The sequence below is a fragment of the Paroedura picta genome, chromosome 11 (assembly GCF_049243985.1).
Source record: "Paroedura picta isolate Pp20150507F chromosome 11, Ppicta_v3.0, whole genome shotgun sequence".
Classification (NCBI taxonomy): domain Eukaryota; kingdom Metazoa; phylum Chordata; class Lepidosauria; order Squamata; family Gekkonidae; genus Paroedura; species Paroedura picta.
In genome coordinates this window covers 43,416,151-43,704,508 of record NC_135379.1, presented here as the reverse complement: position 1 = coordinate 43,704,508, position 288,358 = coordinate 43,416,151, and the positions used below count along the sequence as shown (strand labels likewise).

The following is a 288,358-nucleotide window of genomic DNA, read 5'->3' as shown; positions in this document are numbered from 1 at the left end:
TTCAGGAAGGACGTGGACAAAACAGAGGCTGGATAGCCACTTGACGGAGAGGCTGATTCTGTGAAGGTTTAAGGGGGCGGCAGTTACAGTGGATGAGCGATAGGGTTTTGAGTGTCCTGCATAGTGCAGGGGGTTGGACTAGATGACCCATGAGGTCCCTTCCTACTCTATGATTCTATGATTTTATGATTCTAAAATTGAGAGGATGCCAAGGATACGGACAAGGGTGATCCAGGGCCTGGGGATGAAGCCCTCTGAGAAAAGGCTGAGAGACTTGGAAATGTTCAGCCTGGAGAAGAGGAGATTGAGAGGGAACATGTTTGCTCTCTTTTTAAGTATTTGAAAGGTTGTCACTTGGAGGAGGGCAGGGAGTGGTTCCTGTTGGCAGCAGAGGATAGGGCCTGCAGTAATGGGTTTAAACTACATGTAGGATAGTACTGGCTAGATATCAGGAAAAAAAATCATGGTCTAAGCAGTTCAGCGGTGGGATTGGCTGCCTAATGCAGAGGTGAGTTTCCCCTCACTGGTGGCCTTAAAGCAGCAGCTGGACAGAGACTTCTCCTGGATGCTCTGGGCTGATCCTACATTGAGCAGGGGGTTGGACTAGATGGTCTGTCTGGCCCCTTCCAACTCTACGATTCTACGACTCAATTAGAATCATAAAATATTGATACAGGCCTGGACATCCCTCAGCATTACAGCTGGTCTCCAAACTACAGGGATCCATTCCCTTGTAGAAAATGGCCTCTTTAGAAGATAAATTCAATGACATTATACCTCACCAAGGTCCCTCTCCTCCTCAACGCTGCCGCATCAGAGACCACTCCCAAATCTTCAGGCATTTCCCAAATCAGAGTCAGCACCCTTAGGAGACTGACATAATTTCCCTCTTCTCCATTTTCTTGTACATCTAGTGAACAGAGGGAAGCCATTAAGAGGAACACCTTTGTGGAACACCCTTGGGATGTTGTGTTATAGGAGGGAGGGGCAGTCATTCTAGCCCCCAAACCCTTCTGTTACTCTCAGGGGCTATTTTTCCAGTCTCAGAACACTGATTTAGGAACTGGTGCGGCTGCCATTTCCGTCCCAGAGAACAGATGCTCCTCCTAGGGATGGTCTTTCCCCTCGGTGACCTATTCACTCCAGTCCCAGAGCTATCTACCTTGGCCCAGAGACATTCCTTGAAAATCCATGTCACATTTTCATTGCAACAATTCCGTGTGCTGTGATGTATTTCCATGGAGCCCATGCAAGGCAGTTGGCATTCCTGGCTCCCATTATCTCCCGTGGGCTTTTAAGCCTCCCCCATTGGTTCCAGTGGGCAAGCCTGTCATTCCTTTTGTTACAGCCTTCTAAGTGCCACAAGGTCAGTGGGTATTAACTCTCTGGGGAAAGCACTGTGACTGTGACTGTGCTAAAATAAGACTGTCACGCTCCCTCGCTCCTCCTCCTCCTCCTCGGACACACGACACTTCCCCCCTCCCCTCCCCCTTCAGCCAGCCCTCCCACTGCAGTGGACAGCACTGTAGGATGACTCCTTAGCTGGGAAACCCAGAACGATCCCCAGCAAGTATGGTAAAGAACAAAGAGGCATTTGGTTTTTGAAAAAGTAATACAGAATAAATAATGCATGCATGTGTGTGTGTGTGCTGTCTTTCTAGAGGATTTGTCAAGACTTCTATGTTGCCCAAGTAATCTTGCAAAGAAGGGCACGTTTGTGTTCATCGTAGAAAATCCTTTATTTTGTCACCAACAAAAAATGTTTATAGATTTTCTAGTGTAATTATCTACGGTCATGTTGAGGATGTCATAAAAGGCCTCTCTGCATCTGAGACGTGATCGATGGCCTTTTTTTTCAGCATTGTAGTAAAAAATTAGTTCATTTTCCAATCCCAAAGTGGGGCATTTACAGTGCTATTCTGAGCAAAACAGCAAGATTGGAGAGACCAACCCGATTTTCAGGGCGAAAGGTTTGAGGATCAACATTCCTTTTGTCATCCTATACCCTTTTAAGTCTGCTGTCTTCCATGTATGTAGAAGGCTACAACTCCGCTCGGCTTGCCCTCTTACTGTACCAATTTCTGATCTTTAGCCAATATTCATTTATTTGTTAGTCATGGAATTTCTCTTTTGTATTAGCAGTGAATTAACTATAGCTGGACTTCAGATGATGAAAGATAGAGCATGTTTTAAAGGGAAGCTGGCTTTATTTCCCCTTTGCAGAGGGGACATTATTGTTTGTGATACAACTAAAAAGGTTAAAACTGTATCAGCATAATGCTTTCTCTCTGTCCCTTTCCCCAGCCTACGAATGAAGGCTCTTCCATTTTTATTTGTGTGGTTGTCGACAGGAACATGATCACTGAATATGAAGCCAGGGGGTTCTTCTGCAGCATCTCGAGTGGAAAACTGCCCAGGTAATGGATGAATCAGAATATTAATGCATGAGTCACGTAGGTTGTTTTGAGCTTGCGGAGAGAACTGTTTTCCAGGAAATCTGCTCCAGCACAGCAGAGGTTTAGCTCATCAAGTGGAAGTTGGGTTGGAGATCTGATAAAAACAAGTTTGGTAATTTGACATGTTAAAAGTGGCTCTAAATAAGGCTTTAAACCTTTTGACCTTGATTAGAACAACAACAAAGATACTTTGTGTGATGTGTGCATCCCTGCCGAGGACTGAGCTTGAGGTCTGAGGCACGATTGTGATTTGCAGTCTCTGATTGGCTCATGGCTTGATGGCTTCTCCATAGGAGCCAGTGGATTCAAATGAGTTATCTGCAGCCTGTTTGGACAGTTCATGGCAGGATCCTCTAGGAATCCAATCAGTTCAAACCTAGCATGTCCAATCACCTGTGACTGTGGGTAAACTCATTGTTCCACCACTGTATATATTGTGGGCGGGGGGCGGCGAGGGGAGGGAGGGTTCCAAGTGAAATCTTGGTGCTACTTGTGTCATGTGCCTTTACCAATAAAGAGCTGCAACGATTCCAGGGTCTGTGTGTTCCTGAATCCATGGTAGGATTGTGCACGGTGGCGTCCGAATTTACCCAAATTGTGTGGACATGTGTCCTAAAACAGGGGTAGTCGGCCTGTGGTCCTGCAGATGTTCATGGACTACAATTCCCATGAGCCCCTGCCAGCGTTTGCTGTCAGGGGTTCATGGGAATTGTAGTCCATGCACATCTGGAGGAACACAGGTTGACTACCCCTGTCCTAAAACACATGTCTTTGAGCTTGTGAGGGGAAGAGCTTAGCCCAAATGCAGCGAGAGGGGGGTACCATAGCGTTTATGGATCAAGATGCCTATGTATACTAGAGTTATTGAATCCGCAGGAACTCAAGGCAAATGTAAATGTAAAATAGTAATATAAGCTTTATTGAAAAGAAAATAATAAAAAGCATAAATATAGCTAACTCACTAAGAAGCAGTCAGATAGAAAAGAATAGGGTGGAAATAGGGTCCAGTATAGTTACCACTAACCCTAACCCATGGATCTAACACTTTGGATCATCAACAGGTCTGATGCGCACATTACAGAAACAAATCAGTGAAGTCTTGCAGTGAAACCGGCTTTTCAAGAAATTGGGAGTTTGAATTGAAAGTTGTATCACATTTTAACAATATGGGTGATTCGCTAACATGCAGCTGCTTTGTTTTTTATTAGGGGTCACCATGACAGGCGATAGATGCAAAATCTTCTTACATGAAATTAAAACAATTAAAGCAACAGCAACTATCAAAAGGCAGAAGTCTCCTCTTAAGGGCAGCGAATGATGGAATCAGGAAAAGGTAAGCCACAACCTGCACAGTGTCCTTTTGGGCTTATGGAATCGGTTTGCTCAGCGTTGACCACTTGGCCAACCCTGGGCTAATTTGCACATTAATTTCACATCTCCAACAACAGCTTTCCTGTTTGATGAACCAGGCTATCCCAGATAGTGCATTAGCTTTCTGGTGCATTAGCTTCCCAAGGTTTTTCTGACCTTCAGAGAGGATTCTGAATCAAAAAAACTTCTAAGAAATACAACAGCCCTTTAAAAAAAAGGGAAAATTACAATCTAGCAGCACAGAGCCAGCAAAATCTGCCTGGGTTGCATGTTGATTGGTTGAATGCACAGGGTCACATGTGTGGAAGAACATAATGTGTTTTCCCGTGTTTTGTTCCAGATGCTTCTGCCCGACAGAGGCATAGGAGGCATTTTGTGCAGTGTCCCGAGGAGTACCAGCATTACTGTGTGAAGGGCCAATGTCGTTATGTTGCAGCCCAAGAAACGCCTGCATGCGTGTATGTGGAGGTTCCAAAGCACACAATAAATAAATAAATGGGGGGAGGGCAGAGGGAGGGAGTGGCCATTTACTCAGGACCAGCCATTTACTTGGGACTCAATTCTGTCAGGACAGACTATCTGGAAATAGCTGGCTGGTGCCATAGTAGCTTGTGGAGTCTGTCCTTCCTTGGACACTTTTTCAGTTCTGGAGTTCATTCCAGAGTGTCAAAGGGTTTGGAAAGTCTAACAATGGCCCATTATGCACGGGGGGATAGCGCGCATTCGGAGTGGAATGGCGGCGACTAAAATCACCGATAACGCACGGAGCCGGCTGCAACCGGCCGCAGATTCGGTGCATGCCGCCGAAAAAGCCGCATTAGCGAAACGCAGAAGAAAGCGCAGCTTCCGGGTGACCGGGGCACAACTAGAAGCGGTGCCGGGGTCACCGCGTGCATAATCGGTTACTCTGGGTTTTGCCACCGTTGCATCCCGTCCCGTGCATAAGCGGTTTGCTTCGCTTCTTCCCCCTCCGCGTTTTCCATGTGACCCGAAATCGCCGTTTCGGCGGCCGTGCATAATGGGCCATAGGGACTCACTGTCCAAAGAGGTACATCAAGCAGTTTCAAGGCTAGGTCTTTCCCCCATGCTTATTTCAGGTGCGGGGCTCCAGTGCCTAGGAGAAACTCTTTTCCTTCCACACTGCAATGTTTCCAAGGGGAAAAGGATCCATTGGGTTTGGACTTGGATTCCGGGCCTCTCCCCTCACTCCTTGGCACCCAGGATCCTTTCTAGGGGGCAACTAGGAGCAGGCTTTGAGCCTTTATGCTTGCCTCACCCAGGGGAGATTGTATTGACTGAATATTGCCTTCCCCCACCCCCCAGCCTTGGATATGATGGGGAGCTCTGGGCCTGAGGACCACTTCGCATTTGACCCAATAATAATCAAGGTGGGAAGTATGAAGCAACACATTTTACAGTTCGATCCTGCCCTTGCCGAATGCAGCTTCTGCGTATAACCTGGGAACTGCCAGGACTGCTCCTCGGCCTCCAAGTTGAGGGACTCTGGAGTTTATCAGCGGCCTTTCAGTGATCCAGCCACTAAGAGCAGCCAAGGAGCCCTGAAAAGCGACTGGTCTTGCCCTGTCCCACAGGACTCCTTCCTGTACTATGTGAATGCCAGAGTACCCTCAATGACATTCGCTCCATTTAAACGATTAAATGTAGGGCGACCTCACGGGAATGACAGGGCCATGATGAGGGGGCAGGTAATGGCAAACCACCTCCAAACCGGGCCTGGCCATTTTGGTAATGGGATTCAGGTTTGACTTGATTCAGGAAAGCCAATTCTTCTGCTTGGAGGCATTTAAAGGGACCAAGGTATATGAAGGGACCTTTTATTAAACTAGATGTACTATTAACTCAGTTGAGGCCTAGCCCCCCTTCTGAGACCTTGACTGAGGTGAGATGCACATTGTTTTGTGCTTCTGTTTATGAAAGCAAAAATTTACACCTGGGTCTCCCAGAACCTGGATCTCTAACCACCCTCCCCATTAAACCAAATTGACTATGACAGAGAAGGCCATGCCTCTAGTTGCTCCTATACTTCACTTCAGAAAGAAGAAGAAGAGTTGGTTCTTATATGCTGCTTTTCCCTACCCGAAGGAGGCTCAAAGCGGCTTACAGTCGCCTTCCCATTCCTCTCCCCACAACAGAAACCCTGTGGGGTGGGTGAGGCTGAGAGAGCCCTGATATCACTGCTTGGTCAGAATAGCTTTATCAGTGTCTTGGCAAGCCCAAGGTCACCCAGCTGGTTGCATGTGGGGGAGTGCAGAATCTAACCTGGGATGCCAGATTAGAAGTCCACACTCCTAACCACTACACCAAACTGGCTCTCAAGCAGGGGTATGTGGAGCCAGACCTCAGAAGTGGATTTTTTTTTAAATTAATGGCAGGCTTATAGATAAGCATTTTGGGAAATTTATCCCCAATGAGCTGTTAACTTCCACTGTCCTCCTTTTACAGCTGTGAGAGAGGTTTCACTGGTGCGAGATGTGAGAGGTTGGATCTGTTTTATCTGAGAGGCGATCAAGGCCAAATTCTGGTCATTACTTTGATAGCAGTGTTGATGTTGCTCGTCATCCTAGTCGTGGGCCTATGTATTTTTGCTCAGTAAGTATGCCCATAGGAAAACACAGTAGAGGCATTTTGGCTTCCTGCAGGACTGGTAAATTGCTGCTGGTGCTCCTAATGTTATCAAACCCAACTTGGAGCCATTCCAGTCAGCTTTCACAAAATCATCCACATTGAATCTGGAATCAATTCAGGTTTCACTGATTCGGCCCATTCTTTGTATGAGGAAACTGTAGTTCGGCTTAGGGGACGCCAAAAAAACCCAAATGGGCATTGATTTGGAATTTGATCGACTAAACTGAACTGAATTGCACATCCGTAATTATGACTGTTGATGAGTTTTCTATGCCTGGCTTCGATTTTTTTTTTTGCACTGTATTTATTTTTAATATTAGTATAAAGGATTGTGTCTAGATCTGTCTGTATGTCATTCCTTCTTCTCGTGTTTGGTCTCTATCAGCTTTTTGCCTTTTATAGCCCACCCTATTTTAACAATGACTAAAACTAAAAACAATCATTTCCCACACAATGCTAAAGTGGCCATGTTGCAGTTTACCTTGGCTAGGTTCCAAGCCTCTCTGAATCATCACAGTCCTTCTATGTGGCCTCAAATGTTTGCCACCAATAGGTGTTCTTTGCCTTATTGAAAATCTTTCAGCATTGCGAGCAGAGCTATTCTTTAGAAGTGTGTGTCTGTGAGTGGTCTCTTGACAGTTGTTCTGTTTTAGATCAAAGTGAGTGACATTGTGTTAAAACGACAGTATACAACTTCAAGAATCTTTTGATTCGTTTTTGAGTTGGGGTAAGTGAGGGGGGACGCTACAAACTCAGGAAATAGAAGCTTTCTTTTGCGTGCTGCTAACGCATAGCTTAAAGTGCTCAGAATGCCCTACAATGCCTTGCTCATTCCAGAGCTGTTGTTTTAGAATAGATCTGTGGGTAGCAAAACACAGAAGGGACAATCATTTGGAAATAAACACACAGTCGTATAATCAACGCTGCAAGACTGATTTTCTTCATCAGATTTGAGCTTTATGAAGATCTATCGTTTCTTCATCAATGCCCGAGTAATGGGGCAGATGTGAGCGTAAAGGCTTGTTTATTTCACACGCCAAAAAGGTCTAGTACGGGGGTAGTCAAACTGCGGCCCTCCAGATGTCCATGGACTACAATTCCCAGGAGCCCCCTGCCAGCGAATGCTGGCAGGGGGCTCCTGGGAATTGTAGTCCATGGACATCTGGAGGGCCGCAGTTTGACTACCCCTGGTAGGTATTTTTTTTTATTAATTTCATTTGGAGATAACACAGGTCTTCTTACCAGCAAGGTGCCTGAAAATATGAGTCACTAGAATGTTATACACATTGAACAAATGATTGTGCCAATTGTATGATCGAAATACACTGTGCATTATGAGCTGATTTTGTCATTTGCTTTACAAGTTACTGTCGAAAGAGGCATCAGCGAGAGGAGGTGGAGGAGGAAACGGGAATGTTTGTTAAGAGACTGCCTATTAAAAAGGAGGGTGTCCTAGAGACGGACTGTTCATAAAGGTAAGGGAGCCTTAAGAAGTCTTCTTCAGGCTAGGAATAAAATGGTAGGAAAGTCTTTTCTGTTTACCACACATCTTACTTCAGATTTTTAGAGCAGTAAGCTTTAAATCATGGCTTCAGATTCTGTGCCCGTCTTAAAGTAAATATTTTTTTAAATAATCCACCCTTATGACATAGCCCAAGACAAGTGATAACATGGTGAAAACAAACAATTTAAAACATAATCATCCTTTAATTTACCCCAATGAATTAAACCAACCTTTCTCAACTTTTTTACCATTGAGAAACCCCTAAAACCATCTTCAGGATTTGAGAAACCCCAGAAGTGGTGTGATTATGTAGAACAGGGTTGGGAAGCAAAGCTGTGCACATGCCCACCAGTGGTTTGCAGAAGATCCATGTGGTTCAGCCATCATTTGAATATTAGGTTTCCAGAGATTTGCCAAAATGGTTCCCCCTCCTAAATTCTGTTCACTAAAACATTAAAGAGAAAAATGTTTTCATAGCTTTAGGCTTCCCATCCAAGTGTCTCTCTCTTTACACATGTCAATTTGATTCTGTGCTGATAATCCTTTATTTTGTTTGCATTCAGCTTTGGGATTCTTTTCTTTTTTCTGCACAGAGCTCACTGCCATTTGTCTTCTCTCTGTTCCCTGTTTCACATCATTATCAGCGGGCAACAAAACCTCATGCCGCTCCTTTTAAACTTCCCCCTTATAATTTTCTTTTTTAATCCAGCAATCTGAGACTAGTGATAGTCTCATTATGCTAGACTCATGCTGCTTATCAAAATAAATCAAAAATTTAAAAGAAGAAATGGAGCTTGTACATCAAGGGGGAGGATGGCAGAAGGTACAGAATGAACAGAACAACCTTAATATTGGTGGGAGAATGACCTTTGAATGACAGCAAAAGGGTGAGGGAAAATCTGTGACAAAGATCATCTCCAAATTAATTTCACATGGTATGAGGGGCAGCTATTCCAAGAAAAATATTCAGGTAACAACCCTGGACAAACCTCTTCAGTGAGTTTAAGAAGCATTTTGGAGCTCAGCTAAATCTCCATGCTTCTTGTGATTAAAGAAGTAACTCAGCTGCTAGAATGCTAGTTCAACCTGTCCATCAAGTTTTTATCATCATCTTTCCCCTCAGTGGAGTTTCAGGTGGCTTGTTGTTGTTGTTAGGTGCGAAGTCATATCCGACCCATTGCGAACCCATGGACAATGATCCTCCAGGCCTTCCTGTCCTCTACCATTCCCCATTTAAATTTACACCCACTGATTCAGTGACTCCATCCAGCCAAATCATTCTCTGTCGTCCCCTTCTTCTTTTGCCTTCAATCGCTTCAATCGCTTCAATCGCTTCCAAGTTCTCTTTCTTCATTTAACCCTCTCAACATTTCTGTGAGGGCAGGTTAGGCTTTGAGAGTGACTGGCCTAAGGTTACCCTGTGAGCTTCAAGACAAAGAGGAGTGTGGATCTCCCAGATCCTGGTTTGACATATAAATCACCACATCACAGTGTCTATCCGAAAGGGAAGCCCACCTCTGCTTTCCTATGCAATTAAATGCATCCATTGTTAAAAGCAAAGAGTTGGAACTGTTGATGAAACCAATCTCACCACCTTGCTGGATGAGTCCTTAATCCAGAGTGGGAGGATGCATCCCCTCAAACTGGCATAATATTACTCAAGAGATCCTTTCTGCTGCTGATATCCAACAAGGCTTGGACCACAACTGTATAGAATATACATTACATTGGCTACAATCACATAATGGTCACCAACAGATCAAACCAAAACCTTCCTAGAGGCTCTGCTTTATTGGACGCTGATTACAAAACAAAAAAAATGTATTTTAGTGTCTGGTTGGCAATGCAGCAGGAAAAAAATAGCTATGTGGTACCGTAAAAACCACTCACATTTTATTCTGTCACAAGATTTCAGAGACATAAAAATACCTGGGTGTAATTGTGAAGTTGATTTCCTTAGAAGAGACCAGTAGCACCTTTAAGACCAACAAAGATTTATTCAAGGTGTGACCCTGAATAAATTTTTGTTGGTTTTAAGGGTGCTACTTCAGACCAACACGGCTACCCATTTGAATCTATTCTTAGAAGAGAGTAGAGCTTAAAATGCATTCAGTGCAGGATACCGTGTGGCTTTTGTGTGGCTCTTCACACCACTTATGGATTGACAGGAAATCTCATGAGCAATCCTTGCTTGTAAAATGTGGGTCATGGTGGGAGTCATTTTCCGAGAAAGCCCTCCACTGGTTTTTGCCTCCCCTTGATGTGGGGAGCTGAAATGGTCATTTTATTTAGCAGCTCTTGTAACTTACTCTTGTTTGTTTTTCCTACACAGGTTGAAAGAAAAGTAGCCATCACAAGCACACGGATTTTGTGAATGGACAGACTCCTCGGGTTTCTCCACCTTTTCTCAAGTGTCTGTCTCTCCACTTTGTGCCAGTAAAATATGCTAGCTGACTTTCTTCAGATTGATGGGTTTATTTTTACAACATTTATATCTTGCCTTCCTGCTCTTATATGGGGCTAAGATATCCAAATGTATATAATAAACTCACATTGTAAAATTATTAAAACCAACCAAGAAACACCAACATACCATTAAAACAATTAAAACCAGCTCTAAAATACATAAGGTAAAAGGTAAAGGTATCTCCTGTGCAAGCACCGGGTCATGTCTGACCCTTGGGGTGACGCCCTCTATCGTTTTCATGGCAGACTCAATACGGGGTGGTTTGCCAGTGCCTTCCCCAGTCATTACCGTTTACCCCCCAGAAAGCTGGGTACTCATTTTACCAACCTCGGAAGGATGGAAGGCTGAGCCGGCCACTGGGATTGAACTCCCAGCCTCGTGGTCAGAGCTTTCAGACTGTATGTCTGCTGCCTTACCACTCTGCGCCACAAGAAGCTCTCTAAATACACACAAAGACATAAAAACAACAATCAAAACATTAGGACTCAAGACACCTTTATTGACATAAACACTGGGCAGAAATTTGGATTATTGAAGGTATAAACTCCCCCCCTCCCCCCCAAAAAACCCAGAGAAGTCCTCATACACAGGCAGGAGATGGTGTTGGAATGACGGTGGGCAGAGGGCTCCAGAGTTCTGGTGCTATAATCAGGAAGGACCTGTCCTGGGCTGTCACCTAACTACTCAGGACCTTCAAATATAAACATAATGTTTGGGAAAGTTCTTAAGGAAGTAGGCAGTTCCTCAGATATGTTGCTTGCAACCCATATTGGGCTTTAAAGATAAACACTAGCACCTTGGATTATGTTCAAAAACAAATTTGGAATCTGTATAGATGCTCACTCCCTCTTTATCTTCTAGCTCTCTACTGGAGGTGGGTTCAGTGCCATGATGGTGAGAGTGGTTGGAGGGGGTGGTTGTCGTGGGGGGGAAGAAGCCCTCATTCCCAGAGGGCTCTTTCCCTGTGCACCAGACAGAACCTCCTGAGGATGTCACCAGCACATCAGCAGCAAGGGTCTTGGAGCCTTTTTCCTCTGAGAAAAGCTCCTGAAGGCATGAGGGACAAATCCATGATGGATGGAGGGGAATCTTCTTTAGCCAAACTGACAAAGGAGGGGAAAAGAGCATGCTAGAAAGCTTCCACCCACTGGTAGAGCACATGATGTGCTGAGTGGGAATCCCACGTGTGCATTGTCTCCATAAAGAGGCAGGCATCCTTTCTTGTGTGTCCATGTCTGACCTTCAGAAGCACAGTCCCCAATGTGAGGCTGCATTAGAAGAAAGAAGAAGAAAGGAATGTTTTGAATCACCCACAGGGACCCTCAGAACCCAGAGAGGTTGTGCCAGTAGATCTTGAGAAGAGAGATGAAGTGATGGCTTATTTTTGTTCTCTGAATACAGAACTGACAAACCTTAACATGGAAAGAGATTTGGAAATTAAGCCCCTTACTAAGAAAAGATCAGGAGCTCAAATTAAAATTAGAAACCTGCATCAAAGATAATGAACGATTCCATAGGGAGCTTATGAGAGTAAATATCCAGCTGAGGAAAACAGATTGAAAACTGCTAATTTGAAAACTTAAGTTTGAACTTTGGGCATGACCCAGAGATGGAGTGGGACTATCCAGATTTGTAACCCTGTATTGCTGCCATCATATGAACAGACTCGAAGTGCTGTTCTCTGTAGTATTCCTACAAATCAAAAATCCCTTGTCTATTGTATGATTGAGTGTGCCTCTTGGGTTGTGAGAATTGTTGTTGCTTATTTTTAGTTTTACTTGATTATTTTGCTTTGTTTGCTTTGCACTGTTTGATTATTGATTACCTTTTTTTTTTGGCTTGGCTTTACTGCTCACTATTACGGAATCGATTATTTTGCTTTGACCTGGGGTCTGAACAGATTTAGTTCTATTTCTATGGGGACAATTGTTAGAATGGGTTGAGACCCTATTTGCGTTATAACAGAAGGGTCTCTGAAAAATTAGGAGTTTATAACCACATTGATACTAGAAGGGGTGAATACAGATAATTGTATTTATGTTAAAGATGCTTTTGAATATGGATTATTGTATTATTGGTTATATTAATTATACTTACTTTTTCAGTGTAATATTCAAGGTGCAATTTCTACTTTAGGGAAGCATGACGCTTATTGTATTTTACTTTATAAGGTATATGCAGGGGTGATTATTAATGGGTTTATAAACCGGAATGGATGTACATGTATAATCTTATTCTATTTTAATGTTTAAGGAGTGCCACTGAGGGAGGTGTAAATACTGAAAATGCTTATTGAATCCATAATCTCGTTTTGGCATTGATAATTGATTTGAGCACTTTTTCTGAACAATAAAGACCAAAGAGATGTGGAGCTTGAACGTGTGTTAATTTTGCCACATGCTCGAACCTATCCTTTAGTCTCCACTTTGTGGGTTCAGCTGGAATTCTTTTGGAACTTCCAGGTGGGGCCTGAAGATCTCCTGCTTTTACAACTGATCTCTAGTGGATGGGCATCCATCCCTTCTTTGTTGGGTGGACTCCATGGCAGTTAACCATGTTGAGGTCCATTCCCTCCCCAAACCATGTCACAAGCTTTCCTGGATCCATCTTCAGGTGTTTCCCAACCCATTACTTGGCCTCCCCCCAGCTTTCTACAGTTTTGACCTTTCTTTCCAAACAAAACGGTTTTGGGTGTTGGTCATCGGCAAAACACATGTTCCAGGGTATAGCCTGGACAAACAGCTGTCTTGATGTTGAAACAGCATAAGCAAGCTTTTAAAATCCAGCAGCAAGCAGTACTACATCAATTAAGTATTTTCTCGTGCATTTCCCATTTTCCCACTGGGATCACAGGCCACCCAAAGAGTAGCAGAAATTGTGGTGGCAGCAGAAGCATCAGCAGCCAAAAGGGTTGCCAAATTCCAGGTGCCAATAGAAGGTCTCCTGGGATGTAATCTAATCCCCAGGCATCAGAGATCTGTTCTCCTGGAGAGAATGGATGCTTAGGAAAGTGGCCTCTATGGGATTGCATCCCACCCAGGTCCCTCTCCTTCCTAAGCCCCACCCTAAACCCAACCTAAGCCAGTTTGGTGTAGTGGTTAGGAGTGCGGACTTCTAATCTGGTGAACTGGGTTCGATTCTGTGCTCCCCCACATGCAACCAGCTGGGTGACCTTGGGCTCGCCATGGCACTGATAAAACTGTTCTGACTGAGCAGTGATATCAGGGCTCTCTCAGCCTCACCCACCTCACAGGGTGTCTGTTGAGGGGAGAGGAAAGGGTAGAGAAAAGCTGCATATAAGAACCAACTCTTCTTCTTCTTCTTCTTCTTCTTCTTCTTCTTCTTCTTCTTCTTCTTCTTCTTCTTCTTCTTCCTTTACATACTCCTCTGGAAAATCTCCAGGAATTTCCCAGCCCAGAGCTGGCAACCCTCACTACCCAGCTACCCTCACTACCCAGCTATTCATTGGTCTCAACAGTCTAACAAGATTTGCGGGTGCTAGTCTGGAAAAAAACGCACTTCCGGGTGAAATGTAACAATTCTCATGTAATGACATGGTTAGAAGGTGACTCCAAGATGCCGTTAGCAAGGGCGGAGGCCTCTGTTGAAGGAGCAGTACAGCCTGTAGTGTCTGACGGCGAGCGCTATCAGCACAATGGGAATCACTCCGAGCAAAATCTTGAAAGGTTTTCTACAGTGAGAGAGAAAGGACAAAAACAAACAAACAAACAAAACCCGTTCTTTGTTTGGAAGCAACATTGCGATTTATGCTGCTTATCAGTAGTTGTCTAATCATGACTAGAATATGCTTTTCTAGGAGTTCCCCCCCCCCTGGAGTATGTCTATTCTGCATCCAAACCATAGCAAAGAGTTACTGGGAGGAAATGTGTTTTTCCCTCACACGGTGGCAATCACGGATTAGGACTAGTGCTGTGACTGGACACAGCAGCAAGCAAAAGGACTCTGTTGAGTGGGTGGTGAGTTTCCTGCACTGTGCCGGGGGTTGAACCCAAACAGTTCAGCAGGGCCTGCAAAAAGGAGCTCCTCGACCAGGCATTTGGTTGAGGTTGACCCGGACCATCGCTTCCAATTGGCCCTCAGCCCCCCCCCCCACTAATCTGCCTAATGTATTGGGTCCCAGTAAGACTGCCACTAATCTGCCTAATGTATTGGGTCCCAGTAAGAGTTGAGCTGAGGCTTCTTTGCAGTTCTATCATATTCCTATTGCTGTTATCATGTTGGGGTTATTTTTGTACTGTTATTGCTGTTGTCACATGTGTTACCTCAGGTTATCTGAATCTGTTCCCTGATCACTGTAAGCCGCTCTGAGCCGTCGGGGGAGGGCGGTATATATGAATGAATGAATGAATGAATGAATGAATGAATGAATTGATGGCCTTGGAGATCCTTTCCAACTCCATGATTCTACGAGTCCATTATTCCTTCCACCCGTGTTATTTTTAACTTAAATACTTAAACACACTCTTTTGCTTTCTTTCTTTCTTTCTTTGGCCTTGGCCTCCCCTTTTGGGAGTGCAATTGCTCCCTCCTAAAGGCTGCTTCCTTGATTGCTCTCACTTGGATGGGCCTGGCTAGTATTTGGATGGCAGAATCCCCAGGTAGTGAAGGGCCATGGCACAGAGGCAGGCAATGGGAAATCACCCAGCAGGATTGCCCTAAATTGACTGCAACTTGACAGAACATCCCAGCACCACCACTAAGCATAGTGAAGTGTCGTTAACGCCTTGGTAAGATATTTGAAAACTCCCACTCATCTGGTCCCAAATCGAGGCTGGTGGAGACAGTTTGGATATGATAAAAAGAAGTTGCATACCTGTACCTGCAGAAGACACTGCAGACCTTGGAAACTAATATCTACGAACAATTAGGGGTGGAGAGAAAGGAAGGGGGAAAGAGAGAGGTGATTGTTTTAATACAAGCCAAGGAAACCCTGTTAGTAATTGTTAAGAGTCCTAGTAATAGTTAACAGCCCAGAGCCGTAGGAAAGGGCAGTATAGAAATCTAAATAAATAAATAATCTCTGCATCAAAAGCCAGATTACAGCAAACGGGAACATAGAACATCAGCTCAGATCCTGAAATGCAAGAATTCCAAAACAGATTTAGGATTTCAGAAATCTGTTTGCAAAGGAGCCTCACGGGATCCTAACCTGATTTCGGAGGCATGGACACATCCACCTGCTGAAGCAAAGACAATGGGTCTTAGCATTTCCTTCATGGGTTCATTCATGGTCCATTTTGTGAAAGGCCTTAATGGAGATATAAAATAATAAACCACAATGTCAAACTGCCAGGAAATTCAGTGCATCGCAATGCATGGTTTTGACATCATGCCAGATTAAAACGTATCTGTGCTGGTTTAAACAGCTTCTGGTCTTAAGCAATCCTCTGAGGATAAACTTGAGAAGGAAAAAGAAGCAGGACGGCTACCAAAGGCGGCCGCCAAAGGCAACCACAAGTCTGGGGTCACTTCCCCTTGAGGTGGTTCCATGAGTAACACCGCAATCCTGAACAATCTGCTGGATAAGTGAGTGGGCAGGGGGCGGGAAAGATGAGATTTCTACCTCCCTGAAAATCCTATGCATCCCCACTTGTAGTTATTGTGTATGTGTCTCATAGACATATTATGCACGGGGCTAGAAATCCGGGATGGCGGCAGCAGGGCAGCCCCGATTATGCACCCTGCTGCCGCCATCCCAGCCCTGGCCTGGTGCAGTGCCCCAAAAAACCCGCAACAAGGTCTTCCACAGGTCTGGGATGCTGTGGGGGCCATTGGGGGCTGGGTCAGGCCAGCCCCTTGCATAAGAGGAAAAGCTGGGCCTTTCTGCCCAGCCCTTCCCTCAACCTACGGTGTCCATGGAGGGACATTGTACACCCCTGTCGACTCTGTGGAGCCACGAAGCCAACTGGGGAGTCCCCCCATCTCCACCTTGGTGGGAGAGTGGCATGCCACCCCCATTGTGCGGTGGGGGCCCTATTCCCCACACTCCCCCCCCACTCACCTCCTCACTGTTGCTGCCTCCTGGCAGCAAGTCGAGCTTTCCAGCCCTGGCTTTGTGCGTGCGCGTGTGTGCGCACCTACAAAATGCTGGGGCAGCCCGCATACTCCAGGGGATTTCTCCTCCGTGAGTACACAGGAAGTGCCGGGGCATCCTGCCCGGGTGCAATGCCCGGCAGCAGCCCGGCATGGCTGCTGCCAGGCATAACGGGTCATACACGGTTTGAGCTTTTACAACCCAGCACAAGGAAGCAACATTCCCAGCAAAATGCACAGAAAAGCATGCTCAGGTATAGACAACATCTGAGCAAATATTTATCCATCTCGGATGACCGTTGTTTCTAAGCTTCCAACCCAACCTTCTCATGTAATCCCAAAACTTGTGCCTCCCTTCTCTCCATTCTTTGCCCTCAAGATGCAACTCCATTACACCACTCCCAAGATGCAACTCCCAGCAAAATGCTGCCAACCTTTGGGAAAGCCTCAGTATTGGAAGAAGAATATATCATGAATTGCAGAATGTGTTTTCTCAGTGAAGACTTTAGAACTATAGGAAATCACAAAATAATGCATTTAAGGGCACCCATAATACTCTACTAACCTTTATGTTGGCTCCAATTTGGTCAAGCAACCATTGCACTTTGGCCCCTTTTTGCTTTAGAATTTGTGGGTGGCCTTCATGGTCAATAAATATGTATGGAATTTCTGGTAGTTCCTCTTGCTCAAGGTCTGGTTCGTTATCCTCAGATATTAGGCTTCTTCTGGAGACTTCGCATCTATCAATCGATGTTGTAGAAGAACCATGTTTTAATATTCCTCTGGAATGTCTGGGCCTTATGGTACTTGAGGGTCCTTTAACCCCATGCATGTCATGTCTTGATCTAGATGGCACCAAAGGTAATGCTCTGAGACTCATTATGGATTTTGCCATGTATTCCTGCAGGTTGTGATGTGACGAGGGAAGGCTCTTTAGAGATCTTGTAAGCCATTTTTTGATATAATGCCCAGATGTTTCAGGGCTTACTGAGCTGAATTTTTGGAGGGATGATTCCAGCCATTCTTTAACATTGTCTTCGGAGGAATCTGGATCTTCCTCCTGAACTTGACTCAGGGATACTTCAATCCACTCTAGCACACTTAGTCGGGCCGCTTCCTCCTGAAGATCCTTGATGGATTCCTGAAGACATTCCACCACATCCCGTATGGGTATTTTAGGACATTCCTCTTTAAGGCTCTTTAAACTTGCTTCAACCCATTCCTGTAAATGGTGCTCGGATATATTAGGCTTTTGCAGCTTACTTAGGGATGCTTGTAGCCATTCTTGCACACCATGCTTTGAATTTGCAGGACACTTTTCATCAAGGGTTCTTAATGAATCCTCAAGCCATTGCTGAAGGCTCATCTTGGATATGTCTTGACCTGCTGCTTCAAGGCTTCTTATAGAAGATTCGAGCCATTCTTGCACCCTGAGACTGGATGCTCCTCTTCTGATCCTTGGCGTCGATACCTTAGGCCCACCTTTAAACAGAGTGGATGGTCCCGGAACTTCTATTTCTAGGTCTCTTAGGGGTCTTACCTGCCTGTAAGCTGTGTCATGAGTGGCTCTTTCAATGTGTTCTGTTTCAGAATCTGAAAGCCAGTCCTGCAGGCTTCCTGGGACAACTTCACAACTATCAATAGTGGAGGGTAACCGAAACAGTTTCCCCACAGTCTGCTCAAATGCTGCAGAGCTCTCTTTTATAAGATTTGATGTGTACCATTCATGCACATTTACATCAGGACTTTCAAGACTTTTCTCTAACAAGTTTGTTCTTTCTAATGATGGTCGGACACCTATGGGGGATGCTTCTTCCACTTCCAAATACTGTCTGGAAACCTCAAAACTTTGTGGTTTCTGGATGCTGCTCATGGACTTATGAAGCCATTCCTCTACATTTAACTTGGAAGTTTCAGGGCCACTTGTTTGTAAGTGTGCTATGGATACTTCAAGCCATTCTTCCACATCCTTTCTGGAAGCTTCAGGACATTCCTCTGGGAGGCTTTTTATGGATGCTTCAAGCCATCCCTTCAAGTTCTGTTTGACGGTTTCAGGACCTCCTCTTAGTCTTGTCATTGATGCTTGAAGCCACTCCTCCACATTCCTTCTGGATTCTTCATCACCACTTCTCTTGAGGTTCTCTACAGATGCCTTAAGCCATCCCTTGTTTAGATGAACTCTGGACAACTCAGGGACTTCAAGCCTTATTGGCTCGGAAACTTCTGGGAATTTTTCATGCACATTTTGTGCTAATTCTTCAGAACCCATCTCTTGAAGGTCCTGGACACTTATGGGTGGTTTGAGCCATTCCTGTTCAGAACTACTTTTTTTGAGTAGAGATGCAATCCAGATCTTTAGTTCATTGCTGGGTAATTTCAGAAATGCAGAACTTGTTTGCTTAAGATCTTCCAGCACAACTTCTGTCTCTTCAATGTCCTGGACACTCATGAATGATTTGAGCCCTTCAGTTCCTTCTTCTTGGAGATAACATTTAGCTGTTTCAAGCCATTCTTTCAGGTCCTTTCTGGATTCCTCTGGACATTCCTCTTGTAGATTTTGTATGCGTGTTTCAATCCATTGCTGTAAGTTTTCTTTGGATGCTTCAGGTCCTTTCTTGCCAAGTTTGCTCTGAACTGCTTGAAGTCCTTTCTGAACATTCTGCTTAAATTTTTCAGAACCTCCACTTCTGAGGTTCTCTATGGGTGTAGCAACCTTTCTTAGATGATCTCTGGAAACTTTAGGGGATTTAGGCTGTGTTTGCTTAGAAACTTCAGGGAGATCTTGCACATTCTGTGTGCATCCTTCAGAACTTCCTTCTTGAAGGTCTTGGATACTTCTAATTGATGCTTGGAGCCATTCTTGAACATTTAGCTTGGAAGTTTCAGGTCCTTCCTCTTGGAGATAATTTTTGGATATTTCAAGCCACTCTTTCATGTCTTTTCTGGATTCCTCAGGACATTCCTCTTGTAGATTGTGTATACATGATTCAAGCCATTCCGGTAAGTTTTGTTTGGAGGCTTCAGGACCTTTCTCAATGAGTCTACTCTTTACTGCTTGAAGTCCTTCCTGCACATTTTTCCTGGATTTTTCAGAACCTCCTCTTCTGAGGTTCTCTATAGATGCATTAAGCCATCCCGGGATTTTGGGTCTTGTTTGCTCAGGATCTTTTTGCATGCTTTGTGTGACTTCTTCAAAACTTCTCTCTTGAATATCTTGGGTAGTTTTCATGGGTGCTTTGAGATATTCTTGAACATTTTGTTTGGATATTTCAGGACTTTCCTGCTCATGTTCAATTGGCACAGCCTGTCTGTATACCTCAAGATCTTGCTCTTGGAAGTCCTGAATGCTCTTCATAGATGTTTCAAGCCATTCCTCCACATTTAGTGTGGTTACATCAGGACCCTCATCTTGGATGTTTCTTAAAGATATTTCAAGCCATTCTTTCACATCCTTTCTAGATGCTTGAGGACATTTCTCTTGGAGGTCTTCTTTAGTTGTTTGAAGCCATTGCTGCAAATTCTGTTTGGAAGCTTGAGGACCTTTCTCTTTGAAGTTGGTGATGGATGCTTGAAACCACTTCTGCAGGTTCTGTGGTGATGCTGGACTACATTCAGTTCTGAGCGTCTGTATAGATTCTTCCAGCCATTTCTTCTGCAATTTAGTTTGGCGTGGTAAAGGTACTTCAGTGTCTTCTGGTTCAGTTTTTAGTCTGACCATTTTCTTTATGTCTTTTGTGTCCGTTTCAAGTCTTTCAATCTCTACGCTTCCTTGGGATATTTCAGGCCTTATGTGTCCACCCGTTTGCCATATTTGCACGTAGCTTCTCTTGTCTTCTCTATTGACGTGTGAGCCTAAGTGGCATATGTCAACTGCATACACCCTTGATTCATAATGGTTCATCTTTAAGTCATCATTAAGCCTATGAAAAGTAATTTTACATAGTATGTCTTAAGCAAAAAAAAATCTGTTAATCTTTTTAAAAATTACTACATCATTGGCATTTCATTTCACACAATGCAAGCTGATTTGTAACCTAGATTCTTTTGTGACACAACCACTTGCAGAGCTATAACCAAATTACCACTATGTCGATGATGGACCAGCCAATTTCAGATATCTATTTTATTTCCTCCATGGATGGTATAGATGCATCAGGTTTAAGAATTGTTGCTAATTGGATTCTAGCAGGAAGGATGCATACAACATTAAAATAATAGGGGAAAGGACCCCTTTCCTCTTTTCAAATTATTTTGAACTGGATTTGGAAGAGTAGAACTATGGGATCTTCTCTACAGCAACAATTCCCTGCTGCTACCAATTCAGAGCAACTGTAAGAGGGGCTTCCAGAGGGAGGGCTGCTCCAAATTATCCTTTCCTTTTTCCTCCACAGCTCCCATTACACACACACACACACACACACACACACACACACACACACACACACGGACCTGCTTTACAACCTGGGTCTTTTTCAGTTTATCTCTAAACTTGAAGGAAGACACAGAGGCAGATAAAGGTAGATGGCTGGTGGGTGGGAAGCAGCAAAGAAAAGAGGAAAAGGGGAGAGGCTATGGAGAATGCCAGGGAATAGGAAACAGTGGGGGAGGGCAATAGATGGGAAATTGAGATGACCCCAGAATGTCCTTAGAGTTACAGAATCATAGAGTTGGGAACTCCAGGGTGATCTAGTCCAAACCCCTGCAGAATGCAGGAAATTCACAACTACCTGCCCGCCCACAATGACCCCAATTCCATGTCCAGATGATGTTCCCTCCAAAAAACCCCAGAATCCCAGGTCAATCTGGTCTGGAGGAAATTTGCCTTCTGATCCCAAAGAGACAATCAGCATTTTCCTCGGCTTACAAAAAGGGCCACAAGAGCCAAGCTCAGACACAATCCCTTCTGCCCACACACTTACCATCTGCCTAAGTTCACAGAATCAGCATTTCTGTCCGATGGCTCTCTAGCCTCTGCTTAAAAACTTCCAGAGAAGGAGAATGCCTGAAACTCAACCCCTCTAAGACAGAGGTCCTATGGCTGGGTAGGAGGAGGGCAGAAGCATGTTTGCCCATCCTGGCCAGGACACAACTGACTACCCCAGGACAGAAACTTGGATGCTTCACTAACTATGGAGGCACAGGAAAGTAGGCAGCCAGGCATTTTCCCACCTTTCCCAGGTGAGGCTACTAACGCCCTATCTGCCCTCTGGGCATCTAGCTAAGGTGATCCATGTGGCAGCCACTTCCAGGCTAGATTTCTATACCTCGCTCTATGCGGGCCTGCCCTTGTCCCTGACCCAGAAATTGCAATTGGTACAAAATGCCAGTCCTAGACTCCTTACAGAAACGCCTTGGAGGGCTCATAGCCAGTCTGTGCTGAGGCAGCTGCATTGGTTGCCAGTTGCAGCCCAAAGCCAGTTCAAGGTTTTGGTTTTGACCTTGTAGGCATTTTGCGGTCTATGACCCACATATCTGAGGGACTGCCTGTCACCCTATGCCACCCGCAGGGCCTTGTGCTCTGTGGGTGCCAACTTGTTGGTCATTCCTGGCCCCAGGGAAGCTTGCCTGGCTTCAACCAGGGCCAGGGCCTTTTCAGTCCTGGGCCCTACCTGGTGGAATGAGCTCCCAGAAGACCTGCAGGCCCTGCGGGAATTGTCAGGTTTTCCTAGGGCCTGTAATGCGAAGTTCTTCTGCTGAATTTATGGTTGAGGCCAGTGCAGGAAGATCTAATGGGCTCCCCTCTTAGGATGTGACATAGCCCCTTGTTGGAGGAATTACCTGCATCTTAATGGAGAACCTCCATCGTGTCTCTTCACTGCCCATGCTGGAAGATAGACGGAGAGTTGTAGATGGGTAGGAGAAATGTACCATAAAGAGGAGGAGAACTGAGATTCCAGAGGCATATTTTATCTATATGAAATGCAACTCATTTTAAATAATATGAGGGAGGAAGACAAAGTTCAACAGGACTTACAACATAGCCAGTAGCTCAGAGGTTTTGATCTCCCTTTGCAGGTAATCTATTTTCATTTGGAGGTTCTTCAAAATGAAAACATGCAAAGGTTAGAAATGAATAATGATGTAAAGAAATCACTGGCCAAGCATAGGAAACAAGAGGCCTTAAGCACTATTCCCAACCCCCCCCCCCTCCAAATCAGGACCAAGGAACCAATGCAAAGAATAAAACTTGAAATGATTTTAAAATAAACTGGTGTTTTCAAACCAGTCAATGCTCAATGCTCTTCTCTGGATAGGCAACACCAAAGAACAAGAGTCCAGGAGTTCCTTAGGGACTAACAAAATTTGTGGCAGGGTATGTGCCTTTGTGAGTCACTGCTCCCTTCCTCAGATACTGCTAGAACCTTCCTAAGATACTGCTAGAGTCCATCTGTCCTTACATCTTTCAGAATGGAGGGATTTCAGATGCCAAATGACAATAGCGAGCAAATGACAAGAGCAGGTTGTGATTTTCTTGCTGGCAGACGGTCCCTGGACAGCGAGGTCGGCAGGTCTGTGGCTTGCACCCTTCCTCAATGGTGGGCCTGCCCGTCATGGGGCGGCCTGGCTGCTGCCCTGCGCCTGGACATGCGCCGCAGCCTTGCCGGCCAAAAACCTTGGTGCCACATCCATGGTGCCCCGTGAGCCTCCGGCCGGCCAGCAGCCCACCTGACAGCAAGGTGCTTAACCGGCCTCGGGCTTCCTGGCCGCCATCTACGCGCCACCAATCCCATCACCCGCCCAACCTCCACGGCCATGGCCTCCGAGGTTGCCCAGGTATGTCGCCTCCCCCCCCCCATGCCTGTTCTCAATCCCGGGAGCCGCTAGCACCCATTGTGTTTTTGCATGCAATGGCTTTTTGGCTAGTTTTAAATAAAGCTCTATTCACTTTTATTACTGTCAACACTGAATTCTTGTCCGATAAATAGAGAACTCGCACAGTTAGCTGAGACACCATGTTATGTAGTGGTTAGAGTGCCAGAGTAGAACCTGGGAGATCTGGATTCAAATCCCCCTGGCATTAACTATGAAGCTCCCTAGGAGATTTGGGGCCAGTCATTCTCTCTCAGCCTAACCACACAGGGCTGTTGTCAGGGGAGGAGAGCCATACATGTTGCCCTCGGAGGAACGGCAGGATTAAAATGTCAGATTCTGGCTCAGTGGTAGGGATTGCAAGGGGAAGGAATAAGAGCTCTGTACCTCAATCTGTTTTTCTATCAAAGCTGCTTTCATTTCTATCACGCGCTTCTGTCCAAGAAAAACAAATCAAAACACAGCATTTTCAGGATTTTTTTTAAAAAAAGAAATCAATCATTTACTGACATTGTACATAGATGTTATATATTTTATATTGTTGAATCGAGCCGTCTTATGTTGTTGAATTGTGATGCCACGAGTTATACTGATCTACATGACTGCAAGTTAACGCCTTAAAAATCAATCATTTACTTACATAGCATACATTTTTTAAAAACTTACTGTCAGCCCTTTGCTGTCAGCCTTCTTACGAAGAGTTGCCATTGACTCAGGGGCAAGTTGAAGATCTCCTAGGATTACAACTGATTTCCACGCAGCAAAGGTCAGCTGCCCTGGAGAAAATGGATGCTTGGAGGGTGGGCTCTATGGCCCCTGAACCCTGCTGGAGGACCCGGTCCTCCAAGCCCCATCTGCATGCACACATTTACTTCCTTCTTACGCCACTAGAGTTGCCAATCCCTGGAGAAATAACTCCTCCCCTTTAAGAGAGCTGGACGTTCTTAATCAGATGATGTTCCTTACTTCTGTGTTAGGAGAAGTCCTACCTGCCTGTTTCCACATGCTTCTGTTCAAGACATGGGACTTTTCCTCCATAGTCTGCTGGCAAACCTAGCCGTATGTTCCTCTGGGACTCTGGCAGTGGCACCCAGAACAACCATGGAGGAGAAGACCCTTTCTCTTCTTGATCACAGGATGAAAAGGGCGGGGAGTTGTCAAAGAGAAGGAAGAGGTCCCAGTCTTCTAGAAAGCTCTGAACACCAAATCTGTGGGCAGGATCCAATGAAAGAATAAAGAAGTCAAGAAAATTAATCAAGGGAATCATTCCCCATCCCCATTAAGAAGAAGAAGAAGAAGAAGAAGAAGAAGAAGAAGAAGAAGAAGAAGAAGAAGAAGAGTTGGTTCTTATATGCCGCTTTTCTCTACCCAAAGGAGGCTCAAAGCTGCTTACAGTTGCCTTCCCTTTCCTCTCCCCACCCACCCCTGTGAGGTGGGTGAGGCTGAGAGAGCCCTGATATCACTGCTTGATCAGAGCAGTTTTCTCAGTGTTGTGGCAAACCCAAGATCACCCAGCTGGCAGCATGTGGGGCAGCGGGGAATCAAACCCATCTCCAGTAGAAATCCTAACTCCTAACTACTACACCAAGCTTGGAATAAGCTCTCTCTCTCTCTCTCTCTCTCATGTGGGGGAGTGCAGAATCAAACCCAGCTTGCCAGATTAGAAGTCCGCACTCCTAACCATTACACCAAACTGGCTCTAATTGGGCAGCCCCAAGCTGGAGAACCTCTCAAGAATTTGGAGTTGAGCTGGGGGAGGGGGGGTAGTGGGAGGGGCCTTGGCAGAGTATAATGCCATAGAGTCTACGCTCCAGGAACAGCCATTTTCTCCAGGAGAACTGATCTGTATTGCGTGACCCCACCTAGCAACCCTATCCCATTTTGGGAATGACGTTTCCTTGGTGGGACTGTGCTGTTTGATCTATGCAAATGCTTCCCATTGTTCATGGATACAGCTAAAAGCCTCTGACAGTAGAGTAATGGAGGGATGTGTACTGACAAGCCTGTTAGCTTGGCCCAATCTACTTATGCATTTATTTCCTGCCTGGCTTTGCCCATTTCCCATTGCCATCCCCCTCCCCCCAAGGCAGCTTATGACACAAACATTATGCCTTCACAAACATAATGTCATCAATAAAGACTCCCTATGGACTTTGTCTTTAAATGCTAGGACTCCCAGCAGTGCCACTGGTGGGGTACAAGGCCAGGGTGATCACAGTCAACACTGGGAAGTTCTACATAAGGCAACTCACCAGCACACACTTTGCTCATTTCAATCAGGGTTGAGCAGGACTGTCCAGAGCAATTATGCCCTGAGCGCTATCTAATGAAATTCAGCTACTGCTGTGTAAGGTACCTTGACGTTTCTGGCAGATTCACGTTCCAGCCATGTTCCAGGCAGATCCTTGTGGGATTCATACGGGGTAGAACGAGAGAACGTGGGACCATCAGAGAAGGCAATTTCATGGCAGGAGGGATTGGGCCACTCAAGTTGACTTCTGTGGTGCTTGCACAGTCTAGGAGCAAGTGCCTTAAAAGAAAAATAATTATACATCTGTTTAAAAAAAAAAACCCTCAAAAGATTCTGCTTTCAGAATGTGTCCCCTTGTGTCACATAAATGCTTCTTAAGATCCCAGGCCATTGTATGTCATACATAGGAATGTGCAAACAAACGACAACAAAAAAGGTATTGTTCGGGAATATAGAATATAGAATACTATTTCGGTATTTTCTAATATTCCTGAATCTCAAGAGTGGTATGGTATTGGATTTGGTAAATATTCAGGAAGGCCATCCCCCCCCCCCCAAGCTCCATTATAGCCTATGGCAGGGATGGGCAAACTGTGGCCCTCCAGATGTCCATGGACTACAATTCCCATGAGCCCCTGCCAGCGAATGATCCCTATAGGCTATAATGAATGGATCTGGGGTTCTGGGAGAGCTGCTTTTTGAGGGAGAGGCACCATATTTGAAGTGTAATCGTTGATGAGTCTTTAAAAAAAAAACCTAAGTTTAAAAAAGATTGGTCCAGGGAGTCCAAATTTATACGCTCCCAAAGCAGGTGACACCATGTTCCATTGTTGACAATGGGTGGGGGAAGCATTTAAACTTCCAAGGGAATGCAGCTCCTTTAAAATGTAAGCACCCTTTGCAAGCCATGGTGGCATGAGTAAACTCTGAAGGCATTTAAAGGGCTTGCAGTAACTAGAAACCTGTAGAAATATCTACTCTTTACTACAAGAATGTTAATTCCTGAAGAAAGCTTTCTCTATTTGTGCCCCTTTGTTATTTGAATTGCTCAGCCAGCACCTTCAACCTTTTATCACTACTGAACATATACAAGAGCACAGCACTACTAGCATCCCTTGAAATCCAAAAACTCTCCCCCTTCCCTTCAGTTTCCACTCCTCAGCTCCGCTCCAGATCAAAGCTCCACCCGCACCCAACCTACAGTTCCCTCTTTGAAGCTGATCAAAGAACCTTCATTTTTAATGGGGTGATGATAGATGAAAGCTCCAGGGAGCCCCACAAGTCTTGCTCAGAAGGAACAGGACTTTGTCTGGACATTACATTGAAATGCTAGGACTTCCGGCAGTGCCAAATCCCAGTTTGGACTCACTGGGAGGCTCTCCACAAAGCAGCTCTCTGGTGCACATTGTTCATTCCGATCAGGCTAGAGCAGAAGAACTTTCCAGAGTCACAATGCTATCTAATGAACATGAGCTTCTGCTATGTAAGATACCTTCAAAAAGGGAGGGGGGAAAATTATCCCTAGGCTACAAACAGTGTTTTCTAAAGTTATATAGAATAAAGAAAAGTAAAAAGTCTCTTTGTTCTATGTTGCTTTATTGTAGGATCCAACCAGAACGGTTTCGAGATATGTCCTGTTTTCAAAGGGTAATTTTACTCCGTGGCTGTCCTCTCACTTGTAATGAAATTGGTAATCCAAATAGATACTTCAATACCTCTATTAAATTGTTAAAAGTATACACAGGCCTCCGGCTCTGCACTGTAGGGATGCTATTAATCCAGTTTAATAGAGGTATTGGACTCATCTAGAAACTGTTCTGGTTGGCTCCTACAATAAAGCAACATAGAAGGAAGAGACATTTTATTTTTCTTTATTCTGTATAAATTTTGAAAGTACTGTTAGTAGGCTAGGGATAGGTTTTTTCTTTCTGTCTTTTTGATTGTAGACTCTACAAATCATCCCTTATGTCTGTACTTGTGTGTAAGATACCTTGGCATTTCTTGCAGGTTCACGCTCCAGATATGACCCAGACAGATTGATGTTTAAATGATACTGGCCAGAATTAGAGGTCACAGGGCCATCTGAGAAGGACATTTCACGGCGTAATGGATTTGTCCATGAACGTTCTTGATCCCTGTGGTATATCCGATCTGTCCATGAACGTTCTTGATCCCTGTGGCATGTCGGGTCTGTCCACGAACGTTCTTGATGCTTGCGGCACTCACACAGTCTTGGATTATACGCCTTATACATCTGTTAAAAAAACCCAAAATTTTCCACTTTCTTAATGTGTCCTCCTGTGTGCTTTAAATACTTACTAAAATCCCAGGAGGTGTACGACATTTATTTGTTTGTTTGTTTATTTATATGCCTCTGCTCCTCGACTGGTCTCATGGCGGTTCACATGATAAAACATAAATACAGTAAAACCCAATTAAAACTACCCAATTAAATAATTAAACAACAACAAGGCAGCAGTGGTCATATCCTCTATACCCAAACCTATCCCACCTAGTTCAGCCAGAGGCCTAGCCCTCTCCCAGTGAAGATGGGAGCCAGTCTTATGGACTTTGGGGAATGCCAGGACTCTGGTAACCAGTGCAGATGGTAAAGCACCAGCTGAATATGGGCCCTTCAATGTCGGGTCTGTCCACGATATCTGGTACCAGATATCATCTGTCAAAGTGACCAGTGCGGTCTGCACCCTGTAGCCAGGATGGAAGCTGGACTTGTATGGGTCAAGGGCTCAAGTTCCCTCCAAGGATACGAGGAGCTGGTCCACTGTGGCTCACTCTACCACCTTACACAGAAACACAAAATGCAAGACTGGGCAGTAACTAGCGGGGTCCCACGTGTCCCGTGATGATTTTTTCAGTAAAGGGCATACCACTGCTTCCTTAGGCCCCTTGGGGGACTCTCCTGATGTCAAGGAGAGGTTGATAATCTCCCTCAAAGGGCCTCCTATCTGCTGGTTGCCTGATTTAAGCAGCAGAGGGGTGGGACCAGCAACAAATTGCAAGAACCCAAGTGTCTCCATGGCTTACACCAGATCCAGGGCATGTCCTGAAGGTCCATGTGGATACTGAAGTTCCCCCAAACCAGAAGTTTTCAGGACTGCAATGTCCAAGCAGCCACTGCCTCCAGAAGGCCTGGCAGGGAATCTGGAGGGGCAGTGGGTGATAGGTACAGCAACCAGATCGTCGTGTTCTTGACCGACTCCCACCCTAGACCAACACATTCAATCCCCGGGATTGAAGGTGCAGGGAGAGCCCTGGAGGAGAAAGACTCTCTGTCCAAGATTGCCACCCCCCTCCCCTCCCATGGAGCTGGGGTTCATGCAGGACTGAAAATACAGATGGTGCAAGGACTTTCAAGGGGACTGTCTCGCCCTCACAAACCCAGGTTTCGGACATGCAAGCCAAGTCAGCCTCATGCCTTGCAAAGTACTCCTGCAAGGTAGAGAACTTGTTGATGATTGACCTGGTGCATAGGATCAACACCGGTTCTACCCTAGACCTTTCTCCCACAAACCTGGAGATGGGATGGAGATTTGAAGGGCAGCATCCATATCCACCAGGCCACCAGCCATGGAAATTCCATGGATGGGACCTTCCCAGACCTACGTACATCGCTGCCCCCTATTATTGAATCTCCTCCCACCGCTATGCTTGCTTTGGCCTGAAAGTACTAGAATCAGTGTCCTGGACAGTATCCCCATCTCAGCAACCCCATTCTCTTCTAAGACCCTAGCCTAATCTACAGATACAGTAGCTGACTAAGCTAATCACCTACCCACATCAAACCAAATCTCAAAGAAAGCCCTCCCTTGACCCATCCCCACTACCTACAGCTAGAGCCGCAACCCAAGGGGGCATTGTGCCGAGGACCAAGCTGGGAACCCAGCATCTCTCTGCTGGCATTCCTCCCCTTGTCTAACTATTTAATAGGACAGTGGTTCTCAACCAAGAGGTTCCAACCCCAATTGGTGTTGCCTGGCCCCTTCTGCAGGGTCACCAGGTTGGTGGCTGCAGCAGTGGCCGGCGGCTGCGGAACCATGGCACTGGCTGCCTCCACGCCACCTCCAGATTGTTGTGCACTTGCGTGAGTGGCCTGAGCACATCGCCCACACACATGTACATGCCGCCCCCACCACCCCTGTCACAGTTAGGGTCATGGCGTTACGGCGGTTGAGCACTGCTGGAATAGGAAAAATAAAAATAAAAACTCCCCCTCGAAGACTGACATGTTCTAAAGTGGAGAATTTCTCTCATCGGCCAGGAGATCGTGCCAGACAGCCTTCTTCCCGCTACTCCACAGCCGTTGATGGATTCCAGCAGAGAATCAGTTCCACCTTGGGGTCCATTGCATTCTACAGCAGCAGAAGCACTGGGGTTGCTCAGTCCAACATGGGCTATATACACCAGCTCTGCTCTCTTCAGCTCTGCCACACCTGGAAGAGACAGCCAGGGCTCCATGATGGTCCCTATTAGCCATGCCGGATTTCCAACTCCGCAATCTGGAAGGAGCTGATCTTTGCATCTTGTGAGCCTGCTGGGTGTTCTGAAGAATGTGCAGTCCCCAAGGCAGGAACTCTACTGCGCTCTTGAAGAGAGGGCCAATGGAAGGAAGGAGAAGAGGGAGGGAAAAAAAGAGGTAGAGCCACATGACTTTAAGCCAGCCATGAAGCATTATTCCGTTGCTGGTATTAAGCGTAATAGCTCCAAGTAGGCTGGATGCAGTTCCTTGACTGCTTGTTGCTTACAGCCCCATGGAATCCTTGTACCACTTGTCTCCTCGCGATAAGACCCAACGGTCCCTGGAATTTTCTCGGGCTATGCACCTCTGCTTTAGTTCTCCAGCTCAGGTGTAGTCAACCTGTGGTCCTCCAGATGTCCATGGACTACAATTCCCATGGGCCCCTGTCAGCAAATTGTAGTCCATGGACATCTGGAGGACCACAGATTGACTACCCCTGCTCCAGCTCACCAACTCTCCCTCTATACCTCCGTTTTGCCTGTTAGTCTCTCTTGTCTCTTGCTGCCTGCTGCTATTCTGCTGCTCTGCCTCACTTCTCTCATGCACACAATCCTTCTCCGTCTCGATCTTAAGAGAGATTGCTTCTTCGGTACAACTGAAGTCAGTCATTTGGGGAATGCTCTACCCGAGATAGAATAGTCGAGGGCTGAAAAAGCCTACACTTCTAAAAACATTCAGGGACGACAGAGCTAACACTCTGCATCCATCCCAGCTGCCATCTTGGGATATGGGACATGCATTGGTCCCACAGCTATCCTGGTTAAGGAGTCAGACTGAAGGACTGCATCACCTGATACAGAATGAAAACTGGATCTTCTGCTGATATCTGTGCTGTTGGGAGCCAACACCCTAGCCTGGCTCGATCTCTGCCCTGGCTACCATTCTGAGGATGGTCAGGGGTAAGACCGAAAAGGCCAGTAGCTGGACCCAGGTGGATTGCTCCAACACAGCTGAGAACAATGCTGGGAGCTAGGCAGCAAGAAGGGGAGGAGTCAGAATGCAAGATTATGCCTGGACTTGGGGAAGACTGAATAAAAAGAAGTTTTATTATTCTACAATGCTAGAGTTGATCTTATTCTTCATTTTGGACTTGGGGAAGGCCAGGATGGCAGAGGCCAAGAGGCCAACAAACAGGGCATAGAGGCCATGACTCACCTCTGAGGTTACTTCATAGTACTGTGTACGAGCAGCCTCTGTACTTATGATTTCCCAATGTGTCCACTATTGACAACTCCCCTGAGCATTTCTTATAGGCCCTGGTAAAGATAGTCTGAATTTTCTCTCCAATCCACTCTTGCTGGTACTTGACTTCCTTTGACTTTTTGATCTTGAGCCTATCTTCCATCTCCATCTCCCTCCAAATACTTCTTGTATGGTTCTGTGTTTACCACAGGTTATAAGACAAAATAATAGCTGAGACGATTGCAGATGCGGGGAGATGAATGCTGAGGTGATTTATTTTTTAATGTCCAAGAATTTAAGACAGGTATGTGGAATACAAGGCCTTGTCTTTCTGATTCTTTGCATACCAGCTGTATCTCTCCACAACAGTAACAGTCATCACTCCTTAACGGAGAACTTGATTGTCAAGAAGAAGGGTACCAGAAAGGGCTTCCTGCACAGTCAGGGGACTCTCCAGGTGTGCTGATAAACATTTGTTGGTAAATTTAAAGAACTGAAAAGAAACCCCCTCAAAATGGCATTCCAAGCACTGAGCATGCTCATTGCCTTGAGGGGATATAGAATGTTGGGACAACAGAGAATCACTTAAAGGAGAAGAAAAAATAAAAATTGGTTTGCTCAAGCCCAAATAGTTTACAGGGAAAGTTATGAATGGCGTCCCCACCCCTATCCCCACATACACACACCAGTTGAGGATACTGTGAATGTTAAGGACTCTGACCAATAATGTAGAGATTAGTTAGAACTAGAAGAAAGATAATTTCCCTAGTCCTAATTATTTATCATGCATGTACTGAGAAGGGTGTTTGACAGTTTTTAATAAGGGAGGTGGAACTAAGATTGGGGGATCTATGCCAAACCCTGCCAATTCCTGGGGGAGGGGGAAATGCCCTTTACTTGGACTATATTTCTCAGGATCGAGAGGGGATTAAGAGTTTCCTGCTAAGCAGTGACTAGCGTAACATCCTAGTATTAACGTCATTGTAGTGACATCATAATAAGTATTTGCATACTAGTTTTTTTTTTAAGGTTTCAAATCTGGTTGTATCTGCTGACTCCTGTTTTTTCCTTCCGAAGCAATGGAAGATACACTGAGCTCCCCAATGGGGAAAGGTTACATCTAGATGCCATCTGAGGTCTCAGGATCTCACCAGGGGAGAAAATCAAGAGTAACATCATTGAAATTACATCATAATCAGTATTTCACTTGATTTTTGCTAACTGAAATGAGGTTCCTTGCTTTGTTAACTTTTAAAGAGCCAGCTTGGTATAATGGTTAGGAGTGCGGACTTCCAATCTGGTGAGCCAGGTTTAATTCTGCGCTCCCCCACATGCAACCAGCTGAGTGACCTTGGGCTCACCACAGCACTGATAAACTGTTCTGACCAAGCAGGAATAACAAGGCTCTCTCAGCCTCATCAACCTCACAGGGTGTCTCTTGTGGGGAGAGGAAAGGGAAGGTGAATGTAAGCTGCTTTGAGACTCCTTTGGGTAGAGAAAAGTGGCATATGAGAACCAACTCTTCTTCTTCCTCTTCTCCTAAAGGGACAATGTCTTCTTTTAAGGCACATCTTCTCCTCCCCTTTTAAAATGGTAATGCCAGAGCAAGGAAACCATTGCAGTAATTGAAACAAAGTGGAGATTGAACAATTAAGAACACCACCCTACACGGTTACACCCTTGGAAATCCACTGAAGTCAATAGACTTAGATAAGGGAAGTGCTTTGAATTTTTTTTGTAGAATCATAGAATAATAAAGTTGGAAGGGACCTCCTGGGTCATCTAGTCCAACCCCCTGCACTATGCAGGACACTCATATCCCTATCACTCATCCACTGTAACCTGCCACTCCCTTGAACCTTTACAGAATTATCCTCGCCATCAGAATTTCTTTTTAATTAATTTCATTCCACTGGTTCTGGTCCATCCTTCTGAGGCAAGAGAGAAAAACTCTGCTCCATCCTTATTCCACTTGTCACTTCTCTAAGAGGATGCTGAACCATTACCAAGTACCCTTTGGGTATGATCAGTCAACCAGTTCTTGTGAAACCCATGCCGAGTGTAAGAAATCACAGCTCTCTGTTCCAGCTGTTCAGGGACCAACAGTTTGATTATTTTTTCCAAAAAAAAATTAGTGGAAATACTTGCTTCTAGCAGGAAATGTCAGACTGCCAAGGATCTTGAATCAGAGGAAGGAACCTTTCACTGGGGGAAAGTGTTCCCACTACCCAAATGGGTCATTGGTATCTAATCCAGTATACAAAGCATCTTTGCTACAGGAACTGGTGTACAAGAAGCCAGGAATTTCAACAGGAAATTAGGTCCTTTTTGGATAGTGGTATTTTTTTTTTAAGTGCTAGAGGCCATTGCAAAATCTAGTTGGAATTTAGGACCAAGGAACCAGCTTTCTATATTATATATAGAATCATAGAATCATAGAATCATAGAGTTGGAAGGGACCTCCTGAGTCATCTAGTCCAACCCCCTGCACTATGCAGGACACTCACAACCCTATCGCTCATCCACTGTAACCTGCCACCCCTTTGCCTTCACAGAATCAGTCTCTCCGTCAGATGGCTATCTAGCCTCTGTTTAAAAATTTCCAAAGATGGAGAGCTCACCACCTCCCGAGGAAACCTGTTCCACTGAGAAACCACTCTGTCAGGAATTTCTTCCAGATGTTTAGACAAAATTTCTTTTGCATCAATTTCATCCCATTGGATCCGGTCCGTCCCTCCAGGGCAAGAGAGGACAACTCTGCTCCATCCTCTATATGGCATCCTTTTGAATACTTGAAGATCGTTATCAGATCCCTTCTCAGTCATCTCCTCTCTAGGCTAAACAGATCAAGCTCCCACAACATTTCCTCATACGTCTTGGTCTCCAAACCCCTCACCATCTTTGTTGCCCTCCTTTGGACATGCTCCAGTTTGTCTACATCCCTCTTCAATTGGGGTGCCCAAAACTAAACACAATACTCCAAGTGAGGCCGAACCAGAGCAGAGTAAAACAGAGTAAAGCGGTACCATCATCTCTCGTGATCTGGACACAATACTCTGTTAAGATGCTTTGGGCTGATCCTGCGTTGAGCAGGGGGTTGGACTAGATGGCCTGTATGGCCCCTTCCAACTCTATGATTCTATGATTCTATGATACAGCCCAAAATCCTATTTGCCTTTTTAGCCACTGAATCACACTGCTGACTCATGTTCAATGTATGGTCTACTAAGACTCCTAGATCCTTTTCACACATGCTACTGCCAAGACAAGTCTCCCCCATCCTATATTGGTGTCTATGTTTTTTCCTACCTAAATGCAGGACTTTATATTTGTTGCTGTTGAATTTCATTTTATTCAGTTTAGATCAGTTCTTGACCCTATCAAGATCATCCTGTATTCTGATTCTGCCCTCTGTTGTGTCTGCTACCCCTCCCAGTTTAGTATCATCAGCAGATTTAATAAGCATCCCCTCTCATCACTCATTTAAATAATTTATAAATATGTTGAACAACACAGGCAACAGGAAAGATCCCTTGAGCATTCCACGTCACTCTTCTCCAAGAGGATGCTGAACCATTTACAAGTACCCTTTGGATATGATTTCTATTTGAGGTACAACCATTTGACAAAATTATCCAGAAACAGAAAGGATTAGGAAGGGAAATCTACAGCTTGAAAGAAGGGATTATGGAAGTCTGTCCCCAGACTCTAGCCCCTCCCCCTTTTAGACATATCTCAGCAGACAAACCAACCTGGAATTGATTTCCAACAGCAAATTACGCCTGGATCCGTGGAAAGGAAAAATCCTTCCTGCTCCCCCGACCTCAGCAAAGCTGTGTCTGCCTCAAAATGTTGTCCCCTGTGCACCTGAGGCACTGGCCTGGTTTGTGAGGTAGCACGAGATCACAACTGTATACATGTGATCACCAAAACCCAAGAGATATTTCCATTTTTAATCTTTCCATCATTTGCTACTACTAAAACTAGGGGGTTTCATAATTCACTGGAACAATGTAAGACTCCCCACCCATTGTGTATTGCTGGCAGCTCCAAGGGGTTCTCCCAGCATTCTGAGTAATCTTCAGACTACAGAGATCAGTTCCCCTGGGAGAAATGGCCACTTCCAAGGACAGACTCTGTGTGAAGGATAATACCCCCCCCCCCCCCCCCGGTCTTACACACAGGACTCTACCCTCACAGGCACCACTTCCAAACCTCCAGGAATGTCTCCAGATGGAGTTGGCAAACTTATATCAGTGCTGGCCATAACACTTATCATTGCCCCAGCAGAAGTTATGGACTTTCAACTAATCTGGTGTCCCTTTTATATTTTTGGGGATGCTGAAGCCATTTTGTCGCTTTGTAAAAGGGCTCATTACATATTTTTTAAAAAAGCCCATTTCTTCATTTGTGCTGATTGCGATGCATTATACATTTTATGCATTAACATGTCAATGTATTTTATTTATTCGATTCTATAATGGCCCCTCCCGGCATAGCCAGCTCAGGGTGGTTAACAGCATTTAAAACCATACAAAGTTTGGATTGGCCACATTTAAAACCCAAAAAAAACCCCAAAACAATACCCAAGCTATCTTCAAGGCAAGCCAGAAAATGGTGAATGACAGCACAATTCTACAAAGAATTATTTCAGGCTACATAACTCTGTATAAGACTGCACTGAGAGTTGAGTAAAAAGCTCATTCTTACACATTTTCTCATTATAATATGGAATGATTCCATAAATAATCATTTCTTAACAAATTTAGCTACAGAAGACCAAAGAAAAAGGGGATTGAGAGGGATTTGAGAGACTAAAATATTAGTATCACACAACAGACACACAACTGCCTAGTTTCCCATTTGACTTGCACTTTTCATTTTACCCTTTCTCTTTTCAGTCATTAACATCAACTAGCCACAACAGGAGATTGTGCGCACCCTACGTTCCCCTTCATAAGTACAGCTACCTGTTTGTGTGAATAAGGTCTTGCATGTATTTTCTGCCTTTGGTATGTTCAAATGAATATCCTAAATGTGGGCCCCTATTTTGGCATCACTCTTCACATACAGAGATCAAACTGCACAAATCCCATATGATTGGGGACTTGTCATAATTATACCTATCTTCAAGAAAGGTGTGAGATCTGAACCATCTAACTACAGACCAATAAATCTGTTAAATGTGATCTCTAAATTGTACTCTAAACACCTATGCCTTAAACTATGCAAGTGGCTAGAACAAGAAAAAAGAAGATGAACAAGCTGGCTTCAGATCAGGGACTATAGATCACTATAGATCACTGCCTTATCTTGCAATATTTAATCCACAAATATTTTACAACAGCTATGGCCTCCTTATAGACAGCCTTTATTGATCTCAAGGCTGCATTTGACACCTTCCCAAGATGTCAATTGTGGGCCAAGCTGACCAATTCCTCCATTGATAAAAGGCTTCTTCATTTTGATGGTCATATTACATAAAGACACCAGATTACAAGTGAGATTTAGTAATGAGGGTAACCTAACAAAACCAGTGAATGCTCAGAAAGGCATGAGACAAGGCTGTATTCTAGCCCCCTTTTTATTTAACATCTATGTTGATTCCTTAATCAAAGGCTTTCAGAACTCTGATGCCCTCGCCCCTAAGTTGGATGGTAAGAAAACACCAATTCTCCCATATGAGGATGATGCTGTGATCCTTTCACAGACCAAAATTTGCCTGAAACATGCTGTGCTTATTTTGAGCCAACAATGCAAAGAAGAACATCTAAATATTAACTATGAGAAAACTAAAATAATGTACTATAATATCAGGTTTCAGAAACATTTCTGGCATATTGACGGGCACATAATTGATCAGGTTAAGTGTTAACAGATGTCTAGGAGTCAAGTTCCAATATAATGGTGGTCATTATGCCCATAAACATTTGGCCACAGATTCTGCAAAAAAAAAGTGCTTTAACCATTCTTAGATTCTTTCATACTAGAGGTGGTAGGTTTATCCCTGCAGCTCTGATGCTATATTCTGCAAAGATATTAGCGCAAATACTATATGGTGTCCCATTGGGCCCTTACAGGAGCTAGAAGAAGAAGAAGAAGAAGAAGAAGAAGAAGAAGAAGAAGAAGAAGAAGAAGAAGAAGAAGAAGAGTTGGTTCTTATATGCCACTTTTCCCTACCCGAAGGAGGCTCAAAGCGGCTTACAGTCGCCTTCCCATTCCTCTCCCCACAACAGAAACCCTGTGGGGTGGGTGAGGCTGAGAGAGCGCTGATATCACTGCTCGGTCAGAACAGTTTTATCAGTGCCGTGGCGAGCCCAAGGACACCCAGCTGGTTGCATGTGGGGGAATGCAGAATCGAACCTGGCATGTCAGATTAGAAATCCGCACTCCTAACCACTACACCAAACTGGCTCTCAGCAGCTATGTGCTGCTTGAAAGAGTACAATCAAGATTTTTGAGAGATCTTTATAAAACACCTAACTGCACACCAAATATTATATTATGACAAGAATCTGGCCTTCTGAAGATAGAAACCCATGCTTGGCAGATGACCACCAATTACTGGTTAAAAAATTATCTCCATCTGAAGGGACTAATCCCGAATTTTTTAGCAGTCTCCTCACAATTCCCATGGAATAATACAATCATTGAAAAAAATCCAAATCCTGGGCCTTGATCCAATCCAGCTAATAGAACTTAGCCTTAAAACAGCCAAAGCTGTCATATGGCAATGTCTTTTTGATATAGATTCTCAGGAGGAATCCTGATGTGCAATCTTCTCTTACATGTGATTGATCGTAACAACTGAAATGGGCTATTATGTGCAGGGTAAAAGATAGCCCATCATCGTTAAAGTAAAGGAAACACAACACTTCTGTATACAAGTAAGCTCTATCTTGAACAGTGCGAGTGCAATACTGTTACTCTACTTTTCCCCACTAAAAAGTGAGCATTTGTTAAACTTTACTGTTTCCTCTGTTGCAGCATTTTGTTAACCATAAAAACCTGAGAGGCTTACTGTGAGCTTGCATGACATAATAAAGGAGGGGGGAAGGACCTCATTGCTAACTGTGAGATCTTAAATGGCCAAGAGGCAATGTAAGCCTCTTAATGCGGAGAAAAGATATAGAAATTATACTTCAGCAGCTTGTTCAAGGGGCATGAAGCTGATGACCTTGAGAACGAGCATTTCCCAGATTCACATATAATCTTCCTAATGAGCCTATAGTTACCCCTTGCCCAGATCTCTTTGAATGGAATTACCTGGAAGTATCTGCACTATGTGGTTGACCTGTGCCTTACTTACCCAATAGGTTTTCTGCCATGAGCAAAGGTGTGTGTGAGGCTTTAAATGCTGGCTTTAAGGTACCTGCACTAATGCAATGTTTTGCAATTGGCTTTAATTACCTAACAAAACCTTAGCTTGACCCACAGTGTTGTCTTGTGTCTTCACCTAAGTGTGTGCTTGCAACAAATAAAAGAGGGAAAATGATAAACAGTCACTTTGGTTGCAAAGAGAAAAATAACACACATTCATATTAAGGGAATACAGGGTCATGATCAATAGTGTATCAATGCAGGTATGCCTTAGTCACTTAGAATAAGAAACAAGCAATCATCTCCACTTCCTACCTTCTGTGTTTCCATCTTTACCCTTCTCTTTACATATTTTCCCAGCCACTCCTTAATTGATGTAAAAGAAGGATGAGGATCTCTGAGGTCATTGCAAGCTTCTTAAAGGAAGAAGCCAGTTTTCTTAAAGGATAACCATAGGGGTCCAGTCACCATGACCGATTATGCATGGGCCGGAATGCCTGTGATGGCGGCGACAGGGCTTCGGGGAAAATCCCCAATTATGCATGACATCGCCTCCATCTGTGGCCTGGAGCAACCCAAGCTCTCGGAAGACCCGCATTAAGGAAACGTGGATTCTTCCGCATGCCGGGTGCCACTGCGGGCACAGGTAAGGGCTAGGTCGGGTTAGCCCTGTGCATACTCGAGGGAGCCGGGTGTTTGGCCTAGCTCCTCCCCTGACCTATGGCATCCCTTCAGGGATGCCTCTCACCCCTGCCAGCTCCGCAGCTCCATGGAGCTGACAGAGGTGTCCCCCCACTCCCACCATGGTGGGAGAGCAGCCTGCTTCTCCCCACCATCATGCAGTGGGGGCCCCATGCCCCTAATCCCCCCACCTCCACTGCTGTGGCTGTGGAGTGCTCCCGGAGCTTCCAGCCCAGCATTGCAGGCGCGGGGCCATTGCATCATTTCATCCAGGTTGCGCTGGGGGAGCCCCTCCCCTGTGCATACATGAGGAACAGCAGGGCCTTTTGCCCTACTGCAATGGAATGGCAGCAGCCCGCCGTAGCTGCCACCATGCATAATGGGTCCACGAGGATCTCTCCTCATGATGACTGTCTAAGATTTTCCTTTCAGAGAACTGGCTTCCACAACTTCCTTTAAGATGCTTGTAATGACTTATGGGATAGAATCTTTCAGAACTCTGTGAGGAGAAATGCTTCTCAATGAGACATTTAAAAACAATCCTTCACACCACACAAGGCAGACTCATGTTGCGCCATCTACACACATTCATAGCATGTACTCCGGTCAGACACCAACATGGATTGTGAAATGTAATCCTAGACAGATTTATATTCTCCTAAATCCATTGAAGTCCACAGGCATAGAAAGGTATAGTTCTGTTGAGAGTTAAACCATGTGTTGTTTTCACCAGAGGTCACTTATCTGGGATAACATTTTTCCTATTATTGGTTCCAACATACAAACCCAAGCATAGAGTGGATGGGAGCTAATGGGCTGGAGATATGGCACCCTCAGTTGGAGGGTGGCACGCTCAGTTGGAGAGGGTACTGGAGTAATCATCTTCACCTAAACCGCCCTTTATATGACAGGAGGTCCCATAGTTTCCCATAAAAGGGGTAAGTGTGGTTTCAAGAATAAAAGCTGCCATGCTAACTTTCCAAAACAACTCACTGGTGAAGGACTAGCATTTCTCAGCATCATTCTCCAACAACAGGCAAGATCTACCGCCCACTCTCTGCGGTTTGAACAGCAGTCCAAGTACCTTTTCAAATAAAATTTCTTCTGTTAAATTGTGTAAAGGGTTTTTCTCCCTGTATCCCACACTCCGAAACCATGGCAACCACTTGCCCGTCTCTAAACTGCATTAAAAATATCCCTCCCTATTCTATCAGACGTTGATAATCTCCTTCATCCCACCTAGGATATCTGAGGATATTGATTATTTGCTCAAGGTGAAAACCTGAGTGGCAATAAATTGATGAGTTGGGGGCATTCATGTTCTCACAGGAAAGAAAAACCCACTGTGAAACGCTTTGGATTTTGTAGCTGAGCTCTGAAATCTAAACATTCACCCACTCAGGCTTATGAAACAGGAGAGGTAAAAATATTTCATTGCATCTGGCAGGATATGATTAATAATCATTTGGGCTGATCCTGCGTTGAGCAGGAGGTTGGACTAGATGGCCTGTATGGCCCCTTCCAACTCTATGATTCTATGATTTCTTAGAATTCAGGACTGGGAAATGAGGTGTGTTTACATGTATGGGAGAACCTCAATTTGCCATACTCTAGCTGGGATTGGCAGTTCCTGGTTGGGAATTTCTGGGTGGTTTGGGGATGGAGCCTGGGAAAGGTAGGCTTTAGGGACGGTCCAAAGCTCAGTAGAGATGTGATATAAGAATCCACCCTCCGAAGCCACCATTTTCTCCAAGGAAATTGATTTCTGTAGTCTGGAGATCAGTTCTACTTCTGGGACTACTCGAAGCCCCATCTGGAGACTTGTAAAACTACTCTAGACCAGAACCGTCAAAGTAATTTGTTCCGATGTCAAGCCGGGCCATGTATCTCAGGTATCAGAGATATAAACTTTACAAAGATCACAGGCGAACCCAATTAACAGTACTGTTTTTGACTCCAAATACAAACATGCTTAAAACATTAACAGCCTTACAGTATTGCCTTTATTCAACAGCCGTTGATAATTGACATCTCTTGCTCTGACTAATTTTGTCAAAATCTGGAGTCATTGTCTGTGCTGTAGCAATTTTGAGTATGCTGTTCAGATGTGAATCTGTAAGCTGAGAATGTACTTTGGATTTATTGACACTGATTAACAGAAAAGAGCTGTTCAGAGATGTATGTTGTCTCAAACACTGACAATTTTTTAGAAGCAAAAGCCTTCAGTCTGGGGTAATTCAGACCTCAAAACTGGTCAAATTGGTCAATGCCCATTTCAGAAAGCTTCTCCTTCAGTACAGCATCACACAGCTGCTCCTCCTACCTGAGATTTTTGGTATCCATTCACTGATAAGAGAGGAGAAGTGTGAATGTCCCATTTTGTTGACTGTATGGACTCACCTTAAGTATGCCTTCCTCCTTAGAGAAACTTTCTCTGTCCATCTCCTCACACAAGTAATCCCGGGGGTTCTTTTACCTCTTTGAAAACACCCTTCCCCATTACATGAGATCAGCAGCTTTTTTTTTGACAACCCTGGAAGCCTTTTTTTGTGTGAAGCATGGTTCTCTCCACACAGACACACACGTACACACATCACATGAACTCTCCAAGGAACTGGAGCCACTGCCCTCAACATTTACTCAATCCACTACAAAAATCATGACCCTGTCACACATTCACCAGCCACCTGTCAATGACTAGATTGCCTAAAACAGCCCTTTTCTCTTGCCTCTTCTGTTTGATTCATCCACACCCATCCATTCTGCTTCAAATCTCAAATCCACTCCCACTGACCTCTATTTTCTTGGACTTCTGCCCCACGTAGAGACTTTCCACAAAGTCACATGTACCTGTCCCCTCCATAGGATTCCCAACCAGGGTTCTGGGGGACTCAGGGGTTACACAAGAGCTCCTCATGGGTTCTGTGGCCTTTCCAAGACGTTTGGATGGCCGCTGACATTACTAGATGTCACTGGAGCCCACTTCCCCTGTTGGTCTAAAGGCCTAGTCTCTTTCTCCACAATGGAAATGGTAAATGATCAATTGATCAGCTGGCTGGCCCCCACATCTTACTTTCACACACACTTCTCCCAATTCTGGGGTTCCATAAAGCCTGGAAAATGTTTCAGGAGTTCCTCCTTGGTCAAAAGGTTGAAAAAGGCTGGTTTAGAGTACTTCTGAATAAGACTAGACTGAAAATTCAGTAGGAAGCTGACTCGTGTGCTTTTTCTCCTTGTGGTACGGAAGGGTTCCATATATAGTAATCTGTTAACAAAAGACTGGAGGAATTTGTGAAATATTAGAATCACACAAACTGCCTATTTTGTTAGATTCAAATGGGCAGCCGTGTTGGTCTGAACCAGCACAATAAAATCAGAGTCCAGCAGCACCTTTAAGACGAACAAAGATTTATTCAAGGCATGAGCTTTCGAGTGCAAGCACTCGAAAGCTCATGCCTTGAATAAATCTTGGTTGGTCTTAAAGGTGCCTGTTTTATTGTGCCTGTTTTGCTGATTGACTTGCATGTTTCGTTTCAGCTATTTCAATAAACTACACACAAGAAGAGAGATCGTATGCCGAATATTTGTCTTCATATGTGCAGCCACCATTTTGTGTAAATCAGACAATGCCCATATTTTCCACCTTCGATGGACCAAAGCAAGAAAATATATGTATTGTCCATTCAAATAACACGGTAACTACATGTGTCAAGAGAATCTTCACTTACATGAGGATGATCATAACAACTGAAATGGGCTACTGTGTGATGGGTAAAAGACAGCCCTTCATCATTAAAGGAAGCAAAACACTTATGTATACAAGCAAGCTGTGTCTGGAACAGAGAGCGTGCATTTTTAAAAATACTTTTGATCCACTTTTCTCCACTGAAAGGGATGAGCAGCCTGCTGAAGGTGTCAAACTTTACTGTTTTCCCTGTTGCAAGTATTTAATTGAAGTAGTAGTTGTGAATTTCCTACATTCTGCAGGGGGTTGGACTAGATGACCCTGGAGGTCCCTTTCAAATCTATGATTCTATGATTCTAAGGTGACATCATAAAGGAGAGCAAGCTCAGTGGGGGGGGGGGAATCTTCATTGCTATCTTGGCAAATCGGCAAGAGGCAATGAAAAGTTGCTAATATGGAGAGAAGACATCCACATTTTGCTTCAGTGACTCCTGCTAGGGACTTGAAGCTGATGACCTTGAGAACCATCATTTCGCACCATCATGCATAATTTCACTAATGAGCCTGCAGTTCCCATTTTCCCTGTTCTCTTAAACCCTCAGAAGCAGTTAACTGGATATATCTGCACTGTGGGGTTGACCTGTGCCTTATTTACCCATCAAATTTGAGAAGGCAACAATTCTTATGGCTAGAAGGTGTGAGCAGAAGAGTGTGGTGTTTGGGCGGGGGGCGGGGCGGGGCGGGGGTGCTGAGCAAGAAACAGGCATCCCATTAAGTTTTCTAAGCAGACCCATTTTGAGGAACTAAATAGCAGGAGGGGGGGAAATGGGTTTGTAGAGAGATTCACCTGGCCCTGCCTGTTCACAACTCCAGTCCCGGCTTGACGTATCCAGAAATCTAGCTGCTAATAGAATACGAGATATGGCGTTAGGACTTTCTACCTCCAAGAACCAATCACCAATGAGCAGCTTCATGGGACTATTGCGGAAAGGCTACAGGGGAAGTAAGAAGAGGGCTTTCATTCCTTGATTTCCACCCTTGAAGTTGCAAATGGTTACATGGGTGGGTGGAGAGAGGCTGCCCTTCACCTACTTGGAGTTCCTAACTGATTTTGGGGGTGGGGGGAAATTTGGGCCATCCTAATCACAGATCTCCTGTGTCATTTCTAGCTTGACCCTTAGGTTGATAATTTCCTATGAAACATCTTCTGCTGTTTTGCAGACAGATTTGTAGCTGGTTTGGACCATCCCTAAATCACATCATTATGCAGCTTTACCTAAGGGGGGTGGGAATTGAGGCCTATTCCGCACCCATAGGATAATGCACTTTCAATGCACTTGAGAATAGATTGTCCTGTTCCGCACAGCAAAATCCAGCTGCCAAAGCACATTGAAAGCGCATTATCCTATGGGTGCGGAATAGGCCTGAGTTTTGCTTTGCAGATCATTGATTTAGATCAGGGGTAGTCAAACTGTGGCCCTCCAGATGTCCATGGACTACAATTCCCATGAGCCCTTGCCAGCGAATTTGACTACCCCTGATTTAGATTATTCTTCAGGCTACTGTTCAAGCACTAGTTGCGTTAGTTCTTAAGGTCACCCCATATAGTCACCAAGACAACAATGTTCTTTCATGTGTTATGTGGGGCAAATATTTATTGGCAAGACATCTGCATAATAAAGATCATTCGTAAAACTGAAGCTACAAGGCAAAAATAAAATCTAGGACTGGTGGAAATTAAAACACAGTTTGTGAACAATTTAGATCGCTGAGGAAAGGAAGAGTGTTGAAATAATTCTTCTGGATGAAGCCCAGGGGAGGCCAGGATTTCAGGCCCAGCCCTGGCCTGGCCCGGAAGCTCGCTGGGTGACCACGGGAGAGTCACTCTGGAGGAGGGCAGAACACTATTGTAAGCTGGTCTGGGTTCCTTCCTGTGGAGAAAAGTGGGGTATAAATGAATAAATAAACAGACTGAAACCCATAGATCTGAACCCTATCATCTAAACTGGGCCTGTGCAACCTATGGCTCACTTGGCTGTATGCTGATCACTAACCATGCACAGGAGCACACTACGACTTCAATAAGCCGCACACCTGAAGACCATCCTATGTGGCTGGTGGACTATATTAGTATGAGTGGATCAGAAGCAGTGGAACAAGTTCAAAATAATTCTAGAGTGTGTGCGTGCGCATAGGCTGACTGCCAACTATCCAGCAGCCCCTCAAGTCCAGCGGTTTATTCTCCTGTCTCCCCTCCTCCCACTATGCGCACACCCATTCCTTACCATTGGCGTCCATAAGGACATTCTCTGGTATCCATAGCAACAACAGCCAACCAACTGCTGGCCCACTCCTCCTTCAATTCCCCTTGTTTTACGGGGTTTCCTTCACGAAAGCCAGTGGTGATCCTGGCCTCCTGAACACTGTGGGTATTGCCTAAGAACATGGGCATGGTGTGATTGCCAAAATACATATGTATTGTTTGTTTAGAAGACAAGAGCCTGTATGGTGGGTGGGGTTGCTTTTTTTCTCCCAATTACCTTGTTGTGGCTTTGTTTGCCAAAAGTTATGGCCAAATACAGGTACAAAATGGTGGGGAAGGGAACTTTCTCTGCCTTCCGAAACCTGCCATCAGTGGATGATGTTTATCTGGATTTCAGTAAGGCTTTTGACAAGGTTCCCCATGATGGGTAAACTGGAGGACTGTAGATTGGATTTTTGGATGGTTAGGTAGATAGAGAACTGGCTAGAAAACTGCTCCCAAAGAGTGGTTGTCATTGTTGATGATATTTCACCAGATTGCAGGGAGGAGAGCAGCTATTCTCAGCAGAACCCTCCCCAAAATGGTAATTCTGCTGTGACTTGTGGATTGAGCATTCTTGCTAAACCAGTGTTCCTTCAGATGCAAGCTAAATGTTGGTGTGAAACAGCTATATGTAAGGCCTCTTTATACAAATGGTCGTTCTGCTACAAGATCCAAATTCACTTAATCTTAAGGAATAAAGTTCTAAGTTAACTAAACAAGGTATTGCCGTTCGTGCCATTTTGTTTGTTTTTACACCACTACAGGGAATACTATGGCAGGAAAGAAAAAAGAAATTCAGCTGCAGGTATACATCTTTTCCTTTCCTTGGTCAATTTAACTGTTCGCTTGAAACCTCAGCACTTGAGGGCTGACACAATTCTGCGTTTGTTTCACTTTAGACAGCGATACTCAATCAAACTCAATGGGATGAGATGTTGTTGGTTAAAGGCCTAACAGGTATATCCCCCTCCTTTTACTCTTAAATACTAAATTGCCTGGATGGATAGACAAGATATGTACACAGTGTGGTTCCTAAAGTGTGTGTAAACTGCTTCACTGCCTGGGGTGCCTTACAGAAAATGAGTCACATGAAATCTCTCTTGCATTGCTTTTACTTTTCAGACCTTGCTTCATGTAAACACCTTATTGCAGGTGTTTAACAATTCTTGGTGCTGCTGAATGGCCAGGAGAAAGATGCCCTCTCCTTGAATAGATAGATGCTTAATGGGCAGAAATGGGCAGTTGAGGTTTTTCATGGCATGGATTTGCAGCAGGTCGAACTATTATTTCGATTTATTTCCCGCCACTCCCAAATGGCTCGAAAAAAACATTTTTTTTTGGCTCGAAAAAACCATGGATAGAAAAAACTATTTTTAAGGGGGCAGCTAGAGGGGCCATTTTAAAACTTGGCAACCCTACGAAGAAGGGTTCTGCTAGCCCTTCACCAAGGGCACTGTGGCTGTAGAAAAATATACTGCCCAGATCCAACTCAAAGATCATCTGAAAGCAAGTCGTGAGCAATGGGGTCAGTTTCACGAGGCTTTGGTCCCTGGAATTTTCTCCTCCTGGTAATCCCCACTCCCTCCCACCTTAGCCAGGAGGATTCTGGGTATGAGAGTTTCCCAGATGGAAGCCAACCAGCAACTTGCTTACTTCAGGGATCTGGTTTCTGACCTACCCAGCTCTTGATTAAGCCCATGGTATTTGACACCTGCAGACTTGAAAAGCATGACTCAGAGATGCATCATTTGATATCAGCAGAGCTCAGAAAGGGCTGATGCTGGTGTTCACTAAATCTGCACATTTGTGATGCAGAGCAGGCAGCCACCAGCACTGGGATTCCTGCAGTTGCATAGAAGTCCTGCATAATTGCTATTAGTCTAAGGCTATTAATCTAAGCAGGAACTCATGGGTCTTGTAGTGCATGGACATCTGGAGGGCCGCAGTTTGACTACCCCTGATCTAAGGCTATTCATGACCATTAATTCACTTTTGTTGTTGTTATGTGCAAAGTCGTGTCCGACCCATCGCGACCCCATGGACAATGATCCTCCAGGCCTTCCTGTCCTCTACCATTCCCCGGAGTCCATTTAAGTTTGCACCAACTGCTTCAGTGACTCCATCCAGCCACCTCATTCTCTGTCGTCCCCTTCTTCTTTTGCCCTCGATCGCTCCCAGCATGGCCTTTTTTCCTGGAATCAGGTGTGAGGGTCATGTTAGCACTTCCAGTTTTCCTGTTTCTCCTCTACGGATGCAGAGAAAGCTATTGCTCATTTTGGGAGGGCAAGGGAAGTTATTGTCGAGGGCTGACTGTGTGTGTCTGTGTGTGTTTTCAGTCGTGGATGTTTATCAGGCTTGGTGTGGGCCTTGCAAAGCCGTGGTGACCCTGTTCAGAAAATTAAAAAATGAATATGGTGAAGACGACCTTCTCCATTTTGCTGTGGTGAGGATAGAAATATTAAACTTCCAATGAGAAATACGCTTGTTTTGTGGTTGCTGTTACCTTCTTTCATTAGTGATGTTGTTGAAGAAGGGTTGCCAACTCTTAGGGAAATTCCTGAATGGAGCCTGGGTAGGCTGGGGTCTGGGATCTCCAAAGTAGCCATTTCCTCCGAGGACCTGACCTCTGTAAACTGGAGGAGCCTCTGGGAGACCTCCAGGCCCCATTGAGAGAAGAGGATATTGTGCCTTCATATTATGGAATATTGTTATTGTCCGCTAACTCTTAGATCAAGGAGTTCACCATTTCGATAAAATATATATGAAAGAAGGCTTTTGGTTTTCAAAAAAGGAGGAAAGATATGTTCAAGATGTCCAATAAAAATATGTTCAAACATCCAGCCGGCCAGAGCAAAATGGTGAGCGGGGCAGAGGCAGCCACCTGGCCGCCCACCCCATCCCGGCTGGCCCACAAAGCCATGGGCAGGGCAGAGGCAGCCGCCTGACCATCCGCCCCATCCAGGCAGCCACCACATCTGGCTCCCTAGGGCTGGCCGCCTTGCCTCGCCCTGCACCACCTCGCCTTGCTCATGCCACCCGTGCTGCCTTGCCCCGCACCGCCTTGCCTCACGATGGGCCAAGCTCTGTTGCGGGACATCTGCAGAACTTGGTGGGACACGGGGCAAGTGGCCTGAAGGTGGGGCAGTCCCACGAGAAGCGGGACGGGTGGACACATAAGTTTAGAGCCCTGGGGATAGTGAGTTTTATGTTGGGTTTTATGGGGGGGGGTTATATTGTGACCCACCACTAGCCTTCGGAAAGCAGCGAGATATAAGTCTAACAATAAATAAATTGAAATAAATAGTTAGATGCTGCCTGAATTGGTTCACAAAACCCAGATAGAATTAACTCATGTTTTCAGCAGTAGCTTCATGGGTCCATTGACAGGGAGGTACCAATAATAGCACCAAAGGTGGAAACAAGGGAAGAAATCTTTGCACTGAAAACCAAAATGCCTCATTGAACCAGCCAGCAGCAGAAAAGAAGGAAAAGTTTTACTGTATGCTCAATATGTTTGTTTTTTAGGCAGAAGCTGATAGCATTCTGACCCTAGCCGCGTTTAGAGACAAATGTGAACCCACGTTTATCTTCTGTGTGGTAAGCATGCAAGTACTGTATTCTTCTCAGCAAACCACTTCTGGAGTCATATCCCAGTCTGAAAACAGATCCAGGTTACTGAAGTATGAACCGTATTTAAGATGTTTGATGGACGAGGGATCGATGTGTGCAGATTCAAATGCGTTTGAGAACAGGGCCAGCCTATCTATTTGCCACCCTTAAGCAATTGCTAGAGCACCAGAGGTGGAGGGGCACAGAAACCAGTCCGGTTGCTGCCCCACCTGCAGCATCAGGTTCTGTTGTAGCAACCAGCAGTCTTGGGCAGAGACCCTGGCCTCAGTGGCAGTCCACAGCAGGCCTGCTTCCCCCCTCCTTCAGGGGTATTGTCAGTCGTGGGCCCTTTTTCTATTTCCCTTCTCCCCTCCACCAGGCTGGGGCTGTGACTGGGCCAGGGCCATTTTTGCTTCCCTGCCTGCTCCTGTTTTGGCCCTGCAGCAAGCCACATCTGCGGTGAGTTTCTGAGGGTTGGTTTGCAGTAGCACAGAGAGCTCTGAGACTAGCACAGGTATGGAAATCCCTGGAGATTTGGGATTGGCCCCTAGGGAGAACAGGGTTTGGGGAGGAAAGGTCTCAGTGGGGCATATACTGCAAAATGTACCCTCCAGTGGAGCTGATCCCTAATCTGGAGGTAGTTGGAATTCTGGGAGATCTTCAGTCCCTACCTGAAGGTTGGCAACTCTTATGTGGGGGAAGCACAGGGCCCCCCAAATCCCTTGGGTGGGTTCTGTGTGTGACATAACATGCAGAGAATGCCATCGTCATGAGGATGAGCCAAAAGGTTTTCCAGCCTCCATCCAGCTGAGGTAGGTCCTTCATTCTCCCCCTCACTGAGTTCCACGGAGCTCCCCCTCCTGGAGCTCATGGAATTAGCCAATTTAAGGTCCAGTTGATTTCATTTATTTCATTTATATCTATATCCATAGGGATGTCAGTCCCCAGGTGGGACTTGGGGATCCCCTAGAATTATAGCTTCCCTACCGTGGAGGGGGGACCCCGTAGCATTATACTCCACTGAAGTCCTTCCCCACCCCAAATCCCGCCTATTCCGGGCTCCACCCCCAAAATCTTCAGGGATTTCCTCGCCCAGAGCTGGCAGCCCTAGTCCCCAAAGCAGCTTACATTTCTCTCCTCGCCACCACCGTATCCTCACACCAACTTTGTGAGGTAGGGTAGGCAGAGACTGTGCAACTGGCCCATGTTCAGCCCAGCAAGCGTCCATGGCAGAGTAAGGATTCCAACTTAGGCATCCCACACTCTAACCACTATACCAGGGGTAGTCAAACTGCGGCCCTCCAGATGTCCGTGGACTACAATTCCCAGGAGCCCCTGCCAGCGAATGCTGGCAGGGGCTCTTGGGAATTGTAGTCCACGGACATCTGGAGGGCCGCAGTTTGACTATCCCTGCACTATACCATAGGGATGCCTTTCTCAACTTTTTTACCATTGAGAACCTCTGAAACATTCTTCAGGCTTCAAGAAACCCCAGAAGTGGCACAATCGTGCAGAATATGGTTGGGAAGCAGAGCTGTGGACACACCCACTTGGGGTTCCTCCCCTTCTTGCCAATCATTGGCCATTTTGGGAGGTGCGGGGGTTGCTCGATGACCATATATGGGCATATCACCCCTAAATGTATAACAAAATTTTTTAAATATTTAAAATTAATTAATTCCCACTCATTTAGGAAACCCTTCCAGGGCTGTCAAGAAACCCCAGAATTTCCCAAAACCCTGGTTGGGAAAGCCTGCCCCAGGGCAATGCTGGCAAGGCAAAAGAACTCACCAGGGGGAGCTTGTACTGCATCATTTAGAAATGGGGCTTTTGCACACCTGTAGCCCATGGTGCCTGTGCACATCTATTGGAAGGATCACAGGCACCACAAACTCCTGCAGATCTGCATGGCCGGAAGCCCCCAAACACAAAGGGGCTCACTGTGAGTGTAAAATCCCAAAGAAAAGCCCCTGCGTGAATATGAGGCTTAAGACAATGTTACTTATGTGATGGATTTCTATGGCCTCGCTCATTTATTTGCTGCTTGTGCTGAACTTTTTCTCTTGAGAAAGCAAAACACTTGTGGTTAGAAGCAAGCAACACTGTCTAAGCTGAGATGATACCGAAGCCTGGCCAAAAACAAGTTGCTGGAAGCCGATAAAAAGGAAATTAATACATAATGCAAAACTGTCGTCTATTCCTGATTTCTTTTAAAATGATGACTGTGTTGCTGTTGTTGTCGTTTAACAGGATGGCAAAATGATAGATGTCGTGAGAGGTGCAAATGGGCCTCTCTTGAATAAAAGAATAGTGGCACTAATAGAACAGGAGAGAAAAATCGTGGCGGGAGAAATGCCACGGCCGGAGGTAATGCTGCTGTGTCTTAAACTATATGTAGTTGCTCTATCTGGCACTCTGTTGCTAATTGCATTTTCTTTCCTGGTTTGCACGGATTCCTAGTTTTATGCCAGTGAAATGGCCCCCAAACTTATTTTTTACCATTATCCAATGTTCATGTAGATTTCATTCCCTCCCTCTGGACAGGGAGCCCCTGCATCCATGGCAGAATACCTGCTTGGCATTCAGGAGGCCCCTGGTTCAATCCCAGGCATCTCCAGTTAAAATGTTCAAGCAGAAGGTGATGGGGGACCCCTGCCTGAGATCTTTGGTTTCGGAAGGGAAATGCCAGAGAGACGAGGGTGCTCCGAATCTGCTAGAAAGCTTTGGAAATCTGATCTGTGGCTGGCCTGATCACATGCGGTCCCTACGCTGAATCACACCTTTTATCCGTCGAAGTCAGTATTGCCTGCTGGAAACAGCTCCAAGGAGTCATTCAGGGATTTTTCACATCTTCTACTACCTAGTACTTAAAACTGGAGATGCAGAGGAGAGAACCTGAGAGCTTCTGGATCTAAAGCAGGGGTTCTTCTTCTGAGCCTCTCCCCTCCCCCTCTTTTGCCCCGGCGCCTAAAGCAGGGGTGGCCAAACTGTGGCTCTCCAGGTGTCCATGGACTACAATTCTCATGAGCCCCTGCTGGCAGGGGCTCATGGGAATTGTAGCCCATGGGCATCTTGAGACCCACAGTTTGTCCACCCCTGACCTAAAGGAAGGAAAAGTAAGCACCAGATGAAACTCAAGGGAAAGGGCATGCCTCAGGAAAGGTGCCACCACAGAAAAAGCCTTGTCACTGGTTGCTACCCACCTCATCCCGGAGGGGTGGGGGTATGTAGACCAGGGCTTGGGGTGGGGATCTTAGCCGTAGGCTGGATAATGTGAGAGGGGTGCTTAGATATGTACTGAATACCAATCTGTTGTGTGGCTTGTTCAGTTTACGATTAATTCACAAAACCAGCTAAATACAGTCAAGACCCATGGAGCTCAATGGGGCGCAAATGCACAGATAAATGTCCCAAACTTCTATTACGTTCCATAACAAAACTGAAACCGGTGCCTGTTTTGGATTGGCAGGATGTAAATAGCACAGCTGAGGGTGAGTGGCTGTTATGCCCACCCCTCTTATATTTCACGTGAGAGCTATATTAAAAGTGCACGAGACATGTGCAACTCCATTAATCTCCAAGTTGCTCCAAGTTGGGAAGTTCTTGTGCACTTAGATTCTTTTTGAAACATCCTTTTGTTCAGACATCTTTGCATCAAACTGAAATGTGGAAGTAACTGTGAATGCAGGTACCAGAGGACCTCACCGTAAGTTCGCAATTAAAACAAACACACATTTTTAGGTTCAAGAGCTTATCTTTTTGGAAGAGAAAGAACCAGAGGAGGAAGAAGAGGAAGAAGAAGCTGAAGGCAAGTGGTGTTGCCGGCATCATATTCTACATTATATTGCCAGTTGCAGATTGGTCATTGGGTTGCCGTAGGTGGGCATTGTAGAGATCCTAAGAGTGTGGGAAGCAAAACTATTTACTGCAACATGCAGACTGTTGAGCCTCTCTTGCAGGGATGGCCAAACTGTAGCTCTCCAGATTTCCAGACCCTGCCAGCAGGGTTCATGGTAATTGTAGTCCATGGACATGTGGAGACCTACAGTTTGGCCATCTATGCTGTATTGGAAGGCACTTAGCGTCCTCTATACCCAATCACTGCTCTTCTTGGCACACACTCGGTCATACCTGAATCCAGGATCCAAAGGAAGGAGCCAAGGGGGACAAAATTCCCAGGACCCTGATCACCCTGGTGCAGCCGACCTCAGACTTTTTAACCATTAAGAAACCCCTGAACATTTTTCAGGCTTTGAAAAACCCCTGAAGTGGTGTGATCGTGCAGAATATGGCTGGGAAGCATAGCTGTAGACATGCCCATCTGGGGCCCCTCTCCTCTCCTCCCCACTCCCTCCAGGCCCAGCATTGGCCATTTTGGGAGGGAGGCAGGTCTACATGGCCACATATGGTCATATCACCTGATAAGTGTTTAACAAATTTATTAAAAAATTATCTCCCACCCATTTGGGAAGCCCTCCCAAGGCCGTCAAGAAACCCCAGGGTTTCAGAAAACCCTGGTTGAGGAAGCCTGTCCAGGTGGGACATCATGAGCTCAACAGGTTGTGTGAATTGCCTTCGGATGATATCTCATTCAGGAATCTGAGCCCTTCAGGGAAAAGGCAGTGGGCAAATCTATAAACAGGCAAACCTCATCTTTCAAACACATATGGGCTGTTAAAAACACGGCTACTTCTTTTTCAGAGGAAGAAAAATACACAGTTGTCATCATAAAACCCGATGCGGTTGCTGAAGGAAAAGTTGAAGAAATTATACAAACGGTAATTAAGCTCTTTTCTTTAAAAAGCCACAGTGGCATAGAGATTAGAGCAGCCTTTCTCAACTTTTCACTGTTGAGAAACCCCTGAAATTTTCTTCAGGTTTTGAGAAACCCCAGAAGTGACATGATCATGCAGAATATGGATAGGAAGCACAACTGGGTACATGCCCATCATGGGCCCCTCCCCTCCCCATCCCCTCCAAGCCCATAACTGGTCATTTTGAGAGGGCGGGTCAACATGACCAAAAATGCTAATATCATCTGATAAATGTTTAACAAATTTACAAAATATAGAAACAATTAATTAACTCCCAACTCTTCGGGAAACCCTTCCAGGGACATCAAGAAACCTGAGGGTTTCCCAAAACCCTGGTTGAGAAAACCTGGACTAGAGTATCAAACTGGAATTGGGGAGACTATTCTGCACACAATAGATAATGCACTTTCAATGCACTTTAGAAGTAGATTTTGCTGTTCTGCACAGGAAAATCCAGCTGCCAAAGCACATTGAATGCATTATCCTCTGTGTGCAGAATGGGTTCTAGATTCTAATCCCCACCCTGTAACACTTTCTCTGGAGAACCTCCCGCACAGGGCGAGGGGGAGAGACGCACAATTGTCTGTACCATCCCTTTTTTACTTTAGAGCAAGGTTGGGGTAAAAATGCAGTTGCTCACCATGGTTAGAAGATTAATGGGGGATGTTTCCCTGCACACGTCCCTTGCGACAAAGAAGGGAATATCCAGGATGGCCTTTTCTTCTCAGCAATACTGCCAGTCTTGAATTATTGAAACGTTAACTGCAATCACCGTTGGTAGATCCAGTGGCTCTCTTCCAGCGCAAGGAGTCAAACTTTATTTTGTTTTAAAAACATTATTTATAGTCTGCCTGTCTTGTTGAGACTCAAGGGGGATTGTGCAGAGCAAAGCCCCACAGTCAACAGGATGGGCATCCAATGGGAAATGCAATAAGATCTGGATTGCAGCAATCTGGAACCCACCGGGAATCTAGAAGCAGAACTGAAGCAGAGCAGTATTAAAGGGATTCAGGTTTTGGCACGATGTGAATGTATTTAAGACAAATCATTCAGGCAGTTGATTCTGCAATATAATAGGCACTTAAAGCGATTGTAATGGGCTTGCAATTTTTAAACGACCACTAATCGCCCTCATTTTTCTTCTAAACTGTTCTTGAACCTGATGGTCGCTCTGCGACTGAAGATTATCCAAGCAGGCTTCATCGTCCTTGCCCACGATGAAAAGATTTTAAACGAAGAGCAAGTGAGAGATTTTTACAAAAACAGATCAGAAGAGGTAAAAAGTAAAGAGAGATGGGGGAGGCATCACAAAACGGCTTTTAACACAGAGTACTGCTGAGTAATCAGAATTGGGGCTTTTAACTTCCCCTGCAAGAAATTAACTCATTAAATTCTCCCCCAAAGCATGTGCTGGCAGGGGCTCATGGGATTTGTAGTCCATAGACACCTGGAGAGCCACAGTTTGGCCATCCCTGACCTATTGTCCAAGATCTGTTGTCCATCCTTGGCTTTAAGGTACGTAAGCAGTGATCCACCAAGTTGGAAATTTGTTTTACAAAGGCATCTTAGGTTTTGAGGCAAGAATCATATGATCATAGAATCATAGAGGTGGAAGGGGCCAGACAGGCCATCTAGTCCAACTCCCTGCTCAATGCAGGATCAGCCTAAAGCAGTGGTCACCAGCCTTTTTCGGGCTGGGGACCAGGATGGGGGTGGGGGGAGAGAGGGAAGCGCAGGTGCTGGTGGAAGGCGTGGGTGCAAATGCAAAGGGGGTGGGGAAGAGCGGGTGCAAACACAGCCCAGGGGTTGGGGAACACGGGCCTAAAGCATTCGTGATAAGTATCTGTTCAGCCGCTGCTTAAAGACCACCAGTGTGTGTGTGTGGGGGGGGGAGGGTACAGAATAACGCACACACAAATACTCGTGTTGTACACCTGGGCTTTTGGAAGGAAGGTGGCATGGTATAATCCAATGTTGTCAGATCTCAGAAGCTAAGCAGGAGGACTCTGCAGAGGAAAGCACTGTCAAACCACCCCTGCTTCCCACTTGCATTGAAAGCCCCTTGCTGGAATCGCCATGTCAGTTGTAAGGACTTAAGGGCATTTATATATGTACACGTGGTCTTGATGCCACAGATCTGGTGCATCAACAGAGAGAGAGAAGGTTCTCTAGTGGAAGCTGCCTTCCTCTGATCAGCTATCAATGAACCAACCTCTTGCATTGTGGGAAGGTCCCTTTTTCTGTGGCCTCCTGCCCCCGGTCTTCACTCAGATTGGTGGTGCCCATTCATTCATCTCGCACCATGAGGAGGCACACAATTGAAATGATTTGTTTACATAAAGGTAAAGTTAAAGGTATCCCCTGTGCAAGCACCGAATCATGTCTGACCCTTGGGGTGATGCCCTCCAGCGTTTTCATGGCAGACTCAATACGGGGTGGTTTGCCAGTGCCTTCCCCAGTCATTACCATTTTACCCCCCAGCAAGCTGGGTACTCATTTTACCAACCTCGGGAGGATGGAAGGCTGAGTCAACCTTGAGCCGGCTGCTGAGATCAAACTCCCATCCTCATGAACAGACAGCTTCAGACAGCATTTCTGCTGCCTTACCACTCTGCGCCACAAGAGGCTCTTTTGTTTACATAGCCATCCTCTAAAATGGAGGTCTCCTGTCACATGGCAGGACCATCCACACCAAGTGGCACTAGCACTGCTCCATGTAGCTTCTTGTGTAGCACAGCAGCCTTCAGTGGTGCCAGAGCAATTCCTGTTCCCACCCTCAATAAGGGGGTTCTGCTGGTAAAGTTTGGCAGTAGAATCCAAAACGTCCCCTTTTAAGAGACCAACTTATACAGTTAATGAAATGTTGTGTGAAACCAGGGCTGCTGACCTCCAGGTGGTGGCCAGAGATCTCCAGGAATTACAACTGATCTCCAGGCAACAGAGATCAGTTCACCTGGAGAAAATGGCCACAGGAAGGTAGGCTCTATGGCAGTGTACCTCAGTGAAGTCTCTCCCCCTCCCCAAACTCTCTTGCCTATATCTCCAGTCATTTGCCAACTGGCAACCCTAGTCCATATGAAGAAACACCGTTGGTTTCTTGTAGAAATACACCAAAGCAAACGAAACCAAAAGGCAAAAAGTTGCCTCTTCTTGAAATTTATTAAATGCAATCCCGAATAATTTTGCAACCAGAATGGGGTCCCGGGTATTCAATCCCGCTTTCTATTGCTTCTTCAGTGGTTGCAATTATAGTCCTAATAGGACATCATATAATATCAACCCTATGCATGACAAATGCCTTTGCATCTCAGTAGTAACAGAGACGTTGTTAAGTGACTACACAGTGATGCCAGATCTTGGCAACTAATGGCCAATGCAATTCTTACAGCCTGAATTTGAAGACTTTGTTGCATTTATGGTGTCTGGACCCAGCCACATTCTGATAGTTGCAGAAGGTAAAGAAGCCCCTGATGTTATGCCTCTTATGCAAGAACTAGAGAAGAAGGAGTCAGAGGAGACAGAGGAGAAGCAAGAAGAGGAAGAAGCCCCTCATGAAACAGAAAAAGAGGAGGATCAAGTTCCCAGAACTGAAAAGCCAAGCAGGTATAATATCCCTTTGACTGTATACTATGTATGTGTTGCTATGAAGTCCCTTCCCACCTATGGCATACTTATGAATTAACAAATTCCATGGCTGCTTTTATAGCAGGAGTGGCCAAACTGTGGCTCTCTAAATATGCATGAACTATAATTCCCATTGTACAGTCCTGCTGGCAGACGCTCATAGAAGCTTTACAGTTCTTCCTTTCCTTTACATTTCCCAGTTAAGGGGAAATGCTGTTTGTTCTGTATGTAGGGCAATGGACATTGGGAGCTTAGATCTTAGCGCTAGCATACGGGATTGCATAATTACCTTTGGCTAGCTTTCAGGATCTGGCCTGCTATTGGTTGTTGTAAATATCCAATCAAGGTGCTCTGCTTAGGGCCAATCACAGATTGTGGCAGGAAACTCTGAACTGTATATAAGTTTGGGTAGTGGGCTATTGTTCTAGTTAAGAGCAATCGATAGAGCTGGTGTTTGGCATACGAACGTCTCCGAGCCTTATCGAACCTACTATTCAATACCGCTCAAACAATTCATGTGTTCAAAATATGATAGACTCAGTTGAATCATCTTAGAAGAAGAAGAAGAAGGGTTGATTCTTATATGCCGCTTTTCTCTACCCAAAGGAATCTCAAAGTGGCTTACAATCTCCTTCCCTTTCCTCTCCCCACAGCAGACACCCTGTAAGGTGGGTGAGACTGAGAAAGCCCTGATATCACTGCTCAGTAAGAACAGCTTTATCAGTGCTGTGGCCAGCCCAAGGTCACCCAGCTGGCTGCATGTGGGGGAGTGCAGAATTGAACCTGGCATGCCAGGTTAGAAGTCTGCACTCATAACCACTACACCAAACTGGCTCTAATCTTAGCCTCAAAGGTGGCTCCAGGTTTGATTTGATCGAGACTGTGTATTCTGGGCATATTAATATTATTTCTTGCCTAGAAAATATTTTGTTAGCAGACATGTGCAGGGTCAGTACAAAGTGCTGCTCACTTTTCCAACCTTTGACATAACAGCGCATTGCAGAGTTGCACCATACAAAATATCTTCCGACTTTGCTTAGCCTTGCTGTGTGTTCTGCTTGCCATGCTGTGTCCACCCATGAATACCTCCAGTGTGATCCGTTTTGTAAAACAGGAGGAGAAAAATAAAAACCGGAAACGTAAAATATAGGATAAGAAGGAACAGACAAGGTTTTAAAGGCCCAAGAGGTGACAGTGGGCAAATCTCACAAATACATATTTGTAATACAACGTCCCTCACGATAACTGAGAATTCGTTTGAAATCTTAATTAGTGTGAGCAAAAAACAGGGAAACCATTTATTTCTTCACATTTCAGGGCATTTCCCTATCTCAAAAGGTTCTTACGTGGACAGAGTTATCAGACAGTGTCAGAATGGTTTCTGCCCAGAAATGAGTAACATTTGACTGAAATCTGCAGTGCAATCCTAAACAGGGTTACTGCTTTCTTAGCTAATTAATTTCAATGAGCTTAGATGGGGATAATTCCATCTAGGATGGCCCATTTACAGTGCCATCCTGCGTAGAGTTGCACCTCTCAAAACCCATCAACTTCAATGGACTTAGACAGGTATAATTCTCCTTAGGATGCCACTGCTAGTCTTTTGCTCGGCGTGCTCTACTGACCCTGATATTTTCTAATAAATGTCAAAATTGTATGTGTTTCTAACATTTATTTATACAACAGTGTTCTGCCCCAGAAACCTTTTGCTGCAACAATCATGCTTTGTAATCCATAGTCTCTATTTCAATGAGATTCGCAGTGTGAGGGAGCTCCATTTTCCCTTTGACAGCTGTCATGTATGGATTAAGTACTGAGGTAAAACTCTGAAATTATTATTTTTGCCTTTGTTAGTCTGCAAGGTGTTTTGGAAAACCAGGAGATGCTAAATTTATGTGATGTTCAAGACAGCGTCGAAGAAGCCAGCCGGCAACTGGCCTTCTTCTTTCCAAATTTTTCGAGGAAGAAGAAAGGCCCTTCTGTTGAGAGAACGTTGGCCTTGATTAGACCCGCGCTCTTAAGAGAAAGAAGGGGTGAGTGGAGCTGGTGGCATTTTCAACCTGCCCAAGGCATAGGTGCCTGACGAAATTTGCAGGACAATACAATGCAATTTTGGCAGTCCTGATGTTTCTATTGGATATGAAAGGATATTGTATTGGACATGAGTTAAGCCATAACTAAACTAGATCCCCATTCCTGGCACTGGTTGCTTCTGGTTGCTTCTGGTTGCTTCTACGGTAAAAACTGGTTGCTTCTATGGTAAAAAGGTAAAGGTATCCCCTGTGCAAGCACTGGGTCATATCTGACCCTTGGGGTGATGCCCTCTAGCGTTTTCATGGCAGACTCAATATGGGGTGGTTTGCCGGTGCCTTCCCCAGTCATTACCGTTTACCCCCCCAGCAAGCTGCGTACTCATTTTACCGACCTCGCAAGGATGGAAGGCTGAGTCAACCTTGAGCCAGCTGCTGGGATCAAACTCCCAGCCTCATGGGCAGAGGTTCAGACTGCATATCTGCTGCCTTACCACTCTGCGCCACAAGAGGCTCTGCTTCTACGGTAGTCTGTGTAAATAAAAACCAAGACTCCAAGCCACATGCACTAGGAAACGGTGGCAGGATATCTCATGTTTATGTGTCATCTCTGCAGTCAACTCAACAGGTTCTTGGAATCTCCCAGTCTCCAGAGCTGGCACCTCTTGGATCAGCAGGTGTTGAGTCTGCCATGGTCACTGCTACAGCACTGGGTAAGGGTAAAGTTGCTGAGCATGACTGAGTTGGTGGTATCTTCTACTGACACTGAGCTCCAGTAGATACCCAGTTGCTGCCTACCTTCTGAGCTCTGCAGAAATGATCCGCCAGCCTCTCCCCATCCCTTTTCAGGTGTTCCCTGTGCCTAGCCCCATAAGCTGCTGCCTACAATGTCTCAGCTAAAAGTATTCTTGTATAGAAAGCATTTTGAACATTTTGGGTAAATAACGTCTTCAATGACAACATCATATAGACAGAGGTACATTAATCATGTATGGCATGTTTGCACGTGGTTGTCCTGCTTATGCCACAGATCTTTTTTTAATTGTCCTATGCAATCCAACTGTACATTGTTTGACTGTAGTTAGTCTGTAATGGCGCCATATGGGTCATTTAATATGCTCTATGAGCAAAATCTGCCATTTTGCATTCTTGTTCAACCCACACTGAAAAGGAAACTGGACAAGTGACCCAGTTTGCATGGTAGGAAATTGCAACGCATAGAAGATAACAGAGATCACTAATGCATCTTGCACTTGGAGGGTCAGCTACATACAACTTAGCAACCATCTCTGCTTAGTTGTTTTAACATGTTCTACATGGGGCTACCCTTGAAGATGGCTCAGAAACTTCATTTGATTAGGATCCTTACATGAACCTGATGGAGTGACCATAGTAAGTCAGTATTATGCCATTTACACTGGATTTCAGTTTTGTGTCAAGGCTCAGGGACTACTTCCAACCAGCCCAAGACCTGAGATTGGCCCAGGTGCCCAAAGTCATATGAAGACAGCATCCACCCCTTGTTACAAGCATTTTCTGTTTGAAGGGCATATTGCTTTGGAGAACAGATTTAATTAAGGAGGGTCATTGGTGGAGCTGTAGAGGAGGAGCTTGAGGTGGGTGGAGCTAAAGGAAGATAGAGTGGGAGCAGGTCAGCAGGGAGAATGGAACATGCGCCGCTTTTGGGGTATGCGAGCTGCCCCAGTCATGATATATATAAATATGAATGAATGAATGAATGAATGAATGAATGAATGAATGAATGAATGAATGAATGAATGAATGAATGAATGAATGAATGAATCTGGGCAGTACTGTGTGGTTAAATTAGGGCAAGCAGCTAACTGTTGTAACTGTTTGCATGTAGAGTCTATTCTCCAGAGGATTCAGGATGACGGTTTCACCATAGCAATGCAAAAGGAAATTGTTTTGACGGAAGAGCAAGCACGCCTGTTTTACAAAGAGCACGAGAATGAAGATTTTTTCCCAGTACTCCTAAAAGAAATGACCAGGTGCACTCGTTAAAAAGAAATGCATTTGCAGGACAAGAAAGCAAATTTATTTTACCCAGTTCCATAACTCTGAAACTTTGGGGACCAACTTCAAGGTTGGGGGGGGGTCTGTAGTTCTCCCAGAATTGCAACAGTTCTGTGGACTACAGAGATCAGTGTCCCATGTGCTGCGTACATGTATGTTAGTGCTGTCAAGTTGCAACCAACTCATGGTGACCCCAGCAACGAGCTTTCAAAGCAAGTGAGAAGCAAAGGTGGTTTTCCATAGCTTTCCTCTACAGAATGTCCCCTAGTGGTCTCCCATCCAGAGGCTGTTTGCCAATTGCTTTCCGCTGCAGTGCTCTCCTGTATGAGCACCAACCCAGCATAGTTTTTGCTATCTGACAAGTTCAAGCTATGCCATGCCACCTTCTCCTCCAGCATTGTAGGCCTCATGCTGTAATGGTTGTAATCCTGAGACAGGCACTCTACTTGTGTGTCCATTCACAGTTTCTCTTATCATTTGCCTGAGTGAATCAGACGGTTGTCCTCAGAGTTCTCCTGAGAATGGCTCATGATGGATGAAGTCTAGGTAGTCCCATCCCCCAAGGGGTTACAGAAACTTGCCGTGGGGTCGCTAGCCAATGAATAGGTCCTTAAGCCAACATCAGGCAAATTACAAGAGTGATGGAAGAGCTGGTGAGCATCTTTACTATCAGCCTGACCAGTGGCCAACCACCGTTCCTTCTTCCTCTACCCTCCAGAGGATATAGCCTGGAACCTGAGCCATATCAGGTCAGGAGATGTTCTCTCAGACATACCCACCTGTCCCCAACATGTTGCTGCCAAACTTTGACTTGTATAAACTAGGCAACCTGCTTTCATTGTATAGCAAGATCCATATATAATACAGAAAGCTGGTACCTTGGTCCTAAATTCCAATTAAATTTTGCAACGGCATCTATCACTTAAAAAAAAACCCCACCATCCAAAAGGAACCTAAGTTGCTGTTGAAATTCCTGGCTTCTTGTATTCCAGTTTCTGTCGCAAAGATGCTTCATATACCAACGACCCATTTGGTTAGTGGGAACAATTTTTCCCAGATTCAAGATCCTTGGCAATCTGACACTTCCTGCTAGAAGCAAATACCCCCACTAAGGGGATGGACCCAGAAGATTCAAAACCATACAAGAGCCCAGGAAGCCTGCCTTATGCAGAGTCAGACCACTGGTCTGTCATGGCCACTGTTGTCAACAACAACAAGCCTTTAATAGCATATAAAAGTACAATATAAGAAGGGAAAGTGCAAAAGGATCCACTGCTAGTGAAAACAAAGGCAAAGATCATGCTTTAGACATAATACATTCACGATTTCTCATGGCAAGATATAAAAACTTTGCAACTGGTTCAATTATATCAGGGTTCTGGGATGTCAAAAGAAACTGAGACTTAAGTTCATCCGAATGCAGTTCTCTTTTACACAGCAGTGAGTTAAGAAATTTAGCTCAGATCGAAGAATAAAATGGACAATGGAAGAAAACGTGTGTAATTGATTCTATACAGCATTGTCCACAAGGGCACAACCTAGCTGAATGTGGGATCTGTTGAAATCTCCCATATAGAACAGGGGAAGGTAGAGCATTAGTGATTGTAAGCCGTGACTTCTTCGGGCCAGTGTTGTCTAAACCAGGGGTAGTCAACCTGTGGTCCTCCAGATGTTCATGGACTACAATTCCTATGAGCCCCTGCTACCATTTGCTGGCAGGGGCTCATGGGAATTGTAGTTCATGGACATCTGGAGGACCACAGGTTGACTACCCCTGGGCTAAACCGACTGCCAATAGCTCTCCAGGTCTCAGGTGGGGTCTTCCTCCTGACATACCACTTGATTGTTTTAACTGGAGACGCCAAGGCCTCAACCTGGGACCTTCTGCATGCCAAGCAGATACTCTACGGCAAACAAACCCCTACATATACTGGCCCCCAACTCTGATGTTGAGCATTTCTAAACATAAAAATGGTTTGGTGGAGAGACAGCTTTAACAATCACTATTTCGAAGACTTATCAGAGGTAGACTTAATCCTTCGGTTCTGTCTAATGGCGTGTTGCTGTTCGTCTCCCACTCATTGAAAACTTGTTTTCAGCTATTTGGAAGGATAAGATGCTTAGAATAGTCCCAAGGGTAAAGCAAGCTCCCCTCCCTCCCCTAGAATGCACTGCAGTGGTTCATAGTCTTATCACAGAGCACAGGGTTGCATTTTTAAAAGACCATTTCTTCTGTATTTGAACTGAACAGCGGACCAACTCTGGCGCTTGGTTTGGTGAGAGAAAATGCAGTCGAATCATGGAGAAATTTACTGGGTCCCAAGATTGTCGAGGAAGCAAAGGAACAGTGTCCAAACAGGTGATTTTTGAAGTAATTGCACCTCATGCATAAGGGATACAGAGAGAAAACAAAGTGGTCTGTCATTGTACCACTGTTTACAGACTTGGTACCTTGCTGATAGACTAAGATGGGTGGCCGTGTTAGTCTGTCTGTAGCAGCAGAAAAGAGAAAGAGTTCAGTAGCACCTTAAAGACTAACAAAATTTGTGCTAGGATATGAGTTTATGTGAGTCACTGCTCACTATCACAGATCTCTGAAAAAGCGAGCAGCAACTCACAAAAGCTCATCCCCTACCACAAATGCCAGTCTTGAGGGGGCTGATGGATAACATCTCTCTTCTACGAGAACCTTGTTGTAAACTTGTGTAAGCACAGTGTCCTCATGTGGATGGCATGGAACACTGCAGCACATTTCCAGAACTGGTATCACCTACAAATTGTTTTGCCAGTATCTTTTGAGGGACAATTAATGCGGGAGACCATGAACAATCCAAAACGATTGCGACTGGGATTATATTAGATTTCTGTAAAAGTATATTGGAGTATACTTTAAGTAAATACTTTAAAGTATTGAAATACTTTTAAGTATTTAAAAGGCTGCCATATAGAGGATGAAGTAGAGTTGTTCTCTCTTGCCCCGGAGGGATGGACCAGAACCAATGGGATGAGATTATTTCAAAAGAAATTCCGTCTAAACATCCGGAAGAAGTTCCTGACAGAGCGGTTTCTCAGTGGAACCAGCTTCCTCGGGAGGCAGTAGGTTCTCCATCTTTGGAAATTTTTAAGCAGAGGCCATCTGACGGAGAGGCTGATTCTGTGAAGGTTCATTGGGGTGGCAGGTTACAGTGGATGTGTGACAGGGTTGTGAGTGTCCTGCATAGTGCAGGAGGTTGGACTAGATGACCCATGAGGTACCTTCCAACTCTATGATTCTATGATTCTTCTATGAGTGAAACAATGAACCTTTTTTTTACAGAATGGAGTTAGCGACAAACATAACGAGCACAAAGAATAATCCATATTGTCATGTGTACTATGAATATGGTTTTGATTGCTTTTCAGTGCATTCCTAATTGCTGGTTTCAATTGATTTAGAAGGATTTAACTCTGTTTAGGATTGCACTTTTGAAGTCATAAAATCACATTGCGTTGGGTTGCTACAGTTTAAAGCAGCCTTTTTCAACTCTTCTACCATTGAGAAAGCCCCAAAACATCCCTCAGGATTCAAGAAACCCCAGAAATGGTGCAATTGTGCAGAATATGGTTGGGAAGCAGAGCTTTGTTCATGCCCACCTGCCCCCCCCTTTCCATCCCTTCCAGACCCATCATGGACCATTGTGGGGGTCAGCATGACCATATATGGTCATAAATGTTCAACAAAGTTTTAAAATATATTTTAAAACTCTTCAAGGACTTTCTGGAAACCCCAGGGTTTCACAAAGCCCTGGTTGAGGAAGCCTGGTTTAAAGTGACAATACTCTTATAGTTTGATGGAACTGAAAAATGTGTGAATTGTTGTTGTGGTTGTTGTTGTTGTTCTTTTTACTGTTGCTATGTATGTCCTGCCTTTCTTCCCAACCCAGGCCACCAAGATGGCTAGCAATGAAAAACTGAGCATTATAAAAACAGCACATAAACCCTGTGAAAGCCTGGAGCCAGGCATTCAGGGCAGGAAGTAGGGGTCTCTGCCACACAATAAAAATATCTTCGTCTGTCAGTTGGCAGAAGGGAGAGAAGGGATTTCTGGTCACAGTTCTTCAAGACAAAACTCACACCCCTAAGGAATAATGTACTTTTCTTAACCACCCTAGGATTTTGTGGGGTGTTATGATTTCCCTTTTAACCAACGACTAGTAATTGATTGTTTGACTTCTATTATAAATATTTATTTAATTTATATCTTAATTTAATCTGTTTATCTGATGTAGGGTTTATGTCCAGGTCCTATCACTAACATTACCTCAATTATCTGCTTTTTAGAAATAGATAGGACATTCCTGTTCACTGTGTACCTCGATGACTTTTAATATTACTATGCCATTAAATTTAAATGTGAATTGGGGAGTGTAAATATCTGAAGGTTGCCAGAGAATTGGTTCAGCAAGCATGCATTCCATAGTGTGAGAACATAGTTGTGTCTTGTGTACAAAAAGAAGCAGAGGAAAGAAGAACCTGCAGGGGGAAGCAAGCTCTAACTAGACAGGACTGTAGAAGGAGTACCTTCTTTCTAAGGGGGCTTTTCCATGTTAGTCTGCAGAAGGTTATTCTTTGGCCTTTTCTTCTAGAACATTCTAGAGCTCTCTCTCACAGCTCACAAGGCAGGTTGATTTAATTTCTTTTCCTTCTACCCAGTTTGTGTTGGCAGAGTCTAAATCTTATTTATTTAAGAATAAATCCGTTTATTAATGAATAGAACAAAATTTAAAGGAAAGAAAAGAGACAGATAGAAGTGTTCAGTGAATGCAGCAGTCCCCTGGAATTTTGTCCCATCCATCCATCCATCCACCCACCCCCACCACCCTTTGCGGTGAGATCTACTGAGCCAGACTGCAGCAATAAATCCGCAAAGAATTGTTGGGTCAGAACCGTTGGGGAAAAACAAAACAAAGCTGCAAATACTCTGGGATCATAAATTCCTGCTAGTTCCTTTCAGAGCTCAGTCCCCCTGAGTCTAGTGTCCATGGGACTGTAAGGGACACACAAATTAAGGAAGAAAGTTGTTGAACTACATTCTGAGGGAATATAAAATATTTGATTTGATTTGACGTATTGATTCTCTTTTATGGTTAGGACTTTCTATGGTTGATGCCTTTTATTGTATGCATTTATTACTTTGTACTCTTTTTGATGGTTATTGCTGCGATAACTGTTTTTTACGTTCATTTTATTTCTTTTTGATTGTGTGATAAAGTTAAGGCTTATGGCTACAGCGTCTATCAGATAAATGCATACATGCTCAGTGCCTCTGGGACTGTCAGGGACCGCAGTTTGGGTGTGTTTGAAGCAATTGCTGCAGGGCCCAGGATGTTACTAAGTGTACTTGGTAGAGGAATAAAAGAAAGTGAACTATTTTTGGAATTGTGCAAATCATAAACCAGTCAAACAAATGCCCCTCAAAATGAACAACTCTGGATGAAGGATGTTCCAAGGGAAACCAGCCCCTCACATTTGATCGCAAGCATCACAGGTAAGAAAACTTTTCTCAGCCACTTCTTTGAACTCTCGCTGTTTTCTGCTGCCACAGATGGATTAACATGGCTCCCCATCTTGAGAGATTTGTGCAGGTTTGGTAACCTTGAAAATGGAGCTGCTTGTTCAAAAGGAGAATGTAGTTGTCACTCAAATGCGTGAGGGATTTGGGCCATGTCCCTAATTTGTGGATTTTGTGATTTGCCAATTAGGGCCATGTCCCTAATATGTGGATTTTGTGATTTGCAGTTTGCGTGCCGAGTTTGCCATTGACAGTGCTCCTATCAACCAGCTGCATGGCAGTGATTCTGCCAGTCAGGCAGCAAAGGAGTTAGAGTTCTTCTTCCCAGTGGAGCACACTCTGGCTGTCATTAAACCCACCGCTCTTGAAGAACACAAAGGTAAATCAAGCAGAGAAGGGGTGAATAAACAACCCAAGGGGATTAGTGGGCATGAAGGCTTCCAGACCTTCTGGGATTACAGTGATCTTCTGGTGACACAAATCCATTCACCTGCAGGAAAATGGTCACTTTGGAAGGAGGAGTCTATGTCATTATGCCCCATTGAAGTTCATCTACCCTACCACCCCCATCATCAAGTATTTCCCAAACTAGAGCTGGCAACTCTAGGGATTACACCATACAAAGCAGTAAACACTTTCCATCTTCATTCAACCTATGTGGGCCTTGTTTTATAATTAGGCAATATGGGAAGAAGACAGAAATTGTAAATAATCAGGCCTGTAGGCTTAAGGCTAATGAGACCTAGAGGTGTCAGAAGACTCCTATTGTGTTGGAAGACCTCCTGTTGACAAGCCTTGTTGCCTTCAGCCACACCAAGTGTTGGTTTGAGGACAATAAAAATGATGATATCATGTACAATATATCATTATTTCTTGCGGGGGGGGGCAGGACATCAAATTCATCTAAGAATGGTCAGAAATTCTATGGTCAGGACCTCCAGCAGTTCCTGGAGCAGTGTGACATCATTTCCAGAGTCCCTTGGAAGTGACATCATGGCACATGTGCCTCCTCTTATCCTTCCCTTCTGGCAGTTGCTAGGCAACCATAAAAAGACTTGCAAATGTTATGTCCATATCGAACATGAAGAGCTCATGCTGCTCTCTCGGGGGAAAAGATCAACAGTGCCCCCCAAATGACTGATCTGTTTGCAATTTCAAACAAAATGCACGTCGTGAAGACATGCCACTTTTGTATCTGCATTGTGAGCAGGATTCTTCATTCATCACAACTGGAAAGCCAGTTGGTAGTCATTACTGGAGCATGCTCAGCTGTGTAACTCCTTTCTGTCTCCTCAATGACTGCTTTGTGAAACACAGAAATTGCTCTGAGATGCTTTCACTCCAGTTCTGCCTGACACTTGGGCAGGGAACCTCCCCAGTAGGGTGCCATCTATCCATTGAAAGAGCCTCTTGTGGCGCAGAGTGGTAAGGCAGCCGTCTGAAAGCTTTACCCATGAGGCTGGGAGTTCAATCCCAGCAGCCGGCTCAAGGTTGACTCAGCCTTCCATCCTTCCGAGGTCGGTAAAATGAGTACCCAGCTTGCTGGGGGGTAAACGGTAATGACTGGGGAAGGCACTGGCAAACCACCCTGTATTGAGTCTGCCATGAAAACGCTAGAGGGCATCACCCCAAGGGTCAGACATGACTCGGTGCTTGCACAGGAGATACCTTTACCTTTACCTATCCATTGAAAAGTCCTGGGGTTTACTAGGGAGCAACAAGAGGACTTGGTATCATATGTCAAACGGGGGTTCTGAGGCTCCCAAGTGCACACTGGCTCTTTTCTGGTTTCTACTTTTATAAGCAGATCTCCTCATTTTTCATTTCTGGCTCTCTTAGATGAAATTATGAATCAGGTAAAAGATGCCGGATTTATCATATCTGAAATGCAAGAAACAAAAATAACTCCGGAAATGGCAGCACAGTTTTATAAAGCTCACGAAGGGCAGCCCTTTTATGATCACCTTGTGGAATACATGTCCAAGTAAGTGCTTGCTCTTTCAAAGCAAAGAAGGCAAGACATTTTATTTGTTTGTTTGTTTGTTTGTTTGTTTGTTTGTTTCATCTTTAGGCCGTCCTCCTAGCAAGCCAGCTCAGGGTGGCAAACATCAGTTCCTTCTAGTAATGCAATCATTAAAACAATTATGTTCAAGATTAACATTTAAAAATTACATTAAAAACCAATAACAACAGTCTGTGTTGTTCCCATTCTCCTGAAATCAGACTGTGGTCTGGGGCATCTTGTAATAGGAGCCCTAGTAGATGTCACGGTTGGCCAGATTTCTAACTTGCAAATCACTAGGAGCCTATCTGGTCCAAAACAGAGAAAATATACTCTCTATCCAAAAACCCTTCAGTTATAGTAAGTGTATCTCTTTGTAAATGTATTATTAGAAATCCAATAACAACAGTCTGTGTTGTTCCCATTCTCCTGAAATCAGACTGTGGTCTGGGGCATCTTGTAATAGGAGCCCTAGTAGATGTCACGGTTGGCCAGATTTCTAACTTGCAAATCACTAGGAGCCTATCTGGTCCAAAACAGAGAAAATATACTCTCTATCCAAAAACCCTTCAGTTATAGTAAGTGTATCTCTTTGTAAATGTATTATTAGAAATTTCCGTTTCATCATGTATGTGCATGGGCATCTTCGTAGTCCTTTACAGGCTTATATCCATGTGTGGTGCAAACATCCTAATCATGCACAGATACACATGGCCACCATGTTGACTGGATGGGGGAACATTCATATTTTGCACATGTGGACAGCGTCAATATGCATGAACCCAACAATGGATTTCCCCCCTTAGGTTCTGGTTTATGTGTATCAAAGTTACATGTGCATGCCTGCAAAATACATGCATTCTCATGTAGACAGCATAGTCAATAACATCAGCACGCCATTGTCAATAACGACATAGCACTTCACTCATCCCCTCCTTCCACTGGAGAGAAGATGAGTTTTTTATTTTTAATATATACTGGATTTTAATGTTAGATCTTAATTTGGTTCAATTGTTTGAACATGCTGTAAGCTGCCCGGAGCCCTCAGGGAAGGGTGACATAAGCATCTAATAAATAATATATAATAATAATATAATAAATACATAAGTGGTGGCCAAATATATTAGTAGTAAAGCACATTCCTGATATATGTGGCTTCCAGAGTCCCAGGCCATATGCATGCAACATTTTTAAAGAGTTCTTGTCTTTATTGCTATTCTTCTGCTTTGCTCTGATCTTTCCTGAAGGATCATAATCCAAACATAATTGCATGCCATGTGGATAGAAAGATGCACATTTTCAAACCTCCTACCCATATTGTTTCCATTTTACAGCTTTCATCTCCTTGTGGGGATTAGGCCATCATTTTCTTATCTATATCACCTGTCAGCTTTTCAAAATAAAATGTAGTTGCTATATTGCTAGAGTACTATAATGTAATAGCAATATAGCTGTTATTGATTTTTGTAGTTGCTATATTGCTATAGTACTATACTGCTATAGCAGTATAGCTGTTAATGTTTTTTGTAGTTGCTATACTGCTATAGTATTATAGCTATACTGCTATAGTACTATATTGATTTTTGTAGTTGCTATACTGCTATAGTATTATAGCTATACTGCTATAGTACTATATTGATTTTTGTAGTTGCTATATTGCTATATATTGCAAGATAACTGCTATTGATTTTTTTTAAGTCAGCAAAAAATCCTTCAGTGGCATAGGCAGGGGGAATCACAAGTGGCTGACTGAGGAAAGTGTGGAATCTCCATGTCTACTGGGAATGATTTTGCATTCAGAGCAGTGCTGAATCTACAAGACAGAATCAAAACTGAATGAATGCAGCCTTAAAAAATGGGGGAAAGGATAGACTGAAGGTATAACAAGGCAAAATATGGGGAAACTGAGAACAACTCTCATGTACACAATGAGTCCTTCTGGTTGTCATGAAGGCCATTACATTAGAACAGTCAAATTCATAACATTAGAACAGACTGATGTATTGTGGTCTGATTATATATGGCAGCCCATTTTCAAAGGCAACATGTTCAGACCCTGTTTGTTTTGCTCAAAATGCCCCCTTAGTTATGCTGGCATAATAACTATGCTTTTAGCATTTGTGTATGGTGCTAACCATACGTTAGCATGATGCTCTGCCACTATGAACAGGCTAGTGGTCCCTGGCCCCAAAGAAATTTGGCTGGCCTTGACCAGAGCCTTCTTGACCCTGGTTCCTACTTGCTTTAATGAGCTTCCAGAAAACATCAGGGCCCTGTCAGAGCTCACTGAGTTTCACAGGGCCTGCAAAATGGTGCTCTTCCACCAGACCTATGGTCAAGGCCAGTAAAATAGTCAGCATCTATACGAACATCAGATTTGCCTCGGTCCAGTACTGCACCCCACCCAAGGTCCTAGCTTATACTTTTGGTTGAAATTATAGAATTTTTAAAGATGGTTTTTAACGTAAGTCAATTGAATTATTGTGTACATGTTGTCCACTCAGGCAGAGAAGGTGGTTTACAAATTTAAAGAGAGAAAATTAAAAATAAATTTATTTGCACTGCATCTTCATTCTGACTTGAATTTTCAGAGGCCCATCCATGGTAATGATTCTAACCAAAGAAAACGCCGTGGAAGACTGGCGGAAATTAATGGGGCCATCAGATCCAGAACGAGCTAAAGCAACTGATCCTAATTCGTTACGTGCTCGATTTGCTAAAGATATTTTGCGCAATGCTGTTCATGGGTCATCCAATCCGGACCACGCGCTAAAAAGCATTGAATTTGTTTTTGGAGATATTGACCTGGAAAGCCTCAAGCATAAATATGTATATCTGTAACAGAATTTTAAGAGAGTTTGTTTATGGCCATGTGTGCCAGACAAAGGAAATAAAGTTAAATTTGTCTCTGTAATAGGATGACATAATGCCTTATGGATGTCAGCGAGGGCTTTTCCCCTGACTGCTAAGAAATCCTCTGTAATATCTTGGATTGTCATTGGACATTGTCAGGCAACACAGTTACACACTAGTGAACAGAATGTTCATGCTCTCAGCGGATTGGATTCAGCCCCCTCTTTCACTCAGTCTTACTCAATGTACTAATGTACCTTCTTTGGTGTATTTATATTGATACACTGGCCTCTTCAGGTAGTATTTTGTGTCTCTCTTTTATCTGTTCCACACAATATATTTCTGGTAAGGATTTAGAGAAGGAGCGTGTCTCAGTGCTTAACACCCACTCAGGGTGGCTGTCCCACCCCTGAGTGCCTCCTCCTCTAACTGGCTTGCCTGTCTGTCCAGCAGCCAGCCAATCACCTTCCGTCACCCACCCCTGACCCACCCCCTCCTCCTTCCACTTCCCTCTGAGGCTCGGAGGCTGCAGATCCCTGCCAGGTGAGAGCTGCCCCTGCTGGTGAGTTCCCTGCCCAGGAGCCTCCAGACTCCAGCCTTTCCAGGTCCCGGGGGGAGGGAGTGGCCATCTGCAGAGTTCTTCCACACACACACCCAATCTAGCACCCATTGTATTCCTGAATGCAATGGGCTTGGCCTCTAGTTGAAAGCATATTTCATGATCCAAACTTATGTTACGAAGGTGCATGAAATAACTGATTGTGCTCCTCCATGGAAGAATCTGTGCACAATTGCCAAAGCTGCTCTTACTGGCACCAAGCTCCTCACATTATTGGAAGAAGGGATTGGCATGAAGGGGTGGAAAGGCAGGGGAGGGGGGAATGAGTTCTCTGACTGGAATATATAAAAATATTCTGTCAGATCACTGGCTCTTCATTTTTCATCCTGTCAGAGCAGAAGTGTTATATATTTAGCATTCCCATAAAATGTACTTGTAAGATGGCCTAGGAGATTTGTCAGATCTCGAAAGCTGTTCAGCAGGGAACTCCAGTCAGGCAATGGCAAACCACCTCTGAATGTCTCTCAAGGTGAAAAATCTAGGGGGCCATTATAATTTGGCAGTAAATTGAAAGCACTTTCACCTAGTCACCTTGAACAGGGTCTCCCCCACCCCCAGCAACAAGCTCTCTTCTCCCCAGATAGCTATCTCGAAGGAAACATTCAAGGAATATCCCATTCTGATGAGTTCACTGCCTACTTAGGAGGCAAAGTCACAGTCTAGTAATATTATTAACATTCAAAGCTGATTCATATGGTCAGTCCACAGATCCACCTAGAACAGGTATTCCCAGCCTGAGATCCATGGACCCCCAGTGCTCTGTGGGAGGTCTGGAGGGACTCTGACATTTCCCCTCCTGTCTTAATGGACTTGGCCAGAAGGTCGGGAAATGACTGATTCCCTTACTCCCCCTCCCTCCTCCTGAATGTGAGTTCTCTTGTGGATTCTATGCCTGGGAGGAGGTGGAGCCTGCATGCCTACTCCCGTCTTAAATCGTATTCTGCCCCCCCCCCCAGTCCTCTCCAAGAATGCCTGTTAACACAGGTGGTGTCATCACTTCTGGTGTCATGAAACTAATGGGGGTGTGGCAGGAGGGCGGGGCCAGCTGATGTCACTTCCGAGGCTCCTCGAAGCCTGAAACATTATTTCAGGGGCTCCTCCATGGTCCAAAGGTCGAAAAAGGCTGACCTAGACCATGTTGATTCTAATGAATTATGCTCAAAGCACTCTGCAGTTTTGTTCACACCCTCACATAGGGACTGAATGTTTGGCCAACTGTTTAGATCATCCTTTTGACCCCAGCACATGGGGGCTCATTGGAATTGTAGTCTATGGAAAAGTGGAGAGCTGCAGTTTGGCCACCCCTGGTCAATGCACACCACGGGCCATGCTTGTTGGTCAATCATGTAGCATCTCCGATGCTCTAAAGTGGGCATGGAAAGACACCTGCCTCCTGTCTTTTCACAGCATTTCCCAATTGCGCAAAGGATATACTGTTTAACCCTGCTTCCAGTCAAAAGTCTCAGAAGAATTTCATTTCTGAGTCCAAAAAGCACTTCCGTTCATAAGAAAGCTTCAAGCAGTAATTCCAAAGTATAATTGTCTTTTAAAAGTACTGTTTTTAATAAAAATTTTACATCCAACAATTAACGCCGACGACAAAAAGGTGGCCTGAAGTAGATGACATGGAAGGAATCGGGGATATTTTTACTACACAAACACACACGGATCAGCAACTGTGCTCTTAAGCAGTGGTCCCCAACCCCCGGTCCGGGGACTGGTACTGGTCCGTCGATCAGTCAGTACCAGGCCGTGGCTCCTCCTCCCCAGCTGCTGCCTCGGGGGCTGCCCTGCCAATTTGCCACCAGCTAACCTTTGCTGGTCTCCGGCAGCCGCCATGGCTGGGGCTCCCCCTCGGCGTGGCACTGCGCAGCTGCTACTGGCAGCGTTCCCCCAGTGGGCAGCGGGAAATCAGGGGCACCGGTGAGAAAGCAAGCGGAGGAGGGGCTCAGGCAGCAGTGACATCCCTCAGCAAAAGACTTCCCTCCCGGGCCTCAGTAAAATTATCAAGCGTTGACCGGTCCCCAGTGATAAAAAGGTTGGGGACCACTGCTCTTAAGGACCCCTTGTCAAGTCAGCCACCAGTCCAGCACACATCCACGCACCTGCCCTTAGCAGGGGTGTGTGAAGAAATCCCACGCTCACCGTACTTCCACAGAACAACACTAGAGAAAGAGATAAACCAATGCGATGGGATGCCTGCTCTCTCTGCCCAGTGAGGCTAATCACAGAGAGGGAAACATTGGATGCCTGGCACATCTGAAATGCATCTGTAAAGCTGGCCTTAGTACAGTGGTTCTCAACCTAGGGGTCAGGACCCGTTTCGGAGTTGAATGACCCTTTCACAGGGGTCACGGCAGGATGAGCAGTTGGGCAGGGGGCGCCACCACTGTTGCTACTCCTTCTGCAGGCACCACACAACAGCCTTGCAGGGTAGAATAAGATAGAATGTTCATCTTTCTGGAGCAGACGAAAAGAGCGCGATCGGCATGGTGGGACAAGAGAGCTGAACTGCGAAACCCCAGGGGGAAAAAACAATTTATATACAATCATGATGAACAATGGATCTTCACGCCATTGGTCAGTTTCGGTTTAATTTCTGTGAAAGAACCCTTGCATAATTTTATGGTTGGGTTCACCACAATATGAAGAAATGTATTAAATGCATTAGGAAGGTTGAGAACCACTGCCTTAGAACATTTTTATCTTCTTATACTTAATTAAGCCACTGGATAGATTCTGTCTCTCCTTTGTTAGAACATTCAGCAGTTCCTGCCAACCTTTTAGCTGAATAGCAGATTAGCACTTCCAGATGTTTATCAGGGATCTATAATCGGCTAATCTGAACACATGCCTTAGTGGGCTTTCATCAGTGGGCTTTCATCAACCAGCCAGATGTTGCTGCAAAACCTATTTCTGTGGCTTGAAGGGGGGAAAGTAAACCGTAACCAGTAATGGCTACCTGGAACTCTGCTGTGGAGGTTGATGCGTTCAGAGATCTGCCACCCCGGCCAGATGAGACCTTTGTCATGCAAGCAGATCTTTTCCTGGGGAAAATCTGGAATTCATATTTTTCTGGAATGGACTTCTTTCTGGTCCCGCCTCGGTGGACTGGTCTTCTTGGGACCACCAAGAACTGGGTTAGGGTTCTTTGGGTTTTGCTTTGGTGGTCCGCCGCGACCAAAGTTTCTGGCATTTGGGGTTTTGTTCTGTGCTGCCCGCAGCTTGAGTTCTTGGAGTCGCTGCTCCCACCTCTAAGAAAAATAATCAGGGGAAAAATTCATACATATTAGTGAAGAGGGGGATTCTTTAATACAGACCAAGAATCCATACATTCAGCTGGGGAAGGTGCATAGGGAGCCAGTTTGGTTGTAGTGGTTAGGAGTGTGGACTTCTAATCTGGCAAGCTGGGTTCGATTCTGCACTTCCCCACATACAGCCAGCTGGGTGACCTTGGGCTCACCACAGCACTGATAAAGCTGTTCTGACCGAGCAGTGATATCAGGGCTCTCTCAGCCTCACCCACCTCACAGGGTGTCTGTTGTGGGTCTAGGGAAAGGAAGGCGACTCTAAGCCGCTTTGAGTCTCCTTCGGGTAGGGAAAAGCGGCATCTTCGGGTAGGGAAAAACGGCGATTCCCTCTGCCCATATAGTTCGGCTGACAGCTATGAGGAGGCAGCATGGGGAGGACGTGGCTCCCAGATGGGCACAGGAGGCCCTGGTGCCATCAACATGGAGCAAAAGGGGATCGAAACGGCAATATTTAGCAGGAGGGAAAGCGCTGAAAATGAGCCTCACCCCACCCTTCCACCATGTAACTCTGTATATGATGAAGAAGAAGAAGAAGAAGAGTTGGTTCTTAGATGCCACTTTTCTCTACCTGAAGGAGTCTCAAAGTGGCTTCCCTTTCCTCTCCCCACAACAGACACCCTGTGAGGGAGGTGAGGTTGGGAGAGCCCTGATATCACTGCTCGGTTAGAACAGCTTTATCAGGGCTGTGGCAAGCCCAAGGTCACCCAACTGGTTGCATGTGGGGGAGTGAGATTCAAACCCAGCTCGCACTCCTAACCACTACACCAAGTTGTGTATATTCTTACCTTAAATCTTTTGCTTAAGGGGTCCTTCCACTTTTCAACCGAGCACCCATCCAGAAGCATCAACCTGAAATTTCAATCAAGGAAATGAAAGGCGATACAAGTCATTTCCAATGCACAGATGTTCCACTAGAAGAGGACCACTGTCGTTTAGCACTTAGGTGTCGGTGTAGAAGGCCAGGTATTCTGGGGGCATGGGGCACCTCAACACCACCTAGGGTTGCCCGATTGGGGTTGGGAAATTCCTGGAGATTGGGGAGGGCAGAGAAGGTGAGCTTTGGGGAGGAGAGCAACCTCAGTGGATTATGTCATCGAGTCTACCTTCCAAAGCAGGTGTTTTCTTCTGGGGGAACTGACCTGTCACCTGGAGATCAGTGGCAATCCCAGGAGAACTCCAGCTACCACCTGGAGCTTGGCAACTCCACCACTGCTCCTTTAGTCTTTTAAACAGACACCCCTCCCCCCATACACACCCCCCTTATCCTTCCTGCTAAACTGTGTTCCCGTGCAGCTTGATAAGGAACGGGAGGGGAAAGGGAGGTTTCGGGTCATGATAGGGATGCCAGTCCTCTGTTGGGGCCTGGGGATCCCCCCCACTTCGGAACTCCTCCCCATGCTTCATGGGTTCAAGAACATGTGTGGGGGGAAGCCCCCCAATTTCCCCACCCCAACCTTTCAGGGTCTCTGTTTGTGTCTCTGCAGCCCACAGACACCACCCGCTGCCAGTGCACCTGCGCCCCCCCCCCTTTGAAACTTGCAGAACTGGGTGCTGCATGCTAAGAACAGCTCAACAAGTTGTGGGTGGGGGTAGTGGGTGCAAGGGACAGCTCCTGTTCCGGTTTGGGGGAAACTTTATCATTTTCCTCAAAAGCCAGAGCATCACCACCGATGCCTCTGACATGCTGACATTATTTTTTTTTGTCATGTGAGCACACTGTGGAGCTCCAAGGCCACGCCCACAAGTCCCCTTCCCCCGCTATCCCAATTCCACCGGGAACCCCTAGGTCACGGTGGGTTCTGGCAGGCCTGTTCTTGCACCGATGCTTTCACACAGGCCTGATGGAGAAAGGGGAAGGAGCAGAGAATGCGGGATATGGGAATGGGCAGCAGGGAGGCCAATCCAGGACATCCCTGCACGTTGTGTCACTGCAGCCATGGTGGAAGCACATTATGTTGCACACGTTCACAACCAGACTCTTACTAAGCATTTGCCGCTATGGTCCAAATCTACCACAAGACTTAATCCAGGGATAATCAAACTGCGGCCCTCCAGATGTCCATGGACTACAATTCCCATGATCCCCTGCTCATGGGGCAAGCTATTATGTGTGGTATACTGTATCTCATGAAGTGTGCATGCCACAAAAGCCTGCACCTTGAATTTAATTTTGATGGTCTTGTTATTGTCGGTATAAGCAGGGGTAGTCAAACTGCGGCCCTCCAGATGTCCATGGACTACAATTCCCATGAGCCATGGGCTCATGGGAATTGTAGTCCATGGACATCTGGAGGGCCGCAGTTTGACCACCCCTGCTAATCCCTGGCTGAGTAGGACGTTGCTTGCAAATCCCTCTCGTCCCCTCAATGCAATCCTGAACAAGAATGTGGAGTTTCCTCCAGCCCTCTTCCAAGTGAGTGACCGTTCCGCCTGACATTTTTAAAAGCCACTGTTTCTCGAGCCCTGTTTACATACCGGGAAAGACAATATGTGGCTTTTGCTGACTGCTCCAAATCTTTTGTCAAAGCGTATAATAGAACTAAAACCTCAATGACCTTTAGAAGGAGCGCTGGCAAATTTGTTCCATATTAACATTATGGAACTCTTTCTAAACTCTCCCTGTTCCTACGCGGTTGGTTCTTAAGAGTGCCTGCCTCTAATCCAGAGAGCTGGGTTCGATTCCCCCCTCCTCCACATGCAGCCAGCTGGGTGACCTTGAACTAGTCACTGTTCTGACAGAGCTGACCTCACAGAGCAGTTTCTCTCAGAGCTCTCTCACCCCCACCCATTTCACCAACTCTTTTCCTTCCAAAAAGCTAAACAAAACATCAGGAAGAAGTTCCTGACAGTTAGAGTGTTTTCTCAGTGGAACAGGCTTCCTCGGGAGGTGGTGGGTTCTCCATCTTTGGAAATTTTAAACAGAGGCTGGGTAGCCATCTGACGGAGATGCTGATTCTGTGAAGACTCAAGGGGGTGGCAGGTTACAGTGGATGAGCGATAGGGATGTGAGTGTCCTGCATAGTGCAGGGGGTTGGACTAAATGACCCAGGAGGTCCCTTTATGATTCTATGAAACACTCTTCCTGGTAGGATAGGCTGTGAGCTCACAACTGAGCCAAAGTCAGCCAGTGAGCTTCAAGAATGGCCTGGGGTCTGAACTTCTTCAGAAGGTCTTCTATTTAACAAGCTTGTTAGCTTTGCCATCTTACAAAATTCTCCACTGGCACAAGTCAGACACCCCAATGGGCCGTGGAGGCATGGAGCTGACCCACTGTACTTTTCTCGAAAACAGTTATAGGCCCTGCCTTTCTCTCATGCAACTCAGCCCCCAAGATGAATAGCAAGAATATGAAATGCAATAAAAGAATGCACACTTAAGAGTTGGAGCCAACAACACAATAAATACAGAACGCATTAGAACTACTTTAACGGGCCAGCACTCAAATAGCAAGAGAATCCTACTTTGTGCAGATGCAGACTGGTCTGAAAGGCCCTGACAATAGTTCTGCTATACAGACTCTCCAGAAGGCCAGAAGAATAGACACGTCCCTGACCTCTTTGGGGTAGCTGTTTCCCAAGCACAGGATAGCCATTGGGGGAAAAAAAAACCCTGTTCTGGACCCTTGCAGATCATGTTGGAAACAAAATAGGTACTACTGATTGTGAATGTGGCTAGGAAGAACGAACCTGCCACAAGGGGACATGCAGGGAGAGACAGTCCTTTGAGTATGTGGGCCATGGGTCCCCTATAAAGGTGGGCATCAGCACCTTGAGCCATGGACCCAAAAACAGTTAGGCCCTGCATTCCGTGCATGGAATTCCCTGATAACAAATTTCAGCACTGACTGAAGCTCCCAAGTAATTTCAGTTGACCATGTCTGCCAGGCTTTCTCAACCAGGGTTTCGTCAAAAAGTGGGGCTTCTTGACAGCCCAGGAAGGGTTTCCCAAATGGGTGGGAGTTAATTATCATTTTTAATATAGATATTTAAATTGGTTAAACGTTTATCAGGTGATATGACCTTATATGGTCATGTCGACCCACCTGCCCCTCCCAAAAGGGCCAATGCTGGGCCTGGAGGGGGTGGGAAGGAAAGGGGCTCAGGAAGGCATGTACACAACTCTGCTTCCCAACCATATTCTGCACAATTGCACCACTTCTAGGGTTTCTTGGAGCCTGCAGAATGTTTCAGGGGTTTCTCAATGGTAAAATAGTTGAGAAAGGCTGACATATGCACAGGAATTTACTTATCACATTTGCCCCATCAAAAAAAACAAAACCCTTGGAACCCAAATGCAATTTCTTGCTATGGCATCGCTGCTTACCTCGAGCGCCACTCATAACACATAATGAGGACATCCTGATTGGGTGCAAGGGGAGGACACCGGCAGGATGAATTAGCGTACAGGGGGACTTGAGAACGGGGAATTGGCGTTGAGGATTTGAGCACATCGATCACTTCGACAGTGGTGATGATTTCATTACAGCTGCCTCTCTCCAGACTCTTGGCTTTTGCACGAAGAACTGCAATACACAATGCAACCACAGGCCTGAATACGGACTGTGCATTAGCTCAGAAGGAAGTCCCAGAAGCACCCAATTGCATGGCTCACTTTCTAGAGCAAAGAGTCCGCAACCATGTTGAGCTTGGAAGCATTTTGGAATCAGGAAAACATGTAATGGGCATTCCTGCAGAAAGGCTGCCGCGGGGGGTGGGCCCAATCCAAAAATGGTGTGGGGTTCTTTCCATGGAGGCAGTTTCCCTGCAGACTCAAGGTTCATGACTCCTGGGTTTTTCTGGCCTCTTGCTCCACTGAGATGGAGGGAAGCTATGATGGGCTCTTTTCTTTAGTAAAGAAGGAAGTGGATGCCAGGAAATTGACTGCACCATGGGACCACTAGGCTCAGTGATGAGGATGATAGCTCTAAGGAATACGTCGTCTTGAATTATGGGACTTGTTGAGGGAACACATCTAGGGGGGCCGTTGGTATGCAAAAAAAGACCCTTCCATCAGAAGGAGTGGAGGCCAGTGAGTGAGTGGGCCTGTTTCTCTCAGATGTTAGCAGCCTTCAACCCTCAATTGCCAGAAGAAAAGCTTTCTCTCCAGTGGATATTGCTTTCTGGAATCCCTTCCTGAAGGACACCAATTCATGTCCTTGGTCCTTGTAAGGGTGTTAAAATTTGTTTCTTCTTTCAAAACTTTGGAGGGATTGGGGTGGGGGGGAGCTTGGTAGTCCATATTTCCTATTGCTCATGTTACAGCTCATCCCCCTAGCTGCTGTTAATTCAATCATGGATTTGAAGCTATCCCCAGGGGGATGGATCACTGCATTCAGAGGAACATCCTACCGAAAGTGACACCATCTGGATATACCAACATCTGCTTTTGGACGTATATTCCGATGCACAGATACATGTCAAATATATGCCTGCCATTTCATCCTGATCCAATAAGTCATCTATGCAGGAATCTCTTAGATGGATCAGGGTACTGGCGATTTATTGGATCCCATTTTTATTGGCCATCAGCTGCTTCTGGGTTGCTGGCTGCAGGTTGGGAGATACCTGGAGACTTTGGGGATGAAGCTGGGAGTGAGTGGGATATGGGGCAGGGAGGGACATCAGTGGAATATAATGCTATGGGGTCCACCCTACAAAGCAACCATTTTCTCCAGGGGAACCGATCTATTTCGTCTGCAGATGAACCCTATTTCCAGGGGATCCCCAGATCCCACCTGGGGATTGGCATCCCTAGCTGCTTTAGGGAGGAAAGAGCTGGAAATCCAGTCCTGTTAGCCAATAATAAAACTCTTGATTGAAGGGGTTGCAAAATATAATGGCCCCTGCCCATTCTCTCCCTGCCCTTTCTGGGTACCTCCTCAGATATTCTAAACACGAGGGGCAGCAATTTGGCTCCCTGTCATTCAATGGAGATGCTTTCTAGAGGCTGTATAAATAATTAGTAATTATTACTGCTATTCCTAATAATTAAGTGTCGTTGCTACTATTACTACTAATAAAAAATGTTAAATGGTTGAGAAAAAAGAAGCTGGCCGATATTTATATGTATATTTAGCACAAAAGTTTACCTCATTCACAGCTTTAAAAAGCTATGCATGTTTCAGAAGTGACACCACTGAGTGCAAGAAGACATCCCATGCATGGGATCAGAGCCCTCATTTTTCACTGAAGCACCTTAAAAACACATGGATTTCCATGGGATTCCCATCTCACTCTTTTCCAAGTCATATCCAAACAGCTTTTCTGTTAGATGTAAAATCGGGGACACTGTTATTTGAGACACACAGTGGTCTTTCATTGCTCCCAAACAGAATGATTTGAGAACCATCATAATTAGACCATGAACTAGATGCCTGCTGATGGTGCCTTAAAAAAATTACCTGAATGACTGCTCGTATTTGATCTCCCCAAGAATTTCAGTCTCCTAAAGATCAACGGCTTATTATTTATTTATTTATTTATTTATTTATTTATTTATTTATCTATCTATCTATCTTTCGATCACATTGACATTTAAGTTCTTAACCATTTAAATTGTTAAATTAATTTTTTTTTTTGTTAAAACTCCAGGAGCTACCGTCCTTTCTCCAGTGGGGGGTGGGGGGAGGGGAGAGTGCTATACTGATGTTGGTATCTGGTGTCTAGATGTGATTTTCTATGTGATTTTTTGCTAGTTAGATTGTGGAAGAAAGTACAAGGAAGCTAGAAGAAGAAGAAGGAGAAGAAGAAGGAGAAGAAGAAGGAGGAGAAGAAGAAGAAGAAGAAGAAGAAGAAGAGTTGGTTCTTCTTATATGCTGCTTTTCTCTACCCAAAGGAATCTCAAAGTGGTTTACACTTGCCTTCCCTTTCCTCTCTGCACAACAGACACCTTGTGAGGCAGGTGAGGCTGAGAAAGCCCTGATATTATTGCTCGGTCAGAGCAGTTTTCTCAGTGCTGTGGCGAGCCCAAGGTCAACCAGCTGGTTGCATGTGAGGGAGCGCAGATTCAAACCCGGCTCACCAGATTAGAAGTCCACACTCCTAACCACTACACCAAGAGAGAGAGAGAGAGAAAGACAGAGACAGAGAGACAGAGAGAGAAGCAGTGGATTCTTTTAACCCTTTCCCCTCAAGATATCGGTTGGTTAATCAACCTGTCAGATTTCCTACTGGTGAAAAGAAATGCAGTCCACCACAGGGGGGGGCGGAAGGGTGCAGAAATGAGGTAGTAATTAAAAGGAAGGGGGTTGAGTACAAGTCCTTGGCTAAAATGCAGCACTTTGTGTTGTTGTTTTGAATGAACTTACCATAGCTGTAGTTTTTGGTGAGGTACGTGGCCAGCGTCGGCTTGATCTTCCTGCATTTGCAGCGACCTTTTTTGGGGGGGGGGGGGGAGAGAGAATGACAAGTGATGGGGCAAATGTAACCGAATACACTTCTTCTTCTTTCAGTGCCAGGAGCCTTGCAGAGCGGAGGGGGAAAAGAGACTTACCTGGGCTGAGCTGCTTGCACTCGGCGGGCGGGGGTCTCTCCTGGACCATCACGTCGTCAGATAAGTCAATCCACTTCACGTCCTCTGGACCAGGGGAGACAAAAAGACAGGAAGGATTCAGCCAGGAAGGGACCTCGGAGAATGGAGCATCCCCTCCCCCCCCCCCCGAAACTCAACTGACCCCAATACTCAGCAGCAAATGCTATGGAGCCCCATCAGATTGACTCCTGAGTCAACCCATGCATAGGATCACAGCCTGGGGGACCGGGAGGAGACAGGCACCCTCACAGGGTCCATCTATTTATACACCACTTTTCCTGGCATGTGCCAAGCTGTCATCCAGGATGCAAAATGGCTATGTGAAAATGCAAGCGTTTGGGAAATCAAGATGAATCCATTAAAAGCAACATTATGAAGACCCTGGCAAAGGCAGAATGAAACCCACACACCTCTACACATTTCAAAAGAAGAGACCAACTCCATTCATCCCCAGGCCACCACCTGCACCCACTGAACTTCTCAAACTGCAACAGCAACACAGAGCCAGTGTGGTGGAGCGCATCAAATGTCGGAATAGGAGACTCAGGGGCAGAGCTCCCCTCGGCCACGGTAGCTGGCAGGGTCACCTTGGACTGGTCACACATGCGCCCACCTCCAAGGGTTGTTGTGAAGACAAAAGGGAGCAGAACAGTAGGGGACCGCTTTTGGGGGAGAAAAGAGGCCCAGAAAGGAAAAAGGAATCAGGGGAGGATAATGGGGGCAAAATAGGGAGGGACCCCTTTCCTAGCCTACTTCAAAGTAGAGATGTCTGGGAGGAAAAGCTGGTACCTTAGAAAGAAAGTTCCAACGATATTCGTGAGACATGTTTCCAGGTGTATTATTATTATTATTATTATTATTATTATTATTATTAGAGTTGGTTCTTAGTTGTTGCTTTTCTCTACCCGAAGGAGTCTCAAAGCGGCTTCCAATTGCCTTCCCCTTCCTCTCCCCACAACAGACACCTAATAGACAGGTGAGGCTGAGAGAGCCCTGATATTCCTGCTGGGTCAGAACAGCTTTATCAGCACTGTGGGGAGCCCAAGGTCACCCAGCTGGCTGCATGTGGGGGAGTGCAGAATCGAACCCACCTCGCCAGATTAGAAGTCTGCACTCCTAACCACTACACCAAACCGGCTCTTATTCTTATCACTAGTGCGTCTAAGGTGCGTTGCTTGGGACTGGCCGCGGCTCACCTTCGGGCAGGTCGGTGACGATGGCCTCGGGGGCGATGCAGACCCCTCGGTCGTAGACGGGCAGGTCGTGGCAGGCCAGGGCGTCGGGCCAGCTGTGGTTGTAGCGGCGCATGAGGGGCTCGCAGCCGTCGCGGGCGCGCTGGCAGAGCGACTTGCAGGGCCGGATGGGGTCGTGGAGGAACTCGACGGCGCAGATGGGCGCGTACATGGCGCAGAGGAAGAAGGCGAGCACCGGGCTGCAGGCGGCCTCCACCAGCTCCTGGTACTGCTCGATGGCCAGCACGGCGTTCTCCTGGGTGCTGTGGTGCAGGTGGTTGGGCATGCGCGTGGCGTTCCAGGGCATGTGGCGGCACATGGGGATGCGCACCGGCTCGCACGGGGAGCCCTGCAGGCCCGCCGCCGCCCGGAAGGAGCCCAGCCAGAGCCCGGCCACCAGGGCCCACATCGCGGCCGCGCAGCTCCAGACGCCCAGCCCGGCAAGCGAACCTCGGGGCGTCGACGGGCAGGAGGGCGGACGGGCAGGCAGGCGGGCTCTCTCTGCGGACAGAGGTAGGCAGGCAGGCAGGAGGGCAGGCAGGCAGGCAGGCAAGACGCGGCTCCGGGGAGTTTCCCGCTCGGGCGAGCTGAGGTTGGCGTCCCACGGCCATCGCCCCGACGGGCGCGTCTTTATAAGCGGTGCCGCCGAGGACGGGGGGAGACGGGGACGGGACGGGTCCCTCTGGCCAGCCGGGGCGGGCGAGGGGCAGAGAGTGTTGACATCATCGCCCTCCCTCCTTCCCTCCCCCTCGGTCAATTTCAACCCCGCGGCGACACCCTCGCCGGCTCCACGGGGCTCTCCGAGCGGACGATATTTCCTCCCGACGAGGGCTTTGACGCCTGCCATAAATTCTGCAGGGAGAGTTAGAGAAGGGGGCTGCGCGGAAGGGGTCTAGGGGGGGCACCCTCTCTCTCTCTCCCTCCCTCCCTCGCTGCTTTTCATTGCACAGCTACAGATTCAGGCGCAGGATCCCAATGGATCGCGGGGGGGGGGGGGTGGAGGCAGGGGAGATGCCCCCGTCCCACAACGTACCCAAACCGACCGACTAACAAAGTCCAGGGGGCACCGGCCAGCCAAGTTTAATTCCGCCTTCATTCTGGGCTTCGGAAACTCGAACGAAGTTGAAGCGACCACGGGCCAAGTGTAATTCTGGGCATCAGCTGCAGGAGTCGACGCCATAGAGATCGTTACCGAGGACGGCTCTTTAGAGGTACCCCAATGCGGATGATAGCCCAGCAATTTGCCTTGAGAGTCGACCAAACGAGTCGAAAAGAAATTTTACAATCCTGATTTGGGGAACAAATGCCACTGCCCTTGGTGGGGCTCATGCCTGCTTCGAACGGAACTGAGTGCTTATCTGTTATGTATTTCTACTTCCCCCACCTGCCTCACAGGGTGTCTGTAGGGGGGAGAGGAAGGGGAAGGGATTTGTAAGCTGCTTTGAGACTTTTTCAGGTAGTGAAAAGTGGGGTATAAAAACCAACATCATTGTCTTCTAATCGTAAACTCTGGAAAGACGATAATATTCAGCTGTCCCTCCAGAATCAGAGTACAGGATGAGGAGCCTGGGTCCAACCCATTCTCCTGTGAAAGCTCAGGGCGACCTTGGGATGCTCCCTCTCTCCTTCCCTCCCTCCCTCTCTCTCAGACTAAGCCAGCATTAGATTTTTGGGAGTATAAAAACAAGGATTCTGTACGTTTTGGATCCCCATGAAGGGAGGAGGGAAGTGGGGTATAAAGATCTAAATAAATACAAAAAGATTCTTCAGACCATGGAGGCTGCTTAAGTGAAATAAAAACTGGCAACTTGTGAACCAGCATTGTAGTTCTGTCCTGGTCCACAGTGCATATGGCAACTTCCTGCCTTTCTGTTTTTCATCCTTGGTCAAAACTGTTTCAACAAAAGCAAAAAAATGAGAATCCAGGGCCGGCTGAAGAATCTCCTGGGCCCCAAAGAGCAAATGTCTTTTGTGTCCCTTCTCACACCACAGGGAAGCAGCTGCTCCCCCACTTTGCACCCCCTCCCCCCAAGATCCATGGGGGAGGGATGGGGGGTGTGACCACCCACTGAGCCAGGGGCACCTCCTGGGGTAGACCCCAAGGCTGCAGGTCAGTGAGATCAGAAAGTGGAGAGGCCAGTGTTCCTCTCTATCTCACTATGGTGAAGAGAGTCCCTGTTTGACTCTCAAGTCAGGAGACATTATACCCTGCTTTTCACTACCCAAAGGAGGTTCAAAGCAGCCTACAATCACCCTCCCTTCCTCTCCCTACAACAGGTACCCTGTGAGGTAGTAAGGCCCGAGAGAGCTCTTTCTGAACTGTTCTGAGAGAACAGCTCTGTAACTGGCCCAAGGTCAGCCAGCTGGTTGCATGTGGAGAAGTGGAGAATCAAACTCAGCTCTCGAGATTAGAAACCGTCGCACTTAACCACGCACCAAGGTGAAAGATGTCTGCCTTTAGGACTGTGCCTCAAGGCTGGAGGATCTGCCTGGCATGCAGAAGGCCCCAGGTTTAACCCCTGGCATTTTACCCCAACATGTAACATCTGTGAAAGTTTTGCTGTCATAATGAATGGCTGTCGATAGGCCTGTCTTCCCTAAATTGGTATAATTTCTTAAAATTGCTTTATTTGCATTCACCCTGATGTGGCAATAAATTGCACATGGATTATGCATCAAGTGAAGGAGTATATCTTGCTCTGGATAAGGACACACCTGCTATTAATGCAAAACCTTTAGAAAGGGGGGGGGGCAGAATCTTGAATGCCCACATTTCTGTAGTGCCTCAGGCAGCACACGGGAAAGGGATAATTTTTCTTTCCGCTCCACAGCGAGAGTGGCTGAAATCCATGGTTGCCAAAGGCCAGGACAGGCATAACCAGAAGTGTGGCATTGGTCAGGGCACAAGGTTACCGGGGGAGGGGGCACCACCACCAACTAGCATGCCCGACTCCTGTCCACTTCCCATCACAACCATCCCCCCTACATTTAGCCTATATTGCATCCACCCTTCCAGTTGAGTCTGGAGATACGTTTTAGATATTAAGAAAGGGTCACCAGGCCCTGCTGCAAAATGTTTGCCCTGGCAGGGGGAACCAATAGCAAGCTGGCTGCATGGTGGGGAGTGGAGTGGGAGAGGAAGTAACTGCAAAAGGCTGGGAAGTTCTAAGCCAGAGGTGACCAAACTCTGGCTCTCCAGACATCCATGAACTACAATTACTATGAGCCCCTGCCAGCCTAGTGCTGGCAGAGGCACATGGTAATTATAGTCCATAAACATCAAGGGAGCCAAAGTTTGGCCATCCCTGCGGACTAAGCCAAGTACCTTCCTTGGATGGGGTTGGATGCTTCCAAATGGATACTCACTAAAGACCCCATAATGATGGTTGCAGGGCAACTCCTGCTGCAATTAGGTGGAAGAAAACCAGGACTGGGTAGGAGTATTTGGAGGGAGATACAGGAAGGTTCTGAGAAGCACATCCATAGGCCCACAGCACTCGGCTGAACATAACTGGCATGCACCAACCTGATCATCAAATGGCTTGATATTGTAGTGTGGGAAATGGTATGTGCAAGATAGCGTGCATAGATACATATGTATGTTGTAAGCTGGGTATAATGGATGCAAGGGCAAAGTGTGCCAATGGAAAGACATTAGGACACAACCTCTGCCTACAGGTAATGATGGTTTCATACAACCACAAATTCCCCTGGGAGCTGATTAGTGTGCACCCCAGGCAAGTGAGCATTAATGGAAGTGGGCATCGATTTTGGCTTCCCCTTAGAAATAATGTCCCACTTGCTACCTACAGTGCTACTGCATTTCAGGAGCTCTATGAGAAGATGTGTTTACCTGCAGGAAGCCTAGCCAAGATCCAGCATGTGCTTCTTTGGAAGGGACTTCTAGTGAAATAAGGTGGGCAGATAGATTCAGAGGGGTAGTCATGTTGGTCTGAAGTAGCAACACACAGTTTTGAGTCCTGTGGCATCTTTATTTGTTTGTTTGTTTGTTTGTTTATTTATATTTATATACCACCCTCCCTGGCTCAGGGCAGTTTACAGGAAACAGATACAGATAACATATGGTAACACAGACGATAATAACAATAAAATTATAACATTATAGTAGGGGTAGTCAAACTGCGGCCCTCCAGATGTCTGCGGACTACAATTCCCAGGAACCCCTGCCAGCATTCGCTGGCAGGGGCTCCTGGGAATTGTGGTCCACGGACATCTGGAGGGATGCAGTTTGACTACCCCTGCTTATACCAACAATAACAAGACCAACAAAATTAAATTCAAGGTACAGGTTTTTGGGGCATGCACACTTCATCAGATACAGTATACCGCACATAATAGCTTGCACCTCGAATATAATTTCGGTGGTCTTACAACAGACTCAAAACTAGATGGGCTTACATCGACCTACCTCAAACCTCAGCAGCCCTAACTAGCCCAGTCTTCTCGGGCATTTGCAGTTAAGCAGGGCCAGTCCCAGTTAGTTTTTGGATGGGAGACCACCACAAGGAAGACTACGCAGAAGACGATCATGGCAAACTACCTAGGCTGGAAAACTGCATGGCCCCAGGGTCAACTACAATATGAGGCACACAAGTAGTAAACGACCTTCAGAATTCTACTTTCCTACCCTTGAGCCTCTTGTGGCGCAGAGTGGTAAGGCAGCTGTCTGAAAGCTTTGCCCATGAGGCTGGGAGTTCGATCCCAGCAGCCGGCTCAAGGTTGACTCAGCCTTCCATCCTTCCGAGGTCGGTAAAATGAGTACCCAGCTTGCTGGGGGGTAAACGGTAATGACTGGGGAAGGCACTGGCAAACCACCCTGTATTTAGTCTGCCATGAAAACGCTAGAGGGCGTCACCCCAAGGGTCAGGCATGACCCGGTGCTTGCACAGGGGATACCTTTACCTTTACCCTTGAGATAGAGGTAAAAGGAGAAGTTGCCAGCTAAAGTCGTATTTCATTGAGACACATTTGGACACAACCCCATAGGTTTTACTGCCCAGCAAACCTGCTAAGTTCAAGGCGGCACTTCTTATGATCCAAACCAAGTATGACCCTGCAGGTGACTTCATGGGCCCTTGCAAAAGAAAACAGGAGTCCCCTGGCACCCTTAACACACACACACACACACACACACACACACAGAGTTTATTCCAAGCTTGGTGTAGTGGTTAGGAGTTAGGACTTCTAATCTGGCGAGCTGGGTTTGAATGAATGAATTAATGCTGTCCAAGCCTCTTCAAGCGCCACAGGACCCCGGCTCTGCTGCTACAGACTAAGCCCGGCTCCCTGCCTGGAAGCGGGGCTTGTGTTCCGACGTCGGTGAGGACGAACAGCAGTCAGCCGCGGCTTCCCCCGAGGGGACCAGGCGGTCCCGCTGTCAAGCATGGCTGTAGAGTCCCAGCAGCGCCCCAGCCCAAGACGGGAGGGACGGACAGACGGACCAAGTCCCCTTCTGAGCCCAGCCGGGCGACGGAGGCACGGCAGGGTCGCCTGTCCCCCACAGGCGAAGCCCTCCCCGGGCACAGCGAGCCGCCCGCCACCATGGCCGCGCCGATCTCCCGGGCTGGGCGCGGAGGAAGCCCGGAGCTTGTTGGGTAAGCGGCGGAGGCCGGCTGCGGCGTCTTGGGCTCCCTCTGCAGTTCCTGTCCAGCCGCCGCCTGCCTGCCTGCCTCGCCTCGCCCAGCCTGCGCCGCTCGCAAGCGGCCCCCTGCTCGCCGGAGCCCCCGCGACGACACGGCCGGGCCTCTCCGCAGCATGGCCCCGCGCCCCCGGACCGGCCGAGCCTCGCTGCTGCTGCTGCAGCTGCTGCAGCTGTGGAGCGGCGTCGTGGTGTGCCTGGCGGCCGCGCAGCCTCCCGTCCCCTGCCAGGCCCCGGTGCAGTGGGAGGGGCGCACGGTGCGCTACGACCACGCCACCGGCAAGAACACCCGCGCCCTGGTCTCCTACGACGGCCCCAACCAGCGCCTGCGGGTCCTGGAGGAGAGGAAGGGGCTCATCCCCTGCAAGAAGTAGGTTCGCCTGGCACCCTCGGGCCCCGCGCCCCTGGGCGCTCCGCGTCATGCCCACCCCGGCTGGAGCAAGGTGGGGGGGGTCTTCTAAATGGGCCACGCCTTGGGCGGGGAGGGGGCGAGCCAGCTGGCAGCCAATCAGGTGCTCCTCCCCACCCACCCCTCTTTTCACCTTCCTTTTTCATTTTGGGTAGGAGGGGTTGAAATTAACTAGCTTTCTCCCTGGGGCAGAAGAAGGGGGTACCAACCAGTTTCCATCCATGTGCCCTGTTTGAACCTTTGAGGAGGGGTCAACTCAGTCCTGTGTATTTTTACTTGTAGGTTAAGGCCTTGGAGTTGGGGGAGATTTGCCAAGAGTTGGTGTCTATGGATAGTTGGAAAAGAAGACAAAAAGGGTGCATTTGTTGATGTGCTTTTGCACATCAGTAGATCTAATTCCCAATCTGGCTAAATCTGTGGATACGTAAATCTGAAATCTAGGGCTGTGAATGGGCAAGGCAGATCATTCTACAAACAATGTATTTGTTACAGTGTTGGGCCAGTGTGAAATACCAAAAAGGGGAAGAAAAAAAAATATGGGCACGATATAAAAAGGACAACATGGTCAATAAGATTGACAGCCCTGTAGTCATTCCGGCAAACACAATTAAACACAGAACTCAGCTGATAGTCCTTATTCAGCAAAGCACTCTTTCCCTGCAGGCAAGGAAGCAGAATTTTGTGCCAGAATATGAAACAGTAATCTCTTGGTCTTTAAGCAGGAATCTAGTCATCAGAGATTCAGCTGTGGCAGAGTGTTTGAGCCAAAGCAGCAGAGGAGAGATTATACAATTTCCATCTTCATCATAAAGATCACAGTAAGACCGTTTATGCACTGAGAATTTCACTGCCCCACCTCCCATGCAGGAACACAGATTGGGGGCGAATGAGGTGCACTGGGCCAAATACTCCCCCATGTGGGTGCAGGAAGAGGTGGAGCACCCTGCCACAACTAAAACTCCAGTCTGCAGCCCTGCATGAAACCTCCAGTGCATAAACAGTCTAAATGAATACATGTGCAACTGTCTCCACTAGAACAAAACAAAATCAGAGTCCAGTGGAATCTTTAAGACCAACATAGATTTATTCAAGGTGTGAGCTTTCGAGTGCAAGCACTGAGGCCTTGAATAAATATTTGTGGGTTATAAATATTTGTGGGTTTTAAAGGTGCTACTGAACTCTGATTTTATTTTTATAATAATTACGTTGCTTTGTGCTACCTTTGTAGGTGGGATGACTTTCCCAACATGTCCAGTGATCAAGATGCCACTCTCTTTCCATTAAATAGTTTTGAAACTCTCAGAAATGTAATAAATACAATAAACAGCACGTATAATATACTGCAATAATGCAATACATGTGACAGCACTGAGTCTAAAATCATATATTCATGGAAAACTCCATAACATACACTTTCTAAATTATAATGCAATTTCATAAACTTCAAAAATGGTCTTTGGGAATAATTCAGTCTATATTTTTCTTCTTCATATTCAGTTCCAAAGTATCTGATTAACTGAGTCCAAAGACTGAGCTTTCTAAAAGTTCCACACCAATCATTTTCAGAGCCAGCAGATCTATGTTGAGCTTTCTGTAGCATTTATATGGATGTGTATAAATTACTTTGTGAAGAGATGTGTTGACAGTGAATCAGGAGGGACAGAGCTATGATTAGATGTGCCCCATGCCTGTACCCTGGTGTCAGTCCTTGGGAACTGCTAGGACATGCCATATGGTCAGATGAAATAGAACAGCCCTGAAGCCCAGATAGAATCATAGAGTTGGAAGGGGCCATACAGGCCATCTAGTCCAACCCCCTGCTCAACGCAGGATCAGCCCAAAGCATCCTAAAGCATCCAAGAAAAGTGTTTATCCAACCTTTGCTTGAAGACTTCCAGTGAGGGGGCGCTCACCACCTCCTTAGGCAGCCTATTCCACTGCTGAACTACTCTGACTGTGAAATTTTTTTCCCTGATATCTAGCCTATATCGTTGTACTTGTAGTTTAAACCCATTACTGTGTGTCCTCTCCTCTGCATACCTTTCAGTGTGCACGAGGCTACCACAGTTGCCCTATGTCTTTGTTTGTTGAAGTCAAGAGGCTGAAGACTATAGCATTGTAACCAAATAGTGTTCAGCATGGAATACATCTTTTAAAAATGAAGTTTGAAAGTTAAGGTATATCGGAGAAGTACGCGGTAGGCAGGATAACGAACAAGTAAAAGGAATGGCGGGCAATGTTAGTTTTAATGGGGCTCATTGGCTTTGTTGAGGTGCTTCACAGCAACAATTGTGACTCTGAGCCTTGTAGAGAGCCACCTTTGCATTTATTGGCAACCTAAAGAGTCCTTGCCCTTCATGCCTTGAGTCAAAATAGGCAAAAGATAAAAGAAAGTTTCTTCCTTGTGTCGAGCGGATTTCTCATCTTCAATTGGGAGTCTAGTCTCATAGAATCATAGAGTTGGAAGGCACCTCATGGGTCATCTAATCTAGCCCCCTGCACTATGCAGAACACTCACATCTCTATCGCTCATCTACTGTAACCTGCCACCTCCTTGAGCCTTCACAAAATCAGCCTCTCCGTCAGATGGCTACCCAGCCTGTGTTTAAAAAATTCCAAAGATGGAGAACCCACCACCTCCCGAGGAAGCCTGTTCCACTGAGAAACCGCTCTAACTGTCAGGAACTTCTTCAGGATGTTTAGATGGAATTTCTTTTGAATTAATTTCATCCCATTGGTTCTGGTCCATCTCTCTGGGGCAAGAGAGAACAATTCTGCTCCATCCTCTACATGGTGACCTTTTAAGTACTTGAAGATGGTTATAAAATCCCCTCTCAGTCGTCTCCTCTCCAGGCTAAAGAGACCAAGCTCCGCCAACCTTTCCTCATACATCTTTGTCTCCCAACCCATCACCATCTTTGTTGCCCTCCACTGGACATGCTCCAGTTTGTCCACATCCCTCTTCAACTGGGGTGCCCAAAACTGAACACAGGACTCCAAGTGAGGCCGGACCAGAGCAGAGTCTCATTGGAGTCATTCCTGATCTTCCTGACCCAAAAGGAAGACATATAATCTAGCCATTTGGCTTTCTCAATCTCTCTCCTTTAGGAGTGACAGTCTAGTTGAGATGTTAGCTGGTAAACCTTTCCAATCCCAGCAGCTAGAGCCATTTGCATCTCTAAGCATGGAAGTGCTCTGCATTTAGGGACCAATGACCCATCCCCTCTCTGCCAGCTACCATCTTTCATCCGATTGCAGAATATGGCAAAAAGACAATTGTAACATTGATGTGATCTCTAGGGTGAAATGCGTTTCTCCCCACCGTATTATCGAGATCACTGTCCTTCCTTGCTTATTGCAGATAGCCTGGTATAATTTATATAATTTTGAATTGTATGGTCAGAAACAAGTGAGGCTCACGTCTGTGATATTGGCAGGGTTCTGGGCTCTCTTTCAGCTCACATCAACAGCAGGTTGCCTTCTTGCTGGATGTTAGTCACTTTGGAGCCTCCTTGGATGATGCAACCCAGCAGATGATGCAAAATAAAAATAAAGGTGAAGTAAATCCAGGGATCAGTGTCCTTGCCATGCCATTCTGAGCAGAGCTATACTGTTCTGTGTCCACTGCAGAGAGGGGTCTTAGGATGGTATTATAAAGCCCTTTCTAGAACTGGCCCTTTCTTCTTGATGCCTGAAAAATATTTCCTGGCCTTGCAAGGGACCTGGGAAACAGAATTTGCACAGAACATTATGTAGCCTTATGGATTTTTTGTTGTTGTTGAAAGGTTGTTTGTGTACCATGTTGAGTCATTTTGGTCCTCATCCAGCCAAGCACTCATGCATGTGGCTGATTCTGCACAGCTTAATGGAGGACAGGATCCACCAGCTATCTGGCTCAACTCCCTCAAACATCAACAAATGTGGCTTGGCATATAATTTGGTAGAAATGGGGGGGGCAGATTTGGGAAGCTGGTTTGTGGCAAGGAAAGGAACACCAGCATCTCTGCAGAATGTAGGGAACAGAGCATTCTGTATCAGTCTTTGTGGCTGAATGCAGCATTTGATCCTTGGATTTGGTGGCCAGTAGGGGCAAGGTTTTTCTAGACTTCAGCAGTTCAGGCTGCAAGTTGGATGTTTATGTCAGGTAGGACAATTCGACTTACCATCGACTTGAAATGGTCTTCTTCCGTGCGTAGGGCAGTTGGTTATTTGTCTGTTTTTATGCTTATGCACCATTCTCACAGAGTCTCAAGAGAGTTCTGCGATGCAATTAGACTAGATTTACAAACATTTGAAACAGTGTAAGAGCATATCAGGCGTGATTCATTAAGTAATGCAGAAAAATTTTAACAAAGTTGATCAATGCAATAACAGAGGGATAATACATACAAGAAATTGATAATACATATCATAAACCCTGGCATATACTACAGCCCTTTCCCCTTTACTGTCATGAACAATTAAAAAAAATAATTAGCAGAATGACAGAATTAGTGCAGGAGCCTTCCTGAGCTCCACAGGCAGCCCGTTTCGCAAGGTTGTGGCCACAAAGGGAATGGAAAAAAGTATATTCAAAGATCTACTTCAGTCCATCCCATTTCGCTTAGCTTCCATTTAGATTCCCAGGCAAAATATATGCAATCCAAAGGCAGAGGCCCACTTTTCTCTTGCAAGAGGATGTTTCTGGGTCACTCCTGCTATCCTGATTATTGGATTTAAGCCAGTTGACCGAGACTAACCAGGGTCTTCCCATCGCAACACAAACTGGATGGCCTGTGATGTATGGTCCAATTGAAAAAGAACTGGAGATGCAGCTCTTGGAGTTCATTAAACAGCATTTAAAAATACCCCCTGCTCATGTTGCGTCCCAATAAGAACAAGTGCCAGAACCCAATATTTGATTATGAAAAATAAATCATGTTTGACATCCAAACACACTGCAAGCTTTATGTGGACATTATTTTTATTAGAATAACACATGGGATCCACCCCCCCCCAGAAAAAGGCATTGTATAGTAAATTGTTAATAGTTCCCTTCTCACATAAGATCTAAGGCCACTAGTTGAGTTTTTAGCCAAAAGGTTATGCAGTGAGCTATCTAAAGGCATTCAACATGCAAAGAACTCCGTAGGCATTCTTTTTCAGAAGCCTAAATGTTTCCATTCTAGATTTGCCCAGCAGTTTTATCCTGTATCATTTACCTTCAGATTTCATATCACAAAAGTCATCCTGCTAGTCTCTTCTATTGTTGGGCAATTTACCATGCCCCATTAATTGCTATGCTGATTTCCATCGGTATTTCTATTTATCAAGGACAAGGCTAACAGAGGCACAGTGGCCCAAGGGTGAGGGCCAAATTGTGCAGAATACCTTGAGCCCTGACAAAGTGAGGATTCCAAAGCAACAGTGGTGAGGAGGACATGGTGCAAATTAGGAGTTTAACAGGGTAGGAAGTTTATCAGGACCCTGGACAGAAACAGCAGAGGTGGAACAAAGGCGAAAGTCAGCAAACAAACCGTCAGAATCGTTGCTCCAGCATGTGGTCATGAGCCTACTGGACCCCACCATATGGCTGCTGGGCACTTTTGGGGCTGCACCCCTGGAGAAGATAAGTTGTCAGATAAATAATTTCTGTGGAAGTATCTGAGGACCTTTACCAGCAGTGGTTCTCAGGCACGTTAGCAATAACTGGCTGCAGGTCAATGGAAGTAGGGAGGCTTATCTGGAATAAAGTCCTCCCAAGGCTTGCTGCTCTAAGGAGGAGAGGGGAATCCTTTGATGTTGGGAATGGAGCAAGAAGTGTTCTAGCTACCAGTCTAATTTGGGGGTGGTGAAAGTTTCCAAGAGTGCTCGTTGGTTCCTTGGAGGCTGCAGAGAGAAGGCACAGAAAGTGAGACAGCGGGATGGAAGTCCCTAAGAATAGGCATCTGAGATTAAAGAGACAGCAGCAGAGCAGACACAAGGAAACAGTAAAGAAGGATACATCTACCTTACTAGCTCTCCTGCCCGTTCTATAGGATGGAGCAAAAAGACATTGCACGCTCCTTCACTTCCAACGAGATGATGGAAGGAGCATGATATCCAGATGATCTTCTCCTTTATCATCATTGGAGATCTCTGCAGGAGTGGGTTTCTCTCTGGATTGTTCAGGGGGAGGTTTTCTGCAGTGCTTTGGGTGAAGGTGGGGGTCAATCAAAGAATGGGAGTACATGGTGATAAGCTGTTGAAAGAGATAAAGAAAGATATAAATTGTCCAGGCAAAGAGTGCCAAAGCAGTGTGTAGTCTTTCTTATTTTATTAAACTACCATCACTGAGCAAATGGACAAAATAGGTTATAAAGAATCAATTCTTCATACTCTGTGACTCTTGGGAACATACCAGGCAAACCAGGCAGCTGGGATGTTATGGGTACCCTTAATCTAGAAACGGATTTTGTGCAACGTGCAACGGTGAATGGTTTAAATTTGCTTTCCATACAAGAAAGGTAATGTTTTGAAACTTGATTCCTTGAACATTTTTGGCACATATTTATTTTTCTAAGGCGTATCAATGCTGCAGACTTACATAATTTACCCAACAAAACAAAATCAGAGTCCAGTGACACTTTTAAGACCAACAAATATTTATTTAAGGTGTGAGCTTTCGAGTGCAAGCACGCTTCCTCAGAGAACTACCATCATGACAGTGGAAATATAAAGTTAATTCTGTTAAATTAAATTTACTCAAAAGCTCACACCTTAAATAAATCTTTGTTGGTCTCAACGGTGCCAGTGAACTCTGACTTTGTTTTGTTGTGCTGCTTCAGACCAACACTTGACCAACCCACTTGAATAATTTACCCAGGGGATCCTGTTTGCTGGGAATGCTCAGGTATAAATGCCTACCCTCCTTCACAGAACTCTATTTCCCAGGGTTCTCCGAGTTGACGGAATTATTAAACCTGTTTATGCTATACTGCACTAACCCCTGGTGTTTTTTGATCAGAGAATCACGGGGATCAAGTCTTCTCTCTCTTTGCCTTTTCAGATTTTTTGAATATATCTACCTGTATAAAGATGAAGTGATGTTTCAGATTGAACAAGTTACAAAGCTGTGCTCCAAGATGGCTTTGACGGAGCCATGGGATCCTTATGATATTCCTGACAATTCAACTTACGAAGACCAGTACTATATTGGAGGGCCTTCAGATCAAATTATGGTACAGGAATGGTCCGATAGAAAGCCAGCTAGGAAATGTAAGCATGCCTTGCTATTCTTATCTAATAGTAGTTCTTTGACCAAACCAGGTACCCTCCCCTCCCCTCCATATATAGCACAATAATATATAACACAAATACTAGTTTTGTTTCCCCCCCCCAAAAAAAATAACTAATGTGGATTTGCACAACACCCTAACCCAGCGGTTCTCAACCTTAGGGTCACAACCCCATTTGGGGTCACTTGGACCCTTCCCCGTGGTCGCCTGGTTGCCCGGCCCGGAGGCAGCGGCAGCATGTGGAGGCGGATGGTGGTGGTGGTGGTGCGCGGCGGGCAGCAGCGGTGGGTGGTGGAGGCGGGCAGAGGCAGCAGATCCATGGCAGTGGTTGCCTCCACGCCACCTCAATTGTTGTGTGCATGCATGCACATGCACGTGCATGCACACGCTATCAGCACGTGTGCATGTGCTGTACATGCATGCTACCGGCTCCACTGCACCAGCCGCCACCGAAGTGGAGGTTGTGGTGAAGAAAAGGTTGAGAACTGCCGCTCTAAGCTTTCTGTACAGTGTTTTTAAAGAGTATTTCACATCTTAATTTCCTAAAATAAACATTGTGTGTGTGTGTTAAGACACCTATAAAAGTGTGATATTTCAATAAAATATATTTTAGTTTGCAGCCTATGTAAAGCATATGTAAAAGTCTGCCTTCGACTGTATGCCCATGGCATCTGAGTTGGTTGGAATGTCATCTCAGCTTGATTCTGATTCAGTGAGAGCCACACAATGCCTGCTTCTCTTTTGCTAGTCCCAGCATCTCTATTAAATATCACTCAGAGGGTGTCCTCAGAAATTAGGAGGCTGAGCTGCACTGAACGACATTGAGTGCAATGCGAGATTTAAAACACCTTAAATGGGAAACCAAGAATCTATTTTGTTTGTACTGGAATGCTCCGGTTACTTACTTCAGTGGTGCACAAAACATTTCAGTCTCAGACCCTCATATATCAGTGGTAGAAAGTGCAATCAACTTAGGCAACCCCTTAGGGTTTCCAGGGTGAGAAATGCCCAAAGGTAGTTTGCCATGGCCTGCCTGTGGATTGCAATCATGACCTTACTTGGTGGTCAAGTACTGACCAGGGCTGACCCTGCTTAGCTTCCAAGATCTGAAGCGACTGGACTATCCTGGGCCATCCATGTCAGAGGCATTCTTATATTATGCAAAGACAAACCTACATTTGGTATCAGACATCCCAGGGTCTCCTCTCCCAGCAAACCCAATTCCTCAAGAAGAAGAGGAAGAGGAAGAAGAAGAGTTGGTGCTTATATGCCGCTTTTCTCTCCCCGAAGGAGGCTCAAAGAGGCTTACATTTGCCTTCCCTTTCCTTTCCCCACAAGACACCCAGTGAGGGAGGTGAGGCTGAGGGAGCTCTGATAGTACTGAAGAAGAAGAAGAGTTGGTTCTTATATGCTGCTTTTCTCTACCAGAAGCCTCAAAGCAGCTTACAATCACCTTCCCATTTCTCTCCCCAAAACAGACAGCCTGTGGGGTAGGTGAGGCTCAGAAAGCCCTGATATGACTGCTTGATTAGAACAGCTCTATCAGGACTGTGACTAGTCCAAGGTCACCCAGCTGGCTGCATGTGGGGGAGCAGGGAATCAAACCCGGCTTGGCAGATCAGAAGCCGCCTCTCTTCACCACTACACCAAGTTGGCTTTCTCCACAACTTCCCTCCTGGCCTCATGGTCCACTTGCAAAAGCATCCTGACCCACCTTTGGGTCCCGATCCAGAGGCTGAGAACCACCGTTTGTTCAAAGCACTTGAAGCCAATGAAAGCCATTTCCAAGGAAAACGAGTTTGAACGTGGAGCCTTAAGCCTCAGTTTGGGGAGGGGGAGATCAGAGCAGCTTTTTTTTCTCATTTTAGTATACTAAAAACATAAAAATCATTCATGCTCGTCCCATAAACTGCTTTGTGCTTCATTACAGTCGAAACCTGGGTCGGAGTCTACACCATGAAGGACTGTTACCCAGTTCAGGAAACCTACACCAAGAACTACAGCATGACCGCCTCCACCCGCTTCTTTGATCTCAAGCTTGGGATAAGGGACCCGTCAGTGTTCACGCCTCCCAGCACCTGTCAAGCAGCTCTGCCCAGAAGGATGAGTGCCGGATGCTGATGGTGGACCATGGCTTTTGTATGCATGCAATGGAGATGGTGCCAATGGTTGTTAATGACCGACCACTGGGCAGAGCATCAGAGCTGGGGAATGGGGCTTGGGCAGAGCAGGGAATCCATCTCTCCCCTTGGCATCTCATCCTAACATTGCGCACTTAGATGGTGATTATTCGTGTTTCTGGACATTCATTTAATCTGCTAAGTTTTTGCTTTGTTTTGTTTTGCAGAGGGGGAAGGAGAGAGCACTATGGTTTTTATTTCCCTAGAAGCATACTGTCCTTTAAAAGTATATTAAAAATAGGAGGCCCTTTTGTTAATTCTGGAGGGATTTTTAGGCTGTAACATAGACAGGAACAAAGATACTGCCCTAGCGGGGCATCAGTAGCCAGGAATGTCATACCGATACACTTTCTGGTAAGGCTCTCCTTAGTCTTCTGGGAACTATTATACTGAATTGATTATACTGTTATACGGAATTGATTATGTGTGTATGTGTGGAGAGTCCAAGAGACCAACATTAGCTGATTTATGTGATATCAGGAATAACAAAGTGTTCCTGTACACATTACGACTTCCATGGCAGGTATCGCAGGTTTAGAGTTGGTCTCTTTTCATGCACGACTTGTGTGGTCTTTTTTAAGGTCGTGTTCTTCAAACTGGTGCAAGAGAAACCAGTGGCTTGACTTGCATTTTACAGTGCTGCAAGGAAGCAGAGTGCTCTGTCCCCCACGTTTTTAAGTGCCAAAACATCCAGGGGAAGGGAGTGCCCTGCCGTATACCACCCTGAGCTGGCTTGCTGGGTTGGGTGGCATATAAATTAAATAAATAAAGTAAAACTTTGCCACTTAAAACCGACCTGTGGAAAAGCCAGAACACTCCCCACAGCATTTTAAAATGAATTTAAAATGCTGCGGAATCTTTAGGGCTGCCACAAGGACTCCACCATGTCCAAGTTCCCTGCTCCCACCTAAATGTTTCTTATCATCAGAGAATATATAATACAAATACTGTTTTTGTTCCCATAAGAAAGGACTGATGTGGATTTCTTCCAAACAACCAGGCTCTCTGTTCTTAAAGATTGTGGGGTTGCCACAAGGACTCCAGCATATCTAGTTTGGCTCTTGGGCCTAGGAAATCCTATAGTGAAAATTCAATAGTCGCTGTTTCAGTACCAGCTGAGTCCTGAGGAGAACTCTGGAGTATCGCTGCTTTTCTTCTGTTCCACACCCACCAATCTCCAATAACTCTATTGTTGCTGTTACTGCTGTTATTAGAGTACCAAGGTTGTTGATGCTTTCTGAAAAATGGTGGGCTATCTGGCTGTTGGCTGCTTGATTGGGAGGAAAGGGGATTGTAAGCCCCTTTGAGACTCCTTCGGATAGAGAAAAGTGGCATATAAGAACCAACTCCTCCTTCTTCTCCTCAGGAAAGTTTTGTTCCTTCTAGATGATTAGAGTAGGCTTTCTCAACCAGGGTTGCGAAGTGGTGGGGTTCCTTGATAACCTCAGAGTGGCTTTGCCAATTGGGTGGGAGTTAATTAATTTTGAATATATATATTTTAAAACAATGGTTAGGTAATATGACCACATATGGTTATGTTGACCCGCCCACCCCCCAGAATGGCCAATAATGGGTGGTGTCCTGGTCATCAAAATGACTTCCAGGGATGTGACAGGGAGTTGTGGCCTACTGACATCACCTCCGGGGTTTCTCAAAGCCTGAAAAATGTTTCAGGGGTTTCTCAACAGTAAAAAGGATGAGAAAGGCTGGATTTGAGAGTTGTGTGAAGGTTGTGTCTCATGGTTGAATTCACCTTTAACTCATTGGCCATCAGCAATTTTTGGCAAGAGGACAAAGTGTAAAAGTTATGCCTTACCCCAGAGAAAAAATACTGATCCCCCTCCCGATTAGAGACATTTATCTATTAAGTGGCACAGCATATATGACAATCGTAGAATTTTAGAGATGTAAGAATTGTAATGAAGGTAGCATTTGCTCGTAAACAAGTGCTTGGCGGTATAAGATGCCATCAAGCTGCAGATGCCTTATGGCGATCCCATAAGGCAGGTGTAGTCAAACTGCAGCCCTCCAGATGTCCATGCCAGCAACGCTGGCAAGGGCTCATGGGAATTGTACACCTGGAGGGCCGCAGTTTGGCTACCCCTGCCATAAGGTTTTCAAGGTAAGAGGCATTCAGAGGGGGTTTGCTATTGCCTGCCTCTGTGTAGAGACCCTGCACTTCTTTGGTGGTCTCCCATCCAAGCACTAAGGAGGGCTGACCCTGCTTAGTTTCTGGGATCAGATGAGATCGGGCTAGCCTGGGCCTTCTAACAAGCACATAAGCACACTCAGATGTAATCATTAATCATATTTTTTGTTGTACTTACGCGAGTGTGTGAATTGCTTTTTCATTCTATTGTGCCACTGTGGTGGAGTGGTTAGAGCAGGGGTAGTCAAACTGTGGCCCTCCAGATGTCCATGGACTACAATTCCCAGGAGCCCTTGCCAGCATTCGCTGGCGAATGCTGGCAAGGGCTCCTGGGAATTGTAGTCCATGGACATCTGGAGGGCCGCAGTTTGACTACCCCTGGGTTAGAGCGTCAAAAGTAGTCCCAAGAAGTCCTAGGATCAAATGTCCTTGGGTTTCTCACTGTCCTTCAGCCTCAGCCTAACTTACCTCACAGGGTTGTTGTGAGGGTAGGACAGAAAGACGAGAACTACGTACATCGCTTTGAGTTAGATAAAAATGTAATACATTTATCCTGTATGGGCAATGTATTTTACAAGTAAATAGCACATTGTTGTTAAGGGATATGGTTTCCCCCTCTCTCTTATATTTCTGAAATGTCACCATCTTGATTTTAAAGTTATGAAGCTGTGATGACGTCGGATGGTTGTCATGTGATTTATCACTGTTTTCTGTGGGCACTTGTGGGCAAGGGCAATTGTTCCCAGATAGAGTCTTTCCCTTTAAATATCAAGGATCTGCAGCTCCTCCTGGAAGACCAGCCTTCCTTTTTAGAATCATAGAGTTGGAAGGGGCCATACAGGCCATCTAGTCCAACCCCCTGCTCTATGCAGGATCAGCCCTAAGCATCTTAAAGCAGGCTTTAGGATGGGGGATAGTCCCAGTGTTCAGCCCCAGTGCCACTTGTGTCCCCATATTTACTGGGACAGCTCTATCACAGGACTCGGCAACACCAACCATGTAAACAAGGGCTGATTCTGCACTTACTTTGTTTTTTTCCATTGTCAATCCTGCTGAAATCAGATTGATTTGAACCTGGGTCTTCCTCCTTCCTATCCCCGGAATTGAAACAGAAGGGGTTCTGCACTTGATTGGAGAAGCTCAGAGCGGTGGTCGGAAAGCTACTTATTTTTCTTTTCCTGAACGAGGGGGAGGGGGAGAGGTGGCGGCAGCAGCCTCACAGAGAAAAATAAATCCAAGAAGCAAATCTCTGCCGAGAGGAGTGTGGGCTTCTGGAGCGCAGTCACTTGAAAACAGAGCCCAAAATGGGGGCAAAAAAAGTCTTGGAAGGGAAGTCTTGCAACCAAGAACCTGGAAGTCTTTGAACTGATGCCCTGATCAATCAGGGACAGACTACTTCGCTATGTCAGCTTTGGAGGCACGGGAAGTAAGTTAATCTGCAAAACACAGAACATCTACACTTATATTGAGGGCTTTAAAAGCCGGTTCTTTAAATATAGCGAGTTATATCCATATCCAATCCTGGATATTGCGGGGGAAAGGTGGAGTCACCGTAGATGAATCATGGATGTTGCAGAGGGAAAATTTAAAGTGCCCAAATCAAAATGGAAATTGAATACAGTGCAGATGGGAGGGGTTTATTCTGGCTGAGAGAGGATAAAATGTAAAGTCCAGACTCGATCAAGGGGTCCTTAACCTGGGCTGATTCTGCACTTACTTTGTTTATTCCGTTATGGATCCTGCTGAATTCAGATCAATTTGAGTTTGGGTCTCCCTCTACCCCCCCCCCCCCCATTGAAACAGAAAGTGTTCTGCACTCAATTGCAGCAGGAGCCTCTTTCTTTCTTTTCTTGAACAGGGGGCGGGGAAGAGGATTGGAGACAGCAGAGGGGGGGGGGGAACCCAAGAGGCTAATCTCTGCTGAGAGAAGTTGGGGCTTCTGGAGCTCAGTCACTCTAAGACAAGCCTTGCAACTGGGAAGCAGGAAGACTTTGAACTGATGCCCTGGCCAATCAGGGAAGACCGGAGGCACAAGGCAGAGTTAATTCGCAAACAGAAATCTGCACACTATCTGATGGTGGATTTTGAAATATCGAGATTTTTATCCACTCCAGGATATCACAGGGGAAAGGCAGGGTCACCACAAATCAATTATGCTTGTTGCAGAGGGGAAATTTAAAGCACCCCAAATCAAAATACAAACCAAATTCACTGTAGATGGGAGGGATTCATTCGAACTGAGACTGGGTAAAAAGCCCCATGCAGACTACACCCTGCTCCTCTCCATATGTGATCAATTCTACCAGTGCCACCCTACCATTGATATCAGGCAAAGGGTGCAGCTGTAGAGCAAGAGAATAAATGGGCCCAAATCAGATGTTAGAAATGGAAAGAGAGCATTCAGAAGGAAAACATTGCAGGCTTCATGAAGATTCTGTAAATATAGATCTTATATAGATCTTGCTGCTCCTAGGGTGAGGCAACTTTGTTGTTTGCCTGGGCTCGGTGTGTCTTCTCCACGTGAGATTGGTGCGCAGTGGCACAGAACACAAAAGGAGGCACTCAAATCATAACTGTGCCGGAACATGCCTTGGCAGCAAATGGGCTTCAGCTCTTTTAATGAAGGGCTGGGCAACCTTAGTGCAGAGCATGAAATCCAAACCCATGTGTGTGTGTATGTGATTTTTTTTTAAGTGACGTGGACTGTAACGTAGAGTATCAAATGAGCCGGTGCGGCTTCTAGAATGTCAGAGCTGTTTGTTTATTAGAGCTAGCCAAAGCCGCCTGCTGGGAGGTAGGTCGATTTTCTCTCCTAGCACAAACTTTGCCAAGTTTGCCTCGCCAAGTTCAAATGGGAGGGGAGTTAAAACTTCTGAAGCTCTGCAAAAAGAAAGCCCTCCTCCCTGCTGGAGAGCTGGCAAGCTTACCACTTTGTCATGAAGCCTGCAGGGTGATCTTTGGCCAGTCAACTTATCGTGCAATGGTCAAGTGTGGGCCAATGGCAGGCATCTAAATCTATAGATCTGGGCCATATGAACTAAAAACAGATTGTTCTGCAAGCTTCAAGGACTCCCCATGTCTACGGAAAAATCTGAAAACTTAACAAATACATGGGATTTCCAATCTCGGCCCCAATGAATAAGTGTTGTCTGCCCATGTGCGGACAATGCACTTGCCTCGGTTCTATAGAGCGGGGGTCATCAACCCCCAGTCCGCGACCCGCTACCGGTCCGCAAAGGCCTCGGTAACGGGCCGCCATGCCTGCCTGTTTCCCCCCCACAGCGAGAAGCTCACCAGGCCGCGAGAGAAGCGACCGCCAAAGCAGCCACTTCGCTCGTGGCCCAGCTAGCTTTTTGTTGCGAGAGGGGGGGAAGAGGCAGGCGCGGCCGCCGGCACACCGGCGGATACAAACATACATGCACAGAAGTGCCGGGCATGCGCAGAAGTGCCGCGCATACGCGTTAGTGCCCTCTGATGGTGAAAACACGCATGCGTGGCAGCTCTGCGCATGTGCGTTTTGACCACCAGGAGCACTAACGCGCATGCACGGCGCACATGCCACTGGCTCTTTCCCATGCCTGGAGGTGGTCCTCAAACCTAAAAAGGTTGGGGACCGCTACTATAGAGTATATGGCAGTAGCTCCAGGAGATGTTCCAGGCCTTGGTAGCCCGGGCAAGTCTGATCCTGTCAGATTTTGGAAGCTAAGCAGGGTTGGTGCTGGTTAGTGTTTGTATGGGAGACCTCAAAGGAGTGGGGTGGTAATTCTTCCATAGAACACTAGGGGTCATGATGCAGAGGCAGGCAATGGCAAACTGGGTGTCCCTTGCTTGGCTGCCAGATAATCCTTGGATTTCCTGGCTACACGACCCATGGCCTATGATAAATAAGTCAATCTAGACCTGGACCTTGTAGCCAGGCTACAAGGCAGCCGGAGAGGCTATGTTAGCCTCATACAGGATTCTCCTCTGCAAGCTTCATCCCCCCCCCCAGTTGTTTCTAAGCCTAACCTATTTTACCAGGCTGTCATGAGAATAAAATGCAGAAGGGGAATGGTAAAATCCACCTGAGCTCCTTGGACGAAGGATGAAATAGGAGCACACGAAATACACCAAAATATATTACTGTCTTTGCCTTTATTATGGTTGGGCTTATATACTGTGTGCTTGTCAGTCACTTATTATGTTTAAAAAGAAGACAAAGAAAAGTCAGTTTTCATACCCCACTTTTCACTACCCAAAGGAGTCTCCAAGCGGCTAATGTTCGCCTTCCCTTCTTCTCCCCACGACAGACACCCTGTGAGGGAGGTGGGGCTAAGAGAGCCCTGATGTTACTGCTCTGTGAGAGCAGCACTATGAAGGCTGTGACTAGCCCAAGGCCACCCAGCAGGCTGTGTGTGAAGGAGCAGGGAGTCAAATCCAGATCTCCAGATTAGAGGCTACCACTCTTAACCACTACACCAAGCTGGCTCTCTGAAGAAACTCATCTGGCCGATTATTTCTTTTTTCCCTCCCTTGGTGGGTGTCTGATTACCCAGCACCCCCTGGGAACCAGAACAATCTCTTCAAGCCTTGCACGTTTTAGTAAAAGCCACCCCGCAAGGCTCCCTTACGCTTCTCTTTGGGCATGTTGCTGGCTTGACCTGGGTCCCGCAGGAAGGTTCTGTTTTAAGGCCTGACATCAGTGGCTGAAGCTATTTTCCATTTTAGCTCTTCCTTGTAATGAAGCTTGGAAAGCTCAATCGGCATAAGCAGCTCTTAAGATGCCAGGGAAGACCTAATTCATAGAACAAGAGCCATTCTTTACAGAGCGCACCCCTGCTGTCCCGCTGGGGCTTCTCCTCCAGGTCTTTGCAGATGGCATGAGCTCATTCTCACTAGGGGTTTGTTGTTTCCATAGGGTCAGGATGAACTAACAGCAAGACGTGTGCTTCACTGGGCTGGGGAGGGGATGGGCAAACACGATTCAACAAGACCCTGCTCCATGGTGTTGCTATGCTGTCCAAAGAAACCGAGCAAGATGGCAGTCCTTCTGCACCTTGAGACCGATGCACTGATCCCTGGAGAAGAGGGGCAGGACAGTTATATGTAATCCTTGGGCTGGATCCAAAAGTGCTGTTGGGCTAATGGTGAGATTTCCCTCCAGTGCAAAAAGCCCTTCACCAGCTCCAAGAGCTTTCCACTGGTGCCGGGATTCTTAGCAAGACTCCCTGGAGCCCTGGGACTCGGTGAGAGCTCCCCAGCCTTTCCCCCTATATCCTGCCTTCATGGACTCAGCCACAAACTGTTTCCAGCATTGCCATGAAAGTAGGGAACTGGCCACTTCCATTGACCTGGGTGGGTGGGATTCTTGCAAGGTTACTACATCTGAGAAAGGGGACGGAGCCTGGATGCATCTTTCTCTTCCCCCAGTCCTCCTTGAGTGTGGCAGGGAGGTGTGGCCAGCTGACTTCCAGCCTGGTTCTAGGGCTCCTCAAAGCCTGGAAATATTTCAGGGACTCCTCCTCAGTCAAAAGGTTGAAAAATGCTGCACTGGGGGAACTTTGTCGATGGTGGAAAGCGCCATTTTGGGGAGAGCGGCTGAATACAACCCTGTCACTCTACAAAGGTCTAAATGTTTTTGGGTGCAGGCACAGAACCCATTCATCAATCTGCACAGGAACCAAGGAGAAGATGACTTTGATGGGATGGTGGTATAGAAATGTTTTAAAAAACATAATGAAGAATGGCTTGTGAAAGCTAGAGCCATTCTGCACAACTGTAACGTAGCGTAATACTTACCATTTGAAGACGCTATATTTTTGGCACTCCGCAAACCGCAAAACTTCCAAGTCCTCAGAACGTCCTCCCACCAGAAGCTTCATGTGTAAAGGGATATGAAGGTGGCAATGAGCCATTCCCCACAACTTTGTTGCCTTCCCCTCCCCAAAAAAGCACACTCCTTATCAATGCCACCTTCAGACATCCAAAGGCATGCTCAACCACGTTCCGTGCACAGGAATGCCTTAAATTGTAGTAACTTTAGAAATTGGTCCTTGGGCATTCTTTTTCAATGGATACACCCCCATCTCTAAGAATTAGTGCTGGGACTTGGACTACCTCAATGGTCATTGTCGGGCTCCCAGGAACAAAGACCCCTTAGGGTGTGACCTTGGATGCCTTGTTAACATTGGAGGCCTAGGTCAAGAAGGTAGTGGGCCAGGCTTTCTTCCATCTTCGCCAGGCCCGGCTACTAGCACCCTACCTGTCTCCTGACCACCTGGCCACAGTGATCCATGCGATAGTCACCTCCAGAACAGATTTCTGTAACTCTCTCTATGCGGGCCTACCCCTGCGCCTGATCTCGAAATCGCAGCTGCTGCAAAATGCAGCTGCTAGAGTCCTCACAGGAACATCTTGGAGGACCCACATCCATACAGTCCTGAGGCAGCTGCATTGGTTACCAGTTGCTAGCTGGATCAGGTTCAAGGTTTTGGTTTTAACCTTTAAGACCCACATACTTGAGTGACCGCCTGACGCCTTATGCTCCGCGGGGACTAATTTGTTGGTAGTTCCCGCCCCCCAGGAGGTGCGTCTGGCCTTGGCCCCTATCTGGTGGAATGAGCTCCCGGAAGAGCTGCGGGATTTACCAGCTTTCTGCAAAGCCTGCAAAATGGAGCTCTTCCCCTAGGCTTATGGCTGCGGCTGGCACCATGTGATGTAATCAGGTCTCCTTCTTCTGCAGTCCTTAAGGCTATCTTTGGTCTCCTCCTTGGGTAATGTTGCCGTGTTGGGTTGGTTGATGTGTTATGTATTAGCATGGTTTTTATGTATTAGGGGTTTTTATTGGGGGGGTTTTATATGCTGTTACCCGCCACGAGCCTTAGGGGAGTGGCGAGCTATAAATCTAAATCTAAATCTAAACAACAACAACAACAACAACAATAATAATTCATCCATGGCAGACCTCAGGTTTGACTCTTGAAAGACATCCATGCTCTGTGATGAAAGACACACAGAAAAAGGGGGCAAGCCATTAAAACAGGTGGAAGGGCAGAGAGCGAGTTTGGTGTAGTGGTTAGGAGTGCTGACTTCTAATCTGGCATGCCAGGTTCAGTTCTGCACTCCCCCACATGCAGCCAGCTGGGTGACCTTGGGCTCGCCACAGCACTGATAAAACTGTTCTGACCGGGCAGTGATATCAGGGCTCTCTCAGCCTCACCCACCTCACAGGGTGCCTGTTGTGGGGAGAGGAAAGGGAAGGCGATTGTAAGCCACTGAGATTCCTTTGGGTAGAGAAAAGCAGCATACAAGAACCAACTCTTCTTCTTCAAGTCTGCTGGCGCTCTAGCCACCCATGAAGCGTATTGATGATTTCCATGAAGGTTCCCCTGGACATCCTGAAATTCAGGATCCATTGGTTATCACTCCAGGTGGAAAGGACAAAATTTTCCCATTAGTCAGTAGTTCTCTTGTCCACCCAGATATGCTTGAGGAAATGCAGCCTTGCCACGTTATCCTGGCTGCAATGCAAGCCCTCCTTGAGTTTCTTTGCATGGAGAAGATGTTGAGTGCCCTTCTTTGATGAGCCTCCCTCCTGATCCTGAGCAACCTTTCTTGGAAAGCCAAGGTCTGTGCCATCATTTGCAATAAGGTGGCATGAACCCATCCAGCAAGGACGAGCATCTGAACTACCAAGGCTAGAATGATATTCTCCATAGCTACACAGATCAATGAGCTTGCAACTGCTAGAAGGAAACAAAGAGCAATTGCGGGAAGGTGTGCCTCCAGGTACCTTTATTCAAGTGATCTGCGGCCGTGTCATATAGGTGTGCATTTAAGCGCTTAGTTAAATTCCTGAGGAAATATTTTTTAAAACACTCTGCTAGACAAGCCCTATGCATCAATGAATATGCACATATGCCTTTCCACGTATATTTTTCATTTTTAAAGAAACCACATAAAGGGTTATTTTGGAGGCTCATGGATGTTATGACATTTCATTGGTTCTCAAATTTGATTGACAGAGCAAGGCAGGATGAAGTGTGACACAATAGGAGCACCTTGCTCTCCCTTCAGACAAAACAGGAAACAGGTGAGGAGCACTAAACGCGCTACAAGGGACATTTATGTGGCGAGACAACCGACACATACAAAATGAAAGTTTGTCTGTTTTAATTGTAGCACTAGCTGAAGTGGCGGCCATTTCGCTAATTTAGGCAACTTGCGGAATGGCCCCTAAATTGCCAATCTTTTCTAAGACAGAATTCCTGAAGGCAATTCAGTGGTTTATTTGCAGTGGGCTAGCTTGAAAGAAGAATCCAGAATGATCCCTTCTGTAAAATCTTCTTCTTCAACTCCAATTGAAACCTGGAACCTGTAAGGACTATGTTAATGATTAAGTACTAGGTATTGTTGGGGAAAGAGCCTCTTGTGGCGCAGAGTGGTAAGCGGCAGAAATGCTGTCTGAAGCTGCCTGTCCATGAGGCTGGGAGTTCGATCCCAGCAGCCGGCTCAAGGTTGACGAGGTTGGTAAAATGAGGACCCAGCTTGATTACCGTAAAACGGTAATGACTGGGCAAGGCCACCCTGTGTTGTGTCTGCCATGAAAACGCTGGAGGTCATCACCCCAAGGGTCAGATATGACCCGGTGCTTGCACAGGGGATACCTTTACCATTACCTTTACCTTTACTGTTGGGTAAGACATGACTTCTTCTTTGAAAACCCTCATACTGCTTGTGGGTCATCTGTCTCCAAGATCTGATAATCAAAAGGTACTGTTCCGTAGGGTTGTAGCCAAACCAGTTTTCCCACCAGTAAAAACAGTTAGAGAGGCCTTTTTGGACCACTGGAAAAGTCCATGTTGGAGATCATGAGAGCCACGTGAGACCGGACTGGTGTCACAAGAAGAATTTGGCGAGACTAAGCCAAAGGCTGTCTGGGTCCAACCCATAGTCTTTTTTGTTTTCTCCTGCCTAATACTAATTGACTCACACAATAGATCTTCGTCAGTTCCCCCTTTGAGACAATATTTCATCCTGGTAGGCCTTGTTGTTCTAGGGCTCTTAAGTCATAAACCCCCGTCATCCCCACAAGGGGCAACAGCTGCGGGAGAGGTAAAATGGGTGTATTTACCTCATGATTCCCCTCATTTACATTGGTCTTTCTAAGGTTATTAGGGAAGCAGAACCACTTAGCCTAACTGATGGATGGCGATGGCCTTGAAGCTACTGTCATTTCCTTTTCATCCTCAAGGCACAGTAGGTGTTGGAATTCTCCAAGTTCGGTGTAAACATACGCCATTGAAGTGTTGCGGGCCACGGCGGGTGAGCTTTGGAAACAGCACTTCCATTCTTGTAATTAATGAACGCTTAGCATGAGGCTGTCAGGAATTAAGTATCGCATAAAGATGCCTTGTGGGGCCAAACAGAGACGTCACGACAGAAGAGACCAGCACGTCTCCAATGAAGTCAGTGCAGTGCAGTGAGAGTCTTCCAGGGGTGCATGTACACGCATTTAAAAATCACACTGTGCTGTTTGGATTCCCAACATGTTGAACCTTATAGTTTAAGGTTCAACATGTTGGGAACCTTATAGTTTATAGTTAAGAAGTGGCAATATTAAAATTAATAACACAGAGGCTGGAAGATACAGATGCCCAGCTATTGGGGTGGTCTGCTAATAGCGCATGCTCTCCTGAATTTTGGGATATTGTGCTTATTATATAAAAGTAGGCCAGTATATCTTCAAACCTTGGATGCGTATCCCTTAAAAAGTGCCTATCTGCTAGCACGTTTGAACATCTTTCCTTCAAACGTAACATGGGGCAAATTTCTGCAGATTTCCTCTCCTGAGAGATTTTGATATCATGGGTGTGATGTTCCAGACATGTTATTTCACATACTCTTGGAATATCCCAGGTTTGTGCAGCTTCGTCGTCCTTTAGCTGATTACCTGAAGAAAATGAAATTCTCCAGGGCAGATGAGAAATACTGGATAAATGTGATATTAAGTGAAAAGGATCCAGTATTTATTGTCACGATAACCAAGGTCCTGTGAGCTATTTTAAGTGTTAACCAATATTTTATGGAACCTGCAGCTGCTTAAATTGTAACATTCTTCGTTTGCTGACCTTGTTTATGCCAATAAAGGTATTCTGATTCTGTTTGTTGTTATTTATTTATGGCATTTTCATTCCCACTCTTCTTCCAGGTCGCTCAGGGCAGTGTCGGTGAGGCTTTGTGCCTCCATTTTACCTCAAGAGAGTGTTATTGGGCCAGCATGGCTCATGGCTGAGTAGGAATTCCAACCTGGATCTCCCAGATCTTCATCTAAACCTTTTAGCTGTACGTGAAAATACTTCTATATGCACTACAGTGGTGATGGTACATTCCTCCGGCTGAGTTATGGTAACCCTGTAGGTTTTCAAGGCAGGAGGTGGTTTGCCACTGCCTCCCCTGACCTTCCTTGGTGGTCTCCCATCCAAACACTAAACAGGACCAACCTTGTTTAGCTTCCAAGATCTGAGGAGATTGGGCTAGCCTGAGCTGTCCAGGTGAGGTCACGTACTACAGCAGAGGACTCCAAGCTAACTCCAGGATAGCTCCATTAACACCATAAGTAATCTACCAGTGAGAGCAAACCAGCCAATTGGGCTACATCATACTTACCGGAACCAGTTTTTAAAAAATTGAATCCCTGTCCAAAACATAATCATTTGAGCAGACACCTTGTGAGGTAGGTAACCTCACAAGAGCTCTGAGGGGACTGTATTTGGCCCAAGGTCACCCATCTGGCTGCATTAGGCAGAGTGGGGAATCAGGTTCAGTTCTTTGGATCAGAGGCCACCTCTTTTAACCATGACAACAAGCTGGCTCCCAAGAGCCTATTTTTCACCCAGAAAGCCCCAGGTTCCATCTCCAGTTCAAAAGGACCAGGAAGTAGGTGATGGAAAGACTTCTACCTGAGACCCTGGAGAGTGACTGCTAGTACAAAAGTAGACAATATTGACCTTGATCAGTGGTCTGATTCAGTATAAAGTAGCTTAATATGTTTGACTGAAAACAAGGATGCAGCAGCTGACCCTTCTCCAAGGGACTCTCATTAACTCCCAGACACTGGAGGCAAAGGAAACTTAACTAGGATTTTTTAAAATAAAGGTTTCAGACATAGTGAATCACTTCTCCAGTTTATTCTGGGCAGAACCTCCTCCCTCCTACAGTTCTTACATATTTGAAGCCACAGAGCATCCCCCCCCCCTTTCCTGAGCTGCCTAGAAACCGATTTGAGTCCTGTTTTAACATCTATTGTGAACTTTCATCACTTCACTTGATTATTAGTGCAGAAAGGGAATTGGGAGCATCTGAACAAGACCTGAACATCTGCTCTGCCCCTTTTGTAGGCAATTTAAGCTTAGGCTTGTCCCAAGGGCAAGAGCCAAAGGGCTCTTGGCTCTTATCCTGGGGGCCCCAGCATGAGACCTGACACGAACCCTGCTGCCAGAACCAGCAACAGCTCAGGATGACAATTTACCATAACTTTCTGGAAGAGTATCCTCAGTTTCTCCTTTCCATTTCTGTGTTTAAAATATGGTTTGTGTATATTATATCTGCGTATAGAGAGAAGTCTTTATTCGGACCCCAGCATGGTACAAGAAGGACTGTACTGAACCAACACCCTCCCCCTCCAAAAAAAAACTACAACCAACTTATATATGCAAGCAGGCAGTGGATCTTCCTGCCAGTGCATGCTATTGGTCAGTTTCAGTTTAAACTGACTGGATCCAGTGGACAGATTGAGCTGCTCATTGGTCGATTACATTATAAGCTACAGTCCTGCCCCGGACCTCAAGCTTGGTCCTCAGGAGGTCTACAGACCCAACAAGATGTATCTGGGCAATGTTTTGAGAACTGAGAACTAGTCTGGACGTGAGTTGTAATTCTGGGAGATCCCCAGGTCCCACCTGGAGGCTGGCCTCTCTAATTCAGAAATACGTTGCCTCCATCCGTGGAAGTTTTATTTATCCATCCTGGCTAGTAGTTACAGAAAGCGCTTTCCTTTGTGACTAAAGCTAATCCCTTTCCCAAGCCACTTGTTTTATAGAACTATGTAATTAGATTACCCATCCCCAAATTTGTGGATGAGGATGTGACAAGACATTTGCAAGATTTCTGGTAAGTCCCACTTGAGTTACCAGTGGTTCTAACCAGGACAATCAGGAAGACTGCTTCACAACAATTTGAACTTTTCTATTTTAGGGTGTCCTGCGCCAGTGGGAGAGGCGCTATGCTCTCTTCTCTTGAGTTGCTTGCAACAGGAAGGCTGTTAATAATTTTCTAGCTGGCTGGTCTCAGCATGACACGGAGTGCGGGTTGGACTTCTTTTCGGTTGCATCACATTACCGGACGTCAAATGATAGAAAGGGGTGACCCACCCTGAAATGACTAATCAAAAACGATGTCTGAAAAGACTCTTTTGTGTAGCCTTCAATTAGAGAAGCCACATTTTCCAGAAACTCCATGAATGTTTTAAAGTTATATACCTTTTCAAAACACAACTAACGCTTGGCTTCCCACCCAACTGTTTAACTAGAGCGTTTTTGTATGAAACCAACAGTGAATCAGTGCGGATCATCTAACTTTAGACAGTGTCTGGTAATCCCACTTTGGAACAGGTGATGCTGGATACCTTAGGGCAGGGGTAGTCAACCTGTGGTCCTCCAGATGGCCTTGGACTACAATTCTCATGAGCCCCTGCCAGCATTCGCTGGCAGGGGCTCATGGGAATTGTAGTCCATGGGCATCTGGAGGACCACAGGTTGACTATCCCTGCCTTAGGGCCGAGCAACATGTGACTCAGAAATTAGATCTCACAGAGGCCCCTGTTGATTTATTTTCCCTCAATACATCCTCTGTTGGTTTCAGATTCTTCTTCCCACTGATAATGAAGACAGGCTGGGAAAATAAAACTTCAAATAATGTTGCATGGAAAGGTGAGGAGAACAAGGGAGAAATATAGAGCTCCCCTCACTTGGGTGTTATTTTAAAAAAATATATAAAATGGACATCATACTCACATCCTGTTTCAGATATCTATAGTGTGGTCTTCCCTTTCCCCCCCAAGACATTTATTTGTTTTATAGAATACGTCCTTGGGTTGAAAGAAAATTATGTTCTTAGCTCTCCCATATTCCTTAGTTGATAACCCACTCCCCAAGCCCCCCCGGTGCACACCATGGATCTTTCAAGTGTGAAGGGGCTCATTTCATGGGTGATAGATTCCAGGTAGGCCTTGTAGATCTCCTGGAATTCCAACAGAACTCCAAATTACAGTGACCAGATCCCCTGGAGAAAATGGCTACTGTGAAGGGTGGTCTAAAAGAAGAAGAGTTGGTTTTTCTACCCCGCTTTTCACTGTCCCAGTCCTCCTTCATATGAAGCCTGCTGGGTGAGCTGGGGGCCAATCCCAGTTCTCTTGGAACTCTCTCAACCTTATCTACTGCACAAGGTGCCTGCTGTGCAGAAAGGAAGGGGAAGTAATTGTAAGCTGCTTTGAGACTCCTTAAGGTAGAGTAAAGCAGGGCATAAAAACCTGCTCTTCTTTATCTTCCCATTTCCCCTGCCCTTTTAAAGCATATGGGGTATAGTCTACTTCTACAAAATGACATTGGAGCAAGCACCATAAAGATTGACTACATTTATTGCTGCATCAGCTTTTGTGTGTCAAAGCTCACCTCTTCAGATGCATTTGTCTAAATTCTTCACATGCCTGAAGAAGTGAAGAAGCGAGCCCGGACTCGCAAAAGCTGAAATAAAACACTGTTTATCTTTAAGGCATACTCTATTCCTGCGTAATTCTGTAGAACTGTTAAACTTCGTACCAGTTCTCATCAGCAGTTCTTTTCCATCACTGCCTTGCACCCACTTTGAATGGTATAACCACCCTGCAGTAGTCTAGAAAATTCTAACCCGGGTCTCCTGAGGGACCAGAATTAGTGGCTTAGCCACTGACCATAAAAATAAAGATAGAGAACCGTTATTCTTCTTGCTTTCTTCAGCAAAGATTCATTTGAGACTTGTTCCCATCCAAATCAAAAGGTTTGTGACCAGGCCTGGGGTATTTACCTGAGCCCTGGGAGCCCGGGAGCCCAGCTGGATCAAGTATATCATTCTGGCTGCCGGTAGATTAATTTAAAAGATTTATTATTGTTGGTGAGCCTGCAGCGTTTACTCGATTTCTTGGTCTCATTATTTGCACTGAACGATATTTCAGGTCCGGAGATGGGCAGCCTGTTCTCTCATAAATCTGTTTGCAACTGAGATGGGAGTCTTGTTTTCTACCTGCATTTCATGCATATACATGGGGATGGTGCCTGCTGATGTTGGTGGCTGGGAATATTGAAAAGGACCATGGCAAAAGTGTCTGTTTTTCCTACTTTACAACTTCGGCAGTAGCTGCAGGTTTCTGAGTGAAACTGGCCAGAACTCTGCTTCCTCTCTTTTCACCAGAAGAGCTTCTCAGAACACCCAATAAATATATTTTCAAAACCGTCAGTGATTTAATATTTTTGCGGCTGAATTATGGCGACTCTGCAGAGCTTTCAAGGCAGGAGATGTCCAGAGATGGTTTGCCGCTGCCTGCCACTTCCTTGGTGGTCTCCCATCCAAACGTTAGGTAAAGGTAAAGGTAAAGGTATCCCCTGTGCAAGCACCGGGTCATGTCTGACCCTTGGGGTGACGCCCTCTAGCGTTTTCATGGCAGACTCAATACGGGGTGGTTTGCCAGTGCCTTCCCCAGTCATGACCGTTTACCCCCCAGCAAGTTGGGTACTCATTTTACCAACCTCGGAAGGGTGGAAGGCTGAGTCAACCTTGAGCTGGCTGCTGGGATTGAACTCCCAGCCTCATGGGCAGAGCTTTCAGACGGCTGCCTTACCACTCTGCGCCACAAGAGGCTCTTACCTCCAAACGTTAACCAAGGCCAAAACTGCTTCACTTGAGAGATCTGATGAGTACAGGCTAACCTGAGCCAATCAGTTTAAGGCCATCAGTAACTAGCAGACAATTTTGCTTGACTCCTATTTCGGACAGCAATTCCTTTGAGCATATTTTCTATTCCCCACCCTTTAACTTTCTCTATCTCACATTGCTTCATAACTCATTTGTTTTAAGCAAATTATTAAAATATCCATAACTCGAGCCCATTTGGATGGCTGCGAAAATCAATCACAAGTCCATAAAACTGCACAATTGAAAGGGTAATTGGCCTACTCCTATCCCCTAATAAAAGAGGTAGTGTCCCCATATGATCTATATTTTGGGGTATGGGATCAACAAAGAGCCAGTACATGTCATTATTGACAATTGACATGTTGATCCATAAAGCTATTGCAAATATTTTACAAGGAAATGGCCCAAAGAAAGACTAGCAATAAACAATAAATGCACACAGCCTAAGGAGTCTTCTTGCTCTTCTGTTGGAGGACAGCTCCTTTGGCTGAGGGAGGGTTTCCAACATTTTTGAGCAATATATCTGGATCATGCTCCCTGAATGACCCAGCCAAGGTTTTCACTGAATTTCATCTAGTTCCCCTAAGGTTGCTAAGCCTGCTGAACATCACAGAGGAAGAAAGTATTCATTCATTTACTCATTCATTCATTCATTCATTCATTCATTCATTCATTCATTCATTCATTCATTCATTCATATTTTTATACTGCCCTTCCCTATGGCTCTGGGCGGTTTACATAAAACATTTTGGAACATTTACATAGAACACTATCACAGTCAATATAACAATATAACAATAACATACCAACTAGAACAACTAGAACAGTATTTCAACAACAACTTTGACACCCCCTTGGTGAAGGGGGGGGGAACCTGTAGATGTTATGGGTCAGTCAGCCTCAAGCAAATGCCTGGTGGAAGAGCTCCCTTTTGCAGGCCCTGCAAAACTGTGGAAGTTCCAGCAGGGCCCTGATCTCTTTGGGTAGCTCATTCCACCAGGTAGGGGCCAGGTAGGTGTCCAAACCTGGAAGTGATGTTCTTGCAAATTCATCAAACCTCTATGATAAAGGTCATAGAGATTGGGGGGGGGGCCAATCCTACAGCATCTCCTGTCACTTCTCGTTTCTCATTCAATTCCTTCATCCTAACAATCAAGTTCAATGGGTAAGAGATTGGATGAGCAGGGAAATACCTACTGGGGGCAGGCAGATAGCAACCTCAGATTCCGTATAAGGATATTCCATGTCCCAAAGCCAGGACAGCCCAGTCCCACAGGGAGGCCTCTCCATTCTGAGCCACTGGCAAGAGAACTCCCTAAAATTGACCCAACCACACTCTCTCTGAGACTGATTTGGCATACAGGAAATGAGCAGCTGTGAGACACACACAACGCAAGTTGTAAAACGACAATGGACTTTTATTACAATGGAATTTTAAAAAGATCAACAGTCAGGATATAGTTGTCAAGTTCTTTGCGTGCACACACACACACACACCAAAACACATAAACTCTTACGGACCAACTACTTTCAAGTTCTTTTCTTTAGCGTGGTAATGCATAACTCTTAGAGCTAGACAAAACATTGTTCCTTCATTACCACTCGGACAGGCGGAGTACCTGCAAGTCCCATAGTCTGCAATACAGGCATTTTGGTTGGGCAAAGGGGGACCCTTCTTTCCCTTTTCAGCAACAGAAATGCTGGTTGAAGCCAGCTCTTGGTGGTCAGAATGGACATCCTATATTTGTCCCAGCAGAAGCGGTAACTATTTTAAGCTGTACACAGATACAGCCTCCTCGTATTTTTGCTTTGGGAATACAACTGGCTGGCAGCAAGCCAGATTAGTTTTGTGACTAAAACAATAATGAAGCCCTCAAAATAGACTGATGCTTTGCCCACAACATTCAAGTAACCATTAGGGTGTCTGGACTGGTCCTCAGCCCACAAAACCAGTGTTCAGATTAGCAGCAGCAATGTTGCTCTTCTCCAGGGAGCCATGCTAACAACCCAGCATTAGAGGAAAGGGCTTGCCAGGACTTCCCACAACAGGCAATGGTCAAGTTCAAAACCGGAGACGGTTGATCTCCCCCTCCCTCCTGGGGAACTCTGATAAAACTACATATGTCTTGCTGCGTCAACATGCTTTGTCCTTTGTTTCCTATTCTATTTCACTCTCATAGCCATAATTTGTGCTTATTGGAGCATTTCTATCCTGACTTCCGGTCTTACGGGCCACAACATCAGCTGGAATGGATATCATGATCCTCAGAAGGCACCACTGAAAAGACATTCTAAAACTTGGCTTGCTACGGAACCATCATAGTGTCGTGGTTAGAGGGTCAAACTAGGATCTAGAAACCCCCATCCAAACCCCCATTTTGCTATGAATCTTGATGGGTGAAACTAAGTTGGCCAGTCACAGTCACTTGGCCTATCCTGCCTTACAGTGTTGTGGCAGTGAGGATAAATTGGGGAAGGGAGAATAAGGGACACCATGGTTGCCAGACCCGCCCCGCCCGCCCTGCCCCCCCCCCCACTGGCTATCAGCAGGAGATGGGGAGGTAGGTCTGCCAGAACCAAGTTAGAAAACTCCTAGAGATTTGTGGGTAGACCCTGGGGAGGATGGGAACCTCAGCAAGGTATGATGTCATAAAGCCCACCCTCCAAAACAGTGGTAGTCAAACTGCGGCCCTCCAGATGTCCATGGACTACTGTTCCCATGAGCCCCTGCCAGGGGCTCATGGGAATTGTAGTCCATGGACATCTGGAGGGCTGCAGTTTGATTACCCCTGATCCAAAACATCCATTTACTCCAGGAGAACTGACCACTGTAGTCTGGAGATGAGTTGAAATTCCGGGAGATCCCCAGGTCCTACCTGGAGGTTAGCATCCTTAAAGTACATTGTACTGAGCTCTTTGGAGGATGTGTGGGACTGATTCTTTTATCAGGGCAATTCTGTGACACTTTCCTTCAAAGAGACCCAAAGAAAGCTGACGCAAACATCTAAGGTGCAAGACAAAATTTTTAAAAGCAAGCTCCTCAAACCAGCCCATCATGGTGGGGTCCTGATTCATGGGGCTGGCCAATGAAGACAGTAAGCTGTGAGCCACCAATTAAGAGTCAAGTTAGCCACCAATTAAGAGCCAATTAAGAGCCAAAACAAATCCAACCCAGATGAGATTCAGCTGCTCCTATCTACCCTAACTCCTCCCGTAGAGAGAATTATAGATGCTCGTGAATTTGTTGCGTTTTGCGCTTGCCTTCAAAACTCTTTAACCAGAGCCCATGTGTCATGACCAAATGCTGACCTTCCACTTGCTCACGAGTTTTTGTTGGCTGTCTCTCTTCTTGCAACCTAAAACCCAGCCTGCAGGATGTTTTGTTGAGAAACCCCACTGGACATCCTTCCAGTCCTGTCCACAGCGGAAAAGCTTTCGTGATTTGAAAAGACCACAGAACCCAGGATCTTCTGAAGATGTTTCCAACAGCACCACAATTATATGGCAGACGGAATGAGAAAGGATAGCAGCCGGGTGGCTATTGCAGGCCAGAGAGAACTTGATATGCTCTTTCCACTGTGCATGCAAGCTGACTAATCAGAGGTGGCAGGACCCCTTCTCTTCTGTTGCCCACTTCCAATCGGAAGGATTTATTTATGCATTTCAGGCTGGCCATAACTGGCCCTGATATCCTAAGAAGGCCCTGACCTGGACATTCTTGGACCCTTCAAGTACCACCAAGGAAGTCCAGGGCTGCTATGCTGTGGGGTTGCCATAAGCTGTGAGCAACTTGATGTTGCTTTCCACCACCATCTTAGGAAGCCAGAGTGGGCAGAACGCTGGACTTGGGTAGAAAAGGCCAGACAGAATCCAAGGCTCATCTCAGTCTTGAGGAGTCCAGGTACTGTCTCTTATCCTGACCTAACCTACTTCCTAGAGTTTATAGGGAAGAAAAAATTGAATTACCCCTCTGTATTTGGCACCCAAAAAGAAGATCTGCATAAAAAAAAAAGTTCTAAGAATTTTTCCTCCTTTGATAGCCCACCCAAGGACTTTTCTCACTCTCCTCCAAGTTCTGTATCATACCATTATTGCCAACAGATATAATAAATCATGCTGGAATGGAGTTTGTGATTGCTAAAATATATGGGATAAAAAGAAGGAGGAGCCCCCATGGTAGATAGAAAGTTAACTGTTTTATTTTTAATTTGTGTTCATCAAATATATATTGTTGGAGAGTCAGTGATGGGGGAAAAGGCCCTTAGGTCCAGTAACTGACTGGTTAAATTATTTACTTTTTTGGTGTGTTGAGTATGACATTGTTCAAGGCCTGTTGGCTAAATGTGTATCATCAAAATAAAATAAAATTAAAGTTTAGAACAGAGCACCAAAATAGCAAGGAGGGCAGATAGAGTAAAACGTACCATAAATCAATTGCCAATTTTTACCAGTCTGATTCAATGTTGGTTTAATCGGTCTTTCGGTCAAAATCTATAGAAGCAACATTGCTGTGCCTTGTATTACAGCACATACGGACGGTTTCAATAGGACTTAACAAGAGAAAGTTTTGGGGTGAACGTTTGTCTCTTAGCAAGTTTTCCAAAATAACTTTCAATATGTTATGCACATATCAGATTTCTCAAACCAGGTGGATTAGGGGCCATGGTAGCAGATGGAATACCAATCATGTCCTTTGCATTTGATTTTCTCAGCCTGAATTTCTAAACAGGTGACTTCATGCAATTAGAAAGTTATTTAGTATCTAGCAGGAAGCTAATCCATGACCGTTAAGGCTCAATTCATTAAAAGATGCTTTACAATGCTATCGGGCTCAGGAGTCAATATTTAAAGACTTGCATGGGTTTCCTGGTAGCTGAGGTAATGCACAACTGGGCCATTCGTTATAGATCATGACTTCAGGAGCATGTTCTAATCTGACTTCAGGAGCATGGGCCGATGCTTTCCCTATGAAAATTTCTGCTTAATTCTAATTGAGGGTAGTCGGTACCAGCACAATAGGGTCGCCAAGGTGACAAGACCAATCACAAAATACTGGGAGGTTCCACAACCTGTTGGAATGATCTTCAAGGCCAGGGGTAGTCAAACTGCGGCCCTCCAGATGTCCGTGGACTACAATTCCCAGGAGCCTCCTGCCAGCATTCGCTGGCAGGGGCTCCTGGGAATTGTAGTCCACGGACATCTGGAGGGCTGCAGTTTGACTACCCCTGTTCAAGACTCAGCAAGCCAATGGGTGCCAGGAAACTCATAGGTGGGTGTCACAATGGGGATCGGTGATACAGAAATTTATGGTGAAGGAAGAGAACTAAGTCAGCATTTCTCAACTTTTTTACCATTGAGAAGCCCCTGAAACATTCTTCAAGCTTTGGAAAACAAATTCCCACCCAGGGCCTTCCCACCCCCTCCAGGCCCAGCATTGGGTCAACATGACCAAATATGGCCATATCACCCAATAAATGTTTAACAAATATCTATCTATCTATCTATCTATCTATCTATCTATCTATCTATCTATCTATCTATCTATCTATCTATCTATCTATCTATCTATCTATCTATCTATCTATCTATCTATCTATCTATCTCTGTCTGTCTGTCTGTCTGTCTGTCTGTCTGTCTCACCCATTTGGGAACCCATTCCAGGGCTGTTAAGAAACCCCAGTGTTTCACAAAACCCTGGTTGAGAAAGCCTAAGTGATCCTAGCACAAGAGTATCGACATCATGCAGTTGTTGCATCACTCCAGTCAGCCCTCAGATGTACAATATTCAGCTTCTGAGAGTGGTCCAAAGAATTCTACAGGGAGGACATGTCACTTCCCAAGCATCAAGGTGGGCTCCAGTCCAGCGTGTACCCTGCCAAATGCAACCCATGCTAGTGGCTTTGATAGTACAGCCAATCTTCATTAGGTATAGGGAGCGGAGTGCTGGATGCAATCAGCTCTGTGCAGGCCACAAAAGAGACTCCTCCAGCACTGCAACGAATACATAACTTTTTGCTGTGCTTAAAGCTTTGGGATATCTGCCTAAGCTGCTACACAACTTTAAGCAATTTGTGGAGGTAGGTGGGAGCTGCCAGCCTCCAGGTGGGGCTTGGAGATCCCCTGGAATTACAACTGATCCTCCGGACAACAGTGATCATCTCTCCTTGAGAAAGTGGCAGTCGTGGCATTGTACCCCAATGTGGTCCCTCCACAGACCCCACCTTCCCCAGGCTACACTCTCAAATCTCAAGGAACTTCCCAACCTGGAATCGGTAATCCGAGACCACAGAGGGTTCTTAAAGAGCTGTAACAACTTAGTGTGATTCACAGAAGAATTGTAAAACAGGCAACCATAAATTTTATTTTATTTATTTGTTTATATTTATATATCGCCCTCCCCCGAAGGCTCAGGGCGGTTTACAGGGAACAGGGAACAGGTACAGATAACATAAGGAAACACATGTGACAACAGCAATAACAATACAGCAATAATAACTCCAACATGATAACAGCAGTAACAATAAGATAGAACTGCAAAGGAGCCTCAGCTCAACTCTTACTGGGATCCAGTGCGTTAGGCAGATTAGTGGCAGTCATAATAGGAGGCGGGGGGGGGGGGCTGAGGGCCAGTTGGAAGCGATGGTCCAGGTCAACCTCAACCAAATGCCTGATGGAGGAGCTCCCTTTTGCAGGCCCTGCGGAACTGTTTGCCAATTATTTCCTTTCACCCAAGGAAGTGTTGTTTGGCAGGGGAGGGGGGCTATTAACAATTATAGGTACGCTGCTCAGCAGCTCCAAGATAGTGTGAAAGTGATCTGAGTTTCTAGCATTAATATGCCCTCTCTCTTCCTACGGGAATAGTTGTTGGAATTATTTCGAGGCACTTCCTGTTGTACACACCAAGACCCTCCTTAAGATCACATTTCCAAGTATCAGCGGCTTGGGAAGTGAGGCTATTGGAAACTTGGCTATTCCGCTCTGGTCAACAGCGTATCAAAACATTGGGTACATTTGTTGAGCTGTAAATGATAGGCTGCACCTCTCTCAGAGGCCAAGTGTCTGTTTGCAGAGGTTTTGAGCTGACATGGGAATCAGGCACCACTTCTAAGGTCTCGTCCAGTTTGAAGCCCTAGAAGCAAATAAAAAGCAACGCCCAGAATGCACTGCAGAAGTTAACCACAAGCAAAATACTATCCTTTTTGTATGTGTGTGTGCAGACCATTGTTACAACACCACATGAGAGTGATGTGACCACACCACATATGACTGCCTGTGAACTTCTTTTCCTTCCTTAGCCTGGGAAGATACCAAAGGCAGAGGAGCGCAGTCCCAGTCTTTCCAAATCCAGTGGGGTCAGCGGTTGTTTGTGAGAACTGGGGGGAAGCAGAGCATGTGGCCTTGAACATCTAGACCAGGGCTCAGTAGCCTTTTAGAATTCAAGAGCCAAACCAGGCCTGAAATTCAGAGAGCTGATATAAGAAGAGCTGGTTTTGTTCTACCCTCCTTTTCACTACCTGAAGGACTCCCAAAGTGGCTCACAAATGCCTTTCCCTTCCTCTCCCTGTGAAGGAGGTGGGGCTGTGAGAGCTCTGAGACTAGCCCAGGGTCAGCCAGCTGGCTGCAGGTGGAGGAATGGGAAAATCAAACTCAGTTCCCCAGATCAGTGTGCTATTCTTTAACCACTACACCATGCAAGCTCATCTGCATAACTGAAAATAGACAGTGTGACGTTATTGATGATCGACATACTAATTAATAATCTATAATGTTTCCACAGTCTGAACACTGGTTGTCATCTCTTTTTCAGGAAGCAGCACACACAAGATCTCACAATAAATATCTACCCTTTGTAAGGTTTCCGTAGTGTGCAGATATACATTAATGTGTTGTTTATACTTGGATTACTGGTGACCATTTACCTCTATCAGTTCCCTTTATGTAAAGTATTATGGTGCTTGACATTCCTTTCAAATACTGATCATTCTAGCTTCTCATCTATGTCTCCAATATATTTTAGCTTAAAGATTTGAGTGTGTGTGTTTTAAAGAGAACTATTTAGTTCTTCACTGTGCCACATTTAGCTCTAGAGTCATAGGTTGCTGGCCTCTGGTCTAGACATATCATAGGCAATATTTTACTAGGCTTGCCATTCTTTCTCATGTTATAAGTTTGGCTCTTTGTTCTGTACAAATTAATCATTATGATTTAACCAAACTGAAAACATGAGGGTAGGTCCCTATTTACAGAAAAGCAAAGAAATATAACTTGCCCTGAATTCCCAGTGCCCTTTTCATTGTAGAAACATAAGGGAAAATATGCAGGCAGATTTTTGTCCAGATTGCCTTGGAAGGAATGGGAAAGGTGAGGGCTGTCCACATAATTTCAGATCGCATTCAAGGTGTTGGTGCTTATTTTAAAATCCATTCATGATCCACCCATGGGGGTGGATGACCCTGATGTGTCAACAATCAACACATCAAGGTCATTTCCAGAGTTCATCTCTTAAGGGGGGGGTTAATTGGGGAGGGGCAAGGTGTGTCCAGATAGCGTAGGGTGCCCACCGGACCAGAGGCCCTGGGAACCCTACTTGATGGTGAGGTAGGAGAAGACACTCTGAGCCTCTTTGGGCCCTCCTTTCCTTTAAAAATGTTATTCCCCACAGAGAATATTTTAAATGACATTTCTCAGGAGAATATGAAATGGGTACAGGTTCCCTGAACTGTTTTAAAAAACTCAATGGAATGTGTAGCATGGCTGTCACTGGCAGATATCTGTGGGATGAGATTTGTGTCCCCCCCCCCCGTTGTTGCTGCTCCTCCTGCTGTGTATGTATACTTGAAATAGTATGCCACTTTGAGTCTGCACTGAGTGGAGAAAAATGGTTACAAGCACTTGAATAATTAATTAAATAAACATCTTCTATCAATTATGAAATTTAGCCCAGTTGGGGAACATACTTTAGGAGTATTTGTTCTCTGGATATCTTCCAATGTGCTGAAAAGTTCTTAGTTTTGCTGACAAGTTGTTTTATGTTCCGTGATAGCTTTCCTACGCCTTTACTCCTTTTAGCAAAGTTATCTTTTTCTTCAGACAGTAAGTAAAGCAATTTCACTGTCACTTCTGTTTTAAGCTACTAAACTTACTCAAAAGGAATAAAAGCTCGGAATGTATGCCAGCTCCTCCCCCTTAAAAACCTTTTTTAAAAATTGCCCCGCCTGTAATTTCAATGCAGATATAAGACAACTCTCTTTTCCTGGATGGCTGGGGGTGGGGGTACCTAGCTTTCCGTTCTGGCTACTAGACTGATCCTGTTTTCCATGTTTGGATGAGCACCATAACCGAGCAAGGCTTAAGGATGCCAGCCTCCAAATGGCTCCTTGGGATCTGGAATGACTGCTCATCTCCAGTTTACATAGACTGGTTCCCCTGAAGAAAATTGCTGCTCTGGAGGATAGTTGCTATGGCAGGATTTCTCAACCAAGGTTTTGGGAAACCCAGGGTTTCTTGATGGCCCTGGGAGGGTTTCCCGATTGGGTGGGAGTTAGTTAATTTTAATATTTTTATTGGGTGAGAGGACCATATATGGTTATGTTAATCCTGCCCCCCTCCCAAAATGCCCAATAAGGAGCTTAAAGGGAGCAGGACAGAGGAGGTCGGGGGAGGGGGGTCATGTACACAGCTATGCTTCATGCCACATCTGGGTTTTTTCAAAGCTGAAGAATATTCTGGGGGTTTCTCAATAGTAAACAAGTTGAGAAATGCTATTCTATGTACCTCACCGAGGTCCTGATCCTTCCCAGGAGCCAGTTTGGTGTAGTGGTTACGAGTGCGGACTTCTAACCTGGCGAGCCAGGTTCGATTCCCTGCTCCCCCACATGCAACCAGCTGGATGACCTTGGGCTCACCACAGCACTGATGAAGCTGTTCTACCGAACAGTGATATCAGGGTTCCCTCAGCCTCACCTACCTCACAGGGTGTCTGCTGTGGGGAGAGGAAAGGAAGGGCGACTGTAAGCCGCTTTGAGCCTCCGTCGGGTAGAGAAAAGCAGCATATAAGAACAAGCTCTTCTTATAAATCTCTGGGAATTTCCCAACTAGGAAGTGGCTCCTAGTTTCACCTGAATAAAGTTACTATGCATGGCTGCCAACTCCAGATGGTCAAAGAGCCAAGTAATTGACAGTGAGGCTACAACTAATCAATATCTCTAATTCCTCCAGTATATGCTGAAAATACAAAACCTTAATAGAAATCACTTTCAAGAAGTTGAAGAAGTGCCAAACGTGTACCGCTTATGCACAAAATGCCTTTTCGATAATTTCATCTGTAGCAATCCTTATTTATCACATATAGTGGTTAATGCTGTTGCAGAGTTGCTCATAGCAATGTCAAGTTTAAACCGGTGTTGTAAAATGGGAGACAGAGTACCCAGTGGAATCTTCTTACGTGTCTCTTACGTCTGCAGAGGAAGATCCCACTAGGTACAGTTGGTTCCCAGAGAAGCAAATATATTTAGGGGCTTTTTGCACGCCTTCAAAATAGCACAATGGTTGCCAATTGAAAACGCTACTGATTTGCTGTTTTGCACAACGTCGTCGACAATCTGTCACACACCTGAAACCAATCTGCAAAAAGCGCTTCCTTGTAGCGCTTTCAGGGAAATCCCCAAAAGTGGATTCACCCTCCGGAAAGTGATACACTCCTGCAACCAATCTGCAACACTAGCGAAAAAGACCTGTGCGTTAACATTGTTGCGGTTTCTACAAAGTCCCTCCCCCTGGCTCTCTTCTCTGATCTTCCGGCGAAGCGATCGCCATTTTTTTTTCTCCGAGCGAGTGGGGATAAACGCACCAGCGAGCCTCTTTCTGTTTAGAGGCTTCCCTGGCTTCAGTCCCTCCCCTTTAGTCACTAAGCACAAACCACAGAAAAGCCCGCTTGCTGATGTATTTTCCCTTTAAATTTTACACATTCATTCAGCCGAAAATCAGGCCCGTGAGAGGGGGGGGGGGATTTTTTTTTTTCACTCGGAGGAAGCGTGGCAACGATCAAACAATCAAACGACAGCTCAAACACATTAGGCAGCTGGATGGGTCTCTCCGTTGCAACGAATCTACACAGATTCGTTGCAATGGGTCTGTTTTTTTTTTTTAAAAACCCTTTCTTAAAGGGAAAGGGGCTGTTTGGGAGCATGCTAACGGCTGCCCATTGGCTGCTTGACGGCCAGGGGCGGGACGAGCTTGGCAATAGCGCTTCCTTTCTAGCGATTTCTGCCGAGACCGGAAGCCTGTGGGAAACGCTACAAAACGCAACAGGATTCCACTACAAAGGCAGGTATGCATAACGACGAATTCCACTATTTTAAATGACGATTTTTCATTCAGTGACCAATTTGCTACAAAGATCCCGGTGCGTAAAGCCCCTTAGACTGTGTTCGTTTGCTTTTCTTCCCTACCTAAAAACAGCCACTAGATGGTGCAAGGCCTTGAAATTCAGCAACTCTTATCAACCCACATCTGTTTGCAGATTAGTCATATGTCCTTTAATATGTTTGCAGATGCAAAAAAAATATTATAAATTAATGTTCATAAAGAATGATATTATCATGTTGAAAGGCAGGGGGAGAATAATTTATAAAGCATTAATGAAATATGCAAACTTAAGTGGACTCCGGGGAATGGTAGAGGACAGGAAGGCCTGGCGGATCATTGTCCATGGGGTCGCGATGGGTCGGACACGACTTCGCACATAACAACAACAATGAAATATGAAATTGCTGGGTGATTTTCACTTTTGTTACACATTAAGAATTCAGAACATAAGAACTGCTTCTAGAATACTGAGAGCTCCTGGAATGGATGGCCATCAATATTTGGCATTCAGAGGTATAACAGGTTTCCTCCCTCCCTCCCTCCCTCCCTCCCTCCTCTTTTTTTCCTATCCAGTTACAACTATGGCGTGTATTTTTCAAGAGACGTTCAGAGTGGATTTGCCATTACCGGCCTCTGCATCACAGCCCTGGCATTACTTGGAGGTCAACCATTCCAGTATTAGATGGGGTCAACCGTGATCCAGCATGATTGGGCTAGCCTGGGCTATCCAGGCCAGGGACTTCTTTAGAGAGAGATTGCAATGAGTTATTATGGTAAAGCAAGGAAGCAAGAAGTTCAGCCTTTTATTCAACATTAAAAAGAGAAAAATAATGGCCGTTGCAAGAAACAGATGTGGCACAATAACGGTGGATGGTGAAGAGACTTAATAAATGGATCAGATGGTGACTGCAATACAGAAATAAAACATCTAATTGCTATCGGTTGCTCAGCAATGACAATATTAAACTGAGCAGGGAAAAGTAAGGACGTAAACCAGACTACCAAATGTAGATTAGTCCAATCTATCATATTCCCAATAGCCACTTATGGCTGTGAAAGTTGGACAATGAAAAAAAAACAACAACAGGGAATTCTGCCATGTTTATAGAAACATCTCCTCTATCCCTGTGTGGCCCCATTCTGCATTTTGTTTTGCCTTGTACAGTGGATTAATCTTGTTAGATCTATGATAGATTAGATTAGATCTATGATAGACACTAAGCCTCCATTCATTTGTCAAGTGTGTTTAAAAACATACCTAAGCTGCTTAAACAAGTTCTCATCGAATGAATGATTCAGCGCTTCCTTTTTACCTGTCCTGAACGTACTGCCAATCAGCTTCAGGGACAGATTTCAGAACGTAGCACTCAGCAGAGAAAGCTGGGGAAACATGTCTGCCTTCCGCTTATTTCTAATGTTAGAACTATCTGCTTGTGACCTCATGCTGCAGATATACTTGGACATGTTACAGCCATATGATAATGTCTCTGTGGTAGTGAAATCTTACCGCCAGTACTGCACACAACAGGAGGGGACAAAAGGAGATATATGGGAGAGACTGGCAGCGCTTCCCCTGGTTAGTTGCCAGGAGAGTTGAGGAAAGACCATGAGGTAGGTCTATAACACTGAGCGAAGATCTTGAAAAGCAAACATACCTAAACCAATGGACACTTGAACATTGACCATTGCACAAGCACAGGTGCATCTAACTGAGCGGGATCTTATCTTCTGTAGGATAAGAGCCACAGAGAGGCACATTCTTGGTTTTATCTATGTGCGTTAATCTAAGCTGCTTAAATGTATCCAGCCATGAGCAAAGGACAAGCAAATACTCTCTTACGAAACAAGAACTGCTTCTCACCCAATTCGTATAAGCGGACATCACTCCATGAGGATGTCAAGTTCTTATTGGGAATAATTTTTTGCAAAGGAATACTCTTTGCATAGACAGGGATATTTGCAGCATCCCTGCCTCTGTACACACCATATGGAAATATTCTGTGGCTGAATGTGCAATTCACCAAGAAAACACATGCCTCATGTTGGCAGCTGGCATAGTTTATTGGGCATAAGGAGGAACAGGGATTCAAGAGCTCCTCATATAAAATATCAACTGATGAACTATTAGGCAGGTAATACTCATTCCTCATTTGCGAATAAAGGGGCAAGAACACAGGTCTATCTTACAGGGCTGCTGTAAGAATTATGACATGAGCTAATGTAAAAGACAGTACATACCTGTTAGACCAGTTTGTCTGTGGTGCTGTTGAACTATGGTTGCCAGGTCCCCCTGACCAGGGGTAGTCAACCTGTGGTCCTCCAGATGTCCATGGACTACAATTCCTATGACCCCCTGCCAGCGTTTGCTCATGGGAATTGTAGTCCATGAACATCTGGAGGACCACAGGTTGACTACCCCTGCCCCTGACAATCAGTGGGGGAATGGGGGTAGGGTTGCCAGATCAAAGTTGGAAAACTCTTGGGATTTTGGGGGTGGAACCTAGGGAGGACAAGAAACTCAGTGGGGTACAATGTCATAAAGTCAACCCTCCAAAGCATCCATTTTCTCCAGAGGAACTCATCTCTGACATCTGGAGGGGAACTATAATTCCAGGTGATCCCCTGGAATGAGCTATAATTCCAGGTCCCACTTGGCGGCCGGTATCCCTATGTGGGACACAAACTTAACCCCCCCCCCTTCTTAATAATGCAGCCCTAAGTAGAGTTACATTTAGAGATGTAAGTAGAGAAGGGCGGTATAAAAATATAAATAAATAAATAAATAAATGTTGCTATGTTTAGGAATGGACTGGGAAGTCACAGGATGAGAACACTTCCTTCTTTGGGGATTGTCTACAATCATTGACTTTCACACACTGCAATGCCTGAATCTTCCATTGTCCACTTGCTTCTACCTCTTCCTCTTTCCTCTGCTATTATAGTCACTTTGAGAGTCTGCGGTCAAACCTTAACATCCAGACTACACAAGCCTGTTCGGATCTTCATCTCCCACACAAAAACTATACTGACAGTTGTGAATAATGCTAGGTTTGTGCAACATGGCCCTGTCTTTGGTCATCTGGAAGGACATTCAGAGAGGTTTTTTAAAATCTCTTTAAATAGGGCAGTAGAGCAGTAATGTGAACCCATATTACTGATCCTGTAATTGTGGATATCAGGAAATCAAATATGTCTGCTGCAGGCACAAAATAAATATGAACAATGTAGCTTACCCAAGTGTCACTCATAAACAGCCACTGAAGTCACCACCTGTGACTCTACTAAACTGGGGGAGGTGGAGAGGGGTTGGGGTTTGGACAATGGAAGATACCTCCACAAAAGTGTATGCCCACATTTCAAAAAACTAGTGTGTCAGGAAAAAGACAAGGTTAGGAAATGAGATTTGTGTGGAGATACAATGTGATTTCCCATGTATGCTATAGACAAGATCAAACTTTTAAGGACACAAGCGGTCTGGGCCCAGTATACCTGAGGGATCACCTCTCTGCCTCCACCCCTCAAAAAGCTTTATGCTCCACCACTTCCAACCTTCTGGTGGTCCCTGGCACTAAGCAAGCCCGCTTGACCTCAACCAGGGCCAGAACATTCTTCATCCTGGCCCCCACCTGGTGGAAGGAGCGCCCAGAGGAGATCAGGGCCCTTATGGAACTTAAACAGTTCTGCAGGGTCTGCAAAAAGGATCTCCTCCGCCAGGCATTTGGTTGAGGTCAACCTGAACCACCACTTCCCATTGGCCCCCAAGCTTCCCTCCTACAACCATTTCAAATTCACCCAACCCACTGGGCCTCAGTATGAGTTGAATTAAATGCTCTTCACAGTATTCCACCATTCTATAATGTTGTTATTGTTATTACTATGTTAATGTTATTTGTTAACACCACAATATTACAAATGGAGTTATCTGTATCGTTCTTGTTTTATGTAAGCTGCCCTGAGCCTTCGGGGAAGGCAGTATATAAATACAATAATACACTAATTAATTAATAAACAAACTGTGGCACTGACTTATGGCAACTCCATAGGGTCTTTAAGGCAAGAGATGTACAGAGATGGTTTGCCATTGCCTGCCTCTACATAGCAAGCCCTGGACTTTCTTGCAGGTCTCCTATTGAAGTACTAAGACTGATAAACATCCAAACTCTGCAAAGCTAAAATAGGCTATTCAGACTGGCACAGCTGCTACTTCTGACGAGGCCTCAGACGTGCATGTGACCCACACATCCATGCTGCACACTATGAGCTTCTTTGTACCACCCCAGCTGAGAATGTTCTCACCATTCTTAATTTTATGTACCAGAGTTTTTTCAAAGGTGGATATGTAGGAGTGAACAAATTAATCTCTCTTTCCAATCTGCGGGAGCTTTTACACCTCTGCTGGAGTCTGCTGTCACTATCATAAGGTCAACTACTATGTTATTCCTCTGTTCTTAGGCACTCGTGTTCTATTTAGTGGTAGAGAGAGGCTTAATCAAGTGCTGGTTTATCCTCTTTTTTGCTGCTGCTTCTCAGGCCAAGAGTGCAATCTAACACTAGCACCAAAGTAAATGTGCATGCCTGTTCAACATCGCATTTATGGTTGCCAACTCCGGCAATGGAAATTCCAGGAACTTTGGGAAGAGGAAAGGACACTGCAGGAATGCCATGTCATAGAATCTGTCCTCCAAAGCTGCCGTTTTTTTCAATGCAGAGGTCAGTTGTTATGCCAGGACTCCAACCTGCACCTCAAAGTTGGTAATCCAAATTCTTTTTAAATCACATCTTGAAACTTTTTCCTCTTTTTCTCCTTTTATTGTTGGAAGTATCCCAAAATATAGGAGAGTTTTTATTTCCATCACACTGTAACTGACAAAATAGTTCAGTTAATCCAAAATTATAATTGCTATGTTCTGTTTTAAATGACTGCATTTTAAAGGACAATGCAATACTTTTCTTTACTATGGTCAGGCTTAAAAACAAACAAACTGTAAAACAGCCTGATGAAGAATGCTGGAGAACATAAAAGCTTCCACACTGTTGTTTTATCTCAGTCAAAGGTATTATCTTAATCAAAGGTATTAAGTTGCTTTTTGTTTCTGTACTGGACCTACAAATACTGTACTTTGTGGGGAAACTATGACCATGTACTAGGGTTGCCAGCTCTGGGTGGAGAAACACCTGGAGATTTTGGGGGTGGGGCCTAAAGAAGCCAGGTTTGGGGAGGGGAGGGACTTCAAGGGGGGGGGTATAATGCCATAGAGACCACTCTCCAAAGCTGCCATTCTCTCCAGGGCAGCTCATGTCTGGAAGATCTTCAGGCCAGGCCTGGAGGCTAGCAGCCCTAAGGAGACAGCCCACAAACACCTCAAAATCGTGATCAGGCAGACCCCGCTGATCAGAAACCAATTTAGGAAAAGGGCAAATTGAAAAAGGTTTGGCAAAAGAGGCGATCCGACCCGTCAGCCTGACCAGCTTCCGGGGGGACGGGAATGAAATTCTCCCAGTATGACAACTGATGATCTCTCGGGTTCCCCTGAACAAAATGGATCCCTGACGCTGACGTCCCTCTCCTCCCCCAGCCCCACGCGTCCTAGTCCCCTCCCCCCAAAATCCCCAGGAGTCTCCTTACCCACGCACGACCTTATTTTTAATCTTTCAAAAACCCACTTCCTTCCTCCCCGAGCCGCTTACGTCGCCCTTGCCAGCTACCTTTCCTCCTCACAACCACCCCACGAGGTAGGCTAGAGCAGCCTCCCCCCCCCCCCCAGGAGCCATTCAACCCACGGCGCTTGTTTCCCGGCCGCCGTTAGGCCTGCCCCGCCCCCGTTGCCATGGCGCCGCCCCGAAGCCCCGCCCACAGCGGCCGCGGCCGTGGTGCTTCCCTTCCCGAGGCCGGCGAATGACGCAGCGCCGCCTCTCGCCCCGCCCCCTCGGTCGCTACGGCCTCGCCCGGCTCCGCCCCTCTGCGCTGCGGGCCGGGCCTGGGGGGTTGGCGGGTCCTGCTGGCCGGGCAGCCTTCGTCGCCGCTGCAGCGCGGAGAGGAGGGCCGGCGCCGCCGGAGGAGGAGGACGGGTGAGAGGGCCTGCGCGGCGGCCGGGACTGCGGCGACGCCCCTCGTGCTGTGGCGGGGACGGGGGAGGCCACGGCGGGGGCGCCCTCGACCCCCACCCGCTCGAGATGCTCCCTCGAGACCGCTTTATCCCCTCCCCCCCCCGCTTGGGCCACGGTTTAACCCCGACTCCCACCCCAGCTTGTCAGCGGTTGTTTGCGAGGGGCATCCGTGATTGGCTCTTGTGGCCCTTCAAGCCAACTCGGGGTCGGGAGGCCAGACTGGCCAAGGAAGCTGGTTTTCTTGGAGGGGGGGGGAGGGTGGAATCATCTGGGCATGGGAGTGGGGTCATGTGGGTGGGTGGCCAGGTAGTTGGGAGTGTCTTGCTATGTGCAGGGGGGTAGTCAACCTGTGGTCCTCCAGATGTTCACGGACTACAATTCCCATGAGCCCCTGCCAGCGAACGCTGGCAGGGGCTCATGGGAATTGTAGTCCGTGAACATCTGGAGGACCACAGGGCGTCCCTTCCGACTCTATAACTCTGTGTTTGCATGTCTCTCTGATGTGCTTCTGGTGAGGGGGCAGTGAGGCAGAAGCAAGGCCGGTGGCCTGATATCCAGGTTTCCTAGCCTGCTGGGCAGGATTAAAAGAGGTTGGATCTGCTTGCCTGGGGAGAAAAGCTCGGAGGGAAATGGTCCTCTGTGAAGGGTGGGTGGAGCGAAGTCTGGGCATGGTTTGTTTAAATAGGAGCATGGAGCCTGTTTGTTCCAGACAGACTGAGGAATCAAGCCATAAAGTACTGTTCCTTTGCACTGAGGCATCTGGTATTGGTTCGGTTTCCAGTCTCATAGTGTTATTCAAAGCTATAGAATCCCTTTCAGGGTGGCCAAACTGTGGCTCTCCAGATGTCCGTGGACTACAATTACCATGAGCCCCCTGCCATGGGCTTATGGTAATTGTAATAATAAAAGGAGAGAAAGAGGAAAAAGCTTCAAGATGTGATTTAGATTAGGCTGAGATCAAGTGACCTAAGGATGCCCAGTGAGCTTCCATGAGACAGTGTGGATTTGAACCTAGATTCTACTCCAGGGATTCCCAACCAGGCTTCCAGGGAACTCTGGGGTTACATGAGAGCTCCCCAGGGATTAGGTGGATTTTCAGACAAGCATGCCACACTGACTGTTATGATACTATTTAAACAGTGCCAATCCTGAAGATTTGGATCACCCCAATAAGATGTTTTAAATATCAACAAGTGCTCTGCTATGATACATCTGCTTTTCACACTCACGTTTACTTTTTTAGCTGTTCATCTCAAAATGTAACTGTGAAATCAGCACTTCACAATTGTCTAATTTTGTCTACTGTATTGACAAGCTAAATAACCCCGAAGTTGAGCACCTAAGCGTGTCAGAATATGGGAGCAGCACATGAGATTGTTGTTGCTTAGGGGCAAGGAAGGTGTATTAGATGACGTTTTCTCTCTTAGCTCCCCCGTGGGCCTAAAATGTGGTGACTCATATGTCTGTATACATACGTGTTTATGTGACATATATAAACAGCCTTCATTAAATGAGTTGTTCAATTAATATGGATGACTCCTCCATATTTGTGAGAAGAGACTTCAGGGCAGTTGCAATGTGGGTCAACTTAACAAACCTGTGGTTGTTTCCTGTCTTTAGAAAAAGTGTGTAATGGTGAGAGAGATGCATGTTTGTTTTTGAGAATGGGTTGCTTTTTCAGCTAGCGAAAGAAAAAACATGGGTTTTACAACATCTCAGATATAATAGCATGTGGCTCCACATTGAGTCCTGAGTGCATGTTATCTGATGGTAACTGATAAGATTTCCCCCCTTCTTGTGAACAGATCCCTATCTAATGGATCTTGCAGATCTACTCTCATCTAGGCCACCATGTGTCAGAGTTGTAGCTGATGCTCACTGTGTAGACCAGCCTTTCTCAAGGTTTTTTTTACTGTTGAGAAACCACTGAAATATTTTTCGGGCTTCAAGAAATCCTAGAAATGGCACAATTGTGCAGAATATGGCTGGGAAGCATAGTTGTGTACATGACCACCTGCCCCCCCTTCCCACCCTCTCCAGGCCCATCACTGGTCATTTCAGGAGGGGAGGGCAGGTTGACATGACCATATATGGTCATATCACCTGATAAATGTTCAACAAATTAAACAAAATATATAAACAATTAATTCCCACCCATTCAGAAAACTGTTATCAAGAAACAAGGTTTCACAAAACCCTGGTTGAGAAAGCCTGGTGTATACTCTGTAGAAAACCTTTTGTGTAAGACTTGTATTCAGAGTTGCACAAATTCTGCAACTAGTATATGATGGCTTTACAGCAACAAAATGAGCACATGGCAAGAGAAGACTCAGAAACCCTCACAAATACATGCATACAAGGATTTATGTATTTTACTGCTTAAAAAGATATATCCTGTCTAGCTTAAAAAAACAACCACCTCAAAGCACAGTAGGCCAAAAATCCTTAATAATACAATAAATCTTTCTCACAAAGCCTGACTTGACACTGCTTGGGGAGGGGAAGGAAGTCTAGTTTGGAAGTGACCATTGCATGGATCACTGTGGCCAAGTGTTCTGAGGACAGGTATCCTTGCTTGGAGCAGGTGGAAGAACGGCACTTTGTCGTCTGAGCCTCTGTAGACAGGGAGGCATCAAAGATCACTGCCAAATTCCTGACCATCGGCACAGGTGTAAGTTGCACCCAGGCAGGGAAGATGTGCTTCCTATCCCCATCTGCCCAGCCACAGGATCTCCGTCTTGGAGGGGTTGAGTTTCAGACGACTCTGCCCAAGCGATTCAGACTCTGCTTCCAAACAACTGGCAATTGTTCCTGGGGGGAAGTCCTGTTGGCCATCCATCAGGAAATAAAGCTGGGTGTCATCCATATATTCGTGATAGCCCCAAACCCCGGACCGGCTGAGCCAGAGGAAAAAGTCCCTTGCAGTGCTTCACATGGATAGGTTAAACTGCTTCATTTTAAATCATACCACACTGTCAGTGGTGCACCCACAGACCTCTGCATTGGGGGCTGTAAGTAGCAGCGATATCAAGGGGATCAATTACCTTTTCTAGCCAGAAATTTTTTAAAAAACATTTTTTTAAGGATTAGGAGAAGGTGTTGTTCTTTAGCATAGCATAACATAGCATAGCACCAGTAAGTGGTGAGGAAGACCCTCATAATTGATGTTTATCTTACTGATTCTCAGGGAGTGTCTTAAGTGTATCAAGTTCACCTTACTAATAGTAATTTGTGTCTTGTGATGTTGGAAGGAAACCTGAGAGGCTGCACCCTTCAGGTGTACAAGTAGGAAGTTTGAGGCATAAAAAGGCAGTGAGGGAGAAAACCAGGAGCACTGGCTGACAGCAGGAAACCTTCAGGTGCAAAAGAGTGGACAACTGGATGCATATCTTTATGATCCTTCTGTAGAGAGAACATTTTCCTAACCTGAATTCCATTTTAAGTGAAATGGCACGCCCACTCAGAGATTAACGTGCTTCGGACTGCGTTTTATATGAAGATAAGATAAAATAAAAATGGCTATTAACAAGAAAAATTTGAACTTGCCACCAAAATATGGGCATGCCATTTTCCTCTGGCCGTTGTTATAAGCTTTCTTAAGCCATGCAGAAAGGTGCGATATAAATATTTTACTAATTATACTCATTCCAGTGTTGTCCATGTGTTTTGATTCCTGAGTAGCAAAGGGCTGATCTGTAAATTCTCTTGGCAATAATGAAACAGCAGACTTCATCATTTAAAGAATTTGGAGCATTGGGCTGGGCATTAGCGGGAGTGTCATCTGCTGGGAATGCGTGAGAGGGCTTCATTTGGCTGTTGTCTCCAACTATGGAAATGTTTTCCTCAGCAGCTACCTGGGGAACTTTTGAACCTGATAACTGTGTACAAAGAAACCAAATGAAACAAGCAGCCAAGCAACAAGTGCTTCCTGGTCTAGGCTGAAGGCCTTTGGCCAGAGGCGAAAAGTCGTCCACTCTGGAGACTGTGTGGGGATGAAACCAACCTTGCCTCCCAGGGGAGGGGAAATGTGGGGTTAGAGAAGCCCTCCCATAAGTCTCAGCTGCTCTAACATGAAGGGGAGATCCATGAATCTTGGAACCTGGACAGGTTGATATGGGTGTACCGGTGTGCGGTTAGTCTCTAAAGCTGGTTGTTTTTCAAACACCAGAAAACAGCCAGGGAGGACTAGGCTGCAGCATGAGAGGAAGAACTGGCCAAGTCTGATGCTCCTCAGCAAGACTCTCAGCTATTTTTCTCCTCCAGCCCTTCCCTTCCCAAGCTGCTTTTTTCCCCTTCCCAAGCTGTATCTCCCCCCCCCCCAAAGTTCAAGAGTAGTTCAAAGAACTGCTGTTCTTCCTTTTATAGAAACGGCCAGCTCTCCACCTTACTCTGTTATTCACACATGCATAATGTTTAATTTGGACCTGTTTGCCGTATGAACTCTGTTTTCTACAGCTGCCTGGTTCTGCGGAAGTCTGTCTCCCATGTTTTACATTCCTTGCAGAAACTGCAGTGCTTCTCAATGGACTGGTCCGTGGAGTGGCACAGAAGGGAGTTTTTGCTTTGAGGGTTTTCGCCCCTCACTGCTAGAAGAGGGCTGAATAAATATTTCAAAATTCAAGGGGAGCAGCATAACATCACATGGGCAACTGGACATCTGAAGGTTTTCTGGTTTTTGTTTTGGATCACTGTTAACTACAGTTTATTTATTTATTTTTATTTGTTATATTTATATCCCGCCCTCCCCTGAGGCTCAGGGAGGTTTACATAAAATTTAGCAGAACAGAGAACAGTACAGATAACTCAGTAGTTGTAAACGGTAACAATACAGTGATAACAGATAGAACAATATTATAGAACAATGGTGAGAACAGTAATTCAAACTTCAGCATACTGACTAGGTGATGTCAAACCCTTTTCTTTAGAAGAACATAAAAGAAGCCATGTTGGATCCAGCCAACATCTAGTCACACAGTGACCAAAAACCAGGTGTCGTCAGGAGGTCCATCAGGGGCCAGAACTCCAGAAAGCCAAGTTGGTTTATTAGTGGTTTGAGATTGAGACGAAGGTGCTGTTTAAGTAACGGGCATTATTTCATTAGTATGAGGGCATTTTTTCCAGAAAATGCATAAGTAAACATAAGTCTGGGCCTGTTAAATATTCTTTGTTTAGCTTTTAAGCACTAGCGGTTTGTTGCTTTGAAGAAGAAGAAGAGTTGGTTCTTATATGCTGCTTTTTTCTACCCAAAGGAGGCTCAAAGTGGCTTACAGTCACCTTCCCTTTCCTCTCCCCACAACAGACACCCTGTGAGGTGGGTGAGGCTGAGAGAGCCCTGATATCACTGCTCGGTCAGAACAGCTTTATCAGTGCTGTGTAGGTCACCCAGCTGGCTGCATGTGGGGGAGCAGGGAATCAAACCTGGCTCACCAGATTAGAAGTCCACACTCCTGACCACTACACCAAACTGGCTCTCATGAACGAGAAATATTCAGCATTAGTTTCTCTAGTTCTCCTTGCTTATATGAACTTTTAAAGTCACAGCAAACTGTAACACCCTTGTTTCTTTTGTGCCATGAAGAATGAAACATTGTGTTTCTGTTGCAGGACTTTGAGTCACTCACCCTTTTATGCCCTGTCTTTGAAAGGCAAGTGATTGTGGGTTACTTCCCGGGATTTTTTTGTGAGAGGCACTATAGAAATGAATGGCTGTCCGAATGAAGTCACTGTGATAGTCAGGCAACTCATGTCTCATAATTATTTGTTTCCTGTTCACAGGCAGCTCATGGTTTTGTATATGTGCTTCAGTTCTCCTCAGGACTGGTTCAGTAGTCCATAGCAATTAGATGTGCAGGCTGTCACTGCACAAACCCTATTTATATTATACCCAGGACAAAGAGTGTAAGGAGAAGAGTTGGTTTTTATGCCCCAGTTTTCTTTACCTTAAAGAGTCTCAAAGTGGCTTACAATTGAGGCAGCGTGGAGGCAGCCATTTCCATAGCTCCGCCGCCTCCACCCACCTCTGCTGGTCGCCACCTCCGCCACCACCACACACCTCCACACGCTGCCGCCTGCCACCGCAACAGTGGGCAATCTGGTGACCTCGGGGAAGGGGCCAGGTGACTCCAAATGGGGTCTCAACCCCAAGGTTGAGAACCATTGCCCTAAAGCAGGGGTAGTCAACCTGTGGTCCTCCAGATGTTCATGGACTACAATTCCCATGAGCCCTTGCCAGGTTGACTACCCCTGCCCTAAAGCATTCACCTGGTTAGGTAAGTGGGGCTGAGAGAGCTTGAGGAGAATTGTGACTGATCCAAGGTCACCCAGCTGATTTCCTGTGGAGAAGGAATGGTGAATCAAACCTGAATCTCCAGCCTAGACACCATGCTGACTGTAAGCTCTTCCCACACAATTATCAAAGTACAGTGATTAGTTATAAGAATCCCTGTTTGCCATTTCCAGAGTAGTTCTGCATAGATCCCACAATGCAAATAGTTCCAAAGGTATTCCTCCAGTTCTGTTTAATTAGTTACATGCTTTGATAATGATGTAGGCCATGTCTAGTTGTACATGATGTGTTTGTAGGATTGGGACGGATCAGACCTATTATATTTTTGTTATTTGTGCATATGTGTAACACAGGCATGTTTTCAGCAGCTAGAGTTATATTAAGGTGGGTTTTCTCAACCCTGAGGTTTCTTGACAGCCCTAGAAGCATTTCCTGAATGGGCGGGAGTTAATTTATCAGGTGATATAACAATATATGGTCATGTCAACTTGCCCTCTTCTAAAATGGCCAGTGATGGGTCTGGAGGGGCCCCAGGGTGGTGTGTACACACCTGTTCTCCCCAACCATATTGTACACGGTCACACCACTTCTGCATTTCTTGAAGCCTGAAGAATGTTTCATGGTTTTCTCAAAGGTTAAAAAATTGAGAAAGGCTTTAGCGAGGGTTTGTGCTTGGATTATCTGTTACACTAAAGTTAAGTGTGGTCAAAAAAAGTATGATAGACAGTGCATAAATATGTGAAATTCTCATTTTGCTTGGGTCATAGTCCTCCAAATGTTGTGGCATTGAACACTGTTGATTTAGAAAAAGGGCCAACAGTCATTTGATTTCTCCCTTCTTTCCCTTCTCTCCTAGAATACCCGCTGATGCAAACTTGTTTGTTTAAATAACCACTAGTGATTTTTCTCGCTAGTTGGAACTTTGCATGGTGTGTAAATTTTTTTTGATCTCTTAATTGAATCAGGAAAAGATGAGCTGAAATGAAGTACTATTGTGATTTTATAGGTGCTTTGTAAGTGGACAGGCAAGTCTCCAAATTCCCAGGATTGTATTCTCGTAGTTACTTGTGAGCATAGCACTACTGTGTGATCAACCAAGCGTGTTTCTCTGGTTGGAAATGTGTCTTACCCTTCCTCCTCCTCCTGTTCTTCTGCTTCCTCAGCCATTTTCCTCACTGTTCCCATCTGTGTTAGACTAGGCTCAGAAATGATGTCAGGGCCCAGGTCACCCAGGAAGCTTCAAGGAATAGTGGGAATTTGAACCAGTCCCACTGGATCTGTCTGCAAATACAGAAATTAAATGTCATCATTCTCAAGCAGGAAATGACAGACATGTCTTTTGACATACATGACTTTTTAGAACATCATTCATTCATTAGATTTATATCCCGTCTCTCACAACTTTTGTCACCTCGAGGCAGCTGACAATTAAAACCATAACAATTATCCCATAAAACCCCCATTAAATCAATAACAATACATAAAACAACTCACAAGATGGTGGAAACAACTTAACCCAAGTCAGTCTACAGAGTCCAGCCAAACGATTCAATATTAGATGTTTTTACTACACTGAGGACATAATTCTCCCACCCTTAACTACTCAGATTAAGGAGGCAAGTAAAAACCTGCAGATTCTGACATGCTTAGTTTCCTGCTGCCTTGCAAATGAGTCCATAAGTATTATTGGTCTACCTGCCTGTACCATACCTGTACTAATCATTGTTTGTGACATGCTTTTTGGGGTTTTTTTGTTGGAAGGGGACTGGGTTTACAAAATCTTCTCTGTCTGGTGACTGGGTGGTAACTCCTGAATCCTTATTTATTGAGCCATATGATGCCTTGACCTCACCGTGTTCCGCAGGAGAGATTTTTTTGCTAGAGCTAAGGGATGGCTAGTTTTCTCATCCCTGAGGGTGACATGAAGGATTAAGCCAAGAGCAGGGCAGGACTGGCTGTCTTGCACCCTCAGTTTCCATTGTTGTCATGGTTCTATCTTGATCAGAACATATCCCTGTGCTTTGAAGAACTAGAAGGAATAGGAACAAAAGCATCAAGCATTTGTATAATTGCTTTAAAGCTAGTGTTCATTTCAGTTCAGTTAGTTTTATTACTGTCATAGAACAGCACAAGATGATACAGAAACATCCATTAAAACCAGGAATGAAAAAATCTTAAAACCGAGAGCGCAAGTGCGCATGCGCACATGCACAAAACTGCCGCGATACGCGTTTGCACCCCTGCTGGGCACATGCACGCATGCGCAGCAGGTCTGCACATGCGCGTTTGCATGGGGCTGCCGCGCATGCGCAGGGGCTCCGGTCGCCCTCTCCCCCTACCCCTTGGCAACGGGCTGCAACCTCAAAAAGTTTGTAGATTGCTGATCTACGTCACCTAACCTCCCAGCAGCGGTGGCTCATCATTACAGATGAGTAAATACATTGGCCATTTGAAATAGGTGGATAATGGGATCAATAAGTAATGTGTTTAGTTGTGAGTCAGCTCTATGTACTTGATTAATAGCAGCTATTCAGGATATGTTCAAGCTGTCTGTCTTCCATAGTGAAACACGAGGCAGGATAGGTTATTTCTAAATGTTAAAAGAGGTTTGATTGTAGTTCAGTATTGTATTGCCATAGGGGAAATTCCAAGTTAAATAACTAGCTTGTAAATTAGCCATGTATCTTAAATTCAAAAGAAACATGAGTAAATATTAGTTGATCTTCACTGACTTTCAAAATGTGAAAATATATACTCTGAAAAGGACTGTAATAGTCCCCTGACCATGTTTATAGAAGAAGCATTGGTTTTTATATGCCACTTTTCTTGACCAGGAGTCTCAAAGAGGCTTACAATCCTCTTCCCTTTCCTTTCCCCACAACAGACACCCTGTGAGGGAGGTGAGGCTGAGAGAACTCTGACAGGACAGCTTGGTCAGAACAGCACTATCAGGTAGTAGGAAAGGTAAGGAACTAAGCATAACCCCAAGCTCTGCTATCTCAATGTAAAATGATCAGGGTAAGGAGGTCTACCCCCTTAACAGCTGTACTACTTTCCTTTGTCACAGCCACACCTGTTCTGTTGCTTCCCCTACTCCCTGCACCTCACTTCTGTCCAGCTATGAGATTCCTTCTCTAGAATCAGGCTGGCCAGTGGAGAAGCACTGTACTGCTGTCTCTTGATGCTAGTGCGGAGCTGTCATGGCAGGGCAGGCTGCTGTTACGTTGCTGTGCTACGGATGTATTGCACCAGGCTGTAGGATGGCTGATCTTGTATACAGGACAGGCAGCAGAAATACAAATGCAGTTGAAATGGCGCTCGTGTTTTGTTTTGTATTTATTCTGTACATTGGACTTCAGATGTAGGAACAGATGAGAAGCCATGCTGGATCAGGCCGGTGACACATCCAGTCCAACCCTCTTGTCTCACAGTGACCAAACCCAGGTACCATCCGGAGATCCCGCAGCATGGCCAGCATTTTAGTAGCCGTCCCACTGTTGTGGCTCCCCCCCCCCCAAGCACCAAGAATTTAGAGGGTCACTGCCCCAGACACAGCGTTCCATATATCTTGTGGCTATTAGCCACCATTACTGCATATGTTTATCCAATCCCTTCTGGAAGCTGTCTATGTTGCATCAGTTACCACTTCCTGGGGCAGTGAATTCCATGTGTTAATTACTCTTGGGGTGAAGAGGTCAAGGTTGCACGTGTGTGTTTCTTACCCATTCTCTGCTAGCGCTGAAAATGTAAATGGCTTCCTAACTGTAAAAAACTCTCTAATCAGTTATGTATGTATGAATGAATGAATGAATGAATGAATCATTGAATCATTGAATCAATGTGTGAGAACATTTGTTTCAAAGTCATGCGGAATTTTCATTTTTATGCGCTTGAAATGTAAACCCTTCTATTTGAACATGTTAGGAGAGTCAGTCAGTCCTAGAGGAGTTAGGAGAGTCAGTTAGTAGAAAGCCAGATCCTGAAGATGAAACTCAACTACTTTGGCCACCGCATGAGAAGGAAGGACTCCCTGGAGAAGAGCCTAATGCTGGGAGCGATCGAAGGCAAATGAAGAAGGGGATGACAGAGAATGAGGTGGCTGGATGGAGTCACTGAAGCAGTCGGTGCAAACTTAAATGGACTCCGGGGAATGGTAGAGGACAGGAAGGCCTGGAGGATCATTGTCCATGGGGTCGTGAAGGGTCAGACACGACTTCGCACCTAACAACAACAACAACAACAACAACAAGGAGACAGAAGTCAGTATATTGACAGAAGTCAGTATAATACCTGCTGAGTATCTGTTGTGCAACCTGTTTGAGTGGACCATTTGTCAGACAACTTCTGTCAGTTTCAAGATGGAAATCCTGCTTTAAGCCACCTAACTTTTTGCTTATGTCACCTGGTCGTCTACTCTTTATTTATTTATTACATTTATATACCACCCTCACTTGCTGCTCTGGGCGGTTTACAGAGAACATGAAACTGTGTGACAATTACAATATAGGCTTGGCAACTACATCAACAACAGCAGCAGCCTCAATAACAACAACTGAATGTTTGATTGATCACTGTTTGACTGCAACTTTAACATTTTGGTCACGACCCTGCGGAGTAGTCAGATCAGGATTGCCTGCGATGACGTTAGGGACATAACAGAACGGGAAGAGGTTCTGGGGGCCTAATAGATGTTGCCACTGGCCTCACCCAAATACTTGGCAGAAGAGCCGCCTTTTGCAGGCCCTGCGGAACAATGGTAGCTCCAACAGGGGGCAGATCTCCTCTAGGAGCTCATTCCACCAGGTGGGGGGCCAGGATGGAGAAAGTTCTGGCCCTGGTTGAGGTCAGGCGGGCTTCCTTGGGGCCAGGGATTACTAGCCGGTTGGAATTGGCAGAGTGTGGTGCTCTCTGGGGGGCATAGGCAGAGGTACACTGGGCCCAGATCATGTACGCCCTTAAAGGTATTTACCAAGACCTTAAGTTTGATCCAAGATTCAACTGGTAACCAGTACAGCATGGGCTGGATGTGGGCTCTCCAAAGTGTTCCTTAGGCCCACGTAGAGTGAGTTGCTGAAGTCCATTCTAGAGATGACCGTTGCATGGCTCACTGTAGCTAGATATTTGGGGGCTAAGTAGGACGCTTGGCGCAGATGGAAGAAGGCTAGCTGCACTTCTCTTGTGACCTCTGCCTACTTATAGAGGGAGGGATCAAGGATCACACCCAGGTTCCTGGCAGAGCGAGCCATTGACTGGCACTCCATCCATGTTGGGCAGACATACTTCCTCGCTTAGACCCTTACTACCCAGCCATAGGACCTCCATCTTTGAAGGGTTGAGCTTCAGATGACTCTGCTTGAGCCATCCTGTCACTGGTTCCAGACATCTGGCTAAGGACTCTTGCCGATGAATCCGGGGAGCCATCCATCAGGAGGAAGAATTGGGTGTCATCTGCCTATTGATGGCAATGCTTACTATTATTGTGGCATTTGGCTGTTATGGCCCCTGCCTTTCAAGAATTCTAGTGCTGAGGCATACATGCGAGACTATGACTGGAATGCAAAGAGCCTCAGGAGCAAGTGGAAAACATTTTGACAAGTGGGTGAGAGAGAGAGAGAGAGAGAGAGAAATTGAGACTGACTGACCAACAAAGACTCTTTCTTGGCTTTGTCCCTTTGTACCACAATACATCCTGCTCTGGAGAAGCACAAAAGTTGAGAAGAGGCCAGTCCTGGGCTGGGTCGGAAGGTTCACTATTTTAACACCTTGAAAGACACTAAGCCACTGAATAATTGTATCCTGCCTTTCTGTGTAGTAATACCGTGCTGAGTATATTTTGTTGTAGATACAATAACTCAAGAATGTTACATGATCGAGTACAGCTTGATTTAATAACAATCATTTGGACATGACTAATTATGGAATTTTCCTTTTGTAGAGCCATTTCCTGTATGGGTAATCCTGGAGGTGATGCTGAAGCCGGGAAAAAATTTCTGTAACCAAAACGACAATGAGTCGGTTATCAGACGATCCAGAAAATGCCCACAGCAGCAGTCTGGGCTCCTGCCCTTCTTTACGGGACGTTCATTCCATCAACCCCACCCAGCTGATGGCAAGAATCGAGTCCTATGAAACCAGAGAGAAAAAAGGCATATCTGATGTCCGAAGGACTTTTTGTTTGTTTGTCACCTTTGATCTCTTATTTATAACCCTGCTCTGGATAATAGAGTTAAATGTGAGTTGCTTAACAAATATTCTCGACTTGGAGAAATTGTTCCTCTATTCACTGAACTAATATTTTAAAGTAGACATGTATTTACAATGTTATGCTTCCTTTGTGTAAATACACGTAGAGGGTTACGCTTTTATTTGTTAAGCAGCATTTATAACTGTGAAGCGTAAATTTTGTAGGAATCTTGTTTAAAACTCTCAGGGCTGGGAGGGGGATGACTGTCCTTTTTGAAAAGCTTACATTGAGGTATCTAATTCTCCACATGGCCCCATCTGTAGATAACTTAAATCCACAGATCAGGCCCATGCACAGAGCAACATATATTTATGTCAGTTTGGTGGACCATCCGGTCAGCATAAAATCTGAGACCTTAAAAAATGGCTGGAAAGGTGATACCTCTGTCAGCCTCCTTTCTTCTGCAGCAGCTTTATGGGAGACGAGAGAGGTGTTGGGGAGATGACCATGCTGCATGTGGAGAGAGGAGAGCAGGGGCTATTCCTGCCATACTGAGCAGTGGAGATGGAGAGGAGCAGGCAAACAGACCAGTGGAGGGACAACAGGGAAGCAAGCTTCCTTCTACCCTGTGAGTTCCCTGTGGGTTCCTCCAGTGGGAAACAAGAGCATGAGCTGATGAAGGCAGCAGCACTACAGTCAGACAAGTAAGTGAGTAAAGAGGGGGGGGGAGCAGGATGGGATAATCCTGCCCCCAGAGCCAGCTCTGCTGTCCCCCACCACTGAGGCATCCCAGTAGGGAATGGTAAGCAAGTGGGCTGTCAGGTGGCGGAGTAAATCTTGCTCCTGCTATTCTCCTCCTCCTCTGAGTTTCTCAGGTTATTTCACATGGCTGGAAGGGCTTCTTCTTCCGATGAAAAGTACATTAGCAGGCTGAGATTCAAGCGGGTAGCCGTGTGTATCCGTTGAAACAATATCCACGTCCATTAAGGAAAGTACAAAGGGTGGCTACCCTAGGCGGCTTCTCCTGTTAGGGTTGTGCTGTAACTTCAGTAAGTGGCAGATGACATTGCTTGGCTTTGTGACCTCTGACAGAGGGACTCATTAAAACTTGCCCGTTCTGCTCATGTTGAACTAAGCTTGACAGGTGTAAGATTAACAAGGCCTGCGGTTGTGGCCACTGGGTGTTTCCTCTAGGGATGTTTGTCTAATACCTTGCTGTGTGATAACCTCCTTTTTTTGAAGGCTAATTATCTCTGAATAAATTGTAGCGGCCTGTTCAGTTGGCAGGTCTGTTGTTGCTTCAGTTAAAATATTAGAGGGATAAATTGAGCCCAGTGTTAACCACATAAGTGCTTGAGCAATCGACCTGGAAAAGACTTGATATTTTAGAAAGAAAATCCTGCTTCTCTAGGCACTCTGGTTGCATAATGTAAGTGATATATAATGGAGTCCTGAGCTCATGGGAAGGAGTCTAGCATCATCTGTGTACATGTGAGCAGAGCATTTTGTGGGTGCTAGGTCTCACCCCAGCAGTCTTCTAAGTATCATCATCTCTTGAGAGGAAACAGAGATATTTCCTTCCTTGGTCCTAGGCAATTGATAGTCTAAATCAGCCTTTATCACCTTTTTTAATCACTGAGAAACCCCTGAAACATGCTTCAAGAAACTTCACGAGTGGTGTGATTGTGCAGAATTTGATTGAGAAGTATAACCCTCTCCAGGCCCATCACTGGCTATTTGGGGAGGGCTGAGTGGGTCAACTTGACAGTACATGGTCATATCACCTGCTAAATATTTTAACAATTTATAATGTAAAGGTAAAGGTATTCTCTGTGCAAGCACTGGGTCATGTCTGACCCTTGGGGTGATGCCCTCTAGCGTTTTCATGGCAGACTCTATACGGGGTGGTTTGCCATTCCCTTGCCCAGTCATTATCATTTACCCCCCAGCAAGCTGGGTGCTTATTTACCAACCTCGGGAGGATGGAAGGCTAGCCGGTTGGAGTTGGCTGCTGGGATTGAGCTGGCTGCTGGGATTGAACTCCCAGCCTCATAGGCAGAGCTTTCAGACTGCATGTCTGCTGCCTTACCACTCTGCGCCACAAGAGGCTCATCTTTAACAATTTATAAAATACATAAAAAATTAATTCACTCCCACCCATTCAGTAAACCTTCCAGGGCCGTCAAGAAACCCCAGGGTTTCATGAAACCCTGGTTGAGAAAGCCTGGTTGAGAGATTCCAGCCAGGCTGCAGCTTCTATACACTGACTATGTCAAAAAAAGGGGGGGGATATATCTCCATAGATTCTATATTGTGCCTGCAAGTATAGGGACAAGCAAAATACTTTGCACAATAATCGTGTAAAAATAAGTAGGTGGGGGGGGGAGGTATTATCCAATTCAGGGGTAGTCAAACTGCGGCCCTCCAGATGTCCGTGGACTACAATTCCCAGGAGCCCCTGCCAGCATTCGCTGGCAGGGGCTCCTGGGAATTGTAGTCCACGGACATCTGGAGGACCGTAGTTTGACTACCCCTGATCCAATTCATTTATCACAGCTAGAAGGTGATGTTGAGAGAGAATACTTTGCTTAGTGAGTTCAAGGCAGAGCCAAGACTGGGACTTGATTAGATGAGACAAGATTTGTGGTGCTTGTGCTGATTTCCCTTCTGCTGTACAACAGAGTAGCAACATCTGCTGCAGTAATTTTGAAAGCCAAAAATGTTTGTGAAAAAAATATTCCTTTTCCAAATTATATTAGTAACTAGAACATGCTGTTTCTCTCTAGGTAAACGGAGGCATTCAGAACAACTTAGAAAAAGAAGTCCTCCAGTATGATTATCGTTCTTCATATTTTGATATCTTCGTAAGTCTTTTCAATTAATAAATATTTACCTTGCTTCTTTCTTGTAGGATTAAGCTAGTTTATAGATATAGCTCCTTATCCAGAGAACCCTGATATGTTCAATACATAGAAATCACATTCCGTTACAGGTAATACAGGCTTCTAGGGAGCAAGTCCTTAGTAAAGGGACCATAACCATAAACGTGTTGCTTTGATTAAGTTTTTTTTCCCAGTGGATGGCACCTTGAACAGATCTTCCTGAAAGTGAGATGCTCAGGTATTACTTACGTAGGTTGTGTAAGGCTATTTTCAGTTCTAATTTTTGAATTAAGAAAGAAGTGTTAGCATAGTAAAATGAAGAATTTCATTTATTGTGCTCATGTTTTCTGTTTGTAATGGTCATCCCACTATCCCCTCCAATGCTGGTTTCTGTGGGCTTTCCTATGATAAGTCTCTGCCCTCCAAATGGTGGGTGGAACCAGCTGGTAGAAGACAGCCTGTCTTTTCGTGCTACTCCTTACATTTTCTTAACAACCCGATTCCAACTCACTATTGTTTGAAGTTTTAGTGTGTCAGCGAAAATGAAATTTCCCCCACGCTTCTGTCTTGAGGGGAGAGGACCCTGTGATGTGCTTGGGTTCCTCTTCCCACAATCCCTGGAGGCAGGAAATTGATTGCATTTTCTGACTTCTGGGAGGGGGGAGAGGAGCCCATCCTTAGCCTGGAGACTTCTGCAGCCAATAACAGTCCACGGTGTGTGCCACACAGACAGACAGACAACAAGGCTTACAGAACCTCATGAAACAAACCATATGGGCAAAGATAAGAATTTAGATCAGTGAAAGAACAATGAACATGGAAATTGGCGCTTAATTACCCCTTAGGCAATGTAATAGGCCAAACAGAGACCCTCCAACAAGGGTGGGTCCAGAGTGTCCTCCTTTGCCCTTGAGAAGAAGGAACCTCCACAGTAAGTCCATTGTTCCGTTCTCTCGGTCTCTCTCGAGGGGAGGAGGACACTTTGATGCACTGTGCTTGGCAGTCACTCTTCCCTCCTTGGAGCTGATGTTACAAAGTTCCTCGGCACCAAGGAGGGCAAAGCGACTGCCAAGCCTAGGGAGAACGGTAGAACGGGACCACTTCCCACAGGGCACTCCGCCCAAGTGCTGCATCGGTTGTGGCAATCGAGTCCATCTATTACGCTTCCTAAATGGAGAGCTTGTTATGTTTCCTAAAGGGAGACTGACTGCCAATCTCCATGTTCATTGTTCTTTCACTGTTCTAACAATTTGTATTTACCTTCATGGTTTGTTTCATAGGGTTCTGTAAGCCTTGTTGTCTGTCTGTTTGGAACACACTGTGGACTGTTACCAGCTGCAGAAGTCCCCAGGCTGAGGGTGGGCTCTTCCTCCTCCTGGAGATTGGAAGGGCAGTCAGTTTTCTGCCTCCAGGGATTGTGGCCGGAGGGAATCGTGGATCAGAGTGTCCTGGTCACCCTTGAGAAGAAGGAAACGTCACGATAAGTCCAGTACTCCGTTATCAGGTTTTATAGAAACGCTGCTCATATCTGTCTTCCCATTGTGTTGGTTTCTTGATCCACGCTCTGGGGACTTACTCGGGATTGGATATATTGAGTAATTGTTTAACTGTTTTGAATTGTAGTGATGTTTGCGGTTGACTTGTGGCTACCCATTATGATTTCCAGGCAAGAGACAAGCAGAGGTGGCTTGCCGTGGCCTCAGAGCTCAATTACTGTGATGTCTTAGGGATCACGGACATTGTTGTGGTTAGATTGTAGAGCAGGACCTAGAATCATAGAATAATAGAGTTGGAAGGGACCTCATGGGTCATCTAGTCCAACCCCCTGCACTATGCAGGACACAACCCTATCGCTCATCCACTGTAACCTGCCAGCCCCTTAAGCCTTCACAGAATCAGCCTCTTTGTCAGATGGCTATCCAACCTGGAACACCTGGGTTCACGTCTCCTTTCTGCTGTGGAAGCTGATTGGGTTACCTTGGGCCAGTCACATTCGCTTAGCCTTACCTACCTCACAGGGCTGCTGTTGTGAGGGTAAAATAACACGTGTGTGTGGGGTGGGGGGGGGAATGACATAGTGAGCTGCTTTGGGTCCCCAGCTGGGCCACAATTATCTGTTCAGGAAATAAAGCTCACAAGGCATATATCATGGGAAGTACGGTGTCAGCTGGGCTGACATGAGTCTTGAGCCAGCAAGAACTAGATTGGGAAGTTCTGCTTTGGAGTGAAGAACTGGAAGAAATCCTCTGATGAAGGGAAATAAGGTGGCAGGGCAGCCAGAAGCTTGGTGTTTGACAGAAGAAGACAGGTTAGGATCATAGAGTTGGAAGGGGCCATACAGGCCATCTAGTCCAACCCTCTGCTCAACGCAGGATCAGCCCAAAGATCTCTGCTTGGAACTGGGATTGAGAGAAGAGACAGGTCTGGAGAGGTGGGGAGAGAGAGAGAATGAGAGGGAAGGGGGGGAGAGAGGGAGGGGGAGAGGGGAGAGAGAGAGAGAGGAGACTGGGAGTTGAGATGAACAGACAGAAAGGAGGGGATTGTGGAGGCAGAGGCAGTAGACGTGATAAAGAAGGTTGGGAGAAAGACCCAAGAGGCCCTGATGCACTGGAATGCTAAAGAATCTGTTTTTTGTAAAGAAAGACCCCTTGAAGGATGTAATTTATTAGTGGCGCAGTATATAAAGCTGTTGTGAAACTTGCCTCAGACGGTTAACTAAAAAGGTTTACCTGGCTGATCGATCTATCAAATAATTCATATTTATATATAAATATAAAAAAGTCTGTATGTTGCCTTGGTTTGAGTGCATATGTGCTGTCAGCAGTATGGTGAGTGATGGCTGTGATTAATGCAGGGTAACTGGCCTCACATAAAGTGTCACCCCCTAACTTGTGATGTTAAGGAAGTAGTTAAGAAACCAGAGGAGGGAAATTCCCTCTGCTAAGCCTGAAGTACAGAAGTGACAGCCTGAAGTAGCAGAAAGGGCCACGTGTGCACAGAGCTCTTCTGTCTTCAGAGTGTTATGGGAGAAGTAGATTCCGGTATGTGGCTGTATTGGTCCGAAGCAGCAGAATAAAGTTTGAGTCCAGCGGCACATTGAAGACCAACAAAGTTCTGTTCAAGGTCTAAGCCAGGGGTAGTCAAACTGCGGCCCTCCAGATGTCCATGGACTACAATTCCCAGGAGCCCCTGCCAGCGAATGCTGGCAGGGGCTCCTGGGAATTGTAGTCCATGGACATCTGGAGGGCCGCAGTTTGACTACCCCTGGTCTAAGCTTTCATGTGCACGCCCACTTCCTCAGATGCAATGTAGTGGGATGAAATTGATCCACTCAGACTTATAGATGGAATGAAAGGACAGATTAGCATACAACATAACAAAGTATGTTGGATGTTGACGAACGCTCTAATTCAGTGCTCAGCTTCTACCTGCATTTGTTGCTCAGCCTCTACCTGCCTTGTTGGTCTTAAACGTGCCACTGGACGTGAGCTTTATTCCATTGGGAAAAGGTGAAGCTGCATCCATCAACGTGCTAATAACCTTAGGTGCCTATTTGAATCCTTGATTCCTTTTTTTGTCTCCTCATGGTAGCTCCTGGCAGTGTTTCGATTTAAAGTTTTGATCCTTGCATATGCATTGTGCCGACTACAACACTGGTGGGCCATAGCAGTAAGTAGTTGATTTTGGAACTGAATTGGAAGATGTGGGAAAATGTTTTCTGGCCATTCCCATACTCCCTAATAAGGTAATGATGTTTACAGCTGATAATGTCTCAGTGAGGATCAAGGGACAGTTCTCTGGAATTTATGACCTAGTTTGGGGACCTGGTTGCAGCTGCTTTTCTCTTGTGGCTTGCCTTTGTCCTCTGTGCAGGGGTCAGGCGTGTTTTCAGAAGCACTTTCTGCTTCACCCGCTTATCAGAATCGCTTGGCAACAAATTGAGGGGAAGGGGGGGGCAAGCATGGCTCCACTCACAATTATGGGTTGTCTCTAAGTGGTCTGAAGGCAGATGGTGACAACAGGATATCAGTACAAATCACTTATACTGGTTTTTGGCATCCCAATATTAAGGATCATCCTTGGGTTTTGAAGGAATCCTTTCCTATTCTTCTTTCATTGACCATTGATCCCAGCCATTTTAAAGAAAATGTGTGTCTAAAGCAGGGGTAGTCAAACTGCGGCCCTCCAGATGTCCATGGACTACAATTCCCAGGAGCCCCTGCCAGCGAATGCTGGCAGGGGCTCCTGGGAATTGTAGTCCATGGACATCTGGAGGGCCGCAGTTTGACTACCCCTGGTCTAAACAACGAGCAAGGGCCGCTGGCTGTGCTATGTCTGGAGCCATGGAAGCAATGGGAATTTGGGCGATCTCTGCCTGCCGTTCCTGGCCTTAGTTGAAACATCCTGAGTTCCTGGCTTTGCTAAATGATCTTGCTGGCTGTTGTTTAGCACCTAACAGCTGAGCGGTGGCTTAGGAGGGATGCGGATGAGGGTAGCCGCATTCATGACTTCTAATAATGTCTTTCAGTTCACGACCGCAGTGACCAGTGCCTTCTTGCTAGCAAAAGTTATTCTCTCAAAGGTAAGGGTCATCGCAGGGCACGCTCCCCATTCTTCCTTTAAGTTGTACAAGCGTGAGAGGCTTCTTTTGTATGACACTTTTGCTTCCCTCCCTCCAGCTGTTCTCTCAAGGTGCTTTTGGCTATGTGTTGCCCATCATCTCCTTCATCCTCGCCTGGATAGAAACCTGGTTCTTGGATTTCAAAGTGTTGCCACAAGAAGCAGAAGAAGAAAGCAGTAAGCTTTCCTTTCAGGGGCCCAAGTGACGTTGGCAGTGAAAGGAACTGCAGGATGTTCAGCTTCTCTGAACTATGCTTGGGGGGTAGGAGAGGACAGCTTTTGCGGTCCCTGAGCTCAAGTCCTGACAAGGGCATTGGTGCAAGCTTATAGTGAGGCACAGATGAATGCTGGCTCTGATGGACATTATAGCTGTAGGCCACTTACACTGTCCTGACTGTTTTCATAGGACTTCTGCTGGTGCAAGGTGCCTCTGAACGAGCAGCTCTTCTCCAGCCGGGCCTCCCCTCTGACGGGCAGTTTTATTCACCACCTGAATCTGCTGCAGGTAATGCACATTCTTTCATTTGGAGATGCAAGCCATCCTGACAAAGGAGACTTGTTTGAATTGAGCAGTATTCAAATCCAGTAGCACCCGACGGACCAGAAGAGCTTACGAGGATACGAGCTATGCTGAGCGGAAAGTTCACTTTATCAGATGAAGTGAAATTTGACTTACAAAAGCTGACGCCCTGGGGAGCCGTCTTGGTCTTGAAGGCACTGCTCGACTTGACCTTGTTCTGCTGTGGCAGACTTAACATGGCTTCCGCCCAGTAGTGATCTTTCTGGGTTGAGTTTATTCCTAGCTGCCAAGCTAGGAGAGGTTCATTTTAGGGTTGGGCACTTCGGCCACTTTGGAGGCGCAAACGCCCAACCCTAGTTCATTTGCATCCACATAGCAAGCCTCGACTTCCTTGGCAGCCTCCCATCCAAGTGCTAACCAGGATTCACCTTGCTTAGCTTCCGAAACCTAGCCAGGTTGGGCTACCTGGGGCCAACCAGGTTAGGACTATCCCAGTGGTACTAGTTTCCTTGGTTTGAGTGCAGGGAAGATAAGCCTCTGAAAAACTGCGACCAGAAGCTCCTAATTTCTTTAAAAAAATAATTAGTAAACTCGGCCAAGTATATTGCCACTGGTATGGTTACTGCCCGTTTTTGCAGGATGTTCTATTTTTATTAAGTGTGGGAGAGAGGGGATGTGAGCATGGAGAACATGGAGAGCTAGCAGCGTGTAGTGGTTACGAGTGGCAAACTCTAATCTGGAGAACTGGGTTTGATTCCCCACTGCTCCACATGCAGCCAGCGGGGGGACCTTGAGCTAGTCACAGTACTCTTAGGGCTGTTCTCATAGCAGGTCTTTCAGAATCTCTAAGCCCCACCTACCTGATAGGGTGTCTGTTGTGGGGGGAGAAAGGTGGGACTCCTTTGGTTAGTGAAAAGCGGGGTATAAAAACCAGCTCTTCTTAAATTTCTTTCAGATTTTGAACTAAATAACTTTTTCCAATGTGCCCCAAGATTGTAATCTTGCATATTTATAGTCCTCTCTTGAAATAACAACATAGTGAGGAGGTACAAGTCATCGGTTCAAAGTAGGCACGGTCTTAACATATCTAAATTTCTTTCAGAGGAGAAAATGAGAGAAAATTTTTCTAAAATGAGGAACAGTGCTGCCAGTGGAATAATGGGGTGCATATTTAATTGGAGGATGTGACTGTTTTGAGCTTTTGAAAAGAAGTTCAAATAATTATTCAAGTATTTCTGTTTTGTCAGGAACACACGTGTGAGGGCTAAAGTTCTGTGTATCATGATGGTTAATAGCTAACAAAGCATTAAGCAATGCTCTTTGGGAGCCTTTTGTCCCAGAACTTTTGTGTGGAAGTAGCCTGCTGCCTTTTCCTTTGGCTCCATCTAGTGGAGCTCAAAGCTTGGCACACACACATGTGAAAATAAACATGAAGCTGTGTCTTATAAGCCTGGTCAGCTTTCTCAAACAGCTCCACAAGTAACCTCGGAGCTTAGCAGATGGGGGAGAGGGGCAGAAACACTTTTTGCTGAAGCAGTTGAAAGAAAACGAACTAATCAAATCAACCTGTAAGGTTATGTCTCTGAATCCGAAAAAAAGAAAATGATATTGTGAAGATTTTCCTCTGTATAGCTTGAAAGCGTAAGCTGGCTGGTATAATTAACTTTACTACAAAGCCATTCCCGGTTGTGTTGGGGCAGAGATCCCCGACATTTGTGATCCTTCAGGCACCTTTGGAATTTCGACGCAGGATGGTGGGCCCAACCATGGAACGGCTGTGCCAGGAGTAGGAGCCAACCACAGGATGTCAGGGAGTCAGGTTATGCAGAACTTGAATAATCTCCAGCTTTTCAGGCAGAAGCTCTGCTTAAAGCAGGGGCAGTCAACCTGTGGTCCTCCAGATGTCCATGGACTACAATTCCCATGAGCCCCTGCCAGCACTTGCTGGCAGGGGCTCATGGGAATTGTAGTCCATGGACATCTGGAGGACCACAGGTTGACTGCCCCAGGCTTAAAGGACACACTTTAGAATGAACATATTGTTTGAAAGTGTTTCCTTGCATACACACAACTTCAGGCTCGCAGTACAGATCCTTCCGCTGTGGTAGCAACTATTGCCAAGCAATTTTTAAAAAATCTGCACAACCAATTGGAAGCCCTCTCTACACTTGGCAGGCACAAGGCAAGATGGGCATAATCCCAATAGGTGCCCCTCTAGGGACCTGTGCTCTCAGGCATTTCTTTATACTATTTCCCATCAAATGTTGTTTCATTCAGTCATGTAAAAAATAAGGTTAATGAAGTCTGCCGAGTCCATGTTGGTGTATTGATCTACCCAAGAAGAAGAAGAAGTGGTTCTTATATGCCGCTTTTCTCTACCCAAAGAAGGCACAAAGCGGCTTACGGTCGCCTTCCGTTTCCTCTCCCCACAACAGACACCCTGTGAAGGAGGTGAGGCTGAGAGAGCCCTGATATCACTGCTCAGTCAAACAGTTTTATCAGTGCTGTGGGTGAGCCCAAGGTCACCCAGCTGGCTGCATGTGGGGGAGCGGGGAATCGAACCTGGCATGCCAGATTAGAATTCCACACTCCTAACCACTAGACTAAACTGGCTCTCTCAATAAACAAACAAACAAACAGAGGCTTGTGCCAAAAGTTTCTGATTACTATGATGCAACGAGGGTCCAATGCTGTCTTTAAAAGGGAAATAGGAAAAGATCCAGTCCATCATTTTGGGAAGTTGTCCCCTAATGTAGAAGAACATTCTGGTTTCAAGCCAGAAGCCAAACGTTTCCAAGGCATTTTCATCCTGAGATGTTCTTCTTGGCTGCCAGCTCCTTTGTCATTCTGCTAGGTTTCCAGTGAAAGCAGACTCCTCTTGGGTTGTACTGCTGGAAGGTGGGAGGCGGCAGTGGGTTTTTTTTTAATGTTTATACTTTTTGAAGATGAGTACAAAATCTCTGAGGGAAGAAAAACAGTACATGGTGTTTGCTGTTCTGTTCTAATATGAAGTCATATCATCTTTTTGCCTCCTGGGTTGTTCCTTTTCTGATGACTCATCTGCCTTGCAACTTTTTAAGGATGACTGCATTAGTATTTGGGGAACTGTAATGCAAAGTAAATAATGTGTGCATATCTTAACACCCATCAACCTTGTTTGAACATGACGCTATCTGTTCTAATTGCCCTTTTTAAGGATCCGATGAAGAATCTGATGAAAAACAGGACAGCGAGAAGCCTGTTGTATAGCAAACCTGTCGACAGGTAAGTTCTCCTGTGGGAAAATAAATGGGTTATGAGTGGTCCTTGCATGCTACATTCATTCAGAAGGAAGAAACATAACTTTATCTTAACACTCTTCTGCCCACTGGCTGGTCACTACTCCAGCTGACGCGAAGCCATATGGCAAGTTGAGTATTAGACTGTACTTGCAGCCCTCAGGCAAGTCCCTCTTGCCAAGTGCATAGCTGCTTGATCATTGCATCGATCCCAGATGCCAGGAAATGTGCCAAAGGACTGGAGTCCATGTGCATATTTTGTTTACAGTGTTTCCTCTCTGTTTGCCCTCACCTTGGCCCATTATGCACGGCCGCCGAAACAGCGATTTCGGGTCACATGGAAAACGCGGAGGGGGAAGACGTGAAGCACACCGGTTATGCACGGGACGGGGCGTGATGGCGGCAAAACCCAGAGTAACCGATTATGCACGCGGCGATCCCGGCGCCGCTTCTGGTTGCGCCCCCGTCACCCGGAAGCTGCGCTTTCTTCCGCGTTTCACTGACATGCCTTTTTTGGCGGCATGCACCGAAGCTGCGGCCGGTTGCAGCCGGGACTGTGCGTTATCGGTGATTTTAGTCGCCGCCATTCCACCCCGAATGTGCATTATTCCCCCCATGCAATAATGGGTCCTTGAAAGAACAGGCATTAAGAGACTCTGACCAGGGTGTGAAGCTTTTGACTAGCCAGGCCTAGGTCTTACAACTGCAGATAAGAGAGTAAACCTGGTTAGGTTTGTTTTTTCTTGGCTGTGTTGCTGCAGATGGAGGAGACACGTGGATGAATTCTTCTCAAGACCACAAAAAAGTTCACACAGAAAAGGAGGAAGCTAGCCTGTGAAGCCTTCCCCTTTTCGTGCGGCCTGCTGTGGGGAAAGGCGTGTTTGCATGGAGGAATGCTTGAGCCATGTGACTCGTCTGTCACCTTATCTGCGCTTTGTGGCCACTCGGCCGAAGACTTCAGACGGTGAACTGAATCGTGGATGCATCTTGTTCCGGTATGCCTTTCCTGATCAGAAACGCGTGGCTTTCCTTTACCGAGCAAAATCCTGGGTCCAGATTTGCTCGGGACTTGTCATGCTCAGACTGTAATGGTGACAGCTGCGGTTGACTTGCCTCTGGAGCTCAGAGCAGAAGCATTTATTTATTGGTCTAGAGGAAACTGTCTCACCAAGCCTGTCCCATGTCTGCATATTGCTCTTGGACTGAATCATGCCTAATCTGAAAAGTGCTCATCCGTCCGTCGTGCTTTCAGTTATACTTGAAAAGATCCCCGCCCACCTGCCCATTCCAGGCTACTGAAGAGCAACATACTCATTAATCTGATCTGGAGCCCTAATGAAGAAATGCTTTAGAACAGGGGTAGTCAACCTGTGGTCCTCCAGATGTCCATGGACTACAATTCCCATGAGCCCCTGCCAGCATTTTTGGCAGGGGCTCATGGGAATTGTAGTCCACGAACATCTGCAGGATCACAGGTTGACTACCCCTGCTCTGGAACGTAAGCCTGTCTAGTAATGATGCTTCGTGCCCGGTTATTTTTCCCCTTTTAACAAGAGGTCTTTTAAAATTTGAATTATGTACTCTTTGTACGCATAAATAAAAACATGGCATCACAGGTTTGTACGTGAATTCTGAACAGGCGTGAGAAAGCCTTTTCTCCCACAAAGAAATGGAGCCGAAAATCTACGCTTTTGGCCCTGTGCTCCTGCTGAGAAACTGGAACCATTTCCTATTTCTGACAGATTCCACAGCCCATAAGGGTAACTCTTGTTTATATATATGTGTGTGTATGTGTGTATATATATATATAGACCTTGCACTACTTCTAATCAATATGATTAATTATGCTCATTGAAAAACTCACAATATTCTGTATAACAGTTCTGCAAAAAATGTATCTGGATGTTGTTGCTCCTAAATCCATTTGATTATTTTAAAGTTTTCTGTAAGAGGGCTTATATGAAGCACTGAAAGCACTTCCAGCTTTGATTTTTGTATGATTCTGTGAGTGTTCCCGAAACATCTGGCATTCATAAACTATTATTGAGACTTATTTAATATTTGGGATCTGTTTGTTCCATGCAACTCCCATTTTCTGCAGTGCTTTAGCTTCAGCTAAGGGGGGGGGGGGAGAGGCTGTGGCTCAGAAGGGAAGAGTACATAAGGGAAGAGTACCCTGTGAGGTAGGTGGGGCTGAGAGAACTCTGATAGGACTGCTTGTTCAGAACAGCACTATCAGGACTGTGACAAGTTCAAGGTCACCCAGCCGGCTGCATGTGGAGGATGAGAGGGGAATCAAACCCAGCTCACCAGATTTGAAGCTGTCACTCCTAACCACTACACCAAGCTGTCTCTGAGTATGTAGAATTCTAGCTGCACAGAGCCAAAGTAATATTGCTGAGCAGAGGGGAGACATTCAATTCAGTAGCACATGCATCAGCAGCTTTGGGAAGGCACTTTCCCTTTATGCAAAAAGCAGCAGTCGGGAGAAGGGCTGGAGCTTCTTGTGGAGCTGATCAAAGGTTTTATTTTGAATGACACAACACTGAAAAACAAGAATTACAGATGAATTTTTGATACAGGATACATCTTTTTTTGTTTGTTTGTTTTACTTTCAAGGGATCTTTAAAAGGTGCGCTGCATAAATACATACAGTGAAAATATATTGTGTTTATTCATTCCCACCCCCCACCCCGACTAGAATCACACGTATTCATTCGGCCAATTCATTTTTAAAATAAAATCAGCATCGCAACCCTTCCCCCTTTCTCTGAAGCATCCCATCTTTAGCTGTAGCAGTTGGTAACACAGAGCTGACTTGAGAACCATGCCTTCCTCGGTGTTTGTTTGCTTGTTTCCAGCAGCAGCTTTGAATGCGAGCTTTGATAGCTTGGTTGTCACCTTGGAATGATAACTTTGCATTACGAAGGCAGATATCGTCATCTAATGTTTTTGGCAATGGAGCAGCCGGTTCCCCATTCGAAAAGGGATTCTCTACTGTAATGCCAGACAATAAGAACAAAAGGCCTGTATGAGCAATACTACGTCAAGGAACTACGATGGAGGGGAACGATATGTATAAATGCATACAGATCAGTGGTGGCCTGTGGCTGGGCAGCTCTTCCGCCACTCCAGAGCAGGCCACTCTAGGAAGCCCCGCTGTACAAACCCACGGCTTTGATTCCCCTCTTGTCTGCCAAGTCGTCAGGAGCCTAGGCCTGGTTGTACATCGTAGCCAGACCCAGACTTGTGGGTCTTCCAGCTCCTTCCCAGGTTTGCTTACCTGTCTTGAAGCCCCTGCTATCTGTGAGAGATCCTAGAAGGCTTCCAATGATCTTTATGCACTGCTCTATATACACATACAATACATCTGCGCGCATGTGTGTGTATATACCTATAACTATATATATTTATGTATGTTTGAAAAGAACACCGAAAAACTTTGCAGCGGATTTCTTTTCCCCAGACACTGAAAATTGGAATAGATGGACCTCATTACTACAGGGTTACTAGTCAAGTCTTCTGCAGCGCAGCAACAATACGATACACTTAGTGCAGAGAAAGTTAAGGTTCCGGTATTGAGGAGGCTACTCAGAGTTGCACGGGGCGGGGGGTGGGGGGAAGGATCAAGTTATAGGATCACCATAGCTCGGACAAAAGTACAAACAAACCTGTCGCCACGTAAATGTGAACAAAGAAAGACATTCCCCCCCACCCCCGTACTGCTTCAGAATATGCGAGCTCTGAATGTCTTGCAGTCATGCTCATGTGATATGCGTCATCCAGTTTTTGTTTATTTATTGTCTTGCTTGGTTTTGGGGTCTGGCATCAAGTCCGTAAACCCGGAGGGCTTGACTGTAAAGTCGGGCACCTGCGTATCGGAGAGGTTGGAAATGCAGGGCTGAGCTTCCCTCAGTCTCTCTTCATGCCTGAGCTGACAACTATTCCAAATGGCGGGTGAAATTCTTGGGGAAGAGTCCCTTGTAAGCAGCAACATCTCTGTACTGGAGCCATTCGGACTCCTTAATGCCTGTTAACCAGCCAGCCTCCTGCGCGGGAGAAAAAGAAAGGGTAATTTGCAGACCGTAAAATGCCAATGGCTGTAATAACTACTCATCTGAGGTTTGGTGCCTGCGCTTAACATCCTTGTGAAACCAGAGGGAGAAGAAGCAACCTTCATGGTGCTTGGAGCCAGCTCTAGCTGAGAGTAGGGTTGACGACCGCCAGGCTATTGCGGTTGGTCTCCAGATGACCAAGATCAGTTCCCCTGGAAAAGATGGTTGCTTTGGAGGACAGACCCTCGGGCATTATACCCCACTGAGGTCCCTCCCCAAACCTCCCTCTCCCCAGGCTCCACTCCCGAAATTTCCCAACCCAGAGTTCGCAATCCTAGCTGAGAGCCCCCTCTCACCCTGACTTTCACCGAGGAAGTGACTACGGGGAGGGGAGGCAACTTTTAAGGAGCCTGCTGCACCAACGGTCCCCTTCCCAGGTAGGGGCAGAAAAGGCGGCTGCTAGAACAGAATTCTAGGGTGCCTGGGCCAAGAGCTCATGGAAACTCCTCTCCCAGAACAGCCTTTTAAACTGCTATAAGTTCCTTTGAGAACAGTTTTATTGGGCTGACATGAATAAAATACAAGCAACATCGTCCCTTTACTGCTGGCGGCTGTTTTAAAAGTTTGTTTTTTTAATGTGCTTTTTATGACTGTTCCCCTCCCCCCTTATGTTTTATAGTTGTGTTTTTACAGTGGAGAGGTTTTAAATGGCTGGTTGTTAACCCCCTCAAATGCTCGAGAGGCAGCGTGAAAACATTTTAACAAAATAAGACTTTAACCTCCAGAGTTACAGCCTGTATAAAGGGAAGTGACTTCTTAAGCGCGGGGCTAATTTTCGCCCCATTCCCATTTATACTTTTTTCCTCGTTGGTGTGCACAGAATTCTGAATCAAAGTAAAGTGGATGTTTTACGGCAGGGCTAGTCAACCAGATGTTCATGGACTACAATTCCCATGAGCCCCTGCCAGCGTTTGCCAATGGATTGTAGCCCATGGACATCTGGAGGACCACAGGTTGACTACCCCTGTTTTACAGCACTGCCGTTAGTCATCTAAATAAACAGCATTACTTAATCCAGTCTCCTGTCCTGTATAGCCTTGACTAACTTAATCTCATGGGAAGCTAAACAGGGTCAGGCCTGGCTAGTGGGGTTGTGAGTTCAAGGCCAATTGGGACGCACAACCCTACATATTTGGATGGGAGACCTTCAACTAATAGCAGGGTTGTGACGTGCAGACAGGGAATGGCCAACCACCTCTGAACGTCTCTTGCCTTGATAAACCTTCCTGGGTCGCCATAAGTCAGCTGGGACACGAAGGTTCTTTCCACCACTGCCACTTGATTCAGTTCAGGCCATCTGTGTTTTGTTTTTGACTTCAGCCCCTTGGGCTGTGACAGACTGCCCCTTTGCTATCCTCGAGCACTGCCAGCCCGAAATAATATCTCCCATGTGCAAGGATAGCATCATGGGAGAAGACATGAAAATGCGTCCAAAGCATTTTGCGTTTTACCGTCACAAATATGACTACAGAAAAGCACAATGTGACTTACATTTTTAGTTTTTGCTTTTTTTAAAACCCATGTTCCAACATGAACTGGGGCACGGGGAATTTTGCTGTTACCTGATCAGCCTCCGCTGCTGACGGGATCACTAATACGACATCTCCACGCACCAAATTCAGTTCATCAGTATTAGCTGCCTCAAAATCATGCAGTGCTTCGACCTGTGCAGTAGAAAACAAGCACGTGTCACTGGGACAATGGCAGGTTTATTTACAGCGGGTGAATTTTGCCGGAGCCGTCACTCAAGTGTTGCGTGTTGCTCAGATTTCTTGTTTCTTTTGAATGCCCTTTCCTGCACTGTGGCATGTCATGGCTTCGTTTCTTTCTTGTTTGCGTGACTTTCTAACTGTAATTCCAATAGGACTGCATTGTCGTTGCTTTGTATTACGCGGTCTGACTTAATCGGTTTTTGTGTGTGTGTTTTGTAAGCTGCCTTCACTGAGAAAGCTGCACTGCAAACAAGATAAAAATAATATTAAAGTATCTCAAACTGATGGAGCTCTGTTGGTAGGAAATCCTAAAAGGAGGTGGTCCAGCATCCGCTACAATTTCTTTAAATGCCAGCCCTGAGAAGGTGTCACAAGTCGCTAGGATGAACCTAACATCATCTGTACACTGCCCGTGGCGCCGCGGGCGCCACGGACTAAATAAAACAGTAAGGGGTTCTGGGGCGGGATGTGTCCGGGATGAGGAAGGGTCCAGATTGGACCCTTCCTCATGACAGACAACTGGAGGGACCAATCGGCAGGCGCAAAGCGCCTGCCGATTGGTCCCTCCGATTCCCAGCCCCAGCAACTGCGAGCCGCGCGCAGCGCGGCTCGCAGTTGCTCCCGGCCTGACGCGGTGAGAGGCGCAAAGCGCCTCTCGCCGCGTCAGGCCGGCCCCCAAGGGAGCCGCCGACGCAAACACAAGACTCCAGCCGCCGAGAAGCTGCAGAGAAAAAAAAAAAACACCCCCAGAGGAGCCTTTCGCAGCTCCAAGCCGGCGCCCAGGAGAGCCAGCAGAAGCGCCTGCCGATTGGTCCCTCCGATTCCCAGCCCCAGCAACTGCGAGCCGCGCGCAGTGCGGCTCGCAGTTGCTCCCGGCCTGACGCGGTGAGAGGCGCAAAGCGCCTCTCGCCGCGTCAGGCCGGCCCCCAAGGGAGCCGCCGACGCAAACACAAGACTCCAGCCGCCGAGAAACTGCAGAGAAAAAAAAAAACACCCCCAGAGGAGCCTTTCGCAGCTCCAAGCCGGCACCCAGGAGAGCCATCAGAAAAAAAAACTCCTGTAGGAGCCCTTCGCAGCTCCAAGCCGGCGCCCAGGAGAGCCAGCAGAAAAAAAAACTCCTGTAGGAGCCCTTCGCAGCTCCAAGCCGGCGCCCAGGAGAGCCAGCAGAAAAAAAAACTCCTGTAGGAGCCCTTCGCAGCTCCAAGCCGCCGCCCAGGAGAGCCAGCAGAAAAAAAAACTCCTGTAGGAGCCCTTCGCAGCTCCAAGCCGGCGCCCAGGAGAGCCAGCAGAAAAAAAAACTCCTGTAGGAGCCCTTCGCAGCTCCAAGCCGCCGCCCAGGAGAGCCAGCAGAAAAAAAAACTCCTGTAGGAGCCTTTCAGCTCAAAGACGGCACGCCCACGAGAGCCAGCAGAAAAAAAAACTCCTGTAGGAGCCTTTCAGCTCCAAGCCGGCACGCCCACGAGAGCCAGCAGAAAAAAAAACTCCTGTAGGAGCCTTTCAGCTCCAAGCCGGCACGCCCACCTCAAAGCCCACGAGAGCCAGCAGAAAAACATTAACCCTGGAGGAGCCTTTCGCAGCTCCAAGCCGGCACGCCCACGAGAGCCAGCAGAAAAAAAAACTCCTGTAGGAGCCTTTCAGCTCAAAGACGGCACGCCCACGAGAGCCAGCAGAAAAACATTAACCCTGGAGGAGCCTTTCGCAGCTCCAAGCCGGCACGCCCACGAGAGCCAGCAGAAAAAAAAACTCCTGTAGGAGCCCTTCGCAGCTCCAAGCCGCCGCCCACAAGAGCCAGCAGAAAAAAAAAAACCCTGGAGGAGCCTTTCGCCACTTCAAGACGGCGCCCTGGGAGCCCCAGCAGCCGCCCACAGCGCAGCTGCTGGGTGCTCCCTGCCCTCATGGCCCCAGAACACAATGGAGCCGCCGGGAAAGCCGCAGAAGAACAAAAAAATGCAGAGGAGCCGCCGTCCGCCTCCTCTTTCAGGTAGCCTGTCCCTCGCTCTGTCCCTCACCTGCCGCTCGCTCTGGTCCCCACCTGCTAGCGCCCATTGTCTTCTTCATACAATGGGCTTCTTTACTAGTTGGAGTATAAAAATAAAACAAATCAAGTGGCACCTTTAAGATTAACTAAATTTATTGAAGCATACGTCTAACCACACTTTTTCAGAAAGCTAATGCTGTAGTAAACGTGGCTAGTCTTAAAAGTAGAAGAAGAAGAGTTGGTTCTTATATGCTGCTTTTCTCTACCCGAAGGAGTCTCAAAGTGGCTTCCAATCGCCTTCCCTTTCCTCTCCCCACAACAGACACCCTGTGAGGGAGGTGAGGCTGAGAGAGCCCTGATATTACAGAAGAATTGGTTCTTATATGTTTCTTTTCTCTACCCAAAGGAGTCTCAAAGCGGCTTACAGTCGCCTTTCCCTTTCCTCTCCCCACAACAGACACCCTGTGAGGGAGGTGAGGCTGAGAGAGCCCTGATATTACAGAAGAATTAGTTCTTATAGGAGTCTCAAAGCGGCTTACAGTCGCCTTTCCCTTTCCTCTCCCCACAACAGACACCCTGTGACGGAGGTGAGGCTGAGAAAGCCCTGATATTACTGAAGAAGAGTTGGTTTTTATATGCTGCTTTTCTCTACCCGAAGGAGGCTTACATTCACCTGCTCAGTCAGAACAGCTTTATCAGTGCTGTGGTGATCCCAAAGTCACCCAGCTGGTTGCATGTGGGGAAGTGGGAAATCAAACCAGATTAGAAATCCGCCCTCCTAACCACTACACCAAACTGGCTTTCTGAGGAAGGAGTCCTCAGAGTTGGGGTGGGGGATTTTCCCTTATTTTTCTGGTTTCCCTCTTGGCCTTCACACCTCTGTTTACTCCATTCTAAACCCAATTATAGGATTGCATGTTGATCTGTTGCTAGTTATGACAAAAGACTCTGCAGGCCAATGAAGCCCAATCTCTAACTGAAGCCCAGCCTCTTATTCAGCTACTGCTGAAGAAATATGGAGGAAAACAGGTCAAAATGTCCTCCCTGCCTCTTTGTCTACATTCAGTGACCAGCACTAGTAAAATGCAACAAGCAAAGACTTCAAGAAACCTTGTAGAGGAAGCCGGCTGGCATGTGGTCATCTGCTGCTACAGCCTGTTCCTCAGAAGCTGCTGCTGGGACGTCCTTGACTGTTGTGGTCTCACTAACAGCCTCAGCAGGTTCGCCAACCGCACCTTCTGCGCCCTGAGCACTGACATCTTCCACAGTATCCTTTGACTCGTTCACTACTGCATCGTGATCTTCTTCATTGTTGGATGCTGGCTCTATTACCACGGAAGGAATGTTGCTGAGATTTTCCTTGGGAGAGAAAACACACCCACACAAGGGAAACAATCACCATCAACCAAAAAATAATGTATTGTCTTCGAGACTGGTCAAATGCTCCTTGAAATTGGTCTCCATGCAGGTGGAATGATTGTTGTTGTTGTTAGTCGTGTCAGACCCATTGCCACCCCATGGACCATGATCCTCCAGGCCTTCCTGTCCTCTACCATTCCCTGGAGTCCATTTAAGCTTGCATCGACTGCTTCAGTGACTCCATCCAGCCAAGTCGTCCCCAAATGCATGTTGTTTACAATGCATTCAAGAATTTGCAGAATGCAACAATAATCACTTTTATGGATTGCAGACAAATCTGGCATCGTTCCATTTTGACATCTGCAGGCAAAGAAGCCAGCTTATCAGCATGATGCTTGACTCAAGCCCTTTCCAGATGTTATGTCTATGCATACTGGGAGCCTAGCAACTGCGCATACTGGGATTGTGCTCCACCTGCTTTCTCCAGATACACATGGTCACATGTTTCCTGAATCGGGGCAACATTAGTTTGCACATACTGATGCTGTATGATCTTACAAAACTTGTGTGTTGCCTTGTTCAGATAACATAATGGCTGCACATATCAGGAGGATCTATGTGTGGCTGCTGGCCTCCTGCTATCTGAGATGTAACCTTTTCAAGGTCTTCTTTCTCCCTGAAATACACCAGTGACTCACTGAGAACATAAAAGTTCCTGCAAAACCAAGCCCCAGAAGAACTCTCTTGGTTTTACCTGAGATGGTTCTGCTTCTTTCCCTTCAGTGTGAGGTTTCTCGCTGCCACCAGTTTCTTCTGTTTCAATGACAACATCAACAACTTCAACTTCAACCTCTCCAGTTACGGGAACGATGCTGACACTTTCGGGTGCAGCTGGGCTTTCCACGACAGAGTCCATCTGTAGCTAAGGCAAGAGCCACAACATTCTTCATACGTGTCCTTTGCGATAGGGCCAAGGGACACGACAAAAAGACCTTTTCAAAAAGAGCTCAAGTATTCCCAATGCCTGGGATAGATACGAATGCATTTCTCTAGTCTCTAGTCTCACGTCCAACCTGGATCTGAGAACCTTAGTTGAGACATTGTTTGCTTAAGGAAAAAGTAATCCCTGCAAGGAAGACAGTGGCAGCCACTCCTAAAGGGAATGCAGCACTCTCAGATTCAAGCTACCAGTATTGGCCAGGTGATTCCCATTTTGTGAGATACAATGATTGACTGAATAATTTTACCAAAGCTTTGTTGACCGCAAAAATAATACTGACCGGTTTTACATAGTGACGTCTAACAAACAGGTGGACTTTCAGACTGGTTCTCTCATGTATGTTCATCATTTGTGTGATGTCTAGCCTGTGAGAATGAGCCGTCCTGGATGAACCATCACAGGTACAGTATATGAAGAAGAAGAAGAGTTTCCAAGATGTCTGCCCAGCACTTACCTTGATGTTATTCTGGTGCTAGGTAAAGCCAGGTCTTTGGTTGGCTTTACTGCAATCTTTCCTATTGATGTTATTGACTTTTATCTATAGTTTTTTGTCCAGTTGTTTTTTGAGTTAGCACTTTATACATTTTTAGTATTTTGCCACAGATTTATTGGCTTACAGTCATTTTGTGCTGTTTGTTATTGTTGTGCTTATCAATGCTGATTTACCAAATAACGTTTTTGCCACCAGGATATATTTGTAACAAGGGGGTTAATCATATTTTATGTGGGGTTTTACTATTGTGTAACCCACTGCGAGACAGCTTTGCTGATAGCAGCGGACAATAAATCTAATAAATCAAATAATAATAATAATAATAATAATAATAATAAGTATACTTTTAATGCATTTTAAAAAAATAAATGTTTTTGTTAATGCGTGTTTTATACTGCTGGTCCATGACTGTAATAACAGTTGATTATTGCACTTCTTGTTATGATTAATTAACAACAGAAGAAAAACACGAGGGCCTTAAAAAAGGCAGAAAATTACATACAAAGCCAAGAGAGAGTGCGAATGAGAGAGAGAGAGAGAGAGAGAGAGAGAGATACTGACATTAAGTGTGGAATTTCTCTGTGTCCCACTACGACTGAAAGTAACTTGGTAGTGATACTTGTAATTATTTTGTTACCTTGCCTATAAGCAGCCAGCCAGCCAGCCATTAGTGTACCATAAGTGGTGCACAGCAGAGGCCCTTGCACTACCAAGTTCACAATCAATCACAATCAGCTTGACCATAAGAAACCGCTGCTTCCTTCTTCTCTTGGGCCCTGGGCTCCTGCCTAGCAAGGGTATCAGACAGATAGGTGGATTGCAGATTTCAGCATCTCGTTTATTTCATTTCTGAGCCACAATTAAGCTAGGGGTTTTTTTTGGAAGGGGGAAGGTGCACCATAAACTTAGGCGGTCATCCTACACCCCTACAGCCAACAGGGGTTTTTAATTCTATGAATTGTTAAATGCAGAAACCAAAGTTTTGACAGGGAAAGGTTATGTGAACTTCTTTGTCCATCAGCTTTGGACACCCCATGGCAATACCACATAAGAATACAACTAAACCAACAGGCTGTACATAATGGAATGGAAACGTAGGATAAACTTGGCCAAACTGAAGCACCTTTCCCATCAATAGCCATGGGAAAGGACCAGCTAAAGAACATGGTGAAATCTCCTAGTGAAATCCATGGAATTTAAAGGACTTGAGTCTTATGCTACCACTCCATTCAGCAGGAGCCTTCCACTGCAGCATTCCTTCATCCCAGTCAGTCTTCTTCTAGCGCAGTGGTTCTCAACCTTCTTAATGCCGCGACCCTTTAATACAGTTCCTCATGTTGTGGTGACCCCCAACCATAAAATTAGGCAAGTGTTCTTTCACAGAAATTAAACCGAAACTGACCAATGGCGTGAAGATCCATTGTTCACGATAGTGTATAAATTGTTTCTTTTCTGGGGTTTCGCAGTTCGGTTCTGCCTCTTGTCCTGCCAGCACCTGAAGCACCTGGCGGGAGACTGCACTGTGCTGGAGGCACTGCTGGAGTGGCTGGTGGCCGAGCGCAGGTGCCTGCAGGAGGAGCGCCAACAGTGGCCACGCCCCCCTGGCCAAACTGCTCGCCCTGCTGCGACCCCTGTGAAAGGGTCGTTCGACCCCCAAAGGGGTCCCGGCCCCCAGGTTGAGAACCACTGTTCCAGAGAATTCCTTTGCCCCAAGGAGACCTCTGCTGGAAGAAGGTTTCCTGGCATGAAGGAAAGGTTTCACAAATATATTTTTGTCCTAGGGTGCAGTAGTAAGGTACAACTTGTTACTGTTGTTTGGGTAACGATGTCAGTGGAACCACAGTATCACCATGCTCCCTAAACGTTCTCCTTGCTCCTCAGAGTGTACCATTTATACATACCTCACATTCCTTCTCAGCATATTCCGTTGTCTCCTGTATCCCTGCCTCTACAGCATCCTTCATAAAATCAGAAATAGGATTATAGCGAGCACTGACGTAAGGCTTTTGACAAGAGCAAGATCAGTATAGCTAGCACAGTTTGAAAATGCACTGGTACAGCAGGAGACTCCACAGAAAAGATAATAAAGCAGGTGTTGCTGACAGCCATGATGCAATGGAGGCTGGTTCAGATGAAAGACAAAAAGAATGAAAAGTTGGGGAGGGGGATGGTTTGTCCCATGAAGAGGATGGCAGTAGGAGCAAAAGCATCTGTGTTTGTGACAAATGAGGCAACTCTTGGAATAAAGAACAATTGGAAATCTGGTGCTGACGGTTAGAGATCTGAATTACTTTTGCAGCCTTCAATCAAGGACTTGAGTTATAGGAAACAACTGGTTGATCTACTATTGAACAGTTGGCCTAATATTAAAGGTGTGCTGCCTGCTGGGGGAGGAATTTAAAGGGAGTGGTGCACCTATCATCAACCGTTTTGTGAGTGCTCTCCCCTCCTTTCAGGCGGTGGAGACATTCCCTGCTGTCTGGGAAAGGGGGGAAAGCATGTGCACAAAGCCCACTGAAACATTTTTTTGGATTCAGCTGAATCCGAAAAAGTGAAGGGATACTGGTGTGATACGGATTCGGCTTAAATCATTTCGCGCCGAATCCAAAAAGGTACAAATTTGGCAGCTTAACCATTGTGAATCAGCATATAAAGTATTGCAAACCACTTTGGCAGTCATAACCACAAAAACCGAGTCCATGATTATTGGTAACATGGCCCACCTATCTGACACGCCATCCACTATTCAATAAAATTAATCAGCAAGCCAGCACCCAATTCAACAGAAAACTGGGAAACAAAGACGTTTGACAGCATGCCCTCCAAAAGCCACTAATTTTCAGGTCTGTATCCACTCTCTTCCCATCAATGCGTACGCGGTACGGAAACGGAAGGTTTGCTGTTTTTCATGACATTCAAGCTGGGCAACCCTGTGGGTTTGTTTTCTTGCTTTTAAATCAGAATTCTAAATCACAGTTACTGAGCCATGTTCCATCCAAATTATCACTGCAGTGTTATCAATTTCAGCTACAGGAATTGAAGAATGCATTTCACTTTCCTACTGAAATCCACAGAACGTGGGCATGCTTTATTTTGACTGAACTGTCCCTGTTAAGCTATACCCAGACAGCATATGTCTACAACACTTCAATAGCTCAGTTGTATGAGAGCTTTAAATGGAAAGTATGTGTAGAGGTATATGTAGGGGGTAGCCGACAGGACACGTGCCTTGGGTGCCACTTGATGGGAGGACATGGGAGGGAGCCACAGAGGCTGCAAACTGTCCTACCTGCCACTGGTGCGGGCCATCCAGTGGCCCTGGGTACCCCCCACCCATGCCCCCGATGCCCACCCCTGCAGGGAGAAGACATGCATAGTGGTGGACCATTTGGATGCTGCAGACCCGAGATGGGATGCGGTGCTCCCCTGGGATGGCATGCTGCCTGATGGCCATTCAGGCCATTGTGAATCCACACCTCATTCCCTCCTGCTTGATGGGGGGTGGACTCATGGCCTGAGGTGGCTGGTTCCTCTGCTGCCACCTATGGGGAAGGTGTTGGGCAGTGGGGCAGGTTCAGGGCACAGATGGTCATGTCTCTTGGGTGGCTACAGGAATTGGGCACCCACCCCTGTGTCACCAAGCCCCGCCTAGCTGCCCTGGGTGCCAAATTGGCTAGGTATGCTGCTGAGTATGTGATGAAAATTTTGAGATAGAAGTGACTTTCCAAAGTGGAGTGGCCCTCTTTCCAAATCCCTTCTCAGAAAAGAACTCTATAAGCTGAAATCCAAAGCTTTCTTTTTTCCAAAAAAAGGATGCTGTAACCAAAACTTTATATACCCTTTTAAAATGTAATCTGCTAGACTCGCCTGCAGTTGCTTCATAAGCCTGTAACGTGGCCAGATGCTGGGCCAACTCAGCTGCTCTTAGCTGTGTTGCTATGGAAACCCCTCACGGCATCCCATTAAAAATTACAGCCTTATATAACTCGCCTTTATCATATTATTAATTCCCTTGTGGAGCTGCCACAGTTGACTTCTTGGACTATTCTTTATTTATTCTCCTGGTCATTCATCACATAAACACATTTCTGGAAACCTTTACAATACAACAGTCAGTTCGACAAGAAAATGTACATGGACACAGGCCTCTGAATGCTATTGGTTTATGTTAAGCAAAGCAGCAGAGACCCTATTTCTTAGAAATACCAGGAAAGCATCTTTCTAAGATCTAAACTACATGTTATTGGAGCCATGCCCATCTCTTCTCCTCACTCGCCACCCGCGGTAATTAGCGGTAACACATGGGCATCGCTAGCCATGAGCCTCTCCACCCAAACCCTTGATTACTCTGCTTAGGAAACTTGTAGCCTATAACATCACATCACCTGCTTAGTAGAATTACTAAATATTGTAGGGCTTTTCTGCAGTCTCCTTTTACTTGCCATTCCTGTTTCTTGGAGGTGGGGGGGCTCCCCCCTGTTCTGCACATGTTTTTCTCCCCCTACTGGTTAATTTGATACCACACAGCTTTATTTCCGGTTTATCTCCCTGTAGTTTGAATCTGCAGGAAGCTCAAAATAAAGCTGTTTGATATAAAATCCACCACTATAGGGAGCAAAGCACATCAGGAACCCCAGACTCTGCCTCCCCAAAGAAAAAGGATCATATATATATATAATATGTGCATAAAATCAGAATGCAGAAAACTCCACTGAGGGGAACAGAAGTGGAGAAACAGGGCTCCCATTTTCAGGTATGACTGCCCAGCTTCTGTAATACCTAGTTTCAGCCTTACTGTGATAGGGAGAATGGGATCTTATTCTGGTAAAATGTCAACGAGAATGCTCGTTCTATACCACCCTAAGCAGATATGCATTGTGTTGGATTTTTAAACCTTAAAGGATTCTGGCCAATAGATCCCCAACAGTTCAGTGTTCCTAGATTTCTCAAAACTAATGAGCTGCTCTTCAATGCTGAGGCCATTTGCTTTTATTCCCAGTAACAGAAGAACATCAATTTTCACTCTGCTGGACGTCTGCAGCCTTTGTCAGAGCCCAAAGACTATTAGATGTGTGGGGTCAGAAGGAAAGGATTGCAATATTCCTCCAGCCCTTCCCCCTACCATAGTAAGGCTGAAACCAGGTTGTCAGACCCAGCAGTAGGATCTAGGCATGAACCACACCCATGGGATGACCTTCCAGTCTCTAATTTGAACTTTCCAGAGCTGTTTGAATAGCATCAACAGATATTAACTATTACTGAATTTCAACTCTGATCATCAAAGCAAACATAGCCTGCAAAAGCACTGCTGGCATTTAATAGACTAAGAGCACTTTAAGAACTTTAGCTGCTGGCAAAATGTTTGCTCTCCTGGAGAAGAAAGCACGTATGTCCTTGAAATGCAGCCCGGGGTTAATAAAAGACATAAAATGCAAAGAACCAGAAACCAGGGAATGCTGGTCCGGACAGACCTGAGCAGTTTTTACGGACAGCTCAGGCAGTTCACAACATTAACGGGAAAGTTTACAGCCAGAGAACAGTTAATGTCTATGACTTGGCACATATGCCCCAATGGTCCACATTTTAAAACACTTTAATACGTGCATAAAACCCACAACTGACAAACTTAAAAATTCATGTAGAATTAGCAAGTAAATCGATGCAGTACAAATGCAACTTGATCGGACTGCAACCCCATGAAATTAGCCAGGATCCAAAGAGCCCCGTGTAGAAGCTGGAAGAACTTCCACAGCTGAGATCAGTTTCCTATTCCTAATGCTGTATCTAAAACTGTAATGGTTAGGAGTGCGGACTTCTAATCTGATGAGCTGGGTTCGATTCTGCACTCTCCTACACTCAGCCAGCTGGGTGACCTTGGGTTCGCCACGGCACTGATAAAACTGTTCTGACCGAGCAGTGATATCAGGGCTCTCTCAGCCTCACCCACCTCACAGGGTGTCTGTTGGGCGGAGAGGAAAGGGAAGGCGATTGTAAGCCACTTTGAGACACCATCGGGTAGAAAAAAGGAGCATATAAAAACCAACTCTTCCTCTTCACCTTCTAAAACTGCTCTTCAGACAATCAGCAATCAATTAATTACTTGGTTTATATTCTGCCTTTCTCCCCAATGGGGACCTGGAATGATTTCCATTGTTCTATTCTCCTTTATTTTATTCTCACATGAAATAAGTTGGGCTTCCATGGCAAAATGGGGATCTCTTACCCTGGGTGTCCCAGACCAAGGGTAGTCAACCTGTGGTCCTCCAGATGTTCATGGACTACAATTCCCATGAGCCCCTGCAAGCAAATGCTGGCAGGGGCTCATGGGGATTGTAGTCCATTAACATCTGGAGGACCACAGGTTGACTACCCCTGTCCCAGATGCTACTCAGTCACTCTACCCACTACACCTCAGCCTTAAGGAATGGGGTTTTTGTTGCAAAGCCACAGAGGAAAAGGGCAGGCACACAAACAGTAGCACGCCTGGCCCTTTGACCACCATCTGTAATGCCAAGCAGAGCATCAAGGAAGTTTATGTGCCCAGCTCGAAACCTGATTTGATTATTCTGTTTATTAAGATGTTTCCATGCTACTTGTCTCCTCAGGGACCCAATGCAATTTACAGGAATTTCTGGACAGCATGAATAAGTAATACGATTTAAATAACCGAAAACAAGCAAAAAAACCCAGATATGTCCTGGGCAGGCCCTGCTTCACTAGCCTGGCTATGATAGGGTGATGCGAAGTCTTTCATTTCTAATGTGACCCACCAAGTTTGAATGAGGGCGACAAACAGTGACAACCTGAGCAGAACCTTGTGAAATCCTTCACTTCAATGGACTTGGAAGGGTGTAACTCTGCTGAAAAATGTGCTGCATGTCACTCCTCAGGATTCGAAACACTGAAATTCCTGCTGCAAGTGGATAAACTTAAGGAAACGTTGTGGTTGTTAGGTTCTGTTGTCATTTCTGACTCATGGAACAAAGGCCTGCCATCCAACTCCATCTGCCATTCAACTCAATCCGCAGTTGCTACTTTATGTTTTTGTAAGGTCAATCTACTTTCATCTCTGATTCTATTCATCCATCTTGTAACTAAACACCTGTTTTTACATAGGTGGCCTTGCCTTTTAGGCAGCCTCTTATGGTGGCCTGTCTGGATACAAGGGGCCTAATAGCCCAGACTAGCCTAGATTAGCTTTTTGTTAGTCCTCCGAAGCTAAACAGGGTCCACCCCGGTTAGTGCTAGCACAGGAGACCCCCAAGGAAGAACAGGCTGGCTAGGCAGAGGAAGGCCTCTGCTCATCTCTTGCCTACAAAAACCTACGGTCCTTGGCTGGCCATACATCAGGTGCAACTGGAAGACACAGAACTATGCACTGCATAGATAATAAGAGGCAGGCAAGTGGCTCCCCACATGTCTTACATTCTCTGGGATAATATTCCCCATTCCTACATCTTGATGAGGGAAGGCGGAAAGTTCACTTTTGATCCACAGGGGCTTCTGATGAAAGGCTGGCTCTTCTGCTCAGTCATTCTCCCTTAGCAAATTTTTCTTGACACTGTATTACAGGGGTAGTCAAACTGCGGCCCTCCAGATGTCCATGGACTACATTTCCCATGAGCCCCTGCCAGCATTTGCTGGCAGGGGCTCATGTGAATTGTAGTCCATGGACATCTGGAGGGCCGCAGTTTGACTGCCCCTGCTGTATTATATTTCCCTTTGGTCCAGAGAAAGAATTCAAAGCACTGTTAGCTACAAGCCTCATATGTACAGGTGTACCTCTTTATATCTTTAAGAGCTTTATCTTTTATTTTTGAGAGGGGCATCTTTTTTATCCTCAGTGACTTGCAAAGAAAACTTTTTGAAGTGGCTGTATTGGAACCATTTTGCTTGAGGCAGTATGGAAATTCCACCTGTGTAGTTTTACCTCTGAAAGTTAGTTGACCACTTGAGGGACAGGCTCAGTCAGTACATAAACCAAAATTAGAATCAGAGTCCAGTGGCACCTTTAAGACCAACAAAGATTTATTCAAGGTATGAGCTTTTGAGTGCAAGCACTCTTCCTCAGACTAATTGGACTCTGATTTTATTGTGCTACTTCAGACCAACACGGCTACACATCTGAATCTACACTAAAATTAGGTAATAGAACAGGCTGGGCCACTTCAGGCTGCTCTGGGTAGGGAGTCATAGTCTTAACTCTTCTTCATATAACACCCCCATTACCAGATAAAAGGGGGAAAGTTCTCATCCAGGACTTTGTATGTGGTGCTACATTTCTGTTGATTGGCAATTATTCATATGAAGGAATTTGTTTTCTCAAAATCCCTCATCTGCAGCAGCATAGGTGAAGAAGAGCTGGGTTTTTTGTACCCCACTTTCCACTGCTGGAAGGAGTTTCAAAGTGGCTTACAATCACCCACCCTTCCTCTCCCCACAGCAGACACCCTGTGAGGTAGGTGCAGCTGAGAGAACTGTGACTGGCCCAAGGTTGACCAGCTGGCAGCATGTGAAGAGTGGCAAATCACACCTACATCTCCAGCTGAGAGTCTGCAGCTATCAACCACCACATCAAGCTGGCTCTCCCATCCTCATATAGCCCCCTCAAATCACCTCAGCACTCTGCCTCCTCACAGGCACATGAATTTCCCTTATATTGAATGAGCCCCCTGGTCTTTCAAGGTCAGTGCTGCCTACTCCGAGTGCCAGTGTTTCAGGCTGAGATATTGCACCTCCCCATCTACCCGATCTTTCCAATGAAAGATGCCAAGGTGACCTTCAACATGCTCTGCAGAAGCTCTGCCCCTGAGCTACCTCATGCTGAGTCATCAGTTAAGGCACACATGTGTGAGAGACAGCATCTGCTTCAGCATGAGAACATGGCAAGGGGGGGGAATGGTGACTTGATACCATAAATTCACCCATTTTCTAATATGTTTCCACTGTATTAAGGGCCAATTAAAGGAAACTGTGCATAGGCCACTAATACAGCCTCCCCCACCCTCCAAAAAACAAACAAACACAGGCTGAACTTCTTGGATTCTAAACCAGACTTCCAGATGCTGGAATAATAGTTGTATCTGAATGTTTTTGCCATTAGGTTTTTCTGTCTGTTTACTGTCCAGTTGCAGCCAATTTATGGCAAGCCCATGGGGGCTTTGAGGCAAGAGAAGTTCGGAGGTGGTTTCCATTGCCTGCCCCTGTGTAACAACTGTGACCTTCCTGGGTGGTCTCCCATCCATGCACTAACTAGGACCTGTTCTGCACACAATAGATAATGCACTTTCAATGCACTTTAGAAGTAGATCTTCCTGTTCTGCACAGCTGCCAAAGCACCTTGAAATTGCATTATCCTATGTGTGTGGAATGGGCACAGAACTGACCCTGCTTAGTTTTTAAGACTGACAAAATGAGGACAGTCTGGGCAGTTTGTATTTACTTACTGTAGTAACAATATTAAAGAACAGAATATTTTATTTCATGTTTTAATTACTATCTGGCAAATCCCTCTGTGTTGCAGTGCAAAAACTGTCATACCTGGGATCCCCTTTCATTGTTCATCAGCTCAGTCAAGGAAGGAAGTTGTGTGCCCACCAGAGCAATCACAGAAAATGGGCCAGAAAGGAGGAGGTGTGGCCTTTGGTCTGGATACCTGCATAGTTATGCATCTTCAGCTGAAGACTATCCCTCTTGCATCACACAGAGGAACAGTCACACAACTCCATCCACTAGATGGGACCTTGCAGCACAAACATATTGCTGGATCAGACCCACCACTTTTCATGTATACAACTACTTTATGATCCTCAGACCGAAGCTACTTGATATAATATTATGCCACAACAACTCATGGTAAAGTTGGGATCTGAGCTCTGGACCCCATGCCCAGTACTGTCTCGGAGATGTTCTTCTAGGGCCTGGACCAGCCTTTTTCAACCTGTTGGCCATGGAGGAGGCCTTGAAATAATTATTCAGACCTTGAGGAGCCCCAGAAGAGATGTCAACTGGCCACACCTTCCTGTCATGCCCCCAGAAGCGACATGTCCACAGAAGAGACTTCACCACCTGTATTAATAGGTAGGCATGAGGAAGACTGAGGAGGGAGAGACAGGAGGTCAGAAGTAAGCATGCAGGCTCTGCCCCCCCTCCCTAGTACAGAAACTATGAGAGACCTCACTCACCCTTAGGAGGGCGGAGAGGGAGAGCAACAGAACCAGCCAGTAGCCTAGCTTGTGACTGAGTCCATTAAGGCAGGAGGGGAAAGGCTGAGGACCCCCTCTGGAGCTCCTGCAGGGCCCTAGGGGTCAGTAGACCCCTGATTGGGACTCCCTGACCTAGACCTTTGCCATTAACCAGTTCCAAGAGTTGCAAAGTGAGATGAAAATGGACAAGATGGAGGAAATGAGACAAGGACACAAATGATGGGACGTGACGTGGATGAGTTCCAGGGCACATGATGTACCATTCACTCACCACAGCTTCAGCGGGTGGCTCACCAGCCTCAACAGGCTGGGGTTCTGGCTCAGGAGGAGGGATAGCCACGTCAGGGGCACTGAGGGTTTCCTCAGGTTGGACTTCTAAAGATGGAGCTTCTTCTGCCTCAGCCTTTAATTACCATGATGATTTTTTAAAGAAAAAAAGGTAGACAAGCAAAATTCATTGAAGAACACTGCAAATGTAGAACTGGGATCAGCCCAGCATGACAATTAGACATTTATTGCCAACTAATAATGCCACTGTGGATGCTCTAAGGAAGGGGCAGAAAGAGGGAAGGTGAATGACCTCTATTGGCTTCTTCTCACGCTTCTAAGTCTTTTACAAAAGGGAAGAGGGAAGGTGCATTTCTCTCAAGTAGGTGTATGTGCCCCTCCCGCATCAGTTTCAAGTTTGGTTTGGGGGAGAACAAGAAAAGAGTAAAACATGGCTCCCTCCACTCCAGGATCATTTCAGGACCCAATCACGCATGACACTGAGGATCCAAGCGTGATCATTTCCCAAATGGAAACATCCTGCCCCCAGCCAGGTTGCTTCAAACTTTGGGAGAGATAAAAGACAGAGATCTATATGGCACTTTTCTCCCATCCCAGGAATTAAAGCGTTTCTCTTCAAGAAGGTGGCAGCCAGGAAGAGAGGAAAGGGTTAAACACTCTGCCATAAACCCAACCATACCTACCCCAGCAGTGGTTTTCTGTAGCCACTACTCATGTCAAAGTAGGTCATGATGGGTCCCAACATCCCATGTGCCTCAGCTCTCAGAAGCACAGGAAGAGGGACCAAAGACCTTCCCACACACACAAATGTCTTTCTGCTTCAAAGCAGCTCTTATACTAGATGTGCTATACAAAATAGACTTGCTTGGATAGAGTTCTAATGGTGTAGAACTCAACTGAGAAGTTAACCTAGACCTTCCTGAGTCCTGCTTCCACATCTTTGTGCAGACCCATTTTTATGACAGTTCATAAAGACACCCTTCACACGAATAACTTCAGTGCTCCTAGCCAGGGGTAGTCAACCTGTGGTCCTCCAGTGTTCATGGACTACGATTCCCATGAGCCCCTGCCAGCATTTGTAGTCCATGAACATCTGGAGGACCACAGGTTGACTACCCCTGCTCCTAGCCATTTACTGCAGCTGGTTAAAAGAAGCAAGCATTGTTGGCCTAGATCTAGTAATCTACGCTCTGGCATGCAACTAGAACTCTGATCTTCACACTGTTGTGCACAGTTTCTGCCTTATGCTGAATCAGACCAGTGGTCCAGCAAGGTCAGTGCTGTCTCCTCAGATTGGCAGCAGCTGTCCCGGGTCTCTGCAGAGGTCTTTCATCGACTGCCTGCTCCTTTCAGCTAAAGATGGTGGGGACTGAACCTGGGACCTTTTGCATGTAAAGCAGATGCCCTTCCAGTGGACCACAGTGAAGCAGGAGCTCTGTGGTTAGTAACCTTCTCTTGCTGAGACTCAAGAGAAGAGCTCAAGCCCTTTGCAAGCAAATGAACTCTGTTAGCTTCAAGTTACTTGCACAGTTAGTTGAAACAGCAACAGAAAATTTAGATTAATTACTTTTTAATAGAAGTTAAGAGTTGGTATCTTGCTTATCAGATGTCTCTCTTATGTGCCTGCTGACTGGCTTGTTTGAAGTTGCATTGCTTGTCTCATATTTAATTATGAACCCAACAGTTATCTATATAATATCGTATGATTATGATAGAGTAGACTGAGAGAAAGGTATGCTTTTTTTCTACAAATATACACTCCCAGGACAAGCAGATTAGATTTCCCTGGATGGAGGTCTCAGAAGACAATTTGGTCATTTTTCTTGGGAGAATAAGTTGGACTTTTTTGATAATCTCAATGAGCAGCAAGACAAAAGCTGAAAACTTATTTGCTTTTAAAATGATGACTTGCCATACCACAATTAAACAATGCTGGGTACTTGGATCATTTCAGCACTTACTCTCACAGTCATCGTAGGGTTAACTTTTTCAATCCGGTATGCTTTTCTGTCTGACTCAATATTAAAAAAAAAGATAACTTTATCTTAATCTTAATAAACATTTCTACAGGTGTTCTGTCTGGTTTGCTAGTTTCATTTCAAAGAACTAAATCCGTTCCTTTACTTTTTTAGATTATGAGAACTGAAGGCTGACGATGCCCCTTTAATCGATTCATCCTGGAGAACTCTGTCACTACGCAGTTGTGCGGAGGCAAAGCCTTTAATACAGGGGTAGTCAAACTGCGGCCCTCCAGATGTCCATGGACTACAATTCTCAGGAGCCCCCTGCCAGCGAATGCTGGCAGGGGCTCCTGGGAATTGTAGTCCATGGACATCTGGAGGGCCGCAGTTTGACTACCCCTGCTTTAATAGTTGGATGCTGGAAGGAGTCACCCATTGCAACAGAACCTCCCTCCCTTCCACTAACAGAAGCCCGTAGGGTTGTGCGCAGCTGTGCACACTCCCCTCCCCCCCCTGGCACAGCGCTGGCTGAGGCAGCCTGGAACGGCCAATTCAGACGCCGCCACGCACAACCCTAGAAGCCCGTTTCCCAGCTCATGCCCCCATCCCTCAAACTCCAGGAGGAGGAGGGGGCAGGAGCTGCACAGAATGCCTCTCAGCAAAGGAGCCGCCAAGCCAAGGGCTACCCTGTGCAGACTGTCTCCAGTATTGAGACCAGAGTTCTTAGGCTGGAGGAACTGCACAGGATGTCAGTGCAAGGAATCGAGAAGGATCCTGTCTGCTGCTCGCCCCGCGGCCACAGACCACGCAACGGCGCCAACTTACCAAGTTATTCATTGCGTTCTGTTGTGATTGCATTGAGAAGAGGGAGGTATCCTAAGGATGGAAACACAAACAGAAATGCGCACAGAATGAAGAGCGAGCTGGTAAAAATACAGCCTGCTAGGAAATATATTGCAAAACTGTTGGCTGACACCAACAAATTCTGCAGAAAGTAACTTCAATGTTGCACGGTAACTTAGGAATAAAAGAACGTCTGATAAGGGAACACTCCACATGACTGCACACTCCATACATTGGACAGATTCCTCCCCACTGCCCCACTAGAAACAGACTGGCAACCCATTTGTTGTGGCTGAATCATTTCCCAGAACAAACCTATCAGTGGAGTCATAATTCATAATCCCTTGCTGGGCCTGAACAGATTCATTCAAGTTCCTTGCTAGTGACTTTGGTTAAACAATGCACTGGGGCAATGCTACCTCTTGCGGGACACGCCATCCAACAGGGGTTAGCTTACACTGGTTTAGTCACGGTCTCCCTAGTGGGTTTCATTGAGAAGGATCGGTACTTTGAACAGGTTCCAGAAGCACGGTAGGTACCATTGTGAGTCTGTTAAACCTGCCATGTTCTGCAAGTTTCCATTCATGCCTGCAAGCCATCCAGTCACCATGTTTTGTACCAATAGAGGTTTCTAGTCTTCCTTGTTAGCAGTGATCTCATCTGGATACAAACAGAATATGGATCATTGTGGCCAACTCATGGCTGTTAGGAAAGGGAAACCAGCAGAAGAAAGCTAAAGGGGTCTTCTGTGTGGCATAGGAAACATGGATCCCCCAACTGAAGACATGGATCTATAAGCACACTCCAAACTTCTCCTCTAGTGAGGTTCAAAGCCAGCAGGTACAATCCTGTTACAAGTAGACATATATGTCATATATGCAGGGCAAAGTATTCAGCCTTCGTTCCTCAAATTCCAGAACAAGGAAATCTCAAGCGCCGACAAGAAATGGTGTCTCTCAAAGGAGATGAGGTCTCTTACCTGTGTGAATCCATTGAAAGCACCGGATGCCTAAACAAAATCAGAAATTAGAGGGGGATTTAGTAAGCATCAATCAAGTTTCTCAAAAAAAAAAAAACAACAACAACAACCCAACAACTTGGTTGCATATCACCAGATAGATTTAAAAAAATAACACAACCAATTATAAAGTGAAAATTCTGACAATAAGCATGAAGCTATTTAACAAGCTAAAAAAAAAGAGAAAAGGAGAAAAGGGTAATGATGGTATACGTTCAAAGTCTGAAAAGACTGCTGACGCTTCTATCACATTAGAGAAGGCAAAAATGAGACACAAAGAGATCTGAATAGGTGTCCAACAGCCAATCTCTTTTTAGCCAACCTTGTCTATGGTTGAACTGTACCATATTTAGAATGTCTGTGTGATCACTAAGTTAGCAAAGGGAGGTAGTAGGGAGAACAAGGACTGTTAGTAAACACAAGGATATAAATCCTAAGGAACTCTCAATTCTAGACTATGCTACACACTGGGGTAGGTACCTCTTCTTTATCAGCCTCAATTTCTTGATACAACAATCCATATCTCCGGTTAGCAATTTCATCTTCAGATAAATCTGAACTGTTGGTCTCATTGTCTTTGGGGCTAGTTGAGCTCTCGGTGCTAGCGTTTCGGGAGGTTCCCATTTGGAACAGAGCCAACGGCCTACCTATCTCCTTGCATGTTCCACAGCTGTTAATATGTGCCTGTGCCCCAGATGATTCTGGCTTTAAAGGTGCCTCCTCATTTTGGTGACTTGATCCTACACCTGTAACTCCCCAACCGTGATCTAAACCTCCCAAATCTTGCAAAGACCATGTATCATTAAAACCTGGCCAGGGACTCTCCATGTTTTCATCTACAGAGTCTTGTTCTGGTGGAAAGGGCCAGTTGTCACATCCATTTGTCTGGCCAGAAGCCCTGCAAGAATCACTATTGACTGTTGGATCCCAGTTGGCCTGCCAGGGATCTGTTTCCATTGATCCAAGGACACTAATGTTAACAAGTTCTTCAGCCATTGGAAATGCTTCCCTATCTACAAACTTATCTTCCACATTACCTAGACAAGAATGACTGGGGTTGGCTGTGTAAGCAGACCCGAGATGCAGAACCACATCCTTTTCCAAGGATATGAAGGTAGCTTGACATTCACCAACAACATTGCTTTGAGAGATGCTGTAGCTACAATCTTCCATTTCTTTACCAGGTTCTTCTGCCCCACACAACTCATCACCACATACAAGTTCTCCAACCTCTGAAGCTGTTTTGTCTCTGACGTTTAAGTCAGCTAATCCTGCAAGATTTCCCATTTCTCTTTCTCGTGTGCATTTTGTGGCCATATCCCCAGAACAGGGTAAGTCACCCACAAATTCTGTTCCATGGCTTGGATTCCAGGAGCCTAAGCCATTCTCATGTTCCAACTTTGAGGCATTGTATTCAATGTTTGTAAAATCACTCATCTCACATACCAAACACGTGTCCACTACATCCTTCACATCATTGTCACTTATCTCTTGAACCATAGCTTCCCCATTAACTTTTAGGTTGGATCCTTGAAGGTGACCACCAGTAGTTATCTCTGGCTGCCCATTACTACATTCTGAAACCCTTAAAATGTCTACCTCAGTGTTTTTTAGGACTTTAGGGTCTGCTTTTGCTAAGGCCTCAAGATGCTCAGCTTCACTGTTTTCTTTACTGTGACAATCTCTCTCTTCACACTCCTCTGCGTGGTCTACTTCCTTGAGGTTAACAGCTCTGGTTTCTACCTTTTCATAAGGTTCCACACTTGCCCACAAAGACTCTTCTGTTTTCCTTTTCTCATCTTCTACCTTTTCCACACTACATGAGGCTCCATCCAAAAAGCTATCTGTTTCCGCTGCAGGAGTCTGTGTCAAAGGTTCAGTCACTAAAGGCTGGACCACCTCAACGAGATCTGTGCTGCTTTCAATAATGTAGGCCGTGTCCAAGGAAGTGTCTGGAAAAGTGGTTTGGCTTCCATCCATGGAGGTCATCCAAGATGCACCATTTTCTTGCTCACCAACTGCAGGCCAAGTAGTAGTATCCGGCGAATCGCATGATTCTGTTGAGATTTGCTCTTCTTCTGGGAAAGGTAAAGGGTCATCTGATGCTCTTTCCTGGTTCTCATTCACTGCACTACCACCTAGGCCCCAGTGGGCCAAACCTAGATCAGTTTGGGGTTTGTTAATGTCTTCTGTTGACCCACTGTTTGGGTTTTCTTCCATGGCCAGGCTACACAGGGAAAGGCTTTTTGAAGAATCGGGCTTTCGGCAGACAGAAGAGTAAAGGGGGAAAAAAAACAAGATGAAAAAAGATAAAGATGTTCTTGAAGAGAAAACACAACATGCAGTATTTTATTGAGGCAGTGTTACGTTTAAGAACAAAAAAAAACATGACTAAAACAAGAGATCTAACGCAACTTGAGACATTTGGAGGGCATTTGAAATGGTAGCTAAAAAAAAAAGGGCAGCTTTAGCAGATGAAAGAGAGAAGGCCTGCTTACCGGCTGCACCAATTCGCTGCTTGTCTGTGTGGAAGGAAGCCATATCAATAAAAGAAAAATCAAGTTCATTACATTCAAGGGCATTACATTCACATTAAACCCAAACTCCTTGGGACAAGAAGTTATTGCGTCAGGGCCTGGTTAAAGAACGCCATCTAATTCTATCAAGCTTCATTTCCTCTAAAGGTGTCTTTACATGTCATTCCAGTCAATGCTTCAGATAGGATTTCAAGCTATCATAGTGGTTTTGATGCATCAGCTTGCGCACAAGACAGAGCTGATCAGAAACGGGAAAGCATCACTCAGGATGCAAGCCAAGGAATATTTGCCTGGGAATAGGTCTTGCTTCCGAATAAACCTGCATGGAACGTTGGGTTTGCAAGCGATAGCCCCAGGGATTTAGAATGCCTCCCACATACAGAATCTAATGCAAGTGAGAGCCAGTGCTAAGAGGGCTAGTCAAGAAGGTCATGATGTGTCCCTACACCTTAATCTGTCAACAGCTAAACATGGATATGATTGTATTCAAGCATGGTCATATTGGATGAACATTTTTCACTACGTTCTATGAGACAGATGAGAATGCACTCAGGCTGAGAGGGGGCTATAAGGATGGGATTTTGGAGACTAAATCTCTTAATGGGGGCTTCAAGAGAGAGAGATTTGGACACGTTTTACGTGTGGGAGCCTCTTTATATGTTTTTTGCCACTTTACCACTTTATAGTCCCCATTACTACACTGCATGAGTTTAATTAAATATTACATCAATGAGGAAGACCCCAAGAGGAGTTGAAATGCATTTAGGTTTTTTAATTCTTTTTTATTTTATATATGAAAGTGACAGAAAAAAATAGAATAAAGAATATACAAGAATCTATCTTCCGGGAGTTCATTCCACCAGGTCAGCGCCTGTAATCAATTTATTAATTCTCCATTCCCCACCTCATGAGATCCTTCTGATATCTTGATCTGAGTTTATTTGGCAAGAAACACATTTAGTTTTTGGTATCAGCTTGTTTATCCATGTGTCAACATGCTCCGGATTTGTCCAGTAGTGTGAGACTAATTTTTCTGTTTTTAAATTTTTCAATGTGCAATGAATAGAATAAATATTTGTATTTTGATATTTAGTATATTCTTCTCCTCCTCAACCTCTAAGGTTCCTCTCCTGGAGGAAACTCAGGGCACAATGCCATAAATTGAAGAACCGGACTAGATTATTAAGTAGAGTCAGAAATTAAGGTTGGCTGTATGAAGCACCAGCCGAGTTGAAATCCTGATCACTTTCAATGAAAAATAAAAACTTCTTTCAGCAAAATATCCTAAAGATTCTAATCATCTACAGCTAGAAACAAAAAGGATTTCTAATAGCTAATCTTGGCTTGAGAGAACCTTGGTGCATGCCCACTTTTACTTTGGCTTCACTCATTAAAGAAATTTTGTAGAAGTATTGAAAAGTCCTAAAAGAACGTGTCTACCAAGAAAGAGTGGTGAAAGAAACCATGAGAAGTGATGAAATATTTGTAGTGACCCCTACTCTTTGAAAAAAGTCTGACTCCTGCCTCCACTCACTCACTCACTCACTCAACTTCTATCCCACCGCTCTCCATAGGCTCATGGCAGCTTACATACAAACAGTAAAAACTCTAATAAAAATAAATCAAACCTCTTAATAAACATAAAACACAAGACAGCAGCATAGTCCCCATTCCTCCCCAATCTTCAGCCAATCACCACAGGATGGGATTCATATGGTGGTGCAATGTCGGCCGGAAGAGGGGCCCCAATTGTGTCTGACCCCGGCCTCAACCAAAGACCTGGCAGAAGAGCTGTTTTACAGGCCCTGTGGAACTTAGGCAGCTCCATCAGGGCCTTCAGTTCTTCCCAGAGCTCATTCCACCAGGTAATCAATTCCGCCTGTAATCAATTCATTAACAGATTAGCTGCATTTATTAATCCTTACAAGTCTCATAAAAAATTGACTCAGATGTAAATCCTCAACAAATTTAGCCAGGTTTTGAAGTCCATTATTATTAGTATAATGTTATATTATTACAGTGATATATATTACAGGGATACTAGAAGACCAGCAACTTGGTGACCCTTGGCTAACGTGGGGGGGGGGGGTGGCTTAGTGGGGTTAGTTAGTGTTTTTGCCTGATACCCAACAATGTTGATATTGTTGATCGATCAGTTTTAATGGGTTTTAATTACGGGTTTTATTGTAAAAATGTATTCTGTAAACTGCCATGAGCCTAAGGGAACGGCGGTATAGAAGTTTAATAAACAAACAAACCCAAAGCCACTAAATTCTGAACAAGAAAGAATGTACTGTTCTCTGGTGTTATTTCCTGGGAAAAGACAATCACTTCAAACCAACCATCTTTTCTTTGGAAGTTTACCAATCTCTTGCACATCTAAGTCAATCTAAAACTGAAATTTTATTTGGATGGTCCTAAGCTTCATGCTATGCAGCAGGAATTACTGGTGTGAACACGTGCAGGTTGGGCAGTAGATGGGTGAGAGCCAGCGATTTGTTAGCACCTTGTAGATCTCCCCCAATTGACCTTCCCTCCAGCAGTCCCTTCTGTCTATGAGAAAGGTGGGCTGATGAAAGAGGAGCTGGTTCTGCCAGTTTCTTCCTCCTCACTGCAGTCTGCTGACCTTCGTGGCTACTATTCCATTCATGTCCTGAAACTTCAAACATTAATTTTTCCAGGGTCAGAAGGGGCTGCAGGAAGAAGGGGGAAAGCAGGATAATCCGCGTTCCTTGTGTGAGTGGATCACTAGATCCAGCACCTGGTTTGCTTTTTTAAAATTTATTTTTGAATTTATATCACGCCTCACCTAGAGGAATTTTACAGAACAAAACCGTTAAAACAACACAACCCACAAAATCCCATTAAAACACTGATAGCATTAATCCCAATCTCAAAACCAATTATAAAGTTGGTGGTGCAAGTCAACAATATTCCCTCAAACCAACTCAGCCAATCCAAACCAAGGACCGGTACTACGATCCTAATAATGTAACTCTGGGTAGATCATCCACATACAGTATGGAATGCTTAAGATAGGGCGGGACCCCCAGTTGGTACCTCTGGTCTAAACACATTCTAAACACATCGCACCCAGCATGTGTTCACACCACACAAATGTGAAATTTTGACACCTGAATTAATGGAAAGTATCTTCAGACTTCTGAGAGGCTTAATCAAAATCTGTCAGAAATAGGTGTGGACAAAACTGTCACTTTGAGGGGAAGGGGTCCTTTTAGACATGAGTTGACTTCCTGGTGCAGTTAATGTCTGAGTCAGCTGCAGAGAGGTAGCAAGGGAAGGACATTCATTGCCACCTGGGAGCTTGTTTTCCACATTCCACCGATTTCTCTCATTTAAATGTTTCATGTGCATTTTTTTGGAGGGGGGAATTCATTTCATCCCATTGGTTCTGGTTCAGAGTATAATAGAAGAAGAAGAGTTGGTTCTTATATGCTGCTTTTCTCTACCCAAAGAAGTCTCAAAGTGGCTTACACTCACCTTCCCTTTCCTCTCCCTACAACAGACACCCTGTGAGGGAGGTGAGGCTGAGAGAGCCCTTACTGCTTTATCAGTGTGGGGCAATCCCAAGGTCACCCAGTTGGTTGCATGTGGGGGAGTGGGGGATCAAACCCGGCTCCCCAGTTTAGAAGTCTGCACTCTTAACCACTACACCAAGCTGGCTCTCTCCATTTATCCTTCACAAGCTGTGCAAGTTCCATTACACTTCAAACCACTGTCAGAAGCATCAGGAGCCAAGACACTGATTCCATCATCAATTGTTTGGAAGTGAGCTGTGTTAGGACGCCACTAGGAAGAAAGGTACAGGTGACTTCAATGTCTCCCTATCTGTATCTTTTCCTTCTAACCAACACCTTGCACTGTTCTTGCTGTTCTCAGGTGTGCCAACAGACTCCCATCCCTGTCAGACCAGCCTATTTTTGTCCTCAAGTCATAAAAAGCCTATTTATCTTATCGGCCTGCCTGAAACAACCTTGAGACACCCTCAAAAACGCTGCAGAATGGCTATGATGAGGATGAGCTTATATGAACCTTCCAGGGCAAAGAGGGTTTAACTGCATTGAGGGAAGTGGCAGCAGCGAGGCAAAGAGAACTGACCAGCAATGAAAGAAACAACTTATGCCAGTTTGACTAGTTCATGGCATATACCTTTGTTCCTTTCATGCTTTATTTAACTTGATAAAGTCTTTATGAGAAAAAAATGGCAGTGTTTTCCTTCTGAATTCAGCTACGCACGTTTGATAGCAAGGTTTCTGTTTAATCACAGATGCAGGGCTTTCTGTAAAGGTAAAGGTAAAGGTATCCCCTGTGCAAGCACCGAGTCATGTCTGACCCCTGAGGTGATGCCCTCTAGCGTTTTCATGGCAGACTCAATACGGGGTGGTTTGCCAGTGCCTTCCCCAGTCATTACCGTTTACCCCCCAGCAAGCAAGCTGGGTACTCATTTTACCGACCTCGGAAGGATGGAAGGCTGAGTCAACCTTGAGCCGGCTGCTGGGATTGAACTCCCAACCTCATGGGCAAAGCTTTCAGGCAGCTGCCTTACCACTCTGCGCCACAAGAGGCTCTAGGGCTTTCTGTAGACTCATTCAAAATTGTTCATCTCTCAGCCTTAACAAGTCCAACAGGGGAGGGGCCGTGGTTCAGTGGCAGAACATCTGCTTGGCAGGCAGAAGATCCCAGGTTCGACGCCTGGCATCTCCAGTTTAAAGATGATGTGATAGACCTCCATGTGATATTCTGGAGAACTTCTGTCAGTCTGAGTAGACAATCTTCACTTGGATGAACCAATGGAATGAGTCAATATAAGGGAGCTTCATGTGTTGGACGAGTGTGTTTGACAGAATCACCAGAATAAGTCTCAGTCAGTGTCCTCTTGAATCTATTTATCCTGATCTTCCTCTTTGTGAGGTTGATAAATCTCAGGAGAATGGCCTGGCTCATGGCTCTGACTGTGCTCCACTTCCCCCTGCCCAATTGCTCCATGTTCAGGTTTCTCTCCATGTTCCAGGGTACATTGTGGATAACTAGCTTTCTAAGGGGTGGATAAGGGGTCAAAGAAATGCTTGTGTCTGTCTAGTCCAGGGGTAGTCAAACTGCGGCCCTCCAGATGTCCATGGACTATAATTCCCATGAGTCTCTGGTGTAGTGGTTTGATGCCTCACAGCGAATGCTGGCAGGGGCTCATGGGAATTGTAATCCATGGACATCTGGAGGGCCGCAGTTTGATTACTTCTGGTGTAGTGGTTTGATGCCTCACAGCGAATGCTGGCAGGGGCTCATGGGAATTGTAGTCCATGGACATCTGGAGGGCTGCAGTTTGACTACCCCTGGTCTAGTCCATAGTCTTGCATAGATTGGCATACTTCTTGAATGTCTGGGTGCTTTTAGAATATTGAGAACAGGCAGTGGATACTATAACAAAATAGCTGCTATGGGGAGGAATTACAAAAAAGGTCAGTATAGGGATGAGTCCAATGATAAAACACTGGGAGACTCCACCCAACATCAGGCTGCTCCAAACCAAGCAGAGGCAGCTGTTTTCAAAAGGGTCCTCCCTGCAGCCACAAAAGTGACGTCTCCCAGGTTTTTCTGAACCACCTGCTGCTTCAAGGAAGTGAGAGAAAGCGAGAGTTGGCTTTTTGCTTTGGGAAAGAAACAACTGGATACCCGGAAACACATATGGGTGCATTACACAGAAGAAGCCCAATTTTTGGACATTAATTTCATTTGATTTCCAAACTTCAGGTGGACAGCCATGTTGGCCTGAAGCACTGCACGAAAAAAGCGGCCGATTCCAAAATTGTAACAAAGGAGAGACAGAATCTATCCAGTGCCTTAATTAAGCATAAGAAAATAAAAAGTCTCTTATGTCATTTATTTAGACTTTGACTCTGTTGGCCTGAAGCAGCAGAACAAAGCCTAAGTCTGGGGGCACCTTTAAGACCAACAAAGTTTTATTCAAGACTAGGGGCCAAGCCCATTGCATTCAAGAATACAACGAGCACTAGATTGGGGTGGTGGTGGTGGTGGAAGAACTCTGCAGACAGCCTCCCTCTCCCCCAGGACCTGGAAAGGCTGCAGGCTGCAGGGAACTCACCAGCAGGGGTAGCTCTCATGTAGTCTCCAAGCACTGGAGGGAAGTGGAAGGAGTGGTCAGGGGTGTGGGATGGAAGGCGATTGGCTGGCTGCTGGACAGCCAGTCAAGCCGGTTGGAGGAAGAGGCACTCGGGCGGGACAGCCACCCTGAGTGGGTGTTAAGCACTGAGTGGCACTTAAGCCATGAGACACACTCCTCCTCCAAGCCCTTACCAGAAATATATAGTGGAACAGATGTGAGCTTCTGTATGCAGGCACACTCCATCAGATACATTGAGTTAGAATATCCTCAACCGTTACATATAGGTAGAGAGAGGGTGGTGGGGTGGGGGATTTGTCCAAATGCACATACCTTCAGATTGGAACAGATTTCCTTAAATGAACATACATACATACATGCATGCATGCATACATACATGCATGCATGCATGCATACATACATACATACATACATACATACATACATACATACATACATACATACATACATACATACATACATACATACAACTTCCAGGCAGTTATGAAAAAGTCTCTTCTGTGAAGCATCTGGTTTAATCTAAAACCTATGCATCTGTATTTGTACATCTGGCTCTGACTGCCTCTGCCCATCCCCTCCCCTGTCAAAATTTAGATTGCAAACATTTGGGACTGGGTCCCATCCATTGTAATCAGACATCCTTTACTTGCATATAAAACTAATAGAATAACTTTAGGATAAATAGATGTCAAGATCAATGCTGAATAAAGAGACAGGATGAATGCAAAGAACCCAAAGGAAAATAATAAATATGCTACCAGTTATAGTTAACATCCCCGGGGCAACTTCATGACACCTTGCAAAAATTTACTTTTTTAAAATTTCAGAGTTGTTATTATTCAAAAGGAAGGAAACATTTAAAAGACCAGGATGTTAACAAAATGAGGCTTCACTATTCTGCATGGCTATCTGCGTAGAAAGGGCAATAAAAAAGCAAGATAGTTCCAGGGTTGCTTGTTTCACATGGGCAGTGTCTGTCGGAACAGGCTTCTTTTTGAAATCTTCCTAAAAGGATGGCTGAAGGTAAAGTGCTACATCTGGCCAAAGAAAAGGCTCTGCACTGATTCGGTATTTGAAGATGATCTAAATATGGAGCTATCTGGCCCCCTTCCAATGAAATCCCCAGATTCAAGGGGAGCAAGTTTTATCAGCGACACTGTTAAGCTTTTCAACTTTGGTGTTTAGAAATCTCTGCGTCTTATTATCCTTTTAGCTTGCAGTGCGCTGCAATGCGCCTGGCATACTGATGAACGCGACATAAATGCTGACGAAGCCACACCAACTAAACCACAAGCACAAGACAGCGTGCAAAACAAACAAGAGCCACCTTACCGTCCATAGATCCCACGGTAGCGTCTGAGAACAGGGGAAAGAAGGACAGGGTTGAAAACCTCATTTGTACACCATTCTATGTGCTGAAAAGCATAATTAAACAGGATCGTGAGTATTCATTTGCTGGACACAGCTTGGCTTAGCGTTCTTTTAGGAGACAGGACAGTGGATTTTAGAAAGCATTTCACAGATCTCAATTTATTAGCTCTGTCCATGTCAGGGGTGGTCAAACTGTGGCCCTCCAGATGTCCATGGATAACAATTCCCATGAGCCCCTGCCAGCAAACGCTGGCAGGGGCTCATAGGAATTGTAGTCCACGGACATCTGGAGGACCGCAGTTTGACCAACCCTGGTCCACGGAGACTAAAGCACTAGGAAACAAGAAACTCCGACTCTGCTCTTAAGGCACAACTCCCTTGGAAGTTTATCTCTGTGAACCCAGCTGAAAAGGAACGTAACTGCTCAATGTTATGGAGGTACAGGACTCTTGGGACTTTTGACACACGATGGCCTTCTGATATTCATCAAGATGTTTTTAAGCGGGCACCTAGAATGTGATGGGATGAGGGGTGAGACAGATCTCTTTAACTTTTTGCTCAGTAAGGAGAAGCTTGGCTTCCAGAACTGTTTTCGTAATCGAAAGGCCCACCTTGTGGGAAAGTATGTACTTGGCTGTGCTTTGAAATATTGCCAATGCTGATATGTCAAACTGACCTATTCTCAAGGCCAGAGGAAGAAGCTGAAATTGTTTATGTAAACCATTGGAGGGGGAAGGAACGGAAGTTGCCTTTTTGGGACCTTTCCAGGGAGCTGGCATGGTGGCAGAAGGGGTGGTCCCGTAGGATGTGCAAGGGGGTGGAGACCCCAGGTTATTGGTTTGGCCTGAAAGGGCATCACCTTTCCTGCCTCCAATGGGAAGTTATATAATCTCATGTAACTGTATCGTTTTCTGCATAGGTTCTTTGGGACCATCCCACCTGTGTCATTTCTATTCTTCTGCAGTAGAATGAAAATCATAAAAGGTTTTCCAGTCTAGTGGTCATTCTATTTGGGCATTGCACACTAGGCAAACAATCCTAAAAGGCCCTGGGCCATCAGCAGGGGATGAGTCTGGCTTTAGGAAGCCTTGTTCAGGATACCTTCAACAGCAAGCCAGGTTTTGCTACTTTGACAAGCCTCCCTTCGTCACATATGCCAGAACTATGAAGGCTTTCTTGACGCTGGCATCCCTTGCTTCACTAGGAACCGTTTTTCCACAGAAAGTGCTTTAGAGCCAATTCATAGGACTCTTTGGGGACAAACAGCTGATATTTTCATTTTTATAGTTAAGGTTGCCAACTCTGGGCTGGAAAGTTTCTGGACATTTGGAGGTGGATCTCAGCAAAGGCAGTATTTGGGAGGGGGGACACCTCTATGGGGTATAATGCCCCAGAATCCACCCCCCCCCAAAGCAGCTGTTTCCTCCGAGAGAACTGATCTGTGTAGACTGGAGACATAATTCTGGGAGATTGCCAGGCTCCACCTGGAGGTTGGCAACTTGCTTTATAGTCCCCCTGACCGGTTAGAATACTGTGTTAGCATAGGCAAGCAGAGGGACAGAGGAAGCATTATGGTACAGACAGCAAGGAACGAGATCATTGTGGATGACAAAAGAAGAGGACAGTGAAACAAAAACATCAACATTAGAGTATTAAAAAGAACCAGGTAGATTTCCCCCCCACACATAAAAAGTAAAACTATAACTGTGTTTGCATTTGCAGTCTCCTGAACAGAGGACTATCAAGTTAGGCAGCACAGGCGGGAATGGGGCAGCTACTGCTCCGATATCAGGACACCGTCGTTTTGAATGGCCTCCCGTCCTCACTGGAATGCTCCGTACTTGTCAGGGTTGTGACTGCTGCAGCCTTATAGGAACGGTGCTGTTTTCCATGGGACAGAGGACAGGCAAGGACTAGTCTTTTCCACGTGCTAAAAATCAATGTGGCCATGTGGATGTATGTATCAGATGACTGCTGTGCTGTCTCATCTGACGTAGAGTGCCCGAAGTTGCCATGTGCCCAGGGTTAGCGTTGGGTGCTTTACGTAAGCTCCCTCCAACTACAAGCAAACCAGCAACTTGGGTGGGATCACTCAGATTTCTCCTATTGTATATATTATTTACCAACCAAAGCTGGGGGAGGGGGGGAAGCATTCATTCAAAAGACTTGAATACTGTGCCAAAAATTGTATGTGGCCCTCTTTTGTCGCAGTTGTCGTAAGAATGGATCCAGCCATTGATCCACCATAATCCTCAGATCCTTTTCAGGTGTAATCCTGCCAAGACAGATAATTCCCATCCTGACCTGGTGTGTGTACCAAATTCTGTTTGCCATCTTGGAACATGGGGATGAAATAACAGAATGGATCTTTATCGTATTGTGTATGTCATCAGAATGACAACGGTGGTTTCCAGCTGAAAAATCCTTTCAACCAAAACATTTAACCATTTTGAACTCAGATCTTCCACAATCCTAAAGTAAAGCAGATTATAAGAGAGAATCCCAGAGGTATCATTTACTTAAAATGCCTCTGGAAAGACAGGATGCATGCATATGTGATTATTATTATTATTATTATTGTTGTTGTTGTTGTTGTTGTTGTTGTTGTTGTTGTTGTTGTAATCTCAAGGAAAATACCCAGCTGAATATGACAAGGAAGATCCTTACAGGCATTCTGGAGAATGCTGAAGACCTTTTTATTCCAGATGGCTCTTCAGCTAAGCCGAGAGAGGGGGGTGTTGTTGGCTGTATTGCATAAGTTGTAGATTCTGCCCTCCCCGCATTGTATTTTAATTATTGTTTTAATTCAGTATATCAGTTGCACACTGGATCATCCAAAAGTTTTTTTTTTTTGCAGGGGTAAGTCAGACTCTGAATAAATCTTGTGGAAGGTCTTTTTCTTTAGCATGAAAAGGAGAGGCATAACTATTTTTAATAAATAAGACCAGCCACCTTTTTGATTCTGAAACTTCATCTGGCATAGTCTAAAGACATTCAAGCATGCATTAACAATCACAAGGTCTAAAATCCATTTTCTTTCTCCCCCTTTAAATTAGAAAAGAGGTTCTCAGGAACCTGAATTCTATACATGACGCATCTGTGGATTTACAGCACCTTTCAATAACCGTCTACACCACACCTTTAAGAACAGCCTCCTTTAAGCAAGGGAAATACCTGAGACATTGGCGAAGGGGCTGCCACAGTAACTGCAGCATCGGGCTTGAATGGATCAAAGTCCAGATCTAACAAAGACTCTTCCTTCTTAGTTTCAGGAACTTCGTTCTGTTCAGGAAGATACAACCGAATTTCAAAAGCCACACTGACAATTTTCCCTGCCGCATGCAAAATACATTGTTTTTATGGTATGCATTTGACCGCTTTCCTAAAGAGTATGCAGAGTAAAAGACGGATAACGACACGTGAAGTTACATAACACACACCCAAGAATGAGGAGAAACGAGCATGTTAGGCTATGCCATCTGCTTTTTGCTGAATTCAGGGAGCAAGCCGAGCTTGTGTTTATTTGGCATGACAAGGCACAGAATTAGTTTGTGCCACGTGGACTCCTCTCACTCCCTGCTTCTCCCCGTTTGCGCTGAGTGTGAAAATATATCCTGGATTACAATCCCAGGTTCTTGGAGCAAAGAGGCACCTGAAGCCAGACACCATGAGCAACTGGAATTCCTTTTCTGACGGGGTTTGTTTTCCAACTCCACATGAGAGTGGAGGAGAGGAGAGCAGTCAGGTGAACCAGGTGAACTATGTTTGTGCCCACTGTCACAGACTGGCCTTTAATTCCAATTTGGTGTGTATAAGACTTCATTGTTTCCAGCCATAGGCCATTACAATGCCAGCAATATCATATCAGTTGATATTAAAAAACAGTAAAAGAATTAGAACAATATATGCAGTAGTCCATAGATAATGAAAGACAATACAAATTCGGGTCTCTAGCTCTCCAGGGGCGTAAATTTGGCTCTGATTTTCCTTGCTGCTAATGCAAATAGTGAAACATTATAACTAATTAGGGGGTTGGTATCCGATAATAAAGAGCCTCTTGTGGCACAGGGTGGTAAGGCAGCCGACATGCTGTCTGAAGCTCTGCCCATGAGGCTGGGAGTTCGATCCCAGCAGCCGGCTCAAGTTGACTCAGCCTTACATCCTTCCAAGGTCGGTAAAATGAGTAACCAGCTTATTGGGGGGTAAACGGTCATGACTGGGGAAGGCACTGGCAAACCACCCCGTATTGAGTCTGCCATGAAAACACTAGAGGGTGTCACCCCAAGGGTCAGACATGACCCGGTGCTTGCACAGGGGATACCTTTACCTTTACCTTTATCCGATAATAAAAAGACTATTTTGTCTAAATTCGCAGGGAAGTTCTGGCCATTCAAAAATCTCTCAATATACTTGGTCCTTGGCTCCAACTATAGTGGACAATCCAAAACATAATGATAAAGGTCTTCAACAGCAGGTTCTCCAGAAATACATAGGTGAAGGGCAAAAGGTACACCGGAAAAATGGCCTGAGAGTAGGGCTGATGGCATAGCTTGAAAGCGTAAATGGGCAAACACCATTTGAAGTTTTTGTAAAGAAATGGCTACTAAGTAGTCAGATCTGAAATGGACTGTTTTGAACAGTTTAAACAAAGGGGGAAAATTAGATGTTATTATTGTTTGTCTATCCAATATGGCATCACTATTAAAGATCCAGTCTCTCAGATTAGACCCATTGTGCTCTTAATAAATCATCTGGGATGGAATATTTAATTTCAATTTAGAGTATCTCAGGCTGCATTCAGTGCCATTCTAACCAGAACTGCATCCTTCAATGGCTCTCAGTTGATTCCACTTGGCTCCCCCCCTTTTGGCCCCCAAATCACAAACTGACTTGAAACAACTCCATTGGGTTTTTAAGGTGTGAGCCTTTCTGAGGTGACTTCCCAATGCCTGCCTTATGACCTAGGACTTCCTTGGTTGTTGTCTCTCATCTAAATACTAACCAAGGCCAACCCTGAATAGCTTCAAAAATCTGATGAGTTTGAGCTATCCTGGACTATCCAGGTCAGGGCTCAATTGGAAGGGAGATGTGTAACTCTGCTTATGATGAAATCGTAAGTATCTGAATAGGTTCGTTTAATCAACATGCATCTCTCTCGATCCTCAGATTCTGTGGAATCAGCCGTACGGTTGGTCATTCACATCTGCACCATTCATCAAGGATTTTCTCTTCCAGCTGTTTGCTCTCTTGGAGAATCAAACAATTAACAACAGGGTGATCGGAATCATTCAGGTGTAGCCGATCTTGGTTTGGGAAGACCTAAATTCGACCTCTTAGTCATTAAGTTCATTGGGTGACTGGATCATTTGCTGCCTTGGTTCATTCACTGTTTCCCAGCCTAACTAATCTCACAGGGTTGTTGTGATCCTAAACTGGGATTATCTCCTGTATCGTGTTCCTTGCACAATGGACTGATGTATTATTATTATTATTATTATTATCATCATCATCATCATTATTTAAATTTGTTACTTGCCTCTACCCAGAGGCTCGAGGCAAGTTACAGCAGATAACCATACATTAAAACCCACAAAAACAACAACACACAACGTACATATGAGAAATTAGTAGGTTATGGAACAGCAACCCTTGGGACGGACTCTAATTCTAAACACATTTGAATGAGTCCAACAGATTTCAGTAAGTCATTCATCTGTATTCCGTAGGAATCAACAGTACTTTAGGCTTGGCTGGGTCATGCCCCTTGCCTGCAAATTGGCACTACGCAGAAGCAATTGAACTGCAGTTCCTTCCATTAGTTCCAACACACAAGGAGTGAGCCCTGCATCTGAAAATAAATATCCCGTCTGGATCTTTCAAGCATCATTTGTCAGTGGAGTCTATTACCCTGCATGCTGGAGGCAGTGGGACACAGGACTCGACAAAACAACTCAGTGGCATTAATCAGGACCTAATGAGCTAGGAACTAAGAAGTTAATTTCCTTTCAACAGAATTTGGAAAGGAAATTTGTTGCTTATGAAGACTCCAACAAATGACCTAATTTATTCTTAGCTAGTTATTATCTCTTGGTGAGATTCTGCTTACCGACGGATCATACTCTTCAGCACGAGAAACACCATCTAATTCAAAAAGCCTGGGAATGCTGACTAAATACACCGAGGCCCTTATGGCCATCAGGGAAAGCCCCAGAGGGCTTATGCTCTGCCCCTCTTCCCCTCTGGGGCCACCCTGGCTCCAAGCAAGAAGCAACTTTCACCCAATGTGAGGTGAGTGTGAACCTGCTCCTCCTTCAGAGAGGCAGCATGGTTAAGAGCAGCCGCCTCTAATCTGGAGAGCCGGGTTTGATTCCCCTGCTCCTCCACATGCAGCCAGCTGGGTGACCTTGAGCCACTGACAGTCCTGTTAGAGCTGTTCTCAATGAGCAGTAATATCAGAGTTCTTTCAACCTCACCTCCCTCACAGGGTGTCTGTTGTGGGGACAGGAAGGGAAGGTGATTGTAAGCTGCTTTGAGACTCCTTTGAGACTCCTTTGAGACTCCTTTGAGACTCCTTTGAGACTCCTTTGAGACTCCTTTGAGACTCCTTTGAGACAGGGTACGAAAACCAACTCTTCTTCTTCTCCCTCCACCCTCCATCTGAGTGGCTGGGGCTCAGAGCAAGCCCTCCCCCAAGGCCATTTTTGCCTCCTGGCCTGCTGCTGGGAACTAGCAGTCTGTAGGCTAAATCTGACCTTCTGAGGCATCACCCAGTCACACAAGCCAGGGGCAAGAGAGTCAAGACTCATGGCTGTGGGACTTGCTGGCAGTCCAAATGGGGAGGAGAGCAGGTCTACCATCCTCTACTTTCTCCAAAACACAGCTCTCCAATAGAAATAGTCATAAGGGTGCTGGTGAGGCAGCACAGAAATGGGTTTAAGACTGCTCTGAGCACATGAATCTGCCTTGTACTGAGTCCGACAACCACAGGTCTATCAAGGTCTGTGCTGGTCACTCTGGCCTGCTACCTGATCCTTTTAACTGGAGGCACCAGGGATAGAACCTGGGAACTTGTGCATGCAAAGCAGATAACCCTCCCTCTGGGCAATGCCCACTTCTGTTGTTGGGCAGGCCGGCCAGCAAACAAATCAAGCAAATACAGACAAAAGGGACGGTTTGTAGTGTCTTCACAAAAAGGCTACTAATGATATTAAATAACAAAATTAATACAGGATAAAGAAAAGTAAAAAGTCTCTTCTTGTTATGTTGGTTTATTGTAGCATCCAACCAGAACGGGTTCCAGATATCTCCCGTTTTCAAAGGGAATTTTCCTCAGTGGCCGTTCCTCTATTCAATCTCAAAATGTTAAGAGTATACTCTGGCCTTTGGCTCTGTACTGTAGGGATGCTAGCGGAGCAGCTGGATTACTAAACCAATATAATAAGCAAACAAATCAAGGCAGGTAAGTGAATACTGCAAATACTGTACAAAGAAATGTGAAATGGACAGCCTGTGTGAGACAGAACGATCCCCTTGGCTCACCTGCGAAGGAGTTGTCACGTTTATTTCTGGAACAAAGTTGTCGTCAAACAAGCTGATAATATTCTCCTGTTGTAGCTCTTTAGTCGGTGTGAGCTTAGGCAGCGGTGGGACGGGAGGACCTTTCCTCAGCTAAACAGTGAACAAACACATGGGGAAGTCAAATCTCAAGCACGGAGACACACCCTTGTGCATCAGGAGTGAAGGAAAGGGCTTCTCTTTTGGCCTTCTTGTTCTTTCCTCAGCGTAAGAAACAACACAGGCAAGAGACAGAGATGGCCAAGGCATCTGGAAGAGAGCAAGCAGGCCCAAGGAGAAAAGGGGATCAAGCTGTGGCCAAATGCTTCCTTTCACTTCGGAGATGGGCAGATATAAAGAAGCTTATGCCTTGAATGAAGCTTCTTTGGTTTTAAACAGGGGTAGTCAAACTGCGGCCCTCCAGATGTCCATGGACTACAATTCCCAGGAGCCCCTGCCAGCATTCGCTGGCAGGGGCTCCTGGGAATTGTAGTCCATGGACATCTGGAGGGCCGTAGTTTGACTACCCCTTGTTTTAAAGGTGCCACCGGCCTCGAACTTTGTTCCGCTGCTTCAGACCAACACGGCTGCACCCCTGAATCAAAGTTTTTATTGAATTATTGTCAGGAATTTTTTAAATGTTTTATATTCATCACCTTGGGGACCCCATTTTCAGGGAAACGCAGCATAGCAACATTTAAAATAAAATAAAATTAGAAACAGCAGACAAAAAAAGAAAAGAAAAGCACATGACAAATATTCCATCTTTGGCACTGAGCCTCCCGGATGTGGGCAGGATGCAGCATCGTTGTGCCTTTTGGCCGGTCCTCAGCAGTCCCAGATCTTTGCAGCTGCAAGACGCATGCTGCGCCGACACATTTCATACAGGCCAGCAGAGAGCCAGCGACAAAAGAAATCAAATCACATTTACCCTGCAGGAAAAGAAATTATATTCCTTTTATATCAGGAGGATAAAAATAGCTCCGGTAAATCCGTTCTTTGGATTTACGCCAGATGCTGTTGGCAGTCTTTAATTCAGTCTTCAGAGATTTCACAGGAGTAAAGGGGAAAGGCTCTTTTACTTTCACTATATACATACTGTCATTATGTCTGTTTAAACTGCTGTTTTGGCATTGATTTAGTTGGGGCAGCCATGTGGCTCTGATCAACAGAACAACACTTGAGTTCAGTGGCACCCTGAAGACAGACAAAGTTTAATTTGTGCTTGCACACGGAAGCTTCTACCCAGAATTAAACTTTGTTGGCCTTAAAGTTGCCACCGGACTCAAATTTTGTTCAGTATTGATTTGTTATTATGAATCGGTTTCATCCTCATTGCTCATCCAGATTTGCCCATCTGTGTTTTAAACTCTATTCTTGAAACTGTCTTAGGCTAAAAGTTGCAGGAAGTTTTTTAAACCAGAAAGGTTATTTGATGTGTTCTCTTAAAAGAAAACTTAAATGGACTCCGGGGAATGGTAGAGGACAGGAAGGCCTGGAGGATCATTGTCCATGGGGTCGCGATGGGTCGGACACGACTTCGCACATAACAACTTAAAAGAAAAGCTGTGCTCTCCTCCCCCCCCCCCCGAAAACTACAGATTTCTCTATCTCCCCAGGAGGCTGTCATTTGTTAGCACACATAAGGGGACTACAGGAGGTTGGCAAAGTCTGTATTTCTCCCCACATCTCACCATGGATTTCTTGCTCCTCTTTGGTCTCCAAGCAGACTCAGTGCCATAGCCTAGCTAACGGGGCTTCATCATGTTGCCCATGATGGAGCAGCAACACCCAAGAGAAACCCTGCCAGGTGACCAAGGACTCTGGTGTTATCTTGAAGGCTATTTACCCTGGCTCCGTGAAGAGAGCATGTCCAACATGCAAGCACCACAGGGGCCTGATCTGGATTGGAACCATGGTGTTGGAGGAGGGACCTCAGCCTTTTCCCTATGTGCCCTTTGCCCGGCCCAAACGGTTCCAGGCCTGTCTTCTGCTGGAGGGTTGCACTGCATCATGGGGGTTAGGCTGATGTGCCTTTCCCCTATGGTCTGAGCCCTAACTGGGCCCCCACAATGCTTGGGAACTTGTGGGAAAACGTAACATGCAATTTGGCCCTGACAGACTATGACATGAACATTGCTCAAGGGCAAAGGAAATTGCTATACCAACTCTGCAATCTAATGACTGCAAGATTAACTCCAAACCAAAAATAGTTTTGCTCATACCTGTGAGGGAGATTTAGGCCGTGCTGGTGCGGGAGAAGCTGGTGCCAACGTGTGGTTAGGGCTGGCTTCGGGACTAAGTGGGGGCGAGGCCTCTTCGGGCGGAGATGGAGTTTTTGCAATTCGGAGTGGGCCTGAATCACTAGATGGATGCAAAACGTTTTTTTTAAATATATATACAGTGCACTCCATTTCAATATGCTGGGCTACTTTTCAGCAGACTCCCAAACAATCCATGCATATTTTCTACATGTTATTTTTAGATTCATGACAGTTAAATTTGGTGTACAGTAGTAAAGGTAAATGTTTTAAAAATGGACTCAGTCCTGGAAACCCATCTCATATTGGCCTAAATGTGAACGTTACACTCCTTCTATCTGGGATGGTCATCCTCTTTCACTGAGCATGCAGCTTCAAGAGGGATGCATGTGGAGCGGTGAAGGAGCTAGTGGACACCCATCTAGCCAGCCAGATCAGACAAATCAATAAGGTGGCAATCAATAAGGTGACAGATCACCTTCACAATCATATTACATAATTAATGAGAAGTGATTTCCCCCCCCCCAAAAAAACAAACAAATGGGTATTCAGAAACTATTGAAACAGCTAGTACATATCACAGAATCGTAGGGTTGGAAGGGGCCATGCAGGCCATCTAGTCCAATCCCTTGCTCAATGCAGGATCCACCTAAAGCATACAGGATAAGGATCTGTCCAGCTGCTGCTTGAAGACTGCCAGTGAGGGGGAGCTCACCATCTCCTTAGGCAGCCAATTCTACTGCTGAACTACTCTGAACTACTCTGACCATGGAAATTTCTCTCCCTATTATCTAGTTGATACCGTTCTACGATACTGTAGAAGTGACTACAGGTCTTATTGCCTATGTTGATACCACATTAAATAACAAGAGCTAACAAATCAGATGTCTAGTCTAGAAAGCAGATTGTTCCTAAGAAGCTAATGGGCTGTGTTTGGAAGCAACATACAGCTACAGCATTCTAAAAGCATCCTAACTCGAAAAAATGAGATACAGAATTAGGCATCATTGTGGAGGACTAGTAATACATGATTGAGTAAATCCTCAATCATGTTCTATTTCCTAAAGCAAAACAAAACTATTCTCAACCACTGGGACATGTCTTAAAGTTCACTCACCACCTCTGTCTGGGAATTTATTTATTTATTTAAAAAAAGAAGGACACAGGCATTAGCATGTTCTTTCCATTTCACTGTTGTTTCTCAACACGTTACTCAGTGAAATTACTTGTTTGTCTGGGCTGAATTTTTCCTGTGATCATTTTCAGTAAAGAAGAAGAAGAAGAAGAAGAAGAAGAAGAAGAAGAAGAAGAAGAAGAAGAAGAAGAAGAAGAAGAGACTTTTCAGAGGGAAACAGGTGCAAAATGTCTCCCCTCCACCACATTTACCTTTCTTTATATCTATTTTTTGATATCTAGAGTGCCTCCTTGCTACGGCTTGTTTGTTTAAAGTTCTTTCTTCCTGGCCACAGAATCCCAGCCAATCAGGAACCACAGAGCCCAGTGTGAGGGTATTGCATCAGTGTCACGTAACAAATGACATTTTGCTATATGACACCTTCATAAGCCAATTCAGAATAAGGTCATGAAGTATAATTCTCACTCCAAATGGATGCTAAGCTGTATTGCATACGCTTTTTGATCTGTATTAGCAGACCACTGAAAAATAGCCCAAACAGGTACTTCTCAAAACATCTTCCCCATTTGAGCTCAATTCCATCATTTTTTCAAATGCTCTGTTATTGTCTATGCCATGATACACATTCTACAAATTAATGTTAAAGCTTAAGGCCTGTTTAGAAATAGAAGATATTGATCAAGATTGCACAGTTTTGCATTAGGAATTAAATGTAATGACATACAGATGTGTTTTTTTTTTTAGTATTGCAGCAAACGTTCCAGTTACAGCCAGAATCCAACAAGAACAGACACCACTCGAGGACAATAATTATTCATTTAGTTTTTAGCTGTTTTTTGCCCCTCTCCATTGTTTATGGTATGTCTCAAACTGATCCCCCCCCCCCGGTTTTCTAATTATGTAATCTATACAGAGCCTCAGTAGGAAAGGTGAACGGTAGTAAGCAAACAAACTAATAAGATGAAACCAAAGAGTGAAATACTCCGTACTGCTTGCATTGCAAGGAATATCACCATATCATTAGGAACACAACAAGACAACGTGGTAGCCAAATTTTAGACCAATAGGGCTTATAAAAGCAAACCACCCAAGATTTAAGCAGAAGCAGATCAGTTTATAATTTCATAGAGAGGGGAAAAAACCAGCCCTCCCGTAAAAGAGAAGTGGAAAAAAGTCACCTTCCATAATGTAAACACCAGATGTGATCCTGACCTATCTTGGAGGAATTTGAGAAAGCACAGCTATACTAACCTGCCAACAGCTGAAATTTGCATCTTATACACCAGGGGTAGGCAAACTGTGGCCCTCCAGATGTCCATGGACTACAATTCCCGTGAGCCCCTGCCAGCAAATGCTGGCAGGGGCTCATGGGAATTGTAGTCCAAGGACATCTGGAGGGCCACAGTTTGCCTACCCCTGTTACACACAAAATGAATCGATACAAAACTGAGTGAAATTGGCAAACACAACAGAAATTATACTCTGATGAATTTGCTCTCTCCCAAATTAAGGATGGTATAATCGGTGTCCATAACTTAGGGTACACACTCTGCAATGTGACAGAAAATTCATCACCTGGGTGCTCCTAGAATGGTGAAGGCCTTGTCGGCGTGCTGTTCTCCAAGCTTGGTCATCACCTCATAAAGTTTGTGGCATAGCTGAGGAGAGAGAGTCATCATGATCAAAGTTATTTTAGAGGCAAACAAGATCTAGAGCAGGGGTAGTCAAACTGCGGCCCTCCAGATGTCCATGGACTACAATTCCCAGGAGCCCCTGCCAGCATTCGCTGGCAGGGGCTCCTGGGAATTGTAGTCCATGGACATCTGGAGGGCCGCAGTTTGACTACCCCTGATCTAGAGGCAAATAAGACCATACAGTTGCTCAACAACAGGCCTGAGGTTAGCCATCCTTGGAAAAATGAGGCATTAATCACAATCACAAGCCTCACATGGCGTTCTTGCACAGCTTCACACTTTGCTGCTTAAGACGTGCTACAACTATCCTTGGGATAAAGGAATGCTTTTGCCCTAGAAGCACTTTTTGACAAAAAAGGAAAACATCTCATGGAAATGTCTTCATTACTTGCCACTATTAGCATAATGACAGAGAGATCTCAAGCATTCTAAGCAACTGAAGCGTTTCGGTCCTGAGCCTGCAGCAGTGGCTTCAATCCACTCTGAAACCCTTAGTTTGGTTCCATTTTTTTCCCTGTGCAATGTTCAGATAAGTTTTATCATGATGAATACACTGCTGAAATGTGTTTCTATTTCAATAGGGCATCCCAGTCAGCAAATTAAGAGATCTTTTTTCTACAAGAGGAGGTGCTTTGGATGTACTCTCTCTGCACCAAATCCAGATGTGCCTTTTCTATCTAGAAGCAAGCTGGAGAGGGATGGCTGTATATAATTTCTCCAGAAATTGGCTACGGATGGCCCTGATTGGTTGGCCTTTGTGATTTCACAAGGTCATCCCTCCCACCCCCTTCCTCTTGCAGCTATTTTTAGATTGTTTGCACTATTTTTAGATTGTTTCAGGCAATGAACAAACATTTATTTATTTCATTGATCTGCCAGGATAAACTCGTGTTAGGATCCAAGTTATCCAAAATATTAGATCACACATGCCAGAAATCTAAGAGCAGCTGGTAAGAATCAGTTTCAAAGTGCCAGATCAAAAATCTAAAAGCAGTGATCAAAGTTCATAAAACCAGTCCTGAATAAGCCTTTACAAAGTATTTTAAAGTATTTGAAAGGTTGTCAGAGGAGGGCAGGGAAAGGCTCCTGTTGGCAGCAGAGGATAAGGCCCACAATAATGGGTTTAAACTACATGTAGAATGATATTGGCTAGATATCGGTGGGGGAAATTTCACACTCAGAGCAGTCCTGCAGGGGATTTGACTGCCTAAGGAGGTGGTGAGCTCCCCCTCGCTGACAGTCTTCAAGACGCAGCTGGACAGATACTTATCCTGGACACTTTAGGTTGATCCTGCATTGAGCAGAGAGTTGTACTAGATGGGCTGCATGGCCCTTTCCAATTCTATGATTCTATAAAGTAAATGGAAAGCAGGATCTGGCCCTGAGGCAGGGTGGTGAATGGCAATCCCAACAACAGAATCAGGGTGTGACAACAAATCTCAGCCCACCTGGCAGCTCCCAACACCACCATAAACGTCTGTTGCATATTAGATACACTAGAAAAACCATTCCCATTTGGTTTCCATTCACTAATTACATTGCCATTTGATTAATAAAATCAGAGTCCAGTAGCACCTTTAAGACCAACAAAGATTTATTCAAGGCGTGAGCTTTCGAGTGCAAGCACTCTTCCTCAGACTTGCACTCGAAAGCTCACGCCTTGAATAAATCTTTGTTGGTCTCAAAGCTGCTACTGGACTCTGATTTTATTGTGCTACTTCAGACCAACATGGCTACTCATTTGAATTACCATTCGATTGTTGTTCACTAATGCTCACTAGGTAATAAACGTAATAACAGAAAGGGAACAAGGCAATGGTTAGATTTTAAAAAATCTCCGCACTTTTACTGTTTCATACATTTCCAAGTCCTTAGTGGCTTTTCTCCCACAATGCATTCCTTTTTACTCACCAAAGCAATTTCTTTGTGAAATTTGGCTTCGAGGCTGGAGATATTTTTGAATGTGTTCACATAGAAGCCAACTCGTCTGGGGGGTGGGGGGGGAATGACAAGATAAAAATGAAAAGGTTGTAAAACTGAAAGGGAAATAACAAGGTGTATTTTTCCTCCAGAGCTAAAGCAACAATATTTTCCTCGATGGCTTCAAAAGAGGAAAAACAAGAAAAATAACTCTACATGTTAAACAATATATATATTTTTCCTGGTTACAGTATAAATTCAAATCATGTAAAGGAACTTTACGGATATGTGGCTTCTAATGAAAGGGCATGAGACATTATCAATCCGAGAATGAATAAAGGCCCCTTTGAACCATTTAAGAACAATTCTAGATCCTCATTCAACTTACCATGCTGAAGTAGTACAGATAGTGATCAATGTCATATCTTGCTTAAAACAAATTATTCCTGGCCATTCTAAGCTCAGAGCTAAATCATCATTGTTACTTCATCTGATGGTTTACTTACTAGGGTATTCTTTATAATCTGTGATGATATTCCTGTCAGAATAGTTGCAGAGGTTTGAATTACACTGAGTTTCTCCACAGATGGAAGGATATCTGCTCACGTGGCACAATTTCCCCACTTCTCCCTGCTAGAAATGCCCCCCCCCATTATGTTCCTGGAGAGGTTCCTTTTTCCAAAAGAACAAGATTTGGCAGGGGCATTTCAGGCTGCCAGAAGTGGGGGGAAGTGACAACGTTGTGCCCTATAAGCACACATCCTTCAGCCTTTGGAAAAGCTCCAGAGGATCTAAGCCAATTTGTCAGTCACCTAGTGTGAATAAGGCTGGCAGATTTTCTATGTAGATATTACCGGTAAATGTAATCCAGTGCTTCATAGTACATGAGATAAAATCTGAAGATAGATATATGAAGATATAAGAGTTGGCTGACTACAGAATGATTTCCACACAGACACCCCCACACACTTACTATCTGAAATAAAGTAGGTTAGCAAGATGGAAGCTCTCAAAACAAGCACAATGCAAGAATGATCTGTAAAAGGGTACAGAGAAAATGCGTTACTCAGTAAATGGAACAGAGTGTTTTTCAGGCTTAAGCCAGCACCTGAATGAAAGGAATTCTGCATGCAATAAAGGTTCAGGTTTGACTCAGGCATGGCACTAACGCCATTTAGTATGAAAGAAAAACGAAACCTCTCTGTCACACATGGAAATTACACAAGGAACTGCAAAAGCAAAACCCACGTTGTAAAGAAATAAGAGCAAGGCCAGCTACAAGTCTTCCCTGAAAGTACGCTCACAGGTAGTCCAATCTACACTATCGAAATAAACAATATAGGCACACACTCCCATTACAACCAGGCACAAAATCACAGACCTCAAGCATATAGCTAGATCTTTTCCAAATGCAGTCGTCCCCTGGCAACATACTGAAATTCTGAGGTCACTTCCTCTTTATCCTTACAATATTATAAAATTCCTCCCTTGCATCATAGGAGAAAGATGCTAACTTTGATTACTGGTGTTTTTCCCCCTCAAAACAGGGACTGAGATCAAAGCAAGCAACATTGATTCATGGAAAGATCCAAAACCAAAATTCTTGGAATACTTTTGTTATGCTTTTCAATTTATTCTTTATTTATATATTATCTCATTTATACCTTGCCTATCTCCTCAGTGGGGACATAAAGTGGCTTATGGTATTCCTCTCTCCTCCATTTTCTACTCACAACAACCCTGTTAGGTTTGGCTGGGAAAGTGTAACTGGCCCAAGGTTACCCAGAAAGGTTACACAGCAGAGTAGAGATTCAAAAGCGGATCTTCCGGGTCCTAGTCCAACACCCTAACTGCTACACAACACTGGCTCTTCTGTTTATGTGATGTCTACATGGGCACTATCTCAAGAATGACATACTAAGAGGTAGCATCTAAATATCTAGTGACAAATAAATAGAACCTCTTGTGGCACAGGGTGGTAAGACAGCCAACATGCTGTCTGAAGCTCTGACCATGAGGCTGGGCATTCGATCTCAGCAGCTGGCTCAAGGTTGACTCAGCCTTCCATCCTTCCGAGGTCGGTAAAATGAGTACCCAGCTTGCTGGGGGGTAGAACAGTAATGACTGGGGAAGGCACTGGCAAAGCACCCCGTATTGAGTCTGCCATGAAAACGCTAGAGGGCATCACCCCAAGGGCCAGACATGACTTGATGCTTGCACAGGGGATACCTTTACCTTTACCTTAAATTATAAGACACAAAGAGATGGTGGTCACCCAGCTTCTATGGCCTGCTGTGACACACCAAAGGGCAAGAACCATTCCATATATCTACCTTGACCATAAAGACGGCAGCTCTTCTTGTAAATCAGTATTAAAATCTTCAAACACTTTCTGTGCTTTCTGGAACTCTTCTTCTGCCTAGAATGAAACCAAATAAACTAGCAAGCATTTCTCTGACACCAAAAAAGGATACTGGGTAATAGAAGACACAGCCAACTCTTGCTGGGATTTATCGGAGCTTGATCTTGAGGCGGAGCCAGGGAACAGAAAGATAACGAAAAGCAAGTATATAGGTGCAGGGCGGAAAGCCCAGTTCTGTGGCTGAGCTTCAAACTGAAGAGTTGGCCAACAGCTTTACAGAACCCAGTGGAACCATTCTGGTCCTTTGTGTCACTTGACTTCTGTTGAGCTGCAATACTCCCCTCTGGCCACTTTCAGTGGTGGTGCTGAAGAGTGGCAGAAAGTGGGTCAGCAGATCCCTCCTCTGGGTCTTCTTGCTTTCTGGGTGGCATATAGAGTAATGCGTCTAGGTTCTTCTAGTACATTCCCCAGTCTCAGATCTTACAAGCTAATGCTTTCTGTCTGAGGGAAGTTCACAAGTCATTCGTTTTTGGCTCATAAGAGGAAATCCAAGACAAAAGGAAACCGAAGCTTCAGACATTTAAGTGACAGAGGCAGGCCTCATACAACATATCTGCTACACATTGGTGATGAGACAGGGTTGTTAGATGACAACCCAGAAACCCGTGAATTCAACTTGCATATATTTTCAAAAGAGCAATGAACAGCATGTCATAATAGACCCACTGAACCAAAAAACAGTCCTTGGAAAATAAAGAAGAGTCGCAGATTGGCTCTTAATTCACCCCGAGCTGGAGGACTGCTTCTCCTTTATAGGGCCATGTGACTCTTCAGCTGACCTACACCAATTCCTCTCTACAGATGTTAACATAGAAGCGTCATTAGGAAGCATTTCCTGTAATACATGATGAAAGAACAACTAGCCGCAGTAAATTATGGGTGAAGGTGGGTAACAAATTGAGGAGCCCAAGTACCCATTTACTCTGAACTAATGAAGGCAAAAGCCTGACACGTAGGATGCCATGAGAGGCTTGCCTGTCATTAGAAGCACAGACAAGGCCTATGAAATTCTTGGCACTCAGACACAGGTGACACAATATCAATGCACTGGAGCCTGGCAGGAGTTTCCTACATCACTAATCAACTCTGGTTTCTCTTGCCGTGCATTTTTGCTGCAGTGAAATGTGTGGCTCGGACAGGTAATTAAAAAAAAAAAAAACGAGACAAAGGATTTTGTGAACAGTTTTGCTCACAGTCATCCATTCTGGTGCCGAGTGTAATTTAGAGATAATGTTCTACCTTAGTAATTCTGCCTTCGTCTTTTCTCTTTGAACTCTGCAGAGCTTCCAGGTGATGTCTGGCACTGTCATAGTCAACCAGTTTTCGGCTGCGCTTTGCAATGCGATTCTGTGAAGAGTTGCCACAGTCAAAACACACAGTTCTTCTTAGGCACCCACCCAAGTCATTTACAGCAGGGGTAGCCAACCTGTGGTCCTCCAGATGTCCATGGACTACAATTCCCATGAGCCCCTGCCAGCGTTTGCTGGCAGGGGCTCATGGGAATTGTAGTCCATGGACATCTGGAGGACCACAGGTTGACTACCCCTGATTTACAGCACCACTTTAAACATGTTGACCTTCAGAAGACACTGAAAAGCCCACCAATCAGCTCAAAAAATGGATATCAATGGAAAGCAAGCAAAGATCTAATTGGGAATACCACCTATCCCCTGCTCCAAATTGCAACCAGGGTGCCAGAAGTTAATGTTTAATCTGTATAACTCAGCACAGTACAGAAAGCCATATATGTCTCAAGCAAAAGTGAAAGAAAAATACACTAATTCATATGGCCAACGAAGAATATCTCCTGGCTCTAATATGTAGAGTTGGCCACCAGCAGGGAATGGACGGAGGGGCACAGGGCTGAAAGATCCAGGCTTGGAAATTCATGGAAATTTGCAGATAGAGCTTGGGAAGGACATGGGCATTGGTGTGATCCAAAACATCCATTTTCTCCAGGGGAACTGATCTCTGTAGTCTGGAGATGAGATGGAACTCTGGGGGATCCGCAGGAGTCTGGCATCCCAACTAATATGGCATTCAGGGAAACATTTGGCAGAAAAATATTTGGGAACATTTCCTGAAGGCCAAATATGTGACAGGTATCTTTTCTGGGTCTCATTTCAGTTTCATAGCATGAAAGTTCTTCAGGGAAATTTTAATTTATTTTTAATTTTAAAAGATCTAATGAAATCATGGGTAAGAATATACCTTTTGAACTTAAACAGGATCTATTAGAAATTTTGAAAGGCTATGTAGATTTGGACTTAGTGTTAAATTTATTCATGGTAGGCATTATGGCCATAGCAGCAAACTGGAAGAAATTAGAATCTCCTATAAATAGATAATTTAATAAAATTTGGTCTGATGAGGTTAATATATTATCAGAGAGCTAGAAGGAGTAATTCTCGACAGTCTGACCTGTGTAATTGACACTGGTTATTGCTTATTATAATTTGAAATGAAAAATATGTGGTAAGATTTCTCTGTTTGCTTTCTATTAATCTCTGCAATGGCTGTCTTTTGGGCCATTGCGTAATTAGCTAATACACAGACACACAAGTAAACTAGAACAGATTTAATCAAAATTATTCTGGTGTGAAATACTGGTCAGATCTCAAAATTGGTGTTGTTGAAGCAAAGTTAAGGGTCAATTTGAACACTCTCCTCCATTAGTAGCCATTGTCCATGTACAAGCAACTTAATAGATGAACACCCATATGCAGGGGCAAAGCAAGAATACAATGGGCACTAGATTGGGGGGTGGGGTGAGAGAACTCTGTGGATGGCCTCCCCCCAGAACCTGGAAAGGCTGCAGGCTGGAGGGCCTTGGGAAGGGAACTCACCAGCAGGGACAGCTGTTATGCAGCAGGGATCTGCAGCCTCTGAGCCTCAAAGGGAAGGAAGTGGAAGGAGGAAGGGGTGGTCAGGGGTGGGGGACAGAAGGCTGGCTGCTGGACAGACAGGCAAGCCAGTTGGAGGAGGAGGCAATCAGGGGCGGGACAGCTGTCTTGAGTGAGTGTTAAGAGCTGAGTGACACTTAAGACATGAGACACACTCCTCCTCCAAGCCCTTAACAGAAATATATAGTGGAGCAGATAATATCTAGAAGAGGAACTCCACATACTAACTCTTGCTAATTTTCACAAGATCAGAAATGCAGAACTATTGTGTGTGGTAGAATCATAAAGCATCATTTCAATTTCCTTGACATGAGATGGTCACAGGAATGGGACATGCCCACTTATGGATGACGCACTTGACAGATGCTCATGTGCTGTGACAAACTTGTACACGGACTCAACATCTCTGTGAGCCCAATGTTTTTATGTGAACTGGCCTCAAATGAAATATTGCATTACCTTAATATCAGGAAACTGTCCTAGATATGTATCCAAGGTCAGCAATGATCCATCCACCAGCTTTTGATGAAAATCTTCCCAAAGTACATCACACTTCTGTGGACCAAGAAGAAATGCAGCAAAATGAAGATTGATAAGGCAGCAGTTGCAATCCATATCTGTTGGTGTGCAAGGTTGCAAATGTGCTCACACCTTACATATATACACTTAAGCCAACAATGGGTATACATTGGGCAGATTTTTATATTTTTCTATTCTAAATAAGCATTTCATGCATTGTTTTTCCTTAGGGACTGACCAGATGTTACTATCTCTGACAATCTCCCATCCAATGCATGAACATTCACCTGTGCATGGAATTTTCCTGACCTGGTGACCTGCCCCTTCTTTCACCCCACTGCAAGGATGTCACATGTCACTTTCTACATGCAGTGAAAGTAGCACTGGAGACAGCATGAAAACTCACTCCCACTATGATCGCATTGATTTTTTCTCTTTGTAAAACTGAGTCTGACGAGGACCTTACAATAAAGTATAACTGATGGCCTTTTTTCCATCTTGGGTATACATATCTGAAAGTCGATAAACACCAGGCAGCATCCAACTCTGCACACCTCATGTGAAAGGCACCCTTCCTGCCATTACAAGATACATGCTAGGTCAGCCACAGAATGCTTCAATCCCGAAATGGGAATCAAGTTTTGTGTCAGTGCTGTAATTGTTGCTTCTTGGGATATTTGTGCAATAAGTACAATAACGTATAATAGGCAAAAAAATCTGATGATGATATTATCCGTTCAGTCGTGTCCGACCCTCGGCAATTCTATAGGAAAGTCTTCACCATGGTTCCCTGTCTCTGACTGCTTCTTTCAGTTGGTCCGTGGTCATTCCTGTATCAGCTTGGATTGTGTTGAGCCAGCGGATCCTTTAGCAACCATGTTTCCTTTTGCTGCTGACCATGCCAAGCATTAATGATTTCTCCAGCAAGGTTGATCACAGGATGTGTCCACAGTAAGTGAGCTTTAGCCATAATATCTTTCCTTCTAATGACATAGTTGGTTTGCTCCTCTCTAAAACTGTCTTGTTGGTAACTTTGGCTGTCCATGGGATTCGCAGCATTCATCTCCAACACCATAATTCGAAAGCATCTATTTTCCTCTTGTCTTCTTTCTTTAGGGTCCAGCTTTTGCATCCAAAGGTTGTTATGGGGAAGACAAGGCGTTGACTAGCCAGCACTTTGTATTAATGCTGATATCCTAATATTGCGTTCAAGCCCAGTGTTATTCACCGTTTGATTTCACGCCATTTGATTCTAAATAAATCTAGAATCACAGAATAAGCCCTAATTTCTTATTTCTTTAAAGCAGGCAAAATAAATAAATAAATAAAAACATAGTAATATGACAAAGAAATGTAGTGTATGTAGAATGAAATGTAGAGACAATCAAATATCAACAAAGAGCATCAGATCATATCTTCACATGTAGCAAAGAGGAATGGAGAAGTCCGCCTAAGCCAGAATGGGCAATGGAAATCTGGGTTGGTTCAAAATTGTTGGAGGCAGAACCTGCCACATTCCAGCAGGTTCTCTGCTATCATAAACCTCATGAATAGTGAGACCTGGCAAGTTATTGAGGCCATCCCCAAGTTATGTTATGACTCACTTGAGTGCGTCAAAGTCTCCAGACATAACTGTTCCCTGTTCTGCAAACATGTTTTCAAGGCAAGTCTAATTCAGCCTCAGTTGGGTCTCAGCTGATATGCCCAGAAGTCTCCATGCCCAGTGAAGGATAAATGTCCTCAGTTAAGGACCACTTGCCCTACATTTGCGGGGTTATCCCAGTAACTGGCGGGGTAGGGAGACTTGCTGGCAGCAGAGTCCTAGGAAGGCTCTGCAACAACATTCATTCTGGTGTGCACCACAAGTGATGTCCTCATGTTGCCAGTGATGCCAGGATGCTCTGGTATTTGGGTAGAAGTTATTTCTAGCGTGTGCCAGAAGTGACATTGCTGAGTTGCCAGGGATACTAGTCTAGACCTCCTTTTGCTGCTGGTAAGCCGCCCCCCCCCCCCGTCCCAATGGCCAGCAGATGGAGGAGGCCCCTGGGCAGGGTATCCTTTGCCCCAAGTGAGGGATTGGTAATTCTAACTTAATCCCACCTCATCCCATTAAGTCCAGTGATGGCAAAGCATTTGTTTATGGTTGAAATAGACATCCAATGGTGTGGCATGTGACTCAGACCCTTTCCAGCCTGGTGCAGCCATGTTGGACTGCCACTGGGTGTTTGTGACAGGGAAGTTTGCCCCGCCTCTTCCCAGGTCCTGACAGAGGAAGAGTTTCCCTGCCAGACTTCATTCACCCTGAATTAGTGCCTCCTCATGAGGCAGCCAGGGTGGAAAAGTTCCGTCACACAGGGGGGCAAGGGACCCTTTTTTTTCTTTTTAGGAACACTGCAGCAATACCGGGTTCCTAAATAAAAAAATATGTTTTGTGTCCCTTCCAGGACACCATCAGCGCTGGGCAAGGGGAAGACCTGGGCTCAACTCTTCCCTGCCAGACAAGCCTGGCCTGACAATAGGCCCTGATGGCACCCGCAGCATAGGAGGGAAGAATCCGTGGAGCAACCAAGGGCCTGAGTCCGGCCAGCCATGGGCCAGTGCCAACATCACTTGGAAGCAGGGATTACCCCCACAACCAGACGAGTGCCAGCCCAGGCCTAATCCCCCAAGTGGAAAAGGTCAAAGTGCAGCTCATTTAGAATATCTCTTCTGTTTTAATGGGAGTCTATGGATCATTATAAGAACCTAGTAATTGCCAAGGAAATAAATTCTGCTTTTAATGGCGCAACATTTAATCACAGGGGTACACATAGTGGCAGTCATTACTACATCTGAGCACATTAACCGCAGATATCCAGTCAGTTTGCAGAGATGTCCAAGGTAAATCAGCACCTTGAACAATGGCTATAAATGAACAGGACCTTCTTGAAAAGATGAATAGCATTTCTTGAGGCAAGTATTTAGGTCCCATGGAAGGCCAATGACTGAATTTGCAACACCATGGCTAATTCCAAACACGGTAAAAGGAAATCAATGGCTTGCTCCCTTGAAACTTAAACCAACTTTTAAATAGTAATTAGATTTATTCTTTCTTGGGGCCTTGGGGAAAAAAGGAAGAAAATCCAATTATTTGGCCAAAGCCCTTTATATACTAAAGTCTATCAGAGTCCTGTATTGTTCCCATCACCAAACATGACCCGCCAGAAAGTTCTTTGGTCACATTTTTTTCACCTTACCTCTCCAACTATCTTCACGTCTTCCCGGCCATACCATTCAGGCTCATAGACTTCATGCAGGGACTCCGTAAGCTTCTTAGAAGCATCTTGCATGCCTGGAAGATGGAAAGAAAAAGAAACAATTGCTAGATAGAGGGCTGTGCCACAGATGGACTACCCTTTGAGACAGCATATGGATCAACAACGATTGCTTAAAATAAAGATAATACCAATGTAATAAGGCGAAGGACCAACCCAGGATTAATGTGTCTGAAAGCCATAAAACACAGTTTTTCACAAAAAGATTGATGATATTCTAGTAAAAATAAATAGGTGCAAATGATATTTTTGGGGGGAGGGGGGAACCTGAGTCTTATGAATCCATTCTGTCTTGCAAGTACTTCCAACATAACAGTTAAAATCAAGCTTTTCTTTTAGGAAAAACTATCCTGGCCCCACACTTACTTGGGTCCCAGTCAGAGGGACTTTGGTGAGCCCCGCTGGACTCATGAAAAGAGCCCAAACCAAAAAACAAGCCATGGAGGAAGCCCATGGCTCAACTCTCCCCACTGCATCCCACGTGGCATTCCAGCGAGAAAGGTGGAAACTAAACTGAAGTCAGGGGGTGGAATGACAGGTTAAGAGACAATTAACTTCCTTACTCTGTGTGCATTCATGATAACTCAGACAAGACACCCAGGCCCAAGTAACATTCAGTTCCATTGCTGGTTAGTTTAAGGCAAGCACAAGGTGTTTCCATCCATGGAACAACATTTCCTCCTCCTGCGGTTGCCCATTGACACCCCCCCCCCAAATGCTGTGCCTCTAGCCCAGGGGCCTTCACTCCCAGCATCAAGGGTGGATCATGGAGGGGTCTGAGAAATGAGAGTGGAAAACCAGAAAGAGCATGTTGCTTTTTCTTGAACAGCCACCTAGCCTACCTCCCAGGGTTATTGCGAAGATAAAAGAGGGGCGAGGAGAATGGGAGAGGAGAATGGTGGGCGCTGCCTGAGCTCCTTGGAGGAAGGAGATGGGGAGGAAAATGTATTAAATGAATCACTGAAATGTTGGCTACGCTCATTCCAGTGAAACGATTTCCCATAATGGCAATAGCGGATGCAGGTGCCACTGGAAGGCGAGATGACCTGTAAGTTGTCTGGGCTTCCTCTCTTTGTCAGTGGGTGGTTCCATGCCCTACCTCCACAGCCTTCCCTTTCTTTCCTTTTAACCCCCAGTCCATTTCTCCCTCCCCACGGGGAATTCCTTCCTTTCGCATCATTCTTCTTCTGCTATCCTTTTGCAAAGCAAAGAGGCTCTGCTTCCTGGGGCACCCATTATGGATTCCATATAGCAGGGGTAGTCATCCTGTGGTCCTCCAGATGTCCATGGGCTACAATTCCCATGAGCCCCTGCCAGAATTTGCTGGACCACAGGTTAACTAACCCTGTCATGTAGGGTTGGTCAGCTCTAAGTTGGGAAATATTTGGAGAGTTTGGGGGAGGTGCCGGGAGTGGGCGGGATTTAGAATAGGAAGTGACCTCAATGGCATATAATGCTATGGAATCCACCCTCCAAAGCAGCCGGGGAACTGATCTCTGCAGCCTGGAGATGAGCTCTAATTCCAAGAGACCTCCAGGTTCTACTTGGGGACTAGTATCCCCAGTTCCATACGTGTCTGCAGGGTCAAAAATGCTGAGAACACCTGCTCTAGTCTACTGCCTTCCAGGCTGTTTAAAAAGCAGTGCCTAATGCCACAAAGAAACAGAAGCTATCTTGCACAACTGCAGGGCTACAGAGAATAGTCTTCCCTTTCAGAAAGAATGTAGCCGACAGCACCCAAGCAAGCTTGGTTTTCAGAATGCTCTGGAGGACCATTATTTCACACTGCTGCAAATTAATCCATCCCGACGGTAAGAAAGGAGACAGTAAAGCATGACGGAGAATAAATATATTGTCTCGAGATGGCTCAACGGCTAAAAAATGTACATATTAACAGACATTTCTATTCACACCTGACCTATTCTTAGCAAACACTCCTCGGCTCTCTCCAGAGCACACTGAATATGCAGCACAAAACGTGTTTCTTTCAGTACGGCACCAGAATGAAAATTCAACTCGGTCACAGATCAGATGCTGTGCAAATAAAAAGAATGAGTGAAGGGAGGCATGCAAACGGCAATATTGTATGGGTTTTTTAAAAATACCCAAGGTTCCAGTTAAGCTTCTGTTTTTCAAACATTAAAAAATGCCAGAACAAAGGATTTTTCCTCTATTATGCCCATCTTGAGACTAGGGTGTAAACTGCACGGAGCTTTTATTCCAACCCCAGATCGATTCGGTCCCTGCCCTCTGCACAGAATGCGATTTCCGTTTGGATTTTGGGCGATTTAAATTTTCCTTCTGCAGCAAGAAGGATTGATCCGGAGTGACCCTACCTTTATTGTACGATATCTTGGAGTGCTTTTAATGCTCAATATTTTTAAAATCCAGATTGGGAAACCAAGCTCCATGGCAGAGAACCTCTGATAGGCCACACCTGGTCATGTGACAAGCTTGCCTTAAAGGAGAAGACCCCAATTTCTCTCAACTTCTGTCGGTCCTGGATTTTTCCTCCCTCCTCTGCCTTTTCCCCCCCAGCCCTCCAAGAAAAGAAAGAGGCTCCCTGCCTGGCTCCTCTCTCCCACCCCCCTTCAAGAAAAGAAAGAAAGAGACTTGGCTTTCCCCCCTCCCTTCTGAACTACCCTAACCACATGCAGAAGACTTTCCTGTTTCAATGGGGAGAGGAAAACCCGAGTTCAAAGCAATCTGAATTCAACAGGATTGACAATGGAATAAAGAAAGTAAGTGCAGACTCTGCCTAGGACTACAGCTTTCCCAGTTCTGGCAGGGGACTGGCAAAACTCCCTGTCCCCTGCCTTCACTCAGTAGAGTAGTAAGGCAGGGAGGAAATGGGGGGAGGCACAGATCAATTCCTGAACATCACTTCCTGTTTCAGAACAAGAAGTGCCCTTACGGTGCTCTAGCAATTTCCCAACCACTATGGTAAAAACCTATAGATTTTTGAAATTCCCAAAATGCTGTTGTCACTTTTTGTTCCGAAACATGAAGCTGATGTGGTTGCCAGGCAACAGCTGGCTACCTCACTTGACCCAGAAATACGCCACCTCCCTCCCTCGGGTGTTTCTCATTGACTTTTCCATCAGAGAACCTAAATGGAACTCATGTCAATACATGTATTTTGCAGCCAACCCCTTTTCCCTGTGCCATGGCCCTACAAGTGATGGGTGACTCTAATGGGCTAATTAGCCCAGCCACAATCACATCTACATGTATTAGTCAGTGTACATTCACAGCTGCCCTTCTTCAAGCTGCCACAACTGTGCAAAGCACAACAACCAGAGGTGCAGCTTCCATCTTGGTTGGCAGTCCAACAGCCTCCAGCTGTACTCCATCAAATAAACTGATGATCTGGGCTGATCCTGGCAAATTTGTCACTGGCCCAAACCATCCAAGAGATAATTAAGTGGGGACCATTGGCTGAAAGTCAGGGTTGTAATTATAATTCCCATGTTCCCACATACAACATATCTTCTAGACCAGGGGTAGCCAACCTGTGGTCCTCCAGATGTCCATGGATTATAATTCCCATGAGCCCCTGCCAGCAAACTGGCAGGGGCTCATGGGAATTGTAGTCTATGGACATCTGGAGGACCACAGGTTGACTACCCCTGTTCTAGACTATGCGTAATGTTTAAATGTGAACAATTTTAGTACCAATTAAAATGCTATGATGTGTTTAATGATAAGGAGTTCAGTGTTTTCAACATCATAAAGTTTACCTTGATATCCAAACAGGCCAGCAATCCTGCATACTGAGACTTTGTGAACGTTTCTATCCGAACAATGCATTTCTTTAGGCCAGAATTTTTCTGCCTTCTGCTTCTGTTTTTGCCTTATTTTGCCTACCTCTCATGATGGCAAAAATCAAGATCCATGTGCTGCACAAATTTGTTTCTCATAAATATCTCACATAGTACAAATAATGCCTTGTATGTTGTTAAGTCAGCAGAATAAGATTAGGTTTGATGAGAGAGTAAATGTCCATTAAAAAAAACACTTTTTCTCCTGTAGCTTCAAAGTTTTTGGAAATCTTACATATGGCCTCTTAAAACCGTTACATTTCACTACAGAATTTGCTTTTCCAGGATCTGCCCCATAGTTTTGAGAACCAATGACCAAGCAACGGAAGGAACAGAGTGATTCACATGAGGGTTATCCATGGACAACAGGAATAGTATTCCCAGAGAAACGGGAGTCATCTAAGGCAGGGATAGTCAACCTGTGGTCCTCCAGATGTTCATGGACTACAATTCCCATGAGCCCCTGCCAGAAAATGCTGCCAGATGTTCATGGACTACAAATACCATGAGCCCCTGCCAGTGTTTTCTGGCAGCGGCTCATGGGAATTGTAGTCCATGAACATCTGGAGGACCACAGATTGACTACCCCTGATCTAAGGCAAACCTTGTGACACTATTTCTACAAATCCATTTCTCATGCTTTTTATATATAATTAGAAGCGTATTTCGGTGCAACTCTTTTTTCATGAGCTCTTGCTTTTATAATGTACAGAGACCACTATCTTTTATTTTGCATATATCAGATTTAGGGGCCAGTCTCAAATCCATAGCCAATGAATTGCACTTCATATTATGATCCTTGCTCTCGTTGATCTTCAGTGCTGCAAAGTGATAGAAATGAAACACATCCAGGGCAGGGGGAATGTTACGCATTAATTAAGGAGCAATTTAGTATTAATTGCTGAAAGTGTATCATTTGTTGCCAGTTAACTGGATCATTCTGTTTAATAAAGCGGAAATAAAGAAATACTGATGTTATATCTCAAGACAGCAAGGACGGCCTATTCTGATGGGTGGGGAGAGGGTTGAGACTTCAAAATCTCAGGGATAGGAAAGTCTTTCCTGCCTTGCAAATGTGGTATCCTTTACTGGAAAAGTCATGAACAGAACCTTCAATAAACACAGCCTGTGCTCTACCACGGGGAAGCGATTCCTAGTACGGAGCCAGATGTGCTTTGGCTTTGACAGCATTTCTCGCTGGTTACAAATACAAATATACATAGCGCACATTCAAAGAGTATTGTATATTTTTCACAACCAGGTATTGTTCTCTCTTATGCTGTATGGTTTGGCAATGAATGTCTTATATATAAGTCCATGGACTGTTAATGCCTGTATTCCCCACAACTTTGATTAGGCATGGAGTTGTCAACACCTCTGGATGTGTGTAGCATCAACCAGCATAGAATTGAGAGAACAACACCTGGTTGTGAAAAATATATAGTACTCTCTGAATGTGCGTTAGGTATATTTAATAATTAATAATGTATTTGTAACTACTGAGGAAAGTTGGACCATAAGGAAGGCCGAGCGTCAAAGAATTGAGGCTTTTGAACTCTGGTGCTGGAGAAGACTCTTGCGAGTCCCTTGGATTGCAAGGCGAACAAACCGGTCAGTGCTAGAGGAGATGGCAAATAGGCAAAACGATCAAAAATCATTGATGTCGTTGTTTAGGGACAGGTTATTCCCAATAAAATCCCTATATAAAGATGTAAAGCCGCTTTGAGACTCCTTCAGGTAGAGAAAAGCGGCAAACAAGAACCAACTCTTCTTCCTCTTCTGAATATCTTTCTTCAAAATTGGGTCTATACCTATTGTAGACCATTTACGATGCCATTCTGAGCAGTTCCAAAGGGTGTTAAGATGGCATTATGAGTATCTGGTGAAGAAGGAATAAGGGAGAAGAAGGAGAAGGGAGGAGAAGAAGGAGAAAAAGGAGAGAAGGGAGAGAAGGGAGAGAAGGGAGAAGAAGAAGAAGAAGAAGAAGAAGAAGAAGAAGAAGAAGAAGAAGAAGAAGAAGAAGAAGAAGAAGAAGAAGAAGAAGAAGAAGAAGAAGAAGAAGAAGAAGAAGAAGAAGAAGAAGAAGAAGAAGAAGTCAAGTAGCAACCAACTCAGGGCTACCCCATCCAAGTGGAGTTCCAGAGAAAAGATGAACAGAGGTGATATCTCATTGCCCTCTTCTGCATGGCAACCCCAGTCTTTCTTGGCAGTCTTCCAACTGAGTACGGACTGTGGCCAAACTTGCTTGGCTTCCAAGCTGTTATGGTGCTAGATGAAGCTAGGCTAGTACCAGGTGACAGAACTAAAAAGACACAGGACAGGATTCAGAGAATGAAAACATTTAATCAAAGACCATAAGGGCTCTCTGATGTCTATAAATACCACATCATCTAGGTTGTAGGAGTATTTCCTGAGTTGGGCATTGCAGTTCACAAAAATTTGTATCCAGGCTGAAATATCTTTTTAAATAGAGCATGGTGCAGATCTTGCTATGTATGGCAATGTGCATGGGGGTCCCATAAGCAAAGTCCTGTACAGCCAGAAAGTGGGTTACAGAAAGAAAACCTTATACTATTCAGGCATAGAAGTAAGTGTGGTGTAGTCGTTGAGAGCAGCAACAGCCTCTAATCTGGAGAACCAGGTTTAATTCCCCACTCCTCCTGCACATGAAGCCAGCTAGATGACCTTGGGCCAGTCACAGTTCTCTCAGAGCTCTCTCAGACTCACCAACCTCACAGGTGTCTGTTGTGGGGAGAAGGAAAGCTGAGTGTAAGCCACTTGGAGAGACCTTTGAGTAGTGAAAAGCAGGGTACAAAAGCCCCCAGCTCCTCTTCTTCTTCCCATTTCTGAAGTCTGAAAATCTTCCAACCTCCCTCTGCCTCCAACCAGTTCTGGGGTCACACTAGCGTAGAAATGTGTGGGAAATGTCTTCCTTTGTTTTACTCACCAATCTTTTGCTGAGTAAACCTTTTAAAAGGTGACATCCGTGTCACCATTTTCACCATGCTATGGGGACAGTAATCAATTCCACAATGACTCAAAAGATCATCACAAGCTAAAGCAAACCTCTTGCAATCAAACTTGTGCAAAGGTTAAAAGCCAAAACAAACAAAAAAACCAAGAAATCCCAAAGGTTTTAGAACACAAATTAATAAAAATGGAGAAGAGAATTAGTGCCATCATTACAAAATCCACCGTATCAAATACGCAACCCACACAATGAGAAGCCCATCTGTCAGAGTGGGGAGAAAATCACATTACCATTATCAAAAACATATGGCTTACAAGCGACAGGTCTGGGTGACTACACGTAAAACTCACACGAAGCAAGTGTGAAAAGTACAGGAAGCTGCCTAATCCTATTTAGAGAGGACAACACAGCTTTGATCCATACGGCAAGAGACCATATAATATGCACGCATTGCAGCCAACAACATTTAAAAAAATGATCAGCAGCAGCATAATATACAACTTTGAGGGTTTGTTGTTGTTGAAAACTGAGATTTGATCCAGTTGGGACTTGAAGCACCCCACCAACTTTCCCCTTTGAATTTGGTAAAGGTAAAGGTAAAGGTATCCCCTGTGCAAGCACCGAGTCATGTCTCACCCTTGGGGTGACGCCCTCCAGCGTTTTCATGGCAGACTCAATACGGGGTGGTTTGCCAGTGCCTTCCCCAGTCATTACCGTTTACCCCCCAGCAAGCAAGCTGGGTACTCATTTTACCGACCTCGGAAGGATGGAAGGCTGAGTCAACCTTGAGCCGGCTGCTAGGATTGAACTCCCAGCCTCATGGGCAAAGCTTTCAGACAGCTGCCTTACCACTCTGCGCCACAAGAGGCTCTTGAACTTGGTACATAATCATTCAAACCCATACCCCTATCTGTACTCCTTTGTGCAGACAGTGATCCTAACCAATTAGTTTCAATAGAAAGGCTGGTCCATACCCAAAGAATTCATGTCTCAAACTGATCCCTAGAAGTGGATCTCAATGCATTGCAGTGGAGCGCCTGATTCCTTAAAGAAACCCCTGCATCAGGCAGAAGGCCAGCAGTCCTCACTGCCACACAAACACACAAAGCTTTCCTGGATTCATAGCTGGCATCTTGCGTAAGATGAATCTGAGTGCTGTATATGCGATGTATTATCAAAATTAGAATTCAGCCATTGGGAACATACAAAGAAAAAAAAAAGATGAAGAAGAGCTTTAAAAAAAGAAAAAAGTACTTTTCGCTATCCAAAGGATTCCCAAAGGGGCTTGCAATCACCTTCCCTTCCTCTCCCCACAAGAGAAACCCTGTGAGATAGGTGAGGCTGGGAGGGCTCTGGGAGAACTATGACCAGCCCCAGATCAAATGTTGGCTGTATGTGGAAGAAAGGGGAATCAATCCCAGTTCTCCAGATGACAGATCAATGCTCTTAAACATTATACCACTATACCAGTTTGGTGTAGTGGTCAGGAGTGCGGACTTCTAATCTGGCATGCCGGGTTCGATTCAGCACTCCCCCACATGCAGCCAGCTGGGTGGTCTTGTGCTCACCTCGGTGCTGAGAAAGCTGTTCTGACCGAGCGGTGATATCAGGGCTCTCTCAGCCTCACCCACCTCACAGGGTGTCTGTTGTGGGGAGAGGAAAGGGAAGGAGATTGTAAGCCACTTTGAGACTCCTTCGGGTAGAGACAAGTGGCATATAAGAACCAACTCTCCTTCTTCAATAATATCAGGACTCTCTCAGCCCCACCTCCCTCACAGGGTGTCTCTTGTGGGGAGAGGAAAGGGAAGGCAAATGCAAGCCGCTTTGAGCCTCCTTTGGGTAGAGAAAAGCAGCATATAAGAACCAACTCTTCTTCTACTGCTACTACTACGCTATGGAAATCACTCTCCAGAGTGCATGTTGTGCTCTTCACAAAAACATCTGATTCCTTGGAATGTTTAAAAATGACAAAAGGAATCATTTTGGGTGCTCGTACCTTTGATGGCAGCTAAATATCCCCGTAGTTCCTTCTGGAGCCTGGAACCTTCTGCCTGAAACGCGACACAGAAGCAAAATCATCTAAGGTATATAACCCAGTCAAATAAGCATAGCACCGTCAGAATACAGAATTCCATTTTTCTGATCTTATATTGATCAGAGTTTGAGTCCAGGGGCACCTTTAAGTCCACCAAAGTTTCATTCTGGGTATAAGCTTTGTGCGCGTTCTGATGATGTTCAGAAGACGTTTTGTCGCCAGGCACATGGAAGCTTATATCCAGAATTAAACTTCGTTGGTCTTAAAGGAGCTACTGGACCCAAACTTGGTTCTAATTGCTTCAGACCGATACAGCCACCCACCTGAATGTGTCAGCATATATAATTACAGAATCACATATAATTATGTACATGTGCTTTTTAAAGGGCATGATTTGCTATTGCTAGCAATAAAGACAGGTTTGGAAGACATTTGCTGAGTGAAACAAAGTGAGTGTAGCTTGTATCTACAGTTAACAGAAACAAAGGATTTCTTTGTACAAATCTATATTTACACATAGAGAAACTGACGGGGTGTAATGGTCAGTAAAGGGTCTGTGGCCTACATCCAGAGCTACCAACCTTGCTGGAGATTTCCTGGGATTACAACTGATCTCCAGAAAACGGAAAAAAATGTCTGCTTTAAAAGGAGGCATCTTGGCATTGAACTCCCTCCCTCTCCAAACCCATACTTACACAGCTCCTTGAATGGGTTGGGAGATTTAGAAGATGGGGTCTATGCATGTGTGTCTAGATTGTAAGCACTGTGGAAATCACCTATATAGCTCTCCCATTCAATACATATGGAGCTACAGTATACAGAGAGAAGGGGTCCACATAGCTCAATGTTGCCTAAAGCACATGCTACACCAATGAGCTAAGCCCCTCCCCTGGAGGACAAGAAACGGGTGATCTGAACTGCAAGTTACACTGCCCTCCAAACCTTTAAATAGAAAATCAATCAAATCGACCTGTCAATCATCTCCTTTGTCTTCAGGCCATACCAGATATTGCTTTGAATACAAAGAACAATGGGGAAAAATGACACAACAAAGGAAAAGTCATCTTCTTTCTCTACTCAGTCCACCACTAGATTGAAACTGGTGCCAGGACATCCAAAGTAGATTCAAACTTGTGTTTAAAAGACTGAGTGAGCTGAAATGAATCGGCATCCGAGTTAATCCAGTGACAGCCCTCTAAAGCCTTCAGGAAGCACCTGTGCCCTTTCTATGCATACTGAAGCTAAGCTTGTTGTGTAAACAGTGGGAGCTCATCATATCATCTATTTCTTTGTCTTACAGGAACTTCATCTTCATGGAAAGTCAGTAGGGGCTAAGTAGCAGGAGTTCTGAACTAAGCAGCCAAAGTTTGAATTCCCACCCTGGGTCATCTCAGGCCAGTCACTGTCTCCCAGTTCTATATCATAGGGCTGTTGTAGACCGTTTATGCACTGGGAAATTTACTGCCCCAGCTCCTGTGCAGGAGCACAAATCAGGGGCGGATGACGTGCACCAGGCCAAATGCTCCCCCATGTGGATGCAGGAAGAGGTGGGGCAACCCGCCACAACTAAAACTCCAGCCTGCAGCCCAGCATGAAACCTGCAGTGCATAAACGATCGTAGTGAGGATAAAATGGAGAAGGGGAGGAAAAAAACCAGGGTTTAAATAAATAAAAATAAATTGAACTAGATTCTCTACAGCTGGTAGGATTAGATGAGCTTCAGATTCCTAGATCTACTATTTCCATGATTTTAATGGGCCAGTTGTGACTTCAATGCATTACAGAATGTTATGCTCACCCCTTGCCGTGCACCCAAGTTCCTGCAGGTGCCAGGTGGTGGGTGGCATGGCATCTCTATAAGCTAGGGGGCTGGTTGCACAAAAAAGATTTTTTCTTCCAGTTTCATCTTAATTGACTTTCCAGATGAAATCTGTAAGCAGCTCTAAAACAGCTCTTCCATTTCCTTAGAACCATCCATGGATGATTGGCATAATGAGGAGAATGAGAAATGTTTAAAAAACACACAACTCCATATAATTGATGGCAGGAAGCAGCCCTAAGAAAACTCTCTGCAACAAAGGTACACGTCTAAAAATATGACTCAAAAAAGACAAAGGGGGACCCCAAAAATCCTTCAAGAATCATAATTGCCCTACAATTCCTTTGTCAATCAATACTCACAAAACTGCATATGTGATCATTAAATCCGGAACTGAAAAAAAAATACCTCTTGCCTCTTGAAGTTTTGAACATACTCTTCAAATTGTTCGTCTTTAGTTTCATCCGCTTTTCCTAGCTTCTGAAGCACCTACAAATGAAAAGGAGGAAGGAGAGAAAGGTTACCCATGAGCAGAATGATTTGCCATCTCAGCGGAACAATATAATTGCTTTAAGTCCTTCTAGTCCTTGCCTTAATGCTTCAGTTCGTTATCCTCTACCTGTGGTATGCACCACAATGGAAATGCAGACCCATGACACAAAAATCAACACTTCAAAAGCCTTCGGGTCCAGAGACATTTTATGTCCTTGTGTGGGTGGCTGAAATCCACAAGGCTCCTGTTCCACTTTTATTAAGCGCTTCATCTTCCTGTCAAAGAACAATCCCGAAGTCTACAGTTCAGCAAAAACTGGGAGAGATTAGGTGTAACAATGAACCTCTGTGAAGGCCTGGCTCTCCGTGAATGTAGCCTTCAAGACATAACTTCATTAAGGCCTCTCCTCTCCATTTTATGGTTCGTTATACAAGACAGCGATAAACATGATCCTAATTTGGTGTAGAATGCAACATATTGTAATGGAGAAGTACCGAAATCTTTGAGATCTAATGAGGCATGAAATCATTACCTAGAGACACAGTTTGGACAATCGTAATAATGCCATTTTCTCTTGTAGCGTTTTTGGTCTGTTTATGTTAAGAGAAGAGGAGGGAGAGGAGGAGGGAGAAAGAATTAAAGTGGCAGAACAAAAGGGAGGAGAAAGACAGGGACTTATAGCTCAAAATCTAAAGATGGGGTTCAAGGATGATCCTGAGTTTCCCAAGACTGAATACAGATGTAAACAAAGAAGTGGCCTTTAAAAAACCATGGAAACTGTTCAACCTTTAATGGAAACAGCGGGTGCCATTTCTTCCTATAATCATAAACATAAAATATACATCCTTTAAAACACACACACACGCACACACTCATAAACTGACTCCTTGTTACCCTGAAAAGTATTCTCATTCTTGGATTGAACACACTGATTCTCCTGCACACCTCAAATTCTTGCCTGATCCCTAGTCACAATACATGAAAACATAGATACCCTTGGAAAGACCAGTGAGGTGATGCTGAGAGAGCCTTGATATTACTGAAGAAGAAGAAAAGTTGGTTCTTATATGCCACATTTCTCTACCCGAAGGAGTCTCAAGGGGGCTTATAATTTCCTTCCCTTTCCTCTCCCCACAACAGACACCCTATGAGGGAGGTGAGGCTGACAGAGCCCTGATATTACTGTTCAGTCAGAACAGCTTTATCAGTGCCATGGCAAGCCCAAGGTCACCCAGCTGGCTGCATGTGGGGGAGCGGGGAATCAAACACGGCTGGCCAGATTAGAAGTCAGTGCTCCTAACCACTACACCAAGCTGGCTTTCTTTTGTTATTGTTATTGTTGTTATTATTATTGACACAGTTGCTAATATGATTGTAAGCCGTCTTGAGGGAAAGTCCAGCTATTCAGCATTCAGTTTCCATATTTCTTTGTAACAGCTTCCACCAGTTACAGCAAACTGCAATATACAGGCGACAGCCAATGAAATCTGAGTCTGAGATTGGTGACTTCATGGTTTGTAGTGCTAAAGGAGGAGACACGGGGCTATCACTGGGGCTGCCAGTCCCGGGCTGAGAAATATCTGGAGGTTTGGGAGTAGGACCTGAGAAGGGCAGGGTTTGGGGAGGGAAGGGAATTCAATGCCAGAGTGTCCAACTTTCGAAGCGGCTGTTTTCTCCAAGTGAACTGATCTCTGTCACCTGGACAGCAGCTGTAATAACAGGAGATCTCCAGCTACCACCTGGAGTTTTGGCAACCCTAGCTATTGCTGTAGACCACGGTGGAATGGAAAAGGGAGCTTGCCCACCTCTCCCACAGCCACAGGCATGCTTATCAAGGATATATCAGATGTGCAAAAGAGTGAACATTTAATTTCTCTCTGGGCTTCCCCTTGCCATACATCCTACTCAAATAACACACTTTCCAGGCTCCTGCGGACCAGATCGCATGCCTCCAGCTGCCTACAAAATACAAATCAAAGGACTGGGCAGCCTCAGTTTGTCTTGGGGCTGTGGAAGAAAAAATACAGAGTTTCATTATACCCTGCTCAGCTGTTTGATTTACTGCATTTGCTTGCACCAGACCCTGCTCAAATATGTGTGTGTGTTTATAAGTCTGCTTTCTCCTTTAAAATACTAACAATAAAGCAGGGAGTTTAGTTTTAAATGTTGAACTAGAGTCGTGCGCGGTCGCATCCGAATCAGCCATTCCAGGCCGATTTGGACACCACTGTGCACCACCCTAGTTGAAACTGTGTTCAAGGGTTAACCTCCTCTATTGCCCCCTGTAGGTGTGCTGAGAACCCCCCCCCCCCCAATACACACACACACAAGGATTCCAGCGAGCCATTAAACCATGCTGGTACACAACCAATGACTGGATTTATTACTATTGTCCCCTGTACAGATCTGGGTTGAACCAAGGGTGGCCAAGCCACCGACTTGCATGTTACAGATATGTAGACATGTTGATATTCGTCTGGCCTGTTCAAGCCCATCAGTTTGTCACTCTGGTACATTTCCTATGGATTGAAACTCACTCCAGTCTGAGATATAAATGAAGATAGTGCATAAGAGACCGAGAAGAAAAACTTACAGGCAGGGAAAACAGATAAGAAAACAGTTTTTTCATGAGAGGAAAAAAAAATCTTGGAAAACCATTGGGGAAAACAATAAAGAGAAAGGTATAAACCTGGAGAGAAGAGTTGGTTTTTATGCCCCCGTTTTCACTACCTGCAGGAGTCTCAAAGCAGCCCACAATCGCCTTCCCTTCCTCTCCCCACCACCCTAACCTCCTCACCCTAACCCCGTGAAGTAGGTGAGGCTGAGCTCTGAGAGAACTGTGACTGGCCCTAGGTCACCTAGCTGGAGGAGTGGAGAATCAAGGCCAGTTCTCCTGACTGGAGCCCCCTGCTCTTTACCACTACCCAAGCTGGCTCTCAAAAAGGCAGCAGTAGGTCAGACAGAGAATATCCATAGTAAGGGGGGCATGAAAGCTGACCACAGACAGGGGGTGTGGGCCCAAAAGGTTGAGTAGAATAAAGACATAGTGGCCAAACACGCATCTCCATCAACATAATGAACAATATGGTCCTCCATATCTGTCCACAGTCTGTGCACCTGTCACCTGTCTCTTCCATTACAGTCAAAGGTTATTTAGATTCCCCTCAGGCTGACCAAGAGCTGCAGGTCTTGGCGCATGCTGTGCTTTCACTAATGAGTCTGCTTAATGAATAGCAGCTGTTTGGACCTCTACACAAACATAACCAAAATGAACTGAATCCCCCTTCTTCTAAGGCTCAGAACGCAGCACTGCTCAGGCCCACAGGGGAGCAGCTATGGGCCGCTCTCCTCCCACCACAGGGGTCAGATGAGAAGTCCTGGACCTCAAGGGGTGGGGGAGGTCACACTGACTCCTCCTGCTCATATCAGTCTCAACACTTGGGGTTTTTAGCACGGGTACAGATAAGAGTGCCGGCAGTGGGTTGGAAAATTCCTGGAGGCTTTGGGGGGTGGAGTCTGAGAAGGCAGGCTTTAGAGAGCATTTGGGGCTCAGAAAAGTAAACACCATGGAATTCATTCTCCAAAGCAGCCATTTCCACAAAATCGAAAAACCTGTAGGGGAAGACTTCAACCTTCCAGGACATTCAACAAGGGACCTGAAAGTAGCTGTTTTATTACGAAGGAACTTCAAGAACAGTCTAAAAAGGGAGACTGCAGAAATGCAAGTTATTACAACACTCAAAACTATGACATACCCTGGACTCAACAAGGACATAGGTTTTTTATCTCACTATTCATGCTAACCTTGTTCAACTCGTGTAACCATATTCCTCACAATTTTTTGTTGTTGTGATAATGTGACTGTAAGGTAACGGCAATGTAATGTAATTTTGAGTTTAACTCCCTGGACTTGAGATAAGATAATTACTAGCAATTCCCTTGTAGGAATGTTTCACAGTTGTATGGAGACAGATGGGGGCAAGCAGCATATGGTGAGGTGAGAGTCTTTGATCACTGACACAGGCATTTGTTTCTCCTTGTGTTTTTGTAAACTACAACTGAATTCCAGGGGATTGATTGGCTGTTTTGACAAAGAATTATCATTGGCTGTATTTGGTTGTGTGACACAGTCTACTGATATAACAGAATTGGTTTCTACTATGTATTCCCTGTCATGTAAGGAGTTCCTAGTCTGACGAAGAGTGCTTGCACTCGAAAGCTCACACCCTGACTAAATCTTTGTTGGTCATAAAGGTGCTACTGGACTCTGATTTTATTTCCCCCAGGGAAACCGATGTCTGTTCTCTGGGTATCAGCTGAAGTTGCAGGAGGTCTCCAGGCCTTTGTGAGAGGAATTCAGAGTTTCATTCGCCAATGTCCCTCTTTGGATTTAAAAACTGGACCCTCCCCTTTCGTATTTCTTCTGAGTAACAGGACAATCTTGACTCTGCTCTCTCCTCACCTCCCACCCACCAGCCAATTTGGCACCCACAAGAAGCAGGGCTGAACAACAAGAATGCAGCAATGACACTCTTAAGCAGAGGGCAGAGAAAGCGAGATCAGAAAAGCTTGCCTTCCTGGGACAGCTGGGCAGGAGAAGGGAAACGAGTGTCAGAAGCAATTTCCAGCTGCCAACAACTGTACCAGCCGCAGATGGGAAGCGTGCAAATGGAACGGAGCCTTGTTTCTTCCCCCATTGCCTTAAACAGGATGAGGGGGAAACTTGATTCTATTATTTCCCTTTGTAATAGTCCGTATACAACCTGGCATCCCATTACACTAGCAATTTTCCTTGTTTCCAACCTGAATTTCCGGAGGTGGCCCTTGAACCAAAGCCAACCCAGAACTTAAAAAGGAAATATTCTGACAGGGAAATGAGGGGGTGGGGTAGCCCACATCCCCCATCTCTCCAGGCCCCAATCTCCTGAGTTAGCAGCCCTTCCGTGAGGTCACCTTGGGCTGCTGTGGGTGTGTTCAACATGGTTTGCTCAACATCACCCCACACAAAGGCCAACATGGTCCACACAAAGGCCGCACAGCGCAGGGCAACAGTTGCCATGACAACCAAGCGGCGCGAACCTGCCTTTCGGTTTGTTCCCCCCATCCCCCACCGCTGCTTCACGATGAGTCTCACTTTCCAATCTGTGCAAATTCAAGCAGCATCGCTTCCAACTGCTCAGCATGCGAAGCCATGTGCTGGCTCGCCTTCCCTGAACAGAAGCACAGCTCGGAATAACAGCACCGCACTAGCTCAGCCTTCCCCTGAGGATCCATCAAACTTGGGCTGTCACTGAGAAAATAATCAATACAGGTACAGAGGATGTGACTCCAAGAAGCAACATTAAATTGGTCCGTATTAGACAGCGAGTTAAACCAATTTTGTTGCTAGTATATGCACTGGCAACCCTGTGCAGTATTGAAGGACTTCAGATATTTAAGGACAACCATCTCTGGATTCTGAGGAGCAAAGTTATCCATGAGGGAGTTTGGTGACGGGAATTCAAGACATGCTATAAGGCCATTGGTGGGTGGACTCTATGGCATTGTAGCCCACTGAAGTGCCTGTCCAGGCTCCATATCTATATCTCCACGAGTTTCCCCATCTGGATCTAGCGACCTTACCCCTCCCATCCACCACCAGTGGCCACAGAAGACCTGGTAGCCCAAGTCAAGCTGCAGTGTCTCAGGTTGGTATGAGAGGATCTGGCAACCCTCGCTGTGGCACAGAAGACAGGGAGAGTCAACTATTTCATCTGTGTTGTTTTCCAATGCAAACGTTAAACTCCAGGCTGCTTTAAAACAAGACTCCCGTTTGCAAAGGAGATACCCTTTGGATGCTGCACTTTGTGAGCAGCTTGAGAAAATATCCAAACGGCAGGACCTTGTCATCATGGGTGACTTCAATTTCCCAGATGTGTGCTGGGAAACAAACTCTGCGAAGCGTCCTCAGTCATGCAAGTTTCTGACCTGCCTGGCTGACAATTTCATTTATCAAATGGTAGATGAACCCACAAGAGGTTCAGCCATACTGGACTTAATACTGACCAACAGGCAAGAGTTGGTGGATGAGGTGAAGGAGGTGGGGACCCTAGGGGGAAGCGACCATGTCCTCATAGAATTCCTTTTGAGATGGGGAGCCAAGGAAGCTTGTAGCCTGACGCGGATGTTGGATTTTCGTAGGGCAAACTTTAATAAACTCAGAGACATGATGAGTGTCATACCATGGACGAGAATGCTGGAAGGGAAGGGAGCATGTGAAGGGTGGGCGCTACTCAAACAAGAGCTATTGCATGCTCAATCAATGACTATTCCAGAAATACGAAAACACTGCAGGAGCTCTAAGAAGCCTATTTGGATGAACAGAGAACTTCAAGAGGAACTAAGAAAGAAAAGGAAAATGTTCAGGAAATGGAGGGAAGGACAGAGCTCTAAAGAAGAGTACCTACAGGTTACTAGGCACTGTAGATCAATCATCAGAAAGGCCAAAGCTGAGAGTGAACTAAGATTGGCCAGGGAAGCCCATTGTAACAAGAAAAGATTTTTCAGTTACGTGAGGAACAAACGTAAAGTAAAGGAGGCAATAGGCCCGCTGTTGGGTGCGGATGGACAAACTCTAACGGAAGATGCAGAGAAAGCAGAAAGGCTTAGTGCCTATTTTACATCTGTTTTTTCCCACAGGTCAAAGTGTTTAGGCACATCTAGAGATGGCTGTAGCCAAAGGATAGTGTCTGGGTGGCAGGTTAACATGGATACAGAGGTGGTCGAGAGGCATTTAGCTGCACTGGATGAGTTCAAATCCCCTGGTCCAGATGAAATGCACCCGAGAGTACTCAAAGAACTTTCCAGAGAACTTGCACAGCCCTTGTCCATCATCTTCGGAACCTCTTTAAGGACTGGAGATGTCCCGGAGGACTGGAAAAGAGCAAACGTTATTCCGATCTTCAAAAAAGGGAGGAAGGATGACCCGGGAAACTACAGACCAGTGAGTCTGACCTCTGTTGTGGGGAAGATAATGGAGCAGATATTAAAGGGAGCGATCTGCAAACATCTGGAGGACAATTTGGTGATCCAAGGAAGTCAGCATGGATTTGTCTCCAACAGGTCCTGCCAGACCAACCTAGTTTCCTTTTTTGACCAAGTAACAGGTTTGCTGGATCGGGGAAATTTGGTTGATGTCATTTACTTGGATTTTAGTAAAGCTTTTGACAAGGTTCCCCATGATGTTCTGATGGATAAGTTGAAGGACTGCAATCTGGATTTTCAGATCGTTAGGTGGATAGGGAATTGGTTAGAGAACCGCACCCAAAGAGTTGTTGTCAATGGTGTTTCATCAGACTGGAGAGAGGTGAGTAGCGGGGTACCTCGGGGTTCGGTGCTCGGCCCGGTACTTTTTAACATATTTATTAATGATCTAGATGAGGGGGTGGAGGGACTACTCATCAAGTTTGCAGATGACACCAAATTGGGAGGACTGGCAAATACTCCGGAAGATAGAGACAGAGTTCAACGAGATCTGAACACAATGGAAAAATGGGCAAATGAGAACAAGATGCAATTTAATAAAGATAAGTGTAAAGTTCTGCATCTGGGTCAGAAAAATGAAAAGCATGCCTACTGGATGGGGGATACGCTTCTAGGTAGCACTGTGTGTGAACGAGACCTTGGGGTACTTGTGGATTGTAAACTAAACATGAGCAGGCAGTGTGATGCAGCGGTAAAAAAGGCAAATGCCATTTTGGGCTGTATCAACAGAGGCATCACATCAAAATCACAAGATGTCATAGTCCCATTGTATACGGCACTGGTCAGACCACACCTGGAGTACTGTGTGCAGTTCTGGAGGCCTCACTTCAAGAAGGACATCGATAAAATTGAAAGGGTACAGAGGAGAGCGACAAAGATGATCTGGGGCCAAGGGACCAAGCCCTATGAAGATAGGTTGAGGGACTTGGGAATGTTCAGCCTGGAGAAAAGGAGGTTGAGAGGGGACATGATAGCCCTCTTTAAGTATTTGAAAGGTTGTCACTTGGAGGAGGGCAGGATGCTGTTTCTGCTGGCTGCAGAGGAAAGGACACGCAGTAATGGGTTTAAACTTCAAGTACAACGATATAGGCTAGATATCAGGAAAAAGTTTTTCTCAGTCAGAGTCGTTCAGCAGTGGAATAGGCTGCCTAAGGAGGTGGTGAGCGCCCCCTCACTGGAAGTCTTCAAGCAAAGGTTGGATACACACTTTTCTTGGATGCTTTAGGATGCTTAGGGCTAATCCTGCGTTGAGCAGGGGGTTGGACTAGATGGCCTGTATGGCCCCTTCCAACTCTATGATTCTATGATTCTATGATTCTATGATTCTACCCACCCCAACTCCAATTCCCCACCCCTGAGGAACTAAGGAGCAGGAGAATAAGTGGCCTCCACGGATCCTGGAGATAACAGATGCTGAGGTCCCTTTCCTCCCCAATCCCCATCCTCCCCAGGCTCCACTCCCCAAATTTCCTGGCGTTTCTCAACCCAGAACTGGCAGAACACAATTCAGAGTACATCTGAAAGTGTCCCCCCCTCCCCCATTTGCACTGCAGAAGATGAAGCGTTTGGCCTCCGCTAAATGAATTAGAACACAAATTAATGTGTCAGAGAAGCAAGACTTATGGCTGTATTACAGGTATGGAATATTTCAGAATATTTCAGTCCTTTCTGTGTTCTGGGCTTTGTCGTTTGCCAGATGATGGATTCCTGCAATTTAGCTTTCATAGTCCTGCTAAACAGCAATGCTGATTTGCACCTTCTCCTTGTTTGCCTGTTCCATAACCGTGAGTAGCATCACCTCCTTGATAACTCTTCAATGTCATGATCATCATCATCATTAATAATAATAATAATGTTCACAGATACACATTTCTCAGTCTGTGTTGTATCTTAAAGGAGGGCTCTATCCTTTGCAGAGCATGTGGCTAAATTGATCTTTACTGCCCAGCCCCTCCAATCAGCTGAGAAAACTGCAACAGAAAGACACAGAGGGCTCATGAACAGTCCTGGCTGCAGGCAAAAGTGGAAGACAGAAACCTTGTTTAGAGCTAAGCAAAATTAAATCCCCCTTTTAAAAAGTCAAATGTTTGCTTTCTGGCAAGTAATATCTTTTCATTCCCCATGTTATGCCACAGGCTTTCAGTGCACAGTTAAATAAAGGACACAGTGGTTTCTAATCTTCACTCGAAAATACAGCTGTAACACAGAAGGCAGTGTGATGAACTTGTAGCTGTCTGTTTTCCATCTGTACCTCTCCAGGTGCTGGACAGAAATAATGACCCTTTGTCCCACCTGTTAGGTCCGGGGTAGTCAACCTGTGGTCCTCCAGATGTCCATGGACTACAATTTCCATGAGCCCCTGCCATGGACATCTGGAGGACCACAGGTTGACTACCCCTGTGTTAGGTGGCTAAAATATGTCGTCCTGGAGCACAGACTAATAAACCATTCTTCAGAGAACTGATGTATCCAGTCTTATTTTTTGCAAGATGATTTAGATTGAACCTGTGAAACTGCCTTATTCCAAGTCAAAAAACTGGTAAATCTACCCAGGCATTGTCTACTCTGGCCAGCAGTGGATCTCCAGGGGTTCAGGCAAAGAAACAACTTTCTGAGTAACTGCTACTAGAGATCCTTTGATTCCCTGCCATATGTCTTAAGTCAGCCCTTCTCAACTTTTTTACCATTGAGAAACCCCTGAAACATTCTTCAGGCTTCAAGAAAACCCAGAAGTGGTGAGAATACGGTTGGGAAGCAGAGCTGTGGACATGCCCACCTGGGGCCCCTCCTCTTCGTAACCCCTACGTGCCCATCACTGGTCATTTTGGGGGGTCAACAATGGCCATATATGGTCATATAATCTGATAAATATTTAACACATTTCTTAAAATGAATAAACATTAATTAACTCTCACCCATTTGGGAACCACTTCCAGGGCCACTAAGAAACCTCAGGGTTTCATGAAACCTTGGTTGAGAAAGCCTGATCTAGGTAGTCTCAGCAGATCAGACACCATATAGCAGAAAATTTAGACCCATCTAAATAACTGACCAATGGTGGCAGAGGAATCATACTTGTAGGACTGAGATACTTTCCCCAAAGAAAGAGAGAGACAGAAAGAGAGATAGAGATGAGAGAGAGACAGACAGAGAGACACAGAGACGAGAAAGACACAGAGAGGGACAGAGACAGAGACATACAGAGAGAGAGACAGAGAGAGACAGAAACATACACACAGAGAGAGACAGACAGACAGACAGACACAAGAGAGACACAGAAAGAGACGAAAGAGAGAGAGAGACAGAGAGCATTCTTGTCAGGAAAACATTGTGACAGAGCTATGCCTGCATGTGATGGGAAACATCCCACTAAAGCAGATCCTGGTTCCATGGAGGAAAACCTCTAATTAAATAAAATAAAAATGACAGTAAGCAAAATTATATACACAGCAAGTGATGATTCATCAACCTGAGTCCTTTGGGAGAGGCAGCATAAGGACTTTCTGTATTCACTAAGATATCAACACATCTTCTGCGCCAAGAACACAGTACTCATTGGGTTAAGGATTTGGGGAGCACCAGTCTAGCAGAAGAGAGGCCACAAAGCTGAAGGCTCGGACAAGGGAAGGCAATGCCACCTTTACAGCAGAAATACATGTCTTCCCTTCCAGTATTGTCTCCAAGGACTGTGCATCTGGCACCATCATACTAAGTTTGGGGACCAGTGGCCCATTTCTGCAGCCAACCTATTTAAGCCCCACCCCTCCACCCAATAGTTCCTGGGACCTGTTCAAATTCTGGTTACAAAAACAGCACAGCAACAAACAACACTATCCAAATAAGAAAACATCCTGATTGAGTATGACTGAGAAAATATTTTTTAAGAAAACATAAGCAACACAAACACAAGAAACCACCCAACACAGAAACTAGCTTGTCAGTTCAGTCACACAAAGTTCCTGGACACTGTGCAATGTTTTTAACTATAAGCGGGTCCAGTTTAGACATAATGTGAAGCCAAGGCTTAGTGAAACTGTGGTTAGTATGATTAGCTGAATGTACGCCTCTGTTTTCATGGGCTCCATCACACCGGGAGTGACATTCACGGTTTAAAGGTGGTTACTTACCAAAGTAACAGTGCTGTTTTCAGCTAAGTTCCACCTCTCTGAATCCAAAACATTCAGCAACCTTAGGATGCTGCAACCATACTTAGGATCACACCAGGGGTCTTCATTATGATTCCTGGTGATGAATGAATGTGCACGTCCAAGTTCCACCCCATCCTTGCTACAGAAACACCTGGCTACATCTCGAGTTTTCTTCTTTTTTAGGGATGTGCAGTCTGCTTTGAACCAATTCCATTTTGATCCAAAGAAGAATTTGAAGAGAGGAGGGACAGGAAGGGGGGTGTTCTACAAAATTTCAGAATTCCATTCAAAAGATGCACAGAGGGCGAACCTTCCTACTCTCTTCCTAGATCTCCCTGGGGTGTGTAGTAGCAAAAAGAACTTTGCAAAGACTGAAGTTACAACAGGGTGCACAGAAGTGGAACAGACAACAGCAAATGATGGCTACATTCTTCTTTTGAAAGAGAACAAGAGAAATCAAAAACTACATCTAAGAAAGGGGATTCCAGAAAATAAAATGCTACTACCCCCAAGTATGCTACCAGCAACAGAAATTAAACCAGCAAACCAGTTCCAAACCAGGAACTGACCAACCATCTGTGAGTCAAACGCTGGTTAACTTAAACAAATGTTAATTAAAATAAATTATTCCACATCATGTTTGAACTGAGCCATAGTTCAGAAAACCCTACCAATTATTATGAATCAGGCTGTCATTGTGCTATCAAGTCACATCTTCCCTGGATTCAGTTTTTGTTTGCTGCCTGGAACGTCTTCCTACGCCTACCAGTTCTGTCAATCTTACTCAAAAAACACCAACAATATAATTCTTTTTTAAAGGAAACTTTGAAGTGTACCAAACACTTTCTTGCATTTCTTGTACAAGCAGACCTTCCCACTCAAGTCTGTTTGGAATGTAAATTATCTCGGACCGAGACTAAGGCAGTACACATTCTCTTTCATTGCACCAAGGAAAAAGACATTCAAAACTAAAAAAACACTTGAATACAAAAGAAACTATGCAAAAAAGAGTTCTGTCCGTTGGTATATCTTACGGCATTCTGAAATAAAGAGGAAAATGGTCCTAACACCTTGCACAGATCATACTAACAAAGAAAGATAACATGGGGTGAAACCATTTCAGGTAAATTACCTTACCACATTACAGGTACATTACCTTTGTTCAGAGGTCCCCAATCTTTTTCAGCCTGTGGGAACATTTGGAATTCTGATGCAATGTGGTGGGTGCAGCAACAAAATGGCTGCCCCAAAATGGCTGCCCTAGGAGGTGGAGCTAGCCACAACATGTGATTAGTGTGACTAGCTGAATGCTGGCCTCCTGGGAAACTACAGACCAGTGAGTCTGATAATGGAGCAGATTTTAAAGAGGATGATCTGCAAACATCTGAAGGATAATTTGTTGATCAGGGGAAGTCAGCATGGATTTGTCTCCAACAGGTCCTGCCATACCAACTTGGTTTCCTTCTTTGACTGAGTGACGGACTTATTAGATTTTGGAAAATCGGCACCCAAAGAGTGGTTCTCAATGGTATTTCATCAGATTGGAGGGAGGTGAGCAGTGGGGTGCCTCAGGTACAACATTTTTATCAATGATCTGGATAAAGGGGTGGAGGGACTCCTCATTAAATCTGCAGATGATACCAAATTAGGAAAAGTAGCAAATGCCCCAGAAGACAGAGATCTGAACATGCTGGAAAAGTGGGCAAATGAGAACAAGATGCAATTCAATAAGGAGAAGTGCAGAGTTCTGCATCTGGGTCACCAAAATGAGAAGCTTGCATACTGGATGGGAGATACACTTCTGGGTAGCAGTGCGTGTGAACAAAACCTTAAGGTCTGTAAGCTTAATATGAGCAGACAGTGTGATGTAGTGGTAAAGAAGGCAAATTCAGTTTTGGGTTATGTCAACAGAGACATCACATTAAAATCACAATATGTCATAGTCTTGCTGTATACTGCATTGGTCAGACTGCACCTGGAGTGTGGTGAGTAGTTCTGGAGGCCTCACTTCAAAAAGGATATGCACAAAGTTGAGGGAGTTCACAGGAGAGTGACATGGATGATTTACAGCCTGGGAGCTGAGCCCTCTGAGGAAAGGCAGAAGGACCTGGGAACATACAGCCTGGAGAAGAGGAGGTTGAGAGGGAATATGATGGCTCTCTTTAAGTATTTGAAAGGTTGCCACTTGGAGAAGAGCAGAGCGTGGTACCTGTTGGTAGTAGAGGATTGAACCTGCAGTAATGGCTTTAAACTACAGGTATAATGGTACCAACTAGATATCAGGAAAAGATTTTTCACAGACTAGTTCAGCAGTGGAATTGGCTGCCTAAGGAGGTGGTGAGCTCCCTCTCACTAGCAGTCTTCAAGCAGCAGCTGGATAGCTCCTTATCATGCTTTAAGCTGATCCTGCATTGAGCAGGGGTTAGAACTAGATGGCCTGTATGATTCTATAAAACTCTATGATTCTATAAAATGATTGCACAGCTTAACTTCAATAACACAGTGTAAATCCTTGGGCTTGTGGTGGCAGCTACCATCAAAGCAACATTTTAAAAAATCCACCCTACCAATCAATTCCCCAATAGTTTATCAGAAGCCTTGTCAGACAAAAGCCCTACCTGGCCCTACCCCTTCTTAAAAAGACTTGGTGGGGGCAGAAAAAGTGCTAGAAGGGTACAATGGTGCCCATGGGCACCATAATAGGGACTCATAGAATCTTAGAATCATAGAACAATAGAGTTGGAAGGGACCTCATAGGTCATCTAGACCAACCCCCTGCACTATGCAGGACACTCACATCCCTATCGCTCATCCACTGTAGACTCCTGCCTTAGTTCCTTGAGAGTTAGCATTCTGTTGAATCATAAGACATTTCAGGAGGGACTCCCAAGCTCTTTTCCCCAAATCCCATTGTCACGAACTCAGGTTTCCATAGCACAGGCGGGACCCTTCCTTTGACGTACTCCAAACAACTCCAAGGAGTAGATGGGGGAATAAAAGTCTTTATTGAAGGTTTTCAGAAAGCATGGTAGAAATCCCAAGGCATGACAGGGCGTAAATTGACAGAGACACAGAGTTAGGATCTATCCAGCCTTTTATAGGACTGAAACTACAGGCGGGAAACAGAGTTCACATTAGAGATGCCTTTGATCTGTTTAGTCGTGAATTCTGGAGACACCTAGTCCGTTCTTTCCCCGGATGCTAGGAATCCTCCTGCTTACAATTTGTCTTTCCCCTGAGAACAAAGACTGTATGCTGATAAGACAGAGCTCCCTACAGTGAGGGGGGGGGGATAGTTGAAGTGCCATCCGGCTGTGAATTACTAAGGAATGCAAAGGCTGGGGTGGGGAAGGGAAGAGCACAGAGAAGACAGCCACCGGAAGCCAAAACCAAGTCTCCCAGACAAACCAGGAGGTATGAAGGGATCCTCATATGACACCCATTATGACAGTCATTTCGCACAAAGTCCAGGTATACAGAACAAGGGACTAAACCAATACTGTTGCACCCTGTACCCTCTAGTAAACATGTCACCATGACAAACCTAGATTCAGAAGAGTACCCATGTTGGTGTCATTGGACTCAAATTTTGTTCTGCTTCTTCAGAGCTCACACCTTGAATAAATTTCTGTTGGTCTCAGTAGTACCATTGGAAGACTTAAGTTAAACTCATGCCAGAAATCTGCTCAGTTCAACGTCTTTAATGTGATGATATCAAACAAACAAAAGCAAGCCAATGCCATTCTACAGCGGAGGGAAAGTGGAGGAAACACAGCCCCCTGCCAAACTGACCCCTTTCCAGATTGCTAAGAGAATAATAAGATAGGACACTGCCTTGGCAAAGCCATCTGCTAGATCAGGTTGCCCGCACAGTTGTGACCTCTTTCAGCATTAGAAGACTAATAGGCTGTGAATCTGCTCCAAGGATTGCGACCCCGAATTCATATCACATTTGTCATCAGTAGTTTGGTTTTGGAGGCAGGGGGAGGAGGTAACAGAGAGAAAAACAAATCAGAGGTGCCAATGTCTCTAAGATGCTTGACCCTGTCCAACTTCCGAGTTTCTGCCCAGCCACAGAAGTCAGCTTTGTGAATCAGCAACGTGCACTTTAAAAATCTGTCTTATACCAGAAGAAAGCCAGTGCTTTGTAATTTCTTAGTAACCATCTGGGATTGGGGGTGAGTGGCGTAGTGACCCAATTTGCGGATGATACCATAAATTATTTGAGATGGTCAAAGCCAAGACAGACTGAGAAGAGCCCCAGGAGGACCTCTCCAAACTAGATGAGTGGGCAAAAATTCAATGAAATTCTATATAGGTGAGGCACAAAAACCAAAATTAACAACAACAACAAAAACAACAAGAATTGAAAATTACAATTATTACAACAAGAATTGAAAATAAAATTGCCAATATGGTAACCTATTGCCACTATAGATCTACTAGATTTAAAGCCCATTGTATGGTAAAATACAATGGGCGCTAGCATCCCCTCTCCTGGGGCCAGGCCCCTTGCAGGTCTCCCGCCTTGCAGTCCCAGACCCTACCGCCCCCGGCCCCCTCCCCCTCCAAGTCCCCAGCCTTGGCGTGCGAAAGGAGCTAGTGGCAAGCATCCGCAGGAGTTTTTAGGGCTAAGATTGCCTCCCCCCACTCTTCCCGAAGGCGCAGAAAGCCTTCTCTGGGCTGTGGCGAGGCAGCTCCTGCGGCCCAGAGAATGTGGCGGGCACGCCCTCCACCCTCCCCAAAGGCAGTTCAGGAACAGCCGGGAGAAGGCGGGCTCCCCAACCCACCCACCCACCCACGCAACAGTGAGGAGGGCTGGAAAGGAGCACGGACGCTGCATTGGCATCCCTGCTCCTTTCGGAAGGTGGAGGAGCTCCCGGGGCAGAGGACTCACCGCGGTGGCTGCCAGTTCAGTCTGTGCGGTGAGTCCCCAGCCGGGCCAGCAGCCAATGGGGAGTCGTGATGGACACTCGGAGGGCCCAATCAGGAATTAATCGGCTCCTTCTTTACTGAGGGTCGAAACCAAAGCCAAGGGCAGTTTGCAAGGAATGTTAAGGTTGGCCGGCTCCCCCTCCCAAGTGATCCATTAACCTATCAGATATTGATTGGATATGATCAAAGAATAGCACTGGAAGCATGGATGTACCAGAACAGTAATGACGAGAAAACACTGTAGAGATTTAGGCAACATGGCAGATCTCATGGAGGACCTATCATGACAAATGTATTTAGTGCTGGTCTTAGACACTTAAGGCATGAACCACATAGGATAACTGAACATGTATGTCCCACTTCCCTGGGACTCTCTGTTCACGATCTACCATGAGTTGGATCCAGTGAAGATTTCATAGAAGCAGTGAGCAGCTTAACTCTTCCTCTGCCTTTCCCACTCATCCTGCCACTTGTCTCAAATTTCCTCTGAGGATTGGGAGAACTTCACCAGTAAAATGTGTCCCAGGATGGGGCCCTAGGGAAATAAGGCGGGAGAGGCAAACTTCTCTTTCTCGCTTCTTACTGAATGCAAGTCTCAGGCAGAAGACAAAGAGGCGCTTTTGCAGGACTCCTGCTTGTCACTGCAGGGCCTACCTGTGGTTCAGACTGACGGTCTGCAAGTCTTCAGAGAAGATTCCACTATTCCCCATAGACTTCAATGCTGAATGTAGGCACCCTCTTTGGGAGCCCATAGGATTGGACCCCATGGTCCAATCTTCTTGAAACTTTCAGGGGAGCTCAGGGAGGGTCTTGTTTGAGTCCCATGCAAGTTTCAGGAAGATTGCATCAGGGGGTCCTATCCTAAAGGCTCGCAAAGAGGGTGCCACCAGTCCCCTTAGACTTCAATGGGGAATCAAGTTCAGACTAGAGAATCCGAATCTCCATTATATCCTAGGGAGAGGTTAGGGGTACCCTCTTTGGGAGCCCCTAGGATTGGACCCCTTGGTCCAATCTTCTTTAAACTTGCAGGGGAGTTAGGGAAGACCCTCCCTGAGCTCCCCAAGAAGTTTGAGAGGGTGTAACTTACACCCCCTCTCCCCAGCCCCCAGGAAAGTCAGGGGCAGGATTTCTAATGCAAGTCAATGGCGCCATCGACTTGCATTGGCTCCAAAGCGATTCATGAGCTGCTTCACCAGTGCCTTGTGTGAACTCTCCCCCTGGATCCAACCCAGGAGAGGGTTGCAGGGCAAAAGCAGGGAGGGAGCCAGAGATGTATTACTTCTCTCTCCAAAATGAGTGACAAGGTTGAAAAACACATCCATCTGATATGACACCATCAAACTTCAGCTGAATGTGAAATCAATAGCAGTAGGTCAACTTGTACATCTTTCATAATTTGTCCTCTGACTGTCTTCAGTAAAACATAAATGTTACGTTGGAGAGAAAGAAACAGCAGCGTTCCAGTAACCATTAATTATTTCCACTTCAGACCAGGGAAAGGTCTGAAAACTCATGAGAAAAGCCTGATTCCCAATAAGATTGGAAGTACACATGTGTGGGTGTGGGGGAGGGGGCTATCTATACCATTCCTGTTTGATGGGTGGTGAGACTGGACACATTAGAACATTCCTCCATACGGAACATCAGATTTCAAGAAGAAGGTTAGAGTAGAACTGAGAATACCAAAAATTACACATTGAATCTGTTCAACAGTCAAATTTACCTAGTTCAACTGGAAAATTCAGACACGAGCCCAAACAGCCCAAATTCAGACACGAGCCCAAATACATTTGGTATTTTTTCCTTCAAAAGTGCACGTGTGCCAAAACACCCTGCTCATCAGCAGCCATTAACATGGCTACGGACTATTGAGACAAACTCCAAATAGCAGCATTGTTTGTCTTTTAAAGCACAGCTTCTCTTCATGGCTGAGATGTATAACTTGTGATTGATTCCCCTGTCCATGGAAACAGTGGCCTGCCCAACAGAGCAGTGGAGCAGCAAGAGGCAGGGAGTGAGCAGAACTCATACAGGCTAAGTGAGAAGGTGCATGGAACAGCACAATTCCCTGTGCTGCACTGTTAAGAAGATGGCGAAGCAACCTGAAAAACAACCACAACCAGGTCAGCGGACAGTGAGGCCGCCTGTCTAAACACTGTCTCTTTGCTACTGAGCCAAGCTGATAGATTCTTAAGCATCTATCTATCTGTCTGTCTGTCTGTCTGCCTGCCTGCCTGCCTGCCTGCCTGCCTGCCTGCCTGCCTGCCTGCATTTTTATATTGCCCATTCTTTGCAGCTCTGGGCGATTTACATTGAAACATTATCTAACTTTACATGGAACATATGAACAACTTTCAACAACTTTCAAAACATGATAACAGTTCAAAACATTACAACATCTAGAGTTGGACCTGTTCTCCCCAACATCTCATAACCCCCCAAAGTATCTTTTGCTTATGGACTGAATCCCAAGAACCATAACTCCTCTGTCTCTAATAGAACACGATTCAGTTCACTTCCTCTGAAAATGTTTTATCAATCCAAGGGCAATCAGACTCTTGCCCCTGAGCCTATCATAGTAACACCTAGTTTGGTTCTAAAACAAATATATAAGCACACTTCCAGGCAAACCAGTATCTGCTATTGGAGTTGGAAAGGGGTGTCATTCCAAAAGTCCTTAAAGAAAAGGGGGGGGGAGGCTACAGCCCTGACCCATAGGGGGGAAGGCACTGTGTGGAGTCCTTGAAGGTGTGGAACCTGTAGCACATGCTACATGTGCGAAATGGATAAACCAGTCCTGAGGTCCTTCAAAATTGAGCCGGCCTTCAAAAGGGCCCATAGCTCTTCTGGGTGCTCATTCCACCAGGTGTGAGCCAGGAACAAGAGGGCACTGGTTGAGGCTAAATGTACATCTCAGGAGCCAGGAATTGCCAGCCTGTTCATATTGGCCAAGTGCAATGCCCTTTGGGGGGTAGAGTCAGTCAGATGGTCCCGCATGCTTCCTTTCCTTTCTGCTGTGTAGGTTCTAGACATAAAAGCACAATGTTTGGAGAACTACTATCCCAGTACAAAAGGCTAGGCCCTGTGGACATATTTCAAGGTGTACAGTCTAGCCTCCATTTCTAATTGTTAGTGCTCTCACGCTTGAGCCCACGCAGGGAGGCCTGCCAAGATCCTGCGGTATTATTACTCGATGAAATGCAAATGAGCAGTGCTAAGAGCAAGAATGCCACTACCTATGCCTCCTTCCAAAGGAGGCAATCTGAATCATCTCAAAAACGATGCAAGAATTAATCTGATGCCAGGGGCTGGGAAAAGCAGCGACAAAATGACGTGAAAATCCCATTAAACTCTGATGTATGGGGTTGCTCAAACAGGTTTATGTGAGGACAGTGGTTGTCCTGAGCTCGCAGTGCAATCTTACACAGCATTACTCAATCATAAGCCCCAACAGGCTCAGATCGGAGAGCCACTGCACAGAATTTCTCTGAAATTCATTCAATGCAAAATGCCACCCAAAGTAGATACCGGCTGCGTCAAACCATGACAGCTTTCACAAATACATTTGATTTGCTCATCCCACCTTTCCTATTCACACAGTGCTTGCCCGCACACAGTCTGGGACCAGGTGGCAAATCAGGAGCCAATTCCCACATGGATGTCCATCACCATGTGCAGCCGCAAACACGCATGCGTGGACCTGCCGTGCATGCGCGTTTGAGCTGGTGGCCACACTTCCCACTCCCCCCCCTCCCGCAAAAAGAAGCTTCCCAGGCTGCAAGCTTGCGGCCTGGGAAGTTTCTCACTGCAAGGGGGGGGCGGGGAGAGGGAGCCACGGCCCCGTGGTTGGGGACCACCGCTGTAATATATCTGAGCGGCTCTCAAAGTATACTTCTGCACCCCCACTTGATAAAGCCTGATTTAGACTTTTATTTCACCCTTTCTCAACAGACTCAGGGAGGATCTGACTACACTGAAAAGAAGAAGAAGAAGAAGAAGAAGAAGAAGAAGAAGAAGAAGAAGAAGAAGAAGAAGAAGAAGAAGAAGAAGAAGAAGAACAACAACAACAACAACAACAACAACAACAACAACAACAACAACAACAACAACAACAACAACAACAACAAGAACAACAAGAAGAACAACAAGAAGAACAACAAGGAGAAGAGTTGGTTCTTATATGCTGCTTTTCTCTACCCGAAGAAGTCACAAAGTGGCTTACAGTCGCCTTCCCTTTCCCCTCCCCACAACAGACACCCTGTGAGGGAGATGAAGCTGAGAGAGCCCTGATATCACTGCTTGGTCAGAACAGCTTTATTAACGCAGTGGTGAGCCCAAGGTCACCCAGCTGGTTGCATGTGGGGGAGCGCAGAATCGAACCCAGCATGCCAGATTAGAAGTCCGCACTCCTAACCACTACACCAAATTGGCTCCACAACTGAGGCTATACGTCCTACCTGCAGTGTCTGCTCTACAAAGACTCATTCACACATGCCAGTTGCTACTGGATGCTGCAGTCAGCTGGCAATAACCATGCACACATGAACCAGCCCCTCAACAAATGCCTCAAAATCCTATTCTGCAGCTCTGAACGCTAAGCAGTCCTACAGTTCGTCAGTCATTTATATCCAGCAAGAGAATCTGGGTCCTTTGGAGACTAGATATTAACACAGTAGCAGCCTTTGCAACCAAATGGGAGTTTGAACAGCATGCCTGCACTTGGAGAGAATCACAGAGTCCACAGCAACCCAACTGTGCTATCACAGCAGGCAGAAAGCACAGGGAGAGACTGGCAACGCAGCCATCTTAGGCCTCTCACCACTGCTTCTGTCTCTAAGGAGAAGGTGGCTGGTGGGTGATAGATACACAAATCGGGCTTAAGCCCTGCATGGTAGGACTATATTGAAAAGAGATGGGTAATAGGACCGGCAGGACCAGAAGAGCCAACAGTCAACCCAGGCAGCAAGAAAGATGGAGAGAGGCTGCTAAGTCTATGGGTATAGCAAAAGCATGGTTCAGGTCAAAAATTCTCAAGCCAGCCCAGGACATAAGTCAGGCCAAATTGACAAGAGCTACAGAACTACCATTAGCAGACCAAATAGGTCTTCATGGCATGGTCAAGATGTTGCGACTGGAGGGCCTTCCTTGGAAGCGACAGCTTTATTCCTCTGGGCTGGATATAACTGGACTTTCCAGTTCCCTGCAGCTTCCATTGGGCCTAGAGATGCCAGCTTAGGGTTGGAAAATTCCTGGAGATTGGGGGGGGTAGACTCTGGGGAGGGGGAGGACTTCAGCAAGACATAATGCTAAAGAAGCCACCATCCGAAGCAGCCATTTTATCCAAGGGATCGAATCTCTGCCATCTGGAAATCATTTGTCATTCCAGGAGATCTCCAGTCACCATCTGGAGGCTGGCAACCCTAATTGGGCCCTTCCAGGTAGGGCATGCTTCCTGAGCTGGCCATCTTGGGGAGGGAGGAAATTGGAGGCTGGCTCAGTATCCCTGGAGGCAGGCAGTTTTGCTGATGCGTAGGAGAAGGCTTTGACCCTTGGATCTGAGTTTGAGCTCCTGTGATCCCAAAGGACATCTCTGTACAACAGACAGGCAGTTCAGACATCATCTGGGCTGCACCTATTTGAGTTTGCCAAGATGTAGAACCATCATGGCAAAGTCTAAGGATTTATCATTGGACGGTCCAGTAAAGCAGTTATATAACTTTAGCTGTTTGGCAAGCGTTCCCAACAAAACAGAACTTCCTCTACAAGCCTTATTCAGATCAAGCAGACATTGATGATCTAGCCACGCACACACACACACACGACATACAAGATTATGAGTCACATGCATACTATACGATTGCAGGCTTTAAATCCAATGGCCACGTGCCATGTTTCATCTGTGCCAAGCAGCTACAGTAGACTACTCTAGCCGAATCAACTGAGGGTGCAATTTTTCCTATTTTGCTGGCTGGCAAACGCCTTCAAAATAGTTTGTGTGCAACAGAATTCTTTTGCGGGTTTGCCCCAGACATTTCACAAGCCAGGGGTTCAGCAACTGCTACCATTAAAACACATTGATGCTTTACTGGAATAAAATCACACCACCTCAGCTCCGTATGCAAAATGCAAAGCTGGTAGCCAGTGAAACGTACCCCTGGGCCAAGTCAGAGAAGATCCACAGAACCATGCCTTGACAGAACCACCGGGACTTTGGATTCCAATAGATTTTGAAAAGGAGGGGGCTATCATAAGCAGTTTATGATAGGCTATGGCAGGGGTAGTCAAACTGTGGCCTTCCAGATGTCCATGGACTACAATTCCCAGGACTCTGGGAATTGTAGTCCATGGACAGCTGGAGGGCCACAGTTTGACTACCCCTGGGCTATGGGATAGGGTTGCCAGGTTCCTCTTGGCAACTGGCAGGGAATGGAGGGGGACTTACCAGGAGAGACAGAAAGACTCAGGCAACGTCATACAGGACATCACATAGGAAGGGACATCATATCAACAACTACCAGGTCAGTCTCTGGTATTTGGGCAAAAACTCTATGATAAAACTGGCTTACACCATAAGACTTCTTGCCCAAATACCGGAGCATTACATGGAAGTCACTGGCATGATGATATCACCTTCTATGGGATGCAGGGAACATGGCCTAGGCTTTCTTCTTTCCACTGGTAAGTCCCCCTGCTGACCAGCTGATCAATGGCTGAGGGGCCAGGTCTGACAGTGAAGGATCCTTTCCTCCCCTGGGCAACCCTAGTATGGGGAAAGGGGTTAAAGCTTGAAAAAATACATTAAGCATGCTCAATTGCCTGGGTGCATCTACGATAATTCTCTGGAACCCAGACAAGAGAGTTCCTTCTTCTTCTTCTCAGTGTCAAAGAATTACACGAGGGCATGACTCAGCACCACAGAAACAAGCTCTGTACACACAAGTGCCTTCTCCTTCTTTACTCTCATGTTCACACTGTCCCTTACTCAGTGGTTCAACAGTGCCTATGAACTCCAAAGTCATCATGTTCCCTCTTCTTCCAGACCAGATTGCAAATTGCAATGAACACGGACTGGAAACTACTGGTTCCGAGCGCACATAGCCCCAACTAGGTTTTGCACCGAAGCAGAAGTCTTGGGCTCTGGCCATGCAAGGGAAATGCAGTGGGCTGAAAACCTATGGTTTGGCATGCGTCTGAACCATGTGACTAACTCTTGGAGTGAAACAGGAGAAATCTAAACAGAAATATCGGCACAATCCATCAGGAGCAATATACCATGACAACCAACGCTTGACGTAAGCGCCGATATCACCCCAAGTGGAAAATGATTTTCTGTATAAATATAGCAAAGCAAGTTTCTTGCCAAAGTTAAACATCTCAATTGTGTACATGCAATTGTGAGAAATTTAAAGATTTTTCTGCTTGGAAAATCATTGCCCTGATCAAAGGGTTCTTTTTGACGGTCACCCCCTGGCTTCTTTTGATGTCTGTCTTTGAAAAAAACGGTGCTTGATATGTTGCCTTTGGATGTTCTCTCCCCTTTTGGTCTTGCATACGAGCATGGGACGGGGTGTATGTGTGCATTTGTGCTTTCAAACCTCTGGTCCTTTTTAATAACACATGGAGCAAGGTATGCTTTTCCCTGGCTTCCATAAAACACTAAGCCACTAAAATTGGAGGTGCCTCTTCCATAGGGAATGAACTTCACCATGGTAGCGCTATTAAAGACCCACATAACATTAATTCAATCCCAGTCCAGTAGCACCCTAGAGACCAATAATATTTTTGGAAATAAGCATTCAAAAGTCAACGCTCCCTTTATCAGATCCATAGGTCACGTTCGGTCTGAATATACTCCACAGTCAAACCTTGTGTAGGTTCCAATGAAGTTCCTTCATTCCTTCAGCTCTAGAGCTCTTTCGGAGCATTCACACAAACAGTGCCACAAGTGAGCTGGATGCTCGGGGCAGGGAGAGCTCGGTCAGTTTACAACACCCACCATAATTCTTGAGTGGATCATGGACCCATGGGCTTTACCTTAGAACGGGCCTTCTCAACCAGGGTTTTTTGAAACCCTGGGGTTTCTTGACGGCCCTGGAAGCGTTTCCCGAAGGGGTGGGAGTTAATTCATTTTAAATATATTTTAACATTTTTTTTAATGTGTTAAACATTTTTCAGTGATATGACTATATGTGGTCATGTCTACCTGCCACCCCTCCCCAGTTGGCCATTGATAGGCCTGGAGGGGATGGGAAGGGGAGGGGCCCCAGGTGGGCATGTATATAGCAATGCTTCCCAACTATATTCTGCATGATCACTCTACTTCTGCATGATCACTCCACTTCCACACCACATTAGTCCATCCACTGAAACCTTATCCCTTTTGTTCAGTTTTGACCAGACTGCCTTTTTGTCATAAAAGTCATAATAGTTAACAAATAGTTTCCAGCAAGGAAAAGTACCTCCTCCCCTTTCTTATGTAACACCTCCTCAAAGGATAAAGTCACACCTTGCTTAAAAGATTCGCTATTCCATAAAGATTTTATTGCTGCCAAGGTGTAGGATCACTTACAGATAAAACTGAAGTCAACTGAGAGAATTAGGGATATATACATTTTTGATTTGTACCATATCTTTAAACATTGTCAAGGGAACAAATCTCACAACTAAAAACAAATCCACAATTTCCTATTTTAATTTCTTAGAGAAAGCTAGAAAATTATTCCCTGGCCCAACTCAGTTCTTTAACGAAGTCAACCTCATTGCTTTAGAATTCAGTTTAACATCTAAAACCGTGGACCTCCTTGTGAAATATCTTCTTAAATGACTATTCCCACTACCGTTTTCCTCTCCATATAAAAGTTAAAATAATTTGTTGCCACTGAGCTAAAAAAATCTATCTTCACACAAAGCGCAATATTTCAAAATATAAAACAAGCTTTTAGGTAATAAAGTCATTTTTATGATAGTTATTCTGCCTCACAAAACAGGAAGAGATGACCAGAGAGACAATAACTCACGAATCTCAGAGTGAATTTTAGCACGGTTATAATTCGGCATCACCTGGCATTTTCTCAATATCTTGGGGGAATCTAGATGCCAAGATATTTAATCGGCGTTGCTTTATATTCAACATGTAAGACTTCAAACGGTGCGGTCGACTGAGAATGTGATATATTAAAGCAGGGGTAGTCAACCTGTGGTCCTCCAGATGTTCATGGACCACAATTCCCATTTGCTGGCGTTTGCTGGCAGGAGCTCATGGGAATTGTAGTCCACGAACATCTGGAAGACCACAGGTTGACTACCCCTGCATTAAAGCCTTCAGATTTTTGAAGACTTATTTGATAACTGGATAATGTAATAAACATCTGAAGGGTCTGAATAACAACCTTAGCAGATAAGTATGGCTGACTCAAAAAAAAAAAAAAAAGCTCACATCATCTGCATATAATAATATTTTTAAAAAATATTGTCAACCAATTGCAAACCTTTAACCGATTATTTCTAATAGCAGGAACAAGGGGCTCAAGAGCCAAAATCAATAGAAAAGGACAACCTCATCTACTACCTCTCTTCAATCCTATTCTCTCAGATAAGAACAATTCTAGGAGTCTGTCAAAGGAATCAATTTGATTTAGTTTAAGGTGACCAGATTTTAACATTAGTAAAGCGGGACACCATTGACCCGGGGGGGGGGGGGGTTGATTAAAATTTTGGTCTACATCGAGCAACAAAAATTTTCATAGAACACATAGAACGCAAGAATAGTATTGTAATATATGTTTTTACATTTCAACATAAGTACAATTTGCCAGGTGCCCCCAGATGTCCCTCCGAAAGTGGGACAATCTGGTCACCTTAATTTAGTTTGGAAAAATGTTATAGAATACCAAAAAAAAAAAAAAAAATCTTTAAATAGCAATGTTTGGGAGTTAATTATATAAATATGTTAGTTTGTGTAGTTAATCATATTGTTTTTATGGTTGTTAATTGGCTTTTCATTTTTCTTTTTTCTACACAGTACCCGTGATGTCACTGTTATTTTTATTTTCTATGTCTATTAAAATAAAATTTAAAAACCCATCCCCTAGGATGCCCACATTAACCAGTTTAAAAATTGGCCCATTAGTTTCCATTAAAAAGATTTATTCATATTGTAGGGACTGAACAGTGCTTAACTCTGGCTATCCAGTGCCCCTTGACAATACTTAGTATGTACAGAGCACTTCTGCTAAAAGCGCCAAGCATTCTAACAATTTCCTGAAGGGGGGCTGCTGCCGGAATGGTTGAATCCAGCTCTCTCGTCAGCTGTCCCTTTGAAAACAAGGTGGGGATTCTGACAGCTTCATCCAGGGGGTCCGCAAACTTTTTGAGCCTGTGGGCACTTTTTAAATTCTGACATAGGCATAGCAACAATATGGCCACCGCAAAATGGCTGCTGCAGGAGGCAAAGACGGCCACAAAATGATGGTAACACAGAAGATCCTTGTGCTGTGGTAGCAGCTGCTGCCAAAGTGACACTTAAAAATCAGCACTGCCAGTCCAGTCTCCAACAGTCAATCAGAAGCCTCGCTGGGCAGAACCTCTATCTGGCCTCGTCCACTTCCCCCAAACACCTGGCAGGAATCAGAAAAGGTGGCTGTGGGTGCTGTGGCTCCAATGGATGCTACACTGAGGATCTCTGGTTTAATCTATCCATGATTCTTTCCATGGAGTTGTCGAACATGCACATCATTATTCAGCCACTGTTTCCCCACATCTTGACCAACTGTGTTTGCAGTAATTAGAGATAAGAAACTCCCTCTGAAAAGGGGAGAAGGCAGCCAGAACTTGTCTCTCTCACTCCCCCCCCCCCACTGAATTCTGAGGAAGCCAACAATAAATGTACCAGAAAGAGGTATAGTCAGCTCTCATCACCAAAATCTAAACTCTCCCAGGAAGGAAAGCAGAACTTTAGCTGTCCACTGCCTCCTACTCTAAACACAAACAGTAGCCCCAAAATCCACCCCGAGTCTCAACCAGAAATGGACTCTGGGAATAAATGAATATGAATGATATTGAAAGCCATTGAGAAATCCAGAAAACAAGCAACCAACTCACACAACCATCTCTTATACTGGTAATAACCAGAGAAATCCAACCCTTACTCCAACTACAAATTAGACTGAAACACCTATGAACACAGGTGAGCCTGCGTATTCAGACTGGCATCAGCTCCCCAGGGCAGTGTTTCCCAACTGGGGCTACACATAACCCCAGGGTTATGCTAGAGCCCCGGAGGGGTTATGCTTCGCAGTTCCACAGCCCCAGGAGAATGTTTCAAGAACTAATGCTCCTTCTTGGGGGGGGGGGGTTCCCCCTTCTCCTTCCCCTTACCCCTTCTCCGCTTTCAAAGCCCATTTTTTAATAAGTCACAAAATGAGAGATTCCACTTTTTGTATAGTATTTTGTATCCTTCTGGAGGCCACACAGAGGTTGGCAATGGAGCCATACACCCATCTAAATTGACCCCTACCCAATGATGCCAAGGGGGGGGGGCGAGTATTTTTAGACTTGGCTCATAGATTAAACATTTCTGATCACACACCAAGTAGAACGGGGCCCAGTACTGTGCTACAGCTCCCTTAGCTCTTAACAAGAGCAATCGAACATTGCATGCACGACAGGCAGCCAGAGAAGAAAAAAATTAATAGGATTAAAGGCAGCAGCCCAACAGACAGTTGCATTAAGCCCTCCGGACAGGTGCGTGGGTGTCTGCTCAGAGAAGAAGGAGCAGGCCAGGGGTAGAGAAGAGTTGTTTTTGTAAGGATTTTAAAACACGAAAGAAGGAAGGTTCACAATGGAAAATCAACAGAAAAACAAGGAACCTCTCCAAGGCAATATACTTGTGATGATTTGTCTATTGAATACCAATATAATTTCTTTGATGATTTCTTTGTTATATAAGAAGAAACAACCAATAACGGCTTCCAGATAATGTCCGTTTTCAGTGACTTCTTCAGTGGTTGAGTCCTCCAACCCTCCAATATCAGTTTGTGGTGGAAAATCCTACCGCCTTTCCATTATATTGCTATTTTAGTATAAATAGGCCATTGGCTCAAAGACCATCCCCAAGGACCATTCCCAACAAACTGATATTGGAGGGTTGGAGGACTCAAGCACTGAGGAAGTCATTGAAAATGGACATTGTCTAGAAGCCGTTATTGGTTGTTTCTTCTTAAATAACAAAGAAATCATCAAAGAAATTATATTGGCATTCAATACACAAATTATCACAAGTATATTGCCTTGGAGAGGTTCCTTGTTTTTCTCTTGTAAAGATTTTAGCAGGCCACTGGGCTTGGGCTTCCCCCCTATATGGTCTGCCCTGTGAAGGAGCACAAGTCTCCTTGCTTTGTTGGCAGGGACACAATCTGCTGAAAGCCCGATGGCATCAGCAAAATTCAAGCCCGCTGACAGACAGAATGTGCTGCCGGCCTCATTGTCGTCCCTAAATCAATAGCAAAAGGAAAGGTCACCCGGGAATGGGCTTTTAAAAAGAGCCAGGAGCTGTTTGTCGAGGGCTCTTTGCAGTTCCAGCCCCAGAAGGATGTTTGAGGAACTGACTCTCCTCGGGACTCAGAGCCAGCCTGGTGTACAGGTGAAGAGCCGCAGCCTCTAACCAAGCAAACCAGGGCCTCTTCTGCATGATGGAAAAACTGATGAAAACTCACTAAATACATCGTTGTTTTTCTGATCTCTGCACAGAAGAGTTAATTTACTCAGCAAAACTGATTTTGCTTTGCATGGTGAACTGCCTCTTCGGTGCTTTAAGCGTCTTTTAAGCGTTGTTTCTGAAAGATGCTTTTCACTGATTCAGTCCTCTCCTGCCTGATTCAGAGGAGGAAGAGGAGGCATGGTCCAGCACCAGCTGGGAGGGCTTGAGCAGAAGGGAGCCTCTAGAAGAATGGAGGCAAAAGCAGAGGCAAGACCTAAGTTGTCCGCGGAGGAGAGCCCAGCCGGCTGTGCCTTGTCACCAGAAGCAGTAGGACATCTCTGATTCCTTGTAGGGTGAGAGCTGGAAGACCTGCATACCCTGTGTGAGTCTTTGCAGAAGCTCTCCTTATCCCCTGGCCATGCCTATGTAAGGGTGAGGCACAGAGGGCTCAGTCTGGTGGAATTGTTGCCTTATCCATGTCCATGCACCTAAATTCCAGACCAACCTTGACCTTGATTCGTTGGTGCCTGCCTCCATCTCTTGGACCAACTCTGACCAATCTACATTGTCCACTGCCTCTGGACTTCTGGACTGTGGACTGACCCACCTCTGACTGGCTTCTTGGACTCTGGCAACAGACTGCTTGTGTTGTTTTATGTTTCCAGCAAGGTGGCCAGATCTGTTAACTACAGCCAGCCCACCACTAGCTCCAAGGTTGACACAGCTGAGCACAGACAGCATCTCCTGGCCCCACCAAGAGGCAGCCTGGACTTTCAGCCCAGCCTGGGACAGGCCGTCACCATTTGAATTTCCTTTGAGTAGTGAAAAGCAGAATACAAAGAAACTCCTCTTCTTCTTAGTCTACTTCTTTTTCCTTCCATGACACCCAAATCAACCCCCATCCACGAGCTGCCATTTCCATCTGTGCGAAATTGGTTCAGTGGCAACAATTCAGCCAGTTCAACCAGAGTTGCGGACGAATTCCAGATACTTCAAGGAAACTCTTCAGTACCCGTGGCTCATTGTGGAAACTCAGTGAGGGTTTTTTTTATGGGAGCACATTATGATTTCCATCTCCCCATCTTGCTGCTTCCCTGTGGCAGCCGGAACCAGTTCAGCACCAGGCGCACTCCAACCAGGTTTTGATAGGCTTGTGCCAGAGTTAAGATTCTTTGAAAATAAATGATTTTTTAGAAAAAGAAACATATCATCAAGCTATTTTAACGGTCTGTTCCTGACCTGTCGGGTCATGGCCTTGGAGATATGCTTGTTTTAATGCCGGGGTGGTCAAACTGTGGCTCCCCAGATGTCCATGCTGGCAGGGACTCATGGGAATTGTAGTCCATGGACACCTGAAGAGCCACAGTTTGGCCACCCCTGCTCTAATGTATGGTAGAGCATGGACTGAGTCAACTATGAGGAAGATTCTGCTACAGAGGATCCCCTTTCTAAGTAGTGATCTGAACTAGGGTTGGGCGCTTTGGCAGCCGAAGCACCAAACCCAAATCTGAAATCTTCTCCTGTGTGTTCCAAAGCAGGAGTAGTCAACCTGTGGTCCTCCAGATGTTCATGGACTACAATTCCCATGAGCCCTGCCAGCAAATGCAGGGTCCTTGAGAAGTTCTATACCGTTTTGCCCTCCAAATTAATTAGTTTGGAACAGAGAAAGACAATCCCTGTGCCGAACTCAATAATCACTGCGTCCACAGGCACCATGCCTCTGGCTGCTGAGAGGAGGCAAGAGCAGGTGCTCTCCCTGCCATGATCCTCCCACCAGATGCTTCTACACTTGCACAGAAGAAGAAAAAGAGTTGGCTTTTATACCCCGCTTTTCAGTACCTGAAGAAGTCTCAAAGCAGCTTACAATCGCCTTCCCTTCCTCTGCCACAACAGACACCTGGTGAGGTAGGTGGTTCTGAGAGAGCCCTGATGTTACTGCTCTGTGAGGATAGCTGTGCCTAACCCAAGGTCACCCAGCTGGCTGCATGTGGAAGAGGAGCGGGGAGTCAAACCTGGATCACCAGATTAGAAGCTGCCACTCTGTTCCCCCCCCCCCCAAGCTGGCTGGGTTCCTTTTCAAGTGCAGAATGCAGCATACAAACAGGCAGGCTGAACTACAGCTGCCAGGTGATCCTGCAGCCCTTTCCCCAAAGGTCCCGGAGAGGCAAGCACCAACATTTTACAAATGACACTTGCTGATGTGCGCATTCCGTCAAGGATGCTCAGGGGGAAGCCACACCCTGTTCCTGTGTGGAGGAAAGTATCCAACATGACCCTGCCCCTATCCGTTCCAAACAAGAAACCTGCATTGATCTGGCTGATCTAGACTGAGCCTTGAAATAAGAGACAAACATTGGCAAGATGCCGTCAATTCTATCTATATATAATCTAGATATAGCTCTGTGCCGCTCTGTATAATTGGCTGGCATAGCACTGCTTTGCAGATATGGGGGGAGCGCTAAATTTTCTACATGCAAATGAGCCCAATCCTTGAAAAAGAGACACTGTGACTGGAACAATGGCTCGCATCCTAAGCCTTGTGCTATGTCACGAGAGCATGGCTTTGCTGCAGAGCATGGTCCTCGACTGCCGGGAGGTTTCATTCATGCAGTCCTGGCATCCTTCCATAATCCTCTTGATATGCACACTCACCATTTTGAATGCGTAGAGTGACACATGCATTGTCCAGCCACGGTACAAATGCCTGCCCTCAAAAATCAGGGTTTGTGATCACATGTACCAAAGCAGGAAAAGGCACGTGTTACACTGCTCATGCAGAAGGTTGACCAGATGAATCCAGATCTCACCTGGCACAGCCCCCTCACACATACACCCCTGTGGCTGGACCATCAAAAAGCTTTTATTATAAATCCAGCACTCAAAAACATTCCCAGCACTGGAGCAAAGCATCTCCTGACCGCCGTCGATAACTTCAGGCATCGCCAACTCGGAAGCTTTGGCCTACTTGTTCCATAATGGGTGGGGTGCTGGATTTGTACTGTGTTGGCCTTGTTTGAGCCTCCCCTCATCCACAAAGCAAACCACAGGATCATTGTGGGATAAAACAGCACAAGATCATGCACTGAGCTAACCAGTTCCTAAATGGGTAAACATTGTATTAAAGCTAGAAATGCTACGCATAACTGAGCCATCCAAGAAGACCATCCTGGAACTGCCCGTTGCAGTCTTAAGACATTTACTAAATACTCACGTGCATTTTGAACACTCCCTCTTTTTTTCTAATGTGAATATATGTGTGGCAAGTAATTAGAAGATATTCCTGATGTGAAGCCCTGGGGAGCATCAATCTCTCTGAGAAGCGGTGGAATTTAACTCAAACCAGAGAATCTGTCACTGAGACTTCACACAAATGATTAAGCCACAGCACTTGGAACGCTTGACACTCACTGAAAATAGAACTCAGTTATCCTTGAAGGAAAACGTATCTGTGCAACGGTTTTTATTAGTTGCACAGGAAAGATGTGTAAATTAAGCCCTAAGGGACTCAAAAAAACATGGCTTGCAATACTTCAACCAAGGTGAACATTTGGAACCATGGAAAGTTGCCAAATGAGCCTTGTACTGTAATACCCAGTAAACTGTGATGAGTGCCACATGGTTCCTTCTGACTAAAGCAGACCCACAACATAGTTGCATTACATGATCCATCGAGTGCCTATCTTCTTAGAAGGAAGTTGAGTCTTCCCCAAGCCAAATGCCTGGGATCTCTACTCTCTCTTCCAAAATTCTTGAGAGATGTCTTGGTTTGCTCACTGCTGACCAGGCTTGGAAGACAGGAAGAGACATGGGGGTCTCCAGTGGACCTTCTCTAGCCTGAAGGGTAGATCAAGACGGGCAGCCATGTCAGAATGTCCGGGTCATAGAAAGGAGCAAGAGTCCTGGAGCAGCTTATGAAGACTAATAAAATTTGTGACAGGCAACGAGCTTTCATCTATGAATCCCGGTTCACTTGACCTAGGAGATCCCTTCCAGCTCTATGATTCTATGATTCTATGGAGCAGTAACTCATGAAAGCTCCTCCCGTGCCACAAATTTTGTTCATCTTTAAGGTGCTACTGGATTCTTGCTCTTTTCTAGCTTGAAGAGTGTTCAACGTGTTGAAAAGAAACATTATTGCTTCTTGTTCATTACCAGACTCAGACCTTTGGGTTTTCAGGTCTAGATTTTATTTTATTTTTTTAAGTCTGATGTCTTCCCATTAAGGATGAAATCCTAAAGCCAATCAATCAGAAGCTGAGCAGGACTGCCAGTCACCAAACAGAATTTGGACATTTCCCAGGATTATAACCGATCTCCAGACATCAGAGTTCAGCGATCCTGCAGGAAAATGGCCACTTAGGAGGGTAGCCTCCATGGCATTATACCAAGATGAGATCCTTCCCTTCTCTAAAACCTGCTCTCTCCAGACTTCATACCTCAAATCTCCAGGGATTTTCTAGCTCCCAGTTAGATAGGGCTGCCAGCCTCCAGGTGGGACCTGAGGATCCCCTGGAATGATACCTTTTCCAGATTATGGAGACCAGTTTCCCTGGAGAAAGTGGCTGCCCTGGAGGGGGAACCCTATGGCTCTGTATCCCACTGCAGTCCCTCCCCTCCCCCAGACTCTATCCCTAAATCTCTAGGAGCATCTCAACCTGGATCTGTCAACTCTACTCCCACCCCCGCATCCACCAAAGGTCATCAGAGGGAGCCAGCAACCCTACCATTAGAGAACAAGTAAACCCCGTGCTGACATAACTTGGAAACCCACAGGTGTAGGACCCCTACGATGCCACTTTCCATAAAGAGAAGAACAGGGGGTGAGGCTGACACGTCACATGATTGGTCAGTGTTGGTAGCATCTCTGCAGACTCCAGTTCAGTTGCTGTTCTTGCAGTTCCTGGGAGCTGGATCTTTTTTTGGCTTGCTCTGCAGAGAGCGCAGAGGCTAATGAGCAACTAGGCCAGTGCGGCACCAACATCAGCAATGCTCCAATGCCCAAGGCTTTGGAATCAGATGCCCGCATGACTAATTTTCTCCCATTTAAAAGTAGGTTCGGCAATTAGCATTTTATTAGCAATTCTTATTGCTTATCGTTTCCTGTTCTGAAGTAGACCACAGAAAAGGAACGGCAACAGCTTCCACCAAAAGCCAGTGGGAAACACAGAACAAAGCAAGAGAAAGAAGAGGGGGGATTCGGAAGGAAAAGCAAACATTCTCCCCAGCAGCCCTATGGATTCCAAGAGACATTTTATTCAGGACTTGTTCCCCCCACCCACTGAAAAGAAGACGATGCTTTTGGCTAAGCCCAAACCCGGAATGATCCTGAGGAATATAATAATCAGTAAGTATAATTGAGCATCTTTTAATGCAGAGTGGTAAGGCAGCCAACATGCTGTCTGAAGCTCTGACCATGAGGCTGGGAGTTCAATCCCAGCAGCCGGCTCAAGGTTGACTCAGTCTTCCATCCTTCTGAGGTCGGTAAAATGAGTACCCAGCTTGCTGCTGGGGGGGTAAAACGGTAATGACTGGGGAAGGTACTGGCAAACCACCCCGTATTGAGTCTGCCATGAAAACGCTAGAGGGCATCACCCCAAGGGTCAGACATGACTCGGTGCTTGCACAGGGGATACCTTTACCTTTTTTAAAGTATAATTAAGTGAAGGGCAGCCTGACTTAGGAGCCAGCCAATGGCCAAAACCTGTTCCATTAATGAATCCATCCTCTGTAGTCTCGTTCTTCAGAAGTTCATAAGACCAAAATTTACGACATTACTCCTTAAGTCCCCCTGCCCCTGACATCCGGGAGCATAGGGATATTGCACTTTTCAAGATGCTGTCTACCCACCAGCCTCTGCCCCATGTAATTTTCAGTTGAGACCATTTTATCCAAGAGCTAGCCTCCAGTTCCTTTCCCCACAGCGATCTTCAGGGTGAGATTCCCGCAGTCTGATTGCATCATCTAGTGTTATGGTCTTCATTCCACAGGTTAGGACACCCAGGTGGGTCACAGGAGTCCCCGGAGGCATGTTCTCAGTCTGCACATTTTGGATCATGCACTTCCAGTGTGCTTTTGCTGCTGGATTCTCCTGCACGGAACAGAAAGTCTACTTCTGGAGGGCATTGAAAGTGTGTGACCTAATGTGTGCAGAATGACTGGGCTTGCTGCTAGTGTGCTTCATAGACAGAGTGAGCTTTGCACACATGCTGAGAAGATGTCGTCACTGGCTTCTTCCCCACTATGGTGCACAACCTGTTGCATGCTAAGGCGGCCAGCCTCCACACGGTGGCTGAATAGCTCCTGTTCTATTACAGCTGACCTCCAGGCAACAGAGATCAGGCCACCTAAATAAAATGGCCACTTTAGCTGGTGGACTTGATGGCTTTAGGCACAACCAAAGTCTCTTGACTCCCCAAACACCACCCTCAGGCTCCACCCCCAAATCACCAAGTATTTCCCAGCCCAGAGCTGGCAACCCTGGTTGAACATCTTGTCCTCAGCTCTCTTCGGTTGAATTGAGAGCTTCTCATTGTGGGAGGGCACTTCTTCCTGTCACATGATCCTGACGTCTCGTGCTTGCAGTGGAAAAGCTGAAGTCCACTGGCGTGGGACTGTGGGGCTGTGGGGCTGTGGCCTGAGGCCTTCCCATTAGTGTAGCTTTTCTCAACTTTTTCTTACCATTGATGAAACCCCTGAAACATTCTTCAGCTTCAAGAAACCCCAAAAGTGGTGTGATAGTGCAGAATATGGTTGGGAAGCAGAGCTGTGGACACACCTACCCAGGGCCCCTCCTCTTCTCACCCCCTCCAGGCCCTCCATTGGCAATTTTGGGGGAGGGCTGATATGACCATATATGGTCATATTACCCAATAAATGTTTAACAAACTTTTTAAAAATATTAAAAATTAATTAACTCCCACCCATTCGGGAAACCCTTCCAGGGCCGTCTAGAAACTTCAGGATTTCATGACACCCTGGTTAAGAAAGCTTGCATTAAAGGATTTCCAACCCTTGCTAGCAACTTCCTTTGGAAGAGCTAGAGACAAGGAAAGGACAAAGTGGAGGCCCTGATTCTGTATGCTGCTACATGAGAGGCTGGCTATCTCTGATCACATCCGTAAATCTTTAAAAAAAAATCAGCCATGACGGGATGGAAGGAGATATGGACGGAGACTGGGATGAGAAGTATTAGCATTTTTACCACACACTGTCTGCCGGACAGAAGTCCCATCAGAGCTACCCCACTACATGGAAAATGACAGGCCACTTGGCTTGCTTTTAGGGTCGCCCGTTTCCAGACGGTAGAAACCACAGAGGTAACAAATGAGCACAATGGAAAGAAGAACATGAAGAAAACTGGAGATCTTGCAGAACGACAAATGACAGCGTTCTGACCCCTGGAGAAACTGGCTGCTTTGTAAGGTAGATTCCATGGCCTTATACCCTGCCAGGGTCCCACCCCACCCCTCCCCTCCCCAAGCCCCGCCCTCCCCCAACTCCACCCCCAATATCACCAGGTATTTCCCAACCCAGAGCCAGCAACCCTACTTGTTTCCCTATCAGGGTGAACAGTCAAATTGGTGTTCTGGTCAGGACAGTGTACTAGGAACCCTGCTATTTCGACCATCACTCAAACACAAATCTCACCGAGTGGTCTCGCCTGGGTCACTATCAAGCATCCCAACCTCCCCCACAGAATTACTGGCAGGACAGACAGGGAGGGGGGAAACCACACATGCCACTCTGGTAGCCCAGCCCTTAGGGAAGGGATTTCCTTTGGAAAACTATGTGTGTTGTGGGTGGGAGGGAGATAAATCTCACTGCAACCAGGACCTGAGAGTCAGCGCGGTGAAGGCTTAAAGAACAGTAGACTCTAATCTGGAGAGCAGAGTTTGGTTCCCCACACATCCTCCAAATGCAGCCAGCTGGGTGACCTTGGGTCTGTGACAGGTCTCTGAGAGCTACTCTCACAGAGCAGTTCTCTTTGAGCTCTCCCAGTCCCACCTACTTACAGGGTGTCTGTTGTGAGGAATGGAAGGGAAAGGTGTTTGCAAGCTGCTTCGGGACTCAATCCAGTAGTGAAAAGTGGGGTACAAAAGAAATAGCTCTTCTTCTTCCAAATCCCACCGCTGTTTGCTTTTACAGAAGGTTAAAATATGACCAAAGTGTTGGGCAGAACTTCCATGTCTCTCTTTTACTCTCTCTCTCTCTCTGGGATGTGGCCCAGGATACAGACGCCAGGTTATTTTATAGACCAGCCAATGCATTGTCTTGGTTGCTACCCTATAGAGTTACACACCATCCCTATTCTGAGGAAGAGTACTTGCACTCGAAAGCTCATGCCTGGAATAAATCTTTGTTGGTCTTAAAGGTGCCACTGGACCCTGATTTTGTTGTGCTGCTTCAGACAGACCAACACAGCTACCCACTTGAACCCATTCCCTTGTAAAGTGAAGCAACACCATTGCTCGACTAATTCCTTGCAACAGAAAGGGTCAACTCCTTGCATTCATCACGTCCTCAGGGAATTTTATACCCCACTGTCCTTCCCCAGGCCAGATGGCAAAAAACTCTCCCTGCAAAACAATAACTTCTCCACTCCAAGCCACCAAACAGCAACTTGCATCTATGCAACAAACCCACCCTCACTGCTCATTTAAGCTCAGTAAGGAAGAATTAATATCTATCTCATCAGCAGAGTAAAAACAGACAGCCAGTCACCCTTAAGCGAACTGATTTTTCCCCCATTGAATCTAGTAATTCAAATGCCAGTAAAAAAAAAAAATCTCTGCTCTGAAAGGTGGATTTGCAGCTTGAGCCTGAAAAAAAAGGTGACAGAATCCTGTCCTCAAAAAATTCTCCTACGGCCTCATGACTGCAACCTCCTTCTCTCTCCTTCACATTCCTTCACACACATCCCCTGCTTTAATTTCTCCTTCTGAATCAATAGGAGGATATTTATCCTTAATAAAGGCACGGGGCACCGGACGGAAATGTGGAGTGGAAATTATGAAGAAATTAAGGCGTTAATGAATTAAGCAGTTCATTGCAGCACTTCATTAAGTAATCAATACACAGATGGGCAAGGACCGATTTCGTCCCCCCTTTTGTTCTTACAAGTTCCACTGTGGACCGGCATTCTTCACAAACAGAATAGGCTGCTAAAAATCTCAGATGGCAGAACAATTTTTGAAAAAGAAATAATCATATTTCCACTCTACTGCTTCTCCGGGCGGCAAAAGGGGCAGACTCCTTCAAATCCTGGAGCGTTGGCTGAGCAGCTTGAGGCACACAACCCTACAGGGTTGAGATGGGGACGATCCCACGCACACAGCAGAGGATCCTGAGCCTGTCACCACAACAAGGAAAGAGTACCAGCATCCAAGCTTCTCAACAATTCCCTGTATCTAGCAGCAGCTCCCACTCAAAGGGCAATTCCTTTAGTAGACCCTGCAGTGTTCAGAACAGTGAGGAGTCAAGGCGACCCAAAACGAGCCTCTTAGAGTGGAGAACAAAGGGATTGAGTGTAACAACTCTTCATGCTCCACGTGGCCACTCACACAGAGTATAGATCAGGGGTAGTGAACCTGTGGTCCTCTAGATTAGCGATCCCCAACCAGTTGGCCGCGGACCACATGTGGTCCTTCGACTAATTGGAGGTGGGCCCCGAAGGACGTCTTCTCCTCCCCCCCCGGCCGTTTACTTCATCCCCCCCAGCCCTTTACAACACACTTCATTGTTGTGGCATGTCTGTATCTTATTTTGAAGGGATGTTTAAACATTACCATAGCGATCAGAGAGCACTAGGGCAGTGGTTGAGAGTAGAGGAGTAAACTACCACCCCCACCGGCGTTGAGTGGTCCCCGGTGAGTGGTCCCCGGCGTTGAGTGGTCCCCGGTGATAAAAAGGTTGGGGACCACTGCTCTATATATCCATGGGCTACAATTCCCATGAGCCCCTGCCAGCGTTTGCCATAGGTTCACTACCCCTGGCGTAGATGACCCTTCAGCTTCTTCATCCGAGGTCACTTACAAGGGCTAAACGGGAAGAGAGGAAGACTGCCACACTGTGCTGACTCCGTGTCCCTGTCTGGTTTGACTTGGAAACAAGATCCACTGGATTCAGTGGGGCTCAGCTCTGGATAAACGTACCTCGGATCATGTTCAAATGTTATTCTTGCCATAAGCCAGGGGATGCCCTTCCAGAAGGATTTATCTCCAGCAACGCTGGTAATGAGCAAATGAACAGGGAATGTTTTCAGGGCATGGGTACTAGCGAAGAAAAATCTCATTTGGGACCAAATCCAGGAAGTGACTCTCATGTGCCATTCCTTTCAATGGGCACAGGATTGGGCCACCCGGCTACAGTTCTGCCTGCCCCCCCCTTTTAGTGGGGGAGCGCTGCTTGGATTGTACTACCACTGACCAAAGGCAGAGAAATGTGACATTTCTGAAAGCTCCCCAATGAGAACAGCTCTGAGAGCTCAGGAAGAAAAGTCCAACAAACCAAAGGTCAGACTGTTTTTTCTACAACAAAATTCCTTCCATGGGAGACAGAGTGCATCCAAAAATGGATTCCCCCAGTCCTGCTGGCAGCCAGAAAGTGGCATAGTCCAGAAAGGACTGGTCCCCTTCATTCTGCTGAATACACAGTCAGTTATTTTGCCCCTCTCTCATTTTTGCCACCCTGAACTGACTTGCCCAGGTTGGACAGACCTCAGAAAGTAGCTGATTAGTCCTTGGATGGGAAGACCACCAAGGAAGTCTGGAGCTGCTGTGCAAAACTCAGAGGCTGGGGGTGGCAAAGCCCCTTTGTGGGTCTCTTTGTGTGAAAGCCCCCTGGGATTGCTATAAGCCAGCTGTGGCTTGGCCACACTTTCCAACAACCATTTTCAAGTCCTCACCAAGAAGAAGAAGAAGAAGAAGAAGAAGAAGAAGAAGAAGAAGAAGAAGAAGAAGAAGAAGAAGAAGAAGAAGTTGGTTCTTATATGCCGCTTTTCCCTATCCGTAGGAGTCTCCAAGCGGCTTACATTCGCCTTCCTTTTCCTCTCCCCACAACAGACACCCGGTGAGGTGGGTGAGGCTGAAAGAGCCCTGATATCACTGCTCGGTCAGAACTGCTTTATCAGTACCGTGGCGAGACAAAGGTCACCCAGCTGGCTGGATATGGTGGAGTGGAGAATCAAACCCAGCTCGCCAGATTAGAAATTCGCACTCCTAACCACTACATCAAACAATAGTGCTAAAGAGCCCTTTCCCCATCGGCACTGACTGATAGGTGGGAAAGCTGCAACCTGGTCTTTGGGGAGACTTTGATCCCTGGTGCAAAGGGAGATGGCCTTCCATGCACAGCCCAGACAATACAGCAGCAACTGTAATGGCCTGGCCTGATTTCATCTGAACTCAGAAGCTGTGCAAGGTCAGGGGGACCACCCAGGAAGACTCTGCAGAGGGAGGCAAGGGCAGAAGAACTCTGCTTATCTGTCGCCTTGATAGCCCCATGAAATATGGAATCAGCTACAGGTTGACAGGATCCTTTCCCCCAGAACTGGAAGGTCCAGGCTAACCTGACGTTGTCAGATCCCAAAATTAAGCAGGGTTGGTCTTGGTTAGTATTTGGAGGAGAAAACAACAAGGAAGAACAAGAGTCCTGTTCAGGGACAGGCAATGACAAACCACCATCTTTTGCCTTGTAATACCCTAAAGCAGGGATAGTCAAACTGCGGCCCTCCAGATGTCCATGGACTACAATTCCCAGGAGCCCCTGCCAGCGTTTGCTGGCAAGGGCTCATGGGAATTGTAGTCCATGGACATCTGGAGGGCCGCAGTTTGACTACCCCTGCCCTAAAGGGTTGCCACAAACTGGTTATTTCTTGACTGCACTTTAGACACACCCAATGAGGCTGGGTGAACAAGAGCCAAATCCTGATAGAGGGGGAGTCTAGAAGGCACTTCCCAATTTAAGAGAAGAAGGTTTTCACCTCTTTGTGCAGACTGATCCTGTGCTTAATTCCTTGAAAGGAAATCTCACCCATTTAAATGGGTTTATTCCAAAAACAAGCATGCTCAGGCCTGGCACTGAAACGGTGGGTGGATGCCTTGTATGTCTAGGGCCGGCCTTATGACTAACCCATGGCAAGACAGATCACTTTTGCAAGGTCGTGTGTTTCGTTTACAATTTGTTGACAATCTTTAAGGTCGTGTACACTTGGCAAGGTCCTGCATTTTGCTTATTTTAAACTGGCAGCCGAAATGTGGTCAATTGTTTTGAGATAGCATCTGTTTCTTGCATGAGGGCTTGGTTAGTCCTTGGGTGGGAGACCACCGAGGAAGTAGTGGGCTGCTATGCAGAGGCAAACCACCTCTGCTCACTGCTCACCTTGAACATCCTAGGACAGGTCACCAGGAGTCAGCCCTTCATGGCTGAGAGCCTTTATCGACTTTTTTACCCTTGAGAAGCCCCTGAAACCTTCTTCAGGCTTTGAGAACCCCCAGAAGTGGTGTGATCATGTGGAATATGGTTGGGAAGCAGAGCTGTGGACACGCCCAACTGGGGCCCCTCCTCTTCCCACCCCCTCCAGGCCCATCTGTGAGAGAACATGGACTGCTACCGGCCATTTTGGAAGGGGGGGGGGTAGGTCATCACAACCATATATGGTCATAAAGGTAGAAGACAGGTATCCCCTGTGCAAGCACCAAGTCATGTCTGACCTTTGGGGTGACGCCCTCTAGCGTTTTCATGGCAGACTCAATACGGGGTGGTTTGCCAGTGCCTTCCCCAGTCATTACCGTTTACCCCCTAGCATCAAGCTGGGTACTCATTTTACCAACATCGGAAGGATGGAAGGCTGAGTCAACCTTGAGCCGGCTGCTGGGATCGAACTCCCAGCCTCATGGTCAGAGCATCAGGCAGCATGTCGGCTGCTTACCACCCTGTGCCACAAGAGGCTCTTTATGGTCATATCACCCGATAACTGTGTAACCATTCTTAAAATATAGATTTAAAATTATTAAGTCCCATCATGCATCAATGACACTGCTACCTTCATGCTAACTGACCAACCTGATGAGAAAACACCAACCTAGAGTCTGCCATTTTGAGATGAGGCCCTTCCTTGTGTGTTAAGAACTATCAATTTCTGCTCTAGTTCCCTCAAAAGCAGGACAGCCCAGGCCTCTGGTGTCCTGCTGGAAACTTGGAATCATTCAGGAACGTAATTGCATTGCTGTAGCCTGGGTTGTGGGTCACGTAAGAGCTGGCCTGGGTCCTCGATCAAGCCCTCTTCGGGGCAGGGTGCTTCCAGCAGTCCGAGATTACTGACCGAAGCGATTTGGGGGCGAGTCGCCGGGAAGGCCCGTCTTTTCAATCGATTGCTTGGCGCTCTCCAGCCGAAGGCCGCAAGGAAGATCACACGAGTTCACGATGAGCTCGGGAGGTTATTAAAAGAAGTGCAATCCTCTTAGAGTGTATGGAAGCGTGCAAGGGGGACAGAGAGGGAGACACCAACCTGCATTTCTGCCAGTGGGTCAGAATCCTTTCTGCCCCCCGGGCTATTGACAGTGCCACCACAGCCTCAGGGCTTCAAAGGGAGGATTTATTATTGGTCACCCGGCATGTGTACAGTGCAGCCAGGAGATCCTACGATTACGGGATCATCTGGTAGCCAGGCAAGAGACATTTGGAGGTAGTTTGCCATTGCCCACCTCAGCATCATGGCCCTAGTTTTCCTTGGAGGTCTCCCATCCGGATGCTAAGCAAGACTGGCTTAGCTTCTGAGCTCGGGTGTGCTTGAGCTATCCAGGCCAGGGCTACGAGGGGAAGAGGTTCACGGGGACCTCCATTCAGAAAGATTGTCACGGGACTCTCAATCCACCTGAGCCATTTGCTCTCCCTAACTGGAGAAACAGAAAAGAGGGAGCTTTGTTGTCCCTCTCCCAAAATATGAGGACTCTGAAGGCTTCAGATGCAATTGCACGAATCATTAAACCCACGGAAGTCAATTTGAGTGGAGGGAGCTGTGCCCATAAGCCAGGGGTAGTCAACCTGTGGTCCTCCAGATGTCCATGGACTACAATTCCATTGTAGTCCATGGACATCTGGAGGACCACAGGTTGACTACCCCTGCCATAAGCCTAGCTGGCTTTCACAGGAGCTTCACATGGGATTTGTGAAGTCCGCAGACAGCTCCAGGCCCTCTGGACTGATAGGAGCTTTCCTATCTCAAGGCGGCAACTCTCTGAGCAGAGCAACCAAAGGCCTCGGCTTCGATGCCCTGTTTGGTTGGTCCTCCAGGGAGCCTGGTTGGCTGCTGCTGCAGCTGCAGCAGCAGCAGCAGAAGTAGAATCAGCAGCCACATCAGAGGATCAGAGGATCCACTGGATCAACCTCTCCTGGCAGGGGCAGCACCAAACGGGGGTGGGTGGGTGTTCATTTCAGACAGGACCACTCTCCGTAGGGGAGGACCACCTTCAAATACACCCTTCGCCTGGATACATATATCCCACTTGTTCTAATTTAGGGGTCCACTGAGGATGCTTTGCTGATCCCCCCCCCAAAAAAAAACCAGAGCCTGCACACCTGGACCACAGGAAAGACGCCCAGTAACCTTCTATAGGCCAGCCTATTTTGACCATTCAGGAGCTTCCCTAGGTGCCGTTGCCAACCTCCAGGAGGCACCTGAAGGGCTCCCGCCGTTCCCATCCTGCTCCAGGCGACCAAGACCAGATCCCCGTGGGGACAATGGCTGCTTCGTAGAGGGGGCTCCCCCCTCCCCCGCCTACAGGGGCTTCCCCCGCCCTACGGCGCCCGCGCCCTTGGCCAGGCGTTTCACTGCAGCACCGGCCCTGGTGCAGGCGGGGCGGGGCGAGGGGGCGGCGGGGAAAGCCGGGGAGCCCCCCAGGCCGCCTCCATTCCCGAGCAGGACGACCGGGAGGCAGCGCGGCCGGTTATGTAACGGGAGCATCGCGCTCGCCACCGAGGCGCGGGAGGGAGCCAGGCAGGGAGGGCACCGCGCTGCTCCACGGCGGACTCAGCCGCCCGCCCGGCGCAGAGGGAGCGCCAAGGTGCGCTGCGCTGCGCTGCGCTGCCCGCGGTCCCCAAGCCAGCGTGCCGCAGGGATCCAGGCTGAAGGCGCAACCCTTGTGCCCCCCCCCGCTCCCCCAAATGCTGGGGCTGCTCCTGACCTTCGGGGCCCGCAGCAGCGGCAGCGCAAGAGAAGGACCGGGGGGGGGGGGCGGTGTGCCCTTTGGGGAGGGGGAGGGGGAGGGGGAGGCCGCCTTGGCCGGCCCGGGATCGCCCCGCCCCGCCTTACCTTCTCCTGCGCCCGGCTCAGCCGCTTCTGGACGTTCTTGGCGAAAATGCCCGTCTTCATGTCAGCCATGGCGGCGGGTCCAGCGAGCCTGCCCGAGCGGCGATGCGACCGGAGCTCCGCGGCGAAGACGGGCGCGGGAGGCCAGACGGGGCGAGCGAGAGGAGCGGAGGCGGGGCCGAGGGCGGGGCGGGAGCCGGGGAGGGGCGCTTAAAGGGACAGCTGCGAGCGAGGGAGAGAGGGAGGGAGGGGGCTCCGGTTCACACGTGACACTGGCGGGGGGGGGGTAGCCCGTTTGGGGAGGGGCTGGGGCCGAGCACCCGTTTGGCACGCGGGAGGTGCCCGGTTCAGCCTCGGGGGTCTGCGGCTTCTCCTGTCTGAGGAGGCCCTCAGGAGCTGCTGCTGCCGGTCAGAGCAGGCGATACGGATCGGAAGGGAGGGACGCGGCCTCATTGAGAAATGGCATGGAGGCAGGTAAGGACATGCCACCTCTCACCGTCCCTTGCCTGGCTGCCAGCATCTCCTGGCTGTAAGAAACACAGGCAGTACAATCCAGGTAAAGGTAAAATCAATCAATCAATAATGCCACTCCAGGTCATGACCAGACTGAGGCCTGCATGGCTTCAGCAAGGCTCAGAATGGACTTCTAGAAGTGCTTTTTGATTTCCCACCCCTGCAAATGCTAAGCCCTGACTTGTGCTGGCAATCCCAATTTTGACATACCTCAAAAGCTAAGCAGGGTTGGTTTGGGTTATAGTATTGGGGTGGAAGGTTACCAGGAAAGTCCAGGGTTGCTCCGTGGGAGGTGGGTAATGGCCAACCTCCTCTGAACATCTGTTCCCTTGAGCCCCCTATGTTGTCGCCATCAAGTCCCCACTGATTTATGGCGAAACAGAAAGATCTTCAATGCCAGAGTCATTCAGAGGTGGCGGACCATGGCTTAGCTTGCTTAGCTTCCAGGATCTGACCTTGCTTAGCTTCCATGATCTGACAAGGCGTGGTCCTTATAAACCAGCGGCAACTTGATAGCACTTTCCTCCACCACCTCCATAAATGCTAAGCACACATTTGCACTTGGTGCCAGATGTAGCCTTGGTCCGACAGCTGACCCTGTCCAAACTAACACCAACCACTGTGTATAGAACATGTTTGTTGGTGAGGGTCTCACCACAGTTGACGATTTGGCCCAGCCTTGAACAGCATCTTACTCCTGTATTATTTACAGCTGGGATGGTCCCTTGGACATTCTCCAAAGTTCCCTCAGGGCTTCTCAGCCATTGCTGCTCCACACCAGTGTGTTCTCAAATGGACCCTCAGCCACCACTCAGCACCCAAGAAGGTCCTTTGCAATGGGAAGATGGTGGGCACCCCTCCCTGAAAATACCCTTTGTCTATTTTGCCCTGGCTGCAGCACTGGTCACATGTCCAGCTCACCTGCCGAGAAAACAGAAGGAGCCAGAACCAGTTTTTATACACCAGAAACAGAAACTGGGTGCATAGGGCATCTGAGCTGCTCAGACAAACTCTGGTAGGTTTTTCCTTCTCTCCATGCCTTTATAGGGCTCTCGGTTGGGGCCTGGAGATCTCCCAGAATGACAACTGATCTGCAGACAACAGAGACCAATAAACTTTGTGGAAACGGCTGCTTTGGAGGAGGGACTCTAACCTGCTGAAGCCCCTCCCCAAACCCTCCCTCTTCAGGCTCCACCCCTAAATTTCCAGGAAGTACCACCCCCAGAATTGGGGGAGGGGGGAACAACCCCAAAAGCCTTCTCCCGGGTTACCACGAGCTGAACCTCAGCTAAGACTTGTTCCCAAGGTGAGGCCCACTGGGCCAAGATCTGACTGGTGGTTATGGATGAAGGCGTTCCTTCTCGGCATAATATATCCAGGGGCATAAAGATTTAGAAAAGGCATGTAAAAGTCTGAAGTAGAGACAAGTCTCGGCAGTGGAATGTTATAAATCTTTGGTGTACAGCCAGCTTGGTGTAGTGGTTAGGAGTGCAGACTTCTAATCTGGTGAGCTGGTTTTGATTCCCCACTCCCCCACATGCAGCCAGCTGGGTGACCTTGGGCTTTCCACAGCACTGATAAAGCTGTTCTGACTGAGCAGGAATCTCAGGGCTCCCTCAGCCTCACCCACCTCACAGGGTGTCTGTTGTGGGGAGAGGAAAGGGAAGGCGACTGTAAGTCACTTTGAGACTCCTTCGGGTAGAGAAAAGCGGCATAGAAGAACCAACCTCTTCTTTTTCTGCTTGGGTCCCCCAGAGCTTTCCCATGGGCAGAAAGATTTCTGCTTGCTCATGAGAATTGTAGTTCATGAACATCTGGAGGACCACAGGTTGATTACCCCTGCTATAGAGTCCACCCTCCAAAGCATCTGTTTTCTCCAAGGGTACTGATCTCCACAGTCTGAAGATGAGCCATTGTTCCTTCTCCTTTGTAGCTCTGAGCTCTCCTTTGTAGCTCTGAGTCTTTAGGAGATCCTGCAAGGCCACTTTATTGGCTATTCTCCAATGGCGTATTGGCTGCAGGACTACTTGGGAGTCAGCAGTTTATATAGAGTTTAATGTTGTGCACACTAAATTGTGATGCATCAGCTGCCACGAGCCACAAGGGAAGGGTGGGCTAGGAATCTTTTAATTAATATAAATGCATGAAAGGGCCCAAAGGGCCTTCCCTGAAATACTCCAGAGTGTTTAGGGGGTCCCACCTCTTAAGATCAACTGAATCTCCTGTTTTTATTGTAATGCCAAAGAATTAGGTTATGTATAATAACTATATACCATATATAGCTATAAACAAAGAATACTGTGTTTCTTGTTTTGTTTGGGGGTTTTTTTTGGTAATAGGCAGACTGTATGAGTGAGAGTTTGCTTTATATTTAGAGCACAGCATTATTATATTTCCCAAGGAATCAGAGTGCCGCGGTAATACAATTATTATTTTTAAAGGGGTCAGATTTATGTCTGCAATAAGAAACGTTCCCATAAAGAACAGTGGTTCAAAATGAGCTGAGTGCATTTTAAAGGTCCCCCCCCCAAAAAAAAAACCCAGCTCCACCCAAAGAGTCATCCCTACAAATATCTCTATAGAAACCAAAATCCACAGCTATCTTTTGTAAGGATTTTTTTTTCACACTCTCCATCTTGAGAAAAATCTGTTCCCTCTAATAATGTTGCAGTGGTCTTATTTTAGAAGGTGATTTACACCTCTACCGTTAACTACAATTGGGGTTGCATTCACAAGCGATGATGTTTCCTCCTTTTCTTTTTCTTCTTCTTCTCCCTTAAAAGATTTGTCTCCTGAGTGAACTTAGGCAGATTGTAAGTGGGTGGACAGAAGGGATTGTGTCGGTGCTTGGCTCTTGTGGCCATTTCCTGCATTCTTCAGGGGGCTGGACTAGATGACCCTGGAGGTCCCTTCCAACTCTATGATTGTATGAGTATAGTGCTTAACTAACATTTTACTGGGAGACCCAGGTCGAAGTCCTCACTCTAACATGGAGCCCGTGGGTGATCTTAGGCCTGTCATTCCCTCTCACACAGAAACGATCATAACCTACCTCATAGGGTTGTTGTGAGGAGAGAAGAATGATGTATGCTGTCCTGAGCTCTTTGGAGGGAGAATGGGAGAAAAAAATATCCTCAATAAACAACAGTCAGAGGATTTTTAAAAACTGTACCCTGAAATGAAGATACGAGTACAATCCTATGCAGAATGAAAGCATAGGAAGATTGGATTTTTGCTTGGCATCTAAAACTCCTAAGAGTGGCCCCTGGGAAACTGCTGTGAGAAGGAGGTGGCAATCCTGACCCACTTTGCACACACACAAAAACTTATACCTTGAATAAATCCGATTTTTCAGCTCTTACGGGAATGCTGTATGTGTTAAGTTTCAGAACTCCTGTGTCAGTGTGTGTTTTGAGGCAGAGAGCCTTGCTCTCGTATGGGTTGTGTTGTGTCCTTGCATGGCCCGGGCTGTTTTAAATTTTTTATGTATCCTGTTTTATGATGTTGTTTGTAAGCCGCGATGTCTTGAGCGGTGGTGGGAAGGTAGCATATTAAAATAAAAGGACACGAAGCACAAGGTGCTTCGTGAGGAATCGTTCTGAACGAAAGGGAGAGGAAAGGGAGAGGAAGATAAAATGGGCCACCTCGCTTTTGCTCCAGTTACTTTAAGGCAGGCAAAACAATGATGGCAAAAAGGGTAGCCAGGTTAGCCTGGTATAGCAAAATAAAACAGAAGTCCAGGGGCACCTTAAAGACTAACAACATTTATTACAAGATGAGCTTTCATGCATCACAACTCATTTCCTGAGCTACCCAGAGGGGCTTCCTAGGGTTGCCTTTTCTTTTTCTTGCTTTCGGTTGTAAGCCAGTTTGGATGCCAGGTACACGCTTGCTTATTTACCCTAGAAAGAGAAACCTGCATGATCCTCGCAGGTGCCCTGAATGAGGAAAAGGGACATGAATAACCTGCTTGAGGCACCTCTTGGTTGGGCTTTGTGGGAGTCGCTGTCCATGGTGCTGATGAGGGATGCTCCTAACAGGCAACTAGCTGTGGTTAAGCGTCTCCCTGGAGGCAAGTCAGAGGCAAGGGGGTGGAGGAGAGGTTAGAGTATCAAATGGTGCAAGGCGATCCAATTAAAATGGTGCAATGTGAACAGATGGCCAGGATGAATTTTTAACTAGCTGTTGCAAACAAACAGCAGTCAGAAGAGTATTGAATGAAGGTAATGCTTCACAGCCCTAAGAGGGCCAAATAAAACGAAAATGTGGAAAAGTCCTGTTTTCCCTCTATGCTTAGACTTACACTCTGTTTTGTGGAATGGGATTATGGTAATTCGGGATCATCACTATAGTTGCAATCCACCCCCAGGCTCACATAGCCAGATAAATATCCCTCTGGAGGAGAGCAGCCCAATATTTTACCATAATATGTACGGATATTAGATTATGGATTTTTATAGCTCTGCCGAAACATTCATCATGGGTGGAATCTGATGCTACAAACCATTTATTAGTCCAGGGAGATATTCTGCATATTGATGGATGGAACAAAACAACACCTCCCTGCCATCGCTGCAAAGACAAGATGTGGGTATGAGCAGTTAGAGCAGAATTTGGCATCATATCCTTGGGGACTGTTGCAAATTCTTAAAAAGCTGTTGCTTACAGGAATGTTTTTTTTTAAATACATTTATTTGCTACATTTCTATTTAACCTGTTGTGAATAAGCAAATAATTCAAAAACAGCCAAAGAAATGAACATATTGGTGGTCATCTAGTCTACAGGCGAGAAGAGGAGGAGGAGGAGGAAGAAGAAGAAGAGCTGGTTCTTATATGCCGCTTTTCTCCACCCGAAGGAGTCTCAAAGCAGCTTACAGTCATCTTCCCTTTCCTCTCCCCACAACAGGCACCCTGTGAGGTGGGTGAGGCTGAGAGAGCCCTGAGATTACTTAAGAAGAAGAAGAGCTGGTTCTTATATGCCGATTTTCTTTACCCAAAGGAGGAGTCTCAAAGCAGCTTACAATAGCCTTCCCTTTCCTCTCCCCACAATGGACACCCTGTGAGGCAGGCAAGGCTGAGAGAGCCCTGATATTCCTGCTCGGTCAGAACAGCTTTATCAGTGCTGTGGCGAGCCCAAGGTCACACAGCTGGCTGCTTGTGGCAGAGCACAGAATCAAACCCGGCTCGGCTCACCAGATTAGAGGTCCGCACTCCTAACCACTACACCAAACTGGCTCTCATGGTATAATCCGAAGCACAGATGAGCCAAATATTTAATAAGCTCTAGCATTTACCCCATGCTTTCATTATCCCAGGTACTGTGTGGCACATGTGAAAGTAGGACAGTTCGTAATGATTATTCCTCCACTGCAATTGAAGGACTGTGGCTGAGAGTTTGGACTGCCTCAGCTCACCTGGTAGATTTGTGTGGCTCACATGAGAAGTGAACCAGCAACATCGGGTACCACAGCTCAGCTTCTATGCTATGCCAACTCCCTATGTGACAGCCGCTAAGCCTCCGGGGTATAAAAACCAAGTCTTTTTCTTCTAGTACAGTAGAAAATAATTGGGCTCCAGCAGACATTGTGCAGGCATCTTTACACAGGGGAAGGTCCAGAAGGTATTGAGCAGAGGACCGTAATTGGTTCACATCAACATTTGGGCGCAGAGTGGTAAGGCAGCAGAAATGCAGTCTGAAAGCTCTGCCCATGAGGTTGGGAGTTCAGTCCCAGCAGCCGGCTCAAGGTTGACTCAGCCTTCCATCCTTCCAAGGTCGGTAAAATGAGTACCCAGCTTGCTGGGGGGTAAAACAGTAATGACTGGGGAAGGCACTGGCAAACCACCCCGTATTGAGTCTGCCATGAAAAGTCTAGAGGGCGTAACCCCAAGGGTCAGACATGACTCGGTGCTTGCACAGGGGATACCTTTACCTTTACCTTTTAACATTTGGGAAGAGACAGCTCTCCAGATACATAGGTCCTAGACTATAAAGGGCTTGGATTCAACTCATAAACAAACCGGCAGCCAAAGTATCTTCTGAAATCAGTGGGACGTGTTCGGTGATGTGTGTCCTGTGTCACATTCAAAGCAGAAAGCAGCAGTGTTGGTCCCAACCACAGCCAACCAAAATAAAAAACTAAGTGAACAAGTTCTATGGAGCTCTTATTCAGTGTGGAAGTTAGAAAGAAAAAAAGTGGAGAAAGGCAGAGCTTCCAAGCCAAGGGATCAATACCTCCTAGTCTGCCCCTTTAGGACAGTGAGCCCCAACATGGGTTTGCAGGGTACCCCCATCAGAAACAGCTGTGTGACCTGGGCTTGGGCAGAGAGAGCACCTGCAATGGGAAGGATGGGCTGCCACTGTGGTTCCATCCTGCCCCTTCAATAGCAAGGCATCCTCACATCTCTTTGGACAACACATTTCCTGGACCCAGAGCCCATCCACACCACTTGGGGTACCTGACCTGGATAGCCCAGGCAAGCCTGATCCCGTCAGATCTCAGAAGCAAAGCAGGGTCAACCCTGGGTAGCACTTGGAAGGGTGACCACCAAGGAATACTGGGGTCATGGCGTGCTTCTCTCCCAGCAAGTTTAGACAGACAGGCTCCTACCTCTTTTCTTCCTCACAGGTACCATTTTTCCTTTTTTGTTTGTAAGCATCCTGTGCTAAGAGCCTCTTGTGGCGCAGAATGGTAAGGCAGCCGTCTGAAAGCTTTGCCCATGAGGCTGGGAGTTCAATCCCAGCAGCCGGCTCAAGGTTGACTCAGCCTTCCATCCTTCCGGGGTCGGTAAAATGAGTACTCAGCTTGCTGTGGGGTAAACGGTAATGACTGGGGAAGGCACTGGCAAACCACCCTGTATTGAGTCTGCCATGAAAACGCTGGAGGGCGTCACCCCAAGGGTCAGACATGACCCGGTGCTTGCACAGGGGATACCTTTACCTTTACCTTATCCTGTGCTAGCTTTTCTGCATATTTATTTATTTATTTATTTATTATTTACATTTTTTATTTTTATATAGATATAGGAAATAACATGTTGTATTACAATATCACCCCTCCCTCTACCCCCCAAAGTCCCCATTTGCTTGAAATTTCATTTTGCCAAATATTCTAAATATATCTGTTGCCTGTAAATATAAAAACAAAGCAACAACAAAAAAAATCCCACTTTTACATAACATTTCCAACACTTACAATCAACCTTGGGTATTACAAAAATTACTCTTAAACTTGAACCAAGACCTATCCTTAAGCTAGGAAATCAACTGGCTCCTGCACTTGTTCAAAATAATATATTTTTATGTACTTAACATTAAATGTTTCTTATAAAACAATATGAACTTTAACCCAGTATTTATAAAAAAAGAAAAGAAAAAAAGGAAAAACCCACTTTATTATGACATTTCCAGCTCCTGAATTCTTCAATTCAGATCATTTTTATGCTTTAACCCAGTATTTATTTTTTAAAAGGAAAAAAGGAAAAGCCCACTCTTTCTCCAAGATGATGTCTTGACCTTAGCCCAAAATTTATAAATTTTCTCACATAAGAATTCCACAGTTCTTGAGATTCTTCAGCTAATTTTTTGTTGGCTATAGATGTAACCTTGTTGCAGTGATTGCATAGAAAATTAGTTTTTTAACACAAAGAGCCTTCATGACAGATATTCAACACCATATTTCCAGGTTTAAATTAGATACTTAACATTGAACATTTCTTGTAGAACAGTGTGAACTTTGTCCCTATAACTACACACTAATAAAAAAAAGAGAGAGGGGGGAAACCCGCCCTCCCCACTTTATCATGACATTTCCAGCACTTACAATCATATTGCCTTAAAAGTGTACAGAAAAAGAATAAAGAAAAGATTTCAAACACGTTGTTCCCCCTTCCCTTTGCTTCTCCTTTCCCTTCCCCAATCTTCTTAACAGGGTCTTATATCGAGGCTTCCTGCACCTTGTTGTTCCCATAAACTTATATTCTGTCCAGTTAAACTTCGGCGTAGAAAGTGCAGTTGTACTCTTTTCCGCAGAATATTGACTGATGGAACTTGAAGTTATTGCACCTCCTGGACTCCAAACCACAATGTATCAGTATGATTTTTTCCCTGAGAAGCTCCTTTAAATCGATTACTTTCAAAACAGATCCATTTATCTTTTGGTTGATTCTTGTGTACTGTTGCTTTGAGATAGCTGTCTCTGTCGAAATAGCTCTATGCCTTTTTAAAAAGAGTGTCCTTATCTGGGGAGTCATGTTTTCTGAGGGGCTCCAACACCCCCTTTTCCATCTCCAAAATTTCAGATTTCTCTTCTGCTGATGATTTCCAACCTTGTTTAGTGCTGTCATCAACCACTGTTTTTGGTTCATCAATCCTGTTAAAAACTTCTTCCTTGCCATCTTGGATCTCCTTGAAAATATTCTTAAGCAAAACCTTCTGTAAATGCTTTGAAATCTTGGGTTTGTTTCTGTGTTAGATGGGCCATTCTTTTTAACATAGACATGTTTTAGACTTATAAGTCACCAGCCAAGCTCAGACAATATTGCAAATAGCCAGGAGAGGTCCTCCCTCAAAGGGTTTTGATGACATTGCTTAGAAAGTCACGGAGCTTTAGGAAAGGTATCGCGCGAATTATCAAGGAAGCAATCTCTGTGAAATGTTAAACAGACTGGTTTAATGCTTTCTTGTTTTTCAGTGTTATTAATATATCGCACCTTCCCCCTGAAGTTAAGAGAGAAAAAAAAGAACTGGCAGGAAAGGCTTTGTAGGAGGTAACTTCACTGCCGCTTCTTGATAACAGAGCAGGGGGAGATGTGCGAAAACAATTTAAAGTCACTGAAGAATTACTCACTCTTAGACGTTTGTAGTCAGAGATTAATCTCCATGAAAATTCCGAAGACTCTTCCAGGCAGCTCACGGAGTGATAGAAGAAAACAGTCTTAAAAAAAATAATATGAGAAGATAGAAAAGTTCAAAGATGGCCAACGGCTTCTTCGTGGCCCGGAACACAAACAGTTTGATATCCAGGAGATAAATCTCCCTAAGGATCAGAATTGGCCCCAGGAGTTCCCAAGAACTTCCTGAGTAGAAAATGGGGGAGGTTTGTGCACCTCGCCCCTTTCTGCTGATTGCAGCTGCAAATCAACCCTTGTTAGGTTCCAGAGTTCACTGGATAGTGAACTGCTCAAGAAGCCATATTTCTCCGCCCTCAGCTTTTCTGCATATTTAGACTCTGCCAACAGTTAAGGGCCTGTCTCCATGATAAACCCCATGGTATTCATTGCTTCCAAATCCCAAAGATCCATTGGTGGTGGTGGAAAGTGTGACCAAGTCACAACGACATTATGCCTGCCTCCATCTAGCAACCCTAGTCCTTTTTTGGAAGTCTCCCATCTATATACTAGTCAGGGGTGGCCCTGCATTGCTTCTGGGATCAAAGGCCAAGGCCTTTTGTTTTTATCCGACAGATAACAAGAGATGAACACAGTACCCAGAGTCTTGAGGGTACCGGCAAGCTACCCAAGGGGCTCCCCTGCACTGATCTTTCTTTAACAACAAAATCTATAACAGCAGGTCGCTGTTACATAAAAGGCTAAGGCCTAAGTGGGCGGAGAGTGGATGTGTCCAGTCTGGGTAAGGGCCCAATCAGGACGCATCCTGATTGGGCCCTTACCCAGATTGGCCACACCCACTCCCACCAGCCAGCAAGGGGGTTTCTGCCGCCATTGTCGGCAGTTTGCCCCACCCGGCCAAAAGAGAGCCTCCTGCAGCAGCGCTACCGCAGGGGGGGGGCTTGAGGGGGACCCTAGCACCCATTGTATTTATGAGTACAACAGGCTTTAAATATAGTAAGGATAATAAAATAAAAAGGGGAAAAACCAAACAGCTCTTTTGTTCCAACCCCCTCCCGCCAGTGAAACAGAATTAGGGGGGCTTTATTTATTCTTACACCTTATAAGTTGAAGTCTCCCTAGGGCCTGCTGACAAACAGACACACACACACACACACACACACACACACATGATAGCTGCTATGAATCTTAAAACAAGGGCAGGGACACTGGTATGGAGACAGATCAGCAGCCGCAGAGGAAGAACGTGATGTGTAGGAGTATCAAGCCATTTAGCATTCTCAGTACATTAAGACGCTATTAATCAGGAGGCGGAATGAATAGCCACGTCACAGGAATCTCTCTCTCTAGATGCCTAACCTCAGAGAAGAACAAGCACTTTCCATTTTCAGAAGGGAGAACTAGTGCGAGCGCACCATCGCAGGGCATGGTGGAGTAAGAGATTTTTCCCATCCCTGACATAGAAATACGCAGGACTCAAAAATACCCCTCCCAAATACGCAAGTACAGCTCTCACGGAAAAGCCTACTGCCCTGGTCACTTAATCAACTAAGGTGATTAATCGATTCAAGGTTGTCGCTCACTTCTGTTTTGCTTTTGCAAACGAGGGGATAAATATTAGATCCAAAGGCACGGGATCAGCTAGCCAAGCCCTGTGGATTTCACTTGCAACTGTTCTGACTCAGTGCTTCAAACCACGGCTCACAATGATCTATGTGCTTTCTAGTTTGGCAGGCTTCCTCTCCTGCTGCAGCACCCACAAGACTGGTTGGAGTATCGGTCCATCTGCCAGTCACCAGAGCTAACAGGACCCAGCTGTAAGACCCACCCTTGTGCACCCATTCATCGGGGTATTAGCAGATTCCTAGTTAATGTGGATAATCCTCTCTCACACGCACACTTTGAAATGTGGCAGGACTTTGCAATTGCCTCCTAATTGGCAGGGTTTAGTGAGCATCCCAGATACCACCATCTCAGAAGGCTTTATCCTTCCATGGCAGCAATTGGCTATTTGCATCAGTCTGGCAGATTTATTGATTTAACCCAGGGGTAGTCAAACTGCGGCCCTCCAGATGTCCATGGACTACAATTCCCAGGAGCCCATTTCGGCTTGCCAGTTTAAAATAAGCAAAATGTACATGACCTTACAGATTGTCAACAAATTGTAAACAAAACACACGACCTTGCAAAAGTGATCTGTCTTGCCATGGGTTAGTCATAAGGCCGGCCCTAGACCTACAAGGCATCCACCCACCGTTTCAGTGCCAGGCCTGAGCATGCTTGTTTTTGGAATAAACCCATTTAAATGGGTGAGATTTCCTTTCAAGGAATTAAGCACAGGATCAGGCTGCACAAAGAGGTGAAAACCTTCTTCTCTTAAATTGGGAAGTGCCTTCTAGACTCCCCCTCTATTGGGATTTGGCTCTTGTTTACCCAGCCTCATTGGGTGTGTCTAAAGTGCGGTCAAGAAATAACCAGTTTGTGGCAACCCTTTAGGGCAGGGGTAGTCAAACTGCGGCCCTCCAGATGTCCATGGACTACAATTCCCAGGAGCCCCTGCCAGCAAACGCTGGCAGGGACTCCTGAGAATTGTAGTCCATGGACATCTGGAGGGCTGCAGTTTGACTACCCCTGAAGAATCCAGCACCCACATTCACACTTAAGTTTAACAGCAGACATTCAGAGATGATGGCGTGGGCCACATTTGGTGGCAAATACGATTGCATAACCCAGACCCTCACAGAACTGTCACATTTTTCTCCTCCCATCTTTCTAGGTGATATTTCATACAATCATAGTTGGAAGGGACCTCCAGGGCCATCTTTCTAATCTGGGCCCCTATACTGAAATATATCTGCAGTAAATAGGCTTGCCGTGCCTAAAGGGGTTCCTTGCCCTCCCAAAAAACCCCAGAAGGGAATGCTTTTCAAGTGCTTTGAATAAGAACACTGTTTCTATTCTGGGAAGAGTTAAACAAAGCAACACAGAGCTGGGAGGCCAAGCTGGTCTCCTCAGCCACAGCTAGAGGCACAGAGAGACGTAGCTATAATTTTAGACTGAGATCTGGGAGACCCCCAGTTCCAATTTCCTCTGCGATTCAGCTTGCTGCGTGACCTTTGGGCCTAACTTATATTAAAGAGTGGCAGTTGTTGGCAGAGTTTGAATATGCAGAGAGAATGAAGTACCAAACAAAGAATGAAATAGAAACAAGAAACAGCCATGCATAGAGAGGCTTAACCATTTAGCTTGCTGTTGCCTGCAGTCATTCTTCTGTTCAACAACTGCTGTTCTGAAGGCAAACAGGGAAAGTGTGCTCAAAAAGCAGGGAGTCTCCTGTTGACCTAATCAGGACACTGGAGGAGATAGTTCGAAAATCATCAGGAAGGTCATCTCCTATCTATGCTGAATATACATCTCCTCTGTTGCCGCCTGCAGGACACCCTTTACATTCCGCTCAATTATGCACACTGCAGGTCTTGCATAGTCCTATAGTTGTAACCATGTAAAGGTAAAGGTATCCCCTGTGCAAGCACCGAGTCATGTCTGACCCTTGGGGTGATGCCCTCCAGTGTTTTGATGGCAGACTCAATACGGGGTGGTTTGCCAGTGCCTTCCCCAGTCATTACTGTTTACCCCCCAGCAAGCTGGGTACTCATTTTACCGACCTCGGAAGGATGGAAGGCTGAGTCAACCTTATGTTATTCAATTCCCTCCCACAGGGCTCTGGCCTGTGCCCTGGGGCTTGAAGTATACATTGCTTCTTCTCCATTTTCTCCATTATCTTGGTTGGTAGGGGGTGGAGTGGAACATTTTTCCGCCATGTTGGAAATTTTAAAGTCTTTTAGTGGGAGTTTTAATGGGGTTTTAAGATTATTGTTACCCGCCATGAGCCTATTATGGAGTGGCGGGAAATAAATCTAATAATAATAATAATAATAATAATAATAATAATAATAATAATACAGAAGAAGAGTTGCTTCTTATATGGCACTTTTCTCTACCCAAAGGAGGCTCAAAGCAGCTTACAGTCGCCTTCCCTTTCCTCTCCCCACAACAGACAGCCTGGGAGGGAGGTGAGGCTAAGAGAGCCCTGATATTGCTGCTTGGTCAGAACAGTTTTATCAGTGCTGTGGTGAGCCCAAGGTGTTTGCCACCTGTCTCAGGACTGTGAGCATCGTGCTTTCCAGGGAGATGTGACAGTGCTCTTTGTACTCTCCCCAGCTGCAACTGAATGGATTCAAAATTTAGATATTAGTATTTAGGTGGATTACCCAATCTGCATAACCATTGTACCTACTTGGCTACCTACTTTACATTGTTATATGCTTCCTCTGCCATACAGTAAATAAATAAATAAATAAATAGATATATAAGTAAGTAAGTAAGTAAATAAATAAATAAATAAATCTATATAGCTTCAAAGAGCCTCTTGTGGCGCAGAGTGGTAAGGCAGCAGACATGCAGTCTGAAAGGTCTGTTCATGAGGCTGGGAGTTCGATCCCAGCAGCCGGCTCAAGGTTGATTCAGCCTTCCATCCTTCCGAGGTTGGTAAAATGAGTACCCAGCTTGCTGCTGGGGGGTAAACAGTAATGACTGGGGAAGGCACTGGCAAACCACCCCGTATTGAGTCTGCCATGAAAACACTAGAGGGCGTCACCCCAAGGGTCAGACATGACTCAGTGCTTGCACAGGGGATACCTTTACCTTTATATAGCTTCTGTGATCCCTGGAACACATTTTTTGGGTTGGTCAAAGGGGGACCCCCTCCTCCCCTTTTCCTTAGTGGTTGAATCCAGCCCTGCAACCTGGTACCGTGATAACATGCCTCCAAAGAAGAAGAGTGAAAATAAAACCTCTTTGCAGGGGATGTACTCATTTGCATATTTCTGTTACTTGTAAAAAACAGCAGTGGGACCATGTCTTAGTGATTCCAAGGACTGACCTTGTTTGAATGAGCATTATATTGCTTACGCTACAACTCTGCATAGGGGCCATGTGGAGGGCTCTGATGCTGTGGGTAACAGATATTACCTAATCACACAGATCCTAGAAATAAGGATTAAAGATTATTTGCTCAAGACTTCATTTTTCCCCCAAAAGTGACTATTATTGTATAGCATGCAGAGTTTGAGCGAGACAGATGGGTGCACGAAACAATACACAAACATCTGGCATTATGTAATCCAAAAGAGGGTACTGATATATTGCCCAGAATGACCCAGACTTTCAAAGCAAGAGGCCTGAGCTGATACATCAAAGTTTCATTCTGCCTATCTATGCATTTTGTTTTAACTGGAGAAATCCAAGATTGCATTGCTCATCCACTTCATGGGGAGGAGCAAATGCCCATGTGTAACGCTATTGTAAACCGAGAAGGTATGTGAAATTGGTTTTAGGCACTGCTTGGCTATGGCTGTAGCTTTGATAGAAAATTTCCTCCCCTCTATTTATGGCAGCTCCCTGCTCATGCGAATCTGACACAGAACCAGCTCATAAAGGTGCCCTGGCCTGTCACTGGCACATGCAGAGGGAGATGGGAGTTGGGGAACTGAGTGCCTCTCATGGGACTGGGGGCCTACCTGGAACACCTACATGGCAGGTGTATAACCCACAGAATCTATCTGGTTTCTTATTTAGGACAATAGTCTATGCAGGTGAATCACATTAGCATGTGTGTCTACACAAGTGGCCGCCCAATTGCCCACCATATTGGACATGTGTGTGTGTGTGTACATCACAAAGTTCTGTGCACCTTTTAGCATTCAAGAGCCTTCTTAGTTGCCATATATTTTGAGCTATTAAGCGATCTGTTTCCATTTCCCTCCTCCTCTGCCATTGACTGGCTAAATTCCCAGTTGTCATTTACAAACCAATACACTGTCTACTTCAGGCTCTGGTGGGAAGTGCAGCCCCACTGGACTTTCAAGCCGAGAGATATTCAGAGGTGGTTTGCCATTGCCTGTCTGCAGAGCAACCCTGGACATCCGTGGTAGCCTCCCAACCAGGTACAAACCCGGGCTGACTTTGCTTAGTTTCTGAGATTGGAGGAGAGCAGGTTGGGCCGGGCTACCTCCTCTTTGAGAGACCTCTTTGTGAAAACCAAACTTAAGAAAAAGAGCTGTTTTTTATACCCTGCTTTCCCCTGTCTGAAGGAGTCTCAAAGTGGCTTACAGTCGCCTTCCCTTCCTCTTCCCACAACAGACACCCTGTGAGGTAGGTGGGGCTGGGAGAGCTCTGAAAGAACTGTGACTAACCCAAAGTCACTCAGCTGGCCTCATGTGTCTCAAAGCAGCTTAGAATCGCGTTCCCATCCTCTCCCCATGACAGACACCTTGTGAGGTAGGTGGGGTTGAGAGAGCTCTGAGAGAACTGTGACTAACCCAAGGTGACTCAGCTGGCTTCATGTGGAAGAGTGAGGCATCAAACACAGTTCTCCAGATTAGAGGCCACTGCTCTTTCACCACTACACCACTAGCTCTCAAGAGGTGGGTGCAAGAAAACCTGGAACAAAGTTTGATTGGGGTGGCACCTTAAAGACTAGCGAAGTTTTATTCTGGACATAAGCTTTCATGTGCATGCACACATCTTTAGGCACCATGAACACCGTTCACCGGTGTCCTTAC

General features: G+C 45.7%; 6 protein-coding genes and 1 long non-coding RNA gene across 19 annotated transcripts; 4 read left to right on the top strand and 3 right to left on the bottom strand.

Annotated features, from left to right (window-relative positions):
* The first annotated feature begins 1,484 nt into the window (after positions 1-1,484).
* On the top strand, positions 1,485-12,809 carry BTC (betacellulin). 4 transcript variants are annotated; one of them, XM_077303690.1, is made up of 7 exons: positions 1,485-1,575; positions 2,305-2,417; positions 3,665-3,789; positions 4,168-4,285; positions 6,291-6,437; positions 7,838-7,948; positions 10,310-12,809. In XM_077303690.1, exons 3-6 carry the CDS (start codon positions 3,771-3,773, stop codon positions 7,944-7,946), a joined length of 393 nt encoding a protein of 130 aa, XP_077159805.1. In that variant the 5' UTR covers positions 1,485-1,575; positions 2,305-2,417; positions 3,665-3,770; the 3' UTR covers positions 7,947-7,948; positions 10,310-12,809. The 4 variants fall into 4 exon arrangements, with proteins under 4 accessions (XP_077159805.1, XP_077159806.1, XP_077159808.1 ...); XM_077303691.1 differs by having other exon boundaries at positions 1,504-1,609; XM_077303693.1 differs by having other exon boundaries at positions 1,509-1,575; positions 2,352-2,417.
* Positions 12,810-14,020: 1,211 nt separating this feature from the next.
* On the bottom strand, positions 14,021-35,122 carry LOC143820804 (uncharacterized). 4 transcript variants are annotated; one of them, XR_013225525.1, is made up of 9 exons: positions 35,031-35,100; positions 29,804-30,010; positions 27,550-27,813; positions 25,665-25,838; positions 23,696-23,743; positions 22,473-22,537; positions 17,064-20,418; positions 15,279-15,319; positions 14,021-14,135 (listed from the first exon to the last, which is right to left on the bottom strand). It is a non-coding gene; the product is annotated as an uncharacterized LOC143820804 (long non-coding RNA). The 4 variants fall into 4 exon arrangements; XR_013225522.1 differs by lacking the exon at positions 29,804-30,010 and having other exon boundaries at positions 35,031-35,122; XR_013225523.1 differs by lacking the exons at positions 15,279-15,319; positions 29,804-30,010 and having other exon boundaries at positions 14,067-14,135; positions 35,031-35,122.
* A 10,159-nt stretch (positions 35,123-45,281) lies between these two features.
* Positions 45,282-71,850, top strand: NME8 (NME/NM23 family member 8). The gene is made up of 16 exons (XM_077303041.1): positions 45,282-45,389; positions 46,034-46,074; positions 46,169-46,226; positions 47,606-47,712; positions 48,795-48,866; positions 51,129-51,245; positions 52,620-52,686; positions 53,580-53,656; positions 54,876-54,968; positions 57,081-57,295; positions 59,171-59,349; positions 61,214-61,358; positions 63,635-63,742; positions 67,162-67,313; positions 68,774-68,918; positions 71,528-71,850. Exons 2-16 carry the CDS (start codon positions 46,042-46,044, stop codon positions 71,775-71,777), a joined length of 1,818 nt encoding a protein of 605 aa, XP_077159156.1. The 5' UTR covers positions 45,282-45,389; positions 46,034-46,041; the 3' UTR covers positions 71,778-71,850.
* Positions 71,851-75,047: 3,197 nt separating this feature from the next.
* SFRP4 (secreted frizzled related protein 4) lies at positions 75,048-85,661 on the bottom strand. The gene is made up of 7 exons (XM_077302639.1): positions 85,529-85,661; positions 84,446-85,333; positions 83,211-83,294; positions 83,026-83,091; positions 80,043-80,241; positions 76,505-76,568; positions 75,048-75,662 (listed from the first exon to the last, which is right to left on the bottom strand). Exons 1-7 carry the CDS (start codon positions 85,659-85,661, stop codon positions 75,474-75,476), a joined length of 1,623 nt encoding a protein of 540 aa, XP_077158754.1. The 3' UTR covers positions 75,048-75,473.
* Positions 85,662-89,963: 4,302 nt separating this feature from the next.
* On the top strand, positions 89,964-102,427 carry EPDR1 (ependymin related 1). Its single transcript, XM_077303569.1, has 3 exons — positions 89,964-90,510; positions 97,577-97,785; positions 99,736-102,427. Exons 1-3 carry the CDS (start codon positions 90,257-90,259, stop codon positions 99,924-99,926), a joined length of 654 nt encoding a protein of 217 aa, XP_077159684.1. The 5' UTR covers positions 89,964-90,256; the 3' UTR covers positions 99,927-102,427.
* Positions 102,428-134,377: 31,950 nt separating this feature from the next.
* On the top strand, positions 134,378-160,422 carry STARD3NL (STARD3 N-terminal like). 6 transcript variants are annotated; one of them, XM_077303551.1, is made up of 10 exons: positions 134,378-134,555; positions 144,246-144,324; positions 146,816-147,112; positions 149,851-149,928; positions 153,538-153,615; positions 154,475-154,528; positions 154,626-154,743; positions 154,973-155,071; positions 158,283-158,350; positions 159,126-159,777. In XM_077303551.1, the coding sequence occupies exons 3-9, from the start codon at positions 146,888-146,890 to the stop codon at positions 158,333-158,335; spliced, it is 705 nt and encodes a 234-aa protein (XP_077159666.1). In that variant the 5' UTR covers positions 134,378-134,555; positions 144,246-144,324; positions 146,816-146,887; the 3' UTR covers positions 158,336-158,350; positions 159,126-159,777. The 6 variants fall into 6 exon arrangements, 4 of the variants coding, with proteins under 4 accessions (XP_077159666.1, XP_077159667.1, XP_077159665.1 ...); XM_077303550.1 differs by lacking the exon at positions 144,246-144,324 and adding an exon at positions 143,765-143,844 and having other exon boundaries at positions 134,379-134,555; XR_013225408.1 differs by lacking the exon at positions 144,246-144,324 and having other exon boundaries at positions 134,380-134,555; positions 159,126-159,188; positions 159,224-159,777.
* Positions 160,423-160,859: 437 nt separating this feature from the next.
* On the bottom strand, positions 160,860-272,545 carry AMPH (amphiphysin). 2 transcript variants are annotated; one of them, XM_077303546.1, is made up of 22 exons: positions 272,379-272,545; positions 228,181-228,261; positions 225,915-225,969; positions 217,049-217,143; positions 213,753-213,848; positions 211,630-211,737; positions 210,302-210,387; positions 207,960-208,035; positions 205,930-206,012; positions 203,184-203,322; positions 200,944-201,072; positions 196,579-196,686; positions 193,366-193,389; positions 185,835-185,858; positions 183,298-183,327; positions 182,301-182,351; positions 179,498-179,629; positions 170,923-170,979; positions 168,283-168,450; positions 167,280-167,528; positions 164,042-164,143; positions 160,860-162,413 (listed from the first exon to the last, which is right to left on the bottom strand). In XM_077303546.1, exons 1-22 carry the CDS (start codon positions 272,445-272,447, stop codon positions 162,306-162,308), a joined length of 2,070 nt encoding a protein of 689 aa, XP_077159661.1. In that variant the 5' UTR covers positions 272,448-272,545; the 3' UTR covers positions 160,860-162,305. The 2 variants fall into 2 exon arrangements, with proteins under 2 accessions (XP_077159661.1, XP_077159660.1); XM_077303545.1 differs by lacking the exons at positions 185,835-185,858; positions 193,366-193,389; positions 196,579-196,686; ... (9 more) ...; positions 228,181-228,261; positions 272,379-272,545 and adding an exon at positions 183,817-185,777.
* Between the last annotated feature and the right edge of the window lie 15,813 nt (positions 272,546-288,358).

Excerpts from the sequence above, each read along its gene's own strand:
- BTC (XM_077303690.1), top strand. Across the intron at positions 4,286-6,290 it reads CAAGAAACGCCTGCATGCGT|CTGTGAGAGAGGTTTCACTG; the intron begins GTATGTGGAGGT and ends CTCCTTTTACAG. Across the intron at positions 6,438-7,837 it reads GGCCTATGTATTTTTGCTCA|TTACTGTCGAAAGAGGCATC; the intron begins GTAAGTATGCCC and ends TTGCTTTACAAG.
- NME8 (XM_077303041.1), top strand. The coding sequence starts at position 46,042 with ATGGCAGGAAAGAAAAAAGAAATTCAGCTGCAG. Across the intron at positions 52,687-53,579 it reads AGAGGAAGAAGAAGCTGAAG|AGGAAGAAAAATACACAGTT; the intron begins GCAAGTGGTGTT and ends CTTCTTTTTCAG. Across the intron at positions 67,314-68,773 it reads CGCTCTTGAAGAACACAAAG|ATGAAATTATGAATCAGGTA; the intron begins GTAAATCAAGCA and ends TGGCTCTCTTAG.
- SFRP4 (XM_077302639.1), bottom strand. The coding sequence starts at position 85,661 with ATGGCGTCGACTCCTGCAGCTGATGCCCAGAATTACACTTGGCCCGTG. Across the intron at positions 85,334-85,528 it reads GTGCCCCCTGGACTTTGTTA|AATTTATGGCAGGCGTCAAA; the intron begins GTCGGTCGGTTT and ends CTCTCCCTGCAG. Across the intron at positions 75,663-76,504 it reads CCTTAAGCAAAAGATTTAAG|AGGTGGGAGCAGCGACTCCA; the intron begins GTAAGAATATAC and ends TATTTTTCTTAG.
- EPDR1 (XM_077303569.1), top strand. The coding sequence starts at position 90,257 with ATGGCCCCGCGCCCCCGGACCGGCCGAGCCTCGCTGCTGCTGCTGCAG. Across the intron at positions 90,511-97,576 it reads GGGCTCATCCCCTGCAAGAA|ATTTTTTGAATATATCTACC; the intron begins GTAGGTTCGCCT and ends TTGCCTTTTCAG. Across the intron at positions 97,786-99,735 it reads TAGAAAGCCAGCTAGGAAAT|TCGAAACCTGGGTCGGAGTC; the intron begins GTAAGCATGCCT and ends GCTTCATTACAG.
- STARD3NL (XM_077303552.1), top strand. The coding sequence starts at position 146,888 with ATGAGTCGGTTATCAGACGATCCAGAAAATGCCCACAGCAGCAGTCTG. Across the intron at positions 154,529-154,625 it reads CAAAAGTTATTCTCTCAAAG|CTGTTCTCTCAAGGTGCTTT; the intron begins GTAAGGGTCATC and ends CCCTCCCTCCAG. Across the intron at positions 154,744-154,972 it reads AGAAGCAGAAGAAGAAAGCA|GACTTCTGCTGGTGCAAGGT; the intron begins GTAAGCTTTCCT and ends CTGTTTTCATAG.
- AMPH (XM_077303545.1), bottom strand. The coding sequence starts at position 185,556 with ATGGAAGAAAACCCAAACAGTGGGTCAACAGAAGACATTAACAAACCC. Across the intron at positions 167,529-168,282 it reads AAGAAGCAGAACCATCTCAG|GAAAATCTCAGCAACATTCC; the intron begins GTAAAACCAAGA and ends TTCTCTCCCAAG. Across the intron at positions 164,144-167,279 it reads CAGCCGGCTTCCTCTACAAG|GTCGAAGCACTGCATGATTT; the intron begins GTTTCTTGAAGT and ends TCTACTGCACAG.